The sequence below is a fragment of the Manacus candei genome, unplaced genomic scaffold, assembly GCF_025592945.1.
Source record: "Manacus candei isolate 608988 ecotype Guabito, Panama unplaced genomic scaffold, ASM2559294v1 h1tg000048l, whole genome shotgun sequence".
NCBI lineage: Eukaryota > Metazoa > Chordata > Aves > Passeriformes > Pipridae > Manacus > Manacus candei.
The window spans coordinates 7,015,059-7,303,416 of NW_026138096.1; the positions used below are offsets into that span (position 1 = coordinate 7,015,059).

A 288,358-nucleotide genomic window follows, 5' to 3' on the forward strand; every position below is an offset into this window, starting at 1 on the left:
CCAAGAGAACACATCACATCACCTCTGTATTTATCCTCCACCACTGGCACGCGTGGGACCCCGCTCTGAAGGGACACGTTAGACGCTTGGACTGCGTTTGCACACAGCACCCGCAACTCTCCTTGACGGAGATGGCAATCTTGTCCTCTGGGAAGCCCCCCGGCAGATATTCCTATTCCTCTTCCCTTGCCAGAACCCTCCAAGAGAAACAGGAAGAGGACCTTGGATTTCAGAAAGAATATGAAGCAGCTCCAAAGCATCTCAGGGTTTGCAGGCCCTTAAGTCGACTGTGGAAACTGCACCATGAATTTGGTCTTCAGGTGAAATGCAAACCAAGCTGGCTTTCTCATCAGTAGGCAAGAGGGAGATGAAAAAGACCTAAACCAGGGGCAGGTTAAACCCATCCTCACAAGCCCAAGGGCTCAATTGCCCGCTCTTGACACAGAGAAGAAAACAGCTTTTAACAGACCTTGGGAAATTAGCCCTGGCGGCCAGCAAGTGTAGATCAGAGCCAGTGCAAGGACACGTGTCTCTCCAGTGACCAGAATCGGAGCCCACGTGACAAAGAGCTTGCTGCAATTGCTTCACCCAACCAAAGCAGCAAATGTGACTGCAGATCAGAGAGGGGATCTGAGGGATCTGGGATGCCACCAGAAGCAGATCAAGGTCGTTCCGGAAGCAGCAAGTTAGGAGCTGTCAGCCATAACAACAGCCTTTTGGGTCAAACAGCTGACTGCTCTTGCACAGCAGCTTATGGTATTGCATGATGCTGGTTGTCACCTTCCTATTGCTTTGTAGAGAAGAAAGGTCCATCCTCACAGAACGTGCTCTACTAGGGCAAAGAGGGTATGGTAGAAAGCAAAAAAGTCATGAGCTTGTTTTACAAAAAGTCTCATGAAACAGCAAATTGCTCGACAGAGTTTTGAAAGGTAACTACTCCACATGCGTGTGACTTAAAAAAGAGTAAGAAAGGGCAAAAGTTAAGAAAGAAGAGAATGTAAGAAAAGCCAAAAGGAGGGCCAAGAACTTCAGGGAAAGGGCATCTCTTTAGTTTGTTGGGAGAAGAACTCCAATGAGTTTTGTCATGACTTTCAAAGCAGCAGGCGCCCGGCCCTCTCCTCTGCGTTCCTCCTCTCCCTCTCCCCAGCACGCTGCCTCCCATCTGACGACGACGTCTGCACGCAACAGGCAACGGGGGCTTGCCCAGCAGCTTCAGAGCAGGCAGATGGCCCAACAGCCTGCCACCCCTTCCAGTCAGCCCACTCCGGCGCTGCCGGCTGGGATCCCCCACTCACAGGCCCAGCCCTGCATGGCCACCCTGCCCCAGCCCACAGCAGGACTTCCCCCTCCCGTCCTCACATCCCTCCCTCCTCCCCAGGCAGCGCCCTTCTCCTTCGGCCCACCCAACACACGCTGGCCCCAGCAACTAAAAGGCTTGGGTCTGCAGGACGCTTTTTTCCTCCCAAATGCACGACTACGGTGTGACGAAAAGAACCAGCGCTGCATATTGGTCAAACCAGTGGTTTTATTTCAACAAAGGCTTCTAGATATTCTGTTGTAATTTAGCAGTGGCCCAGCCCCAGAAGGCACGTCTTCCAAGAACTCCTCCTTATAAAATGGAGGGCAGCAACACACGAACATTGGGAGAGCCTGAAAAACAAACTTCTACTTCCAAGAAGGAAAGACCCACTCGGTGGCTGTTACCCAGCTGTGCTTACAGACGTCCCTGTGCTGCTTTTGGCCTCCAGGACAGCTCTATTGCACACACACTTGCCAACGGACACAGTTCAGCTGCCTAAGGAACAAGTCTGAACCCAACCGCTAAATAATATTCTCTTTCAAAACACAAGCTTCCTGACATTTTCTTTCAAAACCAATCTTTATTTTAAACTCTCACAAGTCTACCTGAAACACTAGGCTCTCCTAGGTCACCGCCCATGCTAAAGCACTGTTTGTAATTTTGGTCAGAAAACAGGAAGAGAAAGCATGAGACGACCTTTACCTTGGGCTTTGAAATTCAAGTGGAGAGCACTGCTAACACCTATCCCTACTTTATCCTATGGAACTTAACTTAACTCGACTAATTCTTCCCTACCCCTACTTAAACCTACAGAACTTAAGGGGACTTATTCTCCTACTTCAGGGAAAGGAAACAAAGACAGGTGGCCTGGGAGGATGGGGACAAGGGTAGGGAAGCTGGGGACAAGGGTGGGAAAGCCAAGGCCCAGCTCGGCTTGAGTCTGTCCCTTAAGGAGAACAGGAAGGGCTTCTACAGCTATCTTGTTAAAGACAGACTAGGGATAAGGTGGGCCCTCTCCAGAAGGAACTGGCAGACGTGGCTATCATGCACAAAGAGAAGGCTGAGGTTCTTGATGACTTCTGTGCTTCAGTCTTCGACAGCAAGTGCTCCAGCCACGCCGCCCAAGTGGAGAAAGGCAAAGGCAGGGACTGGCAGAAGAAGAGCCTAAGTCTCCTGCAGCAGAGGATCAGGTTCAAGAGCGTTTTGGGAACCTGAATGTGCACAAGGGACCCGCTGAGGTTCATCCACAGGTCCTGAGGGAGCTGGCAGACAAGGTTGCTAGGTCACTCTCCATGGTTTTGGAAAATCGTGGCAATCAGGTGAAGTCCTCGCTGAGCGGGAAAAGGGCAATCCAAACCAACAGGCCAGCAGGACTGGCCCCAGCAGTGAGCCCTGGGTGACACCACTGGTGACCGGCCATCAGGTGGATGTCGGTGCAGTCACCGCCACACCCTGGGAGCCGCCATCCCGTCTCGCCAGGCAGGGCCAGCAGAAAGCCCTGCGCAGAGCCCGGAGCGCCTCCCTGAAGAGAGAGGGCCGCTGTGCTGAGACAGGTGTTGATGAGGGCTCGACTTGGCAGCGCTCAGAAGACTGTCTGTCCCACGCCAGCAAGTCGTCCTCGCAGCAAGTGGCCCCCCTGACGGTCTGCTGTTCCTGGGAGTTCTTCTTTGCCCTTTGTCTGGGTTGCAAAAGGCCTTCTTCCGTCAAGTCCGTGCCTGGGTCCATGTAAACCTGCTGGTTTGGGTTGGAAGGACCCATGTCCTGGACTGCCCCCAGAACATCGTCCATGGATGTGCCTTCTTGAGAGTCCCAGGGCTCTGCCCATGGCCTGCACGGGAGGGACACAGAGCTAGTTGCTCCCCCAGTACTCCAGCTTTCAGCTGTGTTGTCTTCCTCTTGGCACCGCTCTAAGAGGCTGGAGATGTCCCAGAGACTCCCATCCTCGGACCAGGCCTTCTCCTTTGTCTGGGCCACTGGCAGGAATGCCCCCACCGCTGTCACTGCCCACTGCTCACTGAGAGCTGCCAGCTGGTTTGGTGAGGGGCTGGCAGGGCAGGGGGAAGTGTGCAGGGCAGCTGCCTGGCTCTCTGCCCCTGCTGCTGTGCTGTGCTGGTCTCCGTCTGTCTGTTCTGCTGCCTCTTTGCATATGGTGCAGGGGCATTTGGGTCCGTCCTGGCCCCCAGTCTGAGGTTCCAGCAAGATTGGTATGAGGGAGGGCTTGACCCAAATGGTGTGGATCTCGATGTCTTCCCAGTTGTCCTGTGACAGCTCCTTGTCGTTGCTGTCTTCCTCCTGGGACAGCGGTTGGTGTGTGTGTTCTTGCCCTTGGGACTCCCTGGAGATGTCCCAGAGCTCTGAGGACCAGACGCCCTCGCACTGCCCACTGAGAGTTTCCAGTTCACACGGCGAGGGGCTGAGGGCACAGCGGTCCGGGGTTGGGGCCTGTGGCCTGATGTAAGGGCTGCTGCTGCGGTGAACTGGGGCACGGGCTCTCGGTGTGGGCACTTGAAGGTCCCGGGACTCTGCCAATACCTCACGTGGGATGGGCACAGGGAACCCCTTTTCTCTGCTGCTCCAGCTTTGGTCTCCATGGGGCAGCTCTTGGGGGCTGTAGACATTCAAGTCTCTCCCCAGCTTGGAAAATGTCCCCTCCTCAGCCTCTGGCGTTGGAAGCACTGCCTTTGCTGCTGCCCTTGCCCACTGCTGGCTGAGGCCATTGGCTTGCAGCTGGCTTGGCAAGGGGCTGGGGGAGCAGAAGGGGCTGTGCAGGGCAGCTGCCTGGCTCCCTGGCCCTGCTGCTGTCGCCTGCTCGCCCAAGGCAGGAGAAGCTGCCGTCTTTGCTGCCTCTTGTGCCTTGGCAGTGACAGGTGTGCAGTGCTCCTCTTCCTCAGGAGCTCTGGCGAGGGCAGCAGCTGTCGGCTGGCTGTCCGTGGGACCCGCCAGGACAACACAAGAGCTGTGCAGGTCAGTGTCTGCCTCTTCTACCACCTGTCTGCCCACACTGCTGGGGAAACCGGGCCCCTCCTGGCAACAAGTGTGGGGGTCCAGCAAGACCTGCGGGTTAAAGGGCTTGACCCAGATGGTGTGGACTTGGCTGCTCTTCTTCTTCTTCGTCTTCTCCTGAAACAGCTCTTGACCGTTGCTGTCTCCTCCATGGGACAGCGGTTGCTCTGTCCTTTCCTCCCCTTGGGACTGCTCTGATTGGCTGGAGATGTCTGAGAGCTCCTCAGACCAGGCCCCATCCTTTCTCTCTGTCACTGGCAGCACTGCCCCTGCTGCTGCCCCGGCCCACTGCCCACTGAGAGCTTCCAGATGGCTTGGCAAGGGGCTGGGGGGACAGCAGGGGCTTTGCAGGACAGAGTCCTGCCTCTCTGACCCTGCTGCTGTGGATGTTCCTGCTGTCACTACCTCCATACCTGGTTCTACCTCCCTCTGTGGCTCCGGCTTCTGGCCACGTCGCCGGATCCCAACCGCAAGCCTGCGCCGGGTGGCGCGTGCCACGCGCTGCAGTGTGTCCAGCACAGCGCGGCCGCAGGCTCTGGGGCTGTGTGGGGCAGCGGCCTGGCTCTCTGCCCCTGCCGCTCTCACCTGCTCAGCCACGGCAGCAGAAGAGGTGCTGTTCTCCTCTTCCTGCGCTGCTGCCTGCGTCTGCCAGTTGTCCACCTGTGGCCAGGAGGAGGAGGAGAAGGCGGTGTGAGATGAAGACGGTTGCCATGGCACATTAGGCCTCTCCGTGCCTGCAAGCCCAGCCCTGGCACCAAGGCAGCTCTCCACTACCCCATCCTTCACCTTGTTCTTCCTCTGCCAGCTCAACAGCCACTCGCGTGGCTGCAAGTTGGTGAACTTCTTCATCTTCCACATCGTCCACGTCGGCTACTTCCTCTGCCGCTGAGGCCCCCAGAGAGATGCTGCCTACTGAGACAGAAGCTCTCCTGGGAGAAAGAGGGCACTCCAGGCCTCTGCCCTCCTTAAATAGCCTCCCGGGCAGGGCAGGGCCCCACACTGTCACAATGGCCTGTGTGCCCAAGGAGGCCCCGCATCACAAAGGGCCCGGCAATGCGCTGCTGTCACAATGGGCCATTTCCCGGCACCCCTAGGACAGCAGGGTAGGGGGCACACAACTGGCTGCAGCTGGCTGGAACTAGCTGGAACCGGCTGTGCCCGGCACAAGGCTCCCCCGCTTTCCCCTCACAGACGCTCCAGCCGGCCCGAACCAACAGCTCCCGCACGGCCTCGGTGCCCGCGGCCTCCCCAGAGTTCAGCCCTGTCTGCATCCAGCAGCTGGCGGTGCCACCACCCTGGGCAGCCAGCCGTGGCCAAGGCATGTCCCAGGGTCAGAGACACAAGATACTTGTGGGTAGAATTGCCTTGTTGAGAGTAAGAAAGGGCAAAAGCTAAGAAAGAAGAGAATGTATGAAAAGCCAAAAGGAGGGCCAAGAACTTCAGGGAAAGGGCATCTCTTTAGTTTGTTGGGAGAAGAACTCCAATGAGCTTTATCATGACTTGCAAAGCAGCAGGCGCCCGGCCCTCTCCTCTGCGTTCCTCCTCTCCCTCTCCCCAGCACGCTGCCTCCCATCTGACCACGACGTCTGCACACAACAGGCAACGGGGGCTTGCCCAGTAGCTTCAGAGCAGGCAGATGGCCCAACAGCCTGCCACCCACGCCTTCCAGTCAGCCCTCTTCGGCACCGCCAGCCGGGATCCCCCCACTCACAGGCCCAGCCCTGCATGGTCACACTGCCCCAGTCCGCAGCAGGACTTCCCCCTCCCGGCCACGCATCCCTCCCTCGGCCCCAGGCAGTGCCCTTCTCCTTCGGCCCACCCAACACACGCTGGCCCCAGCAACTAAAAGGCTTGGGTCTGCAGGACGCTTTTTTCCTCCCAAATGCACGACTACCGTGTGACGAAAAGAACCAGCACTGCATATTGGTCAAACCAGTAGTTTTATTTCAACAAAGGCTTCTAGCTATTCTGTTGTAATTTAGCAGCAGCCCAGCCCCAGAAGACACGTCTTCCAAGAACTCCTCCTTATAAAATGGAGGGCAGCAACACACGAACATCGGGAGAGCCTGAAAAACAAACTTCTACTTCCAAGAAGGAAAGACCCACTCGGTGGCTGTTACCCAGCTGTGCTTACAGACGTCCCTGTGCTGCCTTCGGCCTCCAGGACAGCTCTATGGCACACACACTTGCCAACAGACACAGCTCAGCTGCCTAAGGAACAAGACTGAGCCCAACCGCTAAATAATATTCTCTTTCAAAACACAAGCTTCCTGACACTTTTCTTGCAAACCCAATCTTTATTTTAAACTCTCACAAGTCTACCTGAAGCACTGGGCTCTCCTAGGTCACCGCCCATGCTAAAGCACCGTTTGTAATTTTGGTCAGGAAACGGGAAGAGAAAGCATGAGACGGCCTTTACCTTGGACTTTGAAATTCAAGTGGAGAGCACTGCTAACACCTATCCCTACTTTATCCTATGGAACTTAACTTGACTAATTCTTCCCTACCCCTACTTAAACCTACAGAACTTAAGGGGACTTATTCTCCTACATCAGGGAAGGGAAACAAAGACAGGTGGCCTGGGAGGATGGGGACAAGGGTAGGGAAGCTGGGGACAAGGGTGGGAAAGCCAAGGCCCAGCTCGGCTTGAGTCTGTCTCTTAAGGAAAACAGGAAGGGCTTCTACAACTGTCTTGCTAAAGACAGACTAGGGATAAGGTGGGCCCTCTCCAGAAGGAACTGGCAGACGTGGCTATCATGCACAAGGAGAAGGCTGAGGCTCTTGATGACTTCTGTGCTTCAGTCTTCGACAGCAAGTGCTCCAGCCACGCCGTCCAAGTGGAGAAAGGCAAAGGCAGGGACTGGCAGAAGAAGAGCCTAAGTCTCCTGCAGCAGAGGATCAGGTTCAAGAGCGTTTTGGGAACCTGAATGTGCACAAGGGACCCGTTGAGGTCCATCCACAGGTCCTGAGGGAGCTGGCAGACAAAGTTGCTCGGCCACTCTCCATGGTTTTGGAAAATCGTGGCAGTCAGGTGAAGTCCTCGCTGAGCGGGAAAAGGGCAATTCAAACCAACAGACCAGCAGGACTGGCCCCAGCACTGAGCCCTGGGTGACACCACTGGTGACCGGCCATCAGGTGGATGTCGGTGCAGTCACCGCCACACCCTGGGAGCCGCCATCCCGTCTCGCCAGGCAGGGCCAGCAGAAAGCCCCGCGCAGAGCCCGGAGCGCCTCCCTGAAGAGAGAGGGTCGCTGTGCTGAGACAGGTGTTGATGAGGGCTCGACTTGGCAGCGCTCAGAAGACTGTCTGTCCCACGCCAGCAAGTCGTCCTCGCAGCAAGTGGCCCCGCTGACGGTCTGCTGTTCCTGGGAGTTCTTCTTTGCCCTTTGTCAGGGTTGTAAAAAGGTCTTCTTCCTTCAAGTGCAGCTGCAGGTGATAAGGGTACGTCCCAGACTGCCCTGTGCAGCTCAGTCCGTAGAGGTGGAGGTGGATGTGCCTGATGAAGATTCCCAGGGCTCTGCCCATGTCTCAGATGGGAAGGACACAGAGCTTCTTGCTCCCCCAGTACTCCAGCTTTGGGCTGTGTTTTCTTGCCCTTGGCACCGCTCTAAGAGGCTGGAGATATCCCAGAGACTCTCGTCCTCTGACCAGGCCCCCTCCTCAGTCAGTGGCAGGGGCAGGACCGTCTCCGCTGCTGCCCCTGCCCACTGCCCACTGCGAGCTTCCAGCTGGCTGGGCGAGGGGCTGGGGGGGCAGCAGGGGCTGTGCAGGGCAGCTGCCTGGCTCTCTACCCCTGCTGCTGGGGCTGTTGCCAGAATGGCTGTGTCCTGGCCTTGAGCTGAGTGCTGCTGTTCCCCCGGCTGCTGGCCCCGTCGCCAGATCACAGCTGCAATTCTGCTCAGGGTGGCCCGTGCCATGCGCTGCAGCGTGTCCAGCACAGCGGGGCAGCAGCCTGTGGGGCACTGTGGGGCAGCAGCTGTTGGCTGGTGGTGCCTGGGACCTGCCGGGGCAGGAGATGTGCTGTGCAGGTCCCCGACTGCCTCTTCTGCCGCCCTTGCGCAGATGATGCAGGGACATTTGGGCCCTTCCTGGCCAGCAGGCTGAGGCTCCAGCAAGACCGGTATGAGGGAGGGTTTGACCCAGATGGTGTAGATTTTGACAACTTCCCCTTTCTTCTCTGCCAGCTCCTTGTTGTGGCTGTCTTCTTCCTGGGACAGCGGTTGGTGTGCATTTTCTTCCCCTCGGGACTCCCTGGAGACCTCCGAGAGCCCTGCCCACTGCCCACTGGGAGCTGACAGCTGGCTTGGCGAGGGGCTGGGGGGGCAGGCGTCCGGGCTCGGGGCCTGTGGCCTGATGTAAGGGCTGGTGAGGCATGGGTGAACTGGGGCACAGGCTGTCCGTGTGGGCGCTTGAAGGTCCCAGGGCTCGGACCATGCCTCACGTGGCATGGGCACAGGGAGCCTCTTTTCTCTACTCCTCCAGCTTTGGTCTCCGCTGCGTTCTTCTTGCGGCAACTCTAGGAGGCTGCAGATGTCTGAGAGCTCCTCAGACCAGGTCCCCTCCTTGCTCTCTGCCATTGGCAGCACTGCCCCTGCTGCTGCCCCGGTCCACTGCCCACTGAGAGCTTCCGGATGGCTTGGCAAGGGGCTGGGGGGACAGCAGGGGCTTTGCAGGACAGAGTCCTGCCTCTCTGACCCTGCTGCTGTGGATGTTCCTGCTGTCACTACCTCCATACCTGGTTCTACCTCCCTCTGTGGCTCCGGTTTCTGGTCACGACGCCGGATCCCAACCGCAAGCCTGCGCCGGGTGGCGCGTGCCACGCGCTGCAGTGTGTCCAGCACAGCGCGGCCGCAGCCTCTGGGGCTGTGTGGGGCAGCGGCCTGGCTCTCTGCCCCTGCCGCTCTCACCTGCTCAGCCACAGCAGCAGAAGAGGTGCAGTTCTCCTCTTCCTGCGCTGCTGCCTGCGTCTGCCAGTTGTCCACCTGTGGCCAGGAGGAGGAGGAGAAGGCGGTGTGAGATGGAGGCGGTTGCCATGGCATGTCAGGCCTCTCCGTGCCTGCAAGCCCAGCCCTGGCACCAAGGCAGCTCTCCACTACCCCATCCTTCACCTTGTGCCTCCTCTGCCAGCTCGACAGCCACTTGCGTGGCTGCAAGTTGGTGAACTTCTTCATCTTCCACATCGTCCACGTCGGCGACTTCCTCTGCCGCTGAGGCCCCCGAGAGAGATGCTGCCTCCTGAGACAGAAGCTCTCCTGGGAGAAAGAGGGCACTCCAGCCCTCTGCCCACCTTAAATAGCCTCCTGGGCAGGGCGGGGCCCCGCACTGTCACAATGGCCTGTGTGCCCAAGGAGGCCCCGCATCACAAAGGGCCCGGCAATGCGCTGCTGTCACAATGGGCCATTTCCCGGCACCCCTAGGACAGCAGGGTAGGGGGCACACAACTGGCTGCAGCTGGCTGGAACTAGTCGGAACCGGCTGTGCCCGGCACAAGGCTCCCCCGCCTTCCCCTCACAGACGCTCCAGCCGGCCTGAGCCAACAGCTCCCGCACGGCCTCGGTGCCCGCGGCCTCCCCAGAGTTCAGCCCTGTCTGCATCCAGCAGCTGGCGGTGCCACCACCCTGGGCAGCCAGCCGTGGCCACGGCATGTCCCAGGGTCAGAGAGACAAGTTACTTGTGGGTAGAATTGCCTTGTTGAGAGTAAGAAAGGGCAAAAGTTAAGAAAGAAGAGAATGTATGAAAAGCCAAAAGGAGGGCCAAGAACTTCAGGGAAAGGGCATCTCTTTAGTTTGTTGGGAGAAGAACTCCAATGAGCTTTATCATGACTTGCAAAGCAGCAGGCGCCCGGCCCTCTCCTCTGCGTTCCTCCTCTCCCTCTCTCCAGCACGCTGCCTCCCATCTGACGACGACGTCTGCACGCAACAGGCAACGTGGGTTTGCCCAGCAGCTTCAGAGCAGGCAGATGGCCCAACAGCCTGCCACCCCTTCCAGTCAGCCCTCTCCGGCACCACCGGCCGGGATCCCCCCACTCACAGGCCCAGCCCTGCATGGCCACCCTGCCCCAGCCCACAGCAGGACTTTCCCCTCCCGTCCACACATCCCTCCCTCCGCCCCAGGCAGCGCCCTTCTCCTTCAGTCCACCCAACACACGCTGGCCCCAGCAACTAAAAGGCTTCGGTCTGCAGGAGGTTTTTCCCCGAAATTAAGGACTAGATCATGATGAAAAGAACAAGTCCTTATGATTGGTCAAACCAAGACTTTTATTTCCACCTGTTAAGAAAACCCTTTGCTTACCAGCAGAGTCCAACACAGATGGGCAGACAGACTCGAATACAATTAAATACAGGAAAAACTGAACTATATACAGCAAGACAGACATCTACATATTATAAAGAGTTTTTTCCTGTATCTATGAGTTCTTGCCAATGCAAAACATTACTGGAACTCAAGTATATTCAGATTTTTTTCTTTTTTCCCCTTAAAAAGAAAGCATGTAATGAATTTCCTATTTTTTTCCATTTACTGGCATAATATTAATTTTGAGATGCACAAAATTTGTGGCACTTCACAGGGTACACAAAAGCTAAAAATGTTTTGTCTTGTTATTTTATAGTTTATGATATCTAAATTTCAATTAAATCTATTTATGGAGACACTAACTGTAAAGTGTTATTTACATGGAGGGAGTTGTGCAAAGTCATTTAGGCTATGGCTAGTACACTGTGAAAGATGCATGGTTAAGGAACTCACCCTCATCCCCAGAAGTAATCCCTTAAATCCTCTTTTGATCGTTTTTCTCATGGAGCAGTCACCCAAGGAAAACTGGCCATAATTTAGTATTATTTGTTTCTTAAGCTACTTGGAGAAAGCTGTTCCTGTGACCCTTAAGGGTCTTGACTGTTTTAATGTTGGATTTTTTCTGTTCACACAGTTAATGCTTTAAGCATTGACTATCTGCTTTTTGGGACACAAATGCAGCTGTCACTGTCACCACACTACCCTAAGACAGCCGTAGTCCTTGCCTGTAGTTTCTATTACCAGTGGGAGCACACAGGAACTGAATGTGTGTAACTCTGTAGGAGTCACTGTACTGCCACAATGCAGAAACTGCATATTCCTGCTAACAGTGCTGAACCAAAGCTATTCCAAACCAGGGTGGGGAAGGTACTGCATTTCTTCAGACAGCCTTTACAGAACAAAACTCTGTATTACTATATCCAGAAACATCCATAAACATCCTCATTAAAAAAAAAAAAGAAAGAAATCAACTTTACTTTGGGTTGCAAACTTCAAGAAAGATCTTGAAACAGCTAATTACAAGAGCTGCTGTAATTAAAGACTTCCTACAGATCCCTAGGACAGGTTAGCAAAGACACATCCTACAGTTGTGCTGCACCAGGGCACAGAATGGTTCTTATAATGGTTTCCATAATCAACCAACTGCCAAAAGGTGTCCAAGGTAAATTCTGGACTTTTTCACAGATATGCCTACTGCAAATGTGGATCATAAAACACTGATTTTAATCATCTTGTCTACATAAACCTGTTTGTATCGGCTCATCTACATCAGCTTGCACATTTAGTAACAGACTTGAAGCATTTAGAACTGAGTTCTGGGGTGAAAAAAAAGTGACTTGATAACAGTACATAAACTGGTGTATTCCTGCCTTCTGAAATAGAGGAATTCTCTCTCTTAGGACATATACCTGCCTTCTCTTCTTTTTTAAAAATACACATTTAAAGAAAGCTGGGCAACCCTCAGGGCAAAGAGTGATTAAACTTGTCTCTCAAAAAGCTGTCAAGTTAACATTGCCAGCAAACACCTTCTAAAGCCTCCGCTTCCTAAATCCATGGCAGTACGGTTCTTTAATTTTCAATCCTATGCACCAGGCTACAACCAGTCAGGTATCAGTGTAACAACCAGAGAGAACAGCAAAGCAAACACACTCAAAGCATTAAACAGGGAACAGCTGACACAGTAAGAAGATCTGTAGGCAGTTTGGTATTCACCTGACAAGAGGACAGCATACAGTTTGCTTCTTATTCATCACTAGGAAGCCTAGAGAAGTCTGTATTCTCATTGGTTATTAGGAGAGAGTGTTACAGCACAGCAGTAAACCCAAGAGACCACCTCATCATGTTAGAAAATAAAGTCAGTGTTTGGATTCAAATACAGGAATTCTTGGCAGTTAAAACAATCAAAGAAGCATTTTCACATTGTACATGTTGCAACGTTTCTACGTATTTTAGATCTCACGGAGTTCATAAAAACATCTACATGTTCAAGCCTTCTGCTCAAAACACCTGACTGCCGGTCAACAGCAGGTTATTTTATTGCATAACCTTCATTGTCAATGTAAGCCTTGTTTATGAAAACACAAGCCATCACTACAGAACTTACTCTACTTGGGCAAAGACGACATGCAGGAAAGTAAGAGTTGTGAACTTCTTACAGGACAAAACCAAAAGTGTAATTAAATGATAAATTGCTAATCTGTCTTCTGAAAAGGAAACTATTTCGTATCTATATGTGATGGTGGGAATAATTTATAGAGTAAGAAAAAACAAAATATTCAGGCCCCCTCATTTTTTAGCATTAGAAAAAGTAGAAGAAAATTGATTAACTGCTTCCTTCCTGGTCCAGGCTGCTGGTCTAGTTTATAGACAGTCATTGATAAAACATTATAACAAGGAACATAAAAAGAAGCAGCTTGGACCATAAAAAAATGTTGTCTAAATACATACAAGTCGTTCTCCAAAAAAAAACCAAAACAATTTTATTTGGATTTGTGCACAACCTGTTGCTCTTTAAATCTTCAAAGCACTGAAAACATGACATTTTCCCCCAAAATCCATTGAGACTGTCCTGAGAAGTAAAAGTACTCATATATAAATGGGATGATATTGTCTGTGAGTGAGTTTCTTCCTGCAGGTTGGGCAAGAGTTGGCATTCCTAAGGGAATCACGGAGGCACTGACTGCAGAAGACATGGCCACATTTTGTTGACACAATCAGTCGTCCACTTTGCACAATCTGGAAGAAAGGAAACCACAAGAGGCACTGGAAGTAAAGAATTCAACTTTGCTGGTCTCCTGCCACCAGGCAAACAGGACTTGGATATCTGGAATTGTCTTTTACTCTTAGAATAATACGGAACTGAAAGATCTTTCAGTGCCATCCTGGCAAAAGTTTCTCCCTCTATCCATGCCACCAAGGAGTGACTTGGAGTGACAAGTTAGTATGAGCTTCAAAACAAGCTCTGTGCTTCAAGTCAGATCTCTGCAACATCCCAAACAGGCCAACTGAGTTGTGCAGCTCCCCCTCTGCCCCATTCTCCCCCCCACAAGACAGAAAGGATGACAGCATGTGGACTCTTACCTCTGAGTAGACATCCATGCAAATGGGACAGCTAACAGTACCAGACGGCCTTGTGGCAGAGAGAACAGAACAAGAAAGAACATGCAGCCGTTAATCTCACTGCATGTCGGGCACTCCCGACACACAAAACGTCCCGTCACCATCTGAGCACAGACCAGCCATGACACATTTCTTTTGAAGATCCCCATGTATCTTGAGCTCCCTCAGTTTGTGGCATGTAATGAGGAGTTTGGGTCTCCTTGTTCTAAGGGAAAGGTTTTCACTAGGGGGAAGATGCAGTCAGTCACCCTGCTCTAGCACTAGAAGGGACAGCAGTCTCTAGCACTGGGCACCATAGGTATGGCCATCAACAACATCAGTAAAGCTCTGTAACAAAAGCATCTGCCTGTGCCTTGGAAACAAGTCATTCTACAAAGGGAAGAGGCTGTCAGAAATTCAAATATCCCCTGTTCTAATTTAGCAACACACACATTCCAAGAACTTCTCCTTATAAAATGGAGGGCAGCAACAGATGAACATTGGGAGATACCAAAAAACAAATTTCCACTTCCAAGCAGGAAAGACCCACTCGGTGGCTGTTACCCAGCTGTGCTTACAGACGTCCCTGTGCTGCCTTCAGCCTCCAGGACAGTTCTATTGCACACACACTTGCCAAAGGGATACAGCTCAGCTGCCTAAGGAACATGTCCTAGCCCAACTGCTAAATATTATTCTCTATTAGAAAGAGTTTCCTGCTGCTTTTCTTTTGAAATCAATCTCTATTTTAAACTTTCAGACCTCTACCTTAAACACTTGGCTTTATGTCACGGCTCATGCTAAATCACAGTTTGTAATTTATTAATCATAGAGGAATAGAAAGCATAGAATAGCTTAAATTCAAGCAGGGGACCCTACTAACATCTACCCCTTGTTTAACCTACAAAATTTAACTCCACTAATTCTCCCATTTTTACTCCTCAAATTCTTTAGGCAGCAGCTATAATAGCACCTCAGTAACAAATCATAATTAATGATAATCTTCTTAGAAGGAAGAGGATTCCAACACTAGAGATGGCTCTGGCAGTCTCCAGCACCAGGGAGGACCCTTTTGTCAATGTTAAATGCTGCAGCAGTGAATTCTTTCAGCCTCACCTACACAGAGCAGGAAGGCACAGTCTTTAACAGAGAAGCCTGAGGCTGAAGAAACAAACTAATATTTTTCATATGATACAATTAGTGGGATTTGTTCTCTGAAATACTGAACAACCAAAATTTAAACATCTATAAATCCACCATCAAAATGCACTATGAGTTAGAATAGTATAGGCCCTTTCAATGGCATATTTATGATCTGACACCCAGAAGTTCCATACTCAAGTTCTCTCTCACATTGCCTTTCAGAAATCCAAAAGGCTCAAAGCACACCAGCTTGATTAAATCCTGTACTTTTCCCCCTCCAAAGAACCACTTTAAAAAAAGTTTATACAACAATTCTTATGTCCTTTGTGTTCCCTAGTCACAGAAAACCCAAGTTCTCTTAATTATTCTAACACATTACAGCAGGACTTTACTGTTTCTCTGCACAATGGGGTCTTTACTGCTGAAACAGCAAGATCCCTATCTCACATGCACACATACCAGGGCTCCATAACATCCATGGGACAGAACAAGAACTGGCCATAAGAGCACAACCTCCACAATGGCCTTGCAAGGATACCTTGGGGAGGATGGCTGCTGCTTGGAGAAAGGCAGCAAGTGGCACAGTGTGCAAAACAAGCAGGGAACACAGAAGCATTTTTACTGGAATTTGCCAGGCTGCTGCCTGCCAGCCTTGTGATTTCAAACCTCATCAACACCAACAAAAGTATTTCCATATCTAAAATAACTACTAGAGCTTTGTATAAAAAGCAAATGCGACACATTGTGAGCTATGGCCTGTGACTAATCCCCCTTCCTTGCCATATCCCCACACTCATCTTTAAGGCTGTATACAAAGCTGTACATCTGTCTTGGGCTGGCTTTTCATCCTGAAGTGGAAATGGTATCATTTGATCATCATGCAACACGGGATGTTGTACTCATTGAAAGAGGGAACTAAGTGAAGGCTTCAAAGACAAGTCAGGCGATGGCCACACAAGTCAGTGCTGTCTGTATCAAAAGAAGCACAGCTCAGTGTTTGGTAGGGCATGAGGATACGTACTTAGTGCTTTCAGTTTCCTCTTCCAGTGGTCCCAGTTCTCGAGACACTTTTTCGGTCACATACACATCATTGTCTCTTGTTTCATCTTCATCATCGCTGCTCAGTACACAGCTGTCCGACTGCCGCTGGCTTCTGAGTCTAAGATTTCTCCTTTGTCGTTGATTCTCTGCAATTTAATTTTTTAAGTTAGCTATACTATTATCTCTATCTGGAACTATCCTTGAAATGTGAGATTAGAAATAGTCTGTAAGGGTTCCTATTTTAAATGGACCATACTCAGCTGGGTTAAAAGCAACCTTAAACAAACTAGTTTCCTAAATATTAAGGCTGAACACGTCCAAATATTGTGAATATTTTGCTACATACTGACAGAAAACATTTGCACTCCTCCCCCTACAAACAGCTAAAATGCGACCTTAAAGATTCTCAGTGTCACGTGTTTCATGTAATTACACCACCTGTGAATCGATTTCCCCCATAAAAAGAAGATACCCCTCCCATCCCTGCTGACAGAAACTGCTACCGTCCTATGGTGAGGAACTGCAACAGTTGCTGTGTGATAGGGAAGGGAGAAGACTGAAGTCAATTATCTCTGCAACTCCAGTGTCCATGTAAAAATAATCAAGCATTAATCAATTAAAATGACATAAAGAGTCACAAAATTAAAGTCCCTTCCTGCCTAAGTGTTCAGCTACAACTTTTAATGTCAGTACTGTTCACTTGCTCTTGCTTCATTTAGAGCACAGAACAGATTACATTCTAGGTAAGCAGCTGACAACATACTAATGCATGTCCAATAATATAATCAGAACAAGGCTGACAGATATAAAGGATTAACTTTTTTAGACCTGTAACTATTTTAATATCTAAAGTAATAAAAAACCCAACTTGTTAATTAACACTTGTTAATACTACTCTCTACAAAATTTGAAGCATGTTAGAGTAGATAATGAAACTGAATACTATGACCACAAATCACTTTCTCCTTAAGCTTCTTCACTGCAATACAGGTTAAACAAATCTTTTGACATTTTCTTTTTATTCAAAGCTGATATTCCAGTGCTAATTAAAATTATGGTCAACTTGGGGCTTAAAGAAATTCTATTTTTGAAAAGTAAGAAGCAATTAAAACAGCTTTGATGTATTTTATTTCAGGTACTTTCTACAAGCTCTGATAGTGACTATGAAACACAGACTGGATTCATTCTCCTAAGACACCAGCTAGATGCTTTATCAATATCCTTTGCCTTTTTCTAAATGCATTTTCAACTCATGCTGCTCAAGCTCATTGGAAAAGGCAAACAAAAATAATAAGTCCATTTAAGACAATTCCATTACCAATTTTAAAATGTCCACTCACCTTCAACAATCTTGCATCAATACATATGGGAAAGAAGAGAAAACAAAATACAATTAGACTTTGTTGTGCACCCCTGGTACTACATACAAACACCAGTTAAGCAAAGCAGTTACAACAAAACAAGCTAAGAATGGTAGGCTATTGCTCTTGTTTTGACTAAGAATGTTAAAAGTATTATATTAACTGCTGCTCTAAACAACCAAGTGGATGCTGATGGTTCTGCTCCTGCTGCTCCAATGGGATAGAAATAAAGGCAGCTTATGAACCACCTGAGCCCCCTTCTCCCTGCTCCCCCATTTCAGTTCCATGATTTATGGTTTCAGGCTGGAGGTGATTCTTTCCCTCTTTCTCCCCAAACAGGCCGATTCAGCAGTGATGTCCATAAATGCTTCATATGAGAGCAGCTGCTAAAGGGAAAAAAAATAATCCCCAACCCACTGTTGTCTTCGGTGGAACTGGAGCAGGGGCAGTGCAATTGTGAAGTTTGAGGCCTTTCCTTTGCAAAGGCTAAGGAACAACCCCATCAAGAAGTACCCCCATGCTATTCCTGCTGCTTGTTTCTGATTTGCGTAGCAGCAGTGGCATCCCAAATCTGAGAGGATAAACCACACTACTGGTTGGATCAAAGCTTTCAAAACACCAGTAAAGGGGAAAAAAAGTAGATTTTTTAAGACTTGTTGGAGTAATGAGATCAACTGGTTTGCACCCAGTCAGCTAAAGTTGTGCTTGGCATCTCTGACAGGAGTACCTCAAACCAATGCAGCAGCTAAACACTTCATATAAGAATAAGTCAAAGACTTACTCTTCTCTCCCTTGGCTTTTTCTTTAAATCACTAGGGATATTTGAAAAAATTCTTCACCAAAAGGGTTGGCAAGCACTGGAAGAGGCTGCCTAGGACAGTGTTTGAGTCCCCATCTGTGGAAGTATTTTAAAGACATGGAGATGTCATGCTTAGGGACATGGTTTAGTTGTGGACTTGATGGTGCTGGGTGATTGGTGGGACTCAATCATCTTAAGAGTTTTTTTTCAACCTGAACAATTCTATGATTCTATCTTTGATATATCTAGAAAAGCTTCAACTATCTCTTTACGTTACACTACTCATGACTGATATATATTCATGTCGGGTTCTGGAGCAAAAAGTTATTTTATATTATCCTCACTACCTGCAAGTGCACCTCCAGAGCAGCTTCTGTAACACAGGGCTTCCATGCACTGACAAGTCAGTTTTGAACTTAAAGTCAGATTCTATGAGGGAGCACATGAGAAAACTCATTTGACTACAAGATTTAGACAAGTGTGCTGTTCACTACTTACCACAACAGAATCATTGTGAGTTAGATCAACGACCACAGGATCTGAAGATTCACATGTGAGATCTACTACTTCTTCACCAGCTGAAAAACAGAATGTTAGAATCAAGATCAGAGATTGCAGAGGAGTAAAATTGCCTGCCACTGTACAACAGGCCAAGGTTCAACCACATTCTGTCCATTTTATCTATAAGAATGTGTCCAACATTTCACTCAAGTTTTGCCCTCAGCAGTCCACACAGAGCATTACCTGCCCTGTCTTCTGCAAGCTGCAATGCAAGGGGAGCAGCAGTTGAGCTCCTCACACAGTTCTGTTGGATAATACAGCTTGTGGGAGGCACACAGCAACAGACAATTCATCTGACACAGCAGAATGCTCATCACACAGAAAAAAAATAATAACTTTAAAGTACTGTGCTGCACATGTTCCCTTCAAATGGGACACAACTAATGACAGAGCTTTTCTTATCTTTTTCAAACCTAGGAGTTCCCAAACTTAGTTTGCCACTCTCTGTAGTGGCAGCTGCAGTGACTCCCAGCTTGCCAGAGTAGACTTCCAGATGTTTGAGCAGCTTTTGAGGACCTTTCCTATGCAACTCATCCATCACAGAGGTAAATGTATCGTAGCTCAGTACTAAATCAAACCAGTTGTCAGTAGGCTTGTTATTTCGAGATGCCATACTAGGTGCTTCCATACTAGGTTTCCCTTCCTGTACAGTAAAGGGCCTAGGAACTAACATTTTCTAGGCTGAAACACACATTCAGTCGAACACCAAGCCTCCAGAAGCAGTTTCTGTCCTTACCAAGTTCAAAAGAAAGCTTACCGCTTTCTTCAAGTTCAATTGGCTCTGCTTCTGACGCCATTTCTGCAGTAGAAGCCGGGAGCCTGTTTCTTTTCCGAGCTTGCCTAGAATTAACTGCTCCTCCACGGCGCTTTCGTTGAGTCTAAGAGAGAACAGAGACTTAGCATTTTCTGTGTGAGCAATATTAACGTGGCCCTCGATTTTGCAACACCAACGAAAGCACACAAGGATACAGACAACAGTCCTGGAATGATTGGGGCATTCATTGCATGGTGGTATGAGTTATTCCTACCTGAATGCATGGCATCAATGAAAAGACATCACCCCAGATCTCTTACCAGTTGCCTCACCAAGAAAAAGCCTATCATGATGGTTTGGAAATGAGAAGACTAGTTCACAATTTATCAGGTTTTTGCTCACATTGCAAGCATTTCTGAACTATTGCTAAAACCTAAAGGGATTCAAAATCTTCATTACCACTGAACATAAAGTTACATGAAGATTTAATGTACTTATGTTCCTGTGTATTAGCTACAAGCTCTTAAAATAATTTTCAGAAGTGCCATGGAAAACATATTTCAAGAATCAGGATTGCATTGAGTAGTGAAATACTTACTGTGCTCATAGTGTTTCTTGATCTAAAACCACCAATCAAGAGGTACACACAACAAAAAAGTAATGGCAAGGAAGCTAAAACTATAAGTTCCTTGGATTCCTTTAAGTAGGTCACTGACAAAAAGTCCAGATTTTTCAGGGTCAGAGAACGATGTTCTTCCAAACCTATCAAAGAGAAGAGAGATTACCTATCTGCAATGCTTGTTCTCTTCAATACTCCTACTCCAAGACTCCCATTTCTGAGTCACCAGCTTCTGCCCAAAGCCAGAGGGGAGGGAAGCCCCAGAGTTCAGTATTTGAGCCTCAGACACCTGCAGCTGAGCCTGAAGCCTCAGTCATTGCTACCCATTAACTAAACACCAGAATAAGTGAATTTGACAGTAAACTAGAAGAATACTAAGGAATCCCAATGACATTGAACTGAAAAGCAACTGATTGACTCTCGAGGCAATGTCCGTGGGCAGCAATCACTGGGAATTGTGTCATAAGCAGCCATCTTCAGAGAACCAAAAACTCCAGATGAGCAGTTCTCCTCTCCAACCCACCTTCAGATCCCAGTAGCTGGGAGCCAAAGAGCTTGAGAGGAATCTAAAGCAAGTGGAGCAGAGAAATTTCAGTTTCCAAATACTTGCTGATGTGCAGGAGAACATGCACTCCCCACAGCTGCTCTGGTGCCTGCAGGTGTGTGTGCCCAGCTACCTGCCAAGGGGGAGAGGGGAAAAGCATAAAGGCAGCTCTGAGTAACTGCCAGGCTACTGAAGGGTCCATCTCAGAGCTCGGCTGTGGTACAGTTACCACAGACCCAACACACAATGAGGAGCTGTGGGAGGGCGTGAGGGGAGACAGTGGAGGGGCCAGGAAAAAACCAATTATGTTAAACAAGAATTGCTGAATTGTCTTCCTGAGCTGACTTTGATTTTCACTGCAAAGACATGCTGTTAGCCTACTCACAGATGAGGAAACACTGAGACCATGCAGTGGGATATGGGATGGAACAGCACCAGTAGTCAATCCTAACCTTGAATTAAAGGAAATCTGACTGATCTTTTTCATCTTCAACTTACTCTCTCTATTTCATAAATCACTTTCTTAAGAGACCTGTTAACACTGAACTGTAATATTTTAAAACAAAACTTGAAGAAATGCTTGAGAAAAATGCTTACACTAAATTTGTTACTTATTACTAAGCCCAGAGATACATTTATGTATAGTTTTAAGCAACACATCACTCAGCAATTTTCTCACATTTTTTCATTTTAAAACTGGCACAAAAGCCACAATTAAAGTCAACATGTCTTCCCCCTCTCCCCCCCAGCTGAATCATTTACTACATGCCAGACTTAATGCTCAGTGAGTCCACAGGGAGATTCTGGTCACAGTAGATCTCATTTTCAGAACTGTTGTGTGTAACATCCCCTCCTACTACGAACCTATTCAGTAACCAGTTCCCTTTAGGAATCTAAACTGACATGTACAGTTTTTCTGTCTCACCTGAAGACTAACGCTCAGAGAAAGCTGGGAACTGACTTTGTCTCTTGCTCCCCCAATGCAGGACTCACCTACACATTCCTTTCCACAACATTCTGTGTCCAGGTAGTGAGAGCTCTCTCTGAACATTTCACACTGTTCTTAAGGTCTAGATTTCATTTCACTTGTTAAGAAAGAAAGCTTTTCTGCCAACCTTACCAACATCCTTGGGAAGAGCCTATTTGACTCACTTTACTGAGTTTCTGGGACAGAGGACAAGAACTTTTAAAACAAGACCATGCCTAATGATGCACTCATACAAAAAAACCCAAACCCAAAAGAACAGCAGGACTGTTCTGTGAGCACATTTCCTTTGTGCTATAGGAGTTCCTAGTTCCACACAATTATTATTCATGAATTTGGAGGTTTTAGGAGACAAAGAGAAGAAGGAGGAGGACACAGCACAGGGGATGAGGGATGGGGGCAAGGGAGAGAATCATCCCTAAGCCTGGCACATGTGCTGTTTCAAACTAATTTCTGAAAGACAAGCTACCATCTTCATCAACCAGGCACAAATGAAATGAAAAATAACTTGGGCAAAGTAGTTTTCTGCACACAGCAAAAGAAACAATAGACAGCAACACATGAGGTACATTAGGAAGTTAGGACATTAGATTCTTTTAAAAGTTTTATTTCATCAAGAAAGTCAAGGATGTTTTCCTTGATTCTCCTCAGATATGGAATTGGAAAAAATATTTGGGATCTTAAAAAGCTGGGAAATGTTAGTTGGTACACACACCTGAGGATTACAAAGAAATTAACTTTATATAAGCTTATTTTTAATTACAGGTTCTTAGAACTGTTTTAAAACAGAACCTTTTGGAGCAACCTGATACACTGACAAAACTGCACTGATAAAAAAGAAGCTCATTGTATTCACCAGACAGCACAAGTTTGGATATAAAACACCCAAAAGGTTTTCCAAGACCTGGTGCTGTTAGGATTTAACACTAAATACAACCCAGTGCAATGGTTTGTTGACAAAGTATCTTTAGAAAGGGTTAAAAACATGGGAGGAACACCTGGGATGACTCCAAACAAAAACGTTGCACAGATTCTCTTTGGCCACAAGTGGCTTAAATGCCAAAGAAGAGCTAAAACAGAAGAAAAAATGAAGCCAACCAACAAACAAACTTATATTTTCAAAGTTATGGTGAAAAGAAAACCAAAGTAATACACAATAGAAGATCTGTTGTGCTAAGACCACCCTGCTCACTTTAAATATCCACTTACTTCTTTAACAAGATATCAAGGAACAGATTATTTACACAATTACTATGAAATGTCTCAGAGGATCTAGTATCAGACCTCAATGGCAACAGCAGACAGTCACTTTTTGTCTTAAATGACAGAGAGCATGATTGCTATTTAGATGGTTTAATTTTCAGAATCTTCCAACAGTAGGCTTTCTTTGTAATTAATGCAGAGAGTACATATGAGGCACAAACGTTCTACCTCCAATGGCTCAAATCTTAACTTCTTCAGGAGCTGCTTTGAAGAAGAAAGTTGAGAATTATACCCATAGGGAAGCTCATCACTGTAAAACCACCTCAAAATAAAGCACCATAGGCAGGCTCATCAGTATCAACACGACCCACCTCAGGAGAGTCATGTTTACAGAGCAAATCAGACTACTGGAATTTATTAAGACTGCAGAAGTAGCCTCATGATCCAGCAACATTTCTGTTTTGCAAGAACAAACCTCTTCTGTGGAACTACAGATTTCCACATGTTCTTGGCTTACTTGGGAAACTTCATTGAACATTAACTACCTGAACTGTAAGAATGCATACTGAAAATAAAGCAAAGTTTGCCTCCTTAAATACACCACAGACCGAGTCTAGCAATGCACAGGAGATACACCACAGGTCAAGTCCAGTAATGCACAGGAACAGAGGTAAACACATTGCACATTAAGAGATACACTCATCAGTAAGAATTCCTCACAATTTTCAAAACATCAGGACCACTCAATTTAATAACACAATCTGCTACACAGGACTGGAGAGGCCAAGTCAAATGATAAGGCCCACACACTCCTCTTCCAGCAGCCACCATGGAACCACCCAGCACCCAGACTCCCAAGAGTGGCTGATACAAAGAGTTATGCATCAACCTCCTTCCTCTCAACCCCTACACATCCAATGACTCACAGCTTCAGCTGGCCTTTTTTTTTCTTTTGTATGTGAAAACTTAGTAGATCAACTTAGGAAGCCAATAAATACTTTTAACTTTTACATACTTTTTATTGCACCACTGCAGGATGATAACAGCACCAGAAAAAGCCACTCCCCTTCCCCTTACAGGCAGAGCTCTGCACATGCAGTTATTGTTCCTATCATTTAGCTCTCCCAAGGGCTTAAGCAGTGTTGACCTCACAACAAACAGCATTTTAAAGACTATATCCACCAACTTTTCTCTGTACAGGTAGATACTTGAGAAAAATAAACCATTTAAAATAAGAATATTTACACCAGGAGTGGTAACTACCCCTATTCCTCATTTAAGTCTCCTGTTACATTTTTTCCTCCACAAGAAAATTAACACTTTCAATGAGTTCAAGTTGACCTAATTAAATATGTTTGAATTACCATTCAAAAATAACTGATTTTCTAGACAACATAAACTGAAAACTTTTTTGCACCACTCTGAAAACAAAGTCTTGGTCTCCCATGTCCTTAGCATGAATTGAGGCAAACTGTCTTAAGCAAGAAACAGACATTTTCCCTATGTCTGACTAACACAAACAAGACTTTAGTTCATAATCATCCTAAACACAACAAATACACTGAAGTACCTACTTGAAGGAAGCAATTATGTCAATCCAAAGGTTGGAAATGTGCAAGGCACAGCCGACAAAAGCAGTATACACTAAATATGTCAAAAGGTGTTATCCCATGCCTTTAAGACTTTGCTTCTTATTTCTACCCAAAATGTCTCTTTGTACTACTAACAACAGAAAACACAGTATCAAAGATGCAGCTGCATAACAGGATTTCCGTGGACAGAAGATGCACATGCCAATCACAAAGCGATAGTCTTAATGTTTATGGTTTTTATCACAGAGAACACTAATCTGATATTTTACGGTTACAAAGCTTCATATTCCTGTACTTCCAGTACCTGTAAAGATGTTCCCCTTTTCTCAGATGCCCTACAGCAACTTCAGTTGGAAACAGAAGTTGAATCTATTATGTGTTACCCAAATTAGGTCAAACACTCCCACACTACAAAAGCTCGGTGAGAGGCACTATAAACAGAGTAACAGGAGAGATAACCAGCCAACCAGAGATACACTAGTCTGCCTGCTCCAAGCAGCCAGTTACATCTACAGACAAGTATTGCATGTTCACGATCAGCCTAAGAAAAACAAAACATTAAAACACCCACAGAACAGAACACACCAAACCTTTCCATCAGTCAGATGTTCTATTCCAGAAACAGCAACGAAAGATGGACAATGGCCAGAAGAAAAGCTCCTCATTGCTCTTACCTGCACAAGTTTTTCTGAGAGGACACAGCTTACTTTCAACAGTCCCAAAAATCAGATACAAAGAAAGGAAAACAAAAACAGTTGAGTCTTTCCACATTCTGTAATCGAAGTGCAGAGGGGGAGCGCTGAGGCAGAAGAGAAACATTCCCCTCCCCTCCTCCTGTCATACCATACCGGGGGGGAGAGCGGCAACTTCACTCAGCTACATCCACTGAGCCCCTGCGGTTCCTCCGCGGGAGAGGAGACCCACCTTCCCAAGAACACAGGGCAGAGCCGGCGGGAGCCGCGCCGTGTCCGCACCTCGCCCTGCCGGGCAGGGCAGGGCAGGAGCGGTGGGGCCGCCCCGCGCCCCCCGGGCAGCGCCGCTCACGGCCCCGGAGCCCCCCGAGCCCGGGGGGGGAGCGGACCTGCCACGCGGCTCCCGGGCAGGGCCGCGCCCGGGACAGGGGCTCGGGCACCGTCCCCAGGCCGGAGCGGCGCCGGCCCAGCCCCGCGCACCGGCAGGAGCGGCCGCATCGCCCCCGCTCCCCCCGCTGCGGCCAGGAACGCCTGCTTCCCCTTCCCCTTCCTCTTCCTCTTCCTCTTCCCCTTCCTCTTTCCCTTTCCCCTCTCCCTTTTCCCTCCCCCTTTCCGCTCCCGTTCCCCCCTCACCTGCCGCCCGGGCTCTCTGGCGAGTGGGACGGGCCCGATACCACCACCGTCCCCCGGCCGAGCCCCCGGCCGAGCCCCCGGCCCGCCGCGCTCACCTCAGCGCCGGCCGGCAGCGCGCACGGCAGCGCCCGCCCCCTCCCGCCCGCCATTGGCGGAACTGCGGCCCCGCACCCTGCCGAGTGGTCGGCGCGCACGTCAATCAGGGAGGGTTGACCGGTGGCCCCGCCTCTCCTCCGGCCGCAGGGCATGCTGGGAGTTGTAGTTCCGCACGGGCGTGCGGCCTGTACGGGGCTGTCGGGGCCCTCTGTCCCTTGTCGCTGTCCCTCGAAAGCTCTCCTCAGTCCCCGTGTTAGTTCGGCCCTGATCGCGCTTTTGCTGTGTTCTGTGGTGCTGTTGTACCTGGAGGTAGGGTGTGTGTGATCTCTGGGGTGCCCCTCATCCCCCTTCCCCTCCCCCCCGCCAGTCTTCTGTAAACGTTTCACAGTCACAGAATCAGTGAGGTTGGAAAAGACCTCTGAAATCATCGAGTCCAGCCTGTGACCGAGCACCACCTTGTCAATGAGACCATGGCACTGAGTGCCTCGTCCAGTCTGTCCTTAAACACCTCCAGGCACAGTGCCTCCACCACCCTGGGCAGCCCATTCCAATGTCTAATCACCCCTTCTGTGAAGAAATTATTTTTGTCAGAGTGTTTCCAACACACTGAGCAAAATTTATCAGAGCCATCAACGTGGGAGATCGTTACCTGTTGCCCATGGCATAATTACTCCAGATCTAGTGTGTAACTCATTATAAACAATGGCAGAGGTGTTTCAACTCACCTCACCTCACCATCAAAAAGGGGTTTTCCCAGCTGATTTACCTTAATGCAAGGACCCTCTGTCCCTCCCTGGTTTCTTACTGCCCTGTGCCCAGCAATTGGGCTGTTTGTAGCTTTCCCTGGTGACTTCCCTTCTTCCCTGGGCAAAAAGTGCTGGAGGTCTGTACTGGGTATTTTTTTTGCTTGCCATTCCAACATAACTGTCTTTGGTTTCATTTAAACGTCTGTCTCTCTGAGAGAAAACATCATGTTCTCTAGGGCAGGTTGCATTACCTGGCCTGGCAGTCATGTGGAAGAGGGAGCCAAATGCCACCCAGCAGTGACCATGCTACGTGAGTGGTGAGCGCCCTGTGCCTGGTGCTTATCACATGGCAAAACCCCCTGGTCTTCCTCAGGTCATCTGGGCTTTGTTACACCTCCTGACACCATAGTGACATGTGAAGGCTTCTGAATGAGAGATTTCTGGAATGTGCAGCTTTTGGCACTAGAAATGTTTCTTAATGAGTCTGTCACTATGATCAGACAGGTGAAACCTCTGTTGTTTGTTGGGGTTTTTTGATAGATGATTTCAGAGTCAGCCTTGTTCACTTAGGCTCATCTTCTTGGTTGCAAATAGTGTAACAAATGTGTAAATGAATGAATCATGAATTATTCATCCACCTGTGTTTCCATGAAGCAAGGGTAGAGGCATTGCTTGCTCAATTATCTGTGAGTGGAAGAACCAGGTGCTGGCTGGTCCCTGCCACAGACACCAGGCAGCAGTCTGAGTAAAGCTGTGTGGCTCCAAAGCTCCCCTGGCTCCAAGGGCATTACAGCTGCTTTTGTAATACAACACTAACAAGTCCCACCAGGCCTTTGATGGCTCTGCACTGGGTCACCTCAGGTTTTGGTGTACCCCACACTGCTAGAACAGGAACACTAGAGAAAGTGCTCCAGAAGGCAGGGCCAGGGTGGTTCTGAATAGGGTCTGCTGTGTCCAGCATCAAGTTATACGCTTTTGTCAGGAGGAAGGTGGTATTTTTTATGTTGTTCTGTGTATTCTGTTGCAAGACCTGCCTTCACTGAAAAAATCAATAGCCTACATTGATATAAAAATGATGTATAGATATAAAAATAGGAATGTATTGTTATTTTCTTCAAAATACATTCTGTTATATTCCTCAAAACATTGAATCTGAAGATGACTTTATGCACCAGATCCTAAAGTAGCAATAGGGCTATTTGTGACTTCTGAAGGTAAAAATTCCACAGCTGGATTATTGAGATTCCTTTATTCCTCAGTCCTTTCATTTGAGAGCAGGGAAAATATGGAGAAGGAAATAGTTATGAATCAGCTTGATTGCAATTCAATAAAAGTTTTGAAAACTTGGTCCAAAATCACAGGGGAAGAAGCCTGCAGTATGATGGGGGTTTGAAATTTCCACATGACTTCCCTATCTGCTTAATGATGCTTTTTTCTTGCATTTTTTAAATTCTCTTGAAAATGTTTAAGAAGAACTATTCAGCTATGCAACATCCTAGACTGTGACTGTCAGCTGTTAATTGCTGGCTTCTGGAAAATCAAGGTGTTAGAGTCACCACTTAGCTTTGTTGCTCTGGAATACAGTGCAAAAGAATGCTGAACAACCACAAGGGAAGACAAACTCCCTGCCACCAAGGGTTTGTCATTTAAAGATATTACAATCCCTTACTTGACATGATGTCATAGTTCCCTTTTCTCTGTAGTTCTGTTTCTATGATTCCTTCTTTTCACTCAGCTGTGTTCCTTAACTCTTGTTATGGAGCATGAGCCCTACTTGCATTGCTTCTGTGGACTACTATAGCATTTACTTCGAGTGAAAAATACAACACATTTTATCAACTTGAGGGTTGTGGAAATGATCTTCACAGCTAGATGGCAACAAAAGAATTCCATTAGACTTCCTGCAATAAAAAGTGAGAAATGCAATGTTGTGAGAGCATTAGAAGCAGCTGCCTGACTCTAATGTCAGTGACAGTCTCCGTCAATTTAAATATTTGCAATAGCCATAATTAAACACTTAGTAACTGGCATTGAGTTAAAATGGAAATACATTACATAGCCTTACTGCTGTGTAGATTTTAATTCCGATTTATATCCTCCTTGGCTTTGTGCCTGGATAAGTCTTGTGATTTAAAGGCTGTTTTACACAGTATAGCAATTGTCATAGAGGGCAAATTATCTTCTAAGTGAGTAACAGAATTTTGACTTTTTCTGGAAGCAGCTCCCTAAAGAGATCAAACAATGTTATGTTCTCCTTCCACTGTTTAAATACTGAAGAGATTTACATCTGCAAATAGAGAAATGGTCTGCCTGGGTCACTGAATCTAGACACTGGCTCCTGGAGGCTATCACATCACCTAAACCTTCTAAACAGATTTTCCCTCATCCTCTAAAACCAGTGTTGAAACTGGTGATCCTCTTACACGCAGTTACTGTCATGTAAGAAGACGTGTTAGAACCTTGGGCTGACTATGCCTTCTGAAAAGATGCATTTGTAAACAAATGTTCCTTGGCTTTTGCCCTCATTTTTACCCTTTTGGAAGATGAGTGTAGCAAACCATGGCATACTATACAATACCAGAAATACAGGTCTCAACATTCTTACCCAGGTATTTGCCATTCTGCTGTAGGATCTCTGATGATAAGGTTTCGGTTTCTTAAAGCTTTTGATTATACCAGAAAAAAATCATTATATTGTAATTATTCATTATATCATTATAAAATAATAAAAAATAATAAAATTATAAAGAAACACACCCATTTTTATTCTATTGTGCTTGTAAGACCCACATTTTTCTAATCACACTGTAAAGGTGAAATAAAGAATAAAACTCAACCTTATAGTACATAGGTACATTGGGAGATTCCCAGCAGGCCTGAATTGGTTCCAAGTGTATTTTACTGTATATCAGAGCGCAGTATATAGGTTGTGGTTCCAATTCTTGCAGCCACACAGGCAGCCCTTTTCTGAGCTGCTTCTCTGGCCATGAAGCCATGTTGAAGGAGTTTGAACTGTCTTTCCCGAATCTCTTCCAGTTCTCTCCAATGGTTCCCTTGCGAAGAATCCTGCAGGAAAGACACACAGATGATCAGACCTCGGGTGATACAGTGGTCTCCTCTTCAGAGGATACACTGAATTTCTGTTTGATCCTGCTGGCTGACAACCTGGTTTGTTTTCTAACATGATTGGGAAACTTGTCAACATCAAAGTAGGTGTGTGATGAACAGAAAGGGAACCTGAGTGGCTTGCCCAGTTTAAGATGACTTAAACACAGCTGCAACACTCCACAAAACCATGGGAATGATGAACTGTAACACACCTCGGGTGAGAGAGGGGGTAATCCCAGTTTGGGATGAAGTGTGTGTGATGGGAAGCTGGGAAAGACGAGAGTTAGAGAGAGGGTAAGATGCTGTCTTGATGGGATAATAAGAGTGGGAAGGCAGGTGTAGTATGGATGAGCCCTGCTCCGTGGTGGCAGAATGTGTGACAAGAAGGTGAGGTCAAGGCCGTGGCTGGAGAAACTGTGCCTGTGCAGGAAGCAGGGTGTTGCTATTGCCAGTCATGCATGGCACCATCTGCCTCTGCCCCCCTTGCCAGTGCTGGCAGTTGAGCAAAGGTCTGTGAACAGCAGGTCTATTGCACAGCCTTTCTCCTTATGTAATAACCAGACCTTGCTTGGCATGATGCTGGTTTTCTGGGGGATAATCTTTAAGAGTCCTGTTTGCTTTTTACGCTCCATTTTTTTTTCTACAATCTTCCTCTGCAGGTTTAAAATGCGTTCATCTTTCATGGGCCTTTCACCAGACTGGGACTTTCTTTTCTTTTCTTCTTGCCTGCAAAATCAAAAAGAAGCAGTGAGAAGGCAAAATAATATCATCCCACAGAATAAATCCATCTGAGCATATATTACCTTGATAATAATGAATTTGCTCTTGCTTCTGGGAACCAGCTAGACTCAAACCAGATGTAAATCATATAACTTGCATGTGGTATTTGCAACTTGCCTCTCGTTGTTTACACCATAGCATTACTAAACCATATAGAATAATTTTTTCCCACAGGATGCCATGATGACAATATGTGAAGTACTTCAAGCTTGACATGATATTCTTCAGAAAAAAATGTGCAGAACCTGAGATAATACTGCAGCACTTTGCTTGTGAAAGCTATGGAGTTTTCCTTATATGGTCATTAGTATTCATCCTGATCACTGTATTCTTTGGCAAATGAAAGATATTCTTTTCTGTGTAATCCCAATGCCCAGACACAGAATCTCTGGGATGGTGGTGTATTAATTAAGGTTAGTTGCTCTAGGTGAGCATAAATTGATAGCAGCATGTGCAGCATAAAAGTAAGACATAAGAGAGAGGTTTTTATACAGTCTTCCTTTTTCCTCCCCTTCTATTGTAGTCACTTTTCTGTCCTCTGGAATTTACATTTGATCTGGTTTTGCTTACTTTCACACAACTGGCACAATTTAGTCACAACTTCTTCATGCAGGTTGCACCATGTTACATAGTGACAACACCCAACTTTCTCATTTATTCAACATTGCACTGGAATTTGGCTTAGTATGATCAAATTGCAGAGTTAATATTATATCATGATCAGCTGTGATTCTCTGGCCAAATTGAGAGCTAAAGGAAGTGTCAGACCTTCCAAAGAATGCACATAATTATATAACATATAATCAGGTTAGATATGATGCAGCTGGCAGGGATAGTTTATAAAAGATCTTTTTATATAGTGCAGTGGTGCAACATTACAATTGCTTTTATTGGAAACCAGATAAAGACTCCAAATGACCCAGAGCAGAGTGCACCAGGGCATTGTCCAGCTGATTCTGTAACTGTCATTCTGCCAGTGGCAGGACTAGTTTCAAAGACAAGATGCCTCTTGGAAATAAATGTTTTACAACTGAACTCTACCCTTATATCTTAGGTCTTACATCCAGTGTTTTCAGTATAAGACACACTCTCTTCAAGAAGCTGGCAGATGGGGAAGAAGGAAGAAGTTCCTTCTGAGGCTAAATCCACCAAGTTGCCTTTAAAAAGTGTCTGTACCAAGACTCCAGGGATCCAAACACTTCTTTCATCTTGGGAGAGATGGCTTTTGCCTGCCTTGTTAGCATCATCTTTGCTAACAGGAAACTCTCCATGACAGCAGATATTCTTCAGAGCAGCTATTCCAGACTAGAGGGCCCAAAATCCTCAGGGAGTGGATGAAGGGGAGATATGACCTCTGTTACATTCTAAAATGTGACTGAACTCTAAATCAGGCTTCTCATTTCCAGTTGCTTTCCTGAGACACTTCCCAAACCTCTCTGCTTCTTGTGTCATACTGTCTGGTTAGGATAACATTTCCTTGTCCTTCTTAATACTGTGATATACTCTGCTACACTGAGATTAATTTTTAACACTATTCTGTAAATCTGAAAATTATGTACTATCACTTAATCTAATTGAGAACTTATTTCTACTTATTTCTACTTGTGCTGTATCAAGGCATTGCATTCCAAAGGATATAGGAGAACAATACAGTAAGGTATTATGGAAATACTTGATGATTAAATCTTGTCAGTGGGAATAAACAACAAAACCTTTCCTTACGTGCAAATCCAGATTCTTGTAAATACAATTAAAGGAAATACAGCAAGAGGTTTAACATCATGAAGCAGCAGCAGCTGCTTCTGTATTAACATTGTAAATAGTTCCTTATCCCCAGAGTAATATTTAGTCCTCTTTTACAGAAAGTCATGTGCCAGTCATCTACACTATTCCAAAAAGCTGCCAATCCCATAGATTTTCAGATGCCACACCATATCATAATGGAAACTCCAAGAGGGGAAGGAATGAAAAACGAAATTTTAAAATTCTGGTTTTCTGTGATGGTCAGTTGAGAACTTTCACGACTCAAGATAGAAAAACCTCTTATGATCTCTGTCACCTCATATCACGTGTTTCCGAAGGAAATATGGTAACAGCCAGTCAGAAAGGGCTAGTACATAGTTAGAAAAGTCCTATCCAGATTCAATATAAAATTACGTGATAATTTATGAAAAATCTTCTGTGTTTAAAAAATGCAGAATTTGAAGATTTGCACAGATGATTCCTCCTAGAAACTACATTTTGCTCTTCATTTACATTTTCAAACTCCATCTTTGCATCAAAAGTATAAAGAGATAGATGTATGACAGCTCTTAACTGACTCAATACTTGTAGGAGATAGAGTAAAAATGATGACTTTACCATTACAGGGACCAGAATATCAACCTAAGCAGCTGGGACTGTATTTGTAACTTCACCTTGCAAAATGGAGTCTTGTGTAATAAATACATTTTGTTAAAAAAAACCCAAACCAGGATTGCCTTATAGTGCAATAAACATTTTTTTTGTTTCCTCATACTCTCAGTCTCCCTGTACTTCCCTCCTTGCCTTTTTCTGTCCTGCACCATATAATTCTTAGTTACTGCAGTAAGTAAAGTGAATGTATCTAACTGTTAACAGTTCACTTTTAAGGCAGTCATTATTTTGAAATTTAAGAACTCTACACTATTAGACTGATTACTATTTTGTATTAATGTGAGGGATTTAAGCACTCAAAATCTGACTCCTTTCCAAAATAATCAACTTATTAAGCACCTAATTTTAGGTGGGGAAGTGATTTTTATTCATAACAGTGTTTTCCTCATTTGAAATAAAGATTATGAGGGTGTATAATCAAAGTTCATTCACTGAATCACAGAATGGCTGAGGTTGGAAAGCACCTCTGGGGGTCATCTTGTCCAACCTGCTCAAGCAGAGCCACCTCAAGTTGGTTGCACAGGAATGTGTCCAGATGGCTTTTGAATGTCTCCAAGGATGGAGACTCCACAACCTCTCTGTACAACCTGTGCCAGTGCTTGGTCACCCTCACAGTAAAAAGTGTTTCCTGATGTTCCTCTTGTCCTTTCAATGGTCACTACTGAGAAGAGCCTGGCTTTGCTTTTTTAAATGTCTCTCTTCACATCTTATATTTCTGATCCATCATTGCTGATAAATCTCCTCCTTCTGTTTGAATGCTAGTGAAGAACTCATTACCAGCGTAGGAAATGAGAAACTAAATCTTACTTCCTGACTGCAAACATACACAGGACTCTTTTATGAAGTATTTCTTAAATTTGTGAAATCAATGAAATCACGAGTATTGTGAAGTACCAAACCAAAGTCCCTTATATTGTTAATTATTCAGCTTTTTTTTCATTATTCTAGGCTATATTTTTGAAGATCTGAAGGAACAACCACATACAGCCACAGCATAGCACTATTTTTTTTCCCCTCCATGTGCTGTTTGCCCCTTCCCTCAGTTCTGTGCTGTATCTCAGGGTTGTGCTGCCAGAGCATCTTATGAGTTTTGAAGGATGGGCCTCCGTTCTCCAGTCCTCATCCAGAAAGCTTTTGAACCCCTAAGTCAGACCTGGACACTCCAGGGAACACCCGCTTTAGGAAGTTTGTTCTACTTGGATAGGACCATCACAGCCATTCATCCATAACCCTCCATTCTGCTTGTCCTCTTTCTCAGTAAATTAGCATGTTTTCAAACACACATAAATCTGCTGGTGCTCAGGTTTGAAATCTGAGAACTCAAATGTTCATCCACTTCATATGCCAGTGCTGATTTTCAAACTGTGTGAAATTCTAGCAATTAAAGAGATGTCCTGCATATGAACTGCATTCATTGTTAAGTTTCTGCAAGCACTCACAAAGCCACTGCTGTGATGGGTGTCACGGCTTGCAGTCTGTTAAAGGCCAGTGTCTCAGTAATTTGTCATGTTCCATTTCCTGTTTTGTTAATATAACTCACTATAGGCCTGCTCAATGTGCTTCTTTTGTGTTGATGTATGTCTGTTTGTTAATGACATTCAAAGGAACCTTTTTGATAGGGACCTGATTAAACTCCAGCAGACATTAAAGCACTTTTTTTAGCAAAGTTTAGCTGCCATTCTTTAGCTGATTAGCTTTCAACATAATGAAATTTAAGATATAAACACCTAGTTTCATATTGATGCATAGGGCTAACTTATGAGGACCATTGGTAAGGTTTGCTATTCTATCCCTATAATGAATTAACTCTGTAAACATAAAAATTTGCTTTTTACATCTCCTGTGAAGTGTATCAAGAAAACAACCCAAACAATTAATCTCTCACACTGATTTGATAGATATTTCAGAATTCAAGATCTGCAAATAAGGTTTAATACACTGAGTCTATATTTTCTATAGAGAGAAATAAAAACTGCTTCTAAGCGTCTAACATTTGTAAATGCTATGGCCAGCGTGCCATATTTCTGTATTAACAGAAATAACACCAGAGATTTGGATTCTAGATGAAAATGCATGAAATACACTCCTAAAGAACAACATTTTTTATATACTTTTTATAGGAGAGTCTTCCAAGTTTCATACATAGATTGCCTGGGAGCCATGAAAGGAAAATGTCTTACAACATCTATAATGAAACATTATATTTTCTTTACTTGGAGAGCAAGCAGAGCACATTAAAATTACTGTATTATTTATCATAAGTCTGACCAGAAGCTTGCAAATTTAGTGCTTAACTTCATTTGGATTCTACTATCTTTGGCATGCTGCTCTGTTCTAAAAAACATTTCAAATGACAGGACAAAAAAGTGAATCAAAGTTAGCTTCTCATTCAAGCATAGCTCATTTCAGGATCAGAACAGCTTTAGGTCTGAATGAAGCCAAAGAGTTTAAAGTTTAAAGGAACGCAGTGCTATACAAAATTCACAGACTGCACATCTAGCAGGACAGATGATTCTTTAAGCAGTTAATAGTGAAACAGGTTTCATGTAGTACACAAATTTTTTATGTCTCTACTGGACAGTTTGTGTCTCTACTGGAAAGCAGTGGCTTGAGTTGCTCCCACAGGGTTTCACAATATTGAATGCTTAGCAATGACGGTGTATTTCCAGTTCCAACTCCATTTCAAGTTCTTAAGTCTTAAAATCTTGTCTTGATATATGCCATAGAAAAGAGGGTCACTGATCTGTGCAGTCAATCCACTGCAGCCGCAGTTATTGATTCATTAAATTCATTAAACTATCTTCTTAAGTACTAACACACTGAAACCCAAGTCTTTGGAGATTAACTATCAGCAAAAAACCAAATTAGAGCTGAGACTAGTGTAAACTAGTTAAAGGAATACATCAGTACTGCCTTCTGTAATTGAGATTTAGAACTGAAGGATTAATCAATAACATGAACTGAACTCTAAGAAGCCACCTTTGGCCATAAACATGAATCTAAGACATGTCTAAAGACGTATATTTGTAACCTGATAAAATATGTCTTCAGAATGTCAGCCTGAAATAAGTTTGCAAAATACATATAGCAAGACAAGGACTAACCTCTCAAAGCCACAAAAGGGAAAAGGTGAAAGGCAACTTGCAAGAAAACAGTGGCAAATATTCCAGATGCAGTAAAAATGGTGTAAGATGTGTGCCACATTTGATTCTTTTACACAGGCTCAGCTTTATTAGTAAATAGCTTTAACTTAGATTTTAAACCCTTTGTGGAAGGGACCTGTCTTCTGCATATGTGAGGCATCTATGTTAGTTATGGATCCTTGATGACAATGAATAATAAATATAATAATTAATAATAAATATGAATAATAAATGCAGAATTTTATCAGAGAGCCTGTAAGCAAAGAATTTCCTCTTTGATCTACTGCCATATTTAATTTATAACTTATTATTGCTATCAGAAAATATTCTTCCTAAAGTATTTTTAACTTCTAGAATAAGGCCTGCCTTTTCACATTACAGATGATATTCAAGGAAGAAAGCTACAGCCTTAATATTGGTTTAGATGAAAACAAGAAACCACTTTAAGTGGCAAGCTGGAATGATTCTAATAACATCAAATTAGTTCTGATTAGCTGAAAAGGAACAGAAGAAAGGCAAAACTTCTTTCTAAATATATATTATTGGCTCTGAATCCTGGGGCAATACTGTCAACACTAGCCTATGGAGTGTCTTCAACCATAAATGATGAAAAAGATTTGTTAAATCTGATGCAAATTATTTTCAAGAATAAAAAGGAAATCCTGTCCCCAGTGTAATCCTCGACAAAAGTCATACTGATTTACAAAAGGGCAGTATTTTGCTCTCTACTTGTTCTTCTCCTCAAGGGGCTGGCAAAATATTAACAAAGTCGCAATGTCTTAAATGTCACATGCTGTTTTATACTGACTTTAAAGCAGCTGCTCGTCCAAGTTCTGCTCTGAATTGGGAAATCTGGTCCAGTTTTTCTAGAATAAGTTGTTCCTTAGCTTGTTTTTCATGAATTATCTGGTCTCTCTTCTCTTCCTCTGCTGCCTTCTGTGCTTCTTTGAGTAGAGCGAGGCGTTCACGTAGTTCCACTATTGACATTTCACAAAATAAACCATGGCCACCAGTCTATAGAACATGAAATATACGTTTAAATAACACTGTAAATACCAAGGGGAGAGTAAATGAGTAAAACCAGAACATTTTGATTGTGTTCCAATGTATGCTGAATATATTCTGACGTCCAGAAATATAGGGATGGCCCCAAAGTTACTGGTATTTAAAAGCTGTTTTTAAAATGTAGAGCTTATCTCTCGTATGTGTGATCATAAAATATTTAAAGAAAAAGCATTGAAATATACAGAAGATTAATCATAAATACATTTGCTCTCCAAAAAAATTCTACTTGACTTTTAGTTCTAATTACGCTTTCAAATTTTAAAAATGTGCAAAACTACTTTTCTTTTTTAATGTGTAAAACCAGAATAGACTTTAAACTAAAAAATAGGTACCACCACAGGTAAATGAAATGATAAATGGTCATTTATCATTTATCATTGGTGGTGAATGCAAATAAATCCAGTTGGTGGCTGGTCACGAGTGGGGTTCCTCGGGGCTCAGTATTGGGGCTGGTCCTGTTTAACATCTTTATTGATGATCTGGACAAGGTGATCAAGTGCATCCTCAGTCAGTTTGCAGATAGAATCATGGTATCACAGAATCAGCTGGGTTGGAAGGGACCTCTGAGATCATCAAGTCCAACCCTTGATCCACTACCTCTGTGGTTCCCAGACCACGGCACTAAGTGCCACATCCAGTCTCATCTTAAAAACCTCCAGGGATGGAGAATCCACCACTTCCCTGGGCAGCCCATTCCAGTGCCTGATTACCCTTTCTGTAAAGAATTTCTTCCTAATATCTAACCTAAACCTCCCCTGGCAAAGCTTAAAACCATGCCCTCTTATCTTGCTGATAGTTGCCTGGGAGGAGAGACCAACCCCCACCTGGCTCCAACCTCCTGTCAGGTAGTTGTAGAGGGTGATGAGGTCTCCCCTGAGCCTCCTCCTCTCCAGGCTGAACAACCCCAGCTCCCTCAGCCTCTCCTCATAGGACTTGTGCTCGAGTCCCTTCACCAGCCTTGTTGCTCTTCTCTGACCTGCTCCAGCACCTCAGTATCCTTCCTGACACCAAGTGGGGTGGGAGTGTTGATCTGCAGGGGGGCAGGAAGGCTCTGCAGAGGAATCCAGACCAGCTGGATCAGTGGTCTGAGGTTCAACAAGGCAAAGCCTTGGGTCCTGGATTTCGGTCACAACAACCCCCTGCAGTGCTGCAGGCTGGGGGCAGAGTGGCTGGAAAACTGCCTGGAGGAAAAGGACCTGGGGTCCAACAGTGGGTGAACATGAGCCAGTGTGTGTGCCCAGGTGGCCAAGAAGGCCACTGACATCCTGGCCTGTATCAGGAATAGTGTGGCCAGCAGGACCAGGGCAGTGATTGTCCCCCTGTGCTGGGCACTGGTGAGGCCACACCTCGAGTACTGTGTCCAGTTCTGGGCCTCTCATTTCAAAGAGGACATTGAGGTGCTGGAGTGAGTCCAGAGAAGGGCAGCACAGCTGGGGAAGGGTCTGGAGCACAAGTCTGATGAAGAGCGACTGAGAGAGCTGGCGGGGCTCAGCCTGGAGAAAAGGAGGCTCAGGGGGGACCTTGTTGTCATCTACAACTTCCTGACAAGAGGCTGTAGTGAGGTGAGGGTTGGCTTCTTCTGAAAGGATGAGAAGAAATGGCTTTAAGTTGTGTCAGAGGAGGTTCAGATTAGATATTAGAAAAACTTTTTTCACTGAAAGAGTGGTTAGGCACTGGAATAAGTTGCCTAGGGAGGTGGTGGAGTCACTGCCTCTGAAAGTGTTCAAGAGACCTCTGGGTGTGGCACTTGGGTATATGATTTAGGGCTGATAATGATGGTGCTGGGGTGGTGGTTGTACTGGATTATCTTGAAGGTCTCTTCCAACCTTCATGATTCTGTGATTCTGTGATCTCCTTCTCAGATTTCACTTCAGAGTGAATTTGCAAATAGCAAGTGCTCTAATACTTTGCCTCCACGACCATCAAGTTGTATCCACAGGAAGTGAAAGGGAAACACTTTGCAACAGGGCTCATATGTAAGTGGTAATGTTTGAGCATGACAAGCAGAAACCAAAAATGTCAAGGAAAGAGATTTTCCTACAGGTAGAAGCTGAATATTTTGAATGTCTGCATTTCAAAAATACTCAGTGAAGTTGGTAAAACGGTTCCTAAAATAAGAAAAGTTCTATACTCCTGCAGTAGATACTGCTGGTGTTCAAGCAACTTAAGTGCCATCAAGGGAAGAACTGGTACTTTAAAAATTATGAGAAGGAGTGAGAATTTTATGAACAAATACTTAATTTCACTAAGCCAAAAAAAAAGCCTTTAGTAGAAAGAAAGAAAAACAGGGCAAGCTATCACCAAAAGTGTGCTAATTCACTAGAGTGCTATTGTAATAGTTGGTATAAGGGAACTGTGAAGTTGTGATATAGAATCATAGAGTGATTTAAGTTGGAACTTCTATGAGCAACCTGTGCCAGTGGTTCACCATACTCTTTTTAAAAAATTTGTTCCTTATGCCCAGTGTAAGGCTTGCAGTTTCAAACAATTTCCTCCTGTCCTGTCACTACAGGCCCTGGTAAAACATCTTTCTTTGAAGTGCTTTTATACACTGCAAGGCTGCAGTGTGGTCTCCCCAGAGCCTTCTCTCCTTCGGGCGAACAACCCCAACTCTCCAGCCGTTCTCCCCAGCAGAGGTACTCCAGCTCTCTGATCATTTTTCTGTCCCTCCTCTGGACCCACTCTAACAGGTCCACATCGTTCTTATAGTGAGGACTGCAGAGATGGACACAGAACTCGGGGTGGAGTCTCACAAGAGCGGAGAGAGGGGCAGAATCCCCTCCCTCGACCTGCTGCTCTCACTGCTTTGGATGCAGCCCAGGATATGATTGGCTTTCTGGGCTGCAAGTGCACACTGACAGCTCATACTGAATTTTTCATCTACCAATGCCCCCAAGACCTTCTCCACAGGGCTATCTCAAGCAATTCATCCCCCAGCCCGTTTGATACAGGCAAATGGGGGTTGCCCTGACCCAGGTGCAGCACCTTGTTGCACTTGGCCTTGTTGGCCTGCATGAGGTTCACACAGGCCTGCTCCTCCAGCCTTTCAATATCTCTCTCTTCAACTGTATCAACTGCACCACCCAACTTGGTGTCATCTGAAAACTTGCTGAGGGTGCACTTAATCCCACTATCTATGTCATTAGGGAAGATACTAAATAGCATTGATCCCAGTATGGACCCTTGAGGGACACCACTCCTTCCTGGTTTTCAATAAACCATTGACTGTAACTCTGGATGTGACCAACCAGCCAATTCCTTATCCATCTAACATATCCATATCATTCAAGTCCATTCCGTTGTACTTTCAATTTGACCTACTGTGTGGCCACTCTATTTTCAGCAACCTTACATTTTGGTAACTTCACTTGATTTTTGAATGAATTTTTCATATATGACTTGAAACCTGCTGTGTTTTTCTGCTTTGTCTTTTGAGATGAACTAGATGGGAAAATGTCTTTAAAGCCATATTCTGTACTTGGAAACAAACAGTATTTCAGTGGAAGCTCTACGTGAGGAGTCAACAGCCACTGTAAGATGCAATGACATGAACTAGGTTCAAAAATAAGAAAGTACTGACATTCCAGTCACTGTCATTTTCCTGAATGAGACCCTGCACCATTTTACAGTTGTGATAGAAAAAGTAATGACATTTCCACATCTGATTATATCAAACCATTATGTCTTTGCAACCAACACTTTGTGACTGAGTCATCAGGGTAACAAATGTGCAGTGAGACCATACTAAAGGATCTGTTTAGGGTTGACAGAGTGTACAAATCTACCTTTTGGCATTTACCATATGTGTGGTGTACGATAATTCTTTGTACTCCTCACTTTTTGAAAAAGGAGAATTGCCTTTTTTGGCTGGAAAAGAAGTGGAGAAGCCATAGAGGCAACTAAGGAGAGTAACGGAGGATGGGACGTCTGGGGAGCTGATTTCATTCTTGTTCACTTCTTTCACATTTGACATTAAATGCATTCTAAAATTTGATAAATGAGATGAGGGATTTATTTGTTAGTTGCAAAGACAGGTAGCTTTGGAATCAATTAGTGGCTCAGTTCTATTCAGAGGAGCAGTAGATAAAACCAAAGCATCAGCACAGCCCCATGGAAGGAAGACCTGTTCCTTCTGTATGATTTCTGCAGACTAGCCATGGATGTTTTTTGTGTTCTTCATTTGAGTACTCATGAAAAAAAGGTAAAAAACACCAAAACAAAAGGATTCTGTGATTTACAATTGCTAGTGTCATTTAACATTATTCTATGTTATTCTTCTTTCAGTGTAGATAAGAAAAATGGAAAAGTATTTTCAGCTAATCTAGTTCTGATTTAGTGGTAAGTTAACAGATTTCTGGATGTTACCTAAGTCTGGGCATTACAAAGCCCAATCTCAGGCATATCAGTTGTTGTGGATCAACAGAAGTTTGGGATACAGTTCCTGTAGACTTAAACACACAAGTCATTTGCACAGTACATATGTAACAGCTAGAAGGTTTTGGGTTCTCTTGACCATCTCTTTCATATACCTGAATGTTGACTGTTTTAAAAGCAAAGGAAATTTATTTTGCTAATTACCATGGCTATCACCACTGCAATATGAACAGCTATACCTCAGTCCAACGTTTGTGTTCATTCAGTTCTTATCCAGGACTGACAAATCTTTGAATCTGTTAATATGGATAGAACATCTTGTAATCACTTGCTAGTTTCTTTTTGTAAGATATAGGGAAACCCAGATTCTATTGGCAAAATTCAAAGAAGGTTCAAGGGAACTAAGTTTTCACTTACCATCAGAATATTGCTCTTGATAAAATTTTTTGGTTTATAACTTTGGCTAAGTTTCATTTCAAATCTAACCTTTGTGTTATGGGGTCACTTTGTACTTAATGCACCCAGACTGTGATATATCTGCATGCAATACACGATTCCTCTTAATGTGTGAAACATATACAGGACACATTTATGTAAAAACAGTAGTTCTGCTTTTTGAGTTTACCTCTGTTAAGTCAACAAACTTATGTCTGATGCCAGGTATAGACTCAAGAGCTCGTATTTGTTGAATTAGTTCATATCTTTTCTTAGCCTTCTCCTCCTCTTCTTTTAAAGCTTGCCGAAGAAGTTCTCCACTTTCTTCAGAAACTTGCTGAGCTGAAAGATAAGAATTAATCTCTGTTAACTGGTTTCCTATTTTAACAAGTAGTCCATCTGGAGGAAAATTCATATGCATTTGTGAATAATGATAATAATACTGATCTGAAGGTACTTGGGGGAACAGTCTGGCATTGGTGGGAGGAATCATTAGAGAAACAAATGAGTACTTCCCACCTCCACTATCTATCCTTCTATTCAGCTCATAAATGTACTGTATACATACACAGGCACTTTGAATTACTGCTTTGTAGTTTCTGTTCTCATCTGTGCATACTATTTCATTATTTAATCAAAGGATATTATACAACAGAAAATATTCATAGTTTTTCAGGCGACGTATATCCTAGAAATCACTGAATTGCAAAGGCTGGTGGGCTCTGCTAGTCCATTTTGGAGTGGCTAACACTCTCTGTCTGCCTCAACCCTCATGGATATAAGTACGGAGATACACAAGCAGAGAAAATTCTCCTCCCCAAGATATGCCCAACTAGAGGCAGTCTGTTCATACAGTAGATGTTAAACATGGCATTGCATTGAAATATGTACAACCATGTCAGTGAAACAGCCTGGGCTTTATTAGCTAATGCATTAACTGAAGAATTTTCTTTAAGGATAATGGAGGATGAGTAACATTATTTCCCTTCATCACAACCACTAGTCTATCTTGGAGGTGTTACATCCTTCTCCCTTGCAGTACTGTCCTTCTAGAAGATGGCTTTTCTTTAAATAGGTACAGTCCTCTTCTCTGGATGGCCTTCTCTGGAGAAGACAATAATCTTGAGCCATGATTCTTTCACAGCAGTTGCCAGGCAAAAATGATATGAATCACAAGAATCTGAGCTTCATGACTTGACAAAAAGTAGAGTCATTCACGTGTTACTTTTAGATGGAAGAAAAACTGGTTGCAGAACATTAGTGCTTTATTTCTCCCATTTAAACAAAGACTAAGTCCCATGATCAGTAGCTTAGAATTTCTGATCTATCCAGCTTATTCCCGGAATTCATATTCATACATTCATGGGAATGTACAGCCTGGATCTTTCCCTCAGTTTTACTTTCCCCTCTGTAAAAATTGTAATTGGCCCACTAAAAGAAAGATGAAGTAATTTGGGGACATTTTGCACCATCTCTCATTTTTCTGGCAATATATAAATACCTATCTGTTGTTTGTATTCCTGGAGCTTTGTTTTTACTTGCTTTACATTCTTGTGTCCTTCCATGACCTGCTCCGCCAGCTCTTTCATTTCTTTCTGTTCCTGTAGACGTTTCTCTGCCTGCTGGTGCATCAGCTCTGCTTTCTAAATTGCAAACAAAGAGGTGAACACAACTCCTGATGGCTGGTGACCCCAGTGCCTCAAATCATTGAAACAGGGCAAGGACAATTGGATTCAAACTATTACATCACCCACAAAAGTAGCAAAGGACATTGGCTGGGGACAAGAAAGAGACAGATTTAAGTTCCCTTCTTTGTTTTATTTACTCACAACTGCCCTCCATGACATTTGTGCTGCTATTTTCCATGATTCCCTCCTACATGTTTCTAAAAGCAGACAAAAAGAGCCATTTCTAGATCTGGTTGTGAGATAGCAAGAGGTGTGGTAATCTAATGTATAGCTGTTTATGTGCCTACATAACAGGATCTTCTTGGGCCTAAGCCATAGCTCTGTAACACAGCCCACTTGTGGCTACCATGTTCCTTTCTTTATCAGAGGAAAGGAACAAGAAGCAGGAAAATGGATTTTCCCAGATTAGATTCCTTCCTGTTCTTTCTGTTTGAGATGTAATACCAGAGTTTTAAAGGGAGGAGGAAGGCCAGCAACAACAGCTGTTGGTGCCCAGTGTGTCTGGAGATCTGCATGTGGATGAAATACCCTGCTGGCATCTGTTGACAGGCAAAGGGAGCTACCTGGAATTGGTCAGCTTAGAGCAAGTCTTATTTGCACATCCCCAAGTCTATTCATATTGAGGCATTTCTGTTAACAAATAAAACACATATGCTCTGAAATGACGTTGAACATAACAATTGCAATAATTTTGGAATGAGTGCGAGTGACCACACTATGATCAGTTGTACATAGTAGGGTTCACTGTAAATCCTTGCTACAGTCTGTCTAAACAAACATGAAGACTCAATGCCAAAAAAAGATTGAAAGATTTTACAGGACAGAAAAGGAGTTCATTAAGCAAGTTTCCCTTTTGCAGCAAGGTCTTTATCAAAATTTTGTACATTTGCTGTCCCATCTTACGTTGCTGAGACTCTGAAAGAGACATCTGTGAGAGATGGTCAAGAAACAATTACTGGCCTACAGGGCATAGCAACATACTGGACTAATAGAAAAGCCTGTGACAGTGGCTATGAAAAGTTTTTAAAATCTGTAGTATATGTTGATTATTGATCACCTGTTTAGTTTATAGAAAATGTAAGGCAAATTTGGGAAAATAATGAAAAGATCTAGCAATGTTTTTGGGAAACTGATTTGCCAGATCAAAAACTGTGTGAAACTGGTTCTTGGCAAAAATACTCGGTTTTCCATATAGGTGGATCCAAAGAGGGTTCTCTGCCTGAGTTTTCCCTTAAGAGAGACCTAGGCATGTCAGATAATATGAAGTCAATTGAATTATAACAGTTGAAGAAAACAAATTCTTTCATATTTGTGGCTCTCATTTTAACAAGATAAAGAAATTAGTCCTATATTTTATCGATTTCATTGCAAATGGTGCTTTGTATCTCAGTATCTGTTCAAAAGGGATTTCCATAATGATGTGAATATAGGGGAGCCTGCTTTAACCTTCTGCTTTTATTCAATTTACTTCTTAAGTGTTATCAATCAAATCAATCACTTGTACAAGTACTTTAATGTACAAGCACTGCTGCATCTGGAAGTTATAGCACTATTTTTCCTTTGTTTGCAGACTTAAGTGAGTAAAGATGCTGCATAGAATTTTTACACCTTATAGGAGGTCTTATCTGTGGTGTGTTTTACACTGATTGAAAGTAAGCAAAATTTGAGCATCTCTGTATGCATTACCTCTTCCCTCAACAGATCAGCTTTCTTCTTGTTTTCTTGAATTACATTCTGACGGGCTAGAACTGCCTCTTCATGACTCAGTTTCCCTTGAAGCCTCCTACACTCTATTTCAGCCAGCTGTTCTTCCAAATCTTTTCCACGCATCTGCTTTTGCCATTCCAAGAATTCAGATGGGTCTCCAAACCCTTGTTCCAAATTTTCAATTCTACAAGAGAGAAAAGAAGAGCATACCATTCTAAGGATCTGGCTCTGCAGCCCTTCCTTGGTTCATAAAACATTTCCAGTAGTTTTTTGTGATAGGAAGGGTTTGATCTCTGCTGAGAAAAAAGTTGGTCATTGCAAAGCCATTTGGCAGATATATTTTAATTCCAGTCTAAGAGGTGTTTCTACTATGAGGAATGCCTGAGAAAGCCAGACTGGAAGAAAGTGCATGAGGGCACAGACCTGAAAGTTTTCAGTAAAAGAAAGCCCCAAGAGAGGGCAAACTTTAGCTACATATGGATTCTCATAAGGAACAGAGAGAATCAGGCTGAAGGTATGAACATTTTCTCAGAGGATTGCTTTCCTTACGGGTAGAAATAACAAATAACTTTTCTCTTTGGCAATCTTCTTGGCAACTTTAACACAGAGAACTAAAAACTTCTGCTTAATTCTGTTTCTGTTTTGCATTCTGTCAAATAATATTGCTGTAACGAGGCAAAGAAGTATTCAGCTATTAAGCAAAGTCACATTCTTATTTTTGTGCTCAGCTGAGAGAGAAAAGCATAGCAAAGCCCTGGGGCAGGCCCATCAAAGTCCTGCAGCAGAGGAGGGAATGAGCCAATAAGTAGGGCAGAGACACAAACATGCAGTGAATTGCATCTTAACTGCTGCTCCCCAATGCATATATATGTGTGTATATATATACATATCTATATGTATCTGTTGTGTGTTAAATGCAGCTGAAGATTAAACTTATTAATGTAAAATAGTTACAGGGAAAATCTATTCTTTGCTGAGTAGAACAAATTCTGCCATCTAGAGTGAACAGTATCATATGTAATACAGAAGAGCCTCAATGTACATACGTAGCTGATAACAGAACCTGAGTGATGTATAGTATCTTACTGCTAGAATCCTGATGCATCTACTAAAACCTGAAAGGTTGAAAGACCAAGTCCAACCTTACACAGTCATTCCAGGACTTAAAATGCTAACAATATTTAGTACTTAACCTGCTAAGTCAGGTGGTTTAGAAGTAATACTAAATCAAGATGACATGATAGAGGTTTAATCTTTCTTAAAATTTTTAGTGAAAATGTTCTGTAATTCTAGTTACAGAATACAATCTGTAGTGGCCATCCAGGAGTCACCCTCTCCCTAGTAAACATCCTGTGAAAACCTATCCTGCTGAATAATGATTCCTTATGTCAGAGGAATCCTTATGTCAGGACTCCTTAGAGCCCTAAGTGCACCAAAAGGACCTGCAACCTCTTATTCCCACCCCACCACCACTGCCCAGGATTTAGTGCTTGTGTTCAAAGACAGCTCTGTTGCAGTGTGACCGTGTAACACGGGACTGGGCTGAGTGAACAGAACTGTGTGAGGGAGAGCTGTGAAAAGTCCTGGGGTGGGTGGAGAGTTTCATCCCGGGAGACACATTTAAGGCAGTGTTAAAAGCCTTGCCTAAGCTATGCTGCAGGAATGCCTGCACCCAGCCTAGGACCTTGTTGACTCTGCCTTGTTGACTTGGCTTCCTGGCTGGACCTCAGTCCTGACTCATCACTTTGGACTCATCCTGCAATCCCTGGGTCCTTGGCTGACCCTGCTGGCTGTCACTGCACCTGCTCCACTGCCTTGCCAGGCTAACATGGAACTGAGCTGCTGTCAGTGAGGACACTGTCCCTACAATGTCTTGCTGTCACCCTCAGCTCCTGGCTTATCTTGCCTCAAGGAGCAGCACATTCTTTGCCCACCATATCTTACTGTGATAGCAATGGACCGGTATTTTTACATACATATGAACAAGTTCAAGTATCAAACTTGGCATGTAGTTGACCACAATCATTGAAGAAAATGGAGATATATGAAATTATTTGGCTTATTACAGATGCACCTTTATGATGGACACAGCAATAGATGTGTATTTGGGTCATTATTTATTCTAGAGAATCAGAATAAACATAAAAGTGATCCCTGTTGGACTTTGCAAGTGGAGTCTAACCAGAGTGCTGAATCAGAACATAGTCACACTGTACAGCATCTACAGAAAAACAATTACTTTAATGTAGACTTTTTTTTCAACCCAGTTCTCTCTTTATTTGTCAACCATCTTCATAGAGTAGCTTCCTAATGCTTACAACAGATCCATCAGTTTAGTTTACCTGTAATTTACTTAATTATTTTGAATGTGGTTAATTATCCCACATCCAGAGATGTGAAAAGTCATTCTAGGAGGAGAGTGGTCATACCTCTTGAGCTCGTCTTCCATTTTCCTCTGATAGAGGGCACCCTCCCTCAAAATAGCTGCAGTGTTTAATTTAATGGGTATATTGTCAATCTGTCAGGAAAGGGAATGCATATACTGTTGTTAGTAATGTAAACCATAAAACAGAGTATAAAAACATTTCAGTGGGTTAAATAAATTGACCCAAGACAGCATAAATTTTGCTTAAAGCATTCATCTAGCATTAATCTGACATTCACAATGAAATTGCATGCTGTTCATAAACCACTCAAGCTGCTTAAGAAATCAGCAAAGTCCCCCAAGTGGATTATAAATTTGTAATCACTCCTGGACCATGTCAAATCCCATAGAATGTCTTCACTTCCCTTCATATCTTCCAGTGCTCACATACACAGTGCAAAGGGATTCCATCTGTTTTGGACAAAGACAATGAACCGCTTCTCTGAAAGACAGTCAGTTAACCAAAACCATTCAAGTAAAACATAAGCAGCATCTTTCATAGGAAACTCTCAGAGGCAATTCATAAATAATCACTACTATAACTTGTATTTCCAAGACAACTGGCATCACCCATTGCCATATCCATTTTCTAGATAGAAGAAGTAAAGTACAGGTCTCAGTGACTTTCAGGCCTCATGGTGTAACCTGGACTAGACCCTGTGGCTGCTTTGTAGTTCTTCAAAGTATTGCCTTACTGACTACCAGACAACCTCTAAATACTGAGGGAGGAAGGGAACAACTTCTCTGCCAGCTAAAATTGTTCCCTGCACAAGTAGGTTATTCGGAAAAAATGGATCACCTTCACATACACATGTGAGAGACCTGACCTGAACCAGGGCAAAGCACTGCTGCTGGGGTAAAAACTGGGATCATTCCTGCAGAAAACAAAGCTTAATCACAACACATTAGACTTAAATCCAGACAAGTTCTGTGTTCAGAATTAAAACACGTACTTAAATTCCAAATTAAGAACTTAATGAGTGGCTGAGAAACAGATGCACAGAATCACTCAGGCTACATACTGCAAATATTGTATGCACAAATATGCACTGCAGTTTCCTGAAATACATGAGCTAACTGGAAAAAAGCATGTTTCATAATTGCTATTAATTAGGTAGGTTGAGGATAGAAAACACATTCCCATCAGAAATCCACTAAGTAGAATTAAGATGTTTTTACGTAGATGGAATATTTTAATGCACAAAAGTTAAATACCTGTCTGTTTCTTGATAAAATTGTGATAGCTTGAAGGATGTAGGAAAATACTCAAAACTAATGTATTTTATTTCTTTTGTTTGACCCACTATACTTACTCTTCTTAATGCCTAATGATGTTCTACCTTTTGGTCTGCTTCTCAACACATCTCAGAGTTTCTGCATTATATGAACAGTCACTTGCCAGACTGTATTTTAGGTACTCTACTGTGTAAAAAATGTAAATTTAGGCATTTTCTCTGACACATGTAGAAGTTTTCATATTTTTGGCAATTATCTATGTATACAGATTTCATGCTTGGTGTTTACCAACTGTAATTTGGATAGAGAACTGAACTAAGAGTGATTATGGAAATACCTTTAACTTCAGTTTTGCAGTTTATTGACCAGAAATATGACTGTATAACAGTGAAACAGAAATATGGCAATACAGTAAAAAATATCTAGGACTCCCAAGATATATGCAGGCAGGCATGAGTAAAATAACTGAATAGATTCTTCTATGTCATATAGTATCAGAGAAGTTCTGAATTTTACTAATTCTCTTCTTGTCATGAGATATGTTTCTTTTTTTTAAGATGAGAATATGGAAATAATTGGGAAAATTGCAGAACAATCTAGGTCTTGTAAAAAAAAATTCTTTTCACTATTGCCACTTAATGAACATGCCATAGCTCACCAAAACCAATAAATATGTAAAGAGCAAGGCCTGATATGAGCAAGAGGCAGACTGAGACAGAGTGATGATGCATTTGTACCGTCTCATTCTCCCACTGGAAAGGATGAATGGATACTTTAGGAGAGCAAGAGAAATAATTGCTGCTGCAGATAATAAATGTGCCTGAAATGAAAAAAAATATATTTAATATAGTGTGGGTGTTCTAAAAAGAGAAAAGGAAAATACTAGTTGGTTAAAACATTATATAATTTCATTAATTTGAGGATAGGTTATAATCTTATTTGTATATCTTGGATAAACTTTCCTCTTGGGATTTGTTTACTCACAGAGTTGCACAGGCAGGAGGCAACAGGAATAGAAAGTATTTTAGAAGTCAATAACTATATGCCTATCTCTGCTTGAAAGTTACAGCAGCATCTTGAATATCACCTAACCAACCTTTAAGGCAAATGTGTTCAGACAAGATAAAACTGATTATGCTTCTCAAGGAGACACTAGCAGGTTTTAGAAGTGGCCCTGATCAATGCCAGAGGATGCCAGATCCATATTTTTTGTTATGCAATTTGGGCAGATGGTTTGACTCTCAGTAGTCCACACTAAGGTTTTATATTATCAGAAAAGGGAGTGGAATATACAGAGTTTTGAACTGAGCCCACATAATTACAGGTCTTGTGTGTTTGGGTTAACTATGTAAATGTTTCCTGTTTGGGGGGGGGGGGGTTGCCTCTGTTTTGTGCAGAAGGAACTGAGATCTTACTACTTTCCTGTACTTTAAATGCTGCTGGACTATAAGCAAGCAGACTGAGTAGCTGATACTGTTATTAAGGATAACTCTGGTATGTGATAAATGCCAGATAGGCTTTAGAAATACTTGCCAGATGCCCAGTTCCCCAAATAGAGTCTTTTCAGGGTATATATGAGCCGTCCCTAAGTACACAGGCAGACCTGCTCACTAGATATTTGAGATCATGATACAAGCACAGTTTCCACCTTAAATTATTCTGCATATGAGCTTGAAACAAATGAAAGGTGACAGATTGAACAAATACAAGACTGAAGATCATCATAGTACAGTTACTGCAGAAACAGCAACGTGAGTTTTCATGTGTTACACCATTAAGGCTGAACAGCCCATTTTCCACGTTTACAATTCCCTGACCCTTGGAAATCCTAGAAGAGAAGCAATCAGTATAGTGGATTTCATAACCTCAGTATGCATCTGAAGGAAACAAGACAAACATCCAGCCTGATTGTATATTGTGTATCAGACAGTCATTAGCTGGAATGATTGCTCAGCATTCTTTAGGATCTCATTTGAAACAGTGATTTACTGATGCAAGATTCTTCTGTCCTTATGCTAAGTTCTCAGCCCAAGGGTTTACAATTCTTTTTTTCCTGGGGATGATTCTCAATTCTTACCATATTATGTAAAATCTTCTCCCTTTGTAACTGAAAACACTGTAAAGGCAATATGGCTACACGGTGCAATGCACACAATTTACCTGTCAGAGCCCTCAGGGAACCAAAAGGTTTTAACCACCCTGACCAGCCTCCCCTGGAACCTCCACTCACACCCTCTGCTCACTGGTCTGGGAGCCCCACTAAAGCTCAGATATGGCCTTCAGTCCTTTCCCATTGTGCCGGGATGTTTTCCACTCCTGGCTGACTCTCCAGTTCTGTCTCCTGCTGTCATGGACACAGGTTGCTGTTGTAGCCTCATCTCCTGAATGGACCTCTAGGGCAGACTCCAGACCTGACCTGTTGCCTTGCTTTGCCAAAGGGTGACCTGCTGTCAGCAAACCTGTCACTGCCACCAACCTTCTCACGTTCAGATACTGTGTCCTGGTTGGTGAGGGCACTGCCTGTGCTTTCATTACCTTTGGCTCCTTATTTCTCTTCCCTCATGGAGTAGCCACACTCCTGTTGCTCCCTGACCATTTCTTTGTGGATTGTTCATGGTGCATAGGAAAAAATCTATAAGCCACAGACCAACCCATCCCATGCTCCTGGCCACAGACCTTAGTGTAAAAACATGGATTCTAGGAGAGTTTGTGTCACCACAGGATTTGCATGTGTGTTTTTCACTCCAAAATTTTCAAGCACATCTGACATCAGTTCCTTAAAGGTTTCTCACCTTACTCTGGATCTTCTGAGCCCGGAATGATGGTTTACTCTTCATACTGTCATGTGTGCTCTGCAGTTCAAACCAAAATATATGGTTTCATTTCAGAAACAGATTTTCAATTATTCAGCAAAAAATATTAGTTATTTATCAAAAATAACACTTGAATATTCATCTAGAGTAACAAATACATAGGGGACATATTTTGGAATTGTTATATCCACAAAAACTTGCTATGTACACCCCATTTAGTGGGAAAATTTCAAATCAAATGACCACAGAAATGTAGGTCTAGATATTAACTAAAATTTATTGACTAAGATAATGGTAAAAAGTAAGTGATGCTGTTTGACTATGAAATATTACTTATATATGTATTAATAAATTCAGCTTTTAACTGAAATAGATACTGGGAGGACAAAATAGAGTGTCAAAGCACACTTCATGAAATTATTAATTAGTGGTAGAATTCTACTGATGGTTATTAATTTAATTTTATCATGTTCACTATAGATACTGATATGAAACTGTCTGGTATCATGGGGATGAACACAGTGAATAGAATATGAAGCAGTGATGCTGAAATGTATATATTACATACATAGCTTAGTGACATAACTGCAAACTGGGAATCAACCAAAGCAAGAATTCTGTATGAATGGGACTGTTATTCCCTCAGCTTGGTGACTCTGTGGCATAAAAGTTAATGGAAAAATAATAAGTGGATTTAGAGAAATATTGCCAGTTTGGAGACTTGTTGGAGGAGTTTCACAGAAAGGCTGATTGTCTCATAATTAGGAGAATAATAAAGCAGCACCAGAAGAAAAGGGGGTTGTGCATTATGCATCCAAAGAGGCAGGGGTTGGTATATGGATGTGAAATGACAGTACAGCTATAAATCATACCACATAATTCCTAAGCCTGAGTAAATATAATTTTTCAAATACACTGAGATCTTTAAATACTCCAGTCGTTTTTCATCTTCATACTGGGGGATTTTTAGGTAAGGAAGTATTTTGTAGCATACCTCTCTCTTTTCAGGCTTCATGGTTGCACACCTGAACTGGTCAGTATTTGCTTTCAGGAGCAGATCCTGCAATTACAACAATTAACTTGAAGAGTGTGGTACATTTAAATTCTCTAAGAATAATTTTGTTTAAAAAGCCTTGCAGCCCTGACCACTATTTTCACAGAATATTCTGGGTTCGAAGGGACCCACAAGGATCATCAAGTTCAACTCATGAGTGGCCCCTACTGGGATCAAACCCACAACCTTGGCATTAGCACTGTGCTCTAACCAACTAAGCTAATCTCAGGGTCTATTCATTGAATCATAGAATGGCTTGGGTCATCCAGTTCCAGCCCCCTTGCCATGGACAGGGACACCTTTCCCTAGACCAGGTTGCTCAGAGCCACATCCAGCCTGGCCTTGAACACTTCCAGGGATGGGGCATCTACAGTTTCTCTGAGCAACACGTGCCAGTGCCTTACCCCATTCACAGTAAAGAATTTCTTCCTAACAACTAATGAAAACCTACTCTCTTTCAGTTTGAAGCCATTCCCCCTTGCCCTGTCACTACATGGCCTTGTCAAAGGTTTCTCTTCATCTTTCTTGTGGGCTCCCTTGAGGTACTGGAAGGCCACAGTTAGGTCACCCCAAAGTCATCACTTCATAGGAGAGGTGCTCCATCCCTCTCATCATCTTGGTGGTCCTGCTCTGGACTTGCTCCAACAGGTTGATGTCCTTCCTGTGCTGAGTTGGATGCAGCACTGCAGGAGGGGTCTCACCAGAGCAGAGTAGACGGGCAGAATCCCCTCCTTCTCTCTGCTGGCCACAGTTCTGCTGCTTTGGATACAGTCCAGGACACAGTTGGCTTTCTGAGCTGCAGGTGCACGTGGCTGGCTCATGTCCAGCCTCTCATCCATCAGCACCCCCAAGTTCCTCTCAGCAGGGCTGCTTTTGATCTGTTCGTCCCCCAGCTTCTGTTGATATGGGGGATTTGCCCCGACCCAGGCGCAGCACCTTGCACTTGGTCTCGTTAAACCTCACAAGATTCCCATGGGCCCAATTCTTGAGCTTGTCAGGTCCATCTGGATGGCATTACATCCTTCAGGAGTGTCAACTGTACCACTCAGCTTGGTGTCATCAGTAAATATGCTGAGGGTGCACTTGATCCCTTCATCTCTGTTGTTAATGAAGACATTAAATAACACTGGCCCCAAGACGGACCCTGAAAGCTTGACTTAGTATTTATATGAATTTTCATTCTTGATTAAAGACTTGAAGTAAGCAACTCTTGATTTTCTACACAGTTCTGCATGGTTGTATCCTCTGCACAGGGCATCAGGCCTTTGACAGGTCCATCTGTATGAAACATGTTGCTCATCCAGATTTCAACTTAAAAGCATCATACTTATCCATGGCACATCAGTACCATTGGTACTGGTAACTGTTTCCACATAGCTGACAAACAGTGGCTTTGTTTTTGAGTTACATTAGAAGATTATGATCAGGCGATCACAGCACCAGGGGTTGCTCCAATGGGCACACCTCTGGCAGTAATTCCCTCTGTCATTTTAAAGAGGGAAGCGCAGGCAACCATGTTTCCAGTTTTTGTATATTTCTTTTGGTTGTAAACCAAATTCCTAATCAGAGCTGTGAAACACAGACTAGATTTTTCTAATGGCTTTCTGGGCAGCAGCTGATGACATCAGTGCTTCCATAACTGTCTGGAGTGTGGCTTCCAATGTTCTCATTCCTCACAGATGCTCAGACACGGTTCTTATAATGACAGCTACAGCTTCTGCAAAAATGCTATGAAACAAATGGCTTTTTTCATGCATATTTCTGTTAGGACCCATCATTTCAGCTTGCTTAGCAAACACTCAAGGGAACTGACCTTTGTGAATGCTTTGGATGCCTTTTATAACATTTCCAGAGGCGGCAAAAGCTGCTGTTATTGCAGCTATAATTTCTGCGGTGGTTTTTCTTTGTTTCTTGTATTCATGCATTTTCTCTACTGAAGAATGTGGCTGGTTGTAAAGTGATTTTATAGTTGCCATAGATTTTTGACAATTTAGGCACTGTGATATTTAGCTTTTCCTTCCCAGTTTTTCTAAGAAGTTGGTAATGTACAAATAAGCACACAGACAAATAGAGATGTGCTTCCCCAACAACATGAAAATAACAAAAGAATAAAAAAATTAATGTTTTATTGTTTTATAATGAAATATCAAGCATAGGTAGTGTGATGGGCCAGCAAAAGGAATGCAAAGTTTATCCCCCTAGAATCTATCCCACATTAAAGCACTTACTATGGTCTCGGAACAGAATCCAATGCCCCTTTCACAAGGACATGAGGAGAGCCCAGAACAGTGATGAATGGACTTGTACTGGCCAGTGAAAACTAGAGTCAGGCATTTTCAGAATGGAGGTGTGAGAGTGCAGTTAAAAAGGAGTCACATGGCAATACCTTTTATCAAGCTTATACCATTATTTAATTGCATGTGGTGACTGCAGTGTGGGGAGGGAGAAAGAAAGTGGAAATGGACATTAAATTAATTCCTTTCCTAGGAGAAGATGATAACAATCTGCTTTAACTATGACAGGAGCTAAATCATTGAACAAGATTTGTGTCAAAGTTTGGATAAAATAACTGGATCTGTTTGTTTTTCCAGGCCTCCCTTCTCCTGCTCTCTTAACACACAGACCGGGTACAAGCCAGGATGACTTCCTGCTCTCTCAGCTGCTGAAGGAAAGAGTATGAAGTCTGCACAAAAAGAGAAGTCAGAGTCTGCTGATATTTTAAAACAGTGGATGATGACATGGTTATTTATCATTTACTACAGAAAACAAAAATATTGAACATATTTTGTAATTTGAAGCCTTAACTAATAACCAAATACCTTAAATATCCACATTTCTTGTGGGAGTAAAAGAGCCATCAAACTACTTCAAGCTTGAGAAGACAAGGAAGTAATCATGTTTCTGCTGCCTTATATGCCCACTTGCAAAATTTCTCATGTGGTACTTGTATAGTGACTAAAAGGTGTCACTTGCCTCAGACAATTAATAATAAAATAAAGAAGATGGGGAAAGGGTGCTAGAACAGAATAGAGGATACAAACTTCATGACTCTATAGAGAAAGAGCCACAGGTGCAAAATTTAGGTGCAAAAGCAGATACGTTTCAGATAAAGTTCTAAGACCTGTGAAGATGGAACAATACAGAAGAACAAGTTTAGAAGAAAGGAAGGAGTAGAACAAGAATATAATATACTTACGCTTGCTTTTTGGAAATTTTTATCTTTGATTTCCTCTAGTTGCTTTATTTCCTTTGGAGGTTTGTAGGTGCTTGGAGGAACCTACATTAAAAGAAAAAAATCTCTAGAACATAGGATATAAAATGTTCCAAGTAAAACATTCACTTTTACCATAGAACAGCAGCAATTATTTTTTAAATATTGATTCTTTTCTATTAGTGCCAGTGTAGAAGACAGGGATGGATTCCAATTAGCTGGAACTACCCAGGCTTTTCAGTCCTGTCTAATGTAATATAATCTCTGGTCAAATGAAAAAAAAATGTGAAACTAGTACAAGAAAGGCTAAAACAATAGTAAGTCCTATAGGCCCTATTAAAGGGGAAAAAAATGTTGCCAGAATGGGAACAGTTCTGTTTGACATCTCATAAACTTCAGTTTCACAGCACTGACAGCCACATAGGGCAGCTGAATAAAGCTAAGCTGTGGAGCTCTCTGGCACCCTGTGTGGTAGTAGCAACAAGTTACAGGGACTCCAATGAAGTTTAGGGAAGAGAAATCCTCTGAACTTTAATAAATATCCAGAAACTTCATTGTAACTGAGGAAGTCCTTGAGCTGAAATGGTGGGAGACTGAGAAGGCAGGTGGAGAAAGCAGCAGCTGTGCTTGTCCCATCCCTCTGGTCTTCCCAGACATCTGTGTTTAGCCACTGCTGGAAAACACACACTGGGCAAAATGGGCCTTTGCTCTGGTTTACCATGGCTGTCCCAATGTCCTTGTAAGGGAAAACCACTGGAGGTATGGATTAAATGTTTGGAGGCTGAGGACTGAAAGGGCCCTCCTAGCATTAATCAAAGATTTGGGAAAGCATTCACAGATCAGAAAGTGCTACAGCTAAAATGACCAGGAAGTGACTGTATGGCTGTCCTAGGGATCAACAGGAGACTAGGGACTTTGGGGAGATTTCAAGATTTGCTTGAGCAACAAATTTTGACCAGAGCAAACTCTGAAAAAAGACTGGATGTCTCCTTCCTATGTGGGTGAGGTAGTCTGACAGTTTAGTGGGCATCTGCTTAAATGTTTATCTTGCTAAAAATGTTCTAGATCAATTAGAAGTTACAAAATTAATTAAAGAATTAATGGGAGAAATGTATAGTCTGTATTGTACTGGAGATCAGTTTAGGGAACATGTGAATCCCATCTAGCTTTATTGGACTATATAAAGAGCTGTGCTTTCAAAAAGTCTTGAATCTGATGGATTGTGATTCTGTGACTTTCCACTGCCTTTACTATGTGATATCTTTATCTGCAGCTACAATAAATGCACAAACAGAAGAAGCTAGCAATTAAATGCACTGGTGAGACTGCTCAAGTATTTTTGTGAGCTTTTTAAGTAAAGCAGAAATGAAAGTATTTCCCAGCAGTATCTAAGAATTTTTATTATGCTTTCATAGATGGAGAAATTAAAGCCCAGAGGATGTGCAAAGGGTTGCACATGCAGTGAGTATCAGTTTATTTCACTCTCCTTCCTAGTCATGTGCTTTACCTGCAAAACTGCACTCATCTGCCAATGTAAGCTGGAAATCTCTCCTCAGAAACAGCTATGCTTATTCCAAGTAATTTAAGGAGGAGACTTTTCAATCAGCTCTGTTTCAAAAATGTTCTTAGCCTTGTAATTCAGCCCTCAGACACCATGGTATGAGTACCAGGCAGACAGACAGGTAGGCAAATACAGCAATTACCCAGCTGCTGGAAGAGGATAAGAGGTCACTGTAAGTAAATTGTAAATTCCAGCAGCAGAGAGATCAAAAAGGCCAAACTGTACCTACTTAATCCAAATGTGAAAAAAGAGGGCTGGGAGTAAGACACCAACCTTGCTTTCCCTCTCCAGCCAGTGGTCAAGCTCACACAGGCTGTGTGGATATCCCTTAACCAGAGGTTTATTTTGGGAGTAGGTACCACAAGAAGTTTAAGGAAGAACAAAATTATTAATTGCTCTAAACTTTCATCACTCTTTTTTAAAAGTTATTGTTGTAAGGTGGACAAGGACAAGCTAATGCAATGCTATTGTATTAAGGGTTTCTATTTTTATACATATAAGATCATAAATCTATTGTTTGGTCTCTATATTTGCAAACAAAATCCTCTGTATTGCTTAAATTATTTCACCCAGTTAATTATTTTAAACAATCAGCAATTTCTTTCATGAAGCACAGCTGAAATAATAAGGAAAATATCTAAAAAATACATTAAATTTGGCTGAAAGGCATTACAATAACATCCCAGTGCAGCCTTTTTGTTTTTTAAAAGCTATTATTGGTTTTTAGAAAATCTAAAAATAAAATCATTGTATAATCTTATTGTTCTGGTACAGTGCTGATACTAAAAGAATGGATTTTATGTGTCACTCTAGGCCAAGATATCCAAGGAAGTTAAATGTGTCCAAATAATTTTGCATGTTATCAGGTTTAAGCACCTGTCTCTATTTGTCTCCTTTGAAAACTTCAAGGCAAAGCACTCCTTTGTAGAATTGTATTTATGAATGTGTGAGTGCATATGTGCATACTTGTGTCTGCATCCATGTGCAAAGGCCAGTGGAAACAAGAATTTATAATATTTAGACCAAATATTTAGAGTGAGTAGTTTCATTGTTAAATTTCAAAAATAAACTCTCACTTTACTGACTCTTGCCATCTGAGCTTGTCTTTTCAGTCTCTCTTCCTTTCAGGATGTGAAATGGTGATACTGATAACAATATGGCAAATTAAAGTGAAGCTTAATTTGCTGAGATAGGCACAGAAACGAGTACAACATGTGTCACTACTACACTATTGGTTTTAGATCCACACAAGCTTTAAATTTGCAGACCTGGCCAGAATGTAAACCAAATTTAGTATAATCCTAACACCCCAAATGAACTTCACTAAATGCATCTGTGTTAAAGCAAATTTATTCTAAGAGGGGCTGCACAGCATAAAGGTTCTAAAATGACAGCAACATGACTCATTCCTATACTGATTAAGTAGTTATTAAATGCAGTTTTTCAGGGCCTGGTATTAAGCTATTTCAATGTAAAATCCCATTAACTGTATAACACAGTACCATTAAATTGCTCTGCCATCCTAAGATGTAAATGGTTTCTAAGAGCATTCAACACATGTATTATTTAAAACCTGAAATGCTAATACAAGGTGGCAGATAATGCCCAAATCTATGATTTCCAAGCTCACTTCCCACTGCATTGAATACAGATGGATTTGGAGTCCTTATTAAGTTACTCACAGCAGCTTGATCCCAGATCCTGTTTGCTTTACCCCAGAGAGATAACTTAAAACCAGTTGTGGGTCTCTGATTTGTACCAGTGTAACTGAACCACAATCTGAGATAATCAGTAAAATAACAACTTAGTATTTCAAAGATACATCTAGTCTCATTTGAGGATGAGCAATGAATTTAAACTCAAAAAATATTTATTTCAGAGAGTCAGCACTAATGCAGTTAGAAAGAAATAAAATTCCACCCTCAAGGAGGAGCTGCAAACCTAGAGTCCACCTCATTTCCAGTTAAATTGCTTTTCTGTTTATTTTAATGAGAGTTCATCTACAAAAAAATCTAAGTTAATAAAACATTTTCATTTCAATGTTCTTTTCTTACCTGCTTCGGTGCATTATCCAAAGCAAGCATCTTACAAAGCCAAGGACTATCAGAAACACTTGTATCAATGCTGCCATCAATTTATACCCATTTTGTAATTCTACCTCTGAAAGTCACAAAATGACTACAAGAACCAACCTTTTCCCTTTCCTCTGTTTGGCTTACCACTCGCTTCCACAACATTCACTGAAATGAAAAGAATTAGTTTATCGGTGGATTTTTTAGAAATCTGACCTTCAATAACATAGATTATTGCCAAAGTCCTTTTTGATCTGTCAAAGGTTGTAGATTTTCTATTCTCACTTAAAAGAGGTTATTAACTCCCCTACCAAGATTTTGTGCACAAGCATACAAAAAATTTAGAGTTTTTCAAATCATAAATCAACTTACAGGTCGTCTTTTTTCCAGTACTGGCAGATGTGTTGGCAGAGGTAGAGGAATGGCATGTGGTTTGGGCACAGTCAAATTAAATTCCTTTGGCTGAGTGACTTTAGAAGTCTTGACAGTGGTAGCACAATTATTTAATTTATTTGTTAGTTGTTCAATCAGTTGCTGGACTTTTGGCTGCCATCTTCAAATAAAAACAGAATTTTCAATTTTATTTTATTTTTTTTTAATTTCATACAAACTTACACACTATTTGAGGTTGGCATGGGTGCAAATTCTGTAAGGCTTTCAGCCATTCAATTTTGATAAAACTGGTCTATGAATCTGTATTCAGGATTTAGTTGCACTGTGTTACTTGACCTCTTGATAGATGCTGGTCCATTCAGATTACTACTGGTGAAATAGCCACAGTTTTTACAGACTAAGCAACTATTCCTTGCTGCCAGTTCGTTTTGCAACAGGACCAGACTATGAATCAGAAAAGCAGCTGTCATAAGCTAATTACACACTTAACACACTTAAATGAAGAGACTATGAACAAACAGTGGTCTGAATAATGTCACTTGTACCAACCAACAGAGCACACACAAATCAATCTCAAAGCACAGGCAGTTCTAGTAAAAAAGATAGAAAGATGTAAGGAGTTTGGTGAGTTAGCAAATGAACCCTCAGTGAACCCTGGGGGCAGCCAAGATTATTTTTTCTCTGTGTTTGCATTTGGACTTGTATGAAGGTTCAAAATTCTTCCAAGGAATGACAGGAAGGGGCATATTAAAGGTAAGACACAAACAGTGTACTGTCATTACAGGAGGAGCCTTGCAAGTAACTTGTGCAAGTGATGAAGCTCCACTAAAATAAATAGGACTCTTTATATCAACATAATTGACATTAGAAAGAGGAACACAAAGACATATGTAAAAGAATTTCCACTACTGAACTGACTAAACTCATCAATGCATCCTCAGCCCCCTGAAGGAAGTTTCAAACGCAGGAACCAAGTCTGGTCTTTAACATTCTTGTATCACTTACATTTACCACTTCTAGGCAAAACACAATTCATTCCACTGAGTGGAACTGACTGTGAAGGACAGCTCCAATAAGCTGAGTGCTAATGAAACAAGCAGTGGCCTAAGCATCTGCCTGCATGCATGTGAACATATAAAAATGGTGTGAATATGGATGTGTACCTCTATCTCTACCTCTCTATCTGTATCTTTACAGCATTGTAAGCAAATGTTGTAATTAGAGTCACTACACTGGAGTATTTGAGTCAAATTCTGACTTCAAATATATCCATCCCTGTGGTTCCTGTAGAAGTCAGTAAAATTCAGAGTAGTGCAAGCCAAATCTATGCTGTACATTTGCTGGAGTGCTCATAAACTGCACAGTATGAAAGGATTAATTCTAGTGTGACTCTGATATGGCAGAACCAGATGCAAACTCTTTTTCAGCTGACATTGTTTGTAGCATGTTTTTGTCTAACAGTGCCTGCCATCATCTGGGTTAATCTATACTGTTCTGGATAAAACCAGTGAAAAAGTGACCCAGTAGGCTGCAGAGCTGGTGTTTGCCCATGGAACATGGAAATGTTCCAGACTGGCAAGGGTCCTGTTGCTACTTTATCACCACCCAACCAGTGTGTAGACGCACCTGGCACCTCAGAGCGTTTAAGCTGTTAAATGATGCTGTAACTGTGTAAATAAATAATAATTTTAGAAGACTTGTTTACATGCTTATCTGATTTGCTCAGAAGGGATGTTACGACCATCGGCATAAACAAGTCTGTGCATAAAGCCAAACTCAGAGAAGTCAAACATCATTTTTTCAAATGCCTAATGTCACAGATGTTGAAGTGACTTATGAGGCATGACTCTAACTCGGTAAGATAATTTGAACCTTCTATCTTTTTTTTTTTTCAGATTATGATGTTTGATATATTCAGGGGCACCAGGGAGTACATGTACAACAGCTGTGAAAGAACTTTTCTATGACAGAACCTTGCCTCTGGGTAAGTAAAAGGGATCACTAAAGTCTCATGAAGACAAGAAGGGTTCTGAGAGACTTCAACAGAAGAAACACTTTAACAGAAAACTCAGCTTTCAGGGTAAGACTTCCCCAGTTTTTAAACTTTCAGCTGGCCAGAGACTACTAAGTTCTACTTACCTTAGCAGTGGATCAATCAAATTCTCTTTTACATACAGTGAATCGTAGAAGTGACTCCATTCATCTTTTATCCATGTGTTCAAATGCAATTTATTGAAGAAGAACCTAAGAAACTAATAATAAGTGGATTATTTTTAACTATGAATACTGAAGATATGGTGTACTTAAGACCACAAAAAGATAGCTGTTTCTATTACAGACACTGCTGAAGAGCTAGCTTGTATTTTACTTTGAAATTATAATCAGTATTTTTAGGTTCTTCTTAGTTGGTGCACACTCCCATGTCTTTCAGCCCTATTTTGTGAAACACCAATAAATACTAAAATATTTTAGTGGCAAAAAAATTGTCTAGAGGCTACAACATACAGATGTGTTGGTTCATCTTTAATTTGCTTCAAACATTGTGAAAAAACAGTTTTTATTCAAAATTAATTACTACTGGAATACTCTGATTTTTAGTATAATTTTACAATAGAGTTTCAGAGTTTAATATACCCAGAGTCAAGTTCTGATTACTTAGTACTAGATGATCCATGGAGCCCAGAAACCTGTCAGGCCTGGCACTGCACCTGAATTACTTAAATTCTTTTCATCTCCCTGGGAACTGTGCAGGGAGAATTGCTGAAAACTATAGTAAATGTTATACAATATATTTTCTTCTTTTATTGGAATATAATTATTTGTCATATTCTCATTAAACTAGAAGACTGAAATTTGGCACACTTATACATTGTATGGTTCTACATGCTGGAGGAATAGCAACTAACATTTGAACTTTTGTTTGCCACTGCAGTTCACCAGAAGGTCAAAAGCTTTTCTTTAAATCTTGAACTATTCAACTGGCCTTTTGAAACACTCTTGAAAAATGGCACTCAGATTCAGCCTGTATCACTTACAGCAATATAAATTCCAAATTTGAACACTACCTCTTTCATGAAAATTCTTGGAAATGAAAGTACAAGCATCATGCTGAAACAGTCACAGTAAGAGAAAAAAGCACACTAAATAATATTGATATCATGAGACATCCTGGGAAGCAGTGTGCAGTCATTCTGAGAAGCTTCCAGTGGAGACTTGCAGAGCTTAGCTTAGACTCGGCATCAGCCCCATCTTGAGTTGGTTTCTACAGAACCATAAAGCTCTTTGTATTGAGTTTTTAGTTCTGCAAGACTACCAAGGAGCTTCTTAATTCAAATGTGGCTCCAGGCACAAGGTGCCTCAGAGCTTTGTGAATAATTCAGCTACAAACCATTCAGATTTGACTCAAGGTGTTTGCTGCAGATGTGCAACAGGTGTAGAAAGCCTTCTACTTGAAATCTATAGTCTTGATATGACCATTTCCAAGGAATTAACTTGTAAATTTAGCCTTATTTTCATCTATTGTGCTTTTGGTAGTCAAAAGACTAATCAATGCTGCAGGACTAGAAGAATATTACCCCCTTGGATTCCCATTCTTGCCTAGAAACTACTGCTTCTCCCCAAAACTGCAGATGCTGGCTTATCAGCACATCACCCAAAAAAAGATCTTTCATCCCTAAAAGCATGACTATAAACTAAGTGTTGAATTGTCAAGAAGTTGGGTTTTTTGGTGCTGCCAGATTCCATGGAGTTTGCAAAGCATATGGTAAGGGATGCATTTCATCCCATCGGTCTTTGTCCAAGTCATTCATTGTCCTTATGGAGGATCTTCCTCTGTAGCACTTGCATATTGATTAAATTTGTCCCCTAACATAGTAATTTGTACTTATGCAATGTATAAATAAAATGTCAGAAGTCTAGACAGAGTTCATACCCTCTACCAGAACAGAGGCACTTTACAGACACTGTTTCTACCAGTCATTGTAACAAAATTTCACATCCAGTTATCCCAGCAGTTATGTGTGATTACAGACCCCGTGAACAGGTCCCCTGCTCCAGAACTCTTCCCATCTTACAGAAGGCCCTGACTACACAGAAAGTTTATAATAACCATGGTTTTAAACCCATCTAAACAAGTGTATAACAGGAATGAATTGATCATGAGCTGATACACTTAAAATGAATCAGACCCTGAGATTTGAAGCTGGTTTCAAATTTCTAGATATTCAAAGAGCTCACAGAAGAAGCTGATGCAGAAATACTGCAGGTGGTGATTTGTAAATCCTCCAGTTTTCTTTCACTAGCTTCCACTAAGTTAGACTCCTCCTGCTCTGTTTCCCCCTCAGTATTCCTCTTTATAACTAGCCCACCCTAAGAAGCTTCATTCAATTTTCTACTTCAGTGGCATGTGAGACTACACCTCTGAATTGTTGTTTCAGCTCTCCCTGACTCTCTGCCTCCTAAATACGTGCTGTAACTATCTTTTACAAAGTACAACTCAACTGCCACTTCAAGATGAAGAGATGAAACAATAAAAAAGGCTCACAGTGATTTCTATCTGTTGTATTTAACAGCTGGCTGTTACCTCTTTGAGGCCTCCTACTGCAACACCAGTCCTGGACTGGTTATTAACATTTCTCCCTGTATTAAGACAAATGTGTAATCATGTGATTGACACATCTATGATGTTCTCCTGAGGTACAGAGAATGGTTAGCTGTGTAATCAGATATCACTACTGTGACGTATATTTTTGTACTGTTTTAGTCACAGTCCCCAAAGCAATGCTACAATAAGTATATGCCACAATATGCATCATACTAGAGAATACTTGGAATGCAGCCCTGGAACGGTCATCGAGGCACTGCAGGGATTGCAAATGGCAATGCAGGATGACTGGACATCCTTTCTGACCAGAGTGTGTCTGAACCAAAAGTCCACAGTCTTAGTTTTGATAATCCCTGTCACAGATGGTGAATGTTGGCAGAATAAGAGCCACAAAGCCATAGCACATTTCTTTTTTTTTTTTTTAACAACAGAAACTTCTGTGTTTTGTGAACTGAATTGCTAGAACAAATCCCTTATATTTCTATTTGGTCTTTGGCCACATGTGACACAGGTGGCAAACCAAGTATCAGAGGCCGTTGCTTTTACAGCAGCAAAATGGGGCATCTCAGATTTCTGTTTGGATTCTCTCAGCATCTGTCTCTTGAGAGAAGCCACTGGACAGTCATTTTGGTAACAGCATTATTCTGCTTGCTCTTCTATCTTGAATGTTCCAAAAGTTTCACTACTCACAGAGCATGGTAACCAAGTTTCATTTCCCTTTTAGAAGTGGTGGAATTATACCACAGGGAATTATGAAATGAACTGTACCCATTTTTACTACTTTAATGTACTCTGGCTGTAGTAGGACAAGTGTGTATAATTAAAGACTGGTTTTAATGCATTTTTCAGGTGGGCTGAATTAATACCTTGCTTTGGAGAATTTGAACATACCCTGCTAATATTCTTAATGCATTTTTACACAGTGGGATTGTACAGATTTCTGAAAAACAAATAAAAGGTGGGAAGTTTCCTCATTTGGTAATATCTTTACATCCATGTAAGCACTTGCAGAGCTGAAATGCTTATATTCACAATATATGCTCTTGACTCTTGATTTAAGGAAGTAACTGCAAGAAACAGCAGGTTCTGTTTCTCTCTATATATCAGCCACTACCAGAGAACACTGTTACTGACCCAGCCAGGGCTGGTTTTACCTTCCATACACCATAAGGCTGATCTTGTCCTACTATTCCTACCTCATCATAATAGCTATTACAATGCCCAATTCTTATAGTGATATTCCTTTGAAGATCTCAGAAGTTCATTAGAACAGCTGTTAGAAGCAATCAGAACATGAAACAGAACAAAACAGTTTCTTAAATGCTAGAAACAAAACACTATGTATTTTGCATATTTTACAAGGCTATTAAGAAATTATAAAGCTATTTTCAGCTTCATATTGAATTTTTATTTCAATAGCATATTTTCTCTAATACACAAATCCTTAAATTTTAAAATAAATATAGAACAACAACATGTATGAGTAATAGAATACAAAAATAGGCTTGAGCTAACAATGCATGGCTTCTTAAGTTAGAAAATTGGATTTTATCCTATGGCTCTGTAATTATACAACCATAGAGAATTTTTGCATGTATTTTTAATATTACAAAATAAGAGCTTGTGATTTTCTGTTCAAGCAGATGAACATGTGTAAGTGAGGCAGCATTACTATTCTGTCTGGATATTCTGCCTAAATGAACATATTTGAACTTGCATCAGACATAGGGAAACACTGCAACTTTGAGTTGAATGGATTCTGTCACACAGTCTTGTAAGAGAAAGGTCTTAAATCTCACACAGTTGATCACATTCACCTGAAGATTACTCCTTTGAGTAAGGTTCATCTGTGTGATTAAGAAAATTCCATTCAGCCTGTGACACACTGAATTTATTTTTTAATTACAGTAAATCTATCCTAGGTAAGTATATGTGAAAATTTTTTTAGTTATCTTAACTGAATGCAGACACAATAGTCATCAGGCAAAATCTACAGGTCAGCATCCTGAAGGAGAATCTCAGATTTCTGATAACTTTTGTTGCTAAGGCTGCAGATCTGCCTTCTGCTGTTTTTGTCTCTGTTGCTGGGGGGACCAAATGCTGCTTCTAAATCCTCTGCTGCAGGTGCATTAATATCATGAACCATCACTTTGGAGACAAAGAACCTCTTCTAATGCAAGAGAAGAAAAACTAGGTACCATGGTGATGAAGATCTGATAAGATACTTAAGCAAAGTTACATCTAAAGGAAGAAAAAGCAGGTGCATACCATTGGAAAACGCAGCACTTTCCTATCAGAAGAGTTATTCCAGACAAGGAAAGAGAAATTATCTAAAGTGGAACATCAGGGCACTGATGCTTAAGCCATATAAAGCTAGGTGAATGGAATCAACAAGGGATAACTGGCAGAAGTGGGAAAATTGTGTTGCTAGCTGAACGAGCTCAAGATGCACCCAATCCAGTGGCTCGTGTCTAAGATGTTTACCAAAGAAGGGGCTGGGAGGGCATTTTAGACAGAGTGATTTGTCTGTCTACCAGATTATGATAATTCTTCCAGCCACTTCTCTGTTCTTTCTGATAGTTAATGAAATATATAATTTTTGTCTCTGAATGGAATTAATAAAAACCATTCCACACTAAGTCCATCTAAAACCAGACAACCTAACCTGCTCTCTCCCTACATACTGCAAAGCAACTGTACTCGTTAAAGAGACACTGGCATCCACATGAACATTCAGAGTAATCACTACAAGGATAAACCTTAGCCTTTTGACTATTAATTACTAAAATTTGCCTGTCTCTTTAATTCCATATTTGTTATTCAAACAGCGTGTTCAGACTATGCTTTGAAACATCTGGATGATCAAAGGTTACAGATGCTGTGTCACCAGTAATTTAATTTTTAGCCCATTTTCCTGGGAAAACAGGGCTTATGAGAAAGCATTGCCACTCAGTTTATCCCTCTGCCCCTCTTTACAACATAGCTTTTAGGATAACTAGCACTTTCAACCATTTTGAAAGAGAAGCAGAAGATATTTATATTGCTACAGATTTCATGAAAATTAGCAAACAAATAGTGGAGTGACCCCCAAATTGGTGACTCCAGAAAAGGAAAGGCAGGCAGAACTTCGTTGTCCCGCTTTCTATTTGGCAGCAGTTGTTTTGACAATTGCATGTGGTACTGGGGCAATAATAGCTCCAAGTAAGCCACTGTTTTTTGGAGAGGAGAAAAAGTGATGGAAGCACAATAGGCTTGACAATGGAAGTGCTAGTGGGTTGTTCAGGGGGAAAAAGAACACTGATCAGCAGGAACTGCAGGTTTCAATGCAGATTCATTGTGTATGGAAAAAACTTCTCCCGCCTACAGTCAAGGAAGGAATGTGAGCAGAGGCAAGAGTAAGTGTGCAAGTTGGAGGGACAATTGCAAATCACATGAAGTGTAAATTGTGTGATTATTCTACCTTCTCAGATTATATAAAGTATATTTTAAATTGATCTTTGACAGAATATGAGAATCACCCCATAAGTATAGAAATTTAAGGCGTTTGTGATAACAAAATACTAATTTAATTTCTGGATTTTAACAGCAAATAACACTAATTTCTCAATTTAAGATATTCTCAAAATTGAGAAAAGTCATCTGATTACTCAAACAAAATGAAGAGATAATTATTTTTTAAAATGTTTTGTACTTTCATTACCTTTTGCATTTTTGCAGTGTCTAAGGACTTCACAATTCTGCTGAAGTGCTGAAGACCAAGCTCTTCTAGTTGAAAAGTAGCCAGATAACAGATAACTATCAAAAGATACATACATTTAAAATGCAGCAGGCAATTCTAATAAACCTATACTCAGCATACTCTGGGGTTTAGACTGTCACTTTAATTTTAACAGTTTTGATAGTGATTTTTTCAACATACTCTATTTTTAATGTTTTCAGAGAGGATGGCTCTTATTATTCTGTTCCAAATCCACAGTTTATTATACATAACATCATACATAACAAAAAGTTTATACATAAAATTTCGTATTTATTTTACTGTTTTTCCCAAGTGACCACTTTGCCTAAAATGTTGTAATCTTTGGTTTTTTTTCTTGGAAATAAAATCAGGTTTTTAAATTGGGAAAGTCCAAACCTCATTCTTGCACCCCTCTCTGACAAGTACACAGTTTGATGATCTTTGAGTTCTTTTCTAACCTAAATGATTTATGATTCTGTTCTATGATACAGAAAGAGGCACAGTCAGTACTGTGAAATTTTTACAGACCTGTAAAGTTCATGGGCTTCTGTATCAGCCTGCATTTGTTCACTCAGGCTTCACTTGCACTGCAGTGTTTTAGCTGCCACCAAACAGCAATGGTAAAATCAGTAAATTCTGACCAATGTGCTGCAGCCAGCTGAGTGTATTGTCAGGCTTCAATCTCATGTGCTTTAGTATAGCAACATATTTAAGCAGTCTTAGCAGAATATACATTTATCTCCTACAAGCTTTATTAAATTCAAATCTGCTCACACATAGCAACAGCCTTTATAAGCAGCTTTGATCATTTAAGTGTCAATGCAGCTTGGCAAAGGGAATCACAAGCAGCTTAAAAAAATGTAAGCCAATGACCTTAAACTCTCAACTTGTTGATAAAGGAAAATTTTCTGGGGCCTCCCCTCTGCCTATGATTAATGGAAGCTTTTGAGTGGACCAGTCCTGACAATCCAATTATAGCAACACTCAGCTTAAAGATATAATTTATGTGCCCCAGACAATGAAAAACATGGCCCTGGAGAAATGGAGACAATGAAGCATTACCATTTAGAATAAACTCAGTACACTAATAATTTTTTCCTTGACAGTTTAGGTTTCCTTCTGTTTGTTATTTGATTTAGATTTCTGTACTTTTCCAGATTGTGACAGAAGCAACCAGAATTGCCATAAAAAATTTGTAGCTTTTAAAACATAAAATGTAGATATATCTATATGTTTACTGTATTTTTCAACCCCTTTGAATTGACTTTCCAATATACCCACAAAGCATCTGAACATATCTGACTTAGAGAAGCAATGCCAGTGTGATTTGTGATTCCAGCTTATTTAGGGACTTAATAAATCAACTTCAGAATGTGTGTATTAAATGCATAACATAAAAATATTTTTTAAATTAAATTTTAATGCACTTCCCAATGTCTGAAATAACTTTGGGAGTAGTAACTACCCTAATTAACTAGCTCATAGTGTCAGATGTAGCTGTATTGGAACTGATTTTAACCAAGTAACTAACACAAGGAAACCAGCTGACTTCACTCATGGAGACAGACAGAAGTCTGTTTATGTCATTGTGACAGTCAGTAATGAAGATCCCCATGTATGGACAGAAACATCTGCCTATGGTGAGATGTGCTGTTCCTCAGCAGACAGAGCTTTGTTAGAGTTTTGTGTCTGAATGGCAGAGGTAATAGGTTGCATAGAAGAGAATAAAGGGAAATCAGTGAAAAACGTTTTTTAAAGGGTTGGTTAAATGTCTAAGATCCTTCTTCCAGCCAGTGATGCTTTTTCCACCTGCATCTTACCTGACTTTCTTAGGTAAAATTCCAGTTAACACCTGTAGGAATCCAGACTAAATAAAAATTTCAAGTTTTAGACTTTACATTGTAAGGGCATTGGAAAATGTCCTGTATTTCATACTGCACTAGGCACAATGACAATGCTCTGAATGTAATACAATACTAAGATCTGCGCTAGTAAAAAGATATTTTTTAAAGTTTTGTGCTAAACACATTTGGTGTTGTAAAAACAACTCACCTATGTAGAGATTACGCTCAGGAATCAGGCAGTATCTCCCATCCTCAGCATAAAAGGCATTGACTACAACATCCAGTAAGGATTTATATTCTGTGCATCCTGCTAGTGTATCCAATACAAATTTTTCTTCTGTCATCTTAAGAGTCTATAGATACACAAAATTAATAATGATTAATGTATTCTGGAAAGAAAATGTTTGTTGTGTACAAAAAGTACAATAATTTTGAAGTAAGTTGAAAACAGGAATAATGAACAGCAGCGCCCTTGGTAGGGCTGATGTTCTTCTAATGCTGTCAAATATGGGCAGTCCCAGCAAACTAATGGCCCTTGTTAAGGAAAATGTGACCTTCCCCAGTGTTAAACATTCAGTTTATCTGCTGACATACACACTGAGTTAAAGCCCTTGACGTGTGAATGTCAGCAGTTAATGCAAGAAAATCTGAAGTCTCTGAGCTATGAGCAATGGTTAACTTAGGCAACTGTATGAGAAAGTTTCAGCAAAAGTTTGGTTTTCCCATAGGAAACCTGTCCTTTGTCAGCGAAGTCTGTGCTACTTAGGGAGACTAAACCAAGGGGAGAAGCTGAACAGGGATTATGGACAAGACTCTTAATTGTTCCTGAAAACTAAGTTTGGAGAATATGACCAATTTAAACAACTTGTGAGTGCCAGGATTCTTTTTAATGCAGACTGTTTCTTATCCAGCTATGCTCTAGGTGTCTTATAACATTCATGCAACACCACAAGAGAATAGGAGAATCAGATGCTCACTGAATGCCTTTTGCATCCTACCACGTAGTCCCTTTAAAAAGTTTGAAAGCTCCTGAACTTTACAAAGAGTTTCAGTCATAATAAATAACCTACGGAACATCTGTTATTGTATGAGATAAACCTCTAGTATGAACCACCTTTAAACAGTGCAATAAAATCTGAGGCCCAGAACAGTTTATTACATGAATTGAAAAAGGACAGCCATGCAATGACAAAATGACAAACAATAATGATCCTTTGATTTAAGGGGGTTAGACAAGAAGTCAAGAAGAAAGCTAAGTGCCTCTTCTGAAAACACATAGTCCACATTTGATATAAGATCTCTCCCACAGCTCTGAAATGTGGGAACAATTGAACTGCAATAATATATCAGATGAGAGGTTCACCTTGCCTAGGAGGCTCTCTGCTACCCTCTTGATAGCTTTATTTCCCTAATGTGATTCATTTTTAGTTTAAGGGTATTATTAGAGGCTGCTGGATGGAACTGTGTGAGTTTTCTGATGTATGACACTATACAGGTCTTCGAGACTGAGCACATACCAGGTAAAACTTTAAAGTTACAGTTCTAATATTTAAATGTAAAAAATAATGGGGAAGTATTCAAAGTGTTATTTTCTCAGGTTGTCCTTCAGAGCAAGCATAAGTTTTTTCACTACTCCTGCTCAAAAGCCAGGTTTTATTCCTTCCAATTTGTGCACATCACCAGAAAAAAAAACAGAGGAAAGAGACTGAATGCATCTGAAAATTTTCCAAAACCAAAAAAAAAAACACTGATGGGAAGCACTTGCTAAGCACTGAGAATTCTTGTGAGGCACAAGTCCATTCCAAATAAACCTTTTATGGATAAAGATTTATGGAAGTTCTTTCATAAAACTAACAAAGAAAATCCAGAAATCTAAGCCCCCCCTAAATGATCAAATATATATATCCCAAATTTGATATGAGATATCGAAGCATTCACCACAAAAGGCAAAAGCAAACCTAAATAACTGAACTGGAAAAGTGAGAGAGGATGCACTTCCAGTAAAAGTAGGATTGTGACATTTTTAATCTAAAATAATTGGTCTCCTTGAGCAAATGCTCTTGTTCATGAACAGATCAAACTGCAGAAAACAGCAGATCTGGAAATAAACAGAAAGTCCATAGTAAAACTGGTCAAGCTCATTGGAAACAAGCCCAAATAGAAACTCTCACAATTATCTCTGCTAGAAAGCTAGAATTTAAATTGTTTTCAAGATCTTTATTAGATTAGAATCTTTGCATTTGCCTTCTGTGTACTTTGATATATCATACATGTATTAAGTGCTGCAGCAAACCTGTGCTTTTCAAAGGGACTTTGGAGACATGGCCAAAAGTAGATAAACAGATGATACCACCAGTGCCCAAATCATATCTCCCATACAGCAGAGACTGCAGCATAAAAATACAATGGCATATTCACATTTATTTTACTTTTACTGCTCTGAGTTGACAAATCAGTCACAAGCTAAGTGTTAGAATAAACACAGAAGTAAGTGCTTACTCTTGCTTACTCCTTGAGCAAGAAAGTACAAAACCACTACATGGCCTCAAGCCAAGCAACAAGGGTACAGGAAAGGCAGCCTGGAGACAGCTCTGCCCCAGAACATCAGTACTGACTGGTAATTCTGTCAACCACAGGCCAAAAAGTCTTACCATGAAATATAATCAGTCAAATATGCTTTCAACCACAAAAGGTACTGAATGTTCTGTTCCTACATGTAAAAATTGAGAATAGTTAAGCAGCCTGCAGCTGTGTCATCTGAGGAAGTGATCTCATCAAAACTCATAACCAACTAAACAAGACTGGGAAGGAGGAGTACTTGGATAGGAAATCTCAAAGGTGAGCCAGTTGTTGGTTAAGCCCTGTGGATCATCTAGTGAGTGAAAAACTGAGCCAATGCTTTAAACCAGTTAGGATACTCTTTGCATAGAAAGTGCATTGTGTCTTCTACAAATTTCTTCAGGGATATTTAGAATTTATCTGTGTATCTCTGAAATAATATTTGCTTTGGGAAAGGAATATGTTGGGTTGGTGTAATTTCTGGCACTAATTCCTAAATGTATTCTTTCTGTGTGGCTTTATGCTGCGCTTTATGTCAGTGAGATGTATTTCAGAGTGGGACAAATGATCCTGAAACAGTACAATATGACAGATTGTATGTTTATAGCACCTTTTGCATGAGGTTTTCAAAACACTTTACTAACATTAATTGCATTTAATGAGATTCCTTTTGGCTACTATTACTCTCCAAATGCAGGAACTATGGCATGGAGCAGGTAAGAGATTTGCCTCAGGCAGCGCTAAGTCATCGGTGCCAGAATAAATAATAAATAAATGCTAATTTGTGAGCCTTTGATCTGTCCATCAGAGCAACTTCTTACCTTTTCAGGTATACTTTAACTCACGTATTTCTCTGAAACAACCAGCAGTTAGCTGTGTTTGCAAGTATGTGTGAGCCCTTCAGCCTGAGGAAGGCCAGATAATTTACACATGCAGCAATCATCTTCTGGTGCACTTAATATTGAAAATATTCAAAGACAAAACACATCTTTAATAGATACAAATATCTGACGGTGTTCTCTCTATGGCATTGCATTTAATCTTTTTCTGATTAATAAGTGTTTAATTTGTAAAAAAAAAAAAAAAAGATTCTGCCTGAAATTATTGTTCAGGATAATGGGAAAAAGATGTGATTGTCTACTTATGTGCTGATTGGTGTTATCTCCCCCTTTTGAGAAATCCCTAATGCCCTTACCCTGCTTCCACAGATATATTTTCCCTGCTCTCTGACACATACCTGTAGCTGTGAACACCTCAAGTTTCCTCAAGGAGAGAAGAGACTGTGTAAGAAGGCTTGTGTACACAACCAACTTCCAACATGGGTTAGTACAAGAAATAGCACAAATTAAATGGAAAAGTATCTGCAAAATGAAAGCTTTGCCACCGTGGTTGTATCATAATAAGGCTGGTTAGAAAAGGATGGGTGAGGAGAGAAAGAAAAGCTCTTGATTCTGGAGAGAAAGAGAGAAAGAAACATCAGTCATGCTCTCTGAGACTTCTAAGGCTGAGGATACAGTTTGAGGTGAAACAAACATTTTAGAAAGAAGACAATATTTGATGAAAAGATAAAATAGCTTTCACCTCCTGACAGAACCATGTAATAGTATGTAGTGAACCTCTCTACTTCTAGGCAGAATATGCACATTTTGCAGATACAGTCTGATCAGTTTATACTGCTTCAGATATCAGAGCTAGTCCTCTCCAAGTGTTTAATCAAAATGCTGTGGAAAAGAAAAAAAAAATTCCTATTGACTTCATCGGGTTTTGAATCACTCACCAGTCTTCTTTCCATTTGAAGTCAGTAAAAATGCTTCCAATAATTTCAACGGGGAAAAAAACTCCTTGGATCTTAGAATATAACGAGGATCCTGCTTCTACTATTCACAGGAGACAATACTGACCAGTGCTGTACCAAGAGGTACCATTAACATTATTTCCCCTTGTAGTTAATATTAAATCACATGAGCAGAGCACTGCAGAAAACTCAGATTCCATCCTTGCCTTAGGAAGATCCTAATCTGCATTTATGTCAGTAACTAATAATACAAATTAGACTTGTATAATTTAGTAGGATTATTTTTTTCACCACACCTATCATTCTTGCCTTACATTATCTTCATATTTAAAACTAAATCTGTGACTTTTGACATTTGGGGATTTTACTCACAGTTGAGTAAAATCAGTTGAGTGGGCATGTGTGAGACACAGCTGAACCAGCACAAATGAGAACTATGAAGAATTGTGCCAAATTACACCATGTTCTTGTGAAATGAAAAGCTTATAAACAGGCTCATCTTGCTATCAACATGGGAGGGATAAAGGAGCAAAACAGTGAATTTGGGGTGGCAGTTTTGATTTTACAGAACTAAGCTTTTCAGTAGCTGAGATGTAGAAAGGTCAATGTGATGGCTCTGATCCTGCAACTCTAATTGAAGCAAATAATTCCACTGCAAATAGAGTGAGTTATTTGCATAGAGAAAGGCACAAACATTGCATGGTAACTCCCGTGTTAAATCTGTCTCCTGTTATTGTAACAAAAGCTTGATCCTAAAAGTCACGTGGAAGAACAATACCTGGGATGCTTCAGTTAACTACAAAACTTAATCTTCTTTCAAAATAAGCAGATGCAGTCCATTTCTAAAAAAACAGCCTGATAAAATGATATCTTTATGTACAACATACACTGGACGAAACATTACTCTGGATATGGATCATTTTTGATAGATTTAATTGAAGAATGCTTAATAAAAAGATGGGGGTTGGGTACACAAGAATGAAGATATTATCTAGAGGGCATCAGTCTGATAAAAGGAGTATTAAAATGCATTTAGGATAATAAACAAGAAGTAATCTGACTATTCAAATGAAGAACAACAGAAACAGAGATGTAAATTTGAATGTGAACACCAATAATTTAAGGATCTGAGATAAACTTAGGAATTATTTTAAGTTAAATGTGTTATTCAGGATAATTCAAATTGAATTCTGTTTTAATAGCAAAAACATTTAACTGGACTTATTAGTTTTTAGGAGGTTTGAGGGAATAATATGATTCTTCATGATTGAAGGTGAGGGCTTGTTTGTTGCAACTAGGAATCATCCATCATGTTGCTAATGAACCTATGTTCTTATTGAAAATATTTGCAGTGAAAAACAAGTCCAATATTATGTTATAAACATCATAAATTACAATACAGCAAACACAAAGATGGTAAATAACTGGATTATAACTCAAAGTGTAGTTTTCTTCCTGGAAGAAAATCAAGTCTGATCATTCACTGAGAACAACAAACAGAAATTCTTTTTATGATGGAAAGTTCACATATAGCAGAAATAAAATGTAAGGAGTTTAACATAGAATCGCCACTAGACTGATTTTGATCATAACACTCTAATTAGAGGAAACTGTGTTATTCATCTTACTCTATTCAATAATTACAAATCCTTCCGTATTTCATTTGTTTTTCTCTAAAAACAGGAGGCTAATAATCAGTGAGTTTTCCTACCTAACTCCACTTTTATGTAGAAGCCTGAACTAGGAATTGGAAGATAGGAACTGAGATTGGAACATGTCTTTCTTTCTTGCTTTCTGAGTGGCCTTGCAGAGATAACGTTCTCCCTTGACACATTGGTTTTAAACACTATTAACTACCTGCCACTCAGCAATTCTTTTATACATTTCCATCATACTAAAAGAACATTTTATCTTTAGATGTACAGTGGTTCAGACTGACCTGAACTACTGCCAGAGTAATGGTTTACCGCTCTTTAAAATTCACTTTCTGTTCCTTTAGCACTAATTTTCTGATTTCCTATTTGTATATTGAATCACTGGGTGGTGGCAAAGAGCAATGAGTGAAAAAGAAAAACGTATCCCAACAGTTATTTGAGATGGTGTCTGCTTGATCTACCTCACTTACATAAATGCAGGGCAAGATGGGTGATTTTTCAAAGCAGTACACGGGGATTAGACACGCAGCCGTCGTTTCTGCAAATGGAGTGTGCAAAGCTAAATCCTACATACAGCTAGGAAAAAACATACCTCTTGACAGCAGTATCTAATGCCATCATTCCTCTGTAAATAAAGACAGCAAACTACTTATCTCATGTACACCAACATATGTACAGGGTAATGCTTCTGACTCCGGACAGTCTTTCCAGAATATACTCAGAAGCAGAGTGTGTGCCCAAATGTTTGCAGAAGAGGTTTCTGTCTCAAAGCTTGAGACAAGATTTCCTACAATGAGGATATGTGCAGGCAGGACACTGAACAGAATTACAAAGATGCATTAAGAAATAAAAATAATAATAATAATCAAGAGGCCGCTTCTGCTTCTCTTGAAGTTAATGGATACCCCCCCATGTCATTCAAGAGCAGTAAGACCAGAGTAACTCACATGGCCTGATACACGTAACTGATTTTTGACAGAAAGTTGTCGATTTTCAGGGTTTTAACTGACTATTTGGAAATATTAAGCAGTTTCAAATCAAATGCAGGGAAACAGCTAGGAATGTATTTTCAAAGTGGCACACAGGGGTCAGCAGTGCCTTACAAATTTGGCCATATGGTTTTCTTATGAAAATCCGTGCACATTTTGCCAAGTAAAAAACACCCATTTGCATGTGTTTAGTGTGAATTTATACTGTAGCAGTGAACTCCCTGAAAATTCTGTGTGCCCTGACTGTGCCTAGCCCAGGGCAAGCAGAGCTTTCACTACAGTACAGGATGAGCCTGGGACAAGCTGTGCTGGGTCAGTCTGGGAGCTCATACTGATAGAAGAGAGCCTGTCTCACCTACCTGCTCTGTCATATCTGCCTCTTGTGGGCTGCAGCTTGAAGAGAGATATTTCTTACTCGATTTAGGAACAGTAGAGACTGGAACTGAATGTGCAAGAACTTTGAGATGAGTGGAACAAGACCAAAGAGCAAGCAGGACTTGCTGCACAGTGACAATAGCAATGGAATCAACCACTTGAAGAGATGGAACTGGGACAGGTTAAATAAAGAGACCTGAGCAAGCAAACCTGAGGGTAAGAGAAAGGACAGGGATAGAAAGACGACAGAGCTTGGAACAGAACTCAGTTTACCTTTTGCTTCCATCCACCCAATATTTGGCTAGCAGAGTATTCCAAACCTCTACAGAACAGCCATTGTGCACTGCCAAAACATAAAAATTTCTACACAGTCTTAATGGAAGAGCAAAATGTATTATTTCACACAATCATGTATTTTGGCTTTTGTTTTACTTATATCCCTGACCTTACATACATCTAGAAGTAAAAAAAGAAAATCTTGCTGAAGGGTGACTATGCAAAGCTCTGGATTGTGTCACCTTTCAACAAAGACCAATTGTATTAGTTAATAAAAGATCTAATATCAACACCTACAAGTTCCTTCTTACTGTCATTTGCAAAGCAAGCATATTTTCACCCTAGGGCTTCAACCCATTGTATTTTATGCCTCTTTCTTTTTTTACATATTCATGTTGTACAGTCCTTCATTTTAAAATATATTTGCTTTCCTACTTTCACTTCTCTTCCTGTGCCTCCCTTGAACAGCCATTTTTACTGCCTTAATTTGCAAGGATTCCCACAAGAATGGTCTTATGCCGCTGGTAGACGGATGACAGGGATATTTGGATCAAGACAGATTGTGCCTTCCAGACTCACTCCCTTAGGACTACATCCAGCTTCCTTTCATAACATATTCACATTTATCATGTACACAAATAAGAAGCCTACACTTCAGTCGAGGATGCTGGCCTCTCTCTGTGACACTTCCTTGTTGTTGTTGTCAGCTCAATTTCAACAATGTGAAGACAAAACTTCAGCACTCTTATGCTATTTCTTTCCTCATTTATTGGTACTATTGCCACCCTGCTTGTCAGTCAAGCTCATAACCTCAGAGGTCATTTTTCACACAGATTACTCCCCAGGATATCATAACCAGTTTACGTGCACATCTTCTTCACTCTTTTTGAGCAGTAGGTTTCAAGTAGTATTTTCCTATTGCTCCAGAGCTAAAAATCTAAGGTAGTGTCTCAAAATATTCTATTTTATTCCAATAAACATCTCTTTCCTGAGTATAACTAATCCAGTCTTTAGCAAATCAACCATCTGTAATGCTATTGTTAAGTTTGTTCTGATAGTCCATTGATTTGACCCACTTACTCCACCTTCCATCTCACAGCTGATTCTAGCACACAGAACTGAGGCTGCCTGTCAAGACGCTTCACAACTCAGTTCCATCCTGCCTATAATTTCTTACTTTTTACTGATGTCATCTCCCATTTCTGATCAGCCAAGGATGGCCATCTCCTCATCTCATTTATTAGATTTCCAAAGAAGTAATTTTGTTTACTTTCAATCATATATACATGTATATTGCTCTTAAAACCTACTTTATTCTGACGAAGGTTTTGCTCTGCAAAATGTCCTTTGCTCCTTGCAGTTCAGGTGAGAATGTGTGGCTGTCAGAGGCACTTATTTCCAGGATCTGACACTTAACAAGACTGGCATCACAGTGGCTCCTACATCCCCTGCTAGTGGGGTACTGAACTCCCTTGAACATATTTTGGAATGACTGTGTGTACTGTGTTTCTATTTGAGGGAAATAATCTAGCCCAAAACTGTTGGTTTCACCAGGAAAAACCCCAGAAAGCTAGACAATAGGTTAAGGAGCATATTTTATGTGGAACATCAACAGGTTATCAAAGAACTAAACAAGACACTTCAGATATATCATTAAATGGATGCAAAGACTATTAAAGATCCAACTACAATAAAGATCTGCAGTATGAATGAACATACACTGTTCACAGTGACTGGAACCTGATTGCACTTTTAGGGGATGGAAAACTACTAACCAATTAGAAAAGTCTAACAGAACAGAAGATAGCAACTTGTAGAAAAGTCTGATATACTGCATATCCAATCAGTAAATAAATAAACACAGAGCTGCGTCTTGCAATTATTTAGATTTGTGCTCTTGGAATCTGCCCCTCCTGATTTTTGTCTGGCCAGTACACACCACGAGGTTTGCTATTTGTCAGGCTGCTGGCATGGGGAGTACAGGCACGGGCCAAGTCTGTGATTTAGAGTGATGGCATCATTCAGGATACAAACTGAAGGAAGTTTCTGCATGGGTCAGTTCATACTGGCTAATTGGTAAGTGGTCAAGCCTGGAAATCATGTGTACAAAAATGCTGCAATATTTTCAGGATCATATGCCTATTACGAAACAGAAAAGAAAGGAGGGGATTTTTCATGATGAATTATAATCACCCATTTGGTACTGAAATAAAGATGAATTTTATATAAACACATATATTACTTTTTACTTTCTTGGATTATTATTATTATTATGTAGTAAGCGATCTGAAACTATCCCAGAGATTTTGGCCTTAACTTTGGCATCAGCTATCCTCCTTTTTTCTTCCCCTTTTAAAAGGATTTTTAATGAAAATTTAGATTCATGTTTCTGTAATGGAGTTACTACTTCTTTTGTCTTTGTATCACCTTTCCTGGACTGAGAAGAACAATGATCTGAAGATTCATTTTTACAAGTGTTTACTTTGGCAGCAGTGGTAGCTGAATTTACCTGCTCTCAGCCCAGTGAAAAAAGGATTATTTTGAAACTGGATCAGTTCCCTGATGTAATTCAGCATATGAATGCACAAAGGGTTATGGCAGTACTACAAGGCAGGAAGGCAGAGGCAGAAACTAGGGGTCTGAGTGAAAACTGTTTAAGAAAGCAAGAACCCAAGGAATGTGTATAGAGCCACTGCCTCAGCCTCTGGTTTTCACATCACACCTCCATAATTTTATATTCTTGTACTCATTTGTGTTTATGCAAAATCAATGCAACAGACCATCTAACAGGAACAGAAATGGTTTAGACCTTATTGTCAGAAGTGGAAATGAGTACTGGAGCTACATGGCAGTGTGGAATCAGAGCTCCAACAATGTCATTTGATAACACATGGCAGTCTAAACAATATCACTGCCTTCCCTTAGTGATTTTCTAAAGCTGATTCAATCCAGTAGCTGCCTCAGCACAAGTCAGGGCGACCCTGGGGATAAAGAGATGGGAAGAGGTGACAGACCATGGTCAGGAAAGGATGGGAACTGCTCCAGCCACTATAGCCACATATTGGCAAATCGTGGTCTGGTTACTTGCAGTATTTGATTAGAATCAGGTAGTTGATTTACTGCCACTTTCCTTCTATGCCACTGTTCTGATGGTCACTTATGTCCTCAGTGCAAGAGTACCTGATCCTGTGAGTCAGCTTCTGAACTGCATTTGTACACACAGATGGGTGGGGTTGTCAGAAACTTCCATGTGGAAGGAAGAAAGGAATAAGAAACTACAGAACAGCTTAGGCAGAAGTGGAACAGAAGTTTTCTCTATCACTGTCAGATCCATTTTAGAAGGTTGTTACCTTCCTGTTTTTTTTGTTTTTATCCAAGCAGTTTTTTAACCACTCTGATCTTTACTGCCTTATTTTTTGGTGATAACTGTAAGAAATTTGGACTTTACTCATGAATGAAAAATGTCACTGTAAGAAAAATCAATGAAAGTTACAACAACATGTTAGAAAAGAGACATCTTTATATTTTAAATCACATAGTAAAACAAAGTAAGCTATGTAAGATGAACTGACACTTAATATACCTGCAACATCACAGCTGATTCATTCAAGAAATCCTCCACGTTCTGATTTTCAGGGTTGAACTTGTCAAGCTGTTGCACTATTACTGCAATAAGTTCTCTATGTCTGACCATCTTCACCATGGAGAATCCTATAAATACAGAAAATCTTTAATTTTTCATGCCCCCTTCAGTTGTGGCATAATGTATGTTGATAGGCTCATACAGAAGATACTGCAGTAACATAGAAGAGAACATTTAGGTCAAGCTTTCAAAATCACAGTTACTCAGAACAGCTAACAGGAGAAAGGAAAATACAGTACAAACATCAATAAAATAAAATACATATTTCTTACATATTTCAACAAAATTACATATTTCTTATCCTGTAAACATCTTAAAATATCTTTAGGATGAGACCTAAATGGTTAGGTATTTGACAAAAGTAACCTGTGCCAGGCTATTTGACAAAATATAACTAAAGGTAATACTAGAGAAAAGTATGAATTTTTGCCTGTGTGCCATACAGGTCCTATTTAACACACTATTCTTCCCAGTGAGATGCAACAGAAAGCAAAATTTTAGTCTTAAATCTCATCACATATTGCTGTTAACAGCCTATTTTTCCAAAACAAGAGAACAGGATGAGAGAGGAATTATAAGGAAGCAATGAGACAGTGTTGGTCAGTAACTGGGCCACAGTCACATCAGTTGTCTGGGTCACTGTCAAGGTTTCTGAAGGCTCAGCAGGTGGGTGCTTGTTATAGTTGATGCTTTGTTTGTGAAATGACTGCATTCTGTCCATCTCAAATGATGTCTTACTCCTATGTCTGAGAATTTGTAGGAGTGGTTACCTTGCTTTTAATGTTCACATGGCAAGAACTACAATGCATTTGTTCCTACTCATGCACATGTGGTGGTGTATGAAAGACCAATGATAGCAATGATCAGGCCTGAAAGTCATTAATCTGGTTTAGCAATGGGAAAAAAAAAATGAGCACAAAAGTAATTTTCAGTGGTAAAAATAAAATATGTTTCTGAAAATAGCTCTTGTATTTTATATATCATCATATTTTGATGCCAGAAAAGAATGCTTGATCAAGATGATTAATTCCCACTGTGGTAAAGATAATTAATTTCATGCTTTAAAATGATATCATAACATTTCCAGATACAGTGGTTCTGTACTCTGCCTTTCAGCATTACCATACTCAATAAAAACTGCCTAAATAGCACTTCTAAAGTGCTGAAAAAAGAGTTTGTCTGTGATTATGTTCAATACAGGCATTCAGTTACTTGGTATGATCAAGACAAAATGTCCAATTAAAAAAAAAGTCCCTCAAAACAGGGCTGGAACATGACAAGGGATGACAAATACAGAAAGAGGTACTTCTGTTTCTCTGTCACAGGGGAGTTGCTGTTTCTCCACTCCTCTGAGAATCATTTGTTTCTCAGGTAAGAACCTGCCAAGGTTCTTACACTCACAAGGGATTCTGGATGAGTGAGACAGAAATACCTCTGTACTTCAGGCTGAATCATAATTCAGACTCCAACACATCTACCAGCGACAAATATTTTTTCTTCTGGCACAGCAGAAAGAAATTTGAGCTCTCATGCTCTGTACACGCTGATAGTCACCCCTCCCCCCCAAATAACAACAATTAAAACCAAAAACTGGAACACAGAAACTAAGACGTAGCAATGCCTTGAGATCTCTGGACATACACGAGTTCTTAACAGAATTTCACTTGTATTTAAACATGCTGCTATTATTATTGTCAATGTTTTAAAACATACACATTGGGAATAAAATGCTTTTGGTATGACATGCACCCTTGTTTCCACACAATTTTTTAGGAGAATACTCTAATTGCTATGTATAAAAATGATATAAATTTATACTGGGTATAAAATGGCAGAAATTTTCTTTCATCATCAGCTGTAGATTTCAGTTCAAGGGAGGTGAGAACCTGACTTACCCTTTTCTTACAATGGAGCTTGGAGATATTTTGAAAGCAATTACATGGGATAAGATTATCCACAATTGTAGGGACTGGTTTCAATGACCTGAAAGATTCCTTCAGGTTTTACATTCGCTCCTACGCTCCTGGCCTAGAAAGACTGCAATTGCATTTCCTCTGATGAAAGCTGTCCTTAAAAAGAGCTGAACTAAGCCTCCCTGCAAAATTCAGTCGGATCAAGCAGCTACTGCTCAAAATGGAATGAGGTGTTTCTCAGCTGTGTGCTAGAAACAGGGCAACTAATCCAGGGTACGACTGGCCCGATGGTTTTCATACAGGGTACAGTTGCCCAGTGTTTACATCCTGACATTCTCATTTACTCTGGACTCTTCTGCATTGCTGAGTGTCACTCAGAGCAGTTCTGGGCATGGGGCCTCTTTTTAGCACATTCTTCCCTTAAGGAAGCAAGGCATCAGATGGAAAATGTTCACCCTGAGTATCTATAGTCCGGGTCTTCATTTCAATTTGCATGAATGTCAATGTTTTGCGTACTTATTGAAGGTGGTTTACTTGACATGACATGGCATTTTTAAACTATTTGCTTGTAGCACTTAACAATTAAATATTCATTGTACAAAACCTTTTATAAATAAGTTGTATATTTACAAGGTGGGTTAGCAAACGGACACCAAGGTTTGCTACTCATCCAAAATCTCAGATAGCAAAGCAACCCCCTCCACAGAGTAACACAGTCCCCATTGATCTTTTCTATTGCATTTATGAAAACATAATAAAAATGAACACTGAAAGAGGGCAGGTTTAGATTAGATATTAGGGAGAAAGTCTTTAATGTGAGGGTGGTGAGGGCACTGGTACAGGTTGCCCAGAGAAGCTGTGGTTGCTCCATCCCTGGAAGTGTCCAAGGCCAGGTTGAATGGGGCTTGGAGCAACCTGGGCTAGTGGAAGGTGTCCCTGCCCATGGGCTGGGCTGGATGGGCTTTAAGGTCCCTCCGAACCCAAACCATTCTGTGAATCTGTGATTACATGATAATAAACAAGCGAAGGAGCCATGAGCCTGCCCAGAGCTCCCGTCACTCTCACACATCAGGGACTGTACCCGCTTTTCTTTCCGGAGGGGTCACGTACGGCCACAGCTGCCTTGCACCGGCGCTCCAAGTTGCCCCCGCTGCTCCCTGTCCTGTCCCTGGCTGTTCCCGCTGCTCCCGGCGCTCCGTTCCCGGCTGCCCGCGGTGCTCCCTGTCCTGTCCCTAGCTGTTCCCGTTGCTCCCTGTCCCGTCCCTGGCCGAACCCTGCGCTCCCGTTCCCGGCTCCCCCGCTGCTCCCTTTCCCGTCCCTGGCTGTTCGCTGCTCTCGCAGTCGCGTTCCCAGTTGCTCTCAGCAGCTCGCGCCGTTGCCAGGGGCGCGCGAGGGATGCTGGGAGCTGTAGTCCTGCCGCGCCCTCCTCAGCGCTGAGGGACGGCGCGACCGGGGGCGCGGAACTACCCACGCGGGGGAAACAAGATGGCGGCGTTTGTTTGCCGCCGTTGCCAAGCGTCTCGTTCCGCGCCTCCTCGGTGTTTGCGCTCACGAGCAGCCAGCGGCCGGTCAGCCACCAGTTGCCGGTGCATGGGAAGCGCCGGCGGGCACGAACAGAGTCTGCGATCCCCCGAGTGGACGCGCGCAGACCAGCCCACAGAGAAGACTACAAGAGACCGCAAGGGACTGCGAGTCCCGGCATCCCCCGCGCCAGGGCGTGGCCCGCGAGGCGCACGGCCCGCCCGCCCCCCGCCGCGTGTTACGCAAATGAGCGGCCTGGTGGGCGGGGCCGCCACCCGATTGGGTGGGGAGGGGAGGGCACGGGGGCGGTACCGCGCATGCGCGGCGGGGGTGGCGCTGTCGCCGGCCGCGCAATGTTTTGGGGGCGGTCGGGGCGGCGCGGAGCGCGCGGAGCTGCCGCTCGGTCCCTGCGCTGAGGGAGCGCCCGCGGCCGCTACCGCGCCTGGAGCGGCCAAACAGCAGGAGACCATCCGGCGGAGCCTCCCGGAGAGGGGCAGGGCTCGCCCCCGGTCCCCCGAGCGGCTCGGGCGGGCAGCCGGCACCCCCCGTGGCAGCGGCGGCGGTGGGGTGTCAGCGGCCGCGGTGATGATGAACAGGTTCAGAAAGTGGCTCTACAAACCCAAGGCAAGTTGTTTGTGAGGCGGAGCTGCCGCCGCCGCCCGGCGCCTCTCTCCGGGGTCACCTCAGCCCGCGGGTGCGGGTCGGGACGCGGGTCCCGGCGGATCCCGCCGCGGGTCCCTCCGCGCCGGTGCCGCCGCCGCAGGAGCCGCGCGGGGCGAGCGGAGCCCGCGGGCGCTCGGACGGTCCCGCCGGGCGCGCTCGGTGTCGGGGCTGTGGGAGCGGCGGTGCGAGCGTCTCGCCCGCTGCGGCGGGGGGATGACAAAGCAGAGCAGGAGCCGCGGTGCGGGTCCGGCCCGGCGGGAGCGCGGCCGGGCGGGCTCGGGGCTCTCCCCGCACCGCGGGGCTGCCGGCGGTGCCCGGCCCTGCCCCGTGCGCTGCGCGGAGCCCGGAGCGGGGAGACGTGCGGGCGCTCCCGCGGTGCTGGTAACGCTGCCTGGGCGCGCACCCGAGAACTTTTTTAAGTTAAGAAGATTTATTGAACGGTGCTTTCTGTAGGTGTGTTATTTTCTGCCCTTCTCGCTTTGAAATTCTTGGAAGGAATCCAAGAATCGCAGTTTGCTTTGTAATGAAATTACCATCTTCTGGCACGAGTTAAGTAACAACTGTCTGGAGAGTGATCTTGTCTCGCATGTGATGTTCGGGTTGTAAATGAAGGGCATTGCTGGTTTTGAACATCTAGAGCATCCTTTTATTGTCCAGACATCACAGCAGTCAGTATAGTTATTCACTTTATCAAGTATCTAATTTAATTTTTGTCCCTGTTTGTCGCTATCGCCCATTTTTTCCTTATGCTTTAATTTCGGTAATGATGTTAAGTCGCAGTTTTCTGAGTAAAGTCTCAGATTTTTCTCAGTAAATCTCCTATGTACTCACTCCTTTTGACTGAATTACGCCCAGTGTGTTGCAGTTTAAAAAAAGAAAAAAAAAAACTCTAGGCAATTCTGCAAAATAAAAGTTCATATTGTGCTGGCTTTATGGATTTTGTATGTAGTCATAATTCTGGGTACTGCTGAAGAATACACACTGTCTGATGTTGCTGTTGCTGCTAATAGCTGAAAGGAAAATAATGTAGAGATTAAGTAACTGAAAATACAGTAACAAATTGTAGGTAGCTTTCATTAAACTTTGTTATTTGTTTTTGGTTTATACCAGGGAAAAAATGAGAGGAACAGTTAATGAACAGAAAGAAATACTGGTATTCTTAAATGCAGAAGAAATCATTGCAAAAATCGCTTCTGTCGCTGCTTTTTTTAACCAAAACTCATTAGATTTCACGTTATTTCTCTTTCCAATGGAGATTTCATCTTTTTGTGATAAAATTTACATATTAATATACTGTCTTGTTGTTGTGTGATGTGTGCTCAGCATTCAGGGTCTGTATCAAACAATGTATCATTATACTTCTAGGAGACCTCTCTGGTGAAGGAACTTTTCAAGCCTGTTGCATGACACTGGACCTCATAAATCAATGACATCTATTACTGTTAGTTTAAAGCCAGCACCAGGTCCTTTTTGTTGTATATTTATGCTTTCTTTGCCAATAGTTTTTGTTAGTTTCAGTAGCTTCCTGGGTAATTTTTGTTTGGTATTCAGAATGGGCTGCTGGCGAACTGTAGTAGCTTCAGAAACAGGCATTTTTCCTGGTGTCCCTATTGAATTGGTGTGGGTAGTGTCATTAAATACAAGGAAGTTTGAATAGCACTTCTCTGATAGACTGTAAGATGGAGGAGCTCACGTTTGGAGGCTGTACCTTTCCTGGTTGTACTACTTGCTTTTATATTGCGTCTAGGGATCCTTGGGATTCCTTCCCATAGGTTAATGGGTTCCATAGGCTGTTTTGAATATACTGTATTTTGAAGATGACTTTCCTGAATATTTATTCTTTTGGGGGTTATCACCGCTCATGACTTAGGTTACTTACTTGTAATCCTCTGTTAGGTACTAAGCATGACAGGTACATTATATCAGTTAGATTTTGCTACTCCCAGTGATGGGGAATGCTGCTTCTGAAGCATTCCAGATCCTACTGTCATATAACAGGACTTGTGCATGGCAGCAGATTTTGGTGGCACTGGGCATTTGGCCTGCAGCTTTGATGGCCATTCAGAGATACTTTTGAAGGCAGTGGGGGATGACATCAGAGTGCAGCAAATTTACAGTGCAGCCTGCTCAGAAACCTGAATATGTGCTTTAGCTTAATCCCAAGGGAACTGTTTTATAATTCATCCCCCCAAAAACCCAACCCCAAAATATGTAAATTAATTCAGTTTAATCTTTGTAAATGGTGGAGATGGGGAAACGGAGCAGAACAGATAGTGCATAACAAGATGGAATCACAAAACTCTCAGGATAATCATCAGTTCCTGTAAGATGCAGGGACCTGCATCGAGGCAGGGATATTTACTTGGTAACTGCTGCATCTGTTTGAACATACTAAGAATGGGAGAGAAAATGTGGGTGTAGGAGGTGGAAAGTCTTGACTAATGTTGCGAGCTTGTCACGGGAACAGCACGGCTCTCCTAGATCCTGGTGCAGTCTTCCTGTCCAACTCTATTCTTCAGGTATGCTGATATGCCAGATTTTAATAAACTGGATCAAATGCCAGGGGTAGAGGTAACCAGAGAATGAAATAAATAGCAGTGATGTGATCTGTAGAGCTGGTAGGGCGCAGACTGTTAACCGATGTATTGGAGACACAGCAGAGATGGGATTTTGTTTCCAGCCTCCTGTGCCGCATCGATTGTTTTTTAATTTTTAAAATGTTGCCTGTAAAATGTGTTTTGCTTTGGGGGCCTGTGGATTCAAGGTGTGAAGTTTTTGGAGGGAGGCAGGTGTTTGCTTTTGAACCAGGAGAAAACTGGTGATTTGAAGCAATAGCGATCTTGAATTGCAGCGCGTTGCTGGAACAACAGTTGCTCTGTTTGACCTGAGGGACACACTGCAGGCTTCCCAGGCACTGCCACCTTCCTGAGACAAAGGATGATCCCTTCTAAATCAAAATACTTGTCTGTATGCACAGATATGATAGAAATATTTCCTGTCAGCTCAGGGAATGTCTTATCTTGTACCGTCTGCTGCTGGAGCATTCCACAGGTGTCCGGTCAGAACATGCTCCCAGACAGATCTGAGCATCCAGTAAAAATACGAAACTGGACTGGTTCTGCAGAGTTTTGAAATGCATTTGATATCCAAAGAATTCAGAATAATTTCTGTGAATGTTGCAGCTTAAATCTGTAGGCTGGCTTGAAAAATGCGTGGGTAACTGGCTCACAGGGATACCTGCTTTGAATTGAGCTCATGTTGTACTGGTATTTTGAAAGACCTGTTCAGTGTTTGATGGGGGGAAAAAAAGGTCTGTCTCTAACCACAACTTGAATATGCTTTTAATCTGCTTAGCATAACAGACTGAAACATCTTCAGTGTATGTTTATTTTTCATACTTGTTTTTTCCCAAAATATTGCTTGCTTTGGATTTACATCTCTGAATAAATTTTTACCCTGGGGGACAAAAGCCAGGGACTTATTTTTTTTTTATGAGACCTTACCTTCTTTTTTGCTATTTCAATTTGCATTCATTAACCTATTTATTTGCTCCTAGTTTCTTTTGCTTTGTATATGTGAACTTCTAGCAGTAAATGTTAAAGAATGTCTTATGTTCCTGTAATTCACTCAAAATTCATAGTTATTGGTAGTAAAGATAGTGCTTTGTGAATGCACTGCCCAGTTAAAGGGTGCTCCCAAGGCTTGCATGAAGCCTGGAGGTTTTGTAGGTGTGTTTTTTAACACCTCTCTCCTCTAAGACTGTCCGAAGTGCAGCTGTGCCCTTAGTGCCTGTTTCGAATAAAAGCCAGCCTAACTACCATGGAGATGTGAAGGCAGATTTAAGGAAATGGCCCCAACTTGTAGCTCGGAGTGAACACTTACTGCCAAGTGGGTACTCAGCAGAGCTCTTCCACACCCCTCAGAGGCTGTGCATCATCTCCCCCTGGAGCGCTTGAGCTGCTGAGTATTGTAGTTGTTTTCTTCCTGGGCGTTTGTTTTGAAATACTGTTCATTGGTTTCTTTTCTTAAATCTGATCATTGCTTTCTGCAGCTGGATTAGCAGATGCATCTTCAAGACAAGAGGTTCTTGCTGCCCGTTAATGTGTCTGCAGTGGTGCTCTGTGATCAGAAATAACATTTAAGGATAAGTGGAATGGCAGGTTCTTGGAGAAGGCTTGTTTCTGGGTTTGTGCACAGTACCTTTCTCTTACTATTTTAGGGGTCTTCTTAGCTATATTTATATGAAAGTAAGCCATAGGTAGTAATAATTGTTGCTAATAATAGTTGCTAAAGGACTTTGAACAATAGATATGTATGCTAATTACAAAAAAAGGCTTAAAACAATAGGTAGTAAGTGGGTACCTTAGGGATCTCACGCAAGTAAGGTGAAGAGAGCATGCCTGGGGGATCAAGAGCAGTCACCTAAAGTAGAAAAGTGAAAACCAGTGGCAAACCCCCAAAACAATGAGATTACCTTATGTACAGCTTTTAATGTTCAACACTTATCTAGGACTTTTTTTACTTTTTTTTAATACTTCTCCTTGTGCAAAGTAATGCAGGAGGTGCTAGAGGTCATCTTTCTCAGCAGTATTGTTAGGATTGCTTAATGGCAGAGCTGACTCAAAGAAGTAAAAGATGGAAAATACAATAGGAAATAGTTAAAACTGATTTTTTTTACAGTAAGAGAAGAAACTTGTTTGTAGGATTTTTTGGTAGGAAAAGTTTGTAAGGAGGAAAAGAGTAAGAGATCTTTAAAGATGAATAGAAGTTTGAACTTTAGAAGAATGGAAGATAGTACAAAATTACACAGTCAACTGTGCTTAACATACTGCAAAAAGCATTTTTAAAATTGGGCCAATAGAATGAGATGCAGGAAGAATTATTTTAAGCAGTGTTTTGATAGATGGAAATGGTCAGAAATGAAAAGGACAAAGCTGCTGGAATAGCCAAGCAACTGTTGGTACTGATTTTGGGAGAGTGGATGAAAAAGGAAGGATGATTTACCAGTGATAGATGGAAAGCAGCTAACATCTTAATTCAGGTCTGATTTCCAAATCTTAAACTTGAAGGGTTGCTCTTCACAAAAGAGAACTAGAACGAGTTTAGTCTCGGGAAAAATGTCTTAGAATGAAGAGTGAAAGAAGAGGTAAATGCTATTTATAACTTAAAAGGTTCTCTTGACTGGTACCATACAGTATTCAAAGCCTTTGGGCACAGCAGTTTGGGAGCAAAATGTATTATTTAATGCAATATTTATATTAACAACTAATGACTTTACAGGACAGAAGATTGAGGAGTTTCTCTTACTTGGAGAAAGAGCTTTTACTGGGTATTTGAAAGGCACTGTTTTAATGATCAGATCTTTGATCTCGGTTATCTAATTATTCTTGTTGCCCCTCTCTGATCAGAGACTGCAACTATTTAACTACATTAATCAGTGTTATTGATAACAGTCCTGAGGAAGGCAACTTATAAATCACCATACATTATTCAGAGTTTTGCATACTGAATTGCTTCATTTTAGAAGCACCATCTAGTGGTTTGAACACAAGTGTGGGAACTAATAATTCTTCGCTGATGGATTGTAGCACTTGCAGCTAAATGAAGACAATTACCTGCAGTCATATTCTTTCTTAGCCTTGGTTTTACCTGCCTCTGAAGAGGGGAAGTAGGTAATTATTGCAGTTGTCTATTAAGGGAATTGCTTGGCTGTTTTTAATTACTCTGTTGTGGAATACATACACACCTTGTGAAATTATTTGTGATGCAGATTGCTGTGAGCAGAGTCATTGTATATCAGATGACAGGTCCACCTAGCCTGGTGTGATGTCTGGTGGTTATCTCTGTCCTGTGACAGATGCCTAGGGAAAAACAATGAGATGAATAGAAACTGATATTTCTTCTGGGCTTTTTTTTTAAAGCTTATGGTAGTCTGCAGCTTAGGAGTTTGCTGAGCTACAGATTGTACCCTTATAATTCAAAAGCTCATGAAGACTTCTCCTTAAAATGACTAATAATTTTTCAATTCCTTTATACTTCTGGTCTCAGTAATGACTACTGGCTTCTCAATGCTTAAAGTTGAGTTTGATCCCACTGAGGCAGGCATTTTCATTAGAAACTTTTTCAAACAGCCAGTGGTGTCACCTGTTGTGTCCCTTGTCCTGCAGACTATCTTCTGGTCTTTCTCTTGGAAACTTGGTTTGGATGTTTTAGATTCTGCTCCTCTACTTCTACAATGTGGTGGTACTTAACAGAATCTAGAAAAACTTGCTTCTTAAAGATTACAGTGCACTCTTCCTAGGTTGTTTTAGAGGAATGACAAAACAAAAACAACTCACCTAAAATATCCTCAGCATTGGATGGCAGAAGAATATTTTCTTCCTGAACTAAGTGAAAAATAGTGAAAATGCTGTTAACGTGCTTCATTTAACTGCTTCAGTAGTTATGATGATCTACTTTCCTGGCAGTTGTGCTAGCAACGTTTATTTAAATTAATTCAGTAAAACTATTTTTAAATAATGGTGTCAAAAATAAATAATTGAAGGCTGTGTATGTTTGTTTGGCTCATGTTTAAAGACAGACCCACCTTCATGGTGCATGTGAAAGAGCAAGTTCCTCCAGCTTGGTCATTTAACTGGAGGATGCTGCTGGAGTCTGTCTGACCTGTTTTCAGCTGAATCTTTGTTTTCATCTTGAAAGTACACAATATTCCAAATATTTATTGTACTTAAAATGCCAAGCCTGGGATGGTTGGTGTCATGGCCATATGCCCCCTGCTTGCCTTCAGGAAGTGAGATGCTGCATTCCCTGCTAGCTGAGGCTGTTGAATCCTATAAACTGGAGCTCTCCCTAAGTCAGCTAAAAGCAGAGCACTTAGCCTGTGTCTGGTGGACAGCTCAGTGTAATAGAATATGATTTTCCTTTGAGGCAGTGTCAGCTGCCTGCTATTTGAAAACAGGTGAGTGACAAAGACTGTAATGCATTTTCTAGAGGTCTAAATTTAGGATCTAGGAAAGAGTGAGGTTTTTTGGGAGGCAGAATGTTTGGATAACTCAGAGATGCAGCATTCCCGTCTCAGTATAGCTTGCTGCTGTAACTGGAAGGTCTTACTCTTATTTATTTATTTTGATTATGTGGGTCAGACTTATTACATCCTGTCTGAGTATTTCTGTTCTACCCTGAAGGCTGTAGGAGTTTCTTTCTTGTCTCCCCAGTAGTCAGTGACTTTTTTGCATTACTTCCTCAGGCTTCTGGCCTGAGAATTCCTCTTTCTGATCCTATCAGTGGTGGTTCTTAGTCTGATTCCTCTACATTCACCACCCTCTCCTCCCTGTACTATTATCACTTTTGATCGCCCTGAAAAGCTGGTTGGCAGGAAGTGAATTAGGAAACAGGATTCTGCAGTGAGGTTGGGGAATTGTGTAAGAATCTACAGCAAGGGGAGTGGACCTCCGAGCACATCACCTAGGGACTGCCTCTGCTCTGCTCTCTCCTGGTAGGCCATAGTCTTGTGTTTCTTCCCTCTCAGGGTCTTTACTCACACTTGAAAGCCATTCAGAATGAATAATGTAAGAGTGGGCATCAGGTCAGTTCCAGCTGTACCACTCTGGGTGAATGAATGAAAAGAAAGCAAATGGGGAAAAGGACACTGGAGAAGGCAGGGGAAGAAGGTGGGGTTGACAAAAACACTTGGCATAGAAATGTAAGACAAATAGTTTGAGGGAGGAAAAAGGGAGGATGACTCTTGTAGTCTTTCAAAATGCCTGCTATTTATTTTGAAGTGGAACACAGATTAATTTAAATTGGGGTGATGTTTATGCTGGAATGTGTTAATACCTGCCTTCAAATGGCACTTTGATCTCTGAGAATTATAGGTGGTTGAAGCTAAACTAACCGGATGCTCAGGGTGTTCTGCATTTCTGCTTTGCATTCTTCTAATTCTCACCTTCCTTTGTAAACCTTTTAAAGTAGGAAATGTTTCCTGATGTTCTGAAGTTCATCAGATGTTCAAAACCCCGGTTTATTCAGGTTATTGTTTCCTGCCATGAAAGGAGCTGAGCACGAAAGGAGTCTTGTGTGTTTGTCTATAAGTGGCTTTTGGATGTTTGTCATCTAATAAACTTCTTTAGGAATGCTATGGGCTGTCATATTGATGTTTTTCTCTAATTCTGCTTCTGTAAGCACCAATCTCCAGGCAGAAATTTCTCCTTGCTGTCTTGGTCCGGTTGCTGAAGTTTTTGTGCTCTTACCATGCAAATGAGAACATATCAGCCTTCTTCTTATAAAACCCTCCACATTTCTCAAAGGACTGTCTGCTATTACTTTATTTCAAGATTCATATATATACACAGAATGCCTGCATTGCTAAACATTTAGTAGGGTTTTTTTTAAGTATTTTTTTATAAAGCTGGATGGGTGTGCCTGATCTGATCAACAACCCTACAAAAATATCTTGATACAATAGAAGTCATGTCTTTTTATGGTGCAATATGGACAGAAGCCCTTGTAGAATAAGGAACAGTTAATATGATGTAAGAAGTAGGCAAAAATGTAAAAGGCCTTCATATCTCATCTGGTACCTGTGATTTGTTTTGCTTTGTGTTTTAAGGACTCTTGCAGGTCCTCACTGAGGCGTAAGAGATGAAGTGGGAACGGTAACTGGGCGTTTCTGTGTCCCTTGGTGATGAGTGGAGCATGTTCACCCTGGAACATGGTGATTACACGAGGGTAGGTCCTGGAAGGACGTGTGGTGCCATGGGTGAAACACACTGTGTTCCTGCACGTGAACCCACAGGCCCTGTTGTGGGGCTGTAAAACGTGAGGTTTGCACTGATTTTTCTGTAAGTCTGCTTCTGCTTCATGCAGGTATTCCTGGTGGTGAGTTTGGACGGATCTGGAGGTTTGTAGGTTGTAGGTAGCAGTGGGTTCTTTCAAGGAATGGTCTTCCTGTGCACTGCATAGTTATCTGAGGGGTTTTTTGTGTAAAGTTGAGCATAAGAATGTTATGTCACGATCAGCAGCAAATAACTGGAAGTGGGGAGGTTAGTTGATGTGCCTTGTGTTAAAAAGTGCATATTATGTACTGACAGGTTCTCACTGGTGTAATTGTTACTTTGACTAATTTCTTGATATTGAAGTGATTATTGAACATGTTCTTGAGAATTTATGTGTTCATGTTGGAGAATCTGATTTCAGGTATTGTGGTGATATTTTGAAGTTACTATATAGAAGAGTGTTTTTTTGTTTGTTTGTTTGTTTTAGTTTTACTGTATTTTGATAATGTCTTTGCTAACAGTTTTGTTGAAGCAGTTGACTGAATGTATTTGAGGAAGATATTATATCTGCAGCAAATATTCTCATTTTCAGTAAGGCTGGTTTTTGATTTTGTGGTTGGGTTTTTTTAATTGCAGTTCTTTTTTTTTTTTTTTTTGCTTAGATTATATCATACCTGTGTGTCCAAAACTTTTGTTCACTGCTTGCAGTGCCCTCTGTTTCCCTAACATTACTTCCACTTAGATTTTTTTGGTGGTGTTTTGTACATAATTGCAGACTTGATGCAAATTTTTTCCCCTCTTGATTTCAGTTAAGATACTTGACAAATAGTAGACCTGATAGTCGTGGTGACAGTAGGAAGACAGGGACTGAAGTAGAAAGGTAATAGGTTTTTTTTCTCTTCACTTCTCTCACTAGAAGAGACAAGCAAGCATTTATCTTTGTTTTAGAGCCTATATTCCATTGACACTTTAATGTTTTTATCTAGTTATTTTTTAAAGTTATATTTTCTCAATTGACCACACTATTTCATTTGGCAATTAGTTTCTTTAAGAAAGCCTTAGCCTTAGGTTGTAACTGTTTTTCAGTTCATTTCTTCTTTTCCTATTGCAGTTTGAGAGTAACTGTTCAGCACTTTCATAGTAGGCAGTTTTGTGTATAGTTGAGAACAAGAAACAAGGAAGTTAATGTTAAAATAACTTACCTCTGAATTTTAAAGTATTTTTAGATAAAGAACTGGGATGCAACTTTTTCAAAAATGAATGCATCTTTTAAAAGCCGTGACGTTCTTTTCAGTGTGAAAAAATTAGAACAGTTTTTCTTCTGTATTATAAATGTTCTGTTAATTTCTTAGTGTAATGTGTGTGTATATTATATATATATGATCTCCTTTTCTGATGTTAACAAATCAGTGGTGGTGAATTGAAGGTGCCTAGTTGTTTATTTCCTGCATGAAACAAAGAGGTTGTCCATTGCTTAATTTCATCTGACTTCCTATGACTTGACCAGTGCATAATAAGCTTTTTGATTAGTTTTGAAAAAAATGTGTCTGATAGATATAAATTCATACTTTTTGAGAAATTATAAACTGTGTAAGACTGTCAGAAAGAATACTTCATGAGTGATCCTGAAGAGTTAATAGGTGACAACCTTTCTCATAGAAACATTAGTTTTACTGTAAGAAAGCTAAGCACAATTTTTGCTGAAGCCCAGAGTCATTTGTTAGCAGTCAGGTCAAGCATTGAAATGTTGTGAGGTTGGTTCCAGTTCTTTTTATAGTTATTTTTCCATCTATATATACATACATATATATATATATATATCTCCTAGTGTGCCTGCATGTTGTGTGTGATCCAAAACCTGTGTATCATCTGTGCATCTTTCAAATACAAATAGTCATTCTTCCTATCATTGAAATGGGGAACTGAGGTATGAAGGTGAGATGAGGTTATTTAGTGCACTTAAATGTAAGCCAGTAGCCAAACTAGCCAGAAGAGCTTAATTTGGGGGTTTCTCAACCATTTTATTCCCCATTTACCACTTCTTTCTATCCACTACTTTATATGAGATTATTTTTCCTTTTAGATTACCCTGCAATAACATTTTAACAGCTGAAGCAATGGACCAGATTGTATGTACTTTGCTATTCAAAGATTGGAGTGCAACTTACTGTTGCCATATGTTTAGATTCAGTGTCCAACTCGTGCTTACAAATGAGAACATATGGGAGATAGGTAATGGTGATTTTCAACTGTTAATTAGTCATCTTTAAACCAATGCTTCACTAGCCATCCCTCCAGTCACTTCTATCTTTCTCATCTCCCCCTCGTGGTAAAATCGCTGGTTTATGTTGACTTGCAAAGCTTCTGGGTGGGGGAAAAAAAGGTTTCCTTCTACTGAAATGCTTCTGTAATTTGGAGGGGGAGTGTTTTCCAAGTCAGCAGACGTTGGTGAGTCTTCAACACACAAAGTACAGAAAAGCCATTTCACTGAGGTGTGGGGTATTTTCCTTACAGATGTTATATTTTGTTTGGTTTGTGTGAAATCAAGTTGCTGATGTGCTAAATGTTGCATAGTAAAACAGGAATTAGAGGTTCCTCTTAATGCTGGCACTTGTGAGGTGTGTAGGTTTTACAGAGTTGGATAAAAATATTACCACTAATGACTGATCTTAACCTTTGAACCTGTTAATTACAAACTCATGATAGGATGTGGTTTTTGGTTACCTTGTATCACACTCTGGTTACTTAACTATGTTATTACATACTGTTTGACTCCCTAATTTTACTGCTTATTAGGCAACTTTTCTGTTATAATGACCTAATACTTCTGTAAAGTGAGATATGGTCAAATGAATTAGTGCAGCAGTGATCCCTTCAGAGCAAAGGGAGATGTATTCTCTTGTCTCCAGTTTTCAGGATATCTGACTCCTATCAAGAGTCTCTGTCTGCTCCCCTTGTGAATTTTAAATCAACCAGGACAGTACAGAAAGTGCAGGAATGCTACTGGTGCTCAGCTTGTGGCCATGTGCTCGTGTCTGAACTCCCCGCTGTTGGAAATTGTGTGGCTGCATCTTGCCCTGGATCAGCTTTCTAACACAGGTGGAAACGAGCTTGCTTTGTGTACATAATTTTGCAGTCAGTTATCAGCTGACAGGAGGAGAGGGGCAGCACGAATGCCTTTGGTGGCAATGTGCTCTTTATATTACCTTGTACCAACTATGGAGTTGCATCTTCAGTGTCTTTAGTGCTTGTGCCTTAAGTTTATTCGTAATATTAAGACTGGTGAAATGAAAACCTAACCCAGACTGCACCTGTTCTATTGCTCTTTCTTTTGTATGAGAGGTGCTAATTTCTTAAATGAAGAGGCCAGTCTGGAACCCATGTGAAGTTATGTGGGACTAAGAGTTGAAGTTCTGATTCAATTCTTTAGCATAAAACAGCCTCACCCAAAGTTATTTTTAGGTGACATTAAGGCTCAGACAGTGTATAAAATGTTAATGCAAGTAATCTTGCAGTAACAGAGACACAGATAGCATGTGCTGGAAGCAAAGCTCTGCAGTAGTAGTGAGGCAAGACAGTGAGCTATAAAAGGGCAGGGTTTTTGTTCTTGAACTACGTGCTGCTTTGAGCTAGCTGTTCTTACCAAAAAGAACCATGAAGTATTTGGTTAATGCTCTGTTGTGTGTTTGGCATATCTGTTCTCTGTTTCAAGTTTCATATATGAATTGTCAAACCTAGAACTTGCTAATTGGGTCTTGGAGCCAGTAGATGGAAGGATCAGCTAAGTACACTATTTAAACATTAAAAAAAAATAATTTAAAATGCTTTAAAAGCATATCCTTTATTTAATTTTCATCAGCTGGCTCAGAATTAATATATTGAAATGACAGTATTGTCTGATACTGTAATATTTTTCACTGTGTGCTCACTGGAATGAGATTTAAAAAACTGTAAGAAAGAGGAGAATACAAATCCTTATTAAATTTACTTTTAGCCAAAATAATTTTTTCTAATTATTCTGCACTTTGCCTACTTTGAAAACTAGCAAATAAAACTTCTCCATAGCTAAATTGAAAAGTAAGATCTGGGATACACAAGCAGAGGTATTCTTGCTTTCTAGATTGCTGCCCCCACCTTTTGAGCACGACCTGCACGAGTCACTGCATTCTGCACTCAGTGACACTGCACCACTTTATAGAGGTGTTGAGTGGTTACAAAAAGAGCTGAAAGCTTTGCTGGTTTGGAGGAGCTACTCTTAAAGCAGCAGAAGCTGCTTCTGGGGAGGTTACTTGCTTAAGCAACTTGAAAGCAATATGGGTGATGATATTACATGGTGTGTTTCCATCTCTGTGTGCCTGCTTTCCCTGTTCCCCAGTCCATTAGATCCATGTGGAGCAATTTGGTGTTTCATATCTTATGTGCAGGAAAAAGGCAACATTATGGAGAAATACTGCCTTCCTGATGTTATTCCCACTGATAACACCTTCTGTTGGAGGAGGGGAAAAAGAGGGTTTTTTTGTGATTCATGTCACTTTTCTCTCATGATAAAAGAAAGTGTTAGGGGAAGTCTATTCTTAACCTGCCTCCAAAATTATTTCCAAATTCTAATTACTTCTGAAAAATCAATGAGGGATTTGCTGAGGAATATGGGGATTGAATAGAAACTGTCTATAAGCGGTGTTGGAGCACCCTCTGCAGCCTCATAATAATATTTAAATGAGCTTTGTACATTTCTGGTGATACATTAAATGGAATGAATAATCACAAAGAAAAATTAAGTATCCAGGTGCTTTATGCTGCTATACAGGCTCATCAAGATACAGTAGTAGATCCTTAGGGAAGATAATTAATTAGCATGTTGTAGACCTTTTGTGTCTATTATGCTACTGTACCTCTCCTGAAAAGAAAACTCTCAGCAGTTGCTGTAGGTTCACTGAAGTTCAGACTGAAAAGTAAAGAATAGCATGTCCAGTGGGAGAGGTGTGAGAATTAGTTCTGTGTGATAGGCAAGTTATAAAGCTATTTAACAAACTGGGGAGAAAAGCTTAAAAAGTATTCCCTTTTGAACTGCCAGTTTACTGCCTTATAATCTCAAGTTTCCAAGATTGGGTAACCTACAAGTCATTTCAGGGCTCCGTGTTCAGCAACAGGCTAATCACTGTTGTCATGCTGGGATATTGGCTCAGGTCAGATTGGGAAAGCGTGTGGCCAAATGTATTTCCAGTGCTGTGGCTTTTTGCAAACATTTGAGTTTCTTCTAATTTACTGTTGAACAACCTGCCCTCCTTAAATGATGAGCCACACTGGTTGCAGAATAGCAAGTTGTAAGGCATGTAAGGCTACACAGTTGAGCAAGGAACATGTGATTTGTTTTCATAGGTAAATGCTGTTCTTAATGTTCAACAGTAATTTAATTTTTGTTTATAATGTCTTAAGTCAATGACACTTCTTGTGTATCGGGATCATGTCAAGCCTTCTTTTTGTTCCTTCAATATGTTCAGAATATTGTAATGATAACTGATGGTAGCTAATGAAGCACATGGGAATTCTCTGCTATGTCCATGTGGAATTGCCTGGCTTTGGGTGATATTAATACATCATGTCCTTTTGTACATGATAGATGGCTTTGTAGCTATGCATAATCACAGAATTGTAGAGAGGATGAGGTTGAAAGGGACCTGTTAAAATTGCCTAATCCATCCCCCTTGCTTTCTCAGGACCATGTCTAGTCAGGTTTTGAATGCCTCCAAGGATGGAGACTCCACAGCCTCTCTGGGCAGCCTGTGCCAATGCTCAGTCACCCTCAGAGTAAAAATGCACTTCTTGATGTTCAGAGGGAGTTTCCTTTATTTCAGTTTGTATCTGCTACTTCTCACTTGGGTATCACTGTGACAAGTGTGTCTGAGCCTTCTTTCCACCCTCCCATCAGGTATTTATACACACTGATCAGATCCACTCCAAGCCTCCTCTTTTCCAGGCTGAGCAGTTCCAGCTCTGCCTGTCCTAGTATGACAGATATTCCAACACCTGAATCATCCTTTACCGGGAGGTCCAGAATTGGACTCAGCATTCCAGATGTCTCTCTAGCCCTGACTGGAAAGGCAGGCTTACCTCCAACGTGTGGCACCCAGTGCAGCCCAAGATGCTGACCTGCGGTGCAAGAGCCCATTGCTGATCTGTTCTTCAGATTTGGTAAAAGTGCTTTCACCATCTCTCTGCACAACCTACCTGCCTTTGTAAGTACTTCCCTTCCAACTCCCAAAGCCAAGCTTAACCAACCTGACAGCACTGTGACACATTTCTCACCCTCTCCCTCGTTCCCACTGCTTCCCCAGCTTTGGCTATGGCATTTGTTGGAGCCCTTGCTGAGCTGACTCAGCCTAGAAGAACAGTTGGGAGGTTTGTGAGGAGAACTGAATTGACCTCTTTTCCACTCTTGTCCCTGCCCCTTGGAAAGCTTCCCCCCCAGATATGCTGATTAAATCAGTTTGACAGTGAGAGGCCAGATGAGCTGTAGTCACCCAAAAACTGAGTGCTAGCCAGGCAGGTATGCAGGAATGGGGGTGGAGGATTGAAAGAAATGGGATTACTCTTGGCAACAGCAACTCATTAAAGTTCATCAGTGAAATTGAGTCTGTTGTAATATTGGGGAAATGAACATTTCCAAGCCAATGGGTTCACAAACTTCTTACAGAGCACAATTAAAACCCTCACATTCTTCCTTATTGAATGAGATTGCCTTAGGTCAAAAGCAGAAGTTGAGATTTGAGAGAGAACCTAAATACACATGAACTAACTAAAGCAGTGAAATTAATATATTTTCTTTTTATGCTTAAAAAAGTCAGAAGATAAAAAGGCCAGTTGTTTTCTGCAGATCCTTTATTGAGGAAGGACAGGTTTTGACAGTTAACTTTTCATGTTCAGTGACTGATACTTGGTTATTGGACCATACACCTTGTGAAAGTGTTGATTCTGTTTCATTCTAAGTCTTCTTGCCAGGTTTATGTGTGGGTGCATGGTGTGGGTGTTTTTTTATAATGAGCATAAGGAATCATAGGTTTTGGTGGGGAAAATTCATCTGGGAAAATAGCTTTTTTTAAACAGAAGCTTTGACTCGGGGTATTTTGAATATAGCTGCATTTGCTGATTTAGGATTTGATCTGCTTTGGCAGGCTATTTTTAGAAAAGTCTCTAAAGAAAGTTTTCTCTGAAGAGAAAGTTATGGCTCCCTTTCTGTAATGAAAGTAGCTGAAGTCCAGAGTGACGCTGTTTATTCTTATTGTTGTAATAGAGGTTTCAAGAAGGTCCTAAGTCAGTGAAGGCATGAAAGAATTGAGCCTTTTGCAGGTAATTCCTTTAGAGATATTGGGATGTGAGGAGAGCCTGGGGCAGGGCTACTGCTTCCTCTGCCAGTGTCCTGTTCCACGTCTGTGTGCTGCTGTCACACCTTGAACAGCCTTATTTTCTAAAACCATAAAGCTTTAAAACAAAACTATATCTCCTTTTTCTGTCTTTCCATTAGCAACCAGTCTGAGAGTATTTGTAGTTATGTAGGCTTTACAAGAGTTGCAGAGACAGAGGAATATTGCCTGTTTTTTCTAAGGGAAGAGGCATTGCCAAGCTATTCAAGGGCTAACTTTAGCCTAGTGAAGCTTGTCTGCTTCCCACATCAAGGAAGTGAAAGACATTTCTGCGGGAGACAGTCTGTAGCATCTGTAGCTAGTTTTTAGTGTGACTTGCCACCTAGAAGAACTCTTCTCTCTCATTCTTTCTCCTGTCTCCTGAGCAAGGCAAGTCACATTCCTGGAAGTCTAGCTTCTGTGAATACCCCTCTTGGAACTCCTAAAGGGAGCTGGCGAGTCTGCTTTCAGCATTTGAAGTAGTATTGTTTTCTCCCTAAGAGGTACTTCTGGGGTTTGCATGTAAAATAATTATTTAAAAATTTCAGAGACATCAAAGAATGGAAATGAATCATAGCAATCAGTTGTATATTCTATATAGGATTTCTTCAGTTTCTGACCTTTTCTACAGTCATGTTCTTCTGTAAGAAAAAAACGCAAATAAGCCTGAAAGACACTAGAGGATAATGTTCACAGTACTGATCACGTTATTTTAGTCTGTTTTTCTCTTTCAACTTAGTCCTTTTCTGTCATGAGAACAGCACCAGGTACCCTGAATCTTTGTTTTAAAGGTATAATGGCTTCCAAGAATAAAAAGACAACTCATTAGAAGAGCTTTTAGGTGAGATTCGCCACAACTTGGTTTGAGTGCTTTCATACGACTTTTGTAAATGGAATCTTTGTTGGTGCCAGAGTGCTGCTAATGGTAACAACTGTCTCAAGGTGAAATCCAGTTATCCTTTCAGAAAATTCCTACTTTGTATGGCTGATTTTTTGTTTGTTTAGGAACTAGAAAATATTGCATCTGTTTTAAGGTAACTTCTTGGTTTAGTTGGATGGTTGAAAGAAAATAACTTTCCAGGATTAGAATGTTGTATTTTAATGTTGTATTTAAAAACATGAAATTACAGTTTTTAAATTTTTTAATAATACTTAACTGCAAAATCAAATGCCAAATTATATTCTATTAGTAAGTATATTTGGTTGTTAATTTTGCCGTGTCTGCAGAGAAAGTTTGAGAAAGGATCTTTATATTTGTTTTCTGTCTTTATGCATTTTTTCTTACCTGAACTACAGAATCACAGAATGGCTGAGGTGGGAAGGGATCTCTGGTAGTCATCTGGTCCAACCCCAGTGCTCAAACAGGGCCATCTAGAGCCAGTTGAGTGGGACTGTGTCCAGGTGCTTTTTGAGTATCTCCAAGGATGGAGATTCCACCACCTCTCTGGGTAACCTGCACCAGTGCTCAGTCACCCTCACAGTAAAACAGTGTCTCCTGTGTTCAGAGGGAGCCTCCTGTGTTTCAGTTTGTGCCCATTGCCTCTGATCCTGACAGTGGGAGCCTCTGGAAAAAGCCTGACTCTGTCCTCTGTGCTCCCTCTCTTCACATATTTATAGGCACTGATGAAACCCCCCTTGTTCTCTTCTTCACACTGAACTGTCCCTCCTCTCTCGGCCTTTTCTCATGGGAGAGATGCTCCAGAGCCTTCAGCACCTTAAATGAAATGAAATTAAAAATGTTTGTGGCAGATTCTTCTTAATACCAGCACTAGCCAAAATAGCTTTTCTGAGAAAGATAGTTAGGGTTGTCAGGCCCCATTTATCATGTTCTTGATTGTCATCTCTCAGCAGAGGAGAGGGGTTGCTGTAGTATGGCTGTCATTATAGCATGAATATTGAGTTGCTTTGGGTTAAAGTAGTAAGCAGGATTTTCTTGGGCATCTCCTGGGGTTTCTAGCCCTCAACATCTTCATTTCCATTGCGTGTGTTGGTTTGGCTAAAAGGTACCAAGGGTCTACCAACCTACTGCACTGACTTTTTTGATCCTTGTCTGAGTAGCTGAATGTCACATAAAAGGCACTTTTAGACATGACCAGCTCAAGACTCCTGGACTATTTAGACCTTTTCCTAAAAACGAAGGGACCTGAAATTGTATTGATTTCAATAGTTTACAGTACTTTGCATTCATGTATTTCATGTGTAAACCTCGAGGGTAAAATAACCACCCTGGGCAATAATTCAGATTACACAAAGTGCCTGCATTAGCCCCTGTTGTATCCCCACTGTCTCACTCTTCTGGACATCACCAATGTTTGAGTTTTAACTGATATTTCTAGCAGCTTTTTCTAAAGAGTTGGTGAACTCAAGCAAAAGGTCTTGTAAGAATGGAGCACTAAACTTGATTTACAGCTTGAAGTAACAATATGGTAAGGCAGAACCCTTGGTTTGTCATATGAAAGATGCAGATGTTTGCTTCTTAGATATGAATTAATTTGATTATTGGTACTACTCCTAAATTTGAATACCTGTGGGTGCTGCTTCACTTCTGCTTTTCCCTTTGTTAAATTTAGGGTAAATGTAGTTCTGTTTATGTTTAGGAATATCTTTTACCTACCCTGTTCATTAGTTTAATATTTTCCTGAACTGCTTTAAAATTGGTCAGATCAGCCCTTCTTAATAAATTCAGTTTCTTCAAAATCATGGCATATTCCTTTCTTCTAGCAAGACTAGATTTGCCCTAATTTAGCACTAGATTAACATTCAGTTGGGCTAAACAATTGAAAAAGAAATATGTATTTAATCAGAGCGATGACCTGGTCTTCTTCCAAGTCAGAGGGAACTCTTGTCATTCACTTCACTTGAAGGTAAAATTTCATACCCAGCTTTTGGAAGGTATTACCTGGGCTAAGACTTTGCAACATATTTTTTTTTTCCTCCACTGACCAAACTTTCTCCAATGTGACGAGGAGAAGATCAGTGACAGAAAAAATTATCTGAAACTGTAGTTACAGTAGTAACTTATCTTTTCTTATAAGTGGGTATAGACATGCCTAATTAATGTTTTATTTCTTAAAAAAAAAAAAAGTGAATTGTGTGATCTACCTGCCCTGTGACTGACATTTTGGTAGCTTTTCTGTCCTTTATTTGGCACCACTGACACAGATCACAGAAGTATTTGGTGCAGCCAATTGAAGGACTTTGCAACTTCATGGCATCAGGTAGAGTTGCTGTGATGTGCAGAAACAGCTTCAGTTATTCTCAGAGGCGTTTTCTAATAATTGCCCATCTAAATCACCTTAGCTAATTAGTAATTCTTAATTAGATAATTAATTTATAAAATCACTTAGTACAAAAACTGAATGCACATCTTAAGTGGCAATGACTGTGTTGACAACTGAACATGAAATACATCTGAACTAGTTCAGCAAGTAACAATACTTTTAATAAAATATCATCATTGTTTTCTTACTATCTGTAGTATGCAGTTTGAGCTGAAAAGCACTGTTGATCATCACCAATTGTCTGAATAAATGTCTCTACAAAGAAACTTTCCTAACTTGTAAAAGTAAACATTTTGAATGTCTAACAACAATTTGCTTACATAATTTGTATGTTCTGCTTGTTAATATATAAATTGCAAAAATGCTTCCTAGTTGCAACTTGTCAGTTTTAGCATGGATTTTCACTTATTAGAATTATTGAAAGTAGTTATACACCTTCAAGCGTGGACTTGAATGCAAGGGAACTGGGTAACTTTTGGAAACGTAGCTGAAAATGATATCTTAAACCACTTTTTCCAGTCTTACAATTTCGCATTTTAAGTGAAGGTTTTAGTAGGCTTTAGAGATGTGTTTTAATACAAGTATAATGTTGCAGGTAGAAACTTGAATGTCTCATTAGTATTTCAACAGCACAAGTCTCTTATTAGGCATTGTAAATCAACACTGAGTTTTAAAACTGTAACCTCACTGAAAATCAGTCAGATGTGTTTGGAGGTTGGTTTCTTATTGTCTTTCTTTAATTTGAGATGTTTCCAGCAATTCCATTTGAATGTTTCCAGGTTCACAAGCAAGTGAATCTTTGCTTGAAGTTGTTTTTGCTTGGAGTTGGTACAGGTAGCAAAGACTGCAGGGAATTTGATACAGGTTTCTTGTGTTGCTTTGAGACTTTACCAGGTTTGTTGTATTTCTTGAAAGTTTTAACATTACTGATTTCCAAGTATAGAGATTGTCGTGGGTGAGAATTGCATAAACAGCATAACCTAGCAACCTGTGTAATGCATTGCTTAAACAGTGTACAGTAGAGTTGGGTAATTTAAGGTTTGTGAGTGCTTAAACTTCCCAGAAACTGATTACTACTAAAATCTCCTGAAATTCTTCTTTTTCTTAAATGCTTAGCTGAGCAGCAGATGGAGATAAAGAGTACTCATAAATTGTGTCCTTTTTTCCGAGGGTTTTTCTTTTCTGTCTGTTTCCATAGGCAGCACATATTTTTATAGCTGGTTAGGATCAAAGTCCTGATACATGGGCAGCACTAAAGGCCACCTGTTGATCAGGTCAGTCTGTGGGGAATGTATTTGTGTTACTTTCTCATCCTGTATGATGACTTCTGTTATCAAATAAAAGAAACTAAAACATCAGCACTCCATTTCCCTAAATCCTTCAGTTGCAATCCTCTTTCTCCCTCATTGTTTTCCTTTGGAGAAACAAGTTTGAAGTTTGTTGATATCTTCTGAATCTTCAAACCAAGATCTACAAAGCTTCATTATAGGTCTGACTGGGCCTCCAAACCCAAAAATTTGCTGCCACTATAGATAGATATGCAAGATATCAGAGGACTAAAATTGCACTTTATTTTCTAATGTTTCAGGGACCACAGTATACCAGAAATTTTCAAGCACATAGACACTGTAAACTTGCAGCAAATGTGATGATAGATGATCAATGTATCAATCTAGTGGAAGTGATTTGGTCACAGTGAGGTGCATCATGAAGCACATGTAGTATGCAAAACTGCTAATATTTGGTTCTGTCCACTGAATGACAATGCTTTTTGCTGGAAAAAGCACTCTTGTGTTGTTTAGAATATCTGCTGTTGAAATGTGCACTGTTCTGGGCTGCTTGGTACCTACAGCTGGACAATCCACCTGAAAACTAGCTGGAAATGCTACAGCTAGTAGCTAATGTATCAGACTCTTAAAGTTGCCACATGATCCCTAAATGCTTTATTCTGATCTTGAAAGGATTCATAGCTTCTTTTTAAAGGTAGAGTGTGTTCTTCAACATCAAGTCTTTTATGCTCATTGGTTTTCTTTAGCAAAGAGCTCCAAAGCTAGTGTTGTGACAGGGTTTAAAACCACTGAGTTTGTACATGGGACTAGAAATCAGAAATTCTTGAACACTCGAGCTGGGTTTCAAAACAGATTTTGCTTGTTGTAGGCAAGTTACACAAAATCACTAACTTGTGTATGGGGTGATGTTCAAGCACTTGCAGGAAGATAGTTTGCTAATCCTACCTCTGAGTAAAACTGATATGAGAATTTTTCATAGAATAGGTTTTAGTAGAAAAAAAAAAGGAAAAAGGAGTTTTATTGAGATATGTGGGCACATTTTTTATTTTTCTTGATGCCTTTTGACTTAGTTCTCTGGGAATTCTCTGCCCTTTATGGGCAGCACTAGTGCTGCCTTTCTGCTGTCAGCAGTGACACACTGCAGCCAGCACACGATGAGACTGAGTGACGGGAGCCAAGCCTTGCAGGAGGACACAATCATTCATTTGCAGTAACTCCTACCTGCCATTTTCATGTTGTGAAGAGAATCTTTTGCTTTGTTCAGCAATAGCTTAAAGGCTCGTTTGGGGTTTGAATGGGAAGCTTTTGGTAGTGGGGGGGGCCTTCTGTGAGAAGCTTGCCAGCAGCTTCCCTAATGTCTGACAAAGCTGACATCAACCAGCTCCAAGATGTTCCCGCTGCTGGCCAAAGGTGAGCCTGTCAGTGATGGTGGTAATGCCTCTGGGATAATGTGTTTGAGAAAGGGGAAAAGTTGCTGCACAACAGCAGCAGCAGCTACAGAAGTGAGAATACATGAGAGAAACAGTTTTACAGACACCAAGGGCAGTGAGGAAGGAGGGGGAGGAGGTGCTTCAGGTGCCAGAGCAGAGATGCCCCTGCAACCTGTGGTACAGACCATGGTGAGGCAGCTGTTCCTGTGGGCCATGGAGGGTTTATCGAAGAACTTAAAGAATTTACCTAAGACATTATAAATTAAATTAGTATCACATAGTTCTGCAGTAGGTTTTCTGATGTGGTGTAACTTTTAAAGAAGAGTAGTAAGGTACATTCTTTAATTCGGAATTTTGAATCCATAATGTGCTAGCTATATCTGGTTTATTTAAATCAGAACAAACTGAAAAAGCTGGGTGTAGAAGTACCAAATTGTACGTGTTGATGGACTACAGAGTGAGGTCTGCCTCTTGTAGAGCTTGTCTCTAGTTCTTTGGTGGGTATTATTACAGCTCTGTTAGGTAGGAATCTCTCAGATCTCTTCTTGTGTACCAAGGACCTTGAGTTCAGTGCTTGGTATGACACTGGTCGTTTTAGACGATGAGAAGTGACATTGCTGGGTTGCTGCACTGAAATAAGTAGTGCCCATCTTGCTGAGTGGAGTCTGGAGCTGGGTCACATCGTCGCAGGCAGTTGCCCGGTGGTTTAACACTGCTGCCTAGTGGAAGGAAGCTGAACTCCTGCGTCAGCAAGTTCCAGTTTGGGATGTTATGTTGGCTAATGCTCACGTGGTTGTTCAGGGTAGGGGGCGAGTAGGTGTTTCTATGTGGATAAGCGTTGGAGAGTTACAAACTCTAGGGTTTTTATCTTCAGACATATTTAGAATTACTGTTCCTAAGGCAGTACCAGAGTCTTAAGTTCATCATGTCTATTTAACCTCATTGTATTTTTATCTTCCCTGCACCTCCCATCTCTCTAGTGATGTTGCAGTTGAACTGTGCTGGAACTGAAGTTGCAAAGCAAAGAGGGGGTGAGGGTTGAGGAAGAAACCAGGAAAGAAAAGAGTGAGCAGGAATGTTTCTTAAACTGTTACTAATTTTGAAATTATAAATTCACATTAGAATGCAGAGAGGCATGATAGGCATCTTGGCTAGCTTTCTACCTATGTTCTGGTTATAATACAAGACTATAATGTCTGCATAAGTTAAAACAAACAGAAAACCTCAAAAACCCAACCCCCCTAAAATTTTACTGCTAGAAATGTGAGGATCTCCTTGTAAAGTTTGCTGCAGTCAACATAGTGAACATAAGTATTTGCGTACTTATATTTACTGCCATTCAGAGCAATTTTATATATATATACATAACTTGTTATTTTTGGTGGGGTTACTTTTGCGTGACTGATGGTATGCTTTATTCACAAGGTGTCAGAGCTTAGCTTTGATGTGTACTAGCTCTTGATGGGTTTTCACTGGTTTGGGCTAAATTGCAAAAGAAGCTTGAATGTGAAATACAATAATATTTGACCAAAAACCCACCTGTCGATTTTACATTGGTAAATTACAAATTAAATAATCAACACTAGTTAACAACACTGTATTTCATCACGAAATGGCAGGTTCTTGAAAAAAGCAATTTTTTCATAGCCGAGAATATCACATGGCATTTGTGATGGCCTTACCAGAAATCATGTGAAAACAGCTGAGAGATATAATAGCTTAATTTTCAAAATAGACTAAGCAGAAACAAGAATAAAGCTGCTTCTGCAGTGTAGAGCACCATCAGTATTTATCAGAGATGATCCCAAATACAGAGATGATATTTTTAGCTTTTGTTTCAGGGATAAAAGGCAAGACCTTTCTAGATTGTGATCTTGGAAATCATGAGAGGAATGCTGACCTTTTGCCAATTGGGTGTATTCCTCTTAAAGAAGAAAAAAGATGAAGATGTGGTAGATCTCTTTGGGTGTTTGTACTGCTACTATATACTTCTAAAATGATTCCTGGTGGAGAATAAATTCAGACAGTTCTAAGTGCCTCACTAGTGCTGCTTCTTTGTTCTGAATCATTACATACAGAGATACACTTGGTGTATAAACTGGTCCCTCTCATGGCAAAAGATGACACAAATAGTTCCCTAGGAAAGAAAATGCTGTTGTTTTCTGTTGAGATTTACTACTTCTAGTGGAGCACTATCACTCATGCTGCATCACCCAGTTCGGAGGGTTCAGGATGATCCATGACCTTGTCTGCTTTTCACTGGCAGGGCTGTTTCACTTGGTCTGGGCATCCTTTCACTTTCTCATTGTTTGGAAATAACCATCCAAATTTTTGCTTTTCTCTTGTGACTTCCTGGGTTGTATTTATTTATAGATTTGTATGTGCATCAACATAGCTGTACACATTTATGTGTACTCATATATTGACTATATTGTTAGAGTTTTGTGACAAAGTAGTACTTAGAAGTTGTGACATGTGCTTGAGATGGAATATCTGTTTGAGAGATTTTTCCAAACCTAACAAGACTATTGCAGCAGTGACTTTTTAGTGTGTATGTGTGTGTGTGTATATCTCATGTGGGCAGGGTGTGTAAGTGCTTGTAACTGGATGAGAAAGCATTTCACATGGATGAAGCTGCCATGAGCTGAGAAGGAATAATCGTTTCCTCAGCAAGAATAACTTTCAATTTTTGTTCTCTGTTCAAACAAAGGGGTTTCCTCTCCTGATTTTTTTAGGGCCAAGTAATACCAACAGGCTGCTGCACATCACAAAGTGTCCAACAGTTCTAGTGACAGTGAAGTTACTTAGTTTAACTGTCTTCTGTTGAGTGAATCCTCACCTCTGATGGCCTGACTTTTGCCACTGGCAAAGAGCGTACACTGAACTTTCAAACCCTCTCTTCCCCCTCCCTCCCGCCTTTTTGTTACAGGTCATGGAATCAGACCACAAATTCACTGTAAAAAGCCTGGAAAAGAAATTAACAAAGATACAACATTAACATTTCACTGGTGACTGTTTTTCTAGCCTTTTTTTTTTTTTTTTTTGCAAGCTTAAAAAATAACAAGTCTGGCAAGTATTTGCATTTTGAGCTACAGGAGATGCATGTATTGTTTAGAAGTTTTTACTTCTGCTTCTGGAGCTTATGCTCTCATGACTGTCAAAGTTTCAACTTGCTGTTGGGAACCTTTCATTAGAAGCAACACAGGAGAAACCACTTTAGGGTTTATTCGTGACTTAAAAGAATGTGGCTTGTGGTGGTGTGTTGGAGGCTTTGAAGTGGTGACTCATATTGTGCATCATCAGTATCAGGAAAGAGTGCTTTATATAACATTGATTTTTGTATCTTGGTTAAAAATTTCAGACAAGTAGACTACATTTAGAAACAGTGAATGTGATGTTTGAAGAAACACCAAGTTGGAAGTTTGAATGCTGCACATTACAAGTAACTTGAATAAGCAACTTTGCAACAGGACAAATTGGGATTTCATGTATTTATTCCAGCTTTGACTATTATAACCAATTTGTACTTTCATGATTATTATAATTTTGGAATGGTTTAAGTACAAAATGATGGTCTATGAGATGACTTGTTATGCCAGATTCTGTACTGGATTTATCATGACTCTTACAGTGACCACCTTTTCCTTAGCTTTCTGTATAGCATGAATAGCATAAAACTTGATCAGCTGGAGCTCTTTTGCAAATAACACGCTCTGTAAGACAGAGAAAATAAATGTTTTAATTGTGTAGTTACCTCCACTGAAACTCTTACATTGCCCCTAATATACAGGAGATTTGGATATCATCAGTATACTGCATCAACAGAAGAGCTGTTCTGTTTTGTTCTCCCTTTAGCTTTGTGTATACTTTGTTTTTAATAAACAACATAGCTGTGATCAAATAAACCCAAAGCATCCAACCTCAAACAAAAAAAAAACCCACAACCCTGGAAAAATTTGTGAAGTTGTCTACCACTTTCATGCTGTAAAAAAAAAGGAAACACGAGAGTGAATAAAAATTTGTAGAATCCTGAAACTGTCTCTTGGATGTGTTCAAGAAGTTTGTAAAGAAACTCTTGCCAGTTCCAAGGAGATGTAGGAGCGTAGGGCAGGAATTTAATGACCTGAAAGGGAATTTATGCTCTGTGGTATAATGTCTATACCTGTACTTTTCCTGTCTTTCATTTATCTGCAGTTAATATGATGGTTAATAAGGACTCACAGGAACAAGTTCTAAAATAAAAATAGATTGCATTATAGCTGTAAAAGTATTTAAATCTGTTTGATCTGACTGATGAGAAGTCACGTACTTGGAGTATTTCCTGTGGTTTGTTTGAGCATTTTTTTTTACTTCCCAACTTTACTCTCATGAGCATTTAAATTCTGATGCTTGAGAGAAGATCATGCAAGGTATTATCTCATACTTTTCTTTGCACTTTTGATCTTGGAAAAGTCAGGTGTGCCAGTTAAACCTTCCTCTGCATCTTGTTCTGGTTTTGGCTTCCATGTCACCACTTGAAGCCTTGTGCTACATAAGGATTCAGAGGATTAAAAAATTATTATTGATACAAAATGCTTGTAATCTTAATTTTTTTCTTTTTTGGAGGAAAATTTCTCATTTTCAAGAGAAGTGAATATACAAACCCCCTCATTTTAGAAGATGAGTCTACAGTAGAAATAAGGAGGTATACAAAATACCTGAAGTCGAATGGTCTTTTTCAGGATCGATGTTCACCTGCTGTGTTTATTTTTTGTGTGCAAGCTTCAGGGAAGAATGAAGTAGTTCTTTATTCTTCTCTTTCCTTAGTGGTCTGATTTAGTAGGCTGTGCTCATTAGGTAAGAGAGAAGTTGCAATCTCTTTATAAAATTCTATTTTGTGTATTGAGACTTGAATTTGGAGTACAAATGCATGCAATTATATCTGAAGAACTGAATCCCCTTTCTTGTGCTTTCCTAATGTACTTCAGAGGAATTATGTTTTAAATTGCATCCTATTGATTAAAACCTATGCAGTATGTCTCCTGAAAGGCTTTCATATCTACAGGTGAAGGCGAACCTAATCTCCAGTGGAAAACTGAAATGGAGGGTACAGGACTTGATAAAAGCTGAGCTGAGGTTGTAACCTACATCTCTTAACCCGGTCTTACTCAGTAGCTGCTCTTCTGTGTTGACTGACAGTCTCACCTCCTCTGTGGGTTGACTGATGAACGAACTTTCTGTAGCTAAAATCTCGTGTGTTGCTCGATAAGAAAAAACTCTTTGATAAGAAAATCTCCTTGCCTTGGAATGTCTTGTTCAAATCTCATGGTGAATTCTGTGAAGAACATTAGGCTTTTTTTGGAAGATACACATTGAAATTAATTACAGCAATCTCTCTACAATAGTGTTGCACCATATGATCTTTTTCATTACATCTGAGCCTGTTTTTATGGTTACCTTTTTAATGGATGCAGTGTTTTGAATATTGAAAAAGAGGTAAGTACAAAAAAATTGACCCTCATTTTAGGAAGCAGGCTGGTGAAAGTTCACAGACTCAGTACTTTTTGAAGTCTGGACAAATAGAATTATGTTTCCATTGCAAGTATTCAAAACAATATTATTTTGAATCATTCTGAGACAATATAATATACAGAATGGATTGCAAGTGGTTTTTTTCCCCCCCTTGTCTTTCTGAAAACTGGCAATGGTAATTTTATCAGGAAATGAGAAGCTTTCTGAATGCTTACTTCTATATTTGCTTTTGTTTATAAACAACTGTGAAAGGGTCTGGAAAGGGAACTTTTGGTCCAGTGAATAGGCAAGGGGATGACAAAGGGTTGTTAAAATCTAGGTATATTAGGGTATTACATGTCTACCTTTTTCTTAAAGATTATATTCTTTAGATGTAAGTGTTCATTGTGCTATGAAATAAAGCCCTCTTAAAGATATTAAAAGCTAGCTATTAAAAAATAGAGGCTTCTTAAGTCACCTCTTCTGAAAACCTTTGCTTGATGTGTTGAGGCTTCCACTTTTCTTCATTCCTTTATCAGTTAAAGGTAGTTCTCTAAAGTATTATTTGGGAGTTCGTTCTCATGCTGATATATATTAAATTTTGCATTGTGGCAAAATAACTTGTGCTAGTTATTGTTTAAAGGGTTTAAATTTCATAGAAACATCTGTAAGGGAGATGGAATGTTTAACAGAAATAACACCCTAAAAGAGAACCTTGAAATGTGGTTTTAGTAAAGTCCAGGTGCCAGGCAGGTTCTCCCTTGCAGGTGCAATGTGACTGTGAAAGTTGCAAAATACTGTAAATATTGCTGTGCAACACAGCTTCAGAGTAGCTTCTGTTCTGTGCTTTTTAAAAGCACACAGTTCCAGTAAGTTGTCATAAAATCATCATAGCCAGCAATAAGCTGGAGATGTTTGTGGAGCAATTTGCTTGTCTCTTGGCTTTCCCAGAGGTGGATATTAACATGCCAGACTTCATCTTTCACAGTTCAGAATTACGGCTGACTAGAACTGCATGTATTATTTTACATTTCAAGATTGTTCTTTGTGAGAAAAGGTTATTTTTTTTCTCACTTGCTTTAACATAACTGAACTCTTTCTATTTAAATCTTTTTGGGGAATGAGGAATATTGCTTATTGTGTCTGAAAAATATCAATTTGCAAGCTTGCTCTGGAGAACTGTGATAAATTGAAAACATCAGTATTATAATGGAAATATTCCTGAAATTCCCTTAATGCTAGAAGATAGTGTGGTAGGTACTTTATAGTGCAAGGTAGTGTTGGTCTTTTTGAACAGTCCAGCTTTTCTAATGATAAAATGATTTTGTCTTCTGTGTTTTTCTGTATGTGGCTCCTGATAGTACATAGCTTCCTGTATTCACCTTTAAAGGAACTAGTGGTATTCTTATCTGCAAAGCTCTATTTTCTGAAGTTTAGCCTTGAAGGCATTTTAAAAATAAACTTGGCACACTACACCCAGCTATAAGGAGGAAATTTCACTGTATTAAAAAACCCCCTCTTGTCTTCCAGCTTTTTTTCTTTTTACTCTTCTGTTTATTTAACAGTCACTGAAAAGATGAAGTTAAGTTGCTTGATAGTTGATTGCAGGTGAAATGCTGGAGAGGGCCTGTTCTGCATGAGAACGTGGTGCTGACACACCTGTGTCCTGGGAAGAGGGTGAGTGAACAAACTCACTACACTAAAATTCTGTTAAGCATTTCAGTTCAAATTCAACATGTGTCCAGTACCTCCCGGTGTTTTTCTGCATTAGCTCTTGCTTACCATGTTTCTTGTTCATTCTTTGGATAGTCCCACCATCCATCCTGATTTTTATCCTCAGTTCTCTCTGCTGTGCCATTTCAGACTCTGAGTAGACTTTGCCCCTAATCTGTGTCTCTCTTGCAAATGCTTTTGCCTTTGGATCAGTGTGGTACAGCCTTCTTATAAAACACTTTAAACAGACTGCTGGTCATATTTTTCTCTTAATTCAGCACTTTCATTGACTGCCCCAAATGTTATTTTCCATTTGGATTCATGTGGTCACTCAGAGTAATACCTGGATTGGTTACTGTGAGTATACTTGGCACTGTTTTCCACTGCCTCCCTCTTTTCTGTCATAACAGACACATAAGTTATTTCCTTCATTTTCTTTGTTTTCCTGCTGAGCCACTTACCCCACCTAACTCCAGCATATGTAGGAGGTTTTGTTTAATATTGAAAGGTCAGCTCTCTGCAATCGGACAGTAATACCCAGCTTGTGTTCTTTGCTTTCCTCTCTGCTGCTCCCTGACAAAAACTCCTTGTTGGTTTTTTTTTTCTCCTGCAGAGTAAACATAAAAACCTTGGCTATAGCTAACCTGCTTCTGGGATTAATTAGCATGCTAGGCATAGCTTGCTCCCCAATTTATATGTGAAAATCCTAAAGCTCTTTCACTCTCCAAATATTCAGAAAGTTCAGATCAATGTACAACAGCCCTGAGGTGGATGGTAGGTTGGGAGAGAAAAGGACATCCTGGAGAGGTCAGAGATGAGCACAAGTACTGTTGGCCTGGAAAGGGAATTTATTCTGTGTTTTTATAACCAGTTATAAAACATCACCCGAGCGACGTTCAGGGCAGAGGAAATGCTGCAGTTGCTGGTAGATCTTTTGAGTAAAAGAGACCTTACTTGTTCTGCCTATTTCCTTTTCTTTAAATAAACACAAAACCCTTGTGAAACCCAGGTGTCTGAGTAGGAACTTCATGAAGTTTTGCGTTTGTGGTGGGGGTTGGTTGGTTTGTTTGTTCTCTTTCTTTGGAACAGTAAGATTCTGTAGCATCTTGTGTCGTACTGGTAATACTGGTATTAAGATACCACCATTATGGTAGTTCATAGAAGACACACGCTTTGTCCCAGTAATTTTGTTTAATACTACTTCAAAGGAACCAAACAGACGGCTTTGCAGTATTGCCAATATGTTGATTTGTACCAAGGATGATGATAGATGTGATAGTTAATCATCATGTTTCATGTATAGACAAGAGTTGAGGTTTTGTGATGGATAAATAACACAAACCACAAGTTCCCATCAGGATTTTACTCATGAAGTCTCAACCTAAAGGTAGCAAAGCAGAGCAGCTGAGGATGAACTCTGTGTGTACACTGCAGACCATTGATTCTGAATATCCTTATCCCTGGTTATTCTGTGCAGCACACCTGTATTTAACTGAGAAATATCTTCCAAAGATTTTTTTGGTGGTTTCTGTTTCCTCACTCAACCACTGCTGCCACCAGTCCCTGTAAACCTAGTATAGAATTTCTAAATCCAGCAGCAAGATGGCTTGGAGGAAGTGAGTCCCCTTTTCTAATCTTGAATGAGTTATTATCTAATCTTGAATGAGTTATTATTTGTGAGAGGTACTGGTTTTGTGGAGTTTAATATTTCAATTATGTTGCTTTGGGATGATGTTTGAATAATCTGTTTGTAACCCTCTAAAGCAATGTATAAAAATATATTTATTTTAATTTTATTTAGATATAAATGAAAGAAGATCAAAACTTGTACATTGTAGGTACAACTGAAGTATTACATTGCATGTAGCTGCCATTAGGGGAAAATGTGCCATTTAAATCTTACTTTGCCGAAGAACCTTGTAATATGAGTTCTGGTTTCTTTGCATTTGGTGTTTAAGACAATTATAACTTGTGTTTTCGCTGAGCAGGATTGAACGCTGCCCATTGTGACTTTAGTTGTTTCTCAGCATCAGTTCAGGCCTGGTTCTTAGGTCAGCTGAAGATAAAAAATAGATTCAGTGCAAACCTGTGAAGAATAGTGGAAAAAATTAGTTTGTCAATATCTGCTATATTAGAGGGAAAGCTATGGATGCTATTTTTATTTTTACTGTGGCACTTGAAGGCTGTATTGTTTCCCATGGCACTCTAACAGAAAAAAATTGAGTTGAAGGTGAATGATATTCAGAAGAGTATTCTCCAGGGCTTCAATGCATGGCAGTCACAGGTTAAATTAGATGATTCTTATCTTAGTGTGAAATCACTCCTGTGTCCCTCTGATAATCTATCAATTCTACTTTTCTTCAAGCTGTCAGTAAGATTGGATAAGTCTTTCCTTTTATATTTTAAGCGGTATAAGTAAAATTTAGCTAGTTTTCCTTTACTCAAATACCAATTCAAGAGTATGTATGAAGTTTTCAATTACAAACTGTCCCTTTGATACCAAAGTAAAACCAAAGAAGGATATTCAGAACGATGATGGAGCAGCCTCTTAAATGTCACATAATCTTAGAAAAATAAAAGGTAAGAACAACCAAGAGCAATAAAAGTTGATGGACTTTTGCAGTTTTTGCAAGATGATACTTGACTTGTTTTAGAGTGACAGGGAAGGTAATTACTGCATGCAGGTTCCTTCTGAGCATGTTGCCTGTCACTAGGCATTTGTATTTTGGAAGCTCTGGTTTGAACACCTCACTTCACCCTGTCACTGCAGCACGGTGCAAGAGCTGTAGCAGCCTCCTGCAGTAATGGGACATGGCTCTGGCAGTGCTTGGAAAGCACCAGGAAGTAAATGGGAAGTCAGGATGTGTATCTGAAAAGTACTTTATTACATAGTTCTTGTAATTGATGTTGCCAGACCTTTTCTGCTGCACTTGTCAACAGCCCAGCCTTGCAGGGGTCTCCTTCACTTCCTTCCCCAGCTCTTCCCAGATCTCATGGCACTGAGCTGCTTCCACAGAGTAGTAGATTTTCCAGGCTCCCCGTGTTACGCATTTTTGAATATCAGGTTCACAGTGCACTGCACTCCTGTTTGGCTGGGCTGTGGCATCTGTTCCTCTCCCAGACCTTGTGTGATGCCAACCAGTGCATCTGACACAAAGGGCTGCAGTGCAGGGTGGGGTCAGTCCTACTGTGGCAGCTCCCAGGGGGCCCAGTGACTCCAAGTTTTTCCCAGGTGTCATCCCTCGACTGTCATGCAGCCTAACATGTGATAGCACACATAAAAACAGAAGGCAGTTGAAGGTTGTGTGATTTATAATTTTTTTCTTGACTTCAATCTTGCATGACTTGGCAGCCTTTTGGAAGAAGGCAGAAAAAAGGGAAAATGTAGTTAAATCTATTATAGAGAAGAAAAAATGTGATAGATGAACACTGTTTTCGAGTTCTCAAAACATGCGACTGCATATGTTTGGGCAAAATTTTGCTCAAGACTTATTTTGTAGCTCAGGAATTCATGTTTTGAGATTTTATTTTTTAATGCAACGTATTCAAACCCATATTACTTGTACTTATTGCCAGAAAAATCTTCTTGAGTTTTCTTCTTGATCTTGAGAGAGTTGATACTTTTATTCTCTTCTTGAAAGACTCTGGCATTCTTTTAAGTAATAAAACCAGACTGGTTTTCTTGTTTATTTATTTTTATCTTTCTACTTTCTCCAGGATTTAAAACAGCTTCTAGAATTTCCTTGTAGAATTCCACTTTTACCTCCTTGGACCTCTGCTTATCTCCATTTGAGCTTATAATCCTTTTTCACTCTCTCTCTCATGTAGTTTTGATTGTTTTAATATGATTTTTATTCTTGTTCCCTTAAGAGCAAAACAAACCTTGAAAAGGCAGGTGAAATCTGTGGGAAGGCTCGGGGTATGAACCTAATGAACAACAGCACCTAAAATCGAATTTGTGTTGTCCTTTTTCCTTCTACCTTTTAGCTCTCTCTGTTTTTTCCTGTGAATTTGTGTTGTGAAGTCCTCAGAGGAGAATCAATTTAGTTTTGCAAAGCGATGAAGCCCTCCCCATGTTTTCAATCTGATGTAATGTTAGAAGAGACAGTTACAACTTCTTCAGTAAAAAAATAATAAGCCCTAATACTTTGGTATGGGACAGTTAAGTTGTGCCTCTCATTTCTTTGGTAAACTTCAAGGAGCACCTGCTTTATGCTTATTGCAAGCTTTGATTTCTTTGATTTAATGTTAAAAGCAGTTCTTGCTTTACAGCTGTTCCAGACTGCCTTATTTTGCTGGGCTGGAACTTTGGGGAGTGCTTGCTTGGCTTGCTGCCTGGTTTTCAGCAGCTTGTCAGGGACAGATGTTGTGCTGTCTCCTTCTGAGTATTTTAAAGCTGCTCAAGTGAATTCTTCAGACAGCACTTATAAATCCACATGGAGGCTTTTGAAGGCCAATAATTTAAACTGTAAGGCTAAAAATTTAAAAGCTTAAATGGCATATTTGACATGCTGTTCAGTGACAATGTGCACAAAAAATCAGAATCAACATTTGCCAGTTTAAAAATACATTTAGAAAAAAATAAATACAAATACAAATTCTATTAAACTCTGGTAAATATTCTCGTTTCTTATTATTACATAATTAACTCTTCAGTGAGGAGCATGTTGCTCTACTTCGTGGTGACTCTGTGAGATATAACTTTGAATATTCATGTTTTAAACATGCAAGTGTTTGTCATAGATTCACTATGCCTGGTTCACATAATTCCAGATTCATGTACATACTTGAAAAGGTAAAATGATTTGCACATCCATAACTACTGGGAGAAATTTGGAATATAAATCAAGTCTGACGGCGATATCAGTCAAAAAAAACTGTCAGTGTTTCATGTAATTACAGCTTTGAAAATGCAAGCCTGGAGTGTATTTGTTTAAAAATTGCTCAGGTCTACTGTTCTATACCATACTGGCATAAGGATAATTTCTAACCAGTAGTAAGAATTCTAGTTATTACTGGACTAAAGGAAATTTCAAAGAGGACAAAATGTTATGTTTTTTTTTAAATTTTATATAAAAAAACTTTCTCAGGACACTAAGTTGAACACAAGTGTGCTTGATAATAAATTTTTTCTCAATCTTTTGTATTTTGCTAATCTAGAGAAACTGCTGTTGAGAGAAGGGATAAGATGTGTAAGGAGGAATTCTCAACAGCTGGTGGCTTAACGAATGGAAAATATCACTGGAACAATTTAGTACCAAAATTGGCTAGAAATATGTTCCTGCTCCATCTCTCATCCTTCTATTTTACTTTAATGACATGTACCATCCTGATACATCTGTTTTATTCTGGGGGTGTTTTGTGGTGTGTCAACCACTAAAACAAGGCTCTTGTCAAGATTGAAAGGACCAAACCGTTTAAGGTAATGGAAGTGCAGAGGCTCCAAGAGAACAGAAAATACTTTCATTAGAAGTTACAGCTTGGTTTTGCTTTTCTTCCCTAAGTATGCTGCTTGAATACATCTTACTTTCTGTAGTTGTCCCTTTCTCTTATATTTTTTCCCATGATAAGAGGTATAGGGATTTTGTGTAAATGTGCTGTATGTTCTTCAGTGTCCAGAGAGGCCATAGGAAAAGAAGACAGAGATCTCAACTATCCTTTATTTAGCTTTTTGCTTGTGAATAAGCATGAAGAATGATCCTCAAGTTGAACTAAACTGAGTAATAGGAATTTTTATTGTCTGTTGTCCCTTTAAAGGGGATTTAAAGGTGTTTAGGCTTTTTAAAATGCATTTATCCTCACAGCAGTTCTGTTAGTGGGCTTTTATTGCCACTGTTGTCCATGAATAACTGATTTATGAAGCAATACAATATTTTTAGTTGCCTAGTAGTGAGTTCTGGCACAGTGCATTGGAAGTGCAAGGTTAAACTTACTAAGGGGTGATCTGGAAGTTCAGCAGCAACTTATACAGATGCCAGAGGATATAGTAACCTGCAAACAAAATAAGCTGTTAATCACATATTTGCACTGAATTAGCCTCTTTCTGTATGACCACGGTTTATTTCATTTGTTATTGTTTCATTATACCCAAGATTTAAGTCTGTATTCTCAAATACTGAATACTTGATAGCTTAGAAATGAGATGCAGATATTTTTGTAATTGAAATATGGTAATAATGGTATTGATGCATGAGGTGAAAGAAATCTTACTTCCTATATCATAACTGTTATTTTCTAATTTCTGTGATAATATGAATAAATTTATCCAGTTAACATGTTCCTTGTGGATAAGCTTAGGGATCTATACATGGAACTGAGGAGGGAGATGTGGAGTGTTTAATCTTTTTGTGTTCATTTGGTTTGTTGGTGTTTTATGGGCTTTTTTTTGTTTGGGTGGTGTTGTGGGGTTTTTGGTATATTTTTTTTCTTAATGTCTGTGATGTGCTTGGGAGTCACAGGATAGAGAGTGGATGTTTAGAGGACTTTGGCACTGCCTGTACCCCAGTGCTGGAGGAAGCAGGCTGGGGTACCCGGCCTCCTCTGGTGGCAGTGTGGCAGAATGTGCAGTAGATCTACCTTGTTTCACTCCTTAGTATGTTTTTTGTTTACTTTGTAGAACTCTGTGGCATTTATATAGCTCTTATCTTTCTGTGTACAAACTCAGCTCTGGGGCTATGCTGTTAGATCTGTGAAGATTTGTCTCTTCTGTCTAACCTGTAACCTTTGCAGTACCTCTGGAGTGTGTAGGCAGGCAGTGCTAGGATGATGATCTGTTGATACGGACTACAGGGTGTATCTTCATCTCCTTCAGATTTTTCTTTATCTCTGCCAGATTTTTAAGCACACGAATGAAATTTGAATTGTCTGTTCTAGTTTATACATAACAAAGTTACTAATCTGTTTTGTACATAAGTAGAAAGTTACAAATCTGATTTCATCAGTTTGAGTCATCCTTCACTCATTTCCTGATTTCCCTGAAGAAATCCCTTTCCCTTACATACTCCTTTCTGCCTTCAAACGTGTACAATTGCAAATGATGTTGATGCACAATGAGATGTATTAATGCAGCGGGACGTTTTCCTTTCCAAATGTAATCCATGCTGAATAATGAAAAGCACAGGCTGATCTCATTTGTGATAGATGTGGTGGTAGCAAAAGATCATTTCTTCTGCTGTCCTTGATGGAAATTAGGCTGTCAAAGATACTTGCTGTCCATGTGTTAGCAGATGGGTTTCCTTGGCGTTAAGTGTCACCAAGTTTTATTATGGTAATGGCTCAAGGAAGGAATTGTGGAGAATGGGTTGTCATTAGCTAAGCGGAATTTAACAAAGAAAAAGCATCCTGCCAGAGTTCATTTAGAGCGATATTCCATCATCTTATAGTTTGTCATCTTTCGGATTTCACAGTTCTGTGGAAGAAAACGAGAGATACAAAGGTACATTATAAAAAAGTAGGAGCCTCCTCTTGTTCATGGTCTTTAATGTTTATCATAGTGAAACCTGCTTAAAGTTGTTTAATTTGCACAGTAGATAGTTGGTAGTTTTTATTAAAGAATTCTCTTCCAAATCCACTTCAGTTAAAAGTTCTGGGAATCAGCTATATGCTAACTGATTGCAAAATTCTGAATGTAAATGTTGTGGTTTAGCTTGAATATTAGCAATAGTGTGATTCATATGAAATTTGAATGTCTCTCAGATTTGTAGTAAAATGTTCATTAATTCTGATCTCAGATGGCGTGTAAAGTTCTTCCAAGTTTTATGTTTAATTTTTTGTATTAACTTATGAGAACAGTCACAATAAGGGGACTCTTTAAAATACATGCAAAACTCTGAGTTTGAATGTTACAGATGGTTGTGTGTCTGCATTCCTCCTGTCATGAAGCAAGCATTAACACAGGCTTCAGTACTGAAAATAAGTTCAGAATATCTTCTACTCAACAGATCCTTTGGGATAGTAACTGCATTCAGGGTAACTGAATAACAGAATGGTTTAGAGTAACCTGTGCTTAACCAAGTATGACTGAATGTGTACATCAGATTTGTCAAATTTGTACATCATCCATCCAAGAAATGCCTCTGCAAACCTTTTTTTAGCATTTTGAGTGCAGCACCAATGAGTACCTAAACTGGCAACCAGATTAATACATATTTGGAGTACCTTTGCTGCCCAGAGGAGAAGCACTGATCCAAAGAAAAAAAGTGATAGGATTGGAAGGAATGAATAATGAAAACTTTACTAAGGAGTATCTTGTGTTCCTCTCCTTTACTTTCTATTTAGTAATGCCTAAGTATCTTGTGATGACTTTGTATAGCTTTTTGTTGTTCTTTTGTTTTGTTTTTAAGCTAACCAGGCAACAACTCCTCCAACAAAACAAACTACACTCATTGCAAATCACAGGTCACTCCTGTGAGCCTGCTTTTTCTCTCAACGCCTGCCTGTGCTACTCATGGTCCTCTGGTCTGTGGTAGGCAGGACATGAAGTGACTTCAAGAATCTGTCACTGACTTTTAGCTAAGGAAGTTATGCACAATTAACATATTAAAGTTTCTGAAAATTCCTATAAAGGTGGGGAGACCCTTTTAAAGGTATTCATCCCCTTCTATTTTTCTGGATAGTGATGGGAAGTAATTTTGTAGTCAGGATCTGAAGAAACAAATTTTACATTGGTACTTGGAACCTCAGAGAAATCTTGTAATAACTCTGTACTGGGCCTGGCTGGAGTTAGGAAGTTGTCTGTCTGCACAGCAGCCTGTGTGGGGCTGTGTGTCACACTGGTGGCTAAAACAGTGCTGGAGAGTTGGCTGGGGCTGGGCAAGAGGTTGTGAGGGGACACAGCCAGGACAGTGACCTCAGCTGACCAAAGGGATATTATATTCCATCCCTATGATGCTGTGCTCAGTAGTGAAAGCTCAAGGAAAGGAGGAGCAAGGGGGAGGATGTTTCTGATTATGGTACTTGTCTTCACAGGGGTTACCTGTGCTTCCCAGGAAGCCACTGGACATCTGCCTGCTGATGGGGAGGAGTGAATGGATTCCTTTTTGCTGTTCTTATTAAACTGTCACTGTCTTGATCCACGAGGCTTTTTGCTTTCCTTCTATTTTCCCTGCATCTCATGGGAGAAGGGTAGTGGATAAAAGGCTGGGGGGGTGTTTGGTAGCCGCCTGGAATGAACCCACTTGAAGCTCTTTCACTGAGGACTGGTACTGACAGACTCCAAAAGCCTTTGCAGACGGAGGATGAATGTGAGGCCAGACCTGTGTTATGAAGTAGAGGACCTAGTCTGTTGCTCAGAGGGGGGCATTTACCAAGAGAGTTGCAAGATAAAGGATGCAGAAGCGTTTTTAAGAGGTTGGTGTTGCTGGGTAGGATGCATGTGATAGAAACCAGTATGTGTACCATGCTCTCCAGCCCTAGTCCTGATCAGGCTGGTGGGGCTGAAGGTGCAAGACAGGCTTTAAAACTGAGTTCACTGTCTCTTTGGGGGGAAAAGAAAAACAACCAACAAAAAAATCCCAAAAAACCACACAAACAAAAAAACAGGTGAGGCTTTGTTCATTTGGTTGGTTTTGGTTTCTTGAGAGCAATTTTGATGCTAGTGGTATCTGCTGTTGCTTTTTGAAAGGGTTTATGTTGTGGGCAGATGTGACTTGGTGACTATCAGACTATTCTTGTGCTCAACTGAATGGGTAAACTTTTGGAGAGACTGCGTGCCATGATTTGGAATTTGTATCTTTTGGAATATTGCATCTTTGTAACCTGTAGAGTTACAGAATGGAATATTTCTGTATTGACTTGTCAGTGGAGGGTATTATTAATTACAGAGTAGCTCTTGTGAGCAAATTGATATAATCTGAGTGTGGAGCTCTTCTTCTGCATGGGTAAACAGCTGCATAAGCTATAAACAGAGATGTATTGGGCCTTCTTTAACAAGGGAAAAATTAAAAGTTAAAGTTGGTGAGCAGGTTCAACAGTAAATAAAATGACTAGGCCATCAGATAAATGTTTAATGCAGAATGCACCTTATCTTCATCATTCAGTATCTTAACACCTAAGATAAATAGGATACTTGATGCATTTTAGTGTCCTGTTCAAACTCTCTTTAAAGTGAACCAGATGTGGCTTCATCAGTTTTTCCTTGAGGGATTTATGGTATCAGATTGCTACATATCAGAATAATTAGAGATGTATGCTCAGTGAAGTTAAAATTGTATATTTACAAGATGTAAATTCAGTTCTATAGTCATGAAGTCCGGGAACTAAATAGCTGAATTAATCTGGCAGAAGCAAAGTCAGGAGAAATTACTGATAGCAAGAAAAGGAAGTCTGAAGTTCACTTGTTTGATTTAGCTTTATGCAGCCTGTTACTGGTTGGCAAACAGGGTGGTTACAAGGCTCTAATGAGCCATGGGAAGGGCTGAGAGTTATACAGAACTAATCTGCTCATCAAATAATTCCAGAATAGCTAAACAACATCATCAACATTCTTCTTCTGTTTCTGCTATTTACTGTCAATACCTTTTACATATTGATGAAAAGATACACTTTTCAATCTGTGATCTGGCAGGTTTATTAATGTCATAATTATTATTTTTTTAAAGGTCCATGTAATGAGAGCACCTTAGGATGCTGTGTAGAATGTTAATAGCCAGCCCTGAAAAATAGCTTAGATTGTTGAATGAATTGTCCCACCTGTCCTTTGTCTTTCTCTTTCAAAATGGTCTTTATGCCATCAGTCAACATTAGGTCTCCTTCTCTTGAAGAGTTCTGCCCGAGACTCCACTGTGACCTGCTTTGAGAGACTGTATCTTCAGATTTGTATTTAAGTTTAGAATGAGTTCTACAAAATGTCATGTCAGTGGATTTGAATGTTATGCTCGAAGTTGAAACCCTTTGAAATGCATAGTAAATACCTAAACTCTACTTGGCACCTTAGGAAGGTACAAGAAGCAAGTACCTACTGGTATAAAGAAGCTTTATTTTGCACATATAAATATAGTGGTAGAAAAATCTTAGGTGTAAGAATTAAGACACTGTGAGAATCAGTTGCAAAGTATATGAAAAATTTTATACTTAAGAACATGGTCCATCCTAAATAGTGTTAAAGGAACCTTTACATTTAATGATGCATCAATACACGTGGTCACTCTTCTCAAAATGCAGCAGTCTGTTTTCCCTCCTACTGTTTCTTCTCCTTGCAGAAATATTATTTCAGCTTAGTAGGAAAACAGTGTTTTTCCAAACTTCATGACTTTGTTTTAAAAATATTTTATTAGTTTGTGGTTTATTGTATACAGATAAAAATAATAAAATGCTTTTTGTGTCATATTTTTAACTTGAAAGGTTTTAAAAGATCACATGCATTTATGCCATAAGGCTGAATTTCTAATTATGTAAGGGTTTCTGAATTCTAATTATAGAGTGGCTTTATGGATGCTGTACAAACATGCAAGAAGACACTCGTGTTGGCTGTCCAGTTTGAGACTTGGAGCTGCATTTTATCTTGATCCACCCCCTTTTAACACAACTCCTGGGAGCTTTAGATAAGGTGTGAGCTTTCAGGCTCTCAGCATTCTGTGCTGTAGCTGGTAATTGTGCTGTTTGACCGTGAGCAGGATGCTTAATAATTTTGTGCTGTTATTATTGAAATTTGATAGATCCACTTTTTCTTTAAACTGAGACCTTTTAGATATCAAAAGTGAAAAATATTATTTTTTGAGCTTTCATTATGTAGATACTCTTCATTTTCTGAGTTGGTTTTTCTTGTTTGTTTTTAGAACTTTAAAGTCATTAACTGATTGCAACAGAACTCATTACAGCTTTGCTCATTTAGTGTGTTCCCAGGGAAAAAAAGCAAATTGCTGCTCCTGTGTTCAGCTGCAGTTCAGTGTGTATTAAACTCTGCCTCACCCCCTGTGCTATTCTGAGCTTCTGCATGCAGACAAGTGCTGAGTTCAGCCAGGAACACCAGCAAAGCCTTGATGTCCTGGGGATGTTGTCTGCGATGTGATGAAATCAAACACCTTGCTGTTTCAACAAATACCAGAAAAAAAACATACAAGTAGTTTGGGGGGGGGGCTTAAAGGGAAGATTTGGGCTGGTACAGTGTATGGCCTGCAGTCTGGCTAACACAAACTGGGCAGAGGACATTTTTGTCAGTATGACTTGCACTTTTATTACAGGAATTGGCAAAGGCCGGACTATAAATTCTGTGTTAGAATTACTGTTTGTATCCCTTCTGACTCCACTTCCAGCCTAGAGCCCCACCACTGGCTGTTTGTTACTTAGAGCCACAACTGAGGAACTCTCTTGTAGTAGGGTTGTAGTGGCTGTGACTGAACTGTGTTCCTGGATTGCTTTAGGTCCCCCAGCAAATGAATAAGGGGTGTTCATAGACACAGCAAAGCTCACTCCTAAGGTGGTTAAATGAGTTGATTTGAATGTGGGGAGAGGAGTTTCTTCATTACAGAATCTTTTCCCAGGTGTTCTGGAGTACTCCTATGGTGGCTGTAGGTTTCTGTGACTTCTAATATGAGGGGTTTATGTTAATTAGCATTTTGCTAAACATTTTCAGATGGGAATTGGTTTTGTTTGCAGAGTGTTTCTTCCATGAGCTTTCAGAAAGAGAACTTAAGTGCTGCAAAACACCCCACGCGAGTATTGAATCCTGAGATTTGATTTTTATGGTCAAATGCCAGATATCCTGAGCTCAGGTAATTAGATTAAATGTTTTTCAGTACTCCATGTACCTGGCAGTGATTATGTCATATTCACAGGTAAAAGCAAACAAGTGATGAGTCATGTGATAGGAGCTAAATACATGTATTTCGACAGTCTGTTCTATTATAAATGTTATTTAGCATCTAAAATACTTAACTTTGTAGTCCATTTTTATAAAAGTTGTCATACCTAGAAGTTAGTATTGTATATGCTTTTAACTGTTCCACTTGAATGTGGAAATATTCTGTTTAAGGCAGTTTGAGAGGCAGAATTAGTTAAATCAAGCTAAACAAGGAGTTTGGTCTTTGTAATACAGTGAAATATTTTCAGCAGGTCTGGTGTTTTTCTGGAAAGTAGGATGAGAGTTGTCTGACTGAAGAGCTAAGATTGGCATAAATACCTTTCAAGTTCTCTTTGAATAGATGCAACATCCAGATATAGATGCCTTTTGGGGTAGATAATCACGTACTGTGCATCCTTTTGCTATAGTATTATGTGGTTTGGCTTTTCTGTTTGTACCCAAGGGAAAGATTTTAATAGTAAACTAAACCAGTGGTATGTTCTGCAGTCTTTAGCCAGGCTTCCCAAAGCAGGTGTGGTTTGGGGGAGGTGGATATTTATGCTCCGTGATTTAGTGGAATCCAGTGGACGTGCACCTGGAAGTGATACACAGCGAGAAACAAGCCTCTAAATTTACTGCAACAGGGAATATAAACTCCCTGAGTGGCTGAGAGCGTAGCACTGAGAAGCTGGTATTTCTCTGCTGTCGCTGTGGGTGTGTTTTGGGGAGCTGCAGCCCGGCGAGTGGCTGCCGGCAGCTCCAGCGAGGGGATGGTGTCATGTTCCCGACAAAAGCTTTGCTGTGCGACCACATGACTGCGGCATCCAGAAATAATCACATAATCTTGCTGCTAGAGGGCCTGCATTAGACTCACAGCAGAACTCTCGATTTGGAGCCTAACTGATCTTTTCTTTATTTGTTTGGGTTTTTTGTTTGGTTGGTTTTGTTTTTTTTAGCTGAAGAACTTTTTAAATGCACCAGGCCCCTTATACTACTTGTCTGTTCTTTAGCTGCCAGATGTTGTAGGAATTGAGTTGTATATTCAAAAATAATTGAAGTTGTACAAATGCATAATAATTTTGTTAGAAATGGAGTTTTGCTTTAGAGGGAGGATGGTAAAATTAAAAATAATTCCAGGTTATTGCTTGTGAAAAATAATGTATCTGGGAATAGTTGCAGATAACTTAATTTCCATTTTGTTCCCAGGGTTATGTTTTTTACTTCTAGTGGCATTTCTGAAAATCTCAGTAATTCTCTTATGCAACCACTTGCAGCAATAATATGCTCTGAAAAAACACGAGAGACCCAGTGAAGGCTAGGAGAGAATTTAATGCTTTAAACAGGGAAATCTACTGAGCAACCGGATGCAGTGAAAGATGCCCCTGCCCACAGCAGGGGGGTTGGACCAGATGTCCTTTTAAGATCCCTTCCAACCCAGCTTGTCCTATGATTCTGTGAAGTGTTAATATGTTCAAACTTGACCTGTTCTGAGAGGATTGCTCTACCTTTACTACTTATCTTTCCTATTTAGATGGCAAAGGGAGGAAGGTACTATTTGTAAAATCTACCAGGTTTTTATGTGAAGTCGTTTGGTTTTTTGTTGTTCATTTGTTTTTTTTTTTTTAGAGACTGAATGTAATGTTATGTAATTGTAAAAGACATATATGGGTTTGGTTGGGAGTTTTTTAGTTCTGTATTTAGCTTGCCAGCTTACTTTCCCTGTTGTATGCAACATTTAGGAGGCTGTTGGGAAGGGATGCTTTAGCTTTTGTCGGGGTAGGTTTCTCTTATCAATAGGGATTATAAAGACAGGCAGTTCTCCTGCCTCATGTAATCAAAAAAAGCAGGGAAGGAGACTGGCTGCCCCAAACTTGGCTGTGTAAAGGCTTAAGTTGTTCTGCAAGTCTTGCATGTTCAGCTGAAGGGGAAAAATAGTTATAATGTAAGGCTGGTTAGAGCTGCCAGTTTTATGTGGTAAAGTCTTACCAATTGATTGATGTAAATCAGTATCTTCTGTCTTGGGTGGATTTTCTGATTATTGGCATCTCAGTTGCCCTTGTCAAATGTGCACTTTTGAATGCTTGCTACTTGAACCACCCAGCCACTATTGAACGATGCCCTATAACAAGCAATGTAGTTATTTAAGTGTTGTGTGGCATATGTAGCTGTGACTTCCTAGGTGTCATATTATAATGTTGTTACTTGCTGCTCTGGCTTTAAGCTTCAACTCTACTCTTGTGAGATGCCACCTGGAGCACTGCATCCAGCTCTGGGATCCCTAGCATAGGAAGGAGATGGACCTGTTGGAGCAGGTCTAGAGGAGGCCTCATGATGATCCCAGGGCTGGATCACCTCTGCTGTGGAGACAGGCTGAGAGGTGGAGTTGTTCAGCTTTGAGAAGATAATACTCCAGGGACACCTTACTGCAGCCTTAAAGTACATGAAGGGGGCCTGTAAGAAATATGGGGACAGACTTTTTAGCAGGGCCTGTTATAGAACAAGGGGTAATGCTCTTAGGCATTTAGGTTGGGTATAAGGAATAAATTATTTACTGTGAGGGTGATGAAACACTGGAACAGGTTTCCCCATGGAGGTTGTGGATACCCCATCCCTGGAAACATTCAAAGGCAGATTGGACAGGGCTCTTAGCAGCCTGATCTGGTTGAAGATGTCCCTCCTCACTGCAGAGGAATTGGGCTAGATGATCTTTAAAGTCCCCTTCCAAACCAAACGATTCTATGATTCTAATAAAAGTGTGGAAGATCAGCTTCCCCATTCATTTTCAGTTCCCTGTAATGTCTTCACTGAACTGAACTCTGAAGCTGCTTTTTTTTCAGGCCCCTCTTTTAATGATAAAGGCAAGTTAGGAATAACTTTTGATGCTACCAAATTATGCAGTAGCTGGTATGTGTAACTGTTATTTTTATGCTTTTTTCTGTCCTCCCCATATTCAGTAGTACCAAGAGTCTCATTTTAGAGTTGTAGTCTTCTTAGGAAGAAAGGTACATACATAAAGATAGTAGTGCAGTAAACTGTAGATGTCAGTGCCTTCTTAGAACCTCTTTTCTTTCAGTGTACAGACCATTACAATGTGTGTGTAGAGTTTCAGATGTAGTGGGCTTTAAAATATGAAATATAACTCTTCTCTTGTATGAAATGATTGCTGTATACATGAAAAATTATTTCAGCAAAGCTTGCTGGGCTTTTTTAACTTGGCTCACAAGTAATAAAAGTGCCAGATGACAAGAAAAATCTTGTGAACAGGTGTTCACAATTTTTTTTATTTGAAAGCTTTCTTACAGTAACAGTAACCTTTCTTACTGCTTATTCATGATATTTTTTTTACAAATATTTATTGTTTGAGATTATAAAAAGTTATGGTAGCAATACCTTTTAAGCTCAGTGAAGGGTTACCATATTCATTCGAAACCTAACTGAGACTGAAGTTTCAGATTTAGTGTGTTTCAGCCTTAGTTATATAAAAAAAGCTGAATTTCCTCAGCTGCAATAGTTTCAAGCTTTGTAACTTCAAGCAGGGTTGAACTTTGGAATTTAATTTAGATTAAGCCCTACAGGCTTTGTGAAAGGGGGAGTATTGTAGTGATGGTGCTGTGTGGGGGGGGTGTGAGCTCTGTTAGGGAAGGGTGCAAAAAGCTTCCCACTAGTTTGGAGCAATTTAATTTTAAATTATCATAGAATCATAAAATCTTTTATCCAGGAATCTCCAAGTGCTCTGTAAACACTTATGGCTTCATTCTCACAGTGTTCTTTCGTATTTGCAATAAGGGAGTGCTGTGGGAGTGAAATGTTACCTTAATTTTCCGCGTGTGAGATGGGCATGTTATGGGTCTAGCACAACAAATGTTCATGATGACATGAGAGTGTGAGTCACAGTGCAGACCACAGTTTTATTAAACTTAATCATACAGTTGCAGGTGAAAATTAAAGGCCATAATCATATTGTTAAAGGCCTAGGACTGTTCACAGTCACAGAGGGATTCAGTACTAGTGTTGGTAGCAGATACTCATACAGCAGTCAGCAGCATTGCCAGGCCCAAGGCTATAGTTTTTCTCATCATTCACTAGATATGAAAGTTAAAATAGGATTAAGAACAGGAGGATCCATTCCTTTTTTTAATCCATTTGTTGGCTCATTCTGCTTTTTCATCTTATTTTGATTTTTTTAATACTATTTTGTACAGCTTCTGAGTCATCAAAAGGTTTGTAAAATGGCTTTTAAAGAGCTTGGGTGTTTAATCACTTGAATACAAGTTAGCAAATGGAAAGAAACACAGAGAAAACAAACTAATTGAATGATGCTACAAATCTCAGCTGCAAGAGTTAAGAGTTCTGCTGTTTCCTTGGGCGACCTCCTCGTTTGTCTGTTGCCTTTTTTTTTTTTTTTCCCTTGTCTTATTTAATCAATATAGTTTTCAACTTACTGCTTCTTTGTATCATGGTTCCTCACCAAAATGTCACCAGCCCAGCAGTGCTTCAGGTTACAATCTGTATCACATCAGCTGCCTTAAACTGGAGCTGGAGTTCCTGGTTTTTGCTCGTACCTGCCCAACACTGCCATTTAATAACGGACTTGTAAAAAGCACAGAACTTGATGTGGAAACATTTACTATGTTTTCATGATTTTATTTTTTTCCCCAAAAAATGGGGAAGCTTGGTGGAATAACAATTTCATTTCAAAAAGGAATCATTAGAGTAAGTTTCTTGGAGACAGGGTTTCAGCAAAGGGGAGGTTGTGTGTAATAAATCTGAGAACTGTGAAATGCAGTAGTTTATAACCAAGCTTTTATGAAAGGAGTAAAGAATAAGAAAACTTCCCATCAAATAGCCTTGATGGAAAGGATCTGCTTTTCCTTAGAGGCACATGAACACTTCTGTACAAACATGGAAAGCCAATACAACTGCAAAGACTTCTTGTTTGGATACCTTCTTTGTTGTGTTGGTGGTGTTTTCTGTAGTCCTCATGCTGCATCAGCAGTTGTATATCTGGCAAGATCTGTAAAGTTGACTCAAGTGAAGAATTTAAGAAAGGAGAAAGACATACCAATGCTGCAGAACAGGAAAAAACCCCATAGATCTTTGTCTGGGATTCCAATGGAGATTTTCTTAGGTGTAGCCAGGATTGTTTTCACTTTACGAAGAGGAAAAAGTTACTTGTGAAGCTTGAATTTATCCAATTACTTACATAGTTGGCATACCATTTTTTTGGTAAATAATTGAGGAAATTGGTTTGAAACATTGTAAAGATAAGTTGTGAATTTGATTGGTTCCGTGCTTCCACTTTGGCTGGATAGTGACACCTCTAGATGAATCTGAAAGTAAGTTTTATAACATGACAACAACTTGAAAAAATGAGCAAAACACAGGTTGGATTATAACTTCTTTTTTCAGGTTTGGATTTTGGCTCCTTTTCTGCCCTGAAAGCTTATTTTCCAAGTGTGTATACAGACTTCTGTTACAGTTTTGCCCAAAATATTTTCTTCTTAATTCCTGCTGTATAGTCACATTCCTCAGAATAAAGTCCAAGGTTCTTCTGCTTTCACCTACAGTGAGGAAAATGGGATTTTCCAGTTCTGCGGTGTCAGTTCTCAATTTCATTGGTGTCTGTGCTAAAAATGCAAATTTGTTAGAATATTTGTTGTCTTGAAGGTTCATTTCAATTCAGATATGTGATCATGAACCAAGATTATTGTGCATTAAATTACCACACATTAAGTGTGGAAGCCTGCCTCTTACCTCATTTTCCTGAGTCATGGTTTTTATTTTGTGCTTTGAAGCATGTAACAAATGCTACTGCAAAACACTCGGTATGATTGCTAATAAGTTGTGCAAATGCTGCTCAGCTCCAGGGGTAGAATAACCAAGGTGTCGGGTTCACAGTGTTGCTTTCTGCTGGTTTATGCAGGCCTTGCCCAGGTCTTCCTGTGGGGTCACAGTCCAGCTGTGGCTGCTCAGAGGGCTCTGGTGACATTAGGCTGAAAAGGCATCATTTCTCTCTGAAGGCACTCATAGACTTGTCCCTGCTTAAACAGGATTTGTGCATTGTGTGTCTTCGGCTTATCTCACAGTTGGTGTGTGATGGTCCTTTGAGTCATGAAGTTTTTCTTATATAGAGATAAAAAAGACTTAATGGTTTCTGTACTTTGTATGCTACAGTCATTTGTCTTGATTTCTTGGTTTTTTTATTCAATTTTTAGTCTGCAAGTAAAAACCTGTCTTAACTGTCAGTGTGTATTTCAAGATATTTCTATTTACATTGCCTGTGATATAAACAATATGCAGCAGCATCCTTTCAGTTTCCTCTTAGCAGAGGATGTCAGTAAAGATTGGGCTGCTAAAACAGACACTTATTTTTCTTAATTTTCTTTGTTATTTGCTGGAGAGAGCCAACTACTGCTGTCCCCCCTCTGCACCCCTTCTCTGTATTTCAGTATGAACATATTTACAGAGTATTTGTGACAAACTTCTGGAAGAAACCTTGAGGCTCAAGAGTGTTCATTGATATCCTGAGCACCTCAGAGAGGCTTCTTGGCTATCATTAGTCATTGGAAGATGCATCTTCCTCAGCACACACCTTCCTACACCTTCCTCCTGTCCCCTATGGTGTCAACATCTCTGTTTCAGTTTGAAGTGTCCCTTCTGGTAGATCCTGAAGGTTACCAGGCAGGCTCGATGCAAACTCCTAACTGAGGCTAATCTGTTTAGCTCGTTACTGACTCTCTGTTTGAGACAAAGCACAGAAAGAAGTGACATGAGAGATGCCTGTGTGAGAGCACTGCAGTGAGGGGGGAAGAGATTCACCTTTCTTTCCATAGTACCAAAAGTAAGGGGCGTTGTATGAAGAGGTGTTTGCAGTATTTTCAGGAAGCAACTGGGCAAGTGGAGTAAGTGAAGTCCTAGACACCACTCTGGTTCCGAAGGTCGCTTAGCTACAGGTAGTGCTTGCCAGATTCCAGCTGTCCTCTAGGCTTTGGGTGTCTGATCCACACCTGGAAATGGGACCCTGGAATAGAGAGACACTTCAGTGCCTGTGGGACTTGTGTTCCTTACAGGATTGAGGGTTGTCCATCGGAGTGGGAACACACTTGGGTTCTCACTTACAATACTTTAAAACAATTTGTCAGCTTACAGGTTGGAGTGAACTTGTGAAGAAGATGCTGAAGTTGTTTGCAGAGTTCTTGCCGGAGTAATTCTCAGGTATTACTTGCAGTTGATGCTACACATAATGGGTGGATAGCAATACTGGAGAGAGCCTGTTAGCAGTGTATGTGTTTTTTCTTCCCTTGCTGTGTGATCTGAATTCTGAGGTTGATGAGTGCCCTTGGATGCCGTGTTTAGAGTGCCTCTGAAAAACTGTGCCTGGTTTGTTGGCAGTTTTATCTCAATACCAAAGTAATTATTTCGGGTTTAAAGAATAACCTTAAGATTTGCTATTATAACACTTCTGTGTGTTACAATAGTAATATATAGCACTACTATAGATAGCATTACTTTAAATTTGCAAAATGCTAGATGCTTTCTGATTAAAAGAGCAACTCGTACTGTCTTTTTGTGTTCTGTAACTTGCTTGTCATCAGTGAACCTATGAGCTTGACATCAAGCATGAGCTAAATGCTGGAGGAATACAATGGTTTTTTTGAGTTCTGGAGCAGTTTGGGTAAAAGCAGAGGTGACAATTCCAGGTTGACTTTTTAGGCATGTTCTCCTCTGTTGAATGTTGAAGGAGTAACACACCTGAAGCCACTTGACATAGAAGTCAATTCAAATAATTCCTTGTTACTCTGCAACAAGTTGTTGTGAAGACTACACCTACAACCAGAAGCCAACTTCTGAAAACAGAATGTCATATTGTCTGACAGTGTTCTTAGACTTTGTGTTTACATGTCATAGAGAAAAAGTGGTGTTTCTGAAAAGGGGGTGAGTAACAGCAAAACTGAATACCTGAGCAAGTAGACAAGGATTTCAACCAGTATTACAGAAGGACAAGGGAGGAAAAGCAGCATGGAGCTGATGCCTTGTACAGGTCTGCTGAGCCAGTCTCTTTCCTTCTCTTTGTTGGAGTTCTCCTTTCTGGCTTTTTTTTTTTTTTTTAAATGCTTGCTGTGAAGCTGAAGTCTTGAAGCCAGAGATGGTTTCTCAGAATGATTTGGGAGCACTGCAGCGTAACCAGATCATGATGAAGCCTTCTTGGAACTACAGTAATATAAATATTATATTAAGGCTGGTTATTAAACTGTAGAAAGGGACAGAGCAGTTTGTTGAAAACTGTAATTACTTAGGTTATTGCCAAGCTGGAATGAAGGTAGTTGTTTTGCAATAACCAAAAGATGGAAGATAAGTAGTATGAGCAGCGGCATAAAACCTGTGAATGCCCACTGTTTGGCTATTAAGAATTTCTTGTCAAATGTGTTGAGAATTATTTTTATTGCCAGTGACTCACAGTCACTCGCTCAAGGTGCCACTGAAAAATGAGATGTTGCAAAAAATTGCTTTATGTATGTGAGATAAATAGGATAAGCAAAGAGTTAAGGCAAAGTTTTATTTCAACTTTGTAAGAGACATTCTGTTTTATCAGTTCATTATCAGAAATCAGTTCAATCTGTCAGTTTGGTGCTTTATGTGAACTTTTCCAATGGCAACCAGCAAAAATTTTTTCCCCTTGTATATAAATCACTGAATCTGTCAAAGTCTGCCTTCAGCCTGGCTGTTCATCCATATGCTGCAGAATGCTGAAAGAACGGGAATGCAGCTATTTCTTAGACAGAACTATTTTACTGTGCTCTGGAATGCTGGATGTGGAAGCTAATTAGCATTTTTTTGAAATTTCTTTGTAGTTTATTATTACTCAGTGCAAAATTTCACCTGGGTATATGCAAACAAGTTCATATTTATCTTGGTAGGGTGGTATGATGTCTGAATGGCAATGGCTCACAATAAAAACCAGGATGGGTTCATTTTCTAGCATCTTACAAAACAGTTTCTCGAAGCAATTTAACCTTTTCTGTGTGAAGCAGTCACTGGGGAACCTTCTGTATATTTCTACATTATAATCTGTTCTCACACATAAAGCAACTTTTAAACATTTTTTTTTCCCAGTATGCTGCAGAGGTTCAGTAGTTTGTTTTTAAATGGAGACAGAATAATCATAACAACTCTTTGTGGGTTTAGAAACCACATGTCAAGGCTCTCTGAAATGTCTGGCTGCCCTAATACTCGTATTTGAACTTCTGCTGGTGCAGATGTGAACTGTGATGGATTAGTGGGTCATCTGGTTCTCTAAAATTATTTTGTAGCTATCATATTGGAAATGTATGTGTTAAAATAATCCAGCTTTTTATGGCCATGTGCACTGTAATGAGAATCTGCTAAGATGTTGACTTTAAGGAAAAAAAATTAGGACCACTGAGAGAATAAACCTGAATGTGTGTGAAAGGTTTGTTTCTTATAGAGCTCACACATTTCTTTTTTCTTCTCAGTGATCTGAATTTGCTGCACTGTAACTTTTGCCATCATATCCAGGAGACTTAGTGATTTCAAGGCATTAGGAAAAAGAAATCCATCACTGTATACCCTCAAACGAATGCATCCTGCAATATGTTATCACTAAAACTACTTACACTTAGTACAAATAATTAAATTCCACTGATTAGATTATTTTTTCTCCTCAGAATGGGAAGTGTCCTATTCACTTTTCTGTCCTTCTCACAATCAAAACAACATATGTTGTAATTGCTGATTTCTTGATGAATTCACAGTAATAATCATGAACTGTTGGTTGTTGTTTTGCTTGATGCAAGAACATTGCTTTTGTCTTGAATGAGGTACTGCCAATATACAAGTAAGGATTAGGTTTTATGGAATGTGTTTAGTGTATTCAGTGAAGTTGTATTACAGGCAGAGTGGAGTTTTAATCCAAGGTTTTTCCAGCAGTCATCAGAAAAAAATTGACAGATAGTTCTTACTTTGTCCCAGTAGTAGATGTAATTTTCAGGAGACTCTTCTTTCTCTTCTCTGCCATTTTCTCTCTGTAGCACATGTGTCTCCCGTAGCAAGTGACTGCTGATTTTTCTTGCAATTAGCTTTGATTCTTTACATTTTACCTGTTTTTCTGGGTGTTAGTTTTTTGTTTGTTTGTGTTTTGTTTGTTTGGATAAGCCAAGCCTCTTAATCTGCATGTAATTTTGGAGCCATCAGGTAGTGATGCTGATGTCAACTTTTCCATTTAAGCCTGATAATATTTTTCTGAGTAGAAATAACATGTCAGCAGAGGGCTGCCTCAGCAGCCTGATCCTAGAGGACAAATGGGAAAATCAGGCAACAAGAGCCTCCATGAATGAACACATCTTGTACTTCAGAAGTATTTTGTAATAGCTAAACCATCTGCTGCATAGAACTGAAAAATTTCGAAGGCAATGTCTGCATCTGTTGGTTCCAGGCAACACTTAACCCTTGCAGAATTGGTCTTTTTACTTTGTGCTCATAGTCTGATGTGGGGCTGGGCAGCCTTTCTCCTGCAGAGGTGTAATGTCTTAAGATACTGCTCCTCAAAACTAGACCAGATTTTTAATGGCCAGTTTTCAGGGGAATATGCCATGATTTTCCTGTACCAAACTTTGTTTTTCCTTTGGACTACTTGGCATTATGCTTTTTCCTCTCTCTTCCTGGGGTGCTGTGGCTGCTTATGCCTAAGTGAAATTTTTCTTGGCACGAACTGACAGACAAACCTAAGAAATAGTCTGAAAAAACTGCTACTTTTGACTCTCTTCCCAGCTTGCAACTACACTGATTTTATGAATGGAGAAAAAAAATTCTCAGAGCATGGTTATTCCAGTCTAGGTGGAGTTTCTGCCTAGGCTGAGTAAGGGTCTAGGAACCTCTGAATGGACTCAGTAAGTCATGTGGGAATGTGATTCAATAAACCACCATCTTAGGAGACCCAGACAAATTTAATTCCTCACTACCAAGAATGTATATTCATGTCTTCAAGGTATATAAAAGAATATTAGTGACTGAGATGGTAAAGTAGTGATAGACTGTGACTGAGAACTAAGAGCTGTGTGGAGCGTGGAATCCAGACTTCTTTTGGTTTAAGGGAAAGGGGCGCCCTGTGTTCTTTAAACAACTGAAGTACAGATACTTAAATTTTAACAGTACCCTGTCCACTGTCCTATGTCAGTAATGCTCTGACTCAGTTCTCTCCCAATGAACATCTCAGTTATCAGTTCCTATTCAAGGCATGAATGGAAGGCTAGTTTTTTGAGTATGTAATGTTTTGATTAGGTTTTATTTTGTGGGATTGTGCAAGCTGCTCTCTGGTTAGGCCTGTGTCTCCCTACAGAGTCAATTTGTATCTTTCTCACTTGTTTGTTTTGAGCCTTTCTAGTGATTTTAGGATGACTGGATTTAATAGTACAAAGCTTGATAAAACCATATGTAGTGACATGTGATGGAAAATTTAGAGAACTGTACTAGATTTTGGGTTGTTTGAGGTTTTCTAAATTACAAATCATTGTTTCATCCAGCTAAAATGTTGCCAGGGCCTTAGACCAACCTTATGTCACTGAGGTCTTACTCATCTGTCTTTGCTGAAGAGCATCCTGGTATGATGAGTGATTTGAACTTCGTGTCTGTGTTTGCTGTAGGATTTCCAGCCCCCAGCTGTGGGCTGGCAAGGAGAGGGTTATATTCGATATACACATACCTTATGCACAAACCCCTTTTTCATAATCCGATACAGAATACCATGTTTTATTATGGTTTTGTTGCTAGACATGCTAGAAACAAAACAGCCTTGGGGATAATTGCAGGTTTTTGGGTGAATATTCTAAACTTGGCTAGGTGACTGTGAACACAGAACATCAGCTTTGAGTATGACTCTAGGTTTTGGCCTGATTTTCAAAACAGACACAGAGAAAATACATGTTTGAAATCACTTCTTGTGTCAAGTGCCTTAAGTGTCTGGTTTTTCTTATTCCCTCTCACACAAATGTGATGTTTTGGTTCCCATCCTCAGCTGGCATGTTGCTTTTCATGCACTGTTGCTGTCATGGTAAGGACTGTTAAATGACTTACTCCAGCCAGTGTTTTTGTTGGAGGTATCCTGCGGGATTTTACGTTGTAATTTTTTGCCTTTATGGCACAAATGCCCTGCTTCTTTGAGGAGGAGCAGTGTCCTCTGTATTGGTGGGGTGAGGAAGGTTGGAAAATAGAAGAATGATGTTGTAGAAAGACTTGGAGGTACAATGCAGGCAGATGCACTTCGTACACATGGGGGGAGAGATGGTTCAGGGAGCGAGGCAGGCCAGTCTGCCAAACCACATTTGTGTGTGCTGCAGCTGCACGTAGGCTAGTTCTGGCTGGCTTCTGGCAACCTGAGAGACTTTGGGGTGTTCCAGAGCATGAGTGAAAAGCTTGCTTTTTACAATTTCAACTGGTTTGCTCTAGTGTTACTGTGGAGCAGTAAGTTTTCATGATAGCAATGTTTTGAGTCCAATGTTTTTTGATTGAGTGGGTTAGTTAAGGGTAATGTCAGTTCCCAAATTGCAGTCTCCTGTATTGAGTGGTGCTTGTGGTGAGGTACATTAAGGCAAGGCTTTATTGTAGCATCATCCATTGCAAGTCAGAATAAATTCCTCAGCTCATGAAATGAAATGTATGAGAGTCGTGTTGTCTTCTACATTCCATTGCTGAAGTGTGTAGCTGTGCTCTGCTGGAGAGTTTTCCCATCTGTCACAGAGGATGATATGCAGAGAGGAATTTTGAATCAGTCTTGGCCTGAGCCAGAATGAAGAGAAAAGGAACTTTTCTCTTTGAATTCTAATTTTTCTTTTTTTCAGATTTTTTTCCCTGCGGTATATCTTGCTCTAAGTGCTGCACATTTTTTTTTATGTAACAATTTGTTCGGAGAAAAATTGTATAAGAGAAGGTTCTCCCATTTGTTCTCTTTTGGGAATCACAAGGCTTTGTTGGGATACCTGGAATAACTGGGCTGAGTGCAGGTCCAGTGTGGCAGGAGCACAAAGCCACATATGTACTGCAGGAGGGGAATGAATGGCACCCTGGTGATGGTGGGGTGACAGACCACAGCCTCATTAGGCTCCTTTGCAGAAATTTGGGGTGTATAAAACAAGTTCTCTATGTGCCCATCTGCTCTTCACAAATGCTAACAACTTCATGGTAAGAAACATATATAATAACTAGAAAGTGTAGCAGACTCCTGGTTTATGTTTTGCATAATAAAATTATTTCCTGGGAAATAAAGATGTTCATAATAGCTCTGCTGGTAATTTAGCAAGTCTCACTTCACGGGTAATTTCGTTTTTCCTTCATGGAATAAAGTAACTTGCATAGCTTTCTTTAAATTTTCCCTTTTCTGATACAATTTTATATATACAAGGTCTGTTAATGTAATTTTTGTAATTCAAGTTGCCTCATTTACAGAATCACAGAATAGTTAATGGTTGGAAGGAACCTCTGGAGGTCATTCAGTCCAACCCCTCTGCCAAGGCAGGGTCACCTGGAGCAGATGACAAGTGGGTTTGGAATGTCTCCAGAGAGGGGGATTCCCTCTACCAGGGAACAGCTCCCTGGGCAGCTGTTGCAGTGCTCAACCACCCTCAAAGTAAAGAAGTCCTTCCTCATGTTGAGGTGGAGCTTCTTGTTTTGTAGTTTATGGCTGTTACTCCTTGTCCTGTCACTGGGCCCCACTGAAGAGAGTCTGGCACTCCAGGATTTATCTTGTTAGGAGGCCTGCATTTGTTACAGCTTTAGAATTCGACTTTATGATTTGATGCTCAGAAGTTACCAGTGAGAAGAGCTGGGTTTGCCATGGAACTTCAAGATGCTTTTCAAACAGGAAAGGTTTGTATCAGGCTTATAAATCCATATTTTATATCTTTGTTTCCTATATCTGCCCTGTTCTCAACAGTATTACTGGATTTGGCTTCTATCTTAACGAGTGCTTTTGTTTGTGGCTTTTTTGTATCCTGTACTTCAGATTTTTATTGCCTTCCTCATTGCAGCACTTAAGCATTCAGTGATGTGTTAAACAGTGACCACTGTATTTCACATGTGGATTTTGTATAATTTAAATGCAGAGCTGCCTGTCTCAAACTGATCTTTCTGAAACAATCTGCATTCATATACCACCTGGGACTTTTTGCCATAATTTTTTGACAGGTTATTTTGCTGAATATGGAATAAATATATAAATGCATATCCCCAAAATGAGTCATTGTGTTGTAATCAGTCGGTCCTTTTGCCACCTTACTGTAATTACACACCCCACTCCCCTCTAGGTAAGGCACTTTCTTTGGCTGAGGTTGTTCTGGGACAGGACTGGTCCTTGGGCTGCTGTAGGTAGTAACATGAAGAATCGAGCAGTAGCTGCTTGGAGAATAAAAGTGTAATGCCAGCTTGATTTACATTTCTCTTTTCAGTCCATTTCAAAAATGTAATTATGTTTTGCTGAATATAAATAATCTTCAATGTCCCTTCAAAATACATGCATTTCTCCAGACTTCATCAGTTCCAAGTTTTATATTCTATTGCCTGTCATCTCCAATTGATAAATTTTGGAGTTCCTTTTTCTCTCAAACAAACAAACAAAAAAATAAATGATTAAAAATTGTTTCTCAACACCTGCTTTAATTATGGATATTAGCCATGATTTTGAATGGCATTTGTATTCACAGCGCAATTTTGGGATGTGGTAACATCATCTCTGAAGTTAATGTGTCTTCCTGAACAGAACCTTTAATTGGATGTATTCTATTTTAACCTAATTTGTAATGATTTTCTTTGTATATCATTGATAATTAAAAATAATATAAAAATTATATAAAGGAAAACAAATAGCAAGTACAAAAAAATCTGAGTTATAGTATATTGGTGCATATATTTGCAGTTTAAAAAAATCTCCATCAGTCTTCACAACATTTTCTCTGAAAGGAAGTGCTATATTTTACCTATAACTTGGTAAGGAAAAGCAATGTAGCTTTAGAAGTTGTAAAATATTCAGTACATGAGGAAAATGTTGCCTGACTAGATAAGATAACTGCTTGGATGAATAACTGAAAACATTTTACTGTAAGACTTTTCAATTAATTGCTCTGACCGTGTTTGCAAGTTGCAACAAAAGTGTAAAATATGGGTGTCCTTTAAGTATTTCTCCACAGTTGCTTGGGTCACGTATATTAAAAGCAGGGGTTTTATGTTTAATAATACATTGAGATTTTTTTTTAGATCGTCATTGGTAGTCCCTGAAGCTCTGCAGGCATTTTGTCTGCAGGCTTGCCTGTGTCATAGATGCTGGGTTTTGAAAACTAAAGCAAAGCTGTGGCTCAGGTGTGATATAACTGCTGCTGGAGGGAGCAAAACTGAAAAGGCTACAGGTGCTGGAGCTAAATTCGCTTCAAGGCAGTTTGTCCCTGAGGTAGCAAGTAAGGGCAAAAAAAGATTTTTATTTCAGTAGGTTTGAACTGATGTCTCTCGCCTTCAGAAGGAAATTGTACCATTATGCTCCTGGCAAATCTAGAGGAGTCTGGAGGTCTCATCTTTGAACCTTTGAATGGAACAACAAAGTACTGATTGGGCTGGAGGGACACTTACCTGGTTTAGGCAAGACTGCAGTGGGAAAGTACTTCCAAGTTCTAACCTCTACTTTGCAATTGTTACAGAGAACAGAAAGGCTAGAGCACAGGAAAACCGAGGGATTTACTGAGAGGAAGACTGCCAAGGGTTATTCTTGCCTATTTGGGAGCAAATTCCCATGTTTTAGGCAAGTAATGTGATCATGTGACTGTAGGTTAGACAGCTGTACAAGTCAGGCAGCTGTATAAGTAAGGCTACAACTGTTACCAACTGTTTTCAGAGCAGTCTTGAAATTAAGGGGAATAATTAAGAATTTGGATTTCAGAAATGTCAGGAAAATTCCGACACTTTGATTTTTATGTTGATTATTCAGAGAAAAATATTGTTTCACAATTGAAAAGCAATTAATAGCTTTGATCCAGGACTTGCATGTGTGCTGAACCTTCTGTCAAATGCAGTATTCATAGTGAAACCAATTAAATTGTTTAACCTGTTATGGGATTGAAATACAAGCTATAGCTACTCCAGCAAGTGTTCTTTAAGGCTTTGGAAGCACTTGAAGTCTCTACCCCATTACTTGTGAGAAGTTAAGAGGCTTCCTTTGCTTTTGGTCTGGTCCCTAATCCAGTGTTCATTTCTGGAGCCTGACTGGGGGATGTGGAGCCTGTGTAGAGCAAGGTTGGTAGAGAAGATAGTTCAGCTGAGCTGGAAGGTAAAGTTTACTACTGTCTGCTGATAAAGGCCTGCAGTGGGTGTTCACATTGAAATTGAAGTGAATTATACTTTTATGAGTTAGTATTTTTGCATTACTTAAGCATGCTTCATTTTTCAAACATCACTTTTCTGTTTCTTTTTGTGGTGGCTCCAATGTAGTGTTGGTTTTGGATACTATTATGAAACATAACAAAGGAAAACTGGTTTGAATCATGTTCTTGCCAAAGCATTGTAAATATTACAGTAAGCATTACTGGTAATGCATTTCCTTGCTTTTAACAGCAGTTCTGCAATTAATGCCTTTGCCTCTTTTCGTCCTTTAGCATACTGTAGAAATACTTGGCAACCAGAAGTTGGCAGAATGCATTTGGGGAAAGCCTGAACATGTAGTTATAATGTGAGTGATATTGCTGATCAATAAAGAGTAATAGGCTATAGGGAGTATGTGTAATAGCTTTTCTGAAAGCTGTCATTGGGAATATGGGAAAAGTGTCCATTCATTAAATAGGTAGTTGCATAATTATGTTGTTTATTCATATTTACCAAACAGGCAGCAAACAGGTCTGAGAAATTGATCTTGCCAGTAGAAACAGTATGTGTTTCTTGTTTTATTTTTCCTCTCAATAAATTAATAGAACTGTTCATCTTAGGAAAATATAAGCCAGAAAAGCATTCATGGTTGTATTTAACTTCTGCATAGTTTTTGTGCATTCTGTGTCTGTGATTTAAAAGGAACTTGTTGGGTGTGGGGAATAGCTGAAGTCTGATAGTTTATCCAGCATGTATGCTGATGAGGAGAAATGGTCAAACTTGAACTGTGTGCTGAGCTAGCACAGAAAACAGGAATAGCTGTACAAACCCATTTGTCTCCCAGGAGAGGTTTTCTCTGTGACCGGGAGACCAAGGACAGACCTTGAGGATATTGTCTGAAAAGACCTGGGAATGCCTAATTGAGCAAAAAATATTCAATTCAGTGGGGAGTGGGAGCAGGGATGCATGGAAGCCTTCTGCCATGCACTACCATGTAGTCAGTCTCCTGTCTTCCAGCAAATACATGCTTTTCATATACTTGAATATATTTTATTGTTGTTGGACTATTTCAGAAGTTTTAAACATAGTTTGAAGTACTCTGTGGTCCTGCTGTTGGTCTGTCTGGTTTCTTTCCCCCTCCTCTCTTCTTGCTCATGTTCTGGTAATTATCAAAGCCACTATTTATGCTCAAGTGTGCTTGGAAAAAGGATGCTAATCACAGTATCGAGACATTAAAAGCAGTGAAGTTCCTGAAAGTTCCCTAAAATTTCAAGTACGTCTCTACCTAAAAGGAGATGGTGACTTTCTCCAAAGAGTGTGATGATAAATGCCTGAGATCAAGGACTGTCTGGAGTGTGTTCCTTATTAGACATGAATGAATCCCTACAGATGGGTGCTGTGGTAAGCATGGGACAAACATCCACGGAAGCTTGCTGTTATCTGGAAGACAGAGTAGGAAACACAAGTTGACTGATGATGGCACTTGGAAAGCTACTTGTTTATCTGATTTAGCTGAAATAGTGGAAATAAGATCAAAAGATTTACTTATGCAAACATTCATTTGAAGTTACTGTCAGAAGGCAGAAACTGGGAAAAGTTTCTGTGCTGAGGGCTGTAAGAGCAGTTTCTTTCATCATTGGGTTTGAACAGATGCGTTTCGGAACAAAGTTTTGATGAAATCTTTTTGTTGCAATGATTGATTGTTCTGCTGATATGATGCCAAGGTAGTTAAATCCTGAACATCTGGCAAGGTGCTCAGCCTGAGCTTATCGAAGGCCTCCTGCAAGGCAAATGAGGTTATCTATGAGCAACTTCACACAGATGACTGTTCTTTTATTAAAATATGATATGGAACACCTCAGACTCACCATAAGTAAGTTTGCTGAGGCAAAGAAAAATAAAGATGCACTGTGAATATAAAAAACCTTAGAAATGTGCTATGCCTGAGAACAACTATGGAGCAACTCTTTTATAATCAGCAGGCTTGAACTTGCTGGGTCAGGTTTCCCTGTTGTTAGAGTTTTGTCTGTTCCCTGATTAACAAAGATGTGTATTTTATGATCCAGAAGTAAAATTGTGTATATGGCAGGTTGTTCAAAATGGGTTGGTACTGAACAGCAAGGCAGAATTGGTGATTTACCAGGTCTGCTAAGTATGAGCAAAATACTGGAACTATAGACCCAGCAGGGGAAAAATAATTTAGGAATGTGCGTGCTAAAAGATGACAGAACCAAAAAAAGTCTTCAAAACAGTCCTTTAGCTGCATAAACTGGTTATTTGAGGTTATTGGGTTTTTTATTTTATTTTGTTGTTTGTCTGATTCTGAAAGGAAAAAAGGTTATAGCAGAGTAATAACTAGAGAGAAATTACCATGGAAGACATGTCCAATAGGAGGTCATTGTTTGCCCAAGTGTTTAGGAGTTGTTATAAATATTTAGACACATCCATTAAACATGGTATAACATAACTAGAGTGGGTTAAAAGTTTTCTAATGCAGAGTTGTGAAGACATGTAGTGTAGCAAGTTGGTTTGCATTGCTGGAGGAAAAATAGCTGGGTGCCACTTCCAAATGGCACAGGATTCCTCTGCGTGAGGGAGGGGCTGCAGAGCTGGAGTTGAAGGTGATTGATCAACAAGCTGAGGGAGCTAAATTGGCTGTTTTCCTCTTGATAGGTAACAAATCACTAAAAGCACTGCAGAACCTTATTTTGTTTGAAGAGATGCTTAGTTAAATGTTTAAATACAAAAATCTAGACAAATCTGAAACAAACTGCATAAAAGCATTAAAAAAAACCCAAACCCAAAACATTTAGAGAGTGATTTGTACATTTCAATATGTATCCTGACAAGCTGAATTTGCTGTTTCTAAGTAAATATTTGTTCTTTAAACTCAGTGTTCTTGCAGCAGCTGCGAATGAATTGTGATTATCTTCAGGTCAAACTCTGAGATATTAGCTGCTGGAGGAGGCTTTTGGTAAGTGTTTCTTAAGTTCAGTGGGGTGGGCTGACCTTGGCTGGCTGCCAGGTGTCCACCCAGCCACTCTCATTCCCCTTTGCCACAGGCCAGGGGAAGAAAATAGGATGAAAAAGCTTGAGAGCCAGGATAAAGACAGGGAGGTCACTCACCAGTTGCCATCACAAGCAAAACAGATCCAATTTGGAGAAGGTTGATTTCTTGCCAATTAAAAATAGCCTGCCATAGGCTAGACAAGGAGGCAGCCTTGCAGGTTACCCACTCTTCACGTGGAAGAACTGGCTGCTCCATCACTTCAGCACAGCAAACCCCCTTTCTCTCCTGCAGTCTGTCTATCTTTCCTAGAAATCAAAGCTGTGGTTCAGCTGCAGGGCACTCCTGTTCCACAGGGTACATGTCCAAAAGCTTCACTAATATGTATTCAGCATATGCTTATGTGCTTCCCCCAGAAAATATGGATTTGAGCACATGCTTTTCTAGATTAGTATTATAAACACTCAAAAATAGAAACTCTGTACACTGACTTAATCTGTCATGAGTGAAAACCAACTGCGTGACAGTCTCAAATATTTGGAATTCTAGTTCAGCATTACTGTTATCAGATTTTGCTTTTTAAGGGGTTGGAATTATACCCAGTGTAGGGGAAATTGGAAAAACTCACTTCCCCTGAATTTTATTGTCCAGTAAATCATTATCTCACTGGGGTTTTTTGGTGCTTTTGGTTGTTGTTGTTATTTTGGTGTTTTGGGGTTTTTTTTTGCTTAAGGTGCTGCTAGCATTTTATTGTGTTAACAAGCTGTTCACCTACCTTTCTTGCTTGTGTAATGACATTCTGTGGATAAACACAGAGCAGCTGGCAAAGCTTTAGCCAGGCTGTAGCTTTTTTTCACTGTGCTTGTTTTTTACGTATCCTCGTGATCAATAACCAATTGTTGTCTTCGTCTGAGTCCTTTTTTTTTTTTTTTAATGCATGAGCAACACCAGTTTAAGACTTAATTACATTGTACAAAATATGTCTGAGGAAATTTTTTTCCTTTTTTTTCTCTTAACAGATAGCACTTCAGGTAGACAGTAGATTAAATGGAAAAAAATCCCCAAACTAAATAAAAACCCAAAACCAAACAACTCCCTCCAAAACAACTGTGTTCTTGGAGCAGCAGAGTTCCTCTTTCATTTGGTATGAACAAGTATTTTTGCTGCTAAAGATTTTGGCATTTAACTGTCAGAAGTTTTGACTCACCTGCCTGTTAAAGAATGATTGTTTCTTCTTGCTATTTATCAACATTTGGAAATCAATGAAAAATTCAAAGGGCCTGTCCAAAGGAAGGATATGAATACACTTCCTTACATGTGAGGTGAAAAATAGCAGATGTAACAACTTGTTGGTGTCCCTTTCTGAAGAAATACCTTAAATCCTTGGACTGTATTATGTGCCAATTAAACCTACTATTGCAGCTGTGACTGGTGTAGAAAGTTTTCAGTTGACTAAGTTTCTGTCACTGTAAGCGTGTTACTTTTTCACACTGGCAATGAATAAACTTTGGACTTTGTGCCTAAATCCCGTCACTTTTGAACAAAATTTTTTTTCCTTCCAATAGTGTTATGTAAGTCTTAGTTACGTTTAATTAGCTCGAAACTACTTCCATGCAATATCGTTTGTAAGCTTTAAAAACACTGAGTTGCCTCATCAGCGACTTTATTTAAATTGCTTAAGGACCTAATTCTGCCTTGTGCACAGAGCACGTTGTCAACTTGTACAATGACTTGTTTTTCAAAACAGAAGCAGCATTCTCTGTACACTGCAGAGTAGAAACAAGTTTCTAACCTATAGCTTTTCTGAATTCCCATCCTAAGGGGGATGTGCTTCCACTTGGGAAGTCTCTTTTCTGATTTCTGTGTTGTGCAGTAGTTGTTCATACTTGGGACTGTCTGATAAAGCCAGCACTTATTTTAGGGAATGGAAATTTTGAGGTTGATCCTGTGCTTCTTTACTTTCCCCGAAAATATAGTAGGCAACAGATTTAGACTGCGAACAACCAGGCCTTCAGTAATAGAGACACTAACACCACTGTTACAACCCACCTCTGAGGCAGGGTAACTGAGATTGCTGTTAATGAAACCCTTGGGCGAATTAGAGTAAAACGACACTGAATAACCAGGGTATGTATGAGGCAGACTTATTTTAAAACAGTTTAATTGCAGCGGAAAGGAGGTATGTGGACATTTTGGTTCTTTTCTATAAAAGTATAAAAATACCATGAAGAAAACATGGAAGGAAAAGAGAGAAGGAAAGGATAAAATTAGGTAGTGGAGAGGAAAGGTATCACCACCCATGAATCCATTGATGAGACTTGATCACTGCTGTTTTGCTGTAGTGGTGATCGCAGTCTTCATCTCTTGGAGTGGGGCCTGTAAAATAAAAAGTTTATGGGGTTATGTACATTAAAGTTGGCATGGGAATGCCTGGATCCCTCACAAGGGAGGGGATTCTTTGTATCTGATGCAGTGTTATGGGGCATGCACATATTTCTGATGGAGAGTTCCCAAAAAGAATCAGGAGGTGTTTTGGGGTTCTTGGTGGCCTGGAACCCCCTCTGTTGGTCTTGCCCACTCCTTGACCCCGCTTCTGCTCTTGCACTGCATTTTGTGTGGTCCCCATGGACCTAAACAGGAAAACTGGCTCCAGAAAGGTGCTACCCTACCTTTGTACAGCCCCCATTTCCAGGCACATCCTGTTCTATTCTTGACCATTTTGAGTGGTCATCGGTGTTTGAGACATAGCAGTGCATAAACTCCTTACTGTCCAGGCTTCTGCCTTCCCTTACCAAAGGGAGAATAACTGTGTAGATGCAAGACAGTTCCACTGATGTGAATGTGATGGCCTTTCTCTAAAACTTTTCAGCTGTTAGAGCTGTAGCAGAATAGAAATGGGTGAGCAGGCAATTTAACCTGAAGGGTTAAAGGTTGTGTCATGTGGCCCTGCAGCACTTAAAAATATCGCACGTGGACTGTCACCAAATATTGTCCCGTGATTGTAAAGACATTTCATAGAATGTGTAATAAAATACATGTGTTTGCGTAAAATGCACCTTTTACCAAGTACTACTTGAAAAGTTACCCAGTAAATGTGGGTTTACTTTGTTCCCTTGTCAAAAAGCAATCTGAATTTACCATCAGCAAAGGCATATAATTAATGCTTTTCTGTATAGTTTCTTTCCATGGCGATCAAGTCAGGGTTTCTGAGCGTGTGGGAGAGACATAAATGCTTAGTGCTGGAAAAGTGCCAGTGAACAAAGGGAGATCTGGAGCCTTTCATCTAGGGTCCATGGATTTTATTTCAAACAGGGTTGGGGGTTAGCTATTTTTCTGAAGCCTTTAGATCAGCAATTCAAAAATGCTGAATATTATTTTCTAGAGGACAACTGACAGGCATCAGAAGATGGTGCTATCACTGGCTGCAATCTTGCTCATCTGCATGGTTCCACTGCTTAAGTCTGTTCTTTGGCTTATTTAGGATGATCATGTTTTCGTGTGGTGGTGGTGGTGGTGGCTCCATTCCTGCTGGGATCTCAGTAGAAGAAAAAACCTGTACAATATTTCTGCTTCCATACAAAGGATCACAGAAACCTGGGGGAAATGTTGCCTTTAATGTTCAAATTATGGGCTGCTATCAGTTACATTTATAAGATGACGCACATTTTATGTTCCTCAAAAAGAGGCAATATTGATATTTGAAAGCCGCTGTGAACAATCATGCAAGAGGTGCTTGTGGTTTTGTTTCAAAAGGAGGAAATCTCCTTGAGAACCACCCTTGTTTCTGGAAATGTGATTTTTCAAGGTGATTCTTAAATTCCAGAATTACTCTGTGGTTTGAGATTGTTCTGTCAGCACCCTGGCTTCTCATTGGTAGTGTATTTTTGGTCTTTGTCCTATGTTGGGAAGTCTGTGCTAGAATTCTTCCTCTGCCAGTTAGTTGTCACATTTTTTTAGTGACAATTTCTGGTTTTGGTCTACCAGGTTGTTTACAAGATGTGAGAATAGCATCTTTTCTTCTGATAACATGCAATAAATAATTTTATAAACGTGTTGTTTTTCTAATAGCTTGTATCTAACAGGTCTCTTAATTTAAAGATGTTTTCTTCTTACCATTCTTTTACAGTCCATTTAAATCCTATTTGAAAAATCAGATCAGCATTCGTTATGCAACAAATTGAACTAACCTAATCCTAGTCACTGTTCATTGATAGGACTCCATGGGCAAAGCCAGAATATAACCAGTTCAATAGTTAATACAACTTTTTTATGGGACAGTTTTATACAGACCTTGTGGATTGCAGACAGGCATCTTCTGATTTTGGTATCGAACCTAATGAGTGGTACTTAATAAAATGTAAAAATAATTAAAACACATATTAAGGGAGTGATCACTAATAAAAAAAAAAGATGTATTATATGACATGGCTAAATGTGTGTTTTGTTTGGTTAGTTGTTTTTTTCTTTAAAGTGATGCTTTCAAATCTGGAGAATATTCTCCAGTGGTGTGGTAAATTCTGTGCTGGCAGTAGAGATACACAGGATAACCTGGGCCACTGGTTGGGCTGAATCCCTTTGAATGTTAGATACAGAATATAAAGAGGTGTTAGACAGAAGAAATGCAGGATGCATTTATAGAATGAGACTCCTACCTGGGCAGCTCATACTCAGGAGGGTGTTGGGATGATAACAGACAACAATATCACCACATAAGAAAAACTTCCACACAACCCAACGAAAATTCTCCCCCAAAATCCCAAAGCCGTATGTGCAACCTACAGTTTTGATATGTTTAAAGGGGCAGTCAGTGGATACAGAAATAGGCAAATAAAAGGTAGTGCAAATACTTGATGTGGTAGTTGAAAAAGGCAAAATGAGCAGTGTGTAGAAGTTGCAGTCTAGCAAAGCAAAACAAGAAATTAGATGCATTAATGTGATGTTTAATGTGATTATTTCCTGAAAAAAACTACCCAGATAAGTGGTCAGTTCTCTGTTAAGTGCTTTCAAATTGTGTCTTTCTGTTACTTTGAGCAACTATGGATGCAAATTGCTAATTCCTATTCTGTCAAAGAATAGTAAGGAATTTGGATGAAATTAGTTGAACTATATTTTGCATAAACTGAAAGTAGAAATTGGCATGGAATATGGCTCCTGTATCTCCTATTTTCTGCTACCAGTTGTATTAAATTGAATTTCTGAAGTTGTGGTTTTTGCTTTAAATGACCCCCTCTGAAGAGATTTAGAGTTGCATGCAGTTTCAACTTGCCAGGGACCACATATGATTGACACAATTAATCAAAGATCACGCTACTAATCCACACCAACCATAACACAGTTGAGAGAACTCAATTAAAACTTCTGTTTCTCCAATTGAAAAAATCAGCCACGTGGGAGCTAAGTATCTCAGGCTTACTTGTTTTGCTTGAGACTAGTCTTAATAAATTGCCTTATTTTGCTTCTGCAGTGCAATTTAGGTGCTTATAAATCAGCAGTCATGCTTTGCCACAATTCCACACACAAAATCCTGCATCTTTGATTAATAACCTTGTATGGAAGGTTTCAATGGTTGTAGATAAATGCTGAAGGAAAATGTAAAATTCAGAAATAATAAAAATAATTGGGCAGGGAATGTTTAAAGAAATGCTTTAGGCATTAATGCCTGACTTTATAAATACAGAAATTTAGAAGTAAACAACATTAAATTTAGTAGTTCAACTATAGACTCTCCCTGTTATTATCATTCATTTTGAATTTTGTTTGTTTCCCTGACCATATATCACAAGCTTTATCCTTCTCCCTGGGCACCTTTACACCAAGGCTATAGTGAAGACATTATTCAAGACTGTAGATTTTTGACAGCTTATACTTATGGTACTGAAGCTGCTTAATGAAAGACAATGTTGAACAGATTAAGAGGAAGACGCTTGAGTGAAAAGGCTCTCTATTTTATAGACAGTTGCCAATTAAAGAACAAAATAAAAAAAACCAAACCCTACCACTTTCATTACTACATTTCAACTGCCTGAAAAGGTATTTAATTTCTGATTTGCCTCAGAATTTAGGGGGTGTAAAGTAGTGCTGTAGGAAGCTGCTAGGCAGTGTGATGGCTCACAACAGTGTTAAAGGTGTAAATTCTCTACATTCACATACAAGTAAGGCATATAGGAGCAGGAATGGGTGCCTCTATTGTCAGGGAGGGTTGTTGTTGTCTCATTAAATCGCTGACTGAGAACCAATTCAACTCATAACTCTGAGGGCATATGTAGCACTGAGAACCAATTCAACTCATAACTTTGAGGGCATATGTAGCATTGCTTATAAGACTAAACCTTTTCCATGAGTCCTATGGCAATAAAATGCTTGCATTGATGAACCCCTTGATCCTGTCAAGTGTGGAGGATATTTACTGTTCTCTTCACAAGGTCCTTTTCAGGGACTAAATAGCTGTGCAGGTTTAAATACTCACGTACTGTGAATGCCTGAAAGGATTCCTCTGTGGGGGTCTGTATTCTAAAGACTAAAATATGGAGGTTAACAATGTGTTGTATTTCAGATTGGAAAGATTATGGTTCACAGCATATACATCATCATCATTATACCCTCAGTGTTACTGTCCTTTGCCATTTGTTGCACTTGGTGCTGATGTCTTTTCAAGTGATATTATCTTCTGGTTTGCTGTTGACTAATTTCCTCACTGTATTGCAATTGTTTCTGTTGGTACATGTTGTGCTCTAATATGCTTATCTTGTTCATCTTCACTAGTTGTCATTTAAAATGTGATGCTTCTTGGTAATTTCTATGCTTTTTCTGTTTCTTTAGCTTATAAAATCAATGTTTTGACTTTACCCAACAGTTTTCTTTACCTGGAAGTTCTTACCTATGTTATTTTTTTCCCAAGATTTGAGGTGCTATGAATTGTTTTCATGCAGCTTGGCCTTTGTTTTTACTGTTTCTATGCCTAGGCTAGTCTTTCTTAAAAGCATTTTTGAGTTGTTTCATTCTTCAGTGCATTAAGAATCAATTGCAGATACTTTACAGCTATTTGTTTTCTGTTGTATCAGGCATTTTTTCTTTCATCTAGAGACAACTAATTCTAATTCCCAGTCTACAGTTAGTGTAGTCTTAATGTTTCTTACACTGTGATTAAAAACTATTTTCACTTTATACACGTCCCACAAATCTTGTGTATGTCATACTGACTATTTCTTTAGTATAATAAGAGGTTGTGTTTATCGCAGCCCGTGAATCTTTCTCCAAGTTGGTGGCATCTACAGAAAGCTACTCCCTCTCTCCTCCCACTTGTATCTCTACTCTCTTTGAACAGTCAAAATTCTTATCTCCTGCTTTCACACACACTAATCCCTTATTTTTTAAATATTTTGATAAAAGCTTTCATAAGCATCAAAATTGCTAGCTGTTAATATTTAAAAATCCTTCTGTGGTGTAAACCATTATTATTAATATTTCTCAATATTTTTGAGGAGACATTCCTTTATTCTTCTGTTCTTTCTGTTATAATTTCTGTTTTGTCTTAGTGTGGCCAAAAATCCATTTTGATAATTCTGTTCTTTGCCACTTGAAAGACTCGTGGCATAGTTTTCTCTCTGTAATGCCTTGTTTAGTCATATTATTATTTGTTTTGTGAAGTCTTGACATCTAATTGGCCCTGGTAGATTCAGTACCTTTCCCTTCTGTGGCTTCATTCTTGTGATCCTCAAAGTAGGTATTCTGACCAGGTAGCACTGTTCATCATGCTGCCAAGGTTACCACATTGTTTGAGAGATTATTCTGTTTTTTGGTAGATTTGGGAGGGAATGATTGCTTTGTTTTTACTTGGAAAGCAACTGAAGTCTACTTTTGTTTAATAAACAAAACTTGTGATTCAGTTGTTTGCTCCTCCAGATAATTATGCCACAAGTAGTGAGAATGCCAGGGTGGTTTCAGAGATTACCAGGGGTTGAGCAATGTCCCAGGTTTGTTACGTGAGACTTTTTTTTTTTCTTCGAGGTAGAAAAAATTTCAAAGTGTGGGTAAATATCTCAAGATCATTCTTTTCCTTGCTGCCACGATATGGCTTAAATGTTAAAAAAAAAATCACAATAAATACAACCAACTGAAGTGGGTGGGTTTTTTTTCCAAAAATAATGTAATATTGTCTATGTCTCCAATACAGAGAACAGACCCACAGCTCCTTGCTCAGTTCTACTATGCTGATGAGGAACTAAATCAAGTAGCAGCTGAACTGGACAGTTTGGATGGAAGAAAAGACCCACAGAGATGTACACTGCTGGTCAACCAGTTTCGCTCTTGTCAGGTAATCAAAATGACACCTTCCTGATTTCATTGACATTTGTATGTGCATCTAATGTACACTATTACCTATCATATTAATTTTTAATAAATGAACTTCCAAAAGGAACCTTTGGCAGATACATGCCTGTCCTTACTTTAAAGGGTATATTTTTGAAAACACGTCCATAAATTAAACTTATTACATCTCATTTAAGAGTGTTGATACTTTCCTTGAATAAGAACACACATTAAAAACTTTGTTTCCTTTATATAAAATAAGTATACAGGGCTTACTAGGACATGAGAAGTATTTCAAAATTTCAAGCAGCAAAAGATAGCCATGTCATTTGTAGCTGCTCAGGTTTCATATCTCATGAATCTGATAGTTTTCCATTAATAAATGAACTGCATTAAGACAGCTGATAGATTTTCTGTTATTTTGGAAAGAATGTTCTCTGCTTCATATAAATAGTATTGAAGGTGAGAGAAATTACCAAGAAACCAAGCAAAAGAGGGTTTTTATCTGTAAAGTAATACAGAAGTATCAATCTGTCTCAAAGTTTCTGTTGTATAATACCTAAAAAAAGATTCCTGAGACCACTTACTGAAATATGGGTATGCTTTGAGCCAGACTTGAAGGGAGAAGAACCAGAGAGTGCAAAGACCAATTCAGCCAAGTCTAGCTCTCAAAATAATGTCATGGTTTAGTGATTGGATTTATGTCCCCGTTTTGGCTGGGACAGAGTTAATTTTCTTCCCAGTAGCTGTGTGTTGGATTAAGGGTGAGAATAGTGTTGGTAACACACTGATGTTTTAGTTGGTGCTAAGCAGTGGTCAGGGACTCTTCAGCTTCTCATACTGCCTTGCCAGTGTGTAGGCTGGGGGGGGGACACAAAAATTTGTGAGGAGGCACAGCCAGGACAGCTGACCCCAAGTGGCCAGAGGGGTATCCCAGACCATATGGCACCATGCTCAGTGTGTGAACTTAGGGGAAAGCTGGCTGGGGGCTGCTGCACAGGAATTGTCTGGGCATCATCAGTCAGCAAGTGGTGAGCAATGGCATTGTGTATCCCTTGTTTTGTTTATTATCATTTCTTCTTCTGTCCTATTAACTGTCTTTATCTCAACCCATGAATTCTACCTTTTTTTTTATCAATTCTTTCCCCCATTCTCTTAGGGCGAGGGGAGTGATAAAGGACTGTGTGGTGTTCAGCTGCCTGTCAGGTTAAACTGTGACCATTTACTAAGAAAAAGTATTCAGAAATTGAAAAACTGTTGAGAAAATATAACTTCTCCTATCACACTCTATGCCACTCTGCGTTAAGATTTTCAGTAATAAAATTCCGATTTTTAGAAGTAGAAACTACTTTTGTGGTACATTAGTATTTGCATGAATGCTTTGATATTTTCTCTCCCAGTCACCCCCAAGAAAAACCTTTAAACCAAAGTAGGTTCAAGTCCAGAGTACACCATGCTCAGGTGATAAGAGGTTTTCTGCACAAAAAGTAAACTCTTGCAGTCACCTCAGGACAATTTTAAGTGGAAAGACCATAGTAATAAAGATTCATTAACATCTCCACCAAGTTAAAAATTGTGCAGTCAAGTGTAAAGAATGTATTTTGATTCACCCTTACTAGAATTTCTTCCTGTTATTACTAATAAAATGTACCAAACTTCATTATGTGGAAAAATTTCATCACTAATCATATTAAGATGAGTTTCAAGATAAGTGCCCTGATCATTGTAGGAAATGTTCACATTAAGTTAGCTGAGCCTGTTAAAAAGGAAAATAGTCAGGTGCTGTGTTCTTGCTTGTAGGAAAACTAAATTTTAGAAGTGCAGCTTTTTGAAGAGCACTTACAGAGAAAGAGTTGACAGTCAATGTATTGTTATGTCAGAAACAATTTTAATACTTCTGTCAACTGTGAATATCTTCACAGTTTCCTACTGCACTGTCCCTAGAGAAAAATGTGGAGTTTAAGGGTTTACCAAACTGGAAGCCATAAGTTTAGTAAGAGTCAAAATGCAGTGACTTGGAGGGAAAAATGTACAGGTGAGAGTGACCTTGAAAGGTCAGTGACTTGAGTCCTCTGTGTGATGGGTCAGCTCTGTGGAAATCACCCTTCCCAAATGTTTGTCTGACCTGTTCTTAGAAACCTCCAGTAATGGATATTCCACAAACTTTCTTGTCAAATTCTTTCCAGATTGGCTTTTTCAGGAAAGGTTTTCTTTTCTCATAATAAGGGGTAGATGAAAAATATCATCATGCAAGACAGTCTCCTTCCTTGTTGGTTGTTTTATCCTTGCTGATGACAGTTGATTCCCTGTTTCTGTGCAGGTGCACAGGCTTTCTGATTTATTTCTCATAGGATAGATAGACCTGAGGAGCTGTTCTGTTCAAAAAGTAGCTTCTCTGAATGTTTCACCTGTAGGACTGCGAGAAATGCAGACTCTGAGAGCGTCTTGGTCAGTTCGCTTGACTTGCTCTATAGTGACTCACCACCTTGTGACTCTTATTACCTTCTGATGTCTGGTAATTTCTTTTTCATTTGTCAAACAGATTGTTTTAGTAACAGCAATCTGTTGCTAGATCTGCAAGAAAAGACGGAGATTTTTTTTTTGTCGTGTAGCTATTTCTGTAATTTGTCATTTTTGAAGCTCTGCAGAATAGGTCAGATCATCATCAAATGTCACGTCCAAAACAACACTGCTAATTAGGATTTATGCTATTTTGTAGCAGTTTGTGTAAAAGCAGTGGTTTGGGGTTTTTTCTTTTAAGAATTTGTCCTGTAAATGCCAAATAAGAGAAGGAACAGTATTTTAATAAGGATTCAGAATGTATTTGCTAATCAAATATTACATGGTAGGAGGACAAATTGGTTTTAGCCTAAGGTGTGGTGGAGTTTGAGAACAATAGAGAACAAACAGCCAACCCTGGAGTCAGAATGGTTGTAGTGGAAGGTTGTGCATGTGAAAGTAGGGGAGCAACTGCATTGTGCAATAACTCCGTGATGTCTCCAACAATAGTCAGGCAATTCTGAGACCTCTTATTTAGAGATGTGCACTTCTGACTCTTCAAGTGTCTGGAAGAGACACTCTGAAAAGTGTCTTGTGACCACAAAACATAGTTAACCAGACTCCCAGTCTTCGTATTACTTTTCTTCCTGTTGCGTCCTTGTTTTTTATGTATTATTAGGTTTTCCAGATCGTTCCTAATTTTTACCTCCATGAATTTGAGAGGCATAGTATTTCAGTCAGATTTTAATGTTTTCTAGGGACAAAGACTTCTAAAATCCCATGTCCCTCTGTCTTTGCATCTGGTTTTGGAATTCATTGTTCCTGGGTTGCTTATTTTCAGGTGGTTTACTCATAATGTCTACTGGATTAACAGATGATGATTATTATTATTATTAAATTTTCTTATTATGAAATTTTATCTTATCAACTAGAGAAAGGAAATGTCTTTAAATTAGTGTGATTTTTTTTTTTTCTTTTAAAGACCAACAAGTCTTACAAACTAGAATTCTTTTTGGAGAGACGTTGGATATTATGCTGAATCTTAACCGTATCTGAAGAGCTAAGTTTTATAATTTTACCTCTATGTTCAACTTACAATAGTTAAGATCTCCAAGTTTATTATAGTGTGTGAACAGACTCAGACAAACAAGCAGGTCTCTGCCTAAAGAATGCAGTGCTTTACAGTGGACATATTTAATGTTTTCTATCTTATCAAAACTGGCAGTATTAGTCAAGGCAAATTGAAGGTATGGTGCATTGTGGTATTCCCATGGGATGTGCAGAGAACTTCAGTCTTGAAGACTGTTGATACTTCCTTAGTAAAGAAACTTGCAATTCTGAAAGCTGTCTTACACTGTTTTGTCTTAGCACTATTTGCTGATAAGAATCACACTGTTAACAGTTAAATTAATATTTCAGAATTTCTGAAGATCTTGCTACTTGGCTTTCAAATGCTGTGGGTTGACTGTACAGCAGGATGCTGTGTAGCATGTATGTGTGAATAAGAATCAGGGTAATGGTTTTCAAAGCTTTACTTTCCATTTTCACAATAATGTCATGTAACACTGTTTTCCAGTTACAGTAGCCTATTATAAAATTTACATCCCTGGTTTTGCTTTGATTTTTGTATGTCAGTGGTAAAATATTGTAAGAGCATAACATATCTATCAATACAGTATCTTGCATTTGTTGTATAGTTAATACCTATTCAACAGAATAAAACACTTCTTTCTCTATGGTTTCATTTAAAATTAATAACTAAAGTGTGCAAAGATGCATGATGAACAGCTGTGTAAGTTGTCTTAAAAGAACAAAAGGTAGGTAGAATGTCATACTGGTTTATTGAACTTGATTGATGATAATAGAAGGAAAGTACTTCATGTTTTCCTTAAGCAAAATATCTCTGCATTAGTGCATCTCGAGTAATATGCAGTGCTGGTTCATCTGACGGGGTTTTTTCCCTACAACACAAATCATTGCAGTATTTTTGTATTAGTGGTATAATAAGGTGTCCTTTCTGTGCTACTTGCAACATCCTATGGTATTGAATTCCATAAAAAGTGATGGTGCTTCATGTACCCTTTTGAATAATTCACTTATGCATTTGTGATCATTGCCTAAAGTAATTTGCTTTGACCATTGCTGTTTTCACATTGATAAATATTTTGTTAGTTGAACTGATAAACTAGTTTAAAACAATTTCTCAGCTATCTAAATGGGGTTAGGTTTATTGTTATGTGTTGCAGAACTTGATTGGTTTTGTTTAAGAGTAAAGAGAAAAAACCAAAACCCTGTGTTTCTAACTCAGAGATTTGTTAGGACTTTACAGGTAATGAACCTGAGCATAAGTACTTTGCATTGTGAAAATGTTTTCAGGATCACAGTACTTGCTTGCTGCTTCAGTACGCTGGGAATTACTTCTTTGTGTACAGTAGTGAGGTCTCAGAATAGCATATGAGTCAGTTCCCAGCAAGGTTCTATCAACATTATTCCTGCAGATTGTATCTCAGCAATGTGTAACTTGATCTGCTGAAGTGCACAGGGAAGGAATTTGCCCCATCAGGGCACTGACCTGAAGCAAACCATAGACTTTCCTGGCTGTGCTGCCTGTTGCACTGTACCACAGAATAGTAAAATGAGGAATTCATAATATTTGTGAAACATGAGTGTTTCTGGCTCACTGGTAGGAGTGATGGACACTGCATTGACTTGTAACATATTATACTGACTTCACTCCTTTCCTGTTACTTGCCTGCTTGGAAAGCACCTCTTGAACTACTGCAATTGGCAGCCTAGTTTGCTTTAATATTAGGCTTTAAAATGTAGCATATAGCTTCTTGTATAGGTCACTCCTCCATATAGTGGTGGAAAGCAGACACCTATAATTCTGAAGCTCATTCTCTGTCATAGCAAATGTTGCTGAGGAGTCAGAGCCCTTAGAGAAAGCTACACATATCTGTGCTGTGTTGTCCCTTGTCTGTCTCAATTTCTGTAGCAATATAAAATGTAAAATACACGGTGAATATTATAAAAAATGCTGTTTCAACCAGACTTTTCTCCAAATTTCTCCAAGCTCAATTTGACCACTGAAAGCATCAGTATGAAATAAGTTGAGGTAAGAATGTCAATGGAAACAAAGCTTTGCCCTTCAGTTTTTCATCCACCAATACCTCTGGGTCCTGTATTGCAGGACTGGTCTCAATCCACTCATTGCCCAGTCCATATTGTTATTGAGGATTTCCCCAACACAGGGCAGGACCTTGCACTTGGCCTTGTTCAATCAAAATCAAAGTTTTAATGTAAAAAGAAAATATATACCCTTCATCTTTGAAATACACTTTTTGTGTATCTTAAAAGCTTAGAAATGTTACTTGCTTTTGGAAGATGGAGATGGATGGGTAAGACAAGTCTAGAAAGGGGAAAAGCTCTTCATCTGATACTGTTTGGTGTCTCATTGAAGCAGTGATCATGTTTGATAATGGGTCACTTTAGGAGGTGGTTACCAATTTCAGCCTGATACTGGGAAAGCAGTCCAGTTGTCTTTCATCTCAGCTTGCACCATGTATATGATGTATTATTTTTTTTTAATTAAAAAAACCAAACGCAACAACAACAAAAACCCCCACAGAAACCTAATCCCAAAGAAACAAGACCTTTAACACAACACCACTACATACAACACTGAAATTGTTGTAGGGTTTGCAAAATGCCAGCAGTGGAGGACAACCATGACTGAGCTGCAGTGAATTCTGTCATAGAGCATGTGTGGATTTCTCTGTAGTGGGAAATGGAAAGGCTCTTCAGTGTGTGACATTTGAATTTTTTTATTATATGTATTTAAAAATAAATAAAAATTGATGTAGCATGAAATGACAACACAGGTGGTAATCAATAATGCACAAGGGTGAAACTGAAGCTAGATTGACAAGTTGCTAAATAATGAAAAGGGAACTTATCTTTGTATACAAAACACAATTAATTTTTTATCAGTGAAAAAAAGAATGTGATTATATTATGTTAAATGGTGCATGCTGGGGAAGCCATAGGTTGTTACTAAAAGGAATGTGATGCAAGATTAAACTGTACTGTTTGCTCAGGATGACCACATTCATTGCATGCAAACTTATATGGAAAACCACTGGTTCTGGTGGAAAATGAGGTAATCATCCGTATAAAACATGAGGTGAGAACAGGAGAGCAAAATTAATATTTTATCTGTGCTTCAATTAGAACAGTAATTTTTTTTGGTCACAAGTTTTATTCAAATTAACAAATACAGCATTTTATTCTTTGTGAGAGAGAACCCAGATATAGAAGGCTCTTAATTTCTGTGGTATTAAAGTCTTCTAGAATTTCATTTTAAAAAATAAGATGTTTCATTTCTTAATGCATGATTACCTGCCCTAGATCATACTTTTTACTTTAAGAATAATTGACATGTTGGTACCTTGATTCAATATTGACATGGTGGACCTGAGGCACACTGGTGTAATTCCCAGAGCATTTGAAGGCTAAATCAGGACAACGGAGCCCAGGTCATTTTAAGCCTGACTTTTCTCAGCATTTGTGGAGTATGAGACTATACCAGATCCAGTTCTGTAGGAATAAACGTAATGTGATGTGTTTGACTATCAGGAGCTTTATAGTTCTTCCACATTCTTCAGCAGTGCCATCAGAGGATTGCTGTCAGCTCTGCCCTACTGTGATTTGCTAGATTTCAATTAATTTTTTTTTACTGTTGCAAAGGATAAATTCTAGTATCAGCCACTGAATTGTTTATGTAGTCTCACAACTTAAATATGCTGCAGTTTGCCTTCTTTCCTCCATATGCACATGGTAGCACCATGTTAGCAAGATTAACAATACGTGCAAATTATTTTTTTGGTGATGTTTCTGTACTTGGGGATTAAGTCTGTTTTCTTCTGTTAGAAGCTTTTTCACTTAATCATATAAGAAATTCCCTTTTAGTTTTTCTTTAATGCTGGAGAAGTATGATAAGGAAGACAAGAAGGCAAGTTATTAATTTTTTTAAGACAGTTCTTGGCAGTGGAATTTAATTTTCATTGTGACCTTACCCTACTTGAAAGTTGAAGGCTGTTTTTTAATGTGAAATAATTAAATTCATAATAATGGATTATTATGAAGAATATTTTGTGGAGTACTGTGCAACATTGTTTTCTCATGTGTCAGGTCATCATAAGGAAGTTTTCAATAAACAAAATCATAGGACCATAGAATGGAATATCCTGAGTTGGAGGGGACCCACAAGGATCATAGAAGAAAGACCGACTCCTGGCCCTCCACAGTACACCCCTAAGAGTTTCACCATGTACCTGAGAGCATTGTCCATACACTTCTTGAATTCTGACAGGCTTGTTGCTGTGACCACTTCCCTGGGGAGCTTTTCCAGTGTCCAGCCATCCTCTAGATGAAGAACCTTTTCCTAATATCTGGCCTAAACCTCTCCTGACACAGCTTCATGTTGTTCTCTCTGGTTCTGTCCCTGGTAACCACAGAGAAGAGATCAGTGCCTGCCCCTCCACTTCCGCTCATGATGAAGCTGTAGACCACAATGAGGTCTCCCCTCTCATCCTCCCAGGACAACATCCTCATCATTTGTTTGTCCCTTAATCCTTACCCAGAGGCTCTCAACCGTGCCATTGCCAACTGCAAGCTACGTTCATTCCAACCCCTCCATCACATACAACACCAGCCCTGCCTCACCTGCCCTGCCTGTCCCTCCTGGAGAGCCTGTAACCATCCATCATGGCACACCAGTCATGGGAATTGTTCCACCACATTTTGCTTATGCCAGTGTTGATATATCTCTAGGACTGGGCCAAGGCTTCAAGCTCCTCTTGATGGTTCCTCATGCTGCACCTTTAGATGAAGACCTTTCAATGTTTATCTACATATATTAAACATTGGACACAGCTAGGAGTTCTACATATTACAAAGAGGGATTACAAAATATTTAGGAGTTTGAGAGAATAGAATCATTTCAGACTGCCCTACTGTTAGTGTATAATTTATCAGTAAACTACTAGTTGAATGGCTGGAGTTCAAGGTAATGGGAAGAAAGTAAATTGTTACCCTTTAGGGTAGCTTGTTCAGTCATTGCAGCTTTATAATTAGACAGAGAGAAGGAGAAGCTTAGATACTTCAGTCATAACTCCAAGTTCCTTTTCTGGTGTTGAGATGCACTGACTGTCTTCTGCCTCCATCTTACACTTTGGAAAAGAATTTGTGTTAGGTCGTTGCTGCACAGTGTTCTTGGTGAAAAATAATGCAGACTTTAAGACAGTAAATAAAAAAAATATTCCTTTTTGAGAGTATACATGTATTAGCAAGCTGGTTTTGCTTCAAAGAAGTTTGAAATGATTGATATGAAAACAGCTTGTGATAAGGACAACTGATGTTGGAGAGCAGGCTTCAGATGGCAGGCTTTGCTACTGCGTGCTTTTGCACTACTTGCACACATGAAAAGTTCCCATTTTAAAGGCTTTGGAAAATATGTACTTGTGTGAAATGAATTACGCAGAAAATGTGCTGTTGGTTAAGAAAGCTTACCTTTTTGCTTCTTCTGCTGGATTTCCATTAGTGCTGTTCTTTCAACCCTTTGGACAGCAGCAGTATAACCCCAAGTACGCAGTTCTTCGCGCTGCGAAGCAAATTAAGCCAACTGCTTTCTTACATGCTGATACTGCTCTTTGTTCTGTATTTCCAAATTTAATTAAAAAGATGTAGTGCTCCTGATACTGCCATACAATGCATACAATATAAATGCTTGCCCTGAGAACACATTTTCAGTTCACTGGAGTTCTCAAGGTTTCTGTGCCTGAAGATTACTTACACGAATACCAAGCAACAGTTACTTGTATTCCTTGATTTCTCAATTGCCCTGGAGTATTTGTAACTACTGTTAAAGTTGTTGCTCTTCCACTTATATAGTGCTCATAATAAAACAGTGTAATAGTTCATGTAGAAGTGTTAAGTGATGATCATCTCCAGGCTGCAGAGCTTGTTGAATTGATTTGTGCAACTGAGGCACTGAGCTGAGCGGCCTTCTTGATGTAAGCTCTTGTAATTTTTGCTTTAGAATTGCTCTGATACTGTGAGAAGGTCTTTTTTTGGGGGTGGGTTTTTTGTTTGGGTTTTTTTTTTAGGTATGATGCAGACATAAATAAGGATGAGTTCTAGCAGGCTTGCAGAGTCATGTCTGCTTTTGATTGATGTGATAACTGGGATTTAAAAGTATTTGCAATTTTCACACATTGGTACAACCTCTGACCTCAGTGGCAACCTTGTTTATTATTTGCATTATTGTCCTCCATAGGGATTTTGCAAATTTAAGTAAAATAAATTAACCCTGTAGCTGAAATGTGAAGACTTTTCTCAGTAGATCTAATTAATAATGTATTTGTAGTTGTCTGGCTTATTCTGCTATGCAAATAAGAGACCAGAAGTAAAACATATTTTATAATTGAGAAAAGGAAATAATGAGGGGATTCCTCAACAAGAAAAGCAGCATTTTCTTGATGTAAATTTTTAGGAGAACCTTAAATCATTCATTTAGAATACAGAGACAGTAGAAATTATTAGAGGCTTGAAGAATTGTAGAATAAAAGTCTCCAAAGATTTTGGCTCTGCAGTTTTGAGCTGAACTCTTGTTGGATGTAATTGGTGATATAATTTCACGTTGGCCTTTCTTTGCCTTTTGTTTATAGCTGCACAATTTCAGCATAACTCAATTAATTCTGTAATCAGTGAAATCAGGTTTTTCATTTGTATTTAATGCTAAGTATGTTCTTTCTCTCCTAGTAGATAAAGGCTTTTAAATCTACCAGTACTGGGTTTTATAACTATTAATGGAAATGCATAGAGTGTTTTCAGAAAAAAATATTCATGTAAATTTGAGTGATTCTGGTTACAGTCCTGTGATAGCCTCAGCAGCTGTGCAATGTGGATTGCCCAGTCTTTGATTCAAGCAAGTCCTTGGGCAGTCGGTAGCAATGTTATAAATGTTTTAGTTTCAGTAAATCTCTTAACTTTATTGCTTGGATATCTAGTTGAGTATGGGCAAACAAGATAAATAAATTTTGATTTTATGAAGAAATCCCAACCTGTTCAAATGTGTATTTCTGTGTTATCACGCATAGTTCCTTAGGCATTATTCCATGGTCTTTTGGCAGTATCAGTCTAAAAGTTTTTCATTCCAAATTTACATTATTCTTGTTCCTATTCCCACACTTAAGCATGGCATCCCTCAAAGCACAGCTCTGAGAGATCAGTGGATTTATAGATCCTTATCCATGGCCAGTTTAAGCTGGTCAGCTTTATACCTCTGGGAAACCCTTCTTCAGCTGTACTGCTGCACGTCTTTGCTGTACTGCTGCACGGCTTTGCAGAGCCATTCTGTGAACTTGAGCAGTGAAATGACCTGGGTTGCTGTGGATCACTGCACTGAAACCATTCCCACGTGCCCCTGGTACAAAGTAAGCTCAGAGTGCTGGTGGCACAGCCTGTGACAGCCCAGAGGTGGGACAGAAGCTGCAAAGAAAGTGAGATAAGGGGCCGAGTTCTCAAATTGGCCTTGCTGCCAAATGCTGACAGCGCGGATTGACCTGACGCCTGTCTGTGATGAAAAGTGGCTTTCTGTTTCAGGTGTAAAAGAAACTTATCTGAAGGTGTCTCCTATTATCTGATAAGTTTAAGTGGTATGAGAATAAAGAATCCCTAGGGGAAAATAATATGCCCTTTCATTCAGTGCTTTATCTGAATTGTATCCTTGCTGAAGAGAAGCAATTTTTACAAAGAAAGTCAGCATCGATGGGCATCCCTTGATGAAAAAGGTATCTGTGAAGAGCTGTTAAAGAACTCAGAGGACAGTGCTGTAGTGGATTGGCAATGAGTTATCTGAGAAATACTAATTGTATCATTAACATTCCTGACAAGAGCAAACTGGGAGTATGTACCATAATCACTGTGAACAATGAGGCAGTTCAGAGGTGCCATGTTTTCATGTTTGATTGCATCTGTCCACTGAAGAACATTTTCTTGTAGAATTAGGCAGAAATAGATCTCATTAAAGGAGACAAATTAGCCAAAACTGTAGGAAACTCCCTGCTGGATTCTGAAGCCTAATGATTGGTTAGAAGTTAGCCAGAATCTATTCCTGATGTTATTTTGTTAATTGATATAGAGGTTAAACAGTGTGGATTGCACCAGGAGTACTTTTAGCTAAAGTAATGGCCAAGTCTTTCTTACCTGCCTAATTTGCATCTCTTGAGACATGATATTAGTTATGTTAGTAGAGGTCAGTGAAGGAGACAAGGGAAGAAGTTGACTGAAAGACACTTTCATGTTCCCAAAGTTTAGAAACTCTAGCAGACAAAGATATTTTTTAAGAGTAGAGGGAAGTGGTAAAAACAAAAAGCAGATTCTCCAACCCATTCAGTTGTGTGGGAACACTTGGACGTTACTCATTGATCTGTGGTGAGGAGGGAAGCGTGCTCGTTTTCTGAATTGTATCTGTTTCTGAGGCTTTTTCTGAAATAGAACTGGTGGACTCTAGAAAAATTCTCATAAGTTCTATATTTAAGAGACTTTATGCAGATGTAGGAAAGGCAGAAATTTGTGCCAGAAGGATTAGGCAGTTGACTGACAGGAGAGTGAGCTAAACCTTATTCAAAGAAAATTATTCTTTTTTTATGCAATGTCTTCTAATTTAATTTAGGTGGGGACAGTGCCAGTTTAATAAAGAAAGTGAAACTCAGGAAAGCCTTTCTAAAGTGATGATGTCAAGATTAAGCTTTAATCAGAGACAATGCACATTTCTACTGTACTTTTTATCTATCATAATTGAGCTTGTAAATTTGAGTGGTTTTCCTCTAGAGTTTCATCTCCAGTTCAGTTGGTTTATAACTGATTGCACCATTTGTCATTTCATTACTCTTAGTAATGATTACTTGTGTGAGTTGTAGTGCTCCAGCAGATGTCTTCTCTGTGCTGCCTGACATCTTCACACAGTTGGTGTCAGGTACTTGTTTGCTATTTGGGTGTGCCATTGAGTGAAAGCTTGTAACACTTATTTCACAGACAGGCAGACTTGTCAACCCTTTCATATGTTTTCACCATATTTCACTGTAAATGAAGGAAATTAATTTGAATGTAATTGTTCTAAGTACACTAAATAACCTATAAGTATCAGAAGAGTTGATTTTAGTCTGTTAGACTTGGGCCAAAAATAGAGATTTTAAATTTACCTTTTCCCACCCAGTAATGTCAAGTGACCAATGGAATGTTATAGTTGGGTAGAAGACAAATGTGCAGAATTAAACATTTCTAATCAGAAAATAAAATAATTAATTGCATCTTTTTAAATCTTATCTGTTTAACAGCTTTTCTTCATCATTGTTGAGAAACTTTTGGTCACTATAGAATAATTGGCATGATGACTAGAAAATATAAAATGCTTGACTGTAAGTCAAGCCATCAATACAACTCCATCAACTAACAGGAATTTTATTTCCTATCTGTGTTTCATGTTTGATCTTATGTAGGGAGTAATTAATATTGTAAGATATTTTTTCTTTGAAAAAAAGGATCCCAGTGGTGTTTAGTACTGTAGTTGTAAATTGTAGTTTCCCATGTTAACAAGTTTTTTCATGTGTTTCCACTTGCTCATATGGATCAAATAGGTCATTCTGAGAAACTGCCTGTTATCTAAGACTGTGGACAGAGTGGAATGAAAATGCTGTGCACTGCAGGTCAGGGAATTAATTTAGAACAGAGAACCATAGGGAAGAAAGCTGGCTCCATGCCAGCTCTGCACAGTGTTTTGAGGATGCAGGATGTTTTCACTTTGCAGCAGGGGAAGGCAAGGCAAAGATGGCAGTAATTCATGATTACATCTCCTTCATTCTGCCCTCTGTGAATGGGGATTCCTCTTTTATTTGCTGAGAGTTGTTGCTGCAAGTCTGGGGCAGTACAGAATTTAGATTGCTAGAGATCCAAGTTACCTTTTCATGGTGAATTTTGGTACTACTCTGTAGTGAACTAGGTTAAACTAGGAGCTACTTCCCAAAGTTCATACGTGGAACAATCCTAAGTTACTTTAGAAAGTGGAGCATCAGAGCTGCACCCTCGATAAGCTTGCAGATGACACCAAGTGCAGTGGGAGAGTTGATCTGCTGGAGGGCAGGAAGGCTCTGCAGAGGGATCTGGACAGGCTGGATCGATGGGTCAAGGCCAGTGGTGTGAGGTTCAGCAAGACCGAGTACCTGGGTCCTGCCCTTGGGACACAACAACCCCCTGCAGTGCTACAGGCTGGGGGCAGAGTGGCTGGAAAGCTGCCCAGTGGGAAAGGACCTGGGGGTGCTGGTCAACAGCAGCTGAACATGACCCAGAGCATGCCCAGGTGGCCAAGAAGGCAAATGGCATCCTGGCCTGTGTCAGAAATAGTGTGGCTGAACACAGATTTTGTGAGGAGTGGCTGAGGGGACCGGGTTTTCTTAATCTGGAGAAAAGGAGACTCAAGGGGTGACCTTAATGCTCTCTAGAACTACCTGACAGGAGGCTGAAGTGTGGTGGAGGTCTGTCTTTTCTGCCAAGTAACAAGTGACAGGACAAGAGGAAAGGCCTCAAGTTGCACCAGCGAGGTTTAGGTTTGATACGAGGAAAAGTTCCTTCATGAAAATGGGTATGAAGCATTGGAACAGGCTGTCCAATGCAGTGGCTGACTCACTGTCCCTGGAGGGATTTAAAAGGCTTGTAGATGTGACACTTGGGGACATGGTTTAGTGGTGAACTTGGCAGTGCTGGGTTAACAGTTGGACTTGATGATCTGAAAGGTCTTTTCCAACCTAGATGATTCTGTGATGCTGTGTTGCCAGTGGGAAAGTCAATTAGCTGATGAGGCAAAAAGAGTCTGAAAGCACCTTTGGAATCTGTGAAAGATGGACTGGAGGGAAAGCCCTAGAACTCTCTGCTGCCTGTGGAGAAACTTGGCATGTGGAATAGCTGTCTGGAGAGACCCTGCTGGGTTCTGAAGCCAGGACTTGTGTGTGTCCTTTGAAATCCTGTTTGTGACGTCAGAGAGTAGGACGCTTTATAATGGGTTTCTTCTGTTAATGAAAGTAGCCCATAAAAACTTGAATACTAGCTAATTGCTTTAATTACAATAAGATCTTTCTTTATGTTTGATATTAATTTGTGTTCATCAGTGGCTTCTCTTGGTCATAACCTGATGTTGAAGGAGTTCTGCAAGAAAAAATGTGAAGGACATTTAAATGAAGAGGCTAAAATGCCATCTTTTAAACTCCTGGAGATACTATCACAGACTGTGTTGCCTTGGCTAGATTTTACTGATAATTCAAAAAATGGATATTAAAGAGGTACTGAACAGTACTTCCTCAAAGGAAGTTATATTCCTTTGAAGAAATCTTGCAAAAGGCCTCAGAAAAGTTGTATTAAATTTAATGGAGTGGAAGAGCAGCATAAATGTTATCAAGGACATGTACAGAAGGGTAGATAAGTCTGCCTTTTGTTGATCTAAATGTATGTTTTATAGTATAAGTAAGATGAATTTATTGGCATTTTTTTAGTACCTATTCTGGAAGCTAATACAGCAATTGATGTTACCTTTATACTCTGATAATTGAGTATATGGCCAATTACTGCCAGGCCAAAAATAAACCAACTTTTTGTCCTCTGCTGTGGCTAACTACATACATTGTCTCACTACCACTCATTATCTTTCCTATCTAAGTGAAATATAAGTGCTCTCTGTTATGTGAAACACTGAGCTGCGTTTTCCAGGAAATGGGGAGGTTGGAGTAAATCCCAAAGCAGAATCTCTGCAGCAGCTGCCTGTTGTGCTTCTGTAAAGCCTCGACAGAGCATCTGATCCGAAACTGTGCACATCCCGGTGTGCAAATAAACCAGAAGATAACACATAAAGCCACCAAAGGATACATTAAAATCCGGAGGCTTTTATGTAGAAAGATGGATCAAGTGAAAGATTTACTACTTCAATTCCAAGTAATTGATTTCTGTTGCTTAAATTAGAGCAAAATTTCAGTGCTACCACATATCCAAACCCATTCGTTATTAGCTTACAAAGCAGAATGCTGTAATTAAATAAATTGAATGTTTCTTAAAGCTCTTCTAAAGAAAAGACTAATTTGCTTACAATGTCTTGGATAGTCTGTCTAAACTGGCTGGCATCCTTCCAGTTTCAAAGCAGCTGAAATTTGAAATTATTATGGGAGCAAATATTCCAGATTTCTTATTGAAGTTGCTCTGCTCTGGGTGCCATAAGAAGAATGGAAGAGGGAAGGAAAGAGATGGAGAATTGTTGATTTGGGTTTTTTTTCTGTAGGAGGATAAAATAAACCTTGTAGAACAGCAGAGAACCTGGGAAATTGCACATTTTAAAACAGCAAAAGCAATTCACAGGATAGAAATCTTTCAGCATTCGTGCACTGTATAGCGAAGTTCCATCAACTGTTCTTTCCTTAATCTTCCAGTATCCCCACTAGACTGTGCAGGAAAAGATGGCCATCTCTTTAATTGGCTTTTTCTCTTAGCTTTTTGACAGAATGACCAGCTGCCCATGTGAAACCAGATAACTCTTTTTACAAACAGCTGGTACTGGAGATGGAGCTGTTGGGATTTGTCTCCATTGGGAAGCATACATTAAAATTCTAATTACCTGTGGTTTAACTTACTAGTGCTGCTAATGCTAAAAATAGCTTTATTTAAAAAAAAAACCTGACTCAAAGTTCAGCAGGTGTGGAGATGTGTTGGTAGATCTTGGGTGCTCTGGAGCAGAGACATCCAGAGATTATAGGAATGTTGAAGAAATGAGGAAGAATATTAAATGTCATTTAGGTGGTAAGCAAATGATATACTGAAAAATTAGTATTATTGTAAAAAGTTGAATTATCTTCATTATGTCCTGTTGCCTTTAGTTGCAATATTTGATTTAAATGCATTAAGGTATAACGTTTCATGATGCTTGTAATAATTATCTCCTGAGATGATTTAGGCAGCATCTTAGTACTTTTTAACAGGTGTAATGATTAGAGAAACAGAACAAAAACATGGAACAGTTGCTTACTGGGTAAGGGTCCTCTTGCTTTACTTCATTTGCATAAAATGTTCATTGATATATCAGGAATTTTGAGTATGTATGGAGGTGATTATGAAAGGGGAATTTAGTCTGTCTTGTAACTGCTGTCAAATAAGATTGCATTTAAAAATAATCCATTAAAGTAAAATAAAATTTAAGGAGCAAAGCTTTTCAATATAGCTTTTCATCCTATTCTGTATAGCTTTTTAGAAGAAAAGCAAGAGAAAAATTGCATTTCCCCATATTGAAGTTTGGTGGCAAGTAAAATAAATTGGAATATCTTGTCCTAAAATAAAATGTAATTGGATTATTTCAAATCTGATATATGTAATCGGATTTGAATAGAATTTTTCTCAGAGTTCCCTGCCTTAATATTTCTTGCTATTTCTCGAAACTTTTGTAAAATTTAACCATTAGGATTACTTTTGACCGCTGTATCTCTCCAATGCTAAAAGGTCTTTGCTAACTTTTGTTAATTGTCTGAAAACAGGAATCTGGCTTTTTCATCCTAATGAAAAAGACCAACTTGTATTGCTCTGGTGATAAAGTGGGAGCTGCAGGCAAAGCATCTGGTCTTAAAATAGATCAGTAATAACTGATTTACAATACATCATGAGTGACTCATGCCCTTCTACAGTTTAAATGGGTTTTTATCCTCAGTTTCATTCTTTGCTCTCTAACTTTGGGTAGGAGCTAAGTAGTTTAGGAGTTGTTTTTCTGATGGGACCTACTTTGAAAATATTTTGGTTCCCCAGCTGGACCTAGCTAAATAACAGTGAGAGAGGTATACTCAATACCACCAATTAAGAAATGGAAGGAAGAGAGCATTTGATTTTCAGATTTGTTTCTAGAGGAGGTGGTTGAATATTATATATACCAGTGTCTTTTAAACATATGGGGTGTTGTTTGTTTGTTTTTAACTACTTTATTGAAATGAAACTTATCTCATTACAGCCTTGCAAAAAATACTTTAATGTAAAAATGTTTTAATTGTTAATACATCAAGTACCTTATACCAATGTTTAATAAATATTGCCAGTGGTTAATTTATTCATTTATTTTGGTTGAAGACAACTGTGATTACAGCATTAATGTTTAGATTATTTTGTAGCAACAGCAGTTGCAGCAGTCTGCACAGAAATTGCAGAAGATGTGAATAATTTCTTGTAGTTAAGTAGGTTTTGTCTTTCTCCATGGGGAACACACTATCAGGGCAGATTTCTTCAAAATTCCTGTCTTCTATTATTCTTTACATGCAAAGGAAAATAAAACAGTGGGGTGTAGACTTAAAGCAATTCTGTTTGTTAAACAGTTTTGTACAGACAGATTTGGTTGTATTTGCTTGAAAAATATTTTAAATAGAACATGATTTCTGTAAATAGTGGAAGAAGCATGAGACAGACAAAACGTCTTTAATGAAAGCACTCAGCCTTTTTCGTGCTCTCAATCTACCTTTATTATGTTAATCAAATTCCATGCAGTTCCCAGCAGGGGTATGTGAAAATTATCTTTTCAAATAAATGAATACAGATTATTTACTGCATATCAAGAAACTACTTGTAGGTCTTTTGATCGTTTTCCTGGTGCAGATGTAGATCAGAGCACTCTGACTTGTGCAGTGTCCTCTTATCCTCCTGGATGGCTGGGTGATGAGGTGGCAGGTAAATGTGCCAGCCCTTGCCCACTGGGGACTCAAGTGTGGAAACTGCCTGCTTTAGATTCCTAGGAAGTGTTTAAGTCTATTCAACCACAATGGTGCCAGTATAACCCACTTTCTAGCAACTTCAGGGTAATCTGTCAGGTGCTCTTTTTGGGAATAACAAAGTGGACATCGTTGGGGCTGGTGAGGGGAAATGGAAGAAGCATAATTTACTTGTACTTCTAGTTTATTTACTGATATTTTGGAGATAAATGGCTGAAGTACTAACGAGTTCTTTAAATCGTGCCTTCTCATTAGAAGTCCCAGTAAAGTAGTCGAAGGTAAATGCAATTAATCTGAGAAACAGTTTCTAGGAAAATTAGGAAGGTTGAAGTTTGGTACTCTTCTTTCTGTGCAATCTTATTTTCTGTTTTCTCTGTGTGTATGAAGACCATGAGAGTTAAATACTGCATTTTCTATCTAACTTAATTAATTGGTGCCTCACTAATAAATCCTATTAAAAGTTTAAAAAAATGTTGTGAGTTTTCTTTGGGAACAGTACACATCTATCCTATATTTTGCTTCAGGATAATGTTTTGAACATCATAAATCAGATCATGGATGAATGCATTCCACACGAACGGGCCAACCGAGACTTTTGTGTTAAGTTTCCTGAGGAAATACGCCATGACAACCTTGCAGGACAGCTTTGGTTTGGAGCAGAGGTAAGTCTGTCATATTTCTGTTGCTTGGGGTTAATAGACACTTTTTTTTTTGGTGGCATGAAGCCACCACAAGCCACATCTTGAGACTTTTCTGAAAATTTTAAATATAATTACAGAGCAAAGTAAATATCTGTGAGAACTTTCTGTGGGCGCTCAGTGCAAGGGAATTCTTTAAGGTTTAGGCTTTGGTTGAGCTAACAGCAATTTATTTTCATAATTGTGTGCTGTCATTATGACCACCTCTTAAAAACTATTCTTAGCATCTGATAAATACTCTAGATTTTTGTTGTTTGGTTTTTTTTTTAATCCTGATGGGCCATCTTGTGTCTCATGTTTTGAAAATCTTAGAAACAAAAGTATATTAGGGAATTCTATCAGTATAAAAGTTAATCTCCAACAAGTACAAGTGTGTGCTCTCACTTGATTTTAATGGCTGTGTTATGCTGTAACTCATACTAAATGTATGTAACTTTGAGCTGTCATTTGTTGCACATAATTTGCTTGTTTCATGCTCATGCTAAAAATATAATGGTTCCTGTGCAAAACAATGAAGTCCACTTCTCTTAATTGGTTTTTCTCAAAGACTTGCTTCTACGGCAATCTGTAGGAACAAGGCATTGTTTTAGTGAATAAGCTTTAATTATTTTAACTAAGGGAAGTCTGAAGTGTCAGAAAAAAGGATGTGTTATGCAAGATATTTATTCATCAGTACTGATGTCTGTTGGCTAAAACGAAAAATAAATCATTGTGGCATTTTTAGTGATAAACCTCATGTCTTCGGTTCTGCTGGCCTGGGGAGACTTAAGGCTTCATGGATTTTTGAGACTTAAAGGGGGCAGTAGTCTAGACATCTCACTACACTACAGCACATTATGGTGCTGTTTTCAGCTTTGCCTCTCCTGTATTTAAAGCAATCCTTGGGCTCCTGTTATTATCCATTCTTTTCTCTACCAGTTCCTCTTTTCTTTTTCAAGTGCACGTTCTCCATGAAGAGTTCCTGTCTTGTTCAGTCCAATGTGCCTCCTTATGTTCTGCTTCTGAAACTTGCTTTTCACAGTTGTTAATTGTAGGCTCCTCTGAGTCAGGGAAGTCTCAGGTAGAATTTACAAAATTAATTTGGTATGTCAGTGGTTTGCAACCCTGTCCTCAGCAAAAACCACAGCAGTTTTTCTTCTCATTCTCATGTGTCAGTCACTGCCATCATCTGGGTGGCATCATCGTGTGTTTTAGACTGCTGGGAGTCTGCTGTGTTGGCTGGGGTCATTTTTTGTACAACCATCCATTACAAATCCTGGTGAATCCCATCACCTTTTCTTACTCTAAGGGACTAACACACTGGGATTACAACAGTGAACACACAGGGAAAGTGCCAGCCAGTGTAGTGGCATCTTGCATTGTGGAAGATGCTTGAGGGAATCACTGAGGCAGTATTTTTTAACAGAAAAAACACCTCTCCCTTTATTCACTGTGTTATATAAGCTAATGCCTTTGCTCTTCCCAAATCAAACTTTCACTGTCTCCAAATCTAACCATCAGGCTGGAGACACCTATTGGTTTCAGCAAAAGTAACATATGCAGTGATGATGTAATGCTAACTCCTACTGCTGTAGGCACTGTCCTCCTGTAAATTCATGTAGCAAGAAGACTGTGTGGACTTTGAGAATACACTTGTGTCCTTGTCAGTGCAATCACTGAGTTATCAGACTGAGAGTACCTGTCAACAGGTAGGACTTACCTTATCCATACTTTCCCACAAATACTACTTTGACTCATAAAAAGTAAGAACATGATCTCCTCTGAGTGCCCTTAAAACACAAATCAATGCATCAGGCTGCTGAGAAAGGACTGGGATTGCAGGTTCTCCTTACAGAGCTGTAGAAATACCTCCCATCTGCAGGAGCACAGGAGAGAGGGGAGGGATACAGCTGCAAGTGGAGATTAAAAAAAGTGAGGGGACTAGAACCACCTTATATATTTTCATTTAATAAAAATATTTCCATTAATACAGCAAGTATGATTTATAGCGGTGCTCATTGTCTTCCAAATGTATCCATAAAGGAATAAAGCCAGCAGTTGTTTTTAACAGCAGGATTTTTGAAAAGTTTTATTAATGTGTTACAGTAAAAATCTACTTTTAATGTCTTTGTCAGCTGGTCAGAAGGAGTCCGTGTATAATACCTGGGGCAAGAAGTCTCTTAAATAGCTACTTTCCAGACACTGAAAGGGAAGAATCACTCAGTGACCTGGTTTTTATATTCTTTCCTGTAAAATATAATCACTATTTCTGTGGGAAGCAGAATACTGGTGTAACTGGCTCTGTGCTCTGATAGCCAGTGTAACTAGTTTTGTTGTAAAAGACATCACAGTTGCAGACTTTCTATTTGTTGTTCTTTCTATTAGGAATACATTTATTTTACAAAATGGAGCAATCTAACCTGAATCAGAACAGGCCATGGTTCACAATTTTGCTGGATTCACATTTCTTTAATGCAGGCAATCCTTGTGTACATGGAGTATATATTCTGCCAGTGCTTATTACCTAACTAGTGGGAGAATAGCTTTAAGTTCTTCTGTCAGCACTTCTTGCACTTGAACCTCCCCCCATTCTCACATTTCCTTGGCTGAGCTGCTCCCTAACCTTTTACATGAAAGCTTATGACTCTTGACATACCAGTCTTAAATCTTTCACTTGTTTAATAATTTGCAGCCAACTGGGGCTAATTACTGCCCTTGTTCAAAGTATTAAATAGCACATCTTGTGCTTTGTTTTTAAATACAAAAGTAACTTTGTAAAAACCAATATTTTTATCTCTTCATGTATTTCACAGTGTTTGGCTGCTGGTTCCATTATTATGAATCGTGAAATTGAGAGTATGGCTATGAGGCCGTTGGCCAAGGATCTGACCCGAAGCCTAGAGGAAGTCAGAAACATCATTCGTGACCAGGCCTTGAGGGATTTGAACCTCTACACAGAAAAAATGAAAGACTCACTCAAGCATTTTGATGTCCTTTTTGCTGAGTTTGAATTAAGGTAAAAGAGCTGAAGTAAGTGGGTTGTGAGCGTTGGCTTGACCACTGCAGCTGTTGTGTGGCTTGTTGGTTTTTGGAAGTTGGCTGTTTTGTTCTGTTTTTGCTTAATGGAAAAAGTATAATTTTTCTATCATGGTGTTTGAATTCTTTAGTAATTTGTTGTATTGTTAGATTTTTCCTTTCAGTGTAGCAATAATGAAAAGAAAACTAAATAGCTTTTTAGCAATCAACATTTGCTCTCTCCAGCTAAACTATAATCTTCAATTTATATACTGGCATATGGCATTTGAGGGAGAATTTCCAAGACACAAAGGGAAACCATAAATCTCTTCTCTTAATGTTTTCTTTGTCATAGAAAAGGCAACAAATATGAGATGTTTAAAAAGAAAAGAATGATAGCAAATATTCTAGAGACTATGAGGTTTTGTTCTCTTGTGCTTAGAGATACAGGCAAGATGCACCCAGTGAATTTAACAAGGCAAATTGAATTCTGCTGAAGGAAGTGTTTTTACATAAGCAATAATTAAACACAGGAACTCATTGATTTGAAAACTTGAGACTGAAAAATGACTTGGAGGTTTATAGCAAAAATAAAAATAACTGCTTTTGGGGTGAGAAAAGTAACTGCTTTTTGCATCAAAGGTTACATTGACCAAGTCTTGTGTTGTCCTTCAGAGTTTAAGCCAGCTACCTGCCTGTGTGTTAGATGCTTGTGATGCTGGCCATGGACAAGATAATGAGCAAGATTATTTATGGACCTAATATAGTACAGTCATTCCTGACTTCAGTAGAACATGTTTCTTAGAACTGAGTAGTCTTTTAAATTTTCTTGGGAATAACCTGTCTTGTCTCCCATTACTCTTTGCCCTTCCTCAATATACATATTCCCTTGAATTATTTTATTCAGGTAAGCAATCTTTTTCTGGTTAGAAAGAACATTATTATTCTGTTACACTGAAAAACATTTTAATTGAAAACATTGCCTGAAAAAGTGCTTTTAAGTGTGGTTTTGAGTGCAGACACCAATGACAATCATTAACTGATTCTTGGCAGTGCCTGTGCAGTTTCTGGCCTGTTAGTACCAGCTCTATACATGTAGCATTTTTCTTTACAATTGTTTTGCAAACAACTTCTTCCCTTTCTGTGTTAATTGTATTCCAGAAATGACCAATTAAGTAGTGCAGTGACAGAAACCCACTTAACTTTTACCCGTGTTTCTTCCCTTGTTGAATTAGTGCTTCTGCAGGTAATTGCATGTAGAAATGAGGCCAAAACTTAAGTGTCATATATTATCTTCTGTGGGTAACTGAAATGTCACTAATCTAATTTCAGGCAAAACCTTCCTAGATAAAATGTTTGCTTTAGTGAGTTTCTTAAGGAAATGCAGAGTAAACTACTCAGTCTTCAAGGTGTGGCAATAAAGATCCTTCTAGGACCAACCTCCCTGTACCCCTCAGTATGGAGTTCTAATAGCTGAATGTGTGTAATTATATTGCTGAATTACTACTGAATTTACTACTGAATTCCACTGCCTCAGTCTGCAATGAGAAATTTGGCTGTATTTCTTATAGATTCTTACACTGTACAGTTTTCATAGTGAATGCTGTCAAAATAAATACAAAATAGTACGGGAAAGGTTAGGTTTCTAAGAAGATTTGTCCTAGGTTTGGGTTCATTTGTAATCTTTTTTGTTAAGGCATGTAAAACAGTGGTATGTTATCTTCTTCGTAGTTATGTGTCGGCCATGGTACCTGTGAAGTCTCCAAAAGAATACTATGTCCAGCAAGAGGTAATCGTACTGTTCTGTGAAACTGTGGAGAGGTAAGTTAAGGGCTAGATCTGAGCTTTTATAGAAATACTTTTGTTGTTGTCTTGAAGAAAAACAAAACACCTGGTATTTTGCTTTTCTAGTAAGCATCCAAGTACAAAGTTAAAAAGTATTAAGCATGCTTGCCAAGCACAAGCCTGTGCTTTTTTGTTTTCTAGATAAAAAAAAACACACAAAAGTTAATAATCCAACAATAACAATATTGTTCGTATGCCTAGTTATAGATATATATGTAAGCTAGAACTGTTTAAGGCATCAAGACTTAATGATATTTCATGCAAGAATACATGGGGAGGTGATTCAAATAGTTGTTAACCTCTAGTGATTATCATAAAGAACTGGTAAAAGCTCTTTAAAGTCTTACAGGACTGGAGCTTGACTCTATATGTATGAAGAGATGATGAAAAAAATGGAATTCATAAGTTCTTTTAGAAGCATAAGGTGCAAAGAAAAGTGTGAATTTGAAATGTACTCTGTTGAACAACTTTTTTTCTTCCCTCTTGTGACAGATTAACTAGCCTAGCAGGTGGGCAGTAGAGGGGAGCAGCAGGTGAAATACTCAGCGTTAGTGGGATTTTGAACAGTGCAGCACTGTTCTTAAGAGGAAACTAGTGAACCTTATTCTGAGTGGAATTATTAGACTTCAGTTGACTGTAAAATTCCTTGGAATAAGTGTGTTTTACTGTCACATGAGGAGAACTTGTGAAGCCGACCCTGGGTCTGGTGCGGTCATTCCTTTCATTAAGGAATGGAGGAGGCCAGAGCACACTGACACTATCTGTAGATGACACCAGGATCAGAGGTGTTTCAGGCACTTTGAAAGACAGGATTATAATTCAAAAAAGGTCGCAAGTAGGAGGAATTTACCTTCCATCAGTCAGAGAGCTGCTAGGTGTACACATATTCAGCTACTACATACACATGGCCAGCGGAGAGCCACAGAGGTGATAAGAGGTCTGGAACATCTCTCCTGTGAGGAGCTGGGCCTGCTGAGTCTGGAGAAGGGAAGACTGAGAGGGGATCTCATCAATACCTATAAGTGTCTGAAAGTCGGGTATCGAGAGGATGGTGCCAGACTCTTTTTGGTGATGCCCAGGGACAGGACAAGGAGCAGTGACCGTAAACTAAAACACAGGAAATTCCACCTCAACATGAGGAAGAATTTCTTTATTTTTAAGGTGTCAGAGCACTGGAACAGGCTGCCCAGAGAGGTCATGGAGTCTCCCTCTCAGGAGACATTCCAAACCCACCTGGATGTGTTCCTGTGTAACCTGCTCTGGGCGAGCCTGCTTTGGCAAGGTGGTTGGACTGGATGACCTCCAGAGGTCCCTTCCAACCCTGACTATTCTGTGATTCTGTATTTGCCCAGTAAGAGGAATAAGATGGGTTTTCATTTGCAGTTTCAGATAATCTGGCAGTGGGCTGTAGGAAGGAACAGGGCATGAGAGTGGGCCACAGTCTGGTGTGTCCATCTACTGTTGGTACCAAACAGGGCTGGCTCTGTGTTCTGTTCTGTCCACCACCAGCAGTATTGACCAGGAGAGTACTGACAAGGAATAAGAAAAAGTTATTTCCATTCTTTTGGGGACCAAAAGCAGGGCTAGTGTGTGGTTTTAAGTGTTACCTTAAGCACCAATATGGACGTATCAGAGAGGAAATTTGAGGATGGTATGAAACTTGAGGAAATTGGGAAATTGTGAAGAAACCTGGAAAACGTAGCCAAATAAAAATTCTAATCAGATTGGGGTTTAGTCTAGAAGGGGCTTAAGACGTTTGAGAAGCTATTTGAGGACAACAAAGCTTCCCCCAAATATTAAATCACAGAATCACAGAATATTCTGAGTTGGAAGGGACCTGCAAGGAGCATTGAATCCAGCTCCTCAGTGAATGGGCCGTACAGGGATTGAACTCCCCGAGACTTCAGTGATAGTCACTGTATAGAACTGTGTTGGGTTTGTTTTTTTTTTTAATTTAGGGGGGATTGGCCTAGATGATTAGAGCAATTCGTATTTGACAATTAAACCAAATACATTATCCTATTTCCCATTACTTCAAAAATGTTTCTCTTAGTTGAAAAACTCTCGGTAGTGGTTTTCAGCAACAAGCTGAAACTTGACATAGTAAAAGAAAAAAAGGGAACATGGCATAAAACTAAATTTGGGGTTGGATTACTGTAAAAGCATTAAGGGGTTTTGTTTCTTACATTAATTTTTTCTTATGCTATTTTTTTAAAGTAAGACTAAAGCAGTCTATATATATAGAATACATATAAGACTATATACATATGACTACATATACACATAGACATATGTATATATGTCTATATACATATAAGACTATATGCATAGTTTAGATTGTACAAAAATAGTTCAGAAGTTAAATACTATCAGTTTGGTTTGGCTTATAACAATTTTTTCAATTTTTTTTCCTAGTGAAATGTATTCTTCAAGAGTTAGATCTCTTACTAAATCATTTTATTCTTCTGCTTAGAGCCTTAAGGCTTGGATACCTCACTCAAGATATGATAGATGACTATGAACCAGCTTTAATGTTTACAATTCCAAGATTAGCCATTGTATGGTAAGTAATTTTTTAACTGTTCTCCATTCTGCCTCATTTAAAGGTTTATTGAAGATTTGAAAAAACACATTCGGAGTTTTGACATATTTTCTTTCACCTGAGTTTACTTGTACTTTCTTTAAAAAAGTTAAAGAGGAGGATTATGTTTTAAATTAGTACAAATGATTACCAGTTTCATGTAGAATATCAAGACAAAAAAAAAAATGTTAGATCTCTAAATATAGAAAGCAGGAACAATTGATCAGACATCCTCCAGCAAAATTTAAAAATTAGGAACATCAGTCTTTGGAATGTCATGTTCTCAGAAATATTTTTTGAAAGCGCATATTTTGTGTCACTCAAAAATAGTATGACTTCAGGATACAAGTCTTGAAAACCAAAAGTATTCAGTGAGATTTATGTATTTTTCTCAATGACTCTGGGTTCAAAAGAAGTTATCATGGCAAACTGCATTGGAACCACTGAGTTAGGCTTAATTCTCTTCAAGGAAAGTATTAACATGTGTAACTTGTGTGTAGATTTCTGTCCTGTTTTGACCACTTAAGACAACTAAATTGTAACAATGTTTTTGCTTCATGCAGTTTTTGCAATATTGAACAAATCAGACGCATTTTTCGTGATAGTCTTTGTGACTTACTAAGACAACAGCTTCTCTGGAGTAAAGCCAGCATGTTTTTAATATTTTACCATTGTGAATGTTTTAAAGTTAGCTAATATAAATAGTACAATTGAGGAGAATAAGAAACCTCAAATCCCGAGCATAATACTCTTCTCCTCAGGAAATCCCTGTGGCTTGTTTTTCCTGTTAAATAGGATATTGTCTGTAACTGTCATTCTAAAAATAATAACAGTAATAATCTGATTATTGAAAGACAACAGGAATGTGAGAACTCAATTTGAAGCTGCTGCAAGACACAGTGAAGAGGAACACATCATGACTAGATGGAAAACCAAGGGCTCTCTGGAAAATAGACCATATCTATCCCAAATTACAAAGAAGGATAGAGAAGGAGAAGAGAAAAAGTTAACTGCTCCTAGTTATCCAGTGATTTGAAAATAAATCAAATAAATCACTTCCATGTGAAGTTCCAGAGCAAAACTGCACCATCCAGATGCAGTGTTGTCTGGAAGAAACTTAAACCTTTCATTTGGACTGTGAATGGAGAAACCTGTAAAGCCAAAATGGATGCAATACACAGTTGTCAGGTTGTGGCTCTGTGTCCTCATGAGAAGGAAGGATCTGGGCAAGGAGAAGTGCTGGATCCGCTCAGTCTTTTCAGAAATACTTTTCAGGGCCATTTTTGTCTAAGGTTTCTTTTCAGACATCAGTTTATCATACTCATGTTACACAGTGCATGTTGTCTGTTATCTCAACAGGTGTCGGTGCACTTTGAACCACATAGGAAGTATAAAGACACACTTTTTCACAATTTTTAGTTCTTTTCACGCTACAACTATATTCAGAACTCTTTCAAATCTTATATGTGTACAGAAGCCATTGCATAACCTTTTTTATTTTGTAGTACTCTAGCCCATTTCTATCTTTTCTAATTTCTTCTGAGAGTAAAGCTCTGAGCAAACTATACCTGAAACCCAAAGGAACAGTGACTTTGCATCAGGTAGAAGTTAGATGAGAGCAGCCTCAAGCTTCCACTGAGCAAAGCAGTAATATTTGTTTAGGCAAAACATAAGACATGAGTCAGCAATAACTGCATCACTTCGTGGCAGCCTGCTTGTTGAAGCTTGAGAAGCATATTAAAAAAAAAAAAAGCATCCCTGGTAACAGGATGATTGGTCTTAAGCCACCAAAAAAAAAGGTGACTTGCAAAAGAAGCAACTTTCCTCTCTCTCATCTCTTCTTCCCCTGCTCCTGCCCTCAAAACCCTAATTCCCTGGTATTTTTTTTTAATACTTAAGTGGAGTTCATAGAACTGGTGACATCAGCTTTGCCCCTGTGTCTTTGATGGTCACACAGGGTGCTTGCCAGGGAACAACTGAGGAGCAAAGAGACTTTGACAGTCTTGTCAGCCAAGGATCCCTTGTTACTCTGGGTGGTTTGGATGCTGGATAGCTTGCTGAAGCAACATGTATTTTGAGTTTAGGAAAAGAAACATACATTTGAAATACCTTGAGTAACAGAGCACTGACTCCAAGGGAAGGAAGAGGAAAATGGCCTGGGAAAAAGAAAACCTATGTAATCTTGAGTGTGAGAATGTGTGATCCATTTGCCTTTGAGAAACATGCATTGTTTTTGCAGTGGGCAGAGGATTAAACAGTTTTAAGTAGAGTGGTTCCTGGTGTGGGCGGAATCCACTCTCTGGCACAGTTTGGTACAGTGCAGCAGATATGGTGAAGAAGGTGAATTTTGTTTAATCCCTGACACACAGACTGGTTTGGGCAGTAGTGATTTGGTCAGGAGAAGCCATTGAGATATCTTACAGTGAAGTGCATGGAGGCTCTCAGGATTGTGAACTAACCTTTCCAGGGAAATTTCTACAAGTGCTGAGTTGATTTAGAAGGATGGTATTATCAAGAAGGGTTTTATGTGATTTAGAAAATCTGTTTTCTTTTTTTGTCATATGTCTATACCAGGTTATATTTACCTCAGAGGTAGAAAAACAGGAGCTCAGGAGCGTTCTTGCCTAGAAGTTTTTCAGACTGAAAAGGAAAAGCCATTTCAGTCTCTCAATTAGTGGACTTTCCCCAACTTCCTTGATAATAGGTTTCTTTTGGGTTTTTTAATCAGTCAACTGCAGCAATGAAATAAATGTATGTTCTTTCATTGCTTTTTCTCCCATGTTTAAGGAGGGGTGGACAGAGGGGAAGGGAACTTTTCCCTGTTACCATCTAATTCTAACTGTGGGTGAATAAGACAAAAATAAGATAACAAGATGTAACTTAAATATAGTTCTAATTTTTATGTACAATTGCTTTTCGGACTTTATTCAGTTGTTGCTCTGTGTAATGAAATTCTCATTTTTGTGTGTGTTCATGCATGTGTTTGAATTACAGTGGCCTTGTTGTCTACTCTGAGGGACCATTAAACTTGGACCATAAACCAGAAGATATGTCTGAACTCTTCAGACCTTTTCACACTTTGCTAAGAAAAATAAGGCAAGTAATAAAAGATAGTTGTAACTGCATCTCTTCTGAATTGAAAATCAGAGGCCTGAAAAAGAACTCATAAATGCTTTAAAAAGTGTATTTCTTTGCTAAGTTAACCACAAGCTGCATTTTCCTCTCATCAGCCTGATATACCCATGAAATAACTAAATGTAGTTTTTCATTTCACAGTAGTTTTCTGAACTTTTAATCTCTGTGATAGTTTCTTTTTTCCTGAGTATCATTTCATTGCATTTCAGATCTTCTTATGGTTGGATGATGCCTGAAATGGTAAAGTTAGAGTTTATATTCGGGAGATTCTGTTTCTAATTAGCATCAGTGTTACTGTTAGTTAGGCCTATTACATTTTCTCATTATGTTATGATGCAATACTCAGATAGTTGTTAACCTAATAGACATGACTACCAGTTTTTCATATTGTGGATCTGTTTTTACAGGATGGATCACTTTATATATACCTCTTTCCACAGTACTTCAGTCTTGGTTACCATTGGAGATGTGGGCTCTGGCTCAAGTATAAAGAGTATTAAAATATTTTTTTCTTAGCTGAGGTCTTCAGAAATCTTTAGAAGTTTGGAGAAATTAAACCGAATCTTTAAAGAATCTCTACATCCTGTTTTTTTATATCCACCCTTCGGGTGTTAAAAAAAGTTTTCTAAATCTGTAAACCCTATTATTTTCTTAGAATTAAAATTTATATACCAACTGCAAATTTTGTTCCTGGAAATCTGCAGAGATAATTTGACAGGGTTTGTGGTTTTTTGTGTCAAATTTTCACCTGTTTATTACCTTCCCTGAATATCGCAATGACAGTTTGATGTAAGAATACTTTTCACATAGTTTATCCAGATTAATCTCCTCTTGTCCATTAGAGATGAAGCATCTCCTGAGGGAGAATGTAAACTCTGTCAGGGGTGGTTCAGAGGGGACCTGTTTCTGAAGTTAGCTTTTATGAGTATATAGACCACATCCTCTTGTGTCCCTTGAAGATTTGCTAATATTTCTGTCTAGAAGTCTTATTTTTAGGTACATTTGTGATATTCATATTGAAATTTGAGAATTAAAATAGACAAATCAACATGTTTGGTTTGTTGGGATTTTTTGAGTGATTATGATTTTATTAAACATTGAGTAAAGCACAGCAACATGAATTGAGGAGCAAAACCTAAGTTATAAGGGAAAAAGACTTTATTCATACCAAAACTTAAAAAGAAATTTACATTAAAATACCCTATTCCCAATATATGGCTATCACAGATATTTTCACCAGCATTCCACTGACTGACTAAAGCCAAAAGGATATGTAAAAGCTAATATACTTCTAATCTCTACTTTCTGCTTACTCCTTATATTTCACAACATGGAAAATGAAAATCAATGAAGTCAGTTTGTTGCTCTGTCCATTTAATTTTCAGTTACTGTGAACTTAGTTCTGGGGTTGAAAAGAGATTAGTAAAATGCTTGTTTATTCAATAACTGCAATTTCCAATGCAAACTTTAAAAAATGAAAAGGCTCTTTCATATTCAGTTTTGGAAAAAGTTCTGATATACTTTAAGACTTATATTTAATCTGTCAAGGGAACATTAAGACGTGTGATTTCAGTTGTCTAGGAGACAAAGTTTGCAAAGTGTTCTTAGTGAGATAGCATCTATCAGAGCAAAAATTCAAGCAAAAAGTAATGAGAAATTCCATCTCTGGCAGTCTCTGAATTGAAGGAACTCAAATATTGGCAAGAACTGGGCTCAAAAAAAATAATATATACATATATATATATATATAACTATGTTCCTTTAGTAATATTCTTGAATGAAAAATACACTGAGTGAAAATAACAATGAGATACAAATAAGTGTGGTGTTCATATAGGGTAACTGAATTACTTTTAAAAGTACCTGAGCTGTCTAAATTTTTTTTTTCTTATCACAGATTTTTTTTTAACTCATCAGACTACAATTCCTACTCTGTGAGAATGTTCACAGAAACCTATAAAGGAAGATGAAACGAGATATTTGATATCAATATTTCTGCTCTCCAGAAGAGGAGGAGTATTTTTTCCTGGAGTCTTTCTCCAGTCTCCATCACCAATAGTTAAGGCATGAAAATAGATTCAGTAGTCCTCTGTTAAAATAGTTGAATCTTGTACTGCAGTTGTGTACCTGTTGTAAGAACATAGAACATCTTATAGCAGAATATGATCACATCCCAGTGAATTTCTCTGTAAAGTTCTATAGCTTTTTAGCCAACTAAGTATTTTAACTCATGGAGTAACATCAAATACACAGCTGATTATTTTGTAGGATTACAGGTAATTAATTTTAAACTGTATTATCCTAAAATATCCGTAAGGCAAAGATAAGTACTGTATTTAATTATGTGGATCCACATAATTAAATCAGAAGTAGCAGAGAAGAATACCTATTAGCTAGGAAAATTTTTGTTTCCTATTGGTGGCTGACAACTTGGAAAACAATAGAGATTATTGAGACTCTCTGAGCAAAAACCATAAAGGTTCTTGCTTAGATTTCGGTAAGGTCGAGCAGCAAATTAGAGCTTTGAATGTTTTAATTAATATCTAAGCCAGGTGCTTGTGTTGACTTCGATTTTGGATGTAAGACATTAGCGTTGGTGTTTTTATACATGTAGCAATGCATAATTATATAGTAGTGTTATCTCTGTTCCTTTGAAATGGAGACATTTGAACCATTTCTGCCAAACTACTGCAACCTGCTTAGGAACTACAAAGCATATCATCTGGTATATGCTTAGATATTTAACTTAAATGCCTGTGACACTGAACATGCTTGTGATACAAGTATTATCTATACAATATATATACATGTAAGACTGCTGTACAGAGATTTTCAGAGGGAATTTTGCAGTACTCCTTAATTCTGCCCTATTTCAGAGCTCTTTGCTTGCCTGGTGCTTCTTTCTGGACCATTACAAGTGATTGCAGGGCCCCTATGGATTTTGGTGGTGCAGAATCAAGCAGATTGCAGATCAAGTGGTGCAGAATCAGAGGATCGTGCCATTTTAAGTACATGGAGGCCTTTCTGTCTCATTGCCTAGAAATCCAATGCAATATGCATGCTGTCAGTGTGTTAAACCACTGGGAGGGGGAAGTGGGAAACTTATATTCTTTTGAAGTGTGCGCAGTGACTGGGGGGGAACTGGTTAGGTTTTCCAAGGTGAATGTGTTCAAAACCTTTATTTGATTTAAAACTTTTTCAGTAAAGGAGTACCAGTGCTATTTGTTATAGATCAGTTTTGGTTTCTCAGTGTTGCTTTATCTGAACAGATCTGCAGACTTTGGAGTGCAGGAGCTGGAGGGTGCATGTGGCATCCCTGTACCTGCATCGTGCTCTTACAGTGGCAGCTCCATAAAGACAGCTGCTTGTGCTCTGCTCCGAGCATGAACTGAAGCACAGGCTGGCAATAACGATGCTGTTCTCTGAAAACAAGCCAATTTAAAATTCTAGTCAGAATAGGAGCAAAGTTAATGCAGGAGGCTTGAGGAATGCACAAGATTAGGGGGTTTGTGGCTCTATCCTCTATTTAGACAATTTTGTCTTTAAATGGACATCTGGCCTCAGATCTTTGAAGAAGTAATTTCTGCACCCTGGATATTGGCAGTAGAGTAAAATATGTTGATTAGTTCTGCAACAGACAAAGTAAATTTCTACTACTGCTTGTAACAAGCAGAGCACGTCTGAAGAACTTGCTTTGTTTTTCTGCCAGTAGCTGTAACCACTGAAAGAAAAATGCTCCTCATGTTTTGAAAGCTAGATTGCCTTCCTGTGATACGATGCCAAAAAGAGTAAAAGCAGGTGAAACCTCAACATGCACTATTTTAAATTCAGTGTTTTCTAAAGCCTCTCTGAGAAGAAAGCACACTGCTGCTGTCAGGGTGGATTGCAGAAGCTCTTTTTACCTGTGGCTTCTGAATAATGGAAGCAGAGGGAGAAGTTCTTTTTTTGCTTATGAGCACAATGAGTTAAAAGTGCTTCAGCAGAAAGGAAATGAACTGTTGAAATAGCTACAGTTTAGTTAAACTTACAATTTACTAATGATGCCTGATGTTTAGTATTTTAGTGAGATTTTATATCTCCTTCTGTATACTGGTTGACATTCTTTTTGTTCTCAATATCTACATAGGTATTTTAAAATATGGCATGTTTCTAATGCTGGCAGTGAATCCTGTATAAACAAATATATTGTGTATCTAAAAGGTAACTGTTAATCAAACATTTGTCACCTTTAAAACTGGCTGGTGAATCTAGGGAATTTTTAACTGGAGAAGTGAAGATAATTGCCTGGACCTCTTTTAGAACAAACTGTATTTGTTAATAGCAAAATTTCCAGTGTTTGAATTGGGAAAATGAGCGTATTTCCTTTGAATTTAAAGCAGGATTACTTCTCTACTGAAATTACAGGGCTGGTAGACTACCACATATAATTCAACTGGTTATGTTATTCTTTCAGGCAGTGTGGATCTGATTCGCCTAAAAAGGACTGTCAGCTGATTTCATTGATTATTATTTTTAATCAGGCTTTATATACTATCCTCAAAACTGCACACAATTAATCTTAAATTTTGAGGTGGTGGTATTGGCAGAAATATTCATCATTCAAGTCAGTGAATCCAGCCAGTATAAAGTAAACATGTGTTTCCAGGGCTTATTTTATAATGAATGTGTGAAACCTGTATTGAATAGGTCTGAGCAGCCTTTTGAAAGGCAGCAGAGCAGCTCTGGGCACCGGGGAATCCTGGGTGCTGCCATGTGGTGTTCTGGAGACTGAACAGAACCCCAGACTAGGTGCTGCAAGTCAGAAGATTCAATCTTAGGTTTTCCCTGGGCCCATTTCATCATTCCCAGTTATGCTGATGAGCTTGGATGGAAAGCAAATTCCTTTGAATGTTGCTTGTATAGTCTGTGTTTGTAAAAGTTACTCATTCTTATGTTTTGAGAAGGGTGTGTGACTGTGGTGTGTGGAGAAGCGTAGCTGATGTTTAAGCAGTTGACTGTTGGTCAGTTCCTGATACACACCTCCTGACCCCTGCAAGCAAAGTTCTCTGAGGATTATCAAACACAAGGATGCCACCTTGGTTCAGAAATCCCTGAGCTACAGGCTGTTGGCAGCCAGTAGTATGCACTCACTCAGCAGACATCACTGTGTGTCTGTCCTGTGCTTATGCTCTTCCTTAGGATCTGTGATCAGAGCCAGGCTTCTCTACTTGATGGACCTTTGCCTGACCCAAACTATCTGATATTTTTAGCATCCTTGCATAGGTGAGGGGCAAGCTTAACCCCTTCCCTGTTACATTTGTGTGCTTACTTGTTTGTTGCAGGGGTTTTTTTAAATTTAAAATCCCAACTGTTTTTAAAATCCCACATTACCTCATTTATGCTTAAAAAATCCTACACCACAATGTTTCTGTAAAAACTAACAAAGTGAAAATTCATAGTACAAAGCCTCATGGCAACAATCATGTTATTCTATATTTTTATTCATTCTGTTGGTATAGTTATCTCAAAAATAAACAATAGTAGTGCTGCTGTTTTTATGCTGACCTTAAAACTTAAACCATTCTCTGTCAGTTTGTTTTTAAGATGATGTTAAAATACTTAATCTCTTACAGACACCGATTAACGTTTAAATACAAGATCTGAGTAAGAAGATGGTATCATTACATACTGTTTAGACAAAAGAAAGGAATGTATAGGTATTTAAAATTATCTAGTGTGCCAGGTAGCAATACTGGTTTATAGCTTTGTTAGGTAAATGGTATTTTTTTAAGGGGAAGATATGATGGTGCAATTGTTCTTATAAGATATTTCTTCTGGAGGCTTAGAATTTTTTTTATAATACTCATCATAAAGCAAGATTTAAAAACTAAGTATGTTAATTGTGTGGAATGTATATAACCATAACTTTATTCTGACTTAAGCTTGCTTATCTACACTGTTAGATTTTTTTAAATTGTAGGTAGCTGATACACAAGTCAGATACTAGTGATGTATTTTTTGAGCTGTTTGAAAAACTGATAGTACTTGCAAAAAAAATTTGGTCTGTGAGTTAACAAATTAAGAATGCAAACCATTGACTGGAAATCAAGATGTGAGATATGTTGAATGTTTCTTTCAGGTTTTCTGGTCCTCTTGTTTGGACTTAATTCTTCTAAAATGTATATATTATTATTATTATTGTGGTGCCAGCTGTATGTCAACTGCTAGCAAATGATTCCTAAACACATGAGGAATAAGGGACTCCTGCCCTCTGTTGAGCAGGTCTTGCTTTTTCCACCCATTCATTTATGCTAAAATACACTTACTGGTCTTTGAAAATGTTGACAGCAGTTCTTGACAGAGGATACATTTATATATGGCTTCTTATTGAGAAGGATAGCATAAGTGAAACTCAGGTCTAAAATTAAGTGCTGCTGTGTCTGTGGATTTGTTTTGAAGTTATAAAGCACTTAAAACACTTTGTTTTCAGGTGTTCATAGTCTTAAACTGCAATACTGAGGATTCTTGGTAACACTGGAGATGCTGCATGTCTCTTGAAAACACAGTTTGCTAAGTAGCTAAATGTTTGCTTCTAGACCTGCCTGATTCTTAACATCATGCAGAAGCTTAACTCCTTAATGACCGAGTGTTGTGGTTTAACCCCAGCTGACAACTCAGCCCCACACAGCCACTCCCCCCCCCCCAGTGGGCTTGGGGAGAGAATCAGAAGAGTAAAAGTGAGAAAACTCATGGGTTGAGGTAAATACAGTTTAATAGGTAAAGCAAAAGCCACATACACAAGCAAAGCAGAGCAAGGAATTAATTCACCACTTCCCAGGGGCAGGCAGGTGCTCAGCCATCCCCAGGACAGCAGGGCTCCATCACATAGTGGTGACTTGGGAAGACAAATGCCACCACTCCAAACATCCCCCTGTCCTCCTTCTTCCCTCAGCTTTATATAGTGAGCATGATGCCATGTGATCTGGGATATCCCTGGGTCAGCTGGAATCAGCTGTGTCCCCTCCCAATTTCTTGTGCACCCCAAACCTCCTCACTGGTGGGGCGGTACAAGAAGCAGAAAGGCCTTGGCTCTCTGTGAGCCCTGCTCAGCAATAACAAAGCCATCCCTGGGTTATCAGACTGTTTTCATCACAAATCCAGAGCACAGCCCCATAGTAGCCACTGTGAAGAAAATTAACTCTATCCCAGCCAAACCTGAACACTGAGCTAAGTGTTCAAGGCAGGAAAGAGCCAACTTCTAATCCCTATTTCAGTGAGCAGGCTTCCAGATATCCGTGTTCTATATGTGATATTACTATTTTTAATCAATTCTTTTATCTGACAATATAATGCTGTGAAACTCCTGCAGTACTCTTGTGCAGAATATTTTCCAGAATCTAGTTGAAGGATGGCAAATTGGTTTGCTAATTAAAGTCAAATTTGTGAATTAAAAAACTGAAATGACCAAATGTATCTAACTGTGGGTGACATTTTCACTCTAAGTAGATGGGGAGGGGGAAAGTTCCGTTTTTGTGTGTGTTTTGGTTTATTTTGGGGCTTCACTGCAAGCATGTTTATCATTTGATACCCTACGTTTGCATGACTAATCTCAAATTCAGGCATCAGCAGTCACGTGTTCTGAATATGAATGCCAAATGCACTTTGAGTTACACAGTTGAAAGTACTCTGTGCCCTCAAGTTCTGGGTTTCTGCACTAACAGTAAAAGCTTTTTAAAAATCTGTAACATCAGTGCCAAGTGATGTGTGTATTTCTTCATTTTCAGGGATCTTCTTCAGACACTAACTGAGGATGAACTGCACACACTGGAACGTAACCTCTGCATCTCTCAAGATGTAGATTTTCCTGTCAGAGCAGATCCTGAAGTACCCTCTGTCATTACACCAGTCTTAACTGCGACTTTGCCCCCTAAGGAACTTTCAGCCAAAGCTGAGAACACAGAGGCTGAGCTGGCTTGTTCGATGCAGTATGATGAACAGGAGCTGGAACAGCTGAACAGGATGGTACACAGAGTCGGAGATGAAATGTCTTCTCTGCTTTCCCCTCCAAGCATCTGTCAGTCTCCAGCTCACAGACCTCCCCTAAGAAATAGTTCTAGTACAGAAGCTTCACCGACACGGCACCATCTTGACAACTTAACCAATGAAGAGGACAGAGTGTTTTTTATGGATGACCTAGATGGAGCAGGAGAAGCTCTTGCTGGGTTGGATTCAGTAAGTGAAACTTTTGCTTGGGTGAATAACCCTTGTCATGATTCAAAACAGAACCTGCAATATAGAGATGCTTTGCTGTATGAGAATGGCCATCAGACAGAGGAAACTTTGCTTTTAAAAGATGCTGAAAGTGACTTAAGCAATAATAACAATGTTGAAGATGGAAAGCAGATGTCTGGCATTTCAGTTCCAAATTCGTGCAGCTGTCTGGAAGGTCCGGACTCACAGTTATACCTCAATGGCTGGGATGCGTATGGTGATGATGCAGAAACAGCAGAAGTGATTGCTCACAGGACAGGGGGAATGAAAATATCTGCTACTGTAATATTCAATCCTAAATCTCCCTCTAGCTCAGAATCCCCAGTAACAACTCCAGAAGCAGCTATTAGTTGTGTTCCTGGATCCGCTCATCCATTAGCAAATGAGGAGGTGGATGAATCCCATAAACTCAGTATAGCTGCCACAAACTGTCTAATTAATTCCTGTGTGTGTTGTGGCAGCTGTGAAGACAGCAGGGAGGACGGTGTTGAAGGTTTAAAGACTAAACATTCTGCAGGAGGTGTTGTAAATGCTTCGTACACATTAGTGAAGTCTAAGGAACTGGACCATGTAGATAACTTGGACAGTTCAGTCTCTGCACAGGAAACATTAAAACCTGAAACGTCTGCTTTGTTAGCAGAAAGAGACTTTGGCAGTGAAGAGCAAAAACTGCCAATCTCCTCTAAGTGCCTGGCACATTCCTCAGGTTCACAGGTAGGAGCAGAAAGTGACTCACAAGGAGAAGCAGAAAGCATCTCAAATCAGCAGAAGTGGGAGAAGAGAAAACAACTATGTGAGAAAAAAACAGACTACAATGAAGATGCTAGTAGTGAAAGGATGGCAAAGGAAGATGTAAAGTCAAGATCTAGTTCAAGGTAAGAGCAACTTGCTGTCCTGGTAGTAATTGGCATGTACATAAGTTCCTGTATCCTTGTACTGTAGTGATTGGTGTATTATTAATTTTGATTTTGAAGATAATAGTGTGTTGCAGAATTAAGGAATTTATCAATATAATTTTTTAATACAGATAGCTTTTTACTGGACTTCAGCTGTTCTGCAAAACATTTGGAGGTCATCTGAATTTTAATCCTCTAATGTCTCCATATCATTGAAATCAATGTTACATTACCTGCTTAATGTATCCAAGAGGGCATTGCTGCTAAATGGTACCTGGATCATTATTTCCATTGTACTTTGCTGTTTTATAGGAAAAGTGTGTCTGGCAGATACCAAAAAGTTAACTTCTGCATCACTGAATGGGATTACATTGGAATCTAAACACGTTTTACCTCAGCTTCATTTGTGAGAACGGGGTTAATCTGGTCATGGGCATGAGCATATTTGTGAATGTCTGTGCTGAAGGAGCCTAACAGAGTGCAGAAGAGCCTTTTAAACCTATTGGACCATTTCAGCCAAAGTTGATAGAAGAATAGTAGTCATGGTTCTGCGTATTTAATGACTATAAGGAACTTGATAACAGTGAGATAATAGTACTTGTATTAAAGAAAATGCCATGCTTCAGCTCAACTTTGATTAGACATTAGGGATCTTACACACATCAGTAGAAAGCCTGACTTCGCTTTGGTTTACTGTTTTCGAGGATAACCTGTTTTGTATGAGTAATGACCTCAGCTTCCCTGAAGTATTAATATCGTGAAGCAGAGGAAAGAAATTAGAGATAAATTATTGTTGTTTCCTATATTTCTCTGACAGCTTTCTTTGTGTGCGTGTGATGCAGGATCTCTCACTTTGTTATGTTTACAGAGTTCACATAACACAGTGGAGGTAGCTTGAATAGTGAAACATAACAATATAAAGGCTGCAGAAATAAACATTTGTTTAATAACATACCGATTAAATTATGAAATATATTACTGGTAATGGAAATAGAATCAAGAGTTCTTTGGCCTGGAGTTAATTCCTATTACAGGTAAAATACAACTTAGTGTGCACAAAGCTCAAACTTTTGAGAAGGAATTTTATCTTTCTGATTATTCTGGCTATTTGCTATGTTAGGTTTGCAAGCAAGGTTATATTCAAGGCCTTACAACAGGGTTTCTGAATGGACTTAAGAAGTAATTCACAAATCCCTTTGACATTTCATGATTTTGCAACACTTCAAGTGGAATATTGCTTAAAAGTAATTACTGTATATTTAATTAGTTTCCTGATGAATCCTACATCATTTACTAAACTCTGACAGTTTATCTACTAATTTTTGCCTTGGGTAGGATATTAAATGAAATTTGTGAGAACAAATCTGCAAAATATAATGAAATTATATATATATGTCAGCTACTTTTTCAACCTCCCATGTTTTGTGAATGTAATAACTTCTCCACTGATTTGTCCAGCTTCTATTAATAGTGTTTAGAAACTTTATCTGAGAATTGTCCTTTTACAGAGAGTTCTGTAAGTCTGTGTTCCTCTGTGTCCTTTTGTTTGCTTCTGGTTCCTGTCTGGCCTTTCCCACCTGTTGTGGTTTTGTAGAACCTAAGTCACATTTTATCTATATGGTCACTTTTTCAGATTGGAAAACTCACAGCCTGTTTGATGAGAAGTTGTCCAGACATTGACCATACCTTTGATCCTGCATTTTCTCTTGCTCCAAACTGTTTTCAATTATGCAATTTCCTCTTAGCAATAAGTGAATCAGAACTACACTTACTCAAGATATGAGCAAACCATGGATGTGCACAGTGGCATAATTATTTTCTGTTGTTTTTCAATGGTTCTCAGTGTTTGACTTTGGATTTTTTGCCAAGTAGTGTGCTGATGTTCTTTTTGAAGTTGTCTGTTAAAGCCCCAAGATATTGCTTGTGACCTCAGAGGCTGTCATTCTATATCTGACGTTAAAATGGTTCTCCACATGTTTACCAGTTGAGTTGTGCCATTTTATTACCTGTTATTCAGACTTTAAGATCCTGAGCAGTTCTTCAGTCTGTTCTAGTTATCACCCTGAATAATTTTACCATGGTAGCAACCTTTCAGACCTCGTTGCTCTCCCTTTTTTGCGGACTGTACATGAAAACAAAACTCCCAGGGTGCTGAAGAACTTCTGCAGTGATATCTCACTCCTCTGAAAAGTGCTTGTGTGTCGGCTTCTCCCTATTTGTGGTTAAGAACCATTTATCCATTTTGGGCCCTTCCCTCTTACACTGTAGCTCCTTAGTTTTCTTAAAAGCCTTTAGTGAGTTATTTTGACAGGACCTTTTTGGAAATCCAGAAGCTTGACAGCTGAATCACCATTCTTCACAAGCTTCTTGACCCATTCACAGAGCTCCCAAGAGGTTCCCTCTGCAGAAGTCACGTTACTTCTTCCCAGACAGACCTTCATATTGTTGTCTACTTATTTCAGTTTTGATGTATTCTGTTAAATTGCTTGGTATGAACATCAGGCTCACAGAACCAGAGTTGTTTGAATCTCCATGGAGTCCTTTTTATTTTTAGAGATTGCAACCTTTAGACTCTGAGCATCAAGAAAGTTTTAAAAGAGAGGTTAATAATTCATCTCATTCATTCTTGAGTTCTCCTAAAACTCTTGGATGAGTATTTCTGAATATTTTGTTAACAAATTAGTGGGATTTGTCTGTTTTCCCCGTAGCCTCTGCTGATTACTTCTAATTATCTGTATTTGTTACTGAGACTACAGTCCATCTATTATTAATTGGCAAGTATTCCACCTTCGCAGCAGTAAAGAAGTATGGATGGAGTTGTTTTATTACTAGATTGTTGATGCTTTATTTGGAAGCATTCTAATATTAACTCCTTCAGTATATTCTGTGAAAGATGGAGATGCAGGGGATCTACTGAGTACTAGATTAAGAAATTATGTATGTATAGGTCTTAGTTTTTTCTCATAGATACCTATATGTAGATTTGGTTCTTGCCTCTGAATCACTAGTCATGTTATCAGTAAAAGAGAGAATTCAGTTATAAAACAGAACTTTGTGAACCTTTCCTTACTCATGCTGCCTGGGCAGTGACTAATCACTGTTTTTTGATGGTATTCTTAAATTGGAAGATCAAATTAGGCTTCTGTGACTGCTGCCTATTAAATGCTTATGAATGCCAACTTAACCATAGAGGAAATGTTGCAGACAGTAGATTATTTTCAGAATGATGGCCCATTAGCTAGAACAATAAACAGTCTAATTCATATGGAATAGATGCAGGATAGGCTCATTCATCAAACTGATAAATGTATTTACTTTCTAGTTACTGTAAGTCACCAACTAGAAGAAAATTTCCCTTGTCAGAATCAAGCAACTGTCAAATGTGTATGTTGTGGCACAAACTGCTTGTTTTGGTGGATCAGTTGTTATACTATACAGTATGACTTTATACATATAATGTCCCTTATCCAGACTGGTTTACCATAATAATCCTTATATATCTGAAATAGCTGGTATTTCAGGCTGTTTTGTCTAGCCTCAAAACTCAGTGGAGTTTAAAATAGCATCCACAGCTTCTCTGGGGTGAGTGCCTCACCACCTCACAGTAAAGAATTTCTTCCTAACATCTAATCAAAACCTACTCTCAGTTTGAAGGCATTCCCCCTTGTCCTGTCACTCCAGGTCCTTGTAGAATGCCCCGCTCCATGTTTCTTGTGGGCTCCCTTCAGGGAGTGGAAGTCCACAATTAGGTCTCCCTAATTGTTCTCCAGGGTGGACAATCCCAGTTCTCTCAGCCTGTCTTCACAGGAGAAGTGCTCCATCCCTCTGATCATCTTGGTGACTCACCTCTGGACTTGTCATGCAGATGAATGTTCTTCCTGTCCTGAGGACCCCAGAGCTGGATGCAGGATTCCAGGTGGAGTCTCAACAGAGTGGAGTAGAGGGGCAGAATCCCCTCCCACGCTCTGCTGGCCACACTGCTTTTGATACAGCCCAGGATATGTTTGGCTTTCAGGGCTGGCTGAGTCATGTCCAGCCTCTCATCCACCAGCACCCCCAAGTCCTTCTCAGCAGGGCTGCTCTTGATCTGTTCATCCCCCAGCCTGGATTGATACCAGGGGTTGCTCCGACCCAGGTGCAGCACCTTGCACTTGGCTGTGTTAAATCTCATGAGATTCCCATGGGCCATTTCTTGAGCTTGTCCAGGTCCCCCTGGATGCCATTCCATCCTTCAGGAGTGTCAACAGCACCACTCAGCTTGGTGTCAGCAAATATGCTGAGGGTGCACTTGATCCCTTCATCTCTGTCATTAATGAAGACATTAAATTACACTGGCCCCAAGATGGACCCCTGAGGGACATCACTTGTCACTGATGTCCTTCAGGACTCTGAGCTACTGACCACTGGATTTGACTGTCCAGCCTATTTCTCATCCATCTAACAGTCACATTGAGTGCATCTCTCTCCAATTTAGAGTGAAGGATGCTGTGGGGGACAGTGTCAAAGGCTTTACAGAAGTCCAGATAAATTACATCTGTAGCCCATCCCTTGTCCACTGACAAGGAGTAGTCACTCTATCATAGAAGGCCATCACCGGGTATTGATATGTCTTTACTAATTTGGTTTTTAAGTCACAACTGACATTGTCTTTCCCTGTTATTTGCTTGTAAGTATTTAAAAGATACTGGACACCAACAGCTCAAGAGTCTTGGGCAGCACTGTTAATGAGATGCAAATACGAGAAAAGCACTAGCAAAGATGTAGTTAGTGTGTGATCTGCTGAAGGGACAATGTGAGAAATAAAGGCTGTCATATAGAAAAACAAACTGTTAAAGGGGGAAAGTCATGTAAGAATAGAACAGAAGATGATAAAACTATGACAAAGCACCATTTGGTGTTTTGAGGTAAAAAAGGATATAAGTTAACATGAAAACCAAGCTTTAGATCTGTATCTACCGTTCCTTGTTTTTCAGCTGGAAGCAAACTATACAGATTTTTTGTTTAAATGCCCATTCTGTCGTAGTATTCTTCCTGCTTTTTCCCAGTGGAAAGAAAATTACAAGGAGTGAAGTTTTTTTGTGTGTGTGTTTTATAAATATTTGGCTTTCTGTTTTTTCCAGAGTTGAAGAGTCCTTGTCAAACTGCTAATGTTTTATGAAGTTTAACAACTTGTGTCATATTGTCACACAATGCTGGTGTTTTCATGTTTTAGTCTTAAATACCTGGTTCTGTTGCATGTTTGTTTATCTACATGCTGACCTCAAAACTGTTCTGATATTTAAAAAAAACCAGATTATTAAGCGTAGTTCCTCTCGTTTCCACTGCAGGTCTGTTGTGTCTAGCTTAAATTTTACAATTTTTTTTTCCCCATTTGCCTTGATGTGTTTGAATGTACTTATGCCTTTTACAATGCACTCGAAAACTGGCAAAAGGAGCTGAAATGGGTAGTGAGGAGAATTTGTCATCTTGACACCTGCAAGCTCTAGCTGTGTCCATCGGCTGTTAGATGCTGGCGCTGTTTGCATTTACTTGTGGGGGCTTAAAAAATAGAATATTTTGCCATATGCTTTTGCAGTGTAAGGAGGAGGAATGAGGCATTCTTGGAAAAGCATGTTTTGCTATTTGTTGATCGGTATTGCCATCGTAGAATAAGGTGAATAATTTATTCTTCTCTAGCCTGGTGTTCAAGTTGTCACATTTCTTAGTCTTGCAATTCTGTAACCTTTAAATTGTATATATTGTACAATATTTATATATTACAGTAGTATATATTGTAATATGTTTAAAATTGTATTTCCTCAGCATATTAGAATAACTGTGGAAAAAGATGAACACCTGTTGTTTCTAATTTTGATTGGTTTGGCTTGTATTTCTTTTTTCAATCCTTGGCAACATGTGACATGTGCATATTTTCAGTACAATAAGATAAGTTATTCCACCTTTATAAATGCCGTTTGTATTTTGGGGATGGCTAGAATTTGTTAAAAAAACCCTATTCACAAGAATTACCTTTCTTGTCTCTTAGTTTCTAGTATATGATTCTACAAGTACTCCTTTATCAAAACTAAATTAATCAATATTTCAATGTAAAGTAACTTGATTAAATGTCTTAAATTCATGCTTTTCTATAATAGTCCCAGCACAGTAAGACTTAAGAAAATTGTGTATGTTTTTACATTAAAAAGTTGCCTTTTCCTTGAAAAAATAATGGACAGCTGTGCAAGTTCATGTAAACAAAAATATGACTGCTTAGTGTCTTGTACTGATTAATCTTTTAACTAGCTATTAAGGAGAAAGAAAACTTCTCATGACCAAAAAGAAAATAGCAGTAGATTGGGAACCAAGCATCAGCCTTTCTACTGCAAAACTTCCCTTAAGTAATCATTTATCTGGCTGTTGATAAAAATTCTTTGTTTCCCTTTTGGTGTTCTGGTTTGTGTCTTTGTGCAACTAGCCAAATTCAGATTCAGTATAAATGATTTTTTTTTCAGTCCCTCCTCCCCTTCTTTATAACAAGACAAATCTCATATTAGAAGTGACAGTGTTTTACCCTGTCTGTTGAACACAGATTTTGTGTTGCCCAATAACATGAGTGCTGTTACGAAGCCTTGGTGTGCAAATAGGTGTCAGTGTTTTATACCAGCTTCCCTTTTACTAGGTTCATATGTCACTTGAACCAACAGAGAACCATATTAGCTCTCAACATGCAGATTTCCAAATTGAGTATAAGAGGTAAAACAGAGTTGTAAAAGATACCTTTTGAGGGGATTTGGTATGACACATGAGGCTTTATAGTTAGCCTTCCTGTAGTGAGCTGGTCAGAGAAGACCTGTGCCAATTAACTGTTGTAACATGGACTGTAATTGTAACTCGTAATAGCCTTCATGAAGAAACCATCCTCTGAAACAAACTGAGGTTTAATTAAATGTAAAGGACTAGAAACACATTCTAGTAGAAAAAAGGCACAGAAACCAGAATAAAATAAATGTGGCTTTCAGTTTGGTTTCCTTAGATTAGTTACAAAAAGTGGCCAACAGCTCTAAATATAGGGTTCCTTAGTTTGGTCTGCCAGTATTCCATGAAGAGGCAGCCACATCACCTCATGTCACTTTGTTCTGTTGCCTCAAATCTTTATGCTATATTTTCATCAGAAGTGCTGAGGAATTACGTTTTGATGAGCATGAATAGTGGTTTTATCCAGTGTTAGAATGTAATTTTAAAAATAGCAGTGCAAGCATTTAAGACCTACAAATGAAACCAACTTCTGCCACCTCACACAGTTCAAGCAGTCCTCAGCCCAAGTCAAACACAGCATTAATTGCAATGACCATGATGTGGTGAAGTTCAGGTCGCCTGGGGGCTGATATGGGAAGAAAGGGTTAGCTGCTGTCAGCTGCAGCATGTGGCTATATGCAGGTGTCTTCTCTGATAATTGTGCTAATGAACATGCATGCTGAGCTATCATCAGTTGGTAATGGGATTCTTGAGTTGGGAAAAACAGGTCAATTCACCTCAGGATCTACCAGCATCTTAGAAAAGCTGAGGGAATCTTCAGGCAGACAGTAATAAGTAGAAAATTCTATGAAGAGTTATCTTGAGTCTGTGTGTACCGAGAGGGAAAGCAGTATGTCACAGGAGTCTGTTTTTATTTGGCTGATTGGTTTTTGGAGGTTTTTTTTAAAAAAAAGCTAGTTAGTATAACACTGAGAAAGTATAAAACAGTTATCATTATTGGATTCCCATTTCTTGGTACTAAATAAATGCAGAATTTCTCATCTGAAGAGTTACAGCCTGAATATGAATGAGAAATAAACATTGTAAATCATAAATACTATTTCCTGTACAAAAATTCAATCTCTATTGATACACAGGGGTGATAAAAACATTTACACATTGTAATTGCCTAAACAACACATCATTTATTATAACAAACTAATGTCTGTGAGCGTGGCTTGTGTCAGGTGTGTCCAAGCAGTTTACATTGCCAAATGATGACTGACCAGATGGATATCTAATCCTGGTATCAGCAAATCACTCAGCATGGTCAGGTTTGTGCACCAAGTGAAGGATGGAGTAATGGAAAATGAAGATTTTTATAAAGCAATTTAGAATGGCAAACAGTGTTAAGACAAGGCTTAAAAAAGCTGAGATGGTGGAAATGATGAGAAATTATGCTCCTGGCAACTGGTTAGAGGTGAGAGAAGATTCAAATGAGAGGAAAAGAAGTATGGAGAAGAGATGAGGTAAGGCTTCCTATCTCTTCAGAAGATATCTGTGAAGATGAACAGAAAGGTAGGATTGAGATCACTGATAATGCAAGTGGTGTGGGCCATTATGTTTAGAGGTTACTCATTTAGTTTATGTACTATTAAGGTCCTTTATTGTTTTGTCTTCTGGCTCAGACTGTCCACTCCACATAATTACCTGACAGTGGAAAGTGATTTTGTGACTTGGGACAAATATTCACAATGAATAATATCCACTCTTAACAGAGAAGTGGTACTCTAAGGTGGTGGTTGGTTTGGTTTATGTTTTAGCCTAGAGCATTTAACTCCCAAAAAAAGTGGGAGAACTTCCAGTTCTTTGGAAAAGTGTAAGCCCTTTGGGCTGCATGTAAGAGCTGGAAACCTCAAATTCTTTAAAACAAAAAAATAGAGAAAACTAGAACCTGAGAAAATTGGATTTAAGTTCTTAAATAGTCACTGTTGGTAACTGAGATATTTTGACTGGATTTCAAATATATCAGGCAGAGCTTCACAGAAAGCACAGAAGGACAGCAAACCTGACATTTTTCAGATAAAAATGGTGCTCCCGAAATCAGCTGGCAGGACTGTTAACACTGGAAAAATCTGGAAATGGTGGGGAGGTGAGAGAGCATAAAAGAAGGTGCTGAGTTTGCTAGTTGTTCTTGTTTCCTGATTCTGCTTTCAAAGATTACTTTATTTTGAACAATACATGTCATATTTGCAAGGCAACTTCTCCTGCTGTTGCAGAAAGAGTGATGGGCTTCACTCGCAAGACAGAAGCAACAATATATATAAATGCTACTGGACAATGACTTAACAAAATTCAATGGTAAATGTGACAGTGGTTTAATAAGATTTGATGCCAAGGTACATTTCAGTATTTAGTGCATAGAGAACAGAGGGGGGCGAGACAAAACTGCCAGGGAGACCCTTTCATTGAGTCAGGAGGTTCAGAGAACACCCCCTTCAGGGAAGACTTCTCAGAGAGGAGTCTGGGTTGCAGCTGACTCCAGACTTAATCCTGGTCTTGGTCAATAGTTTATGTCTAAAGGATTATATATGTGCAGTCAGTCTTTTTGTCACTTAGCTAATATTTCAACATTTCTACATACTTATTCCCAGTTCACTTACTGAGTGTCTGATATGATAAGGATTCTCTCAGCCTTGAGGAGTAACCTTGGGAGGCATCCCCACTCAAGGGGAGGTCCTGGCATGCAGCTTGCTGCCATGCAGGAGAGCTCAGTGTGCCCTGGACTGTCCACTATTTATGAGCTAAGATGATTGACTAATAGTCATATTTACATACCAGTTGTACTTTATTTGGTGCATGCTCCACTACCCCTCAGCTGCTGAGAAAGATTTGTGGCCCTTGGCTGCTGTGTTACCTGTCTCCCCAGAGCCCAACGTGGGTGCAGCCATCACGACTGCCATTTTTGGCCACTGCTTAAAGAGAAAAGGGGGGTGAGCACACCACCACACCTGCCCAATCATGGTGTGAAATTACATGCTAATGGTTTTTTAAATATCATTTAGCTGCCATAAAACAGATAGTAAAAGTACATTTTAGTAGCGTGACCATATTGTAAGATTGGATGGGTAAAGGTGATGAGCTATAAAAGAGTAAGCCTTTGTTTAAATGCATATATCTCTTCATAATGAGCAGAATTAGCAAGGGAAATTACATAAAACGAATGAAAGTTAAATAGATTTTTGTTCAAGTCTGATAAAATTATTTTCCGGTTGTGAAGTCTCTCCTTTCAACTAAAGCATGGTACACTTGGGATTTATTTTCAAATTGGCAATCAGAAATGAGAAACATGAAGGGGTACATTTTCTGAGTGATTAGTGGGAGGTATGCAAACAAATCCTATTATTTCTTAGTGGGATTAGAGCACATACCTTCCATACACTGCTTTGAAGAATTCCCTCTAAGCATTCTTCCAGACTTCTAGCTGAAAAAATAGCTACAATAGTAAATTGGGTAAAAGAGAAGAGATTGGAATGTAGCTGGTTTGCATATGCCTGAAAAGCAAAAGGGCATAAAAAAATTTGCTAGTAATTGTGGATAAGTAAGGTCAAATAACTCTGACCTATATAACTACCTCTCCTTTAACTAGAGATGTTTCTTAGGTTTCTCTTTCCATTGTCCAAAGATTTCTGTTGACTGAACATTTGAGTTCAGCAGGCTTGAATGAATCTTCTGCACCGCCTAGAGCCAATACAGCTTTGATATCTCTGCTCAGGATTACATATTTTCTTATTTAGTATAATTTAATTTTTTTCAGCTTGTGGAATTTCCAGTAGCTGAGCAGTAAATTGTTACTGAAACAAAAAATTGGTCTTTACAAGATAGTTTTGTAGTGCTTATGAAACTATTTTTATTCCTCTAATCCTACTTTATGTTGATAATATGATGTAAGATCTAAAATGATCTGTTATTTAAAGGCTTTTTATTAGTCTTGGGATGCCAGAGACAAGTTCTGTACCATCCATTTAAATTATTCATATCCTTTTACTCAGTAGCTAGTGGATTTCCACTAATGAAGTGTCAGTGGTTTGCCATGGGACTGCTCCTTACTGCTTATCTGTTGACTTAAAGCACAAAATTTGAGGTACATATATGGCAGTTATAGGGACTGAGCAAACTTAGGGTGAGGGGTAGGTGTATTATCTTCAGCTCCATCAACAAAGAGTCAACTTTCTGCTTTCTAACAGACTTTTTCCTTCCAAGGGGAAGGGAACATAGGTCAAATTTGTCACAATGTTCAGAAGTTTTTGAAATGTATGGTTTAGTGTATCTTGGCCTGAAACCCATGGTGACTTTATGAACTTTGAGTTTTGTTATGTCTTCATTATAAGGTTATACAACACTTAGCAGCATGGGCATGCTATTCCCTCCATCTCTGATGAAAATGTAAGATGCTTGATTCTTTCTCGAATGTTTTAACTGTACGGCATGAATTACATTGAAGATTTTTTTAAGGTGTGTGCCCACTGATTTTGCCAAATTTTCTGTCCTTTTGGGAAGAAAACAGAATAGGTTTGTATCATTTTCTGAAGAGCAAAAACGCAACTGCCAGTTTATTCTTATTTCTGTATGATCCATGACAAACCATGACTTATCGCAGTGCTCTGTTTTTTACCTTTGTTGGCTTCAGCAGTTCATTTTGTTTCCGTATGTTTTTTCAGTTCTCAGGATGGCTTACGTGATTCCCCCCTCAGCTCCATCTCCAGCAGTGACTATGAGAGTGTTTCTGTCACTACATGTAGTCTCTCCAGCATATACGCTCTGAGGTAATAACATCACTTCGCAGTCAGATTTGACGGATGGTATTGACGTACGCTCGGTTCAAAATTTTCATTGAATGAATCAAGTGACAGCAACACTTCTGAGTATTCTTCCTTTTGGACAACAGGTGCTTTTTTGTTTTGTTTTGGTTTTGTTTTTACCTAGCAGCTTTCTTCAGTGCTGTGACAACTGAGAGGCAACTATTTATGGAAAAGTTTTAATGCATACAGGAATCAATTACATATGTCCACGATCTCGCTTTTAGTTGTCCGTATGGCATTTCTTTGGAGACACTTTGGGTCATAGCTTGAAAAGTAACAAATGCTTTTCTTAGCTAGGCCTTGGCTTTCTAGAAAACATGTTTTTCCCATTTTGTTTTGCCTGGTAAAATGAAGTAGTGAAACGAGGGAACGTTCCAGTTAATAATACTTCAACTTCCACCGTGTTGTTGGCCAAAATTGGTAAGAATACCGGTTTATATTCTCATCTTCTGAAACTGCATGAGAGTTTTAACTTTAGTTTTGTTCAAAGCATTTAATGAGAATAATAGAGGAATAAAGTTTAGGGCAGAAAAAGGTCACTAAAGCATAAATATGAGTTCTTTACTTTTTTTCAGTGTTTGTGTAACATATATCTATGTGATGTATTGCATACACTGTATATGCAAGAACGTTTTTACTCTGGTACAGACAGTTTGAAATACAAATACTTCAGCTGATGTAGATCTTCCTCCACTGCCTCTTGTGCCTTCTTTTTTCATCTGTTTGTCTCTACCCAGCACTTCATTTGAACTTTAGGAGTTCTAAATTTTGCCTAGGTTTGGGGATAAAAAGAGAAGGTAAAATGGCTTTTCTAATAGTGATAGATGAAATACTAAAAATAATAATTGTGGGTTTTTTAGGCTGTATCTGTCTTCAAGCTCAATTTTTTTTTGAGTTTTGTATTTTTTAAATAAGGACAGAAAGATGCAACAAAACCTGGTTTTCATTGTTTTAATTTTGAAATAGATTTCCTTTCGACTGTTCTTCGAACAAAACCCAATTTACCTGCATGCAACAGCTGCCCTTTTCTAAATACTGTATACATCAAACACTTTCACACAACGTTGTCTGAACGGGTGGTAGAAGTAGCCTCATTTACTTTTCAGGAATAACTGGAGCAGTGAGAATAAGTCTTCATTAGGTGCACCACCTCTTTTCAAGGCCTTACTGTACTGCCTTCATATGTTAGTATTGCAGTTGCCACTTTATTGATGCTTAGGTAAATTAAAGTTTGATTTATAAGGCTATATTTGTACGTGTTCCTTTGTGCTCTTGTCCACTGAACTATAGCATTGTATCATCCCTGGGTGATTTGGCAAAATCTAAGTTGCCTGTTTTTCTGCATCTGAGTGATATTACTGGAGATCTAGTAGTTTGTGGTCCAGTAAAACAAAACAGCTACCTGCTTGACTATAATGATAGGAATTTCCCCTTTTGAAATACTTAGTTTGAAAAAAATTTAAACTCCTTTTAGTGACTTATTTTAATGAAATAAAAGGAAAAAAAGTTCAGAAATCTAACTGCTTCACAGTAGTATGTTCCTAGATCTTTGTGCATAGAAATGTAATATTCAGTACATCTATTTGTATTATATTTTAGGATACATTATTTTTAAAGGGCTTCCCTCTTCTTTTATGTTTTTTTACCTAAAGAGTTTTATTTGCTTATTAAACAATTTCTCTAGAGTTGCAGTATTTGTTTACTACAACAAACATGTTCCTTGCAAACGCAGTCTCTAAAATGCTTTTTTCTGACATAGCTGTCTCCGTGATGCATATCCAGAATAATACCTAAATTGTTTTTTGTTTCATTTTCTTCTGAAATATGTGATTATAACATACTTAATGTCTTGCTGTTTTCACTTAACAACAATTAGAAATTATATGTAACATTTTCAGTTTTATCTGAAAAGTAATGGAGTAAACATAGAATTCTTGAAATACATTTATGTAGCCTTCCAGCCTCCTGTGAAACATAAGCAACCCCTTTGTGCCAGTAAATAGTCAGTATCCATTTTCCAAATGGAGAACCAGGGAGAAAATTCTCACTCCTTGGATCCCAGAACACCATTCAACCCATGGGTCGTTGTTTGCCATTTTCGATTTTACTGGGAGGAAAAACCTGTCAGGACTGTAAGGAGCCATTTGGGACCAGTTTCAAGTCAGCCTGTGATTTACTGCCTTGGACATTTTCAATCATCAACCAACGCTGTGTAATTTTTTTAGAGCTATATTTATCCCACCTAATTTTAGGCACCAAACTCCTAAATTTGGAGTTCCTGAAGGTTCCCTGTTTAGTCACTGGAGAAAAGCGGAAACCTCGGTTAAATGTGTAATTAATTTGTTGAGTTGCATCTGGATTGAAGATTTTCAGTCTTAAATGAGAATCATGGTTGCATACTTGGATTGCTGACTGTTCACACAGTAATTTGAAAAACAGTTGTAAACTTTGCTCAAGGTTGCTAGAGCACAAATTAGGGAAGAAATAAAGGTACAGAGGGCTTCTCAAATGGTTTTGCTAAGGAAAGGTTGACAATTTCACTGGCACCTGATCGGTGTAGGAGGTTCCGCTTTCTAGTCTCAGAGGTCTGATGGTTAAAACTTCAGCCCAGTTCAGAAGATAATTTTTTGTAAAATGTTCATTAAGCAGTATCCAGACTTGAGATGCCCCCACCAGTAGTCAGCTTTCTTAGCAAAGAATAAATGTGTTCTGTGTGTTTCAGAAAGTCTCAGAGAAACTGTGTTTTTATGCAGACTTCGAAGACTATGCACAAGTCTTTTGTACATCAGTGACTTGAGTGAAAATTGCCCTACAGCAGGGAAGTGGCAATAGGTCCATTGATATACCAGCTCCAGGAAAAAAAAATCCACCCAGTTTTTCCTTTTTAATGTTTTCTTTCCATAAATGTTATTTTGAGAACCATTTTTAGTATAACTATAACTTACTAAATCGTAAACAGGCAGGTAATAAAATACATCTCTGAAATCTTATCCATTTCAGTGCTTGAAGTAGTGTAGTCAGTGATTTTTAAAAATAAACTGCAGGAATTTGTCAGCTTTCAGCATGTTTGGATTATTGGACAAGATCCTGACATAGCCATTACTTTGAGTGGAAACCTAAGTGAACCTAATCTGTTAACAGAATGAGAGGACTTAGGTTCATTCTTTAAGCATATCAAGTTCTTTGAAAGACTGGAGCTAGAAAATGCAAGAAAAGTGTTGCTTTGGGATTGATGAGGAAAAATAAATGATGAGACAACAGAAGAACAAGGTAGTTGCAATTAGCTGATTTCAAAACGTCATTGAAGTTCTTGGTGTAAGAGTGCAAGGGAGGAAGAAATACTAATGAATTCTGTATTCAAACATTTGCCTGCTAGAGTAGATGGTAAACCCTATTTCTTCATTTTAAGGTTATGACAAGCCAATAAATGACAACTTTAAATATAAATAATAACTTTTAAAACTAATCCTAATGATACACTAGATGCCTTCTGTAGTCAACAGGTATCTGGTTTTTTCTTTATTTATTTAGATATGTCTTTGCAGCTTAAATATTGGGGGTTTGTGGTACGTTTTTCTACTGTTTTAAGTATTTACAAAAATTTGTGGTGAAGTTTTAGCCTGTTTATGGTCTGTAAAAGGAAGCATCTGCAATGAATTGTGACTCGAATTTATGCCAAAACAGCAAGACTCTGCCAGCAATTAGAGTGGGATATTTATCTGGCTGTTTCAGTTAGAATACCTGTATTTGTGTACATGCAGGTAGATCCCAAGGTCATTGGCTTGTTGAATATAGTTGAAGCATATGGCTTACTTTATGTGTATTTTGAGTATATCCCTATTAGTATAAAGACACATGTGAAACAAAGCAGGGAAGGTTATTGTGGTATTTAGAATAAGACATCTCTTATATTTAAGAAGTGAAATTGTAGTTACCTGCTGCAGAAATAGATGGTGTTTTGCAGGAAGCTGTTTGAAGGTACCTTGCCAGTCAGTTCATGGAATCATGAAACAGCCCAGGTTGGAAAGGACCTCAGAAGATCATCTGGTCCAACTTTTTGTGGAAAAGTAAGCTGAGGTAGGATTATCTAGCACCTTGTCCGGTTGCATCTTGAAAACCTCCAGCCATGAGGACTCTTCACATCCCAAGCAAGTTTTTTTCAGGGATTGACTGTTCTTAGTGTAAAGTATTTTTTTGTTATATCAAGATTAAACGTCTCCCATTGCAACTTCTCCTCTCCATGTGGCATCTTGAGAAGAGTCTGTCCTCTTTATAGCCACTCTTTACATACTGCTGTACTGTGGTGAGGTCCCCTAGAGCCTTCTCTTCTCCAGGAAATAAAATACCCAACTCCTTCAGTCTCTTCTTGTAGGATAGGTTCTCCATCATCTTCATGGCCCTCCTTTGGATGCTCTGCTGTCTGTGTCTTTTCTCGAACTGTGGGGATGAGAACTGGACACAAGTAGTACTCCAGTTACAAGCACTTGGTAGATTGGGATGGTCACATCTCCCACCTCTGCTAGTGGTGCCCCTCTGATGCATCCCAGCATCTGATTTGCCTTCACTGCTGCAGCAGCTTCACTGCTGACTCCTGTTGTCCACCGGGACCCCCAGGTCCCCTTCAGCAAGGGATCCCAGCCTGTCCCGGGCTCTTTGGTGTTGTCACTGCTGCAGGGAATTACACTTGTCTCTGTTAAACTCCACACTGTTCTTGCCAGCTCACTCTTCCAGCCTGTCCTGGTCTGAGAGGTGGCTTTCCCTGCTGGCACATCCACCTCCCCACCCAGGGTCAGCCAACCTGGCGATGGTGCTCACAGTCTCATCATCCAGATGGTTCATGGTGGTCATGAACAGCGTGGGCCCAGTGTCCACCCCTGGGGATTCCCACTCGTGGCAGGCTGCCAGCCTGAGTATAGACAAGGGTCAGCACTCCCTGAGTGTGAGCTGTCAGCCAGTTTCTTGCCAGCTGACAGATTAAGCAAAATTCTTAGGGGTGGACAGTTTCTTACAAAAACAGGTTTTATTTCAGTGCCTCAAAAATTATACAAGAAGGAAAAAGAACTTGGTAATTCGCCAGAACTGTGAATTATAGTAGGAGAATTGAGTTCTTTCATCTCATGGTACAGAATTTATGCTATCAAAGCTACAGCACAATGCCCTAGGTTTCAGCAGAGATCACAACTACTCTGGGGATCTCGTAGATGATAGCATGGAGGACAACAAATACATTAACAATGTATTTGAACTGAAGTGTCAGTCTACCTGATCAGCTCTGTCTTCAGTTTTCCTGTCTCGCACTGGTACTATTGTTAACCTGGTCAGGTTATATTTGAAGCTATGCAAACTGGCGGATTAATTCTGCATTAATGTTTGGTACTGTCATTTCTGTTTTGTTCAGTACATTACTGTAGATTTTCTTTCCCCCCTTTTTTTATGTCAAGCTTTTTTTTTGTGGAGAGACTGCTCATAATCTGAAAAAGGCTGTTAGTAATGGCTTTACATGTACTGTATTGGAATCATGGAAATAAAGAGCTCAGTGAAAAGATTTGTGGGAAGAGAAAGGGGTTTTATACCTTGAGCAAATCTGACTTGACTCCCAGTATAGATGCTCTTCCTGCCTAATGATTTTGAACTGCAAACTGTCTGTGTATGTCTTAGGCACTGAAAGTCTGTGCTGTTTTGTACAGCTTTGTCGCTCATGCAGTGTGAGGGCACTATTAATACAGCCATAAACAGGCTGCTGCATACAGCCTTCTTGTTTTGCTTCTAAATCCCTTGCCCCAACAACCAGCTGAGCAGTACTAGCAAAACAAAAAAGTCAGTGTTGATGAGGTCTGTCAGCTTTTGCTTATGATTTTAGTCAGTGAGACATATGTGACTGAAGCAGATGTCTCTAGGTTTTCACCGCCAGGATTCTTCTTGATGTGTTTCATGCCTATCTTGTTCTTCACCCCACAAGACAAAAAAAAATTAAATCTCCAAATGGTGCAGCATTTTCTAAGCTACAGTGTTCCTTTCTAGGATATTCTACATAGTATTTTATATTTTATGCTTATCTTTGTCTTTAGTAACAAGTAACTGTTGCAGATTTTATCCTCTCAAGGAATATCCCAGGCACCTTGTGTAAGCTACTTGTTAACAAGTGCTTCTTCCAGTGAGAAGGGGAAAATTCAGTTGTTTCAAGTTTTTTGGTCTTTCTCTATTAAAATAATAGACTTCATATTTTAGAGGTGTTAAAATGGTCTATGTGGTTGAAGTAAATATAGAATATACTGCTCTCTGTGTAAATCAAGTAAAATAGGGCAGTATTTTAAGCTGACTAGCATCAGTGGCAGAAGCAATAAGACTGTTCAAGCAAAATTGGTAGACACCCTAAAATTTGCCATTTGGGGGCTATATTCCAAGTGGCATATCAAGCATATTGTCTGGCTGGAGACTGACACAAAGTGATCATAATAGGTCTGTGTTCTTGTTTCTGCATAGCTTAGTTGTAATTTTCATTTTTAGTAATTTGGCCACAATTATAATCATGTTCATTTTAGTGACGTGAAAAAAATCTGTTGTTGAATGTCACTTGGTGTTTCCTGTGATACTAATAGAACAAAATTACTGCCTTTCAGAAATTAGATTTTATTTTACAGATTAGTGGTTTTTTTCCCCAGTAAAACCCTTTGAATAGCATGTTTGGGAGTATTGAGATTATGTGTAATTAAAATCACTATAGTAACTGCAGTTTTGCAGAGTTTTTGACAATGCCTACAGATACATTGTAAAATCACAATTAGATTGGAGGAAAAAAGAGGATTTCCTCATAGCAGCATTGAAGGTGAAAAATGAAGAGAAAGCTTTCTTTTCTAATTAAAATTTTAAGGCTCCACCTAATACTTTAATTAGCTTTTCTCAGCTTTGACTCCCACGTCTGGATGTGGAATTCCTATGGGATTCTCTTAAACCTTATGATGCTTTAATGCTTCTGCTGCTTGTTCCGTATTATTTTTTGAGGGAACTGATGGAAGAAATGTGAAAATATTGTGCTAATAAGTTTCCCTATCCTTCAGAGTTCCTCTTACTGGAGAATGTTTTTCAAGGCTGCTTTTCCATCTCTGTTTCTGCCTCACACAGGAGTTGCAGCTCGAGAGTGTATCTGCAGGAATTGGATGCTAAATTAATTCACTTGTTACGATGCCATGCAGAATAGTGGCTTATGTATTGCAGAGGATGTTGCTGAAAAGCTGTATGAAGTTATTCTTTGCCACTGAAAGTATTAGTATCAGGTATCCAGGTTCTGCCTGTCCTGTGTCAAGTTCTGGGTAAAGAGTAAAAGCTGGAACTGGTGGTTTTCTATCCCTGTATCAGATACCAGGGCTGATATTCCATACCATTTTGTCATAAGTGCTATATACTATTTGTGGTTTTCATTTTCAGTTTTTCCAGTTCAGGATATGTTTTTGAAGTTTAAATATTTCTGTACTCTAATTTCATTTTATTTATCCTTTTGCAGTGTGAGTGAACATTTGAGAGCTTTAAATGTATGTTTGATTGCAAGGAAGTGTTAGAAAACAATGTCATGGTGGAATTGAAAAAATCATAGTAGAACCTAAGCAATTTTCTAACCTCTTGTTTTTTCAGTTCTGTTTTTTCTTGAATTTCACAATAACTTTAACTTTTATCCATTTATGGTTTAAATTTTAAGTAAAGCAGTAAATGTGGTACCTTGCAAGTGTCTAACATTCATTTGATGGTTAGAAAGCAGCTGTGTTGATTACTAATGCTTAAGTTATTTGTTCACATGCACACTTAGAAATTTTATCTATAATGACCAAAACAGCTATCTGGGAGAAAGCACTGTAAAAGTTGATAAATTTTGCACTGGCAGTGTTGTTTATTTTAACTCCCATTTGAAATACTGACTTTTGCATTCATCTGAAAACCCAGTCTAGAGTGGTAATGAGTTTGAATAAACCAGTTATCTAGGTAGAGTTTCTTATAATGGATCTGTTTAGTAAGATGCTGCTTTAACAGCTGTGGGTTTTGCAGTCCAAATGAGAAGTGCTCTGGAGTTTGAGGTTGGAAGAGCTGAGGAAAGATGCAAGAAGATGTTCTTCCAACAGAGTGGGCAGCTGCAGAAGCTGCCAGGGTATGGAGCAGGAGTTATTGATATTGATTTTGAATTCAACCATCTTCAATGCTCAGGACTTCTTCCTGGCTGAAAGTATCATTTGGGACACATGGATAATCCTGTTAGCCAAATTCCTTATTTTAATTAGCCAGCCAGGGGCAAAAGAAGCTAAGAACGGGCTTCTGCAAATCTCGCAGTATATGGAAAGTAATTCCCCCTACTGAGGAATTCAAAAGGTTGACAGCAGATGGGGCTTCTTTCTAGCACGTGTCCTACTGTGAATGGAGCTGGGCATTACTAATACATGTGATAATACTGTTGTCTAGTCAAGTCCAGTTCTTTTGGTGATTTCTAGCTAGAGGGATTTGCATGCAGTTATATTATTTGTTTCTCAAGATAAAGTTCTGAAGCCTTGGACATGTTTTCAGGGTGGGTTGGTGGGGGTCCCCCCTCACACCCTTTAGCCTTTTCTCTTAAAACAAAGAGAAAATACCTAAGGGATTAAATTTTAAAACTCTATTGACTTCATAAAATATTAGGGTTTAAAAGTCAGGAAATAAAGTTCTGCATTAAAGCTTTTTTTAGTCTGCTTTAAATGTAGCTTCTGGGGTTGTTCCTTAAAACATAGTCTTTGGCTAAATAAATATATGCTATTACCCAAATAATAAGACATGTTCTGGCTTGAGTTTAAATGACTCTAAAATTGATTTCTAACCACCCTCTTCACTTAAAATAATTGTAAGAACCCATGACTTTCACAGGTTTTTTTCCAACCATATCAAAACTAGCACCTTAGAAACCAGCAAGTTCTAGCCTACTGTTTATTGTGTTTCTTCTGAGAGAATCCAAAAAGAAACACTAGAGGTACTGCACAAAATAGGATGGGAGGTAGTATTTTTTTTTATACAGAGTTACATTTCTCTTACCTAAACCTGTATAATTTTCCTCTTGTCATTCTTCATGTATGCAACCTTTGTCTTTTTCCAGCTATTGTGTTTGTTCCTTTACATGGCCTTTGAAGTTTATTGTTTGTTATTTTTAGTCAATTGGAACCCCAAGTTGACTGCAGCCTTGTGAAGTAGAAAAGTAAGAGTAATAGTTTGGCTGACAGGTTAGTGGTGAGATTTCCAGTTACAGCCTATACAAATAAAAGTGGGAGCAATGTACCACTTGCTGTGCAAACAATAACATAGATTTGCCTGCAAACATTTTGGTGTCTTTTTTTTTTTTCTTATTTACCATAAGTATGAAAAAATTCAAATGGGAGAGAACCTTAAAGGTCGTAAATGGGATAAAAAGTGTTTGTTATTGATGTTGTACACAGAGCATAAGGTAGACATTGTGCTAAGTTCTGTATGGGCCAAAATGAAAGCCATGGAGCTCATGGAAATATGTTTCAAGAAATAGTGTAAGAACTAGAATCTTCTAAATGTACTGATGTATATAGGGAAATTCATGTACCCGATATATATCTACATATGTATATTTTTAGTTATTCAAAACATGTGGCATTAAATAATGGACATGAGAGATTTGTTAAGGCCAATTAGTGCAAATTAGTTGATGTCATTTAAGACCAAGGAACTGCATTGTCTGATAATTTTTAGGTAGTCTCTCATCTATTTTTAAATGAACCCTAATTCATATTAAAGAATCAGGCTACTGTCCCTTTGTAAAAACTTTCAACATGGTTTATAACTGTAATGTCCTTCTATGTGGGACATTAGAAGGTGAGAAATCACAAAACTTTCTGCAAAGTTTTGTTTTAGGGATTTCCTTTCTGTAGAAGTTGCCTCACCTGCTACTATACAGCTCAGATCAACCTGTACTGAAGAGCAGCTCAGTCTCAAAATACATCTCTGGGTGATCCTCTGCATCACAATAGTACCATTTAATACGTAAGATTTTGAATTCACTGAAGTGGATTCACAAACTTTGATTTCACACTACATCAGGAAGGTGTTACCTGTTTTATTGCAAATAGTTGTCCTGCTTCTGCCTGTGCTTGTATAGTTTGCTGGAGATTTCCAGAGCAAACTGAATAGGAATCCCTGGTGTCACAGGTATTTATATAATATCATTGGTAAGGGTATATACTGAATTCTGTAGTAAATTCTTTTCTAGTAAATATTTGTATTATTGTTCACAGAACTTCTAAGAGTTTTGCTCTTAAACTTGGTCAGCATGAGTTTGGCTGAAACTTGAGCCCTCTCTGTCTAAAGGCACCACTGACAGTCTTTGGAAATCTATTCCTGAAAATTATTTGTAATTGAAGACCTTGCCTGAAATCAGAGACCAAAAGAGTGGTCTTACTTTCCTTTTAGATTTGGTGACATAATTGTGTCACATATTTCTGTTGAAGCTTGATGACCTTTAAGGTCCCTTTCCAACCCTAACCATTCTCCAATTCTACAATAGTAGTAGAATGAATATGTTGGGTTTTCTCCTTTGCAAGTAGTGACCACCTATTGCTTTTGATCTAAGAGTTTGAAGGACAAAGAAACAAAACTGAACCACTTTTTTAAAAAAAGATTTTTGAATTTGTTTGAAAACATGATCATTCAGTTGATTTTTTGTATTCAACGTATTTGATACATAGAGCTTTTAAATTCTTTTTATCTGTCACTGCTGTATATTTAATACATTCTTAAGATACTCTGAAGATATGTTTGTTAGTAGTGAGAGATTCTTTCAGAGAATCTCATATATTCTGCATTTGTTCAGAACAGGTTTCAGGTTTAAAGAACCAAACATTTCTAGACAAATTTGGAAGGAGACGTCTATGAGTGGTTACAGCTTTCTTCTACAGCTCTTGACTATTTTTTGAGCACAAATGTAAAATACTTATGTTTGGACCAATTTTCAATCAATTTACTTTGCTTGTTTTGTTTTAGACTTAGCTGCTTTTGCTGTTCTTGGATGAGTGTCAATGACCAACAAATAGAGCACAAAGCCTTACAGTATCACAGGTGTCTGGCCACTTCTGAAAATGTCAGTCATAACCTTGTTCCACAGTCCTGTTTTCCATTATGTATGTGTACTACTACTTAACCTGGCTCACAAGTATCCTTTGGAATGTAAAAGCTGTAAATCAAACTGTTTTCACAGGTGAAAGATGATATTGTGTACAGTTACATTATTGACTTCTGTTTCCTTGTACATATTTAACTAAATTTCACAGTCAAGCCTTGAGACCAGGCAACGGTTCTAGAGATACATCTTGAAAGGGTTGAAAGAGTCTTAATAAACTCTTTTAACATTAAAAAGGAAGCATAATTTTAAAATGGATATATGCTAACCAAGTTTAAGCAAAAAGCTAATCCGTTGTATCTACCAAAGGGTACCTGTTCCTTTATAAAGTATAAGCAGGTTTACTGTTTGGAATCAACCTTTGATATAAAATCTTATTTCTTTATGTTCATCTTCAGATGTGTTAACTTTGCAATGTTTTTACAGTTTGAAAAAGAAATATAAGCATTGTGTATATGATAAACATTTCACAAGGGGAGTTCCATGCGTATTTTGGTCGTATCTCTTCAGTTCCTTGGATAATTCAGGGTTCCCTTCAAGAAAAAAGTTGAGAGAATGACGACTTGTCTCTAGTATAGTATGGCTGTTTGTATTCTGCAGTGAGACTTGATTCTGCAGATGCTGTTTGTGAAACATTACAGATTTGAGTGTAGTCTGACATTAATGAAATGCTTCCTACACATGTGGTATCAGCTTGGAACGTTGAGCCAAATTATGCATGTTAGGTAAGCCACATAGGAAAGGTATTCCTTACAGAACTGGAAAAAAAAAAGGTAAATTGATCTGTGGCAGATCAAATTTCAGGTTTGTTTTATGTAATATCAATTTAAAAAATTATGAGAAATCTATTTGCACAGATGCAATCATTACTGTTTGGGATATCCTGTTAGAAAAAAACCTGTCTGTTTTGCTGTTTATCTGAAACAGTTGCAGTGTTTCTGTTCTTACAGTATTTCTAACTGTCTCTACAATATTAATTTTTTTTGCTACATTCTTTTACAGTAAGATGTGTTTTAAAGTAAAGAACAGATGGTAATTAGTCATTCTTTGAGGTCACTTTTGTCTAAATCTGACTTGATTGTGTTAATAAAGGCAGAGTAATTGTTTTTAACTCCATGGTAATTTCTTAAGTCCAGTTTTAAACTATTCTGGAGCATTCACGTCTTTCTTTGCAGTGGCACAAGCAATCTCAAGTAGAAAATATCCTTTTTTCTGAACCTTCTGTATTTGGATATTATACTTTACATGTGACTGTGCCTATGAACATGTGTTATAAATGTGAGTGTGCATACATGCTACCCATCCATCTCACAGTGCTGAAGCAATTTGTATGTGCTCTGTGCTACGGATTTTGAGGACAAAACAGTTCCAGCCAGTCTTGTGGTGACATGACCAGTCTTAATGACACAACCACAGAATCTAACAGAGTAGTCTGGTACAGAAGTAGGTCAAACCACATTTCTTGGGGGGGAGTAGGTGAAACTGCATTCCTCCCATTTGGAAGAGTTTCGAAAAGGCAAAAATTATTATTAAAATTGGTCAGAATTGTGGAATGAGCCTTTCTTCCTTTCTGCAAAATGGGAAAGGACCAAGTAGTTTATGTTCTTGAAAAGCACTCTTCACAGCTCTCTGCCCACTTAACACCTGACTTTGAAATATTTCTTCAACTGTGATTTGGAGGGAAGAGTCATCCTTGAATCAGCCCCTGCTTTCTCTTGCTCTAAGGTTTTTGTGTATCAGGAGTTTCAACAAGACCATTGTAACTAACATAGGCTGCATTTGGCTCTTTCAGGAGCTCCATGCAATTTATGATAGAAATATGTATATCACTAAGAAAAATTCTTTTAAAAAACAAGAAAAAATAGAGCCTATTTGGCCATGTTACAAGGCAGACTCCTTCATCTGCATATGAGAGCATTTGTGTGAAGAGGCAATCCTCTAACTGCACACCACTGCAAGTCAGGAGTTGTTTCCTGGCTCTCACTACCTTTCAGCTTACATCTTCATAAGCCGTGTTCTTACATGACCTCTTAATTGTCTTGAACACAGACCTTCCCACACTGACAGGCTTGCTATTATAATAGATATATTATATCTCCTACGAGAAAACAAAGAAAAATTGAAAGAGAGAATTCTCACTCAGTTCTCATTGTCTTTAATAAACCCAGTCAGTCATGGTGCTGCCAGAACTGTAAACAGAGAAATAACATCTCTTTACAAGGATTTTCTTTTGTTAGTAACAATAGATCACGTGAACCAAATGAGTCTCCTGCAAGCCTGCTTTTTTTACTCTGTGTTTGAAAGAATGGGAACCCAGTTAAGGTACTTGTGCTACACATCTTCTATTGATATTTCTATCAATAGCTAATCTCCAGTACTTATTTATTTTCAGTTTTGTTTTTCCTAGGGCTTTTAAGATTGCATGGCCTAATAACTTTTTTTTTTTTTTTTTACATTTCAAAGGATTACATGTGGAGCCTACAGGTAGAATTTCAAAACTATATTCTATAAAATTTTGTTATTAGTAATTATAATTGTTATTTTTGTGTCTTATCTTGAAATAATTGTTCATGCATACTGCAATAGGTATGGAATCTGCAAGGTGGTGAATGTTTCTGCACTTGATAAAAGCAGATTGAAATGTGTTAGAAATTACTTCTTTTGTTATACATGCTATTATGCAGTTAGTAACTCTTTTTTTTTAACACATAGTTGTCTGCAGAGTAAGGAGTGCTGGAGTTTTGGAGAGCAAAAGTATGATTATAAGTAAGATAGTCCAGGTTTTTGTGATAACTGGCAATATGAATTTTTTTCCAGTATGTGTAGAAAAATTGTTTACTGTTCTTTCTGTCCTGGAATGTAGTAGAGTAAGAAGACTTGTGTCTCCTTTGGTCAGCACAGTGAATCCTTAGGGCTTCAGTGTAATTACATCCTTCACTCCCATTTAAGGGTTTTTAAGGGCAAAGTGCTACTTTTCCCCTAAGTACTTCCTTTTTAAAGAAGTCATCTTGATTCTCAAATACTTTATGTAATTGCTGATTTGAAGATTCCTACCAAATGTTCCCTGTGGTCTGAGGTTCTTTCAAACTTCTTTTCCGTAAGAGGAAGATGGCAAGGGGGGTTGGGGTGCGAAGGTTTGGGAATGCCTGGCATCTAGTTTTTAAAAGAAAATTTTAATTTTGGGTAGACATTTGGTGAACACGTTTTAATCTCTTTAGAGTTGATGAGCCATTCTTTTACAATAGTTTGACATTTCAGCAATTTCTACTGTTATACTTGTAAGGGGACTAATCTACCTCTGTACTGTGTAAATTGTATTTTATCATTCTTCTTTCCACTTTTTTTGGTAAGGTTATGTTTAGATTCTATTCTTGCTATTTTAAGGTAACATAATTCAGAATTTCCTTTTTTTTTTCCACATTAATTTCAACATTAATAAATTTCTAAGTTGACTTCAGAACTGACCTTCACATTTTTAGGTTGATATTCCCCTTCAGGATTTTTGGTGGAGTTATGTTCTCAGGACTGAGCTTTTAGAAGAAGATAATGTGAAAAATGGCACAACACTTTGTCATAGCTAAGGAAAAATGCAATAAAATACGGACAAGTGATTTTATGCTTAAAATTTTTTTGCAGCTGTGTCACACAGTGAAAGTCAAATGTGATGGTGGTTGGTTGTGTGCTGATTAACTTCAACAAGAATTTACAACAATTAGTTCCGGTTTGCTGTAGAGTCTTGCCTGAGTCATAAATCCTTTAGGATTTGCTGAACATCCTGAACAACTGAGTGAAGATTTACATTACTTTCCTTTACATTGTTTTTTTTTTCTCCGACAGCAGTTTAATGACAAGTTCTTGTTCATCTGATGACATCGATCAGGAAGAAATCCAGCTTGCTTTGCAGGCTGCTAAAATTGCCACACGAGAGAAGATCAGATCTAGATTTCATGGCAGTAATGATCTTATTCACCGCCTTTTTGTCTGTATCTCAGGTATGAGAGTCACCTTTCGTTTTGAATTTATAAACTGTTCCTTTCCTTTTTTTCTTTTTTTGGTACACATAAAGTTATGGTAGAAAGGACTAGAGATGCAGTTGCAGGAAGACTGTTTTTGGGGCCTGAGTTGCAGTCTGGTCTAGAAGGACCTGTTGCCTGATGGGAACTTACAGAACCAGAGGTGCAAACATTTTAGATCTGTAGCGACGAAGAGTTTGGACATGTCTCAGGTTTGACTTCAAAGTGCTTTCTTTTTCATGGCGATGTCCTGTTGTGTTCAAGGAATGAAATTTGATGCAGCAGTTCTAATTTCATGCAAAAGGAATCTCTCAGTATTTCCTGCCAAAGGATAAGGAAGATATGTATTGACTTGCTGGTAGCATAAAGACCAGAATGTAATTTGGCCATTTCGGAGAATTAGTTAAATTAAATGTTCGATTTTTATTCCTAACGTGAGCAAGTAATCCCCTAAAAATAAATGAAGCCACCACTAGTAGCAACAGGCAAATTTAAGAACTTTTTTTAAGGACGGTGTAGTAATCTAGTAATGGTTTACTCATTTTCTTGGACTCCTAAGGTGTTGCTGACCAGCTGCAGACAAACTATGCTAGTGATCTGAGAAGTATCCTAAAGACTTTGTTTGAAGTTATGGCAACCAAACCTGAAACAGAAGACAAGGAAAAGCAGAAGAAAGGTAAAGAGATCTATAGTAAATTTCTGCTGATAGCCCAATAGGGATCCATTAACTATTTGACAAGAATTCCCTTAACATACTGTTATCTTTTGGACAGGACTCACTGTACAGTGATTTGACCTAAGTTTAAAAGAAGTCATGGAAATAGACTAAACAGGTTGAAATCACTGCAAGTATAGGTACACAGGAGTATGTCTTAAGGCAAATACTGAAGAGTAAAGCCTTCAGAGTGCACCTGCTGTTTCCATATTCCTACATGTATTCCTGTGTGTTACCAAAGAGCAGACTATAAGATGAGAATGAGAATTTGGCTTCAAAATAGAAAAATACCCACATTTTAATTCTAGATAGTTAAAATAATGGAACCAGAACAAGATCATGAGCCAGTGAAAGATTTTTTTTTCTCTGTGACCATTTCGATTATTTCTTTTTCAAAGTGGCAACTCTGCTAACTTATCTAAAAATAACCATGTCATCTCAGCAAGACTACAAATACCTTTGTCCTTTGTTATGATTAGAACTATCAGCATCTGAAGGTGATCAGAGCTCTTTTTTTTCCCCACTTCCTTTCCTCCTGATGGAAAACTTCTCCTTTCTCTTAGTTTCGTTTAAAAGCATTGATGATTGTATGTGACATGCTTGGTTAAAAGTTGGATCAAGTTAGCAGAAAAACCTCCAATCCAACCCAACTCTGCAGTGGGATAATGCACAACATGCATTACAGTTCTCTATTACTTGTGGTTGAAACTTCCAGAACAGTTCTATGGTGGCAGCATGTCATGATGCGAAGAGACTGGTTTTTTCATTGTTAAAAAAAAAAAAAAATAGGGTTAGACAGAATCCTGAAAGAGAATAGAAGAGCTCCTGAAGATTCAAATAAGAGTAATAAAGAAACTGGGGCTGTAAGGAATTATCATTGGGAAATATATATTAGTCAATAGTACTTGGCTGGATATAATTTCTAATGGATAAACTCTTGCATTAAAAAACAAGACGTTGACAAAAGTAAGCATGAACAAAATGAGCAAATAAAAGTCAGGGACTTTTGGAATGACGTTTCTCTTTGATACCTATGATTTGATGTGTGTTATTCACCTAGGGAATGTGTCATTGTTCTCATAATCTACTTCTTTTAAAGGATCCAATTTAAGAATTGGCAAATAAAGTGTAGGATGCAGCTAAACTACTGGAAGTAAGAGGACTGCATGTCCTGTAATAGCAGCATGTTTCATTTCTGTCATCGTTCCAAAGAAGAATAGAGGAGACTTTTAAATCACTGTTTGTGTCAGGGTAAAGAAAAAGCAAGAAGTCTAAGAAGGTACACAGAGGTGCTACTGTAGTCTAATCCCAGAAGTTCTAACATGAACCTTTCAAGTGAAAATTGGAAAAATGTGAATGAGTACTTTTGAATTGTTTTACAGTTAATCATGGTTTAAGGAATGCAGCATTGGAAGACTGTGCTTTATGTCAAGAAAGTATATCATCCTCAGAACTTGCAGCAAAAGCCAGAGATGGGGACTTTGAAGGTACTTTCTTCTTTCTATGAATTAAAATGAGACAACACTGGATAAAAAAATGATCATTAAAATAAAAAGTCTTTTAATGTTTGGCTCTGGAAAGTGAGTATAAAATGTTGTCATAGTATGTTTTAGAGACAAAGTCAGATGATAAACTGAGCATGTTTCTTTCAGGTTTTTTCCTACAGCTTCATGAAACTCTTATCTCCAAATTTTCATATTCAGTGTGAATTCCTCTGTATCAGTGGAGGAAGGGTCTGTATAGTAAAGGCTTTAATACAGCAGTGCATCTGACAGGTTTCTGAGGGCTGAGTGAGTTGGAAAGCCCTAAGTAAGGTCTTCTCAGCCAAATCTGAAGAGGTTTTTTATATCATTTGCTATATGTGGAAGTGCTGCTTTTTCTCATGGTATAATTACCTTTCATATTCTCTTTACTTTTGTCTTTGATCAAAATATTTCGGTTAATATTTTCATATTCTTCACCATATTACTTCAAAGAAAAAGGTAGTATTAGGTAAGTCTGCCGAGGTTGCTCAAATCTCACTGAATACATGGTGAGAGTGAAGAAAAGAGCATATGTAAGTATCAAAGTTTTGGTTGGATTCAAGCACTCTGAAAACTCATGACTTGTTTCTCTTTTTTAATCCGAGCTGCTTCAGAGTTGTTATGAACTAAAGCCCTGTTATGGCAAACACAGTATAAAAAATGGATTAAAAGATATCCGAGCACTTGCAGTCAAAGAATAAGAAAAGAGAAAGTAGATGTATGAGATGGAGCAAACAAGAAAGCAATCAGCTTTGATCTTCAAGGCTAAGTGGTGGTTTCAGCACACCAGGAGACCAATTATCAGAGCAGTAATATCTCTGTGGTCAAGTGAGAAATACAAGACAACCGTCAACTGTGAAACTGTATCTGAGCTTCCCAGAAATTCAAGTGTGCAGTAATTTCCCTGTGCTTTAAAACTTTGATATATTGTTATATATTTATCCACATACACTGCTGTCCTTCCAGTGAGAGGTTTGGAATGTGGGATGACTGAGAACTGAGTGATAAGCAGTGTGTGTCTGCCTGTATGCTGAGGGTGGTGGCCAACAGGAAAGAAATATTGGTTCATGTCATTTGTAATAAAGATCAGAAATCACAGGGGGAAGAAAAGACCTCTTAAAGATTAGATTTTAGAGTAATACTACATATTTATAACTTATTTCGTGCTTACATAAAACCCATGGTTTGCTTGCTTACCCTTCTTCTGAAGCTGCAGGCTAAAGGATCTAATCTATTTAGAACAGTAGGGCTAATTCATGTAGAAATATTATCTCTTCTGGAGGAAGATGATTTGGAGGCAGATAAAGAACTATTCAGTAGTCATTTTAATTGATTTTTCTATTGTGCTGTAATTCAGAATGTCACAGAAGGTGCAGTAAAGAACAAATCTTTAGGCAAAATCCTTACCATGTATAGGCTGTATTGGAAAAGAATGCAAGAGATTATTGATTCTCTACTATTTCAAATCATATTCTTTTGTTTTGAATCGATGCCTGATGCTGTCGGTGAATTTGATTTACGGAACTTGAACTGCAGGATGCTAAATAACCTTCTCACAGTGGATGTACATTTTGTCACAGCAAAGTCACTTCACTTCCCTGGCATGTTATTCAGCTTTTAGGGTTCTTTGGGCTTTCGTGGCAGCTTCTATTGGCACGGGGAGTGTTTTATGTTTGGAGAAGTGCAGCCTATGACTTGGGATGTTATTTATTGAAGTAGAGGAGAACGGTCTGGGTACTTAGGTGATGTTATGGCCACGTGGGAGTGTGGTTAAGGGGAATCTTTGGAGTTACAAGAGCCCCTGCAGCACCCAGGCAGTGTCAATCAATTATGTCCCTGCCCTAAGTGAATAGTAAAACTCAATCTGTGGTATTAATAGCATATGCAGATAACTACAATAAAACCAGCCCTTGCCTGCACCCTTGTTCTCAAATAGCAGGTGTTTTACATGTGCCTGTGTGGTAGAAAGCAGAGCCTCGTGGGATAACCAAGTCCCTTCAGAATAAGTAGACGTGGGTGCCAGAATGAGCACTTTGTGCCAGCGTTTTCCCATGTTAACACATCCTCTAAAGAGCCAGTTAGCCAGTGGTCCTGCAGGGACTCTGCTTTTGGTAGCTGCACTGCCTCACTGGGAAGCTTGGGCATGTCTTCATCAGTCTCCTTACAGGCTTTCTCTGGGAGCCTTCCTTGGCTGGTGTGTAGGTGATTATGCTGTAAATATCTGCTTGTACAAACCACTACATCCCTTCTGACTGCGTAAACTAATGAGTATAGTCCACTGTTACTTGGCCTTCAGACTTGCTGATGGACAGGAATTTTCTGTATCCCAAAGAGACAAAGTGTGCTGGGGAAAAGGGAAATGAGCTCCATATTCCAAATCAGAACAAGTCACAGAAGGTCTGCAAAAAGGGATATCCAAAGTGGGTCGATTTGTTGAATTTGAGGAAACTGTAGAAACACCCGTTCTATCCCCTCGCTTCCAATACATTCCAGACCCCTGTTCCTCGAGGTCACTGTAACGCTGTACAGAACTTGTTTCTGCTGAGGCAGCATTGTTAGCTAATGGCATACATGGTTTTGCTATCCCTAAGGCATTCAGCATGAGGCATAAACTTGCAGCAGGATTTTCGTCTTGGCAGCCATGTGCCTTTACCCCTTGTAACACCTCCCCTACATATGTCATTTTTGCTGGCCACTGTGGAAGGAACAGCCCCTCACTTTGATGTTTGGGTAGAGGTAGAAGATGTCTAGTGGTTAAGGCAACCTTTGCTGCGTGAACATGGGTGCCCTATTTCTTGCAGTAAGCCTGATGGGTTTGTCCTCCAGGCCAAATCTGGGCCACGGGCCACCAAGAAGAGTACGAGAGTCAGCGCGGTTATCCCTGTAAATGGATCCGGCACAAAGTCTGAGAGCATTGCACCAATCTGTTGACATCATTGCACCAAAATCAATTACATCCTTTTTTTGTACATAATTTCTGTACCTCAGGTCACTCAGTTATTTCAACTGAAAGTGAAAACAATTTAAAGCGAAGGAGCACATGACTAGCTCCTCCCCTCTGCCATTGTGGCAGAACAGGAGCATGTATCAAACTGAGAAGGTCCAGAAAGCTGCCTGCCAGGAAGGCTCTTTCCAATTATCAAGTAAATTCCTCCAACCGAAAGTACTGAATGTTTAAGATTGTATTCAGTCAATGGTAATAAAAAAAAAAAAGGAAAGCAAGCCCAGCAACCTGAACAAATAAATGGTTTTAAGATTCTACTGAAGGTTTCAACATCTACTCAGATTATGAAGATGAATCACTTGTTTTGTCAGATTTCTCATTCTTATTGTATATAAAACCCACCAGCTGGTCTGGGTCGTAAAACAAATATGAATGTTTATTATGAACCAGCTGACAGTGGCAAGGGTATAAGAGTTAAATCCTATGACCTTCTGAAGGTTGAAATAAAATAAACTGCAGATTAATTGGCATTCCAAAACAAAAGCATTCAAAAATACAGATGAGCTTGTGGCATCTATGTTCATCTTTGCTGTCCTAAAGCTCCAGGATTTTTTGCAGGGAAACATATGCATGTATACTTCACAGAGTATAAAAAGCACTGCATATTTATAGGGAGAGAGAATATAAAACAAATAAATTTATATTTTCCTAGAGTATAGGTTTAATTTATGCAATATTCCATAAATAATTTTTAAGTATAGTACAATTTCTTGCCCTGGTTGTATGATGGAGGTGATGGCCAGTGGAGGCAATGTGTTGTAAATAAACTCAAAGCAAATCATAGTGGCAGATGCTCAGAAGAAAGCAGGTTGGGCTCTTTGCTGTCAGTGGTGTTTGCTCTGCATTGCAGTAACAGCAGAAGGGGCCTGTGTCCTGGGAACTTTTACGGTACTACCTTTCTCCCTCATGCCCTGGTGAGCTATGAGCCAGCACAGGTTTTTGGGAAGTTCCTGATCTCCAGCTTGGACAAACCACTGGTAGATAATAAACTGACCAAGAAGTTTGCAGGGGACTGAGAGTGAGCAGCATGGGTCACACACAACTGAAACAGAACCTCCACATTTGAAAATAAAATAATAAGTAATAAAACTACTCTTAGTTAACCTAGTATAAATGCATCCCTGCCAGGACAGAGCTGTGTCATGCTTAACATGTAGTACAGTTTTAAAAAAAACAATCATTGGGGAAGCAGAAGTTTGATGTCTTTCTGCCATTTATGCATCTGGGATCATGTTTCTAGACCCAAAAGAAAACTTGCTTTGTATTTGCCAGCAGATTCCCATATATATACATAGATGTACACAGAGCAACTTCTTAATTTTTTGTCTTCATAAGTATTTTTATGTTTTATTAATTTTTAAATGTTATCTAGCATAAGTCCCTGCTCACCGTATTTGGGAGCATTATGTTTATCCTTGTGAGCTTGGTGATTTTAGTAGTGAGCTTTGGCAAATCTGAGTTTTGACCATACATGTATTTTGGAGTTATTTATTACTCAGGAGGATTGATCTGTTGCGATTGGGGGAATGTGCACATTTTTAATTATTCATTTCATGAAGTTAAAGGCAGGCTAAGAAAACGAGTTACGCTTCTTGTCTAAGAAAAAGCAATAAACGTAGAAATCTGAAGGTTTTTCTCAAGGAAACCAGAAAGCATTATGAAGCTGTTGGTATTCCATGAAAATACTTCCTATAGCATCTCATCTCTCTGCAACCATACGTGCATTTTCATTCCTTATCCCTTTAGCATCTGCACAGAACTGCCTTGCTTGCTACCACCTAGTTATAACTCCAGACATAATGGATTTGCTGTGGCTGCCAGTACAAATACCTGTTTGTGCCAAGTGGTGTTAGCATCTGTTTGCTGCACAACAGCACACTTTCACCCTGATCCCTTTGCAGCCCACCCACTTCAGTCTAGTCACAAGTCCCTGCTACTCCCCAGCCAGCAGCACAAGCACAATTCAGCAGTTTATAGTCCCAGGGCTCAAGATCTTGTTCTTGTTGCAGTCAGGGTCAAGAAAACCCACTCATGCTCCTGTATGAGCAGAGTCTACTCACTGTGACTCTAGAATTAGCTGTCAGCCCTAGCTGAATACTTCAGGGGTTTTGTTGTCTTCTAGGCACCTTGGGTAACTCTTATTATTTTTAATAATGACCAGCAACACTTTCTAAGTGAAACAAGTTAAATTGTTGCCACAGTTCAGTGGCCAAACATGTTCTGTCCATGTGACTTTTTACTCTTCCCTTACTCGGCAGCTCTGCTTACACTGTGCGAGAAGAACCTAGCATCAAGTTTCCATATGGAGGCAATGTTTTATAATCAACTGAACATATTTAATCATGCATGCAGAATTACAGGATTTTTACGGGTTTTAGGTTATAGTGCAGTAATTTGATCTGACTTGTGTTTTAAGAATTTGCTCAGAGCTTTTTTCCCTTCTCAAAGACTATCCCTCTTTGTTGGCAGTGTGTGGAGCTTGTTGAGACTTCCTTGCAGTACTTAGGGGAAAACATCCCAGATGTTGATAAGCACAGGCTTATTCAGCTCCATAATCTCATAACTGGGATTTTGATTAGGTTTGAAAATTTTTGTTCCAAAAATACATGTATTGAGTGTTCTGGTATGTCATATGTAGATCTACATTATCAATTTTTTTCTATTCTGTAATGGTTGTGGCTCTTAGAGAGAAGACTCCAAGTAGTGGTTATATGGAAGATCCAAGACTCTGGTCCATGTGATTTAAAGTAAAAATTTGAACCATATCTCAGTTGAAGTCAGTGTTTTCTATGAGTTGTTCCATTTTTTGTAAATAATTATTTTGCCCAAAGAACTAGTTGCTGATCATGTACTAGGACAGAATGTACACAGGACATCATCATTCAAGGTCATGTTAAATCGGGCAGAGCAGAGGCTCGAGCCCAGGTTTGCAAAGCTCCATGCTTTGGTGAAAGCTTTCCAGATTTGGACTGAAATTCCATCCTAAGAAATCTATTTGACAAGAGCTGAGGCTGAGAAGTCTGTACCTCTTTTCTCCCTCACCCCCAAAATTTTCATCAAATAATATTGTTTAAACAGAAAATTTATAGAAAAAATTTCAACCTGGCTGTAATCAACACTGAGCAAGGAAAAAGATTACTTTGGTACAATTGCTTGTTAGGAATCTTACATCAAAGTCAGAAATTGCCCAAAATTACGTGTGATGAGGGACAAAAAAGGTTCATCTTGCTTGGCAGTTGAGTGAGGGGTAAAGTCAAGTCATCCTAGTTTTCTACTTTCCATGCTTAAAACTGTGAGAATTTACAATTCCTGCTTTCATCAGAAGAGCTACAGCAAGCCCATCTGACCCTTTTTTCAGCTGTGAGGGTAATGCACTGTGACGGCTGCAGCGGTGTAAGTTCCACAGGCTGCTGTAGGAACAGCCCTCCTTAGGTTAGTTTGGCAGAGGTATGATCAGGGCTTTGCATGGTGTGCTCTGTAATCTAATACACATCAGTGCAGGAGGAGCTTTCAGCTGGAGTCCTACATTAGGAATATTTGATAAAAACAAAAGACGTAGGAAAGGGTATTTTCTCCGAATTGTCTGGCCCTAACACAAACACCACCACAAGCTTGGGGTTTAGCAGCTGATCTTCAACAGAGAACTGTGGTATGCATGTTTCTGATTTGTTTTCTACCAGAGTATAGATTTGCTAGACTAGGCCTTCTGTAAGCCTCAACAACCTTTAGGATTGTTTACCTCCCTTCCCCTGCTCTCTCGTGTCTCAGCACCACTAAATGAACTTTAGGTTTTCTGATCTAATGTTGTTTCAATGCACACCATTGATGGATCCAGGTCCAGGCTCTCTTCCTCTTGTGTTCTGAGGTAGGGAAATGTTCTCCTTGGTTTTCTAAGATTAGATTGGCCTGCATTAAGACTATTACACATACTTAAGCAAAATTATTCACATGTGCTTTTTGACAGTTTACAGTGTCTGTGATTTTTTTTCATCATGACTACGGTTTGCTTAAAGCTTCAGCATCTGGGATTTATGTGACTTTTAACTTCAAGAGCAGAAAACACTTTTAGCTAATGAGGTGGCATAGACATGTAAGGTGAATTCTAAAAGCTACAACATAACATTAATAAAAAGACAATAAAATTTCTTGATTTATTAGAAATTTTAATGCAAGATTTTTGACTACTTTAGAGCTGGGAATACTGTTTCTCCTTTTTAAATGTCTTTTTCAGTCTTCACACTATTTAATTTTATCTTGTGCCTTTTCTCTAAACTTGTTTCTTATTCATTTAAATACTTCTTTCTCTTCCTTTCTCTCTTTTTTTTCTGTGCATACTTTTAATATTTTCTTCTAAAATTTATTTCTGTACTCTGTCTCATTAATCCCTTCCTTCCCTTCCTCCTCCTCTTTGATGTTTGTGCTATGGACTTCATCCGTTTCCCAGCAGACTTCTGCAAACTCTCATTGCATGATAAAGCAGTGGGCCAATTAGCCCATGAACAAGGTTTTCCCCCTTTCCTTGTCCAAATCCCCGAAGCACAGGCAGATAATGCTTTAGAGACTGGATGTTTCTATTTGCTGCAGCATACAGAGCTAATGGAGCAGCATAGCCTGGAGAAGGACTATAATATAAAAGGCTTGTGGATGCAGTGCTGCTGGCCCTGCTTCCAGCACATCTTCAGGCTCATGCTTGGGGTTTAATTTGTGTAAGGCACTCTGCTCCTCACATTGAAGCTTTATCCCCTCTTGAGAGTGCTCTTCAGAGAATATTTCAAAAACCTGTTCTATAAAAAGCCCAGTGACTCAATCGCTAATACATGTAAGTCAGAAAGGCTGCTCCCAAGGTTGAACGAGATGAGGCTGGTGAAGGGGACCACGGAGTGGGATCCCAATTGCTGTAGGGGCTTTGCATGGACTCAGAGAGACCAAGTCATTCAGGACTTCATCTACCCTGCCAGGGCGAGCACTTTGGCTCCAGTCCAGGATTGCATTTAACTTCTAAGTGCTTGCTCTCAAAACTCTGTGTTCAGTGTAAGGACTTCTTCCGTCACAACTGGAAGCAAAGACATCGGGGTAATGCCCCAAAGTTCCTTATTTCAAATGTCATTTCAAGGCTGCACCACTGTATGATTTCGTGCAAGACATTTCTCCCATGATTTGTCCCTGCACACTGACTGACTGTAGCTGGGTGATGAGGATTAAAGCAATTACAGCGTTTTGAATGTTAAAAGCCATTACATAACCAAGTGTTACTATTTGGGGGTGTGCTGCAGTGCAGCAGATCTTGGTGCGAGCAGTTGGGGTGCTGGGATGGCACTAAAACCCTGAGGCAACAGGGCACGGGGCTGGCTGTGGAGCCCCGTCAAAGGGCCTTACTGCTGATGAGTCACTGTCTGGGGAAAAATGTGCCCTTTAGCTCACTCTGCTGATGCATTAATTTAGTGAATCAGCTGATGTGACACCAACGTGGAGGCAGAGAGAGCCCCTCTACTGTGGGAGAATGCTCTGTAGAGAGGGTTGTGCTGTTTCTATACACTGAGTACCACTAAGTTATGAATTGTTTTTAATGCAGTTATAAAAACAAAGTTTGCAGATTAATTCATCTATCAGTCAAGTAATTCTGTAACCATGGACTGTGGATTATATGATTGTTATGAGTCATTATTTATAAAAATTTGCTGTTTCTCATGGTTTGGGGTTTGGGTTTTTTTGCAATTATTCTTTTTATTTACCATGGAGACAAATTCATGCACAATCAATTAAAAAATAACTTTTTCTGCGTTGCATTTCAAGGGCAACAACAGGAGAAAAAAGTGGGGTTGGAGGGAAAGGAAGGAAAAAAACCCCTGCCCTTCCACCCAAAAAAACCGAAACATACAAACAACCCACAACACAAACCCCAAAAAAACCCAAAAGATAAACAGTTGATAAGAAAGCTGCTTTCTGTTGATGAGCTCCAGGGTCTTTGTGGTGGGATTGCATCACCTTATAATGTGTCTGGACTAATTGTGATCTGAGGGAGGGAGAGATTATGACTCTTGCTGCCACAGAAGTTGCAGATCCTACAAGCATGCTGCAGTGTGTACAAAAAGGGCCTGTGTTTTGTGGCTTTTCTGTGAATATTAAAATTAGTAAGTAGCTGAACATGGTAGCCACACTACGATACATTTGATAAAGCACTGGTAGCAAAGTAGGCATCTACCAAATCTGCTTCCACCAGCTCTGCAGAGGGAGACCTGGTGGCACAGAGCCTCAATAGCTGCCTAAATTCTGCTGTCTTCAAAATCAGTGAGAATCAATGGATATTTAAATCCCTGGAAATATAATCTATGTAGTCTAATGGCAAGTTTTAAATAGGAATATTGTTATTGGTTCATTTTTTTGGTTTTTTGTTTTGGATATATGTGAAAACCATGCTGGTTGGAGAACATAAGGATGCTCCAATGTCATCAGACTTGCCATGGTTAGAGATCAGAGATTTCTGTAAAAGTGATACAAAGTTGTCAAAATCAACATCATAAACTGTTATTAGTAGTAGGTTTCACTGGGCAAGCTACATGTAGTAGCTAGGGAGGTTGCAGAGAAGGAAAAGAATTGGAAAGGAAAATTTCTTGGCTTCACTGTTACTGATGCTTAGACTTAAGCTGGCAGTCCTTGCTGCTGAAGGAAAGCCTGCCTTTGAAGTAGGAATTTGTAGCCTTGTGTCCCCACAGCATGTTTTCTGGTGAATTGTTCCCAGGGATGAGGTGAAGCCTTCTATGTGCAATCCCCTTTTTTTCACCACATCGGTCATTTCTCTGCACACAGACTTCTGATTTTGTTTGCTGGCCCTGTAGTTGTAACCCTTATCAGGCAGTTTGTTCACAAAGTGAAGGATTACTTCCTTAAACTTGTTCAACTTCTAAAATAGTTTAGAGGAGCCCATGAAAGCTGAGTGAAATTCTAAGTTCTCTTTGTTTTTATTAATCTGCTTTTTGAACATTTCCTGCATTGAATGCTATATCCTTTGTACTTTTAATTTGACAAATGTTGCAATTTGACAAAGACATGAAAACTGGTCATGGTTATTTTTGAACAAAACAGTGGAATTTTCATTTAGTTATCTTCTTTCTGCCTGTAGCTGTAGCCCTCTTGACCTCTGCATTAACTGCACCATATATTTTGTTGTTTGAGAATACATTTCTTGAGGCAGGGATTTTGCTTGTCAGGTTTATAAATCAGCAATTGCATGGCTTGCAAGCTGTAAATAATACTCTGAGGCAAACTGCATACAGCAAACTTGAGTAAATACATCCAGCAGTTCATGTTCACTGTGTCCATGGATTTCCTTCTGGATAGAACTTGCTTTGCCCTCCATTAGATTTTTGCCACCTTAATTAAGCAATCAACTATATTATTTCTACACTTGTAATTCTGGACTCTCCGAGGTCATGTCAGCCTGTCGTGAGCAGAAGCAGCTCAGCAGAAGTGAGCCTGACACCTTCTGCTTTGCCAAAACCAAATCATTTCCCTGCTTGGCTTTTATGAGAGGTTAGAGAGCTCACAGGAGATGTAAACAACTGAAACATGCTGTTCGTGATAATGGGCGAATTCTTTCTCTGCTAAGTCTTGCACACTCGATTTTGTGGGTTTAGGGTGAACCGTAGTTACTGGTGACTTCCAGTAAGAGTCCTAATAATTTAGCAGATGGTAATCAGGCTCTGGGTTTATTACCTGTGGAGTTGCTTGTCTAATTGCAGAAAAGCAGTTGGCCTTTCTGTAGGGAGGGCTGAAGAGGCTGGGAGTGATCTCTGCTCTAAGCTTGTTTTGATGGCGAGTTGCATTGACCAAAATACCTGTGATCCAGCTCTGCTTTAATAGTTCCTTGTCTTCATACTTTATTTTGCTTATCTTCTTTTCCCTGCTATGTGCATTTATGTAAGATATATTTTGTAAGTCCAAAGCTGCTGTGCACTGTTTCAGTGCCTGCTGTGCTCTGCCCAGAGGTGGGTGCCTGGCAGAGATGGGGGGAGTGGAGCCCTCCTAGGCTGTTTGCAAAGCACCTTGAGAAACAGAGATGAAAGCAGCTGCTGTTATATTTTACTCTCCCTACTTCCTTGAGGATCTGGTAATCACATGTTTGATTTTATTCCCTTTTGATTTATGTTCCCTTTTGTTGTTGTGCTTCTGACAGATCCTCCTGACTGGGTCCCAGATGAAGTCTGCAGCTACTGCACTGCATGCAAGGCTCCTTTCACAGTCATTCGCAGGAAGCACCACTGTCGGAGCTGTGGCAAGGTAATGACTCGGTCAGACATGTGAGAAACTATCCACCAAACAGAACAGCAAATTCATGTGTACCACAGAAACTCAGCTGCACAGCAAAATGTGTGAGCTTGGCCAGGGCTTTCAAGTCACAAGTGGTTTTGTGTATCTTGGCTGCCAACTCTCAGCTTACCTTTAGAAAGGGTTGGGGAGCGTTTTGACTTTTATACAGCAATAAACATTTGTCTGCTAAAGGCAGAATTCCCTGTTGAGATCCTAGAACACCCCCCACCCAAATGCAGAGTCACTCTGAACGACTGCTGCAAGCTTTAATGAGCCTGCACTGCCAGAGGTGATGCACGCTGAGCTCAGCTGCAGGGACAGTGTGTCCCTTTGCCTTCTTTCCAAACCTTTGCAGCATCACTGTGGTCTGTAGAGCTGCTGCTTTGCAAGTTTGTGGGGGAGGAAGAGGGAGAGAGGGAGAAAAAAAAACAGTCACGTAGCTCAGGAAGCAGAAATCTGCAATCCCGTTTCACTCGCTTGCTCTTGTACAAGTTAAAAAGGAAGAGGATAGTGAAGCTGCTTTCATTAACCTTGTAGTGGACTTGCTGGAGTAGGAACTTGGGAGATATTCACAAATATTCCCTTAGTCTTTCTTTAAAACCAGTGGAGAGAAACGAATCTTCGCATCTCTGGTGGAGCTGCTTTCCCCTGTGACCTGCAGAGCTGGACAGGCCTGCCTTGGCTACTGTCAGTGCTGGGGCACCGGCATCAGAGAGGTTGGGCATGGCCAGAAAAACTGGTCACTGGGCTAGGAATTGCCTTTAGAGGCTTTTCACTTGCTGTGCTGAGGAGGGTGGTGGTGCCAACACATGAAAGCCCAACACATACAATCTTCTCTCCCCTGTCTTGAAATGAGTTTTGTCCCATCCTGTTCTTCAAAGGAACTGAAGTGAAATTTCCCTCTTGTTTTTCAGATCTTCTGTTCCCGCTGTTCCTCCCACTCTGCTCCATTACCTCGTTATGGTCAGATGAAGCCTGTCCGTGTTTGCACTCACTGTTACATGTTCCATGTCACTCCTTTCTATAGTGACAGAGCCGGTATCTGACATATTAAACTACTGGTGTGTCTTCTGGAGTCTTACACGGACTGATATATTTGACCTAAGCCAAGAATTAACTTGAAAGAGGGACCCCATGAGGGCACGTAGGCTTTGACATCCATTATTATAAATTTTGTACAGACAGTTTTTATTGCATTTTACTAAGCTGCTAAAGGGAAGTATGAAGCGTCTGTAGCTCTAAGGCTACAGTACAGTCTTCCATAAATTTATAACATTAATGTTACGATGCCATATGCAGAACAAATGCACTGTGTGGAAGGAAATAGGGCTCAGAGAATGGAACAAGCATTGCTGCTTATCTCACATGCTAGGAACAGAGTAGCCAGTTAACTAGTCCATCCCAGCAGATCAATCCCAAAGCTCGGACACTCCTGTGCCCACTGGAATTCCATCATGGCTGTGGGTATCAGCGCTCTCTCTCCTGCTGCTGTTTTTCCCACTACTAGATTTTTGCTACCTATGCTAGGATTAATTAAAGCAAATCTATTTCAAATCCACATCCAATATTTACAAAGGCAGAATTTTCTGTGAATCCCATAGGAAGGTCCTGAAGGACTGAAGGTCCTGGGGCAGAATATTTCTGTTGCCTTTCATTTACCAAGCAATAACTCCAAGTTGTCTTCTAAAAATTTTTACAACTTCCAGTTCCATATTTTGGACTTTTGGAAGTATTTATAATCTGAACTACTGATGCTAAATCCTGTTAGTAAATGACACAGAGCTTTGGTTTCTATATCAGCATTTAAAACGTAACAAACTTCAGAGGAAATGGTTACCAAATAAATGAATTAATATTAAAATAGATATTTTTTAAAGACTTTGGCAGCAAAATTCAGTAAATGTTACAAATTATTTCTCCCATAATGAGTTTTTAAAATGGTTTTAAAAAGGCAAATGTGTAATGAGATATCCAAAAGGTCCTACAGAATGGTCAGCCAGAGAAGGGTACTTGTTGTCCACATTTGGCAGAGTAACCATGTAAAATATTGCATACTGTTACTTCACTCATGCTAACAACTCAGAAGACATTTGTATTTATTTGAAACACCAGGGAATAATTTTTATCTCCACTCGGAGAGGAAAGAAATAAGACTCACGTGGATTCATGCTATGATCTTGCACAAACTATTTGCAGTAAGAGCTCCCTGAGCACTGAGGTTTCAAAGGTATTTGGACATGCTTTGAGTTGGCCACATGAAAAGCAAGACAGTGTGTGCTGTGGTTACAGAGGAAACGAGATCAAGAGCTCTTTGCTGTGTCCCCTTTCCTGACTCGTGGTGTTACACACTGTGTTTCAAGGTGATAAATACAAAAAAGGATGAGGAAGTTGTTTGCGGTATCACGCTCGAGAAAGGTCATCATTCAAAATGATAAAGCAAAACTGGCCAGTGTTGATTTTTTTTTTTTTTAAATATAATTTATTTATTTTGTGGGGACATTCCCTTTGTTCAGTGTTCAGTGTTAATGAGCCATATAAGGGTACAGCAGTTCGGCACTACTGTCGTTTTGAATCAGACGAAACAGCTTCACTTAGTTTACGTGTAATGCACAAGCCTTATGATGCTGTTTGTAGACAATGTCAGCTATTATGTGTTATTCTCACCTTATTTATATTTTTTACTATTATTACTTCCCTGAAATCCTTCTCATGAAACCCTTGAGTTGGAGTGTCTGCATTCACCAGAGTTTGGAGAGGCGTGGGGTTGCATGATCGGTGGGAGATGGGTAATGTGGTGCGAGCAATGATACTTATTCAGGCTTAAATCTCAGGCTTCACATTGCAATGATTATTGCAGTTTTATTTTTAGGAAAAAATAAAAAACACAACAAATTTAATGCTTCTTTTATAGGATAAAAAAAATTGCAACAAACTTCAATTGTGAAATAAATATGCACAAAAAGTTGCTTCTGTGGAAAAAATCTTATTTAATGGACTGAATATTTATTTAAGCTTGTTTTTATTTTGTAAATGCTGTAATTCAGAATCATTTCCATAAATATGATATTTAAAGATCTCAAACACTATAGTTTCTTATGTAAATACAGACTCCTATTTCTCTTACTGAAAAGCACAATGACTATATCAATACTAATATACATTTGCCTCAAGGAAGACTTTCATCTTGTAATCTCTTCAGATAATTAAAGTGTCAGGACTTTCTACTTCCATGTGCTGGATTGCTCTTTCATTTCGGGGTATGTTTACATGGAGTGACAGCTGCCATCCTGTCAAACAAACCGGCCTCAAGTCTTTCTCACTTTGCAAGTAACATGAAAGAAAGGAGTTTACAAATCTGAAAATGGAAGTACAGAGAAGGGGGTGGTAAATCAAACCTGGAGTACCAGCCTGTCACTTAGCATTGCCTTGTGCTATCTCTCGCCACCGGCTGAAAATCTCCCTTCCCGAAATATCCCGTGTCAACGGGCACTTCACACATCAGGCACTTTTGATCTGCCTGTGTCACATCTGAATAATCTTTTCTGTGGGGGACACAAATCTGCAAGGAAAACAGCACTCCTTGCATCTATGTGCACAGTTATCCTTAGGAAGCATAAATGCCCAGAGCTGCTTTGTGCTGCTCCTTGTATGAGATACAGCTGTTAAAGGTTTTATGAGAATTAATTTTCATTTCCAGGGGACTTAATGCATGGCTTTGGGATGCAATTTCACCGAACAAAAACCATGTTACAGCTCCATGACATTAGGATCTCAGCTTCAGTGGTGCAACAATGGGAAAACTTTATGGGAATCCTGCACACAAGTGTAAGATTGCATTTGAATTAATATACATAATATTTATGGACAAATAATGCTGCCTTAAGGTGTGTATGAATAAATGAACAGTAGAAATTTATCCTAAAGGGACATTTTAATAAAAAAGGGGATTTCTTTTCTTCAGAACACAATGTGTTCCACAGCACTTTTCCTGTTGGGGATACTACAATGGGAGTGAATGGGCTAATAAGGTAAGAGCAACATTGGCAGAGGTGGCAGTAATTCACCTGGTGCTGGACTCTCTCATGTGGTAGATTCCTTCTGAATCACAGCTGTTTTCGGGGGGGGGAAATAATTACAGTAAACTCTGAAGTGATCCTTTCTGGGTCTGTACAGCATTTTCTGCTCTGTCTGGGTTTGTAAACGCAGATGGATATCGAAGCTCCCTCTGCAGTGAAAGGAACTTCAATAAAATATCTCTGCTTCCAGGCAATACCCCTGTCCAGAACGCTCAAATATACTTAAAAGCTGTCCCACAGCATCTCAGTGAGAAGGAACATGGGTGAAGGAATGACCTTTGTGTGCCTTATCTAACCTGAGAGGAAGGAGCAGGAAGTGGGCTGTGTGCCCGTGTGGTTGTGCCTGCACAGGAGCGGGGAGATGTGAAAGATGTGGAAGCAGGAGATTGACTGTAGGAAAGCTTCAAACACAGCCCCATCACAGTCCTGCCTGGGAGCTGGAGGAAACCACCAGTGCTCTCAGTGTCTCGCTGAACTCACTGTCAGTTCAGGCACAGTCAGAGCTGCTGGGGCTGCATCCTCCAGTTTCCGTGGCAACCCCCGATAGCATCTCCCTGCCAGTGCCAAGACTGCAGCACTCTGTTCCTGCACAGGCAGGCACTGAGGGTTCTGCTTTCTGCTTTGTCAGAGGGACTGTGATGGCTCAAACATTTTTATTTGTAACAGGTTTATGCTGCAAAGTCAAGTGCTTACTGTGAACCCTTATTTTCTAATGATAGCATTTTACTGAATTATACTTTATTTATGTTGTTTGTCTGGAAGAAGAAATCCCTGTGGGCATCCTTTTGACTATTTCTGAGGGGTTTTTTAGCTCTTTTTCCTTCTCCTCTTTCCCCCTTTACCCCACCACATCACACAGCTTTCAGTTTCTACTGTGTATAAACTAGACTTATTCTGTGGCCTCCTTGGGTATCTTGCAGATAGTGAAATATTAGAGAACTCAAGAAGCTTTCATCTCTGTTGCTTCCTTGTACCTGCAGGAACATCCTGCCACAGGTCCTTCCTGGCTGCCTGAGCTGCCATGGGTCTTGCACCACGTTGTTTAAAGTTCTGCAGTATTCCTTTACTTGGTGAAGGAGAAAGGATGGATCCTGATTCCCAGGTTTTAATAGCTGTTAGTAAATAATAGATAATGCCAAGACTCTGATTTTTTTCATTTGGCTCTTTTTTCCCTTTGCTCTTAAACCAAAAAATGGCAAAATATTAGGCCAGAAGGATGAAGGAAGAGAAGACTTGTTATAGCAGATCTGGGAGTGTGAAGATGATGTTTTAATGAAGTAATTGGTTTTCTTTGAAAACAAGCTGTAACTGCATGTACTAGGAATGCTGGGGCTCATGCATAAAACAAACTGGGCAATTAGTCTTTCATGAACTCACTTCATTTCTTGTTTTCACTAAACATGAAGGCTCTGAAGTGTAAAGTACGATTTTCCCTCATGTTTCACTCAAAGGTATGAAGCTGATTTGTCTTCTCAGTTTTTCTCTGCCACCACCCTGCTTGGGCTCTGACTGAGCCTGTCTACAAAAGAGAGTATTCTGTGTCCAAAGTGCTGTATCAACAATGGGGTCTCCAGGCCTCCAACCCCTGAGGAGCAGTGAGGGCTGCCTGTGGGCACAAGGTGACTGCAAAGGGGCTGCTGCTCCTGTCCAGCTGCTCTGAGCAGTGCTGCCATCTGCCCCCTCTCATAGCACGAGATGTCTGACACAGCTGGGATGTGAGGGAATGTGCCTGGGAATGGTGCAGCCAGCAAGCACTGAGCTTGTAACTACCTCAGATATACAGAGATTTTATTTTCTGAAAGTAACCCCGTGCCAGGCACTTACATCACTTAAGCAAGCACTAAACTCATGTCTTGCTCTAGAAAGTCTTATTTACATGTTTTTGCACTTTTACATAGTTCTTCACAGGGCAGTAAAACATTGCTGTTACCACCATGACATTTTCTTCACTGAGTTAATAAAAAAGAAAGAAAATAGCAGCAGGGAGGGTGTTAGAGGTGACTGCTTTCTAGGTAATATTTCAGCAGTGGACAGCTTTCAGGTTTTTAGCTGGAATTAGGCTGTGGTTCCAAGGGGCTTGTCAGTATGGTGGAAGATGATGAGAAGAAATAGTCCTGAATTGCATTTGTGCTGGTAATTTCTCTCTGGTGATGTGCTGTAAAATGTGCTAAAAATATCCATCTTTCTTAGAAGATGTGTCTGAAAATGATGGTTAAGTGCCTCAGCCTTTTTGGACAGTTTGGAGAAAGTTGTCCCTCATCCTTCCAGGGCTGGAACAGTGGCTCCACCAAGGGCTGTCCCAGTCAGGTCTTGGCCATGAGAAGTCACCTGTCTGGTATATTAAGAGCAGAGATTGTCCTGACTTTTTTTACTGAAGGACCTGTATTGTGCCATCTTCCTCTGTGTTTGGGGAGCCTCTGAGATCGAGTTTTGAGGCACTTGATAGATATTTTTTTTTTGGCCAAGACAATTTGTGGTTGTTGCTTCACTAACAGCTTTTCTGTTTATTATGCAGAGTAAAGCCTGCTGGTTTTGGGTTGTTTTGGGTTTTTAAATTGATTTCACTTTCTTTGGCTTATCTGCAGAAAGCTGGAAGTTAATAATTGAAGATATAAACAGAAAAATAATCCCTTCTTCAACTTCATAAATACATTTAAAAGAAACTACCCTGTGATCCCTTGGCTCTCAAGCACTGGGAGATGGTACAGGGAAAACTGAACATCAAGTAGTTCGAAAGTCCTGGGTTTGGTCTCTGAACCATCTGCTTTTGTCTAGGAGGACTTGTAGCTATTGGAAAGAGAAATATGGATGGGTGATCTCTGGGGGAAATAGTCTCTCTAGTGGGGAACAAAAATTAAAGGTTTGAGCCAGTGATTGTAACTTATCTTTGTCTAGAAATAACTCTCAGTAATTAAAAAAAAAAGAAAAGGAAATTGCTATACTCCCCATGTAAGGAAGCTCTGTTCAAATAAGAAAATTCAACTAATTTGGTCCAAGTGTGTTGGAACAGAATATAGAGCTACCAGAAATTAATTTGTTGACCCATTTTAAACCCTCTAATTGCCACATTTTTTAGAGTTTCTTACCAGACAGAACATCAACCTTGCTTGGGGATCAGTAGGAAAACCCTGCCTGGCTGTCCTCATGAAAGGCAGTTTGCTCTGTCATGTCTGCTCCTCACATTCTGCTTTTGCCTTTTCTCTTATTTTTTTCTCATTAAAGGAATGATACTGGAGTTAGACTCTAAACTGAGTCTCAGGGAAAGTGCTTCCATATTTCCTTCCTGTAGGGAGTATTTGAAACATGGCTGTGTCTAGTGTCTGTCTCAAAAATGTGTGTTGTGAAAACCTGAGCATGCAGACTTGCCTCCAGATGCTGCCTCCATGCAATTTTTGTCTCATACTGGGACGAAAGTGAAGTAGATGCTGCAGTAAAGAATCTGAAAATCAGGCTGGTGTAAAGCCTGAAAGCTTAAGGGCATCTTAGCAAGAGACTCTTGATGGTACTTACTAAAAATGCCCAAGTAGAGAGCCAGCCTCTGTCAGTCAGGAGCCCACGGGTGATGCAGCCCTGAGCTGGGGACCTTGGACCTGGCCAGCCAAGAAGGTGAGAGCCTGAGGGACACTGCCTAAAGGGATTCCCCTCCCCGTTGTTTTGCCAAAACCAACTCCCAGGAGGGGAATGCAAGGCACTGTCTTACCTACTGCATTGAGGGTATTTTCAAGGAGCTTGGAGAAAAATCCATTGGGTGTGCTGCCTCTCTATTCCCACCCAGTGTTACAAAAATCCTGTTCCTTGGCAGGTACAAGGGACAGAGATGCTGTTGTCTTTTTGGTTGTTGGTTTTATTTTTTCTTTTCTCTGTTTGCTTGCTGCAGTAAGAAATGAAAAGAAAAAAAGGAGTGTTCACTTTTTGAAAATCTCAAATTCCCATTCATGCAACAAATAATTCTCATAAAGTGGTCTAATTACATAGTGCAAGTAAATACAAATCACTAAATAATATTAGGTTGGTTTTAAATAGAAAAAAAAAAAATTAACCCCAAATCAAGCAATTACAAAAGTGCTTCCTCTGAGAACAAACTGCTCGGAAGCCATGGAGAACACCAGTGCTGTGTGATAAAACCCTCTGCCCCGTGTGCCACTCCTGGAGGCTTTCCAGTGTCTTCCCAAGGTTCAGATGTTGTCACATCATTAGCTGCCAGAGGAAGTTGGCTCTTGCCAAATCATATCTTCTTGGCTGCTCTGTGCTCTTGTGCTGCCGGGATTCAGCACTGGCAGCTCCAGCAGCCTCTGCAGGGTTGCATTTATTTGTGATATTTATAAAAGGGCTTAAGCACCTGGCAAAAGGGAAGATGCAGCTGAATGGGGGAAGGTGTTGAGCGAGCGTCCTGCTAAAAGTGCTTCTGGCGTGTTTTGCTGTGAGGGAAAAGCCATGGGAAGTGACTAAGGGATTGGAAATCTCTGGATTTACCATCTACTGAATGTATCAAAGAGAAGACTAATTGCAACCCCCATCAGTACCCTGTAAATGCCCACACTTGGTGCACAGGTCTGCTAAGCTGGGCTCCTCTGCCCACCTGGCAGGGCTCTGAGGGGAACCAACGGCCAGCAGTTGAGCCAGCTTGAACAAATGCACTTAAGAAAGAAGAGGCTAATTCTCCTGTGGATAACCAGCTATTGAACAGTGAGCTAAGAGGTGTGATGGACTCTCTACCTACAATCACAAGTATTTCTAACAGCACATCAGGTGCTCCCTGCAGGCACAACAGTTCAGCCACCCATGCTGGGACTAAGGCAGAGGTGAGCACTCAGTGGGGCTGTCCTGCACCAGAGGTCAGGGTCCTGGTGGTTTCAAGTTTATTAATGGATTTAGGAATTACTAAGAAGAGGAATTTCTCTGTGGGCTGATGTACAGGTGGGATACAGGAAGCCACTCAGCGCTCTCCAACTCCCCAGTTCACCCTGGAGTTAATCCTACAACAGGGCTGGAGTCACACTGACATTGGACTGTTACAAGCAGCAGGGAAAGAAAGGTAACAGATTAAACACAAGGAAGAGGGAACAGGGAGGAATGTGCTGCCATTTAGGAGCCCAGTGTCTAATGGAGGGGGAGGAAAATCCCTGACCACAAAAATCTCCCAATGTGCAGTTTATAATCAGCTAAAGGAATCACTTCCCAGTTTTCCAGCAGCAGTTCTGTCCTTGTGAGCTGGCTGTGATTTTGTGCAGCACTCATCAACACTGGTGTCATGCTGAAAGCATCGCTCCTGCACCCGGCCCAGCTGGGCTGTGGGTACCATCAGTGTGCCACGGGTGTGAGCAGGGCTGGGCATGTAGAATCACTGTTTTCCCAAACCCTACCTGCATCTAGAGAAGAAATGATCCTTCTGCTTTGTTTTCCTTCACAACTGCTGGCCACAGAGCAGGGAGCTTGTTTGCCTGAGGAGCGGGGCATGGAACACAGTGGCCAACCCTGCACGGACAGTGCAGGTACAACAGAAGATGTAAGTAAATATCTTACACCAAAGGGATTTATTCATATTCTTGCCCAGCAGAGCACATCAGCCATGAAGGACTGGAGGGGGGAGCCAGGCCTTTCCTCTGCCCGAGCATGAGAAGGGGCTGTTGGCCCCCCCGCCGCTTCTGCCGAGTCCCTGTCCCAGTCCATCCCTTCAGACACGTTCAGGATGAAGGGACTGTTGTGAGCATTTGTTGGGCATCCCCAGAGCAGTGGCATTGCAACACTGTCACAGTGGAGTCCGTAGGATTTTGTACAGTACCTCCATCTTCAACCCTGCACAATGCACAGTGCCCCTGATATTCCCTGCTAACCACGGTACCAGCATGCTGACGTGCCATCACACTGCTGTAGGGATGTTATCTCCATCCTACAGAAGAGCTTATTAAAATACTCAGGGACACAAGATCGGATTGTCCTGTCCTGCTATTTCCAACATGCAGGAATAATCCCTTTCACAGATCACTTATACCTCATCACAGAGTTAAGTGCACTTCTTTTTACTGTACTCAGGCTTTAATATTCTCAGTAGACGAAAGGTTTTAGAGATGCTGAAGTCTCCAGACTCTGATGTTTTAGTGACCCTTTGAAGCTTAACCATGGATCTCAGGAGTCAGTCGTCCCTGTTCCTCCTGCGTGGCAGGGGACCTTTTTCTCCCTGCCTGTCACCTGGAGCCTTATCTAGAGATGTGTCTGGTGGGAAGAAGAGAGCTTGTGGGAAATGTCTATGCTGTTGTAAAAGGGTGTTGTGCCATGTAAACTGAGGCTTGGGGTGGCTCTGGGCTTCAGCTTGAAAATCACAGTTTTTCCTGGTCCTCTGAAAGTGATTGGTGTCTTCTAGGTTCCCTTTCCCTTTGGCAGGTTGTCCTCATTGTAAAACCAGTCTCTCGGCTTCATTTGGCTTGTTTAAACATCCCAGACCTGCTAAATGCATCAAGCACAGGCACCAGTGGTCAAGGTGGACCTCAGAAGACTAAATTCTGCTCTCATCTCCATCATTCCCATCTGGGCCTACAGCTCCATCTTAGCAGGTATTTATCAACACCATGGGGCAGCTCAGCTCATGGGGGTGCTGAGCACTGGCTCACTGGTGTGGTATCAGCACACCTGAAATAGCGGGGGATATCTGAAATCTGCTCCCAGGGAGTGTCTGGGGAGCAGTCACTGTGCCAGGCTGGAGGGTGTGGGTCACAGCTGCAGTCTGGAATATGATGTTTGTGTCTTGACATCAGTCTCTTCTCTGGGTAAACGAAGCAGAGATTGATTGGTTTGTTTTGCTTAGGTGGTAATGAAGCAGTTAATTGCACTCAGTAATTGCTGGCTCTGCCCAGCTGCTCAGGGAAGCATCCTAGAGGCTTGCCCCACGGATCCCAGGCTGTGAAAGCACATCCGAGCCATCAGCCAATTCCCGGGCCGCTCAGCTTTCCCAGCTCCCTTGCTGGATTGTTTTGTTCTTTCCAAACGCATGTTTTATCTCCCCGTTTCACCAGCCCTCTGTGCTAAATGTTGTGTGCAGCGATTTGCAGCAGGAGAGGAGTCAGCGTGGGCTCCTCCTGGGGGCTGTGAGCACCGGAGCTGCTGGCACAGCACCGCGCTCGGGTGGCCCCGGACCCGCGGGAGCAGTGGTTGTGCTGCCGAGTCAGTGTGTTATTGCTGCGGGGTGTGATTCCCACCCCGGCTTCTCGCTGTTCCCGGGTGTTTGGGTGTGCAGAGGCTCTGCTCTGCCGTGACTGATCTGCACAAGCCCTTCCAAGTCTGCCACGTGCTAAAATATTTCCCTTCTTTACCACCCTCACCCACAGCCCCCCGTGTCCCCCTGCTCTGCTGGGGCATAAACTGCTTCTGCATTGCATCCAACAGCTACCAGTCTTATTTCTGTTTCTTTTGTAGTTTCTCCACTGGGACCATTGAGTATTTTTAAGGCCTGTCCTGGCATCCTACAGTCATCTTGCAGCAAAACAAACATCTCGTATTTAAAATGCAGCAAAGCTATTCTTTCCAATTCTTCTTGACAAATCGTAATTTCTCCTCCTTGAATGTCCCGGCAGCACGGGGCAGGGAGCAGACAGCGCTTCCACAGACCAGGCTGGTCTACCTGCTGTCACAGCACCGGGGGCTGGCTGTGCCGAGTCATTAGACTTTTAGGTCAAGTGCTTGAGCTGCGTGGAAGCCGATTGTGTGTGGGGGGGGGGTTGAGTACCGAGTCCTTCCGTCCCCTGCTTAGCTGTCACGCAGGAGCGTTAAAGCCAATGTACAGCGCAATATTTGGGTCAAATGTAAGCGGTTCAAGTGCTGAAAGCTTTCCCACCTGGCAGACTAGCAGGGATCACGCTCTCCTCCTGGAGCCCCGTCACCGGCGCGGCTGCGGACAGCTGGCACTGCTGGTGGCGGGGTCTGGCGACAGTGCCAGCGCCTGGGAGCGCCCGGACTGCCGGGATGGCACCGGGGGAGGTCCCGGCTCCGCTGCGCTGCCGCCCCGAGCGAGAAGGTCTGTAACATTTGCAGTGCTCCGTGAACCCGTAGGAGCCCACGAGCTGCAGCGTGAAGGCGCCGAGCCTGGCGGGGAGGGAGCAGCTCCCCTGGGTGGGGTAAGAGCAGCAGTTCGGGTTTTCACGTCCAGCCCCTCTGGGACAGAACCCAGCGACGCTTGTCCCCCGTGCCGCATCCCGCGGCTCCGTGGCTCCCGGAGGTGCTGGATTTGGCCCTGGAAGCAGCGGCTGCCGCTGGCCCGGGCGGGCGAGGCGCAGTCTCGGTGTGACCCCGTGCGGCCGCCGGGCGCAGTGCGGGGCGGGGGGAGCGGCCCCGGGGATGCGGGAGACAGGGGGACATTTCCCGAACGCTGCAGCTGCCAGCCCGTTGCAGCCCTATTAAAAAACAAAAACAAAAACAAAAAACCACAAACAACCAAAGAAAAAAACCCCACTACCCACCAAAACACGCAAACCTCTTCTCTTGAGAGTATTCAGGCGCTGGGCTGTTCTGATGCCCTGATCACTCCCGGCTGGCTCAGTGCCGGACTGTCAGTGCCTGACAGAGCTCAGCCTCCGCCTGGGTCTTCCTGAAGCCCCTGAGCCCGTGCACACACGAGTGGATGTTGAGTGGGTGCCTCTCCACCGGCCGGGGCTCCAGCACTGTCTGTCCTGCTCCAAGTGCTACCTGTGGCATTTAATACAGAAACGGCAGCAAGCCCCACAAGCAGCCAGGCAGGCCTCCAGATCCCCTTGGAATTGCAGCTAGGTATGAGGGGCAGTTTAGTGTTTTCCCATTCTCGAGAAGTCTTGAAATGGAGCTCAGTAGTTGAGGTTGTACAGGCAAGTCTCAGTGCCCAAAGAGATGCTCTTATGTATCCATGGCCTGGCTGTGCACGGAGCCAGTGGCATGTGGGGCTGCCTCATCCCTTTTCTGGCTGCATAAGGGCGAGGGCAAGAGCTTTGTGGTTCACCTTCTCAAAGATGACAGCTGTGCCCACCTGGGCTGATGTGGGAGCCTGCTGGAGGCTTCGGGCTGAAAAATCTACTCAGCCACTGGAAAGACCCGAGCGGCTTGTGAACATCTGCTCCTGCAGCAGCACATCCAAGGCAAGTGTCAGAAGCGTGTGGACCAGGACAGCCTGAGCTGGTGCTGCTCCTGTGGTGTGACAGCTGAGAACAGAAACCAGCTCTGAGTGATTTGCATTTCAGTCCTCTGAGGCTTAACGTAGAGTCTGGAGAAGTGTGTCTGCTGTGCTGTCCTTGACAGGGCTGTGTTTAATGTCCTCCCTTGGGGTGGGAAGCAAGAGGAAGCTCTGCTTTTCTGCTGCCCTGCCACAAACTATTGGTCTAGGGCTGTTTTCCCTACAGGTTTCTCTTCCTGCACTTGCCACAGTCTGCCTCATGGTTTTTGGTAAGCACCTTCAGGGAGCAGTAGGGCAAGAGGTTTCTCGTGGGGGGCTTCCCTGGCCCAGCAAGGAGCAGTAGCCATGCAGAACTGTCCATCCCTGTGCATGATACTTGTGATCATCTTTGCATAGTTTCTACCCAAACTCAGTGAGGCATTTTACACCCGTCCCATAAAAACACCCCCGCATGGCTGGGTGATACCAGCAGAAACTGGCAGGATGGGGCTTCTCGGAAGAATGACATTCCCAGGCCTCCCAAGGCTTGTTTGTTAATTTATGCTGACAAGTATTTACAAAAATTTTCCACACATCCAGCCCAGAACGTCCTGCTGTCTCCGAATGTGCCATACGGCGCAGAGCTCGACTTCTGCTCCAGAAGCATCTGTGCCACCGGGCACAACACGTGGGACCAACGTGGGACCCTGAAAACCTGGTGAGCAGCTGACATGGCAGAGCAGGGCCAGACTGCTCTGCAGGGCTCCTGCATGCCACTGATTAAACACCTCAGCTCTTCCTTCCCCTCCACTTGGAAATCTCACTGCGAACTTGACTTAAACCCTCCCTCTGGGTTTGCAAACTTGGAGAAAAATTTCTTTCTTTGAGAGATGAGTTTTCCTTGCCAAGAAGGTTTTAATAACTCACCATGAAATTTATAGCGTTTAAATTTAAACCACACGTGGGAAAGTGGAGCTGTAACAGTTTAATCCAATTTAACCTTGAGCGATCCGTTCCGCAGCGCTCAGGCAGACAGTTCACACCACAAGCAAAATTCCTCTGTGGGGTGGCAGACAGCAGCTCTCTCATCATGTCTGTCCTTCTGGAAGCACAGACGACCAAGGCTGGCCACCTATGTCCCTTTTTCATTCTCCTGCAGGTCTCCCCTTGGAAATAGCAGGACTCTGATGCTGCTCAGAGTTGGGCATTCCCCTAGAAGGAACCTGAGATAAGTCTTGTTCTAGAAGTCATGTTTTCCTTACTATGCTAAAGAATATCCTTTTCATGTCCCAGTTGCATGCCACCTCCTTTTCCTGGCCCATCAAAAGAGTAAGACACTTTTCAGGGGTGATCATATAAATGCACCTCGTTGGGGAAGCAATTTGCTGGGAATCTGTCCAAGAAGAGGAGGTGGGAAAGTTTCATTGACAAGATAAGCTATGGATTGCTAAAAACAAACAAAAAAGGCACCACTGAGCTACATTACAGCACAAAGAAAAGAGCTGGGTTGCTTCTGAGCAGCGCTGAAGACTTAATGATGTAAAGAGTTGTTCAAGTGTCCCTGGCAGCCAGCACAGCAGGCAGGTTTGTGTCACTGGGGAGACGAAGCAACACATGCCAAGAAGTCCTGACCTGCACAGCGTCATCCCATCTGTGGATAAATGGTCTCTTGATGCTGGTAGAGACTGTTGTAGGGCAGTGTAGCTCTCTGTAGACAGCAGTGGAGGAAACCTCATCATGGCATAAAGCTGAGATGCTGCCGTATAGCAATTGTATCCTGAGTGCAACGCTCAGGAGACCACCACCACTGCTGCTGGTATCTCGAGAGTGACGTTGCATTGGAGTTTTACAGCCTTGGGCTCTGCAGCCATCCGTGATCAGGGAGAGTTGGACAAATCATGGCTCCCAGCCAGTTCTGCTGCTGGGTGGTCCAGTGTGGTGACACTGAGCAGAACTGGGAGAGCTCTGTTGTGCTGAGATCCCCTGACTTCCAGGGTTTCCTCAGCTTGCTCATATACTTTGGTGTTTACCTGAGCAGCTCTCCTGGGCAATCAGAAGCTCCTGTATTATGGAAATGGGCACTTCCATTTGTGTCTAAAGGAAACTCAGGTGACAGTTGTGCTGATGGTCTGCGCTCCTCTCCAAAGCACCAAGGCCACACCCCTTGGTTCACAGAAATGCAATGGTTACAAGTCATGATTAGCTGGCATTTAGCGGCTAAATGTGGAAAGTTGGGTTTCAATTGACCCGCTTTATCTTTACATTGTATACATTCACAGCAGTTGTGGCTGTTCTGGTAACAACAACCACCCCGCTTAGCTCTCTGTTACAGTCCATAGCGGGCTGTGCCTGTTGGAAATGGGCAGACGTGATGATTTTCTGGGATGACCAGGTGGAGAATAGAAATCCAGGCTAGAACTGTCACAACTGATTTGAACCTTGGAGGAACTGCATGAATGGCAGTGCTGTTCCTGATCCAGCTGTGTTTGCTGTGTTTCTGTACAACTACCCTTGGTGCTGCCCTTCTTGGAGATGTCTCACCAAAAAATGGGTAATAGCAAGTTCTACTTTTCAGACTCTTATCCTTCTCCCTTGAGCTTTTGCATTTACCAGGACATCATCCAATAATTTGCTTTGGTGATACTTTTGTGTGTTTGTTCTGTTTCTGGAGAGAGGGAACTCATCAGCCACATATTTTTTAGATGCATTAGATGTGATATGGTGAGACAAGAAATGGGTTTCATGCCGTGTTCCCAGCTGGGTAGTTTCCCAGGGAGGTTGGCTGCTCCCTGTGCAGCTCAAGTTGGAAACTTTGGGGTGGCAGAAACAGAAAATATTCCTAAAACCGGATTCCCTTCCAGCTTGCCAGGTATGCCAGGCTGACTCACCAAGGCGGAGGTTTCCAGAATGACTAATGACTAAGTAGGCATTGATTTTTGCCTGTCTAATAGGACACATCTTACAAAGTCTCCAGTTTCCAGACTGGGTGGGGTGCTTGCCCTTTGAAAATCATGTATTGTGTATCAAGTTGACTGTCCCAAAAAAGAAACCAGGTAAGTGTGTCAGTCTAGGCTCTGGGCTGCCAACAGTCGTGTAAGGTGCTGAGGCAACTACTAAAGCTGCCCTTGTGAGCTCCTGTGCTTCATCACTGGCATGAGCAGGGCCTCAGTTACAGACTAGACTTCTCAAAGCTTTGTGGCCTCAGGTAAATGGTTAATATATTCCCTAAAATGGAGTTTCTTTCCATTTTTTTCCCCTCTTAAGGGTAATATTTGTTCTTCTATTGCCACCTTTCTGCTCTTGATGAGCATACACAATTCCACATGCTTAGGCCTGGCTGCTCAGTGAGGCTTGAAGTTGCTCTCTATCAGTAGCTCCATATCAGCTTCACAGGAGACTAGGGCAGACCCTGAGGCTATTGTGAGAACAAGGGCATTGCAACATTCTATGTTATTTCTCATCGTGGCTGTGACTGTTTATTCCTGAATCAGTGTAATGGAAGAAACACAGAAGTTAATTGGATGTATTCTGACACAGAACTCTCCATTGGGCACCCGGATGACAGTGGCTTCACACTTGATCCAGGCTGAGGTATCCAAATGAGGCAGGACTGGGGACAGCCCAGCTCTGGTTTGTAAATCTGCCAAGCGAATCCTCTGCCCTACACAAAGTTATGTCCCCTAAAGAGCACTGCACCCAGTAGGTGTGAGGAGACGTGGCTTTGGGTTCTTTTTGGCCTTTCTTGTATTCTGCTTCGTTAGGCTCCGAAACTGCATCGCAGTGTGTGTGTGTGTGTGTGTGTGTGTAATCTCCTGCTCCTTGGTGACAGGCACCAGTACAGATGCAGCACGTCATCCCTGCTCCCTGCTGTTTCCAAGGGCACGGCAGGGCTGGGCTGCCAAAGACCTGCTGGACACCCTCCTGGGAGATGCACCAAGAGGCAGGTAGTGTTCCAGCCCCATCTGAGGGCTCATGTTCCACTTGTGAGGTAGGTCTGTGGGGCCAGGTGCTGCTCCTGGTTTAACCCTCCCTTGGGGCATTCAGGGACAGCTTCTTGGCCTCAAAATACGGGATTGTCTCCCTGTGGAGAAGAAGAGGGAGCTGCTACTATAGCCCAAGAAAGGCTTTTTCTGCTCCTTCTCTCAGCTTGTAGTCACTCCTGCAAACAGATGTCTGTTGAACTGGAAGGTCAGGTTCTTTACAGATGTTTTAAAGCTAATTTTTCGTGGGTGAGGGCCGCAGGGAGAGTCACTAAGGACTGCTGATATCAAAGGCATCCAAGTAGCCTTGATAAATATGACTGTGATCAAACCAAGCAGCGCTTTGTGGTCTGTGCACTGCATCAGCTGCTTATCAAACTCACCTTTTCTTGGGAATAAAACTCTAGTCTCAGGCAATGAAGAAGGGAGAGAGCATTCGGCTTTTAAGAAGCAGACTTCAGAGACTGCATCCTCAAATTTTCTGCCATTTAAAATGTTTCCCTAAGGTTTTACCGCATGTAAATGAAATGATAATTACAATATTTTAATCCAATTAGCTCCCTCCATGATCTGGCAGGTGCAAATTGGAGATGGATCAAACTTCTTCTTACTGTGGATTATGCCTGGAGCCTCCTTAAAGCCGCCGTCTGGCCCTGTGTGTACACGCTGTACAATGTGTGTTACAGGGGGACTGCAGTGAGGTCCTAAATTATGTATAGCATATGAATTATTGCTGAAATGCATCACTAAGACTTCACTCATCGAACATTTCCAGCTCCATGCGAGCAGCATGGGGAAAGCAAAGTATTTGCCTGTGGCATGGGCAAGGTTTTCATTTGCATGGATTTAAACAGTTTGTGTCACTGTCAGAGTCACAGGTCACCTGGAGTTAACTTAATACATTCCCCTGTATCTTGAAGAAAATGTATTTTGCAAGCTTCCATCTGATTAGCATGGAAATTACACTGGGATTTCTTGTGAAAATGGGGACAGAGATGAAAAAAAAGTATCTTGATGTGTTATTTAAAAAGAGAAAATTCTTTGAAGGCCAGTGCAGCTGCCCTTTCTGAAGTACATCTCCAGCTCATGTCTGGGAGAGCATCCCCTCTTCCTCCTGCCCTTCAAAACCCAGAGCAGCAAGCCCACCCTCTGCAAGGGCAATGCCAGGGCAATGAGTATGGCCTAGGCTGGCAGCAACTTATGGAGGACATTTTCACACTGGTTTTCATAACACCTGTAGGTATGACTAAGATAAAATTGGTAGAAAACTGCCTGTTAAAACCTCTGCTCTGGAGAGTTTGAATAGCAGGAGGGTTTTTGCCCCACAGTGCTGTCCTGATGTGGCTGTATCACCCCAGGGACCCCACAGTGCACTGAAAGGATGAAGGAGTTGTCTCTCAACAAAACCCAGTGGGGTGGTTTCGACAGCATTACTTTATTCCAGAAATAAAATTACACCTTTTCTTTTACTGTTTTATTTTATTTTATGGAAATGACTGCCTTTGCTGTGAAATTGCTAAACCTCCAGATCAGCCAAGTTAAATGACACAACTATCCTTTGAACATACTGGTCTGCACTGGCTGGGCACCTGCCTTCACTGCATGGATGTGATGAAGGATAACTTCCTTATCTTTGACCTATTTTGAATGGAGAAATATGATTTATTTTGCCATTTATGTTCTGATTTCTCCTTGGAGGACTGCTGCCAGTCTGTGCTGAATGAAAGGTCTTATGGGATGGGAAATCTTCATTCCTTTTAAAAGAAGGACTCAGTAAATATATTTCAGAATAAGGCTTCTTTTGATACTTGCTTTTCAAATCCCTATGTGTCTGTATACCTCCATAATCTTCCATCTTCAGAGAGGTGGAAAGGGAATATAAAACTGCCTCTTCTTTAGCACCAAGACCCCAACTGCAAAGACAGTGCTCATCAGTGACAGGGGAGGAACCAGGCCCAGGGAGATGCTGGAGCTGAGCTGTGAGGAGCAAGCCACAAATTATGTGAAATAATAATTTTTAAGAAATGTTTTCAAGCAAACTGGAGAAAATTAGTTTTTTGTACTGTAACAATCTGTGAACATAAGGGGATAAAATCCTGCTGGCAGTGATTTACTCTGCTGTGGGGATAGAGATACAGCTGCTTGGTGTGAGACAGGACTGTGTGTTGAGGTGAGCGAGGAAGAGGTGTGTGTTTGCACAAGAGCTGTACCACCAGCACGAGCAGTGGAGATGCTGCATAAACCCTGGGACAGATGGGAAGAACTGTGCCTTAAAGGCTCTGTGTAAGATTACTGCACAGCAGAACTCTGCACACAGGAATGTACATTAAGACAGGAGTGAAGTAGCTGCTGGAAAGGATGTTTTGGTGGGCAAAGCACACTCTTTAATGCTCTGTGGTGCAATATGGTCCTACCTTTCATTTCCAGGGATGGGGAATACTGTCACCTTGAGCTGAGGCTGAGATGGGGAGAATCTATTTGACCTTGCTTCCCCATTTAACACAGGCATCAGACTGACTCCTGCTGATCTGTGTTTGGAGTCCTCAACTGCCCCACAAGGTTGGTTGGTTCCAGTTCAGCTCTTGATCTCCACATTAATTTTTCACCATGAAAGCACAGAACACAAGAAGCAGAAGCCTTGGCAAACTGAGGACACCCACCTGGGGAGAGGGAAAATTTCACGAGGTTGTAGAAACCAGTCAACAAAACTAGGAGCAAGGCAAGGGGCAGGGGCGATGAAAGGTAAGATTTGCTCTGGGTAAGGCAAGTAAAATAATCACATTTGAGACCATAACCAGTTTAGTGAATTTACTTGATGGCCACCTATAAATTCATGTCCTTAATAATTTATATTGGAAAATGAAAATTAGGCAGGTTTGGGGAATGCTTTCCACCACCCTCCCCCCCATTTTTTGCTAACATAATGGTGATCTATCCCAGGCCTCCTGCTGTAAGAGTCTTAGGAGAGGGGTTCAAACAGCCTCTCCTCTGGGAATGGGTCCCTGTGGAGTCATGTTAACTGTGAGATTTGAGGGAAAACCTGTACTCATCAATATTTTGGGAATGGGGGAATAAATCTTCTCTTTGGACAAACAAAGAAGTGACCACTCATTTGTTTGCAAGGTGATGGCTTGCTGCACCTCTGCTCATTTGGAGCATCTCTTTACAGACAGTGCCCAAAATGTCACCTATGGGGTAAGGCACAGCCCAGAAAGTGTGAAGGTATCAGGCTCCATCTTCCCCATGTTGCACATGAAACAAAAATGGTGGTGTTTCCATGAACCCTGGAAATCCTACACTCTGACTTGCCTTTTCTCTACATAAATTATTTAAGAAATAAAAATGAACCCTCAGAGCCACATTTCTGTGGGAACAGCCTTTGCTGGGAGTGGCTGCACAGGTGCATCTCCCAGTGATGCCCCTAGAACAGCAGAATCTGATGGTGACTTTCTGGTGGGACATGAATGTTTGAAGGGTTTCTCATTCCTGTCACAGAACTCCTGTGTTCTCCTGGGAGGCTTCCTCCTTTGCTTGTCCCTCCCGTTACTGCTGCTGAACTGCACTTCCAGGTATCGCAAAAGGACACAGCTGTGGTCACAGAGGTGGAGAAAACACCCCGGCCACCACGCCAAGTGAGGTGGCAGGAGCAGCAAGCCCCACCACAGTTCCCCTCCACCTCCTTGCTCTGCTGGAACGTCATGCAAAAAAAAAAAAAAAACAAGAAAAAAAAAAAAAAACAAGAAAAAAAAAGAGCTGCTCTGTGCACGGCAAAACTTAATCATCCCCCAGCCTGGGCAGGAGAGGGGGTGTGAGCTGGAAGTCATTATATGCTGATGGGGCAAATTTCTGGGTACTCGGCTGCCTCTTTCTTTACTGCCTTGCCCCTGAGTTCTCAGGAAATCTGCAGCAGTTTGACGTTTTCGAGGCTGTTTCCTCTTGCTCAAACCGCCCGACGTGGGGCTCTGAGGCGGCACCGCTGTGCCACAAGCCCTGTCGCAACCCCGCTGTGCTCCCTGCCCGTCCGCACGGGAACCCCTGGGAAACACCGAGACGGCTGCAGGAGTCGTCCTGGAAAAGAAAACACAGTCTGGTACTGACCGGAGAGGATCAGTGAGGGATGAGAGGGTTTGTGAGGTGCCCAAGGTAACTGGTGAAGACGGAAGTGCTTTAGGTCCTTGTTTATTTGTTACATCAGTGGGGAGGTGGGAGTTTGGGTCCTGCCTGAACCTGGCCTTGGAGAGAAAACCCTTGAGAGTGCTCTGACTGAGTTTAGGAGTAAATAACCACTCTTCTTCTTTATTAAATCCTTAACCCCAAAGCAGCCTCTAGCATAGAGCTTTTGCTTAACCAAGGTGCCAAAATTGCCATCTCCCGGCTGCGTAAATGTCCAACGGGACCGGTCAGACGTCTCTGGAGCCGCACTCACCTCACACAGGCACTTCCTTCTCTCCACTGACTATGTAGGAAAACTGGGGTGCCTCCAGGTGGCAGCCCTGTCCACTCTAAACAGGGGTTTGTTTTTCCCTTGAGATGGCAAGGAAATATCGGTAGTGGAATTAACTTGGAATTCAGTCCACCTTAGCACGGTGGTAGGACAGTGCTGGGTGTGCTAGTGGTGATGCTCCTGCTTTTGTACAATGGTCCAGCACCTGCAGGAGTCCTCCTAAACCAGAAGATGTGGGCTTTGGGCTCTGCCAGCTCACAGGCAGGGGTGGAGGATGGCAGGATTGACCCTGCAGCCTCCACAGCAGCCTCAGTCCTGCCCAGGACCAGGCTAACAAGAATCATGGGGGTAGAAAGATGAGCATGAAACCAAGCACAGGCCTCAGTCATTGCAGCATTCAATGGACTGGGTACAGATCAGAACCTGGAAATATAACATAAAAATGTAATTAGGTAAAAAAAACCAAACCACCACCACCAAGAAGTGTAGACTGGAGTCCTGCATGGAAGTGACTGCCACCAGCATCAAAAAGCTGCCTTCTGGCACTGGGTGGTAAAGTCACCCTCTACCTGTTTTTGTCCTTGGGCACCCCTGACAGCTACTGGGGAGAGAGGTGGAAAGCTCAGGCTGCAGGCACCTCTGCTCCATCAGCATTCATGTGGTTGGGCACCCACAAGCCCATTCTTGGTAAGAAGTCAAAAATCCGTGGGTAGCGACTGAGAGGCTCTTTGCAAAATTTGAGCTTGATCTCTTTGTGGATCAAATCAACAGCACTTTGAGGGGCTTTTTAAAGGGGTTTAAAATAGCAATAAACCACTTACAAGTTGACAGCAGTAATGAAACTTGGGTGTTCCCAAAATTTGCAGCTCAGTTTCTATTCCCAAAAGAAGGATAAAAATCTAAATGTTTTGTGGGTCTAGCTAGCTTATTGCTCACAGGTGCTTAATGGTATTCAGGAAAATGCTCTGCTTTCTGACCAGAAATGAGACCTGTAGGCCGAGCAGGCAGAATTTGAAATTTTGCTTTAATGCAGTGAAAAAGCAGCACAAAGCTGCTGTCTGAATCTGGGTTAGCCTAAGGAGAAAAGTTCCTTTATTTATACTTTTAATTAAGGATGAGTTTTTGTTTCTGTCACAATGCACAGAATTATTTCTAAATCATATTTGAGACTTCCAGCAGAAGAGGTTAACTCATACTGTGAACTCATGCACCCAAGGGAGCTCTGCATTAATGTGGCATTTAAGTGGGGAGATCAAAGCTCTGATACCAAATGAAATGCTAGTAACAGTTTCACACAAACAAAAACCTTCCAGAAATTTCAGTGGAAGATGCTGGAACCGAGGAATGACTGTGGATGGGGAAAAGATGGCTCCATCCAGTGCTGAATTTATGTGGTGGTCAGAGCAGGGTTGACAGTAGCAAATTACTCACTAATAGTTTGGGTGCATCAGCCATGGCTGAGGATGTAATGTCCCATCTGAGAAGCTGCAGGGCAGAAGCAGAGGCAGCACTCTGCTAACCCACACCATCTACTCCCAGGTTCACTGATAAAGACAAATGCTGAGATGTCTTGCTGTAGTTTGGATTTTTCAGTTTCCCAGCTTGCACAAGGAGCCTCCTGATTCTTTTCTCACATTGTACCCCGCTAAGTAGTTCAAGGAAGCTTCTCTACATAGCAGCTTTTCCTTTTTCCCCCTTTTTAACTAGAAAGCAGCCCAATTCCTAATGTTCCCATCCAGACATCAGTTCTGCTTCTGGTAGTAAAAGTCAAATTCTTTGAACAATCCAGAATTTCATTGACTTTCTTTCATTTCATGCTGTTTTGCTAAAAAAAAAAATAAATAAAGCAAACAAACAAACATCTAAAAGGAAAAACACCTTATTACAGAGAGACTGTACCTTTTCAAGGCCTGCATATCTATCTTACAGCAATATTTTCCTAACTCCACAGCTGTGATCAAGTCAATAACTTGTAAGGGTAGAATGAGACCTCTAATTAAGCAAGAACTGTAGAAAAGGTTTAAGTGGGATCTGCAGAGTTGACCTGTCCTTTTTCAAATGCCAAGTTTATATACGTGACCATGCATTTCAAATGGGTCAAGAGAGCTTGGTTGTAAGTACCCAACACATTGCTGTGAATTAATATTTAATCAAATGTACAACATAGGGCTGAATATTAAAGCTTACCTTTGATTTTTACTTCCGTGGTTTTCTTGGGTTTCTAAACCCCTCTGAAAATACTTCAGTATTTCATAATAGTATTACTCATACAATATGTTTCTTAGCTGTGATTAAAGCTAGTGAGAATGTAAATCTACAAAGGGAAATCTAAGCATGACCTCATCAGCATAAAGTATGTGGGAGACTAATTTAGTTACATCCCTATTAGTAATGACAAATCAAATTGTTCCTCCTTTTAAATCACTAATACAGCAAGGTTTTGCAACTCAGCACACAGCACACACGATAAATCAGTTCAGTCTGTACACAAACACCGAAGGCAGCTTCAAATCTGGGTTCATTTCTGATTCCAAACTATTTCAATGCAGCTCAGGTGAACCACCCTGGTTCCCTTAATACCTGGAAAGAAAAAAAAAAAAAAATAGTTAATCTCTACCCCCATGCGCTGTATATGAAGCACTCAACATTTATAACCCTGCAGCTGATTGCTTAGCAACGTCTTTGGGAGGAATGGCTCACCTGATGTGCCATCGGGCGCTCTTCTGTTGCAGGGGAAGAGGACGGATGAAATGAGGTCAGGCAGAGTAATCTCACCCTGTGCCGAGCGGCGTTCGCTCCGCTCTGTAATGAAATTAATCAAGGTCATTAATTTGATCCTTTTTTATTGTTATAATTTGAAACTATAATTCGAGGTGGCTCAAAGAGGCACAGTCATAGCTGTAATTATATGTTTGTATAATTACATTTATATTTTAAGGTAAACATTTTCATGTATTGCTGTAAGTGGAGAACGTATGATAGAGAAAAATGTCATACTGCTTTCAGCTAGAGCTGCATGACTGAAAACATGGACTGTAAACGGGATGGGGGAGATACTGAAATCCACCAGTTGTGTGCTGTTTAATTTGGTTTTATGCGAGTGTTTCATGTATCTTACCTCTTCAAGTTAAAACTAAGCCTAAACCCCTACACAGGCCCAAAATCAAAGGCTAGGGCAACTGAAAAAGACACAGAATTGCTGTTTAGTCACATTAACCTTTAAAAATTGCAGAGCCAAGGCACAAAGACTGTCCTCATCTGGCAAAGCTCTAGGAGCTCATGGTGGCTGAAGAAGCACGTGCCAGAGTCACCTCCAGGCTGTGACAGTGGCGGGCGAGCGGTGAGGGACCAGCTGCCGATCCTGCGGGTGACGGTGAGGAAAAATTGCATTGCCTGTTCTGTGTTTAACGTCTCACTCGGTGAGACCACGGTGGGGGAATGAAAGCTCCTTTTGTCTGCCCAGCCAATTTGGATGCCTCCGTTTCCCCCCAGGCTCTGCTCACCGGCTGTCTCCGTGGCATGCATATGAGTTCCCTCCTGTCTCTGCTCTGGAGCAAACCAACTGGTTTCTCCCAAGGAGAAACCTCGACACGACTGACAGGGATTTTTTCCAGCATTGCCCAGACAGAAGAACCTGGCATGAGCTGGACCAGACTCTACTCTGAGCAGTCCTCCAGCCATCCCAGGAGTCCTCGTGCCCACCAACCTCCACGCTGCACTGTAGAACCCAAAATGCCTTCACACTCTGCTGAAAAGCATCATGCTGGCAGGCTGCCACCCAGTCCTTTCATCATCTGGAGAATTTCAAGCCTAGAGAAAAAGTCCCCAGTACAATAGCTATTGACCCAGGGTCCGTGGGGCTCTGCAGGGAGCTCAGAGGAGACCCAGGCCAAGTTCTGCACAGCACGAAGGTAACCACTGCCCTTCAGAGAGTGCTGGTCCTTGGCGGTGTGGACACAAGCCAGCCCATAGCGAAGAGCAATGGTTAATGTTGCCTCCCAGGCATTTTCCACAACGGCAGCAAACACACAGCCTTTGCCAAGTAGCCAACACTCAGCATTTCTTTTCTTCTCCCTAAAATTGTTTCTGGACTTTGCAAACCTCCTCTTCCCTGTGGCTCAATGCTCTGGCACCAAAGCGGTGGGGACTCCCTGGAGCTGTAAAAGTGGGTGACACACAAGCAGGTGATGCAGCAGGTCTGTGAAGACAAATCTCCAGAAGCAGGATGAGGACACCAAGTGTGGGGAGCCCAGAAAGAAGGAATCTTGTGAAGGAACAAGAGAAAATACAGTGACCTTGCTGAAAGAGAACAGCTCAGAAATTAATACCAGCTCTACTCCATTTTGGAGGGAATCTCTTGAAGCATGCAAGAAATCTGGCAATTTACGTTAAATAGTTGAAAACATCGAGATGTTTTTAGTGTAGTAAAAACTGAATTCACAGATTTAGTGAGAAAGGTTCCTGAGTTCTTTATTTACGAATAACCTTGATGCAGCTACCACCATTTTCCTCCTCAGAAAACCAGTGCCAAAACTGGGAGCTGAACTCTTGAGGGCACAGTTGACATTGCCCTCGGGTACCTGGCTCAGCTCTCAGCAAATAGACGTTCTCCATTTCTCAGCTGTACTTACCTCATAGCACATATATAATGTTTGCAACCAAACATTTGTCTATACTTGGCTTGTTCTCTTTTCTCTTTAAACACACACACCTGAGAAGAGTCATGAACAATTCACAGAGAAGCTGATCATCCATCTCCAGCAGCAGCAAAAGCATTTATAGAAAATGCTCTAGTACATCTCTGCAAAATGAATACCTGAACATGGATTTGTAAACGATGAACTACAATTGAATGACAAAGGACCAGGCAGGCACTGCATGAACAAGCCACACAGAACCTCAAGGCCCAGCCATCAGGTCAGTGTGCCTTATTTTAGCTCACCACAAGTTTTAGAAGTGGTGTGGTATTTTCGCACCCTTCATTTTCCAGCTTCTCATTTAAGATGGTTTTGTACAAGACCTGTTGTGACAATACTTGCTCACCTCCAGATTTAAAAAAAAAAAAAAAAGAATTAGCTTCTCAAGTTTTTTTCAATTTGAGGACCAAAAGCCAAAGGTCATTACTGAAAATTTGGGCTGTGGAAACAATATGAGAGCTGGGAGACAGGGGCCATAAAACACTGTGCTCTTCATGCAAATACTTAATCCAGTAGGAAACCAACCAGGTGCCTTTTGGGGCTGGTTTCTCAAATAGGACAGGGGATTTTTTTTTAAGCAATCCAGGAATATTCTGTTAAATTCAGCAAGTATGATTAAGATGGGTGCAGGTTCATTTTGACGGCTTTAGTCCCTTCACTTGCTGTGTTGTCTCAGGATCCTTCAGAGAAGGCATCCCTCCTCCAAAGAGTTTTGTGAATCTGTAGAGCCAAGTGACAGGGAACTGGACTTGATCAGGTGAAACTGGCTTTTTCTGCCTCGTTTCATATAAATTCTGGGCTGGCTGGCATGAGATCAGTGGCTTTACTGGCATGACCTCCAAAACTGAACACCCCACACTTTCCTGGTCACTCTTATACTTTTTCAGCATCTGTAGTAACAACACATCAGCAGCAACCTTGGCTGTTTGAACAGAAGTCTCCCCTGTGCAGTCTGTTATTAAATTCTCTTACGTCTTTATTAGATATTAGATGTGATGAAAGAAGGTGATGTCTCCAGGGAAATCTTGCTTGAGGTACGGGGATGGGATGTTAATAGACTGGGGAAGATGGAAAGTCTCCAAGTGTAATGATCTTGTAATGTCCCCATGAGAGTATTAAGATCCAGATATCTTTTTTTTTTTTCCTCCACAAAGGAAAAGCATTTGAGGTGTATATAAACAGGGTACTTAGCTCTTCCCTACCCAATACTGCTCACTTCTGTTTTAAAGATGATATTGGTGTCTTTTTTTATTATTATTTTTCTTATTTTGCCCTGCAATCTGCATCCTTTTTATCTCACTTATTGGTACAACCGATGACTTCTCCTTTCCATGTGACAGTTTCATTTCAGAGAAAAATGGCAAAATCTCTGCAGAATCAGCATTTTAAAAAAATGTTGATTAAACAAGAGAGGGGAGGATGGATGCAGACTGCAGGACTAAACCCTGAGGAGCTGGTAAGCAAGTGCCAGGATCATGGCAGAGATCTGCCTGAGGCAGGAGGCAAACCCAGGGGCCCAGGTAAAGAAATAAATAGGTAAAATATCACATTGTGTTTACATTTGTATACCTGAATTTAAAAAAGCATTAAAATAGAGGTAGGGTTGAAAAGACATGGTTTGAATTACTCACAGGCAGGTGCTAAAATGCTCAGGAAATGCAGAGATATGGTTAAACCTATATGATCAGGAGTGTTGTGGTTATATTTGAAGGATGGCCTGAAAGATGCCACTGGGATAAATATTATACAGCGGCCCTTATTCTTGTCTGGGATATATTTGAGAATTAAAGTAAATTAAAGCACCCTACAAATTTAAACCGGGTTTTTATTTTATTAAATAAAGGAAGGTGGGGGAAAGAAATCTTAAAGACCTCTTTAAAGTCATTCTTAGCTGTAAATTGTTTGGAAATTTGTGGCTATTTATAATCAGGAATGTATTCTGCCCTGCAAGTGCCGCAGTCTGATGAAGGATGTACTCTGCCTTCAGTATATGACAGAAAAAGGATCTTCTCTGTCAGTGGAAGCCAAAGTTGCATGGGATGAGGACAGCTGGTTCTGAAAGAGAAGTCCATGTGCTCCTGGATCCCAGCTTGCACCATCTTGTCACGGTTTCAGGTCTGGCTCCAGTTTGCTCTCTGTAAGCAGGTTTCTCTTGAGTCTCTCTGTCTGGCTGGATGCACTCACAGGACACCACGCACACACCTTCTTTTTTGGGAAAGCAAACTGAAGCACAGTGTGCTCCCAGAGTACATCTACATTGCAGCTGCATTATTATCTGGCACTCAGGCTCTTCTGAGCTCAGGGGTCAGATGCAGCTGCTCGTTGGCTGCACAAAAACCTGCGCCTTTACGAGGAAGGTGTGTTGTCGTTGGCTGGACGGGCTGTGTTTCTTGGATTGCCTCAAAAATAGTTTTCTGCTTTAATAGACCTGAGTGGCTGATGATCTTAACATTTGCTCTAATTGCTGTTTAACTTCAGAGCTGGTTTAATGTGTGTAGCAGTAGTAGTTACAAAGAAAGTGCTCTACCGGAATCTAAATAATTAAAAAGAAAAATCCGAAACCTTTATGTGTACAAGGAGAGATTGAAACGTGCAGATCTTTTTAGGCTCTGAGTTTAAAACAGTGTAATCACAGAAAAAACCAAAATTTGCCATCAGGGTAAGAGAGGTGGTGTCCTGCAAACCAGAATCACAGAATGGTTTGGGTTGGAAAAGACCTTAAAGATCATGTAGTTTCGACTCCCCTGCCATGGGCAGAGACACCTTCAGTAGCTCAGGCTGCTCAAAGTTCCATCCAGCCTGGCCTTGAACATGTCCAGGGATGAGGCATCCATAAGTTCTCTGGGCAAAAAGCAAGCAGACTGCAAATTGCTTTCTAGTGGATTTCTTAAGGTGTTGAAGGAGACTTGTTCCATTAATCTCAGCTAAATCTAAGTTCAGTTTTTTTATTGTTACGGTTTATTATGATGATGATTAAGAACTGATGTAGGATATAGATTAAGTTCTACTAAAACCCATAATATTTTATCTATTTTTTTCCAAAAAGGAGAGGGAACAGCTCTGATGTATGTGACCGACGTAATTGCCCAGCACAGAACCATATGCAGACAAGTCTTCATAGCCTGTCCAGGCTGCAGGTAAGACAATAACCAAAATCCAGCTAATAAACAACTGGAAATTTAAGATTTTTGCTTAAGGAAACGTATATGCCCAGAAGGTCGGCTGGGGAACACAAAAAACCCAACTACAAAACATCATAGACGCTCTACAGTGACATAATTGTGTGACTTAGCAACAGGGCTCCCATGGGCAATAAGGAATGCATCCAAGTGAACCCGTGATTTATTGCTGCAAACCCTGGCATGGACACAGAGAGACCTGTGCTCCTGCAAACAACAGGCAGCTCTGCAAATCTTGTCGTCTTCTAGGAAATCTCTCTTATGTCACATCAAAACCCCTTCCTTATTCCCCATACCACACGTCAGTGGAGGCCAGAGGGTGAATGGGGGCACTGCTCTCCATCAGAGCAGTCTGTGCCTGCTGGGGCTAAACTGAGCTATGATCCTGCCCTTTGGGGAAGCAGAGGAGTTTGGGTTGATCTCAGCTTGGCTTACATCTTTTTGCACTACCAAATATGTGTATTCAAATCTTCTATACTCACCCTCACAGTAAAGAACTTCTTCCTAACATGTAATCTAAACCTGCTTTCCTGTCAGTTTGAAGTTGTACCACTTGTCCTCTCACTACATGCCGTTGTCAAAAGTCCCTCTCCAGCTTTCCTATAGGCCCCTTTTGACAGTTTTTTTTATGTCTTGGGACATGTATCTGTATTTGCAAATTATTTTCCCCGAGAAATGACTGAGGGCCTCTAGATACAGTTATTCTCTAAAATCAGTGACAGTTTTGAGCCATCACCACCTCCATCCCAATTGTAACTGAGCTGCCCTGCAGTGGCTAAATACAACCAGGAATTAAAATACTGTGTTTGGGGTTTTTTGGTGTCTTTTTGGCTTATTTTTGGTTGGTTGTTGTGGGGTTTATTTAATTCTTACTGTGAAGCACTGAGATATTATGACTTTCCGTCTTTGAGTTCAAACTAATGCTAAGGGATTCATTCAGTGAATGGTACTAAATACTTGTTCAGGATGGGAATCTCCAGCCCTACTTTGGTTGAAAGATTTTCTTCTGTGCGATCCTGACTGATGGAGTTTTCCTATCCCTTTCTAAAAAGCAGATTTTCATGCTGTTGTTTCAATGAGGCTTGAAGGTTTTACATCCCTGGGGCCATTGTGTAGCTGCTGGAGCTCTGCTCTGCTGGCAAACCTTCTTTGCTTAGAGGTTATTAATACTTTCTTCATTAGTAATTTAACATTGCAAAGTAAAAACTGCTTATATCAGCCCTGGACTCACTGGAGATAAGTTTGTGAATGTAAAACATTATCATGTCATGATGATGAGCAGGTAGCAAATGCTCTCTGCTCCCCGACAAGCAGTTGCAGATTGTCCAGCTTTTTTATCAGCCTAGTTTCAGGTTATCAGCCCAAAAAGTCCTTCATCACAGCATTTAAAATCCTTTTGCTTTGTCACCCAACAGCCCCCCCTGATCTATGTGCGTCTGTACAAGTGTTAATATGGTGACTCGTATAAAGGTGCCCGTGAGTTAAGAGAGAAATATTTACCTACCCTTCAGATGCCAAACTCATCCTAGGTGGAAGAACTGCCTTCTTTTCAGCTTGCTCTGGTCTGTGTTTACCCTGCATGGGCTCACCAAAACCTGTTAGCAGGGACCATCAGCTCAGGGATGGACCCACAGCCTCTCTGCCTTTCTGTGGGTAGGACAGACCAGCGTGAGCGAGTGTTTCCATTTCACCACTGGTGTGCCTGATGTTCTGACATATCTTGGGCAGTGCAACATCTGCAACCCCAGAGCAAGCACCCACACCTTTCCACAGATGTACCTCATTAAGTCTGAGAACACTAATTGCTTAGACTGAGTGGGGAGGATAAGGCACCCTTTTGCTTGGGAACTCTGGAAATGTTACACTTTGGGGCTGTGCAAACTGAGAACTGTGTAAACGTAACAGATAAATTATCCCCTAAGTTATTTACGAATGGGCTCAGAAGTAGGGCTACAGCCAACCTTTGCATTAGATGGGAACAGCTGCATACAGCATAGCCTCCAAATTTCCATAGAAACTTGGATCAGCCATAGATTTTGTATCATTTTGTAAACGTTTTAATTATTATACTAAAATACTGTTCTGTGGGGATTGCAATACTAAAGCCAAGGCTCCATGGAAGCCACATTTTAAAAGCAGTTTCCCTAGACCATATTTTAAGAAAAGCAAAGCTGCTTTAGGATTAAGGTTTCTGATAGATTTGATTTTTTTTTTCCATGCTACTGCATGCACTCTTTTAAATAAATAAACTCCCACCGAGCTTGCTACTCCAGTGGGACTGGATTGAACTTCCCAGGCATGTATGAATTATAAAGTCAGATATATGTTCCTGCAGAGAGGAGAGTTACTTGCAGAAACCACCTCCTGGTGCACGTAGCCTGCCTTGGTCACTTGAAAAATAAAGCCCTGGGTGCGTGCGGGTGCAAAGAGCCGGCGCCGCGCCCCGACGGGAACCAGCCCTGCATTGCCCCACACGGACGTGTCGCTCCCTGCAGTGTCGCAACCCTGTGCGCTGTGGCCAAGGAGATGGCCCTGCAGATTGCAACAGGGGCTGACAGGATGTGGCTTCTGCGTGCGCGGCGGCGCCGATGTTTACAGGAGCAGGTACCCAAGTGGAAGCGGAGTCCGGCAGGCGGCCCTGGGAGATCTGGTTAGATCAAAGGCTTTCCCACGGTGAGGGTTCCCAGTGCGGCGGCAACTCGCCTCGCGTGGCAGCGGTGAGCGTGTCACCGTGTCTGTGCCATCTCCCAGCATCGCCGCCTGGCCCAGCGCAGCTCGGCTGGAGGGCTTTCCTTGACTCGGCTTTGGTAACGCAGCCCGAGGATCCATGCTGCGGGAATGGGCGATGCTTGATGCCACAGGTGTATATATAGGTTGTCCCAGCGTGGTGCGGACAGGGGTGTGAAGATGCCCTGTGCAGCTCGGAGCCTGCCCACAGCCAGCCCTGCCTGCCGAGAGGGGCCGCAGTGCCACTAACGCTACCCTGTCAATGCTCTGCTCCTGCCAGGCTCCTCTCCCTGCCCTTTCCCTTCCCGTCTCCCATGGACACAAGGCCCTAAGAATCAAACCTATCCATGTGCTCCGTGAAGTGTCCCTTAAATAACAAATATCCTAGGACAGAGTTGGTCGGCACTCACGGGGTGAAGCTTTTTTTCCTTTTGCAGGGGAAGGTTTGTTTGCCTTTTACTGCTGAGTGGGTGGGCAAAGGAGGAGCTGAGCACCAAACCTGTTGCTTCTTACAGACCTTGGGGTTTATGTGTTTTCTCTATAAAAATTCTGTGTTTTCTGTCCTGAACTACAAGTAGCAGAGACGCCAGCGGGTGGGGGACGGTGCAGCCCGGCAGTCGCATTGTGTTCCCACACAGCTTAAGTCAACTGAAGGTATTTGCCCAAGCCCAGCAAACTGTGAATCAGAACACAGCTCCTAACAAAACAGAAATCCTCCTTGCTCATGCTTTGCTAGTCATTGATTGAGGCAGAGTGATGAAATACTCGGCCCTTCTCACCCTGATAAGCACTTTATTTTTAGACTGCCTTTAGCATTGCCTTGGCAGCTGGTCCGGCAGGCTGGGCTGTCACCTCTGGCTCCCAATGAACACACAGACCCCACTGGACTGTCACTGAGCCCTTCCAGCTCCTAATTTACACTCCAGGACAACATGTCACTGCAAAACATTTGCTTTGTCATGCCTTCATCTGCGTCTCACCTGCTGCTGCTGTGCTGCATCAAGCCCTGACTTTTTGCAGGAACAGTTTTTCTGGTCAGCTCAGCAAAACACATCCTATGTCTCCACGTTTCTCCAATTCCTTCCAGCAAACCGAATATTTTAGGGCACTTCAGGGTAATTTGTTAAGACAAGAAAATGCCTGGCAGGATGCTGTTGTGTGCGGAGGCAGCCGCGTGTGCAGTGCCCTTGAGCTCTGCCTGTGGTGACAGAAACCAGCCGGACGCGTGTGCCTGGCTGACAAGGCTCTGAGTGAATGCTTGGGTGTCTGCTCTGGGTATCCCAGGTGATCCCAGCATGTCCCAGCCATGGGACTCACATCAGCACACAGGGACTGTTCCCCAAAGCTGCCACCAGCTGCAGGTCCCCATCTTCTCCAGCTTCAGATGCTTTGGGGTTTTTTTGGGCTGAGGTGTGACAACAACACCAGGGATGGGAAGCACTGGGACCAGTGTTTATTCTGCTTGGAAATGCTGATGCTTTGAGAAATGAATTCTCTTGCAGAAATGCTTTGAATTGGACAAAATTTAAATAAACTAAAACTGCTTCAGTTTTCTTACTATATTTTGGAATTTACTATGTTTTGGTTCAATGTTTTTCAGCCTTATAGAAAAAGATAATTTATGATTTTTAAAGGCCTACATCAGAATTCATGGACACCAAACTTTGATCTACCTGGTGTGAAACAATTTTGGAATTGCAATCCATGACAAATTTATTACCTACTTCAAAGTAGCAAACAAATTCTAAAATTGCAGATTTTTCCCATAAAACAAAAAACCCCCACCCATCTCCCTCTCAGCTCACCATTCTGAATGAAATATGTAGCTTAGTTCCCTTAGAAATACAGAACTATACTTATGACCTAGTGGTCCCTTTTGCCCTATGTCTCAGCCTGCTGGATTTACATGTGGGATTTCTTAACCTGTCAGGTTGACTGACCATGTGCTGGGCAGATGCTTTGCACTGGGGCAATAAATCAGGGAGTTTTGGGACCTGGCAGATTTCCCATGCCTGTACCTGCCCCCTGCACAGACTGTTTCCACCTCCTGGCATTTCCCTGATGGCATGACCATCCCATCTGCTGATCCTTCGGAGTGTTTTGAGGTGTATGCCAGCCTGCAGAATCCTGTAAGCAGCTGAAAAGGACCTCAAATCCACCCAGACAAACTTTCCCAACAGGAACAAAGGCGCGATACCTTAAAGGTGTTTAGTTGCAGCTTCTTCATTAAGCAAAGGTGAGGAAAGTGAATCTACCTTGTAAAGCACTCCCGTTTTCTCCCAAGAGCTGTTCCCTCTTTCCCTGCCATAGCTGGCCTTTCTCCTCCCTCTTCTTTGCTGGTAATTAGATGTCAGACTACAAAGCTGCTGGCGGTCGGGCTCTCAGCTGCCTCGCTGCACACCGCGTGCACTGGGAATCGTGCTCGTAATTATTATTATTATTATTATAGTAGCATCTAGAGGGCTCAGACGCTGTGGCAGGCATTTTGCAGGCATGTAGGAAAATGTAAATCCTCCCCCTGTGGATGTGCAATCGAAAGCAAGTCTCAACAAGCGGGAGGCGAAATTAGAAGGAAGGGCTGGGGATGGGTGGCCAAACCGACCACCACTGCTCTCCCTTTGAAGCCTTTGGATAAGGCTGATAAATGGAAATGCACTCCATAAAAAGTCACTGAGTGTTTTAAAATGTTAGGGTATTTACAAACTTTATTTATTTATTTATTTTTCTTAGCTGTATAGTTTTGAATGGCTTTGAAGTCCTGTTTACCGAAGTCACTTAGGCAACTAAAGCCCCAGTGACTTTCAGGGAGATGGGAGCTCCTGGATCCCCTTCCTGCTGTAAGAAGCAGCATGTTCATTACTCTTTCATCTAAAGATTTCTGAATACTGCATCTAGAGGTCAAATGTTTTTGAGTTGATATGCAAGGGGAGAAGAGGATGAGGGTAATGCATCTAAAAAAAAAAAACAACAAAATTTTACCTCAAATTGTCCATTTATATGGCATCTATGACTTTTTTCAATGGTAAAGCTGCTAAACCCTTTTTATACCAGTAAAATATGAGTTCACGTGCCGGTGATTTTGATGCTTTAGATGTGTTTACATTTCAGCCTGGATAGACCTCTGCTCAGTTTATTTCTTTAAAGGTGTTCGGGGGGAAGATCACCAGTTTAAGGTGTTCAGGGGGAAGATCACCAGTTTTAGCTGTTCATGAATCTCTAAGGACAAAGTTCATTAATGCAGCGTCCTCAATCAGCCACCGTGTTGTGTCCCTGTGATCGGTGCCATTCTGCAATGCCAATGTGCCAGAAATCCCTGTCAGTGTCCAGGATGGATGACCAGGAGGGGGTAACCCATGCCAGGCCACAGCTGAACAAGAACCAAGGTATTTCCTAAGCATGGTCTGTAACTCTCTCACAGAGATCAAAGTTAATGTGTGGACAGGTAAAAAAAAACAAAACAAACCAAACCAAAATATCTTTGGAAAAATCACCATTCAGGGTCTGTTTTGGATGGTGGTTGTTCAAGGAACCATAACGTGGTCCTTTTTTGACAAGAGGAGATATTTGTGCATGTCCTCTTTATGTGCTGATGCCTGAAACCTTACAGTTGAAGATGCAATGCTGTAAAATCACAGGAAGTGGAAATAAGTTGATCTCAGTAGGTGGGTATTTTTCATGTGACTAAAAGTATGACGTGAGGGCTTTGCAAAACTGTAATCCTGAAAAGCTAAAGTGCTTTCATTCAGAGGCAGTAAATAAGAATTTTTAACTTAGTTTTTATCATGGATAAAGGGCTGGTGTGCCCCAAAGACAGCGAGCCAAGGGAGCAGAAGCAGAAGGAGGAGCATTTGCAAATTTGGCTTCAGTAAATTGTTCCTTAAATTCAATGAGTCATGATTTTTTTTTTTGTTGCATGTGTCTCTGTGTATAAACTCCAGCCCAGCCAGAAAAATATCCCTTGGCCATTCGTGAGAGCTAGTAATGGTTTCCTAAGGATTAATTTCTCCTAAAAGATACCGTCTGCATTCCTTTGGAAGATGCCCTCCCACAGGCCCTCTCTTACAGCGCTGCACTAAAAATAGTGCTCAGAGCTTTGTTGCGACAGCCCCATGTTGCAATTTTTATGGTTAGGTAGGTGAAGTCTCTTCAATTCAGCCAGCTCGATTCACTTAAATTTGCATGATAATGTGGTTAATTATCCATGTATTTCAAGTGAATAATGATTTCACAAAAAGATAAGACAGGGTCCTGGTTTTCTTTCCTTATGTTTTAAAAATGCGCATAGAGTTTGCATAATTAAAATGTATTTTATCTGGGATGGAAATTCATATCTATTGTAGGTTGAAGTGCAAGCTCCTCTGCATGCTGGGATGCCATCCTCCAGCCCACGATCCTGTGCAGGGATGCTGACCTGCAGCTGATCTTGTGCAGGAATGGTGTCCTTCCACCAATCCATGTGCAGGAATGGTGTCCTCCCACCAATCCATGTGCAGGAATGGTGTTTTCCTACCAATCCAGGTGCAGGAATGGTGTCCTCCCACCAATCCATGTGCAGGAATGGTGTCCTCCCACCAATCCATGTGCAGGAATGGTGTCCTCCCACTGATCCGTGTGCAGGGATGGTGTGTGGGGATGGCCTCCTCCATCATCAGATCAGCAGATCTGACTCACCATGGCTTTGCTGCCATGTCAGTGCTGACCAAAGGGAGTTGCTGGGCATATGACTCCAGCCTGTTCTAATAATCACTGCAGAAGGCTGTGCAGAAGGAGCTGTCCCCTGGCTCCTCCATGGCTTTGCTGCAGGGTGTCAGGAGTGCTTGGGAAGGGTAGCAGCCCATCCACGCAGAGAGGAGCCCCTTCCTCTCATCTCCACACAGATAAAGTGGCCGGTGTCGAAGGGCACTTCCTCATGAGCTGCTGCCATCAGCAAATCTGGTTGGTCTTGGTGGCAGTTTTAGTCCTTGACCTTTTCCTGTGGTCTGTGCAGATGCAGAAAGTGGGGCAGGCTGGAGCTCCGTGGTGGAAGTGAGTGCCCACGATGGGGATGGGGTCTGCAGCACCAGGTGTCCCACAGTCACTGCAGATGTTTAGCCCATGTGTAACCATGCACCACCAGAGCAGGGCACTGTCTTGGAGATCCCCAAAACCCTTCCTGGCCAAAGGAACAATAGACAACAGCAGGTATTTTTCCACCCACCTTTCCTTACATCTCTTTTTCAGTAAATTAGCCCAGTTTTTCAGAAAATGTAAGGCACTCAGTCTCTTCTGGGTGAGAAAAGAAGCATCTTTTTCCATTTTAAAAAAGACCTCTTTGAAATAGGACTGTGCCCCTGCTTTTCTATTGTCTGGCAGTCTTCTTGCCCCTTCTCCAGAATACAGATAAGGTGGAGCACTCCCTGTGCCTTTGTGGGAGCAGGGTGATGCTTAGTCCAGATGCCAGGTAGAAAGTTAATGAGATTAATGGCATTGGGGAACTGAAACTACAGCCTGTGAAAGGGAAAAGATCATCTCTGCTGCTCCCTTTACACTGTTGACTTTGTTTGCTCTGCATGAATGGTTACTGGGCTCGCATGTGGTCAGGTAAAAAATGTCTCCTGGCCCTTCAAGATGAGAAAACTCATGTGGTGTTAAAAGTAGGTTGTGAGGGAGTTCAAGATGCATCCCATCCCCTGGGAGAGGGAAATGATGCTCCTCCAACTGGGACCTGAGCAGTGCACAGCACCCCAATGTATCCAAGACATGTGTAGCTCCAAGTCTGCTAGTGTTTGAACCAATGTTAATTAAAGCATTTTAATGAGGATGTTTTGAGAACTGTGTGTTAGTCTGTGCATGCCCTTAGTGAAATATTAAACATCTCTGCCCTTTCAGCAGCATCCTCCTCCCCAAAAGGTCTTCCTGCAAATGGAGTTTGACACTCCTGATAATTTCAGAGCTAAAGAAACCCAGAGAAATAACCTTCTACAAAAATCTTAATGTGATCTTTGATGTTGCAGTCAAAGGAGCACATGCCAGAAAATGTTTTGCTGTCTTCACTTCATCCTCTGGTTGTGTTTGTTGTTGTTTTCCCATGTCAGGCGCGACATGAAGCAGCTGATTAACTCATTAGGCAAGAGCATCAAAGCACAGGGCAAGAGCGTGAAATCTGCTCCTGCATCCTCCAGCCACTCCTCACAGCTCAGGGGCTTCTGCAGGGCTCGACTAAGGTATAAAAAGCCATCTCAGTTACTCGTGAACAGAAGCATGCTCTGTCTTTCTCAAGCCCTGTCTCCACGCTCGGGGACCGTGGCTGTGCCGGAGCATCTCAGGATCCATCCGAGGGCACAGCCCAAGCTCCAGCCTCTGTGTTCATCATCCAGTGGACAGAGGTAGACCCACAGTGTGGTCCCCTCCCCAGAAAAACACCCCATACCCTATGCCACGAGCTTCTCAGGGCCACATTGTATGAAAGTCCCCTGCAGAGAAACACAGCCATGGGACAGTGAGGGAAAGTGCCACATGGTGCTGCTTCAGGTTGAAAGGCCAAACACCACTTGGTGGACAGGTGATACAGAGAGCACATACACAGATTTTGAAAGCTGCTCCTAACTATTCAGCTTGCTGGAGTTGCAGGAGCAACTGCTAATGTTTAGTTTCCTCTTGCAGATTCAGCTCAGGTGGATTTCTGCTCAAGGCAGCAGTTTGCACTCGAGTGCTGCTGCCTTGGGTTGAAGGCTTCCAAGGTGTTTCCTCCCCTAAGTGATGTGCTCTGTAGCAGCGTAGCTGTCACCCCACCTTGAAAAGACCAGCAGTGCCCCAGATCTTGCTGGTGGAGGGTAAGTTGATCTATCTGTTATCTGTGTACACCTGCAGCCCTTCAGAAGCACAGGATTAGCAAATAGTTTGTTGCACTCATGGTAAAATCTTGCAGACCTGAGTATCTGTCTATGCAAGCCCTACAGATTTGACACAGAAGCACAGCAAGCCCATTGTCTCCCAGGAACGTTCCTGCACAGGAGACATCCAAGACATCACCAGAAGATACTTGTCAGGTATCCAACGTGGTTCTTGTTTTCCAACTCCTCTTACTTTTACCTTGAAGTCATGGCCTTTTGCCCACTCTCCACCTCCAACATACACCTCTGTTTACAGGCCACCAGCTTCTGCTTCCTCCTTGCTCGCTCGCCTTGACCCAGTGTCTTGGCCCCAGATGAGTGAAGCAACAGGACAGAGCCAGGTCTGCCCAGGGGCCTCACCAAACCTTACTTAGGCATTAACAGCCACCTAACACTTCTGACACCCAGTAGGTGTTAAGTGTCCACCCCATCCACAACAGCTGTGGTTCACCTGACTTCCTTGACCGCCTCTTCTAATGGAAATTGCCACAGCCCCACGGGGTTTCAAGGCAGCCCAACACACACACAGGAGCCTCAGGAGCTGAAGAGCAGTAAGTGTTTATTGGCAGTACTGCATTCAGCTCCAGTATGCATGGCACTGCCACAAAGGAAAAAGACCAGATTTTGCACCTGCTGAGCTAAAAAGGATTCACAGATTAGCTCCTTGTTTTTCTCTGAGAGCACAGGTCTTTGCAAGGAGGCTGCTCGCACAGGCAGCACTGTGGGATTGATCCTGGAAAACTCCTCAGAAAGTTGATGGTTTGGTAGCTTAACTAATGGCAAAATGAAGGAGAGGAGCCTGGCAGAATTAATGTACTTTTACATGGCTGAATCTCCTGATTCCCAGCCCTGGCAGTGGTGTCACTGCTGAGCTCCTGGTTCTCCAGCGATTCCCTCTCTCCTGTAGCCCAACCGGCCTGTGGCTCATTTTGCACCGAGCAAAAAATCAAATGCAGAGGCCCTTTGTTTTGCAAATTTGTAACACAAACAGGCCTATTTGCAAACATCACTGTGCACTTGCACACCTACCACAAGGTTTGTTAGCATCTGAAGCCCTCTCCTGTCAGGATGCTCCAGGGAAGGAGATGTAAGGAGACATAATCCCAAAATGAAGTCATGTGAGGAAATGGTTATGTTTTCTTCTGTTTACATAAGGAGCTGCCACAGTGCTCCTGAGAAACAGATATCCAGCAGCAAGCCGCAGGCAGTGTGAGATGACAGATACATGTTTAAATAATGTCTTTATTCCAGTTCAGCTGAAAAAATAATTACTGAATTTGGGTCTTAAGCCAAGAAGTACCTTTGTTTCTGAGTGCTCATTGATTAAAACAACTTGTGCTTTCAGCTGGGTTCTGATAGAGACACTACATTACTCTTCACAGAGAGTATTAAAATAAAATCTGTCTTTGGGAGGAGAGAGTAATTTAGAGAGTGACCTCTATGTTTCTTGAGATTTGAAGAATTTCACCCAGCCTAGAGAAGCTCCTACTTTTAAACTCAGGGATTTCTGCTAGAACAGGAAGTTTCTCTTGCATTGTTACCCAGCAAAACGAGCTCTGGATTATATTTAGCTCCATTCATTCAGCACAATGAAAAGTAAGACTCCAGCCAATTTCCTCAAGCAAGTTTATTAATAAGCACTAGTTGTTTAATAGCTGGTCATTTCTAGGTGGCTGGGGAAGATGACATGCAGCACGAGGTTCCCAGTGGATTTGACCACTGGAAGCACTTTATAACCTGTGCTGAGTACATGTGCAAGCCTGGCAGCCTGAACATTGTCCCAGGTACAACTTGCTAGTCACTCTTGCTTGGCCCATGCTTCACTGGAGCTTCATCAAGGGCTGTTGAGTAGCTTTTAAGCTAGAGCTAAATAATCTTTCAGGGGGTCCAGATTCGACGCAGCTCTGTGTAACATTACTAATGCTGCAGCTGCTGAGCTGGAGGAAGCCACACTCACTGCAGATAAAGCAATCACAGCAATCACAGCGAAGACTCCCAGCACATGAGAGCATGTGTTGTAGCTTGGGTCAGCCAGTGGGGCTGACTGTAAATCCTGGCTTCATCCATTGCTTTCTGTGTATCTAAACACAAATTGCTAGGGGTGTGTCTCTGCTAAGGGGTAGATAACAGACTTCAGGTAACCACCTGAAGTGGTTATACATGACAAACTTCATGACCCTTAACTTTTCATCTGTTTTGCTGGCTCTCACTGGTTTCAAAGTATCTGTTGTCTGTCTGGGGTGTGCTGAGCTCAAAATATCTCCTGGATGTGCTCAGCTAATTTTGATGACGTGACTTGAAGTTCAGGTTTGCCCTAAAGGAGTGAGATCCCTTCCACCCACCTCCATTTGTAGTCACCAAGGGGAGAGGTCTGGAGCTGTGTCCCTGTAACATTTTCAGCAGTGGGATATACCTCCCTTGAGGTCTCAAGCAAAATTCAGGCTATATGATGCCTTGGCTTTTGCTTGGACCAGAAAAACTAGTTGCTTTCCTCCCACTGGGGGTGATGGTGGGGAAAGGAGTGGAGGCAATCTCTGTGGTTCTGCAAAAGCAAAGTACAGCAATCTGTGACCATCCTCTCTCACTCTAGGAGACATTGTAGGATGCCTTTGCAGGCTATGGGTGCTAGGGACAAAAGGACCCAGCAAGCAATGTGTGTCAAACACAAACCATCACTGCTGGGTGTCAAATGTAGAGGAAAGAGTATTGTTGGTCTTAACTTCTCCCTGCAAACTGTAGATGTCCATGTACAAGAAAGAAAAATTTTGTGGTACACCAGTCCTGGGAGGGTGGTGGCCAGCATGGTCATGGATCCTTTACTGGAACAGCTGGAGCAGTTGTTCCCTCAGTGCCCATCATGTCAGCAATCCTGGCACTGAGCATTCCCAAAGCTCAGCAGTTTGCACCTTTCCACCTATAAACTCTGGCATCGCTGCAAGGCACATGTTTCAATTCAATCTGCAAGATCTCAGCCAAAAGGACAGCTGAGATTGTGTACCATCATGGCATCTTCAAACCAGGTACAAAGGAGGCAGGTAAGGCCACCTAAGCCAGCCAAACATATAAAAGCAATAAAATACTAAGCCACAGGATTCCTTCAGATTCTAGCCATTTTTATGTGTATGGTTGGCACTGCTCTGTTATTCCTGCCAAGCACTCAATTAGCACTTGAGTTAATAAGATGTTTTAATGGCTGTTAAATTAATCTCTTACATTAAACAGAAATCTCTGAAATTAAACTCTGACACTGCTTTCCAGTGTTTTCCAAGGGAAAGATATTCTTTCAGCCCAATTCCTATGTTATCGTTGCCACTAATTATTTGTGTTTATTCTCTTTACTACGCTTATTTGATTTCATTTGAAATTAGATGCAGTGATAGGGGATGTAATTTGGTATTTTTCTCCAGTGTGCTGAATAGATGAGGATTAGAGCTCCAGAGCTACGAGAAAATGAGTCTTCATAAGCATTTGTTCAAACAGAAATCACAGAGCCTTTTTGAGGACTGTCACAGCCCCTTTGATTTTCTCTTCATCAGTGCTTTTGCGAGTTTGTTCACAGAAAGCTTTGCCAAAGTGAAAGTATTGCTAAGAGACATGGAAGCATGTACTAGCCCAGGAATACCTGTGAAAATGTTTGGACTGACCTGCACCATGGCTGATTTTTTTCTGGTGGTCTGACAGTGACCCAGGCAGGAAAAAACCCCAATATTTTGGGTGTTAGCTCATCAGTTATTTAAAATAGCTGATGTACTATAAATAGAAGGACAACATCAAGTAAAAGTGACAGGCAAGATGTCCCAAACCTCAGGGATTTAGAATTGTTTCATCCAGAAAAATTAATGGAACAGAAGAAAATACTGACCTGTAGTCAGTTCATAGTTCTGCCTCAGCTGGGATACCGGGAATGACAGTGTCCCAGCCTGGCTGGGAGTGGGGTTGGTGCAGGATTGGGTAGTCACAGGTCTCGGTCTGCAGTATATCTCCCTGGCTTCACTCAAACTGATGATTCTGCTGTGAGTGGAATAGCCTAGGGCTGGAGCTGTGCTGAGAGAAATGAAAAGCTTTCATAAAATTATGTCATGTGCTGAATGTGCCAGCCTGTCATGTAATAATAGCTAAAACTTTCTGTAATTAAAACAAGTAGCTAGTTATGGTGTCTGACTACGATCAAAGCTCTTTTGTCTGCTTTGGCAGTTGGCACATGTGAAAGATTTTGGCTTACATGGAAAATACTGTTGTGGTTTTTCTCTTGGTTTTAAATGGCAAGAAACATACATCTTGGATTATCCCTAAACTGAAAGAAAACAGTAACGGGAAACTGAAAACGAGAATGTCCATGATGTAAAATGTCTGCGATTTCTGGCAGAGGCAGCTCCTCTAGCCAGCCATCGTGCCTTTGGAGCACTTGACCAGTTGCTGTGATGCAAATGGTTGAATCATATAATTTTATATTTTCTGCAGAGATGGGAATACAGCTCTTGAGAACATTCCCAAATATCCCACACTGCCTTTTAAAATAGGAATTGCTTTTGCATAACAAATATTTGTCTGAATAGTGACAAACCAGTTGTCTCCCATTAGAGGATTTTTTCATTACTTGGATTGTAATTGTTTTGAAACATTTTATGGATGAAAGATACCTTTTTGTTCATGAGAGAAACCATCATTATTTTTCCATATTCAGGTCTGGTATTTGTATTATAAAATAAAGGCCTTGGTGAGTAAATATAAACTGCTTTTGCTCTTAAATTTCTGTATATCTTAAAAAAAAAACCTCAACCAAACTAATCCAGAATTCCTTTTGCATCTCTGAAAACATCTACTACTGTTTAGAAAGTCTCTGGGAGGATAAATATGAAGTAGGTTTACAAAAAAACCCAGATATCAACTGATTGGTTGAGGAACAATAGCCAATAATACAATGTTTTAAACATTATATTAAGCAACAAAACATAACTGAGGGATGTGTCCATTAGAGAGTATTTCTGAGCATCTGGATTTTTCCACCTCTTCCCCTGAAGTTCTGAGGAACATTGTGTAAAGATTTGCTTCTCCCACACCATGTGTGCAATCATGTCTTTTTGTGTTTCCTGTAGTTGAAAATTCTGTTCTGTAAATGCAGTGGGCACAAGATGAATATTCCCCCAAATTCAACTATGTTTGATGTGGGTTGTCTTCTTACCTTGGTCATGGCTGGAAGAATGGGTTCTATTTTCGAGTGTCCCTCTGCATGTCAGTGTGCCTACACCCTGCTGCTTCTGGCCAGAGATTTTTCCACCTTTGCAGCTTATCAGAGATGACTGGAAGGCTTCATTCCTTCTTATTTGGATATCTGGCCAAGGAACTGATCTTCAGTAATCTTGAGCCAGTTCTGCTTCAGAGGGTAGGACTTCACTGTGAAGGGTCAGAGGCCACCTCTTCAGTCTGTGCAGTCCTTGGAGCAACTCCAACTCCATGGCTGGTGTTTTTGGGCCAGATTGCAGAGCATGCAGGACCCACTGGTCCCTGGAGGTTTTGCCAACAACTATTGCCAAATCCTGCTGACCTCTGTGAGGATCTCCAGATGTTTGTATTTTGGTAATGTCCCATGTCAGACTGCACCTTCTCCAATTGTAATCTTCATTCCATATAGTGCTGTCTACAAAATGACCCATTCTCATTTCCTCTTGGGTGTGTGACAATCGCTCTTCTGGTATATGAGGAGGAGATGCTTCCCAAGCATAGAGACAGCCATCCAGGATGCTCATGTGGGCATTTCAGTAGCACAAGACCTTTGGTCAGTACAGATGCAAACCTTCAGCTCAAACATGATGAACCACAGCACCGTGCAGGCTGCAGGCAAAGGTGTCATTAACATATCCAGGGACATTGCCTCCAGGTGACTACGGACAGTACTGCCATCATGTGCAATCACAAGCAATGTGCTGTGACATTCCCCCATCCGTGACTGGAAGCTGTTGACCTATGGAGCTTTCCTATTAGATTAATTTATCCACAGCTCACCTTCAGTGAGTGCTTTTAATAGACAACCTGGCTGATCTGCCTTTCACAGAAAATGAGCACTGGCATCTCGTAGATTCGTTTCGTGAACTGAAGACATTTGGAAAGAAACATTTACTGCAGATGCCAGTGCAGAAGAGTTGAACCTGCCATCCTCAAAAAGGGCGTCAAAGGTCATGGCTGGACTTGGTTTTGCTCCTGTGCTCAGTCTGATTGCCTGAATGTGGGCACCTTGTTCCTATTACTGGGATTTCAATTGCCTGTTTCAAAGACCCCTGTGGAATGCCACCTCCCTTTGCTGCTTTTCCTGTTCAGAGCTCTTGAGCCAGGCTTATCCCTGGCTCCTCATGGCATTCACACCATCCAGCTCTCTCCGTTAGGACGTGCCTATTCCCCGCCACAAAGGAGCTTTCCACCAGTAGCAGAAAGGGACAAGAACCATTTACCTGGCACGATACACTTGACTTTCAGTTGGTGATCTTACATGCTGAAGGTGAAAGACTTCACACTCTGCTGTAGCTCAGTCAGGGTCCACATACAGCCTGAAATGGATGGAGCATTGACATTTTTACATCCCTCCTTCCTGAGGTCTCATAAATTGTGATGGATATTATCCCTTTGTCTGTGGTACAGGCAAGAAGGAAGGCTCCCTCACCAAAATTCCCATCATACTGGGTTTTGTCTACTCATTGTGTGAACGTGCATGTTGACTATTCACATACCTCTAACCTTGCTTACCATAACCAGCCTCTTTTTGCATACATCAGGCTTCTGTGGAGTTCTTTTGAGTCCTCAGGGATTCATTCCACTTAACGATAAAACAAAAGATCTGCATTACTACTATTGTAGCTTGAAGTGTTTCTCAATATTGTATTGTCTCACACCGGGATATGGTTAAGTAGGATGGGAGCTGTATTTCGAGCTGGGCATGGGAAAACTAGATGGTAATTTGCATGGCTGCACAAGGTACAGGAATCCACTGTGCAGTTTAGTACTTTCTCAAGCTGAGAAACTCTAGAGGAGAAAAGTTCCCTGAAAACCAAAGGCTGAAAAAATGTTGCTATTTTACACCATTTAAATTCTAATGCATAGTTAGGGTTACACAGTTCTAGTGGGCAGAACTAGGAAGATGGTACTGCTTTCTATATTGACACTTTTCTTGCTGGAATGCAGCATATATTTTTTTCATTTATATTTGTATATGTGTGTAAATGCAGACATAGGTAAGTACATACATATGTGTTTATATACACACACGCAAGGCCTGGTGGACCTGCCTAGGTCTGCACAAGTTCTATTTGAATTCTTCTATTAACTTTAACTTTCTGTGCTGATTAATGGCCCTTTTACAGTAGAAGCTTCAACTCAAGACATCAAGGACCATCAGCTGTCCTCAGAGCCCTTGGGTTTTCATGCAAAACTTCTACTTAAAAAAAAAAAAAAGAGCAAAAATCTCCAAAACTGGAAGACATAAGCAGACAAGATCCTACTGCAGAAAGGACAGACAGCACCCCAGAATTTAAAAAACTTTGTCTAGAACCAGATGATTGTGTGGAGATGTGTGGGCCAGAGCTATGTGCTGTTTCTTGAAAGACATCAGCCCAAATCTCAAAGGACTCAAGAAGCACTAAATACTCCCAGAAAATGTAAGGTATTTATTGTTTTTCAGAGATGTTTTTATTACTTTATGGACTTTTGGAGTATAAAGCAAAGGAGACTTTAAAATGTTCTCTGTAAAACCTTCATGTACATTGATCCACCACACACAAATTCCCAGGAGGTTGAAACTGGAAGAGTCCTGATCTTTCAAAGCACACTGGCTCAGGTGGAGCTGCTGGTAACATCCACAGCCTGAGAGTTAGATGGACCAGTAGTAAACGACCCAGAAAACAAAGGATTTCTAAAACAAGTTTAAGCAAAACCAGATGTGTAACATTAGAGGAATATATATTTAAATTAAAGCTTAATCTTTAAACCTCAAGAGCATATTCCCCTGGCAGTCACTGAAGTGAATGCAATATAACCCCCCCAGATAATACAATAAACATGAACAATTCCTGCAGGGAGGGATCCTGAGGTGCTTTGCAAGTGTAAACTGATACATAGAAGACTAATAATTATCAGTTTGCTGTGAACTGGGGTCTTACCTTCTGGAAATCCCTGCAGAGAGGAATGGAGTAGGTTTCCCAGATGAACACAAAGTACTGCTGGTTTGATATGCCCTTCCTCCTGGGCATTAATAGTTTGGGAATCTTCTACCAGCTTTCTCAGTAAATCCTTCCTCTACTACACATGTATTTTCATCTCTTCTGCTCCTTAGCTGAGCATGGTCCTATTTGCCTGCAAAATCACTGAGTCCTGAAGGTGGCTCAGCAGGCATTAGTTATGCTTCAAGGGTTTCTTTTTTAAAATTATTTTTCAAAGTATACATACTTGGCCCAGATAAAATGGTGGGTCAGTGGTATAAGCACCTGTAGTGAACACAGCAAATGCTAAGCAGGTGCTGTGGTCTGTGTTACCTCCTTATAGAAAAAGCAGAGTAAAGGGGACTGGTAATGTCCTTCCACCTCTGCCATCCACAGCCAGCTGCACTGTGGCATCTCTCCAGCTTCTGGCAAAACAACTCCCACTTGGAATATATTTCATGTGGTCGGAGAGTGCTGGAGAGACAGGCCAGAAATTCACCCTGTTACACTAAATCCAACAAATAGGAAATTATCTGCATATGAACATAGTTTATGCTTTTCCACTTGAAAGGAAATCCCCTTATCAGCTCAGTCTCAGTTGAAAACAACCATGGACACTGTGGGCCAAGCCAAGTGGCCTTGCTGAGAGGAAATCAGTGGCCTTCCCTGGCAACTGAATCCATGGCTTTACAGCCCTTTGGGGAAGGAGTTTTACCATATTGTGTAAAATAAATTGCCAGACAGAGCTGTTGAAGGGCAAAGTGGAGCATGGAAATAGCACATGGCTGCTCTGCTCAGCCTGATACTGGGAACTGATACAAAAACAGGGAGGGAGATGTGAGGTTGGAACAGATTTTTTGGGTTAAATGCCAATTTTTTCCCTTTTAAGTAGACTGCCATCCTGCTGCCACTGAAGTCAATGAAAATGTTGCTATTGCATTTCAAGAAAGTAAGAATCATTGAAAATTTTTCCTCGTTGTCTGAATCTTGAAATCATAGTCCTTCCTCCGTTCTCCCCTTCTATGTGTTTTTGTCTCAAAATGCACTGGGTCAAACTCATGGAGTCCTATACAGCTGAAGACTATGCAGTTACAGGTGTGATAAAGCATTTTATTTATTAAAAGAAACCCCAACCAAACAAAATCAAACTGAAGTTCCCAGCTGCAATAACACAAAGCTACCTTAAAAGTTAAAACAAATACACAAACAAACAACAAAACCTCCAAAACCAGTTTGAAGGAGTACAAGGTGGTATGAAGCCCTGGTCAAATACAGTGCTCATAAAGTCAGCACAGCCACAAACAGAAAGTAGAGAGTTCTCTGCATGTTCATCAGGAAGCACAGCAACCTGTTTAAATTATCCAAAGTAACTGCCAGGAAAGAAACATTTTTCCATGTCATCTGATGTCCAGAAAAGTGGGGGTTTTTTTTAGCCCAGAAGTGGCTGATACAGATAATTTAGTAACACACTAAGTTAGTGGGCTCTGTGCACATCTCATACAGGGCTTGAAATGTAACTTTTCTCTGCAGCCAGCCTGACCCAACAGACTCAATGCAGGAATAACAAGTGGGACCTTGGTCTCCTGGAGTTGTTCTGCACTGCTGAACCACCTTCTCCTTGCCAAGGCTGTGCTCTCTGAGGGCTGGACAGGTGCAGGCAAAGAGCAAGACTTGCTACTCATACAAATTCCCATTAGCCCTCTCAGGATGGTTTTTACAAGCAGCCATGGTGAGTTCCTCTCTTTCTCTAGGGTGATTCCCATGCTTCATAGTGATCCCAAAGACTGTGCACTGGGCAGAGCAGCCCTGCACCAAGAGCAGCTGAGGAGGGAAGGAGCAGGAACTAAATGGGACTGGAAGGAAAAATGAACTGCTAGCATGGTGAAGTTTCCCTTCAGCCTATGGTGGAATTATAAGCAGCATCAATAGAACTAAAACGTGCCTTTCCCAAGAGAGGGGAGCTGATTTCCAGCTCCCCAGGGGATTCCAGTGGGAGCCACAGCCCAAAAACACCACCTGCCTCAGTCAACAACCTGCCTCCAGGTAAGAATAAGGCTTGCATGGCATCCTCAGCATCCCTGGTCCCTGTCAAATCCTCTAGGTTGGCAAAGCATTGCTCTCTCATCCCTATCCTGCCCCAACAACCAGAATTTGTTTTCCCCAGTTGCAGGGGGGAGCATCCCACCGCGTGAGCCCAAAGAATCAACTTTTATATCTGTTCTCCCCTGAAACAGCATCATTTTCCCGGTCGCACGGGGTCAGTTAAAGTTCCCGAGCTGTGTTGTGGAGGTTTTCTCCACAAAAGCGGGGGTGTTAACCATGGTGGCATGGCACAGCTCCAGCTCCGCTCGCACCACTCTGCTCTCCCGCTGCTCTGGCAGCCGGGGCAGCGCACCCCGCGCTGTTTAAACAGCTGCCTTGTTTCATCTGGGAGGTGGCTGCCCTTCAGTCCTGGGAGGAGAGCTCATCTTCTGGATAGTTTGCATAACAATTAACATTTGTCAGCTGAGATCTGCCTGGTGAAAGATCACTATTTGCAAGTAGGCGGTGAGTCTTTTCGAGGCTTCAATACGTTTTGAACCAAAAAAAAAAATTAAGCTGAGAGTGGGAGAGAGCCTGAAGGTGGGCTGGTTTCACACGGCAGGTTTAAGAGGAGTTTCTTTTGCATTCGGCTCGGAGGTAGAAGTGCGGAGCTGCCGTGAAAGGGGGGATTTTTTAGCTCTTACAGATTTCATTCAGTTGTTCCAATGGAATAAATACATCCGCCTAAAACAATTGAAAGAGGTATTTACTGCCTGTGGTTTAACAACTGTACTAAGTCAAAGGGACCAGTCAACTAGAGCCTTATAATTCTTTTCCAAAGAGAGGATGAGAGAAAAGAATGAGACGACAATGCAGTATTTATAATAAAGATGAAATGAGTGGAACTCAATGGCGCCAGCAGCCCCAGAGCTCCTGCTGCTTGGGCTAATGCATTTTACATTAGCACGTCTGGATATCTGGCACTGGAAGGTCCTGAAAATGCTTTTACAAAATAGCAGCATTCTCATAGAAGCAGCATTTCTTCCAAGCACCACCACTGACTGGTGCACTGGGACGGGCAGCCCCTGCAGCTCGGTGAATCAGCAGGAAGGTTTCAGGTGACCGAGGCCTGTTTTCCACTTGCCCTCTCACAGCCATGTGGCTTTTTTACCTGTTCATCTCTGCATGTTGACAAGTGGCAGTACCATGACACCCTGATGGGGCACCTGCTCGAGCAGGGGTGGGTATAAGGGGCAGCCATCCCTGCCTGGGAGCTGGGGCCCCACAAAGGCAGCACCCCTGACTTCTCAGGTTATGTGGGGGGCTACTGGGCAGATAGATAACATGTTGAACATACAAAATTACGTCTGTAAGTAGCTCTGCTCTGCACAGTCTAAATAAATAACATCTGTGTTACAAGAACCTCTATGTGATCTGTATCCCAAGCTACTCCATTACTCCATCAGCTAATCTTATATTTGCCTTGGAAGCAATACAAAATCCTCAAAGGAATTAATAGCCGGCAACTGCATATCACCAGAACAATTTATTTTTCATTCTTTCCCCCAACAGACTGGAGAGATACATGTCTCTCATTTCTTTCTGAAACCTGGATTTGAAAAGCTTTGTGCTGCTGCATCTTCCCATAACCCTGCAGAACGACAGCATTAGCAGTAATGAGCAAAGCACAGCAGCACCCCAGGACAAACTCTGGGACAAGTGGAAAGACCACCTGGGCGTAGTGTCATCAGAAGCAGATGGCAAATGGTTCCTTCTTTTAATAACTATGGTGATAGAAAGGGAAAATTCAACACTTCAGGGTTTTCTTTAGGTTTTTGACATATACAAATGATTTCTTGTTCTAAGAAATAAGTGATACCAGAATATATTTCAATAATTCTTAAAATATGGACCTTGGCTGTTTGTTTTTCTTTCTGCCTAAGCCTCTCTTACACGAGCTTATCTCTGCACAGAAGCAGCACAGCAATCTGTGGGGAAAATGAAAATGGTGCTAGAGGCTGCCAAAAAGTGTGGGAACAAGTCAATGATGAGTGAGGCAGGGAGAAGGAAATAAATTTATGAAGCTGTTGTCCAGATTGCTGTATGCTTGAATCCAACTAAGAACAGGACTTCTCCTTTCCAAAAATACAGCCGATCTCAGCTTCTGACCCCCAAATGCCAGAGCAGCAGGGCTGGTGTAGCAGTTGTGAGGCCCGGCACTCTGATACCAGCACTGAACCTCTTGTTAATGGACAGATTACTTTTTACTTGATTTTTTTCCAGCAAATGTTTTTGTTCTCAGTAGGACACGTTGGTGTTGCACTCTATCTGCTCTTAATATCTTGACCTCATATATGGGAAATACTTATGAGACCCATAGGATGTGGGCAGGGTTGTTCAGTTACCACAGCACAGTGCCCAGAAGCCATTCAGCAGTGGTAAGTCCAAGCCACACTGCTGTTCACTGCTAACCTGCTCACATACCAAAGGAAAATGGGCAGGATGACTTCACCCAAACTGGAAGGTGAAAAGAAACTGACACTTACCTATGTTTTAAGACAAGTCTGATGAGATGTGTCTTGCAATGAGTTACTTAAACCAAAGCAGGCAGAGACTTATTGAGAGAAGGACAGCACCCCAACAGAAGCCCCAGCTGTGGAGATAAATTAGAAAAAAGGCTTTTAAATACCACAGATGGGCAGTAGCTCAACACCTGGGATATAGAGCCAAAGGGCTGGTCTCCAGAACAGGTTATGACTCCTCACATTTAGGCTGTTGAGGCTGGTTGGGATATGGCTTGGATTTGGAGTTGAGGTCTGGACTGAGGTTTTGACTTGTTGCTATTCTGAACAGTTCCCCGCGGCAAATGTCTTACGTTGAGTAACCTCCGTGTCAGGTTTCCAGTGCATCTTCCAGTGTGGATTAGTGTCCTGGAGGAATGTGAAGTATTTAGCAGCACAGTTGCCTGCTTCAAGGAGGATGTGCTGCTGGCCTCGCTCCACAGGTTCCCTGGGGATGGGCTGAGCTTTAACTGAAAGCTGTTGTAAGTTTTGCAGAGTTTTAGAAGAAGACTGGACACCCTGGGGCTGCAGAACATGCATGTTGGGGCAGAGTCCTCCACTTCTTCATACAAAAAAGCCAAAATCTTAACTCTGAAATTGATGCTAAAGAAAGCAGCTCTTGGAACCAGTTCTGCATTCTCCGGAAGCAGGAAAGCCCCTCGTATTCCTGCCCTAACACATCCTCAGCACTACTTTCTAGTGGGATGCATTTCAACCTTTTTTTTCAGGCATCACTGCTTTTTTACTACCTCCCCATCTCCTGCATTGCCATTTCTTTGCTTTCTTTCTAGTCTCGCTGTCTCAGAGAGTCTGAGCTGCTGCTCAGCTGGGACTGGAGAAATGGCCATGGAGACATACAATTTGTGACAGATAATTCTGATTTATGCCACTTGGTGCTATTGCACAGGGCTTTGAAAAGAACATGTCTCAATGAAGCCACATGTATTTTGCTGTTTGCTGCTCTGTGAAGACTGGAACAGCTTAAGGCTTTGTATGTATCCTCCTCTGCCTGGTGCAGAGAGTATCCTGCTATTGCTAAAAGGCATTTTGACAACGTGCATTCAGTATTATCCTTCCTGTAGGGGATCTCAGCAGCAAAACTGTTGGAGTTGCTGGTCCAGGCTGAGTAGATATGGCTTCAGGCTGTGCTGAGGGAGTTGTATTTTTCCACCTTTGCTGTTCATGGTTTACTGGGTGAGCTGGGACAGCTGGTTTTCCCTTCAGGTGGTGCCTGGGGCAGAAGCAACAGGTCTGGGAGTGAAAGGTCCAAGATGTCACTTGCTGTTCCCTCAGCCTGAAGAACAGTAACTCATTACTGTAGTAAAGCACCAGTCCTAAATAACCCCTTATGATTAAACTGGCCTCAAGATGGGACAGCAGAGTCAATGGTGTGATGGATCTGTCACTGTCCCCAGAAATGGCCCAAGTGGATCCCACCAGGGAATGGACATTGTGCAGGAAGGGAGATCTCTGAAATGCAGCTCCCTCAGGAGATGAAAGAATCACCCAAGGCAGTGTTTTGAAGATAGCCTGGAAGAGCAAGAATGGTGGGAACTCTGCATGGCCAAGACCTTGGGGATGGGGCAAAGGGAGGGGAAAGGAGGGGTGCAATATGATCCCATGGGGATGTGCACTCCTGCAAAGGAGACCCAAAATGAGGCTTCTGTGTCCCCTGACTTGCTGCACAACTTGACTGTAAGCAGATGTACCCCAGGAGCAGAGGAGCACCACGCTGACTCCAGGCCCTGCTGTGCTCTTTGGGTGGTGCCCACTCCATGAAGTGGCTTTGGCAGGCCAATAGATCCTGTGTCCTGAATCCCAAGGGTGGAAGCAGGGACTCTGCCTGAGCATGCTGCACGTGATGTGATCCAACCATCAGAGGACACAGGCAGCTGTGGAGAGGTGCCAGCTGTGAGGGCAGCCCCAGCCTGATGGTTGCCTACTTTAGGGTAGGTCACTTATATCTTTTTATGGTTTTGATGGTTTTGCACATATTTTCATTGTGCTGCGCTTTGCTTTTGCAATCACATGTAAAAAACAGTCAGGATACATAAAAACAGGAAAGCTCTTTAATCTTAAGGTCATGAGAATGACACTTGACCTAGCAAAGCTACTTGTCCAGTTGCTTTGCTTCTAATA

The 288,358-nt window shown here is 40.7% G+C and overlaps 3 protein-coding genes across 13 annotated transcripts; 1 reads left to right on the forward strand and 2 right to left on the reverse strand.

Moving 5' to 3' along the window:
- Positions 1-10,536: 10,536 nt before the first annotated feature.
- Positions 10,537-25,276, reverse strand: RNF4 (ring finger protein 4). The gene is made up of 8 exons (XM_051798664.1): positions 24,970-25,276; positions 19,951-20,114; positions 19,356-19,476; positions 18,536-18,615; positions 17,218-17,227; positions 15,858-16,023; positions 13,679-13,727; positions 10,537-13,333 (listed from the first exon to the last, which is right to left on the reverse strand). The coding sequence occupies exons 1-8, from the start codon at positions 25,112-25,114 to the stop codon at positions 13,184-13,186; spliced, it is 885 nt and encodes a 294-aa protein (XP_051654624.1). The 5' UTR covers positions 25,115-25,276; the 3' UTR covers positions 10,537-13,183.
- A 3,928-nt stretch (positions 25,277-29,204) lies between these two features.
- Positions 29,205-84,744, reverse strand: CFAP99 (cilia and flagella associated protein 99). 4 transcript variants are annotated; one of them, XM_051798578.1, is made up of 17 exons: positions 84,415-84,744; positions 83,316-83,333; positions 81,361-81,488; positions 70,337-70,481; positions 68,246-68,340; positions 62,082-62,194; positions 59,922-60,102; positions 55,902-55,982; positions 52,646-52,711; positions 51,631-51,690; positions 47,607-47,695; positions 45,157-45,361; positions 43,284-43,425; positions 41,973-42,124; positions 36,717-36,922; positions 30,134-30,296; positions 29,205-29,528 (listed from the first exon to the last, which is right to left on the reverse strand). In XM_051798578.1, exons 3-17 carry the CDS (start codon positions 81,478-81,480, stop codon positions 29,361-29,363), a joined length of 1,986 nt encoding a protein of 661 aa, XP_051654538.1. In that variant the 5' UTR covers positions 81,481-81,488; positions 83,316-83,333; positions 84,415-84,744; the 3' UTR covers positions 29,205-29,360. The 4 variants fall into 4 exon arrangements, with proteins under 4 accessions (XP_051654538.1, XP_051654539.1, XP_051654540.1 ...); XM_051798579.1 differs by lacking the exon at positions 83,316-83,333 and having other exon boundaries at positions 84,444-84,513; XM_051798577.1 differs by lacking the exon at positions 83,316-83,333 and having other exon boundaries at positions 29,206-29,528; positions 84,415-84,743.
- Positions 84,745-85,160: 416 nt separating this feature from the next.
- ZFYVE28 (zinc finger FYVE-type containing 28) lies at positions 85,161-237,585 on the forward strand. Of its 8 annotated transcripts, none has more exons than XM_051798547.1 (14): positions 85,169-85,478; positions 155,206-155,346; positions 174,202-174,339; positions 177,168-177,370; positions 179,101-179,190; positions 181,688-181,777; positions 184,790-184,891; positions 192,694-194,055; positions 205,512-205,616; positions 220,639-220,793; positions 221,374-221,490; positions 222,912-223,016; positions 234,230-234,333; positions 235,278-237,585. In XM_051798547.1, exons 1-14 carry the CDS (start codon positions 85,440-85,442, stop codon positions 235,407-235,409), a joined length of 2,883 nt encoding a protein of 960 aa, XP_051654507.1. In that variant the 5' UTR covers positions 85,169-85,439; the 3' UTR covers positions 235,410-237,585. The 8 variants fall into 8 exon arrangements, 7 of the variants coding, with proteins under 7 accessions (XP_051654511.1, XP_051654512.1, XP_051654513.1 ...); XM_051798548.1 differs by having other exon boundaries at positions 220,642-220,793; XM_051798549.1 differs by lacking the exon at positions 205,512-205,616.
- The last annotated feature ends 50,773 nt before the right edge of the window (positions 237,586-288,358 follow it).

Coding starts and splice junctions, on each gene's coding strand:
- RNF4 (XM_051798664.1), bottom strand. CDS start 25,114: ATGTTTCTCTTCTGCCTCAGCGCTCCCCCTCTGCACTTCGATTACAGA. Junction 18,616..19,355: donor AATTGAACTTGAAGAAAGCG/GTAAGCTTTCTT, acceptor TCTGTTTTTCAG/CTGGTGAAGAAGTAGTAGAT. Junction 13,728..15,857: donor GAGGAAACTGAAAGCACTAA/GTACGTATCCTC, acceptor CTCTGCCACAAG/GCCGTCTGGTACTGTTAGCT.
- ZFYVE28 (XM_051798547.1), top strand. CDS start 85,440: ATGATGAACAGGTTCAGAAAGTGGCTCTACAAACCCAAG. Junction 85,479..155,205: donor AGTGGCTCTACAAACCCAAG/GCAAGTTGTTTG, acceptor TCTCCAATACAG/AGAACAGACCCACAGCTCCT. Junction 194,056..205,511: donor AAGTCAAGATCTAGTTCAAG/GTAAGAGCAACT, acceptor ATGTTTTTTCAG/TTCTCAGGATGGCTTACGTG.
- CFAP99 (XM_051798578.1), bottom strand. CDS start 81,480: ATGGTGAAGATGGTCAGACATAGAGAACTTATTGCAGTAATAGTGCAA. Junction 55,983..59,921: donor TACTGGAAAAAAGACGACCT/GTAAGTTGATTT, acceptor CTTTTAATGTAG/GTTCCTCCAAGCACCTACAA. Junction 36,923..41,972: donor AGTTTGTTGACTTAACAGAG/GTAAACTCAAAA, acceptor CATGTTCTATAG/ACTGGTGGCCATGGTTTATT.